The sequence below is a fragment of the Acipenser ruthenus genome, chromosome 27, assembly GCF_902713425.1.
Source record: "Acipenser ruthenus chromosome 27, fAciRut3.2 maternal haplotype, whole genome shotgun sequence".
NCBI classification, from domain to species: Eukaryota; Metazoa; Chordata; class Actinopteri; order Acipenseriformes; family Acipenseridae; genus Acipenser; species Acipenser ruthenus.
The window spans coordinates 2,034,113-2,298,345 of NC_081215.1; the positions used below are offsets into that span (position 1 = coordinate 2,034,113).

Here is a 264,233-nt window from a genome sequence, read left to right on the forward strand (position 1 = left end):
TAAATAGTCAGGCGTGGACACGCCCGGTTCAATATTATTTATTTTTTTAATCAGTTTTCGTTTGTTAGTGTTCAACCTAAATACGAATCTCTAAAAAGCACGGCAATGTTCCCATAGTAATTATGGTTGTTTTTTGCAGTTTCGTTGCTTAAATGTATCCGTTTGAAATGTGTAAGTTCATAATAACATGTTGCCCAGCCCAAGACCCTTTTTCCATTTCCTCATTCTCCAGTTCCTCAGTTTAGAGTCAGAATTCCTCAAATCTTTAATACTGCAGTGCCAGTTACAGGGTTTCTGCCATTTTAAAAATAAATAAATAAATAAATACTGAGACGTTTTAATCCTGACCCCTGTATGAAATGTATTGTTTTGTAAGGGAGTAATATACTTTAGTAGTAACATACCTTATCATTGAAACATGTGGTATACAATGTGGTCCTTTATTTACATATATACAAACTGTACTATAATACCAGCACATAAATTTACAAAAAAAAAAAAACACCACACACCTTTGTTAGATTTAAATAAAAAAAATCAATGACTGGGCAGCAGTGTGGAGTAGTGGTTAGGGCTCTGGACTCCTGACCGGAGGGTTGTGGGTTCAATCCCCAGTGGGGGACACTGCTGTTGTACCCTTGAGCAAGGTACTTTACCTAGATTGCTCCAGTAAAAACTCAACTGTATAAATGGGTAATTGTATGTAAAAAAATAATGTGATATCTTGTAACAATTGTAAGTCGCCCTGGATAAGGGCGTCTGCTAAGAAATAAATAATAATAATAATAATAATAACAACACTATTACAGTGAAATAGGCAATGTACAGAAGAAGTTATTATTATTTTATTATTATTTGTTTATTTAGCAGACGCCTTTATCCAAGGCGTCTTATAGAGACTAGGGTGTGTGAACAATGCATCAGCTGCAGAGTCACTTACAACTACATCTCACCCGAAAGACGGAGCACAAGGAGGTTAAGTGACTTGCTCAGGGTCACACAATGAGTCAGTGGCTGAGGTGGGATTTGAACCGGGGACCTCCTGGTTACAAGCCCTTTTCTTTAACCACTACAGTAAAAAAAGTTGTAGTAAAACATTGATAATATTGTAAGAAAATTATTTCTTAGCAGAAGCCCAAATCCAGGGTGACTTACAACTGTTACAAGATATCACATTTTACATACAATTACCCATTTATACAGTTGGGTTTGTACTGGAGCAATCTAGGTAAAGTACCTTGCTCAAGGGTACAGCAGCAGTGTCTCCCACCTGGGATTGAATCCACAACCCTCCAGTCAAGAGTCCACAGCCCCTAACCACTACTCCACAGAATGTACAGATTTTAAAAAACAAACAAAAAAAACCAAAAAGCCAAACCTAAATTAAAGCAAAAACAATAAATCTGTAAATTCGAAATTCGGGGTGCGTTGTTGGTAAACTCAGTCTACTGCTCTCTGGGCACTCTCTTAAGAAAGCGTGGGTTTCTGTAGGAGTTTACAAACTGGTATTTGCCCAAAGACAGAATACAAATGAAATAGTTATGAATACTAACTTACAAATAGCTTACAAAGAAGCAACAATGTAACAGGTTTCATGATGTTTCAAAACATGTATGTTACTCTGTAAGAAAATGATCTATTACAATATTTTGGGCATTTTAGTTGGTTGGTCTCTGTCTCATGACTGGAAAGTAAAAACCTAATGAAAACAACTGTATCAGAAGCCGATCTGTAAGCCTTTCCAGATGAGTCCAGCTCTGCGACGTGGACGCGCCAACCCGAAGAGCCATGCCCCGTGCTGTTCTTGGGGTCACATCTGAACAAAACCAGTTCACCATCAATACCTTCAGGGGACATGGATTCTGATTGATCGATTGTCATCTTTTGCTTGTTAGGGATGGCTGTAGACAAGGTGTTACAGCTGCCTTCAACCTGGAAAAAGTGAATGACTTAGTCAATGAATTGGAATCCATCCTTCATGCAAACAAAGTAAAATGGTCTTAATCAGGTACCAGTCTTTATATGAAGCAGGTCACAAGGAGGGTGTCTATTCTAAATGTTGTGGATTAACCCTTTGCGGTCCATTTATTAAATGTGCGTCACACACGTCAGGTCTAATTTATTTTCACACGCGCAGTTAATTTTAGACGCACTGTTTAAAAGTATTTTTTTTTCACAGTCAAACGGGTTTAAATGGCCCTGCATATCAACAAAGCACTCACTAGGCATCTCCAGCCCCGCCCCACCCTTTCGTTTGCTATAGCGTTCAGCTGTGTAAGAAATAAATAATAATAATAATAAGTCGTACATACCGATCGATCATCTCCGGATCACTCGTTTTATCACCAAACTCCTCAATAATGCGATCCAAGTCATTATTTTATTACTATAACATCTCAAAAAACATCTCTGCAAATGTCCGTGTTCTCTGTGCGCTGATGCACTGATCAGCCAGCTTGTTTACTTACGACCGCCCCGTTATCTGATACAGGGCAATGTATGACTATTCATGAGATACGCCTTTTTTTTTTTTTTTCGTCATTCTAGAACCTCACAACTGACTCAAGGAGATGCCAGTAAGAGGAAGACAGATTTGATTTTCTGGAGCGTGTGTGCATGTAAACAGGAGTGTGTACTTACCTGTGGTTTGCATTATTTGATGCTGGAAGCATTGATTCCTGTATTGGTAAATCAGGTCCTTCTGTCTCTTTATCTCCTGTTTCAGAGGATTGCTTTATAAAAAATAAAAAAGGATAAAGTGTCGGTTTTATTAACATTCAAGGTGTATTTAAGAATTTTTAGTGTCCTTATTTTCTTCAACACATATTTCAAAATATAAAATGAGTCAAATACTAGCCGTTTTGCCTTTTTACTCATTTTAGCATTAAAACTGGTAATATGTGAAAATATGATGTTTGGTGGCAAGAAAAAACAGAACTAGACATGCTGCAAAATTCAACAAAATAAATGTATTGCAACAAAAATGTTGCAGACCACAAAATGCAGTGCACAGCAAACATTTTTTCATTTGTGGTAGATCTACGGATTCTTTTAACATCTTTTATTTACAGTTTCATATTTTATGTGACATGTATTCATTAAAACAAAGAATTAATATAAATAAAAAGACAATACATAAAAGGCAACTTACATTACGTGAAAATGTACCTAATGGGAAGAAAATAAATCATCAGTTTAGTTAGCTGACCTCAAAGTATTTTTTAGATAACTGATTGCAAACATGTTTAGTTTGTACAATCATGCCCCTTGTAAATTCTGTAGGTTTACTATGAGTTACTCAAGCAGTTTATGGGAGGAATACAGTATTTAACATCCATCTCCTGGGTGCTGTTCATTTAAATGAAATACTTCATTGAAGGTAGTTCTGAAACCGAGGACTGGGTGCAGGGCTAGTGAGAGTTTCATGCCCCGTTATATTTCACCAGCTTAACTTTGCAACTTTAAAAATATAATGACATAAAATACAGGTCTGGCCCTTTCCAAAGCGATTACTAACCTTTATTCTTCAAATAGATGAAGACTCCAGCAACAAGACAAACACATAACAATCCAACTGTTAATCCAACTATTAAACCAACAGACGTCTTCTGACACTGCACATCTGCTGTTGAACTCCCCTCTGTATGCTTCACTTTGCCATTTAATGCACAACTGGTAAGGAAAAGAAAGAAGGAGGAATGGTGAATAGAATCACACATGAATGATTGATGTTCCAAATGACTTGCATTGTTGACCTGACTTCTTGTCCAGTTAGTTCATTCTCGTTTAGTATTCCTACACATTACAAACACACTGTCTACTCTGCAGTTCCATTTGGACTCCTTGACAACAGCAGTCTCACAGTATGTCAGAAGTGATTCAGTGATTCAGGGCAGGGTTTAAAATGGACAGGCTGTTGCAGTGATTTGCTTACAAACCCCCACAGGAAGTACAGTAATCCAAGTCTTCTCGTTTAAAATGCGGAATAGAGACTTGAATAGAGCACTATGGTTCAGAAAATGACAATTACAGAAATGTATACCAATGTTATCAGAATCTGAACTGTATTTTCCCCAACAGCTAATAGTCAGGTTAAAGCACTTACTCTGTCCATGGGGTGCAGTTTAATGACATGTCTTTTGTTGAGAATGTTCCTTCGGGGCAGCCTTCACATCTTGTATCAGATTCAGCAGACCCTGCATAATAAAACATTTCATTAACTTTCTTCTGTTTGAATTTGTATTGCACTAGTAGCCCTATAACAGCATATAAAAGGGGGACAATGCCCATGTGCTTACCTTGTGACTTGACTCTCTCTCCTGCTCTACAGACTGTATGTTTTTGACCCTTATCACAGCCACCATCCCTTGCTTTTCCAGAACAGAAATATCCATTCAAAGGGCCACAAATGGTGTTTTTTTGAAGTTGACATTTATGAAGAACAGCGAGGCCCACAGCTGAAGAAAAAATATAGAAATATGAATGTAAACGATACAGATACACAGCACATTATACTGTTTGTTTTTTAACATGCGATTGAGATGTAAGTATTGGGTTCTGCTGTAAGCAGGAGACATGAGTGGTACAGTGATTCTCAATTAAAAGAGCACATGAATATCTTCTATAGAAACATCCACTGAATGGAGCAGACCTCTGTTTAACTCAGGCTACTAATTATATTACAATTATACAAAACAGTTTGCATGCAGTAGTCAGTAGCAGTTTGTTCTGGAAAAAAAAACACTATATTTGTATATACATTTTTTTCTCACATAAATTATAACATTATGTCTAATTATAATATAGTAAACATCAAACACTTTAGTACCTTGATCGCAGTTTTTGCAGGGAAAGCATTTAAGTAATCCATTGGGTTCTTCAGTATAGGTACCGCGTGTACACGGTATGCAGCTTGTAATGCTGTCCTGTGTGCATGCCCTGAATACAGAAGAGCCTAAACAACAACAAAAAGGTCCAGGATTATTAAAATCAAGGGTATTATTAGAAGAGTGAACAGTTTAACAAAGAAGCGAGTTTAGCAGTCAGCTCCAATTCCAGATTCAGTTAGGAATTGTCAGAGGGAATTGCAGATACTGAAGCAGTTCAAACAATGCAAACGATAACCCCCCCGCCTTGAATGAATGTATATTATGACAATGTATAAACACACACACACAAATAGAAAGTATGCGCACATACCTGGACTGCACATGAAGCAACACTGTCCATCCACAAAGAATTCAGAAGGAGCACATGAGCGAACGGCAGTTTTAATGTTTACAAAGAATAGAATCATCTGAAACAGAAAGGTAATTAGTACGTGCACAGTGTATACAACACTAGAACATGAACACACGGCTCAAGTTCAGATGCATGCACTTGCATGTCGCTAGGCGGATTTTTTTTCTAATTGGTAAAATCTTGCACTTTTAAGACGATCCCTTGATTGCATAACACAAAGAAATTCACCCAAAACATTTTTTTTTTTTTAAATCTAGAATGTCGACAATTTTCTTATAATGTATAACACCACAAAGTTTGCGGTTTGATAGTAGAATTGTATATATATAAAAAAAACATGTATTTGCTAGTCCGCAGTTAGTTGCAAAATTGGTTTCGTTTTTACAAACCGATACTATGCCTACACCATTATGTAGAGAAGCATTGCAAGAACGCAACAACATACCCAGCAATAAAATAATACAAAGCACCATACTTACTAGAAATGAAGACAGCATACTTATACGAATAACATCTATTATTTTTCTTATTCAAGCAGCCAACGTAAAATATTTAAACTTGTTAAACTGCATCAAAAAGTTTTACTAGGCGTTGCACTGGAACAAAAGTGTAAGCTTAGACTTCCTCTACCGTATACTGGTGACATCAGGTCACGTGTGCATCGCAGATTGGTTGCTTGGTGCTCAAGTTCAGTTCGATTTTCAAAGACCTCGTTCCATTCCTCTTTTTATGAAAACAAAAGATCTTCATCGTAGTATCTGGCTAACAATACTACTAGGACTACTCACACAGTACAGGGAAAAGTCATGTGGCTAGTACTACTAGAAATAACAAGCATTTGCGGGTAACTTCATTTTGGTTAGATAATGCCACACACTATCCCATGCTAAGGATCTTAAACAGTTAAAAAAAACAACAACATTAAATTAAATACCTTAACAGGTGCTATCTGTCTCCCCTTATGATAGTGTCTTTTTTTTTTTTTTTTTTTTTGCAAACCACAAACGCGCTGTTTAGTTAGAGGAAGTTTCCTTTGAGCAAATCCAGAGGCTGTAGATTTGATTGATTACTACAGAGACTGGTGGCGTGTCCAATGTGTTCTGTACAGTTTCAGACTCATCATCGCTGAAGTCTTGCTATTGTTGTGTGTATTCCAAATCGCAATAGTGATGCTAACTGAAATCAAAGAATGCAGCCCGATAAGGACAGGGCATGTTTAATATATTACATTATTACTGTCAAGATGAAAACATACCAGAGAAATTAAAAACAATAATAAAAAAAATACTGCCTCCCCTTTCTGTAAAATTGATTCAATTAGTCTTTCCCCTTCTTTATTTCCATCAACCCCTTCACCGAATTTTGTATTTTAAATTTTCATTCTGCATTAAAATGTCTTCCAATTAAACTTTAATCACAGATCATACAATTGACGTCATTGATAGCTGTATTTGGACTTAAGGGCTAGATTTTCTTTTATAGAACAATGATAAATGATCAAATTTATATGAAAAGGTTTATTTCTAAATAGTTGGCAGCATTGATGATGGTAGACAGTCATGCAATTACACGTGAATGCAGAAAAACTGTAGGATAATTTTACAAATTCAGCAGCTTATCTTCTCTCCGGACCTCATTTTCAAAAGCCAATTACCGACAGACATAAGCAGTGAGCTTATTTGGTTATTAAACCAGATTCCATGTTAGCAAAATCAGGGGGGTCAGTTTCACAAAGCACTGCTAGCACTTAGCGGGCTGCGCTAGCTAGCAAGCAGTGGTATTTTTAGCTGTTTAAAAAAACAAACACTTAGCAAGAAGCCTATATGATTAACGGATACATGTGTTATTTTGTTGAATTGTATGGAAGTGAATGTGATTTAGCAGACTGCTAGAACTGCTCTGTGAAAGAAGCCCCAGGGGATCGTTTCTATAGTGCGAGATCGTAAGTTCAAATAGGACAGGTCTTTGGACCAGCTGTCACCTGCTCTACTGATCAGATCACCTGCTATTCAATCAGTTATCACTGCTATCTCAATCAGTTATCACTGCTATTTCACTATCACTGCTATTTCAATCAGTTATCACTGCTATTTCACTATCACTGCTATCTCAATCAGTTATCACTGCTATTTCAATCAGTTATCACTGCTATTTCACTATCACTGCTATCTCAATCAGTTATCACTGCTATTTCAATCAGTTATCATTGCTATTTCACTATCACTGCTATCTCAATCAGTTATCACTGCTATCTCAATCAGTTATCACTGCTATTTCAATCAGTTTTGTTGTTGTTACTTTGTAATCTATACTACTCTTGATGTGAATGGGATGCGTATCTCAAGGGTTCTGTCTTGGTAAATTAATTCATTTGGAATGTGGCCGTCGACGCGGCTCCCTTTTAACCCAAAAGGGTGTACAACGCTCCAATATATTATTAATTCATTTACCTGAATCGATGTCTGTTGATTAACGTTGGTTATGTTCTAGTTCATTCAACATGTGATTAATGCTTGTTAGGAAATGTCTGATTAAAATCATGCCTCCTCACCAACAGTCACATCCATAAAGGAGAGACAACTAGCGTGAACTCCATCAGTAAATCGTTATGCACACCTTCTCGGTTTCTCTTCATTGACGTGCACCGTTGGCTATAAACGCAGTGTTGTAACCCTATCTAAGACACAAATATAACACACACATATAAAACATATGCATTATAAAGTACAGTATGGATAGCAACCTCAACATGGTACAATTATACACGCAGTGACCGAAGGGTTAATATGAGGATTCTGAACATGATTCAGACTGAACATGATTCAATATTTAAATCATGCGTCAGGTTTTTGCAAAATCCAGTAGATGGCGACCAAGAACAAAAATGATTTGGATATCTGTATTATACAGTAAATTAGCAGGCTTGTGTCTGAAAAGGAAATATAGGATATGAATGTCCTGTAACACTGTATCTCATATATATATATATATATATATATATATATATATATATATATATATATATATATAATCCTATTCCAGTCAACATAAACTATGGTCTTTAAAATAAAACTTGCATGCACTCAAACTTAAGAAGAATGTTAAAGACAGTTTCACGAATATTCAACTAGCTAAATACGTAAATGGAGATCAGATCACAATTAGGAGAAACACATTTAATGTGTATATATTGCTAGGTTTCAGTAGGTCCACCACATAACAAGAGTTCAATGTAGCGCAGCCAGTCTTGTGTTTCATTCACTGCACAGAAAACAAAGGAAGACGCGCCATATTTCGGATTGAAGGAGCCTCCAGTGCGTCAATTCTACTCGTGGATGTAGAATAAAATAAAGCATGTATTAAGGGTATCATTTTCAAAAACGTAAAAGACAATGTTACTTAAAAATATAATAATAAATAAATAAACAAAACAAAAAAAGGTCGCACTTTGTAGATAATCCCTAAGTTTGGTATTTGCGTGTGTGATCATTCTTAACACGTAAAGCAATTATTTATGATTCCGTCGTTTATTTTGGTCGTAAGGATAACTGTCTCTGTTTCGTGAACTTGAAGCTAGAGTTGAATTTGCGCTATTGATGACGAATAATACTGTAACAATCAGAATAGCGTTCGCAAAATATGTCCGCCTGTTAGTTTCACTTTCATTAAAACAAATATAAATATACTTTTGTTTGTTATTTCGTTTAATTTAAAACGAAATAAAATTCTATCAATTCTTGAATTAGTGAATCGTTTCAAAATAATTCAATATTGTTAACAAGACTTAAAAAATCGAACACAGCTGAGGCATAAGGGCCTACTGTATATTTAGCAAAACTTTTAAACCACAATTAAATATATATATTTTTTTCTGGTACAATTGTTAGAGTACAGTGGTAAATGATTATGAAGCGGAGTTTTCTTTATTGAATAGATTATATTTAGATCAATGAATCAGGCGTGGACACGCACAGTTAAACACATTTTTTTTTTATCAGTTGTATTCAAAACGTGAATCTCTAAAAAGCATTGCAGTGTTCGCATAGTAATTATGGTTGTTTTTTGCAGGGTTGCTGCTTAAACGTATCTGTGTTTGAAATGTGTAAGTTCTTAACAAGCCCAGCCTACACCCTTTTTTGCATTTCCTCGTTCTCCATGTTCTCAGTTTAGAATGTCACACTTCAACACCCCTTTAATACTGCAATGTCAATTAAAGGGGTTTTGCCATTTTTTTTAAAGAATACTGGAAAGTTTTAATCCTGAACCTTATGAAACTTTTTTTTAGTGAGTAATATACTGTATAAATAACACTGTATTAGGTTATAAAGTAACAGGAATGTAAAATAACATCACATCACTGACACATTTAGATAAAATGTGGTTCTTTATTTCATACAAATATTTACATACAAATAACACCAGTACTTGAAATCACACAAAACACAGTAACGTTTTTTCTTAAGATTATTAAAACATATATATTTAATACTGAACATCAGTAATTTCTATTGTTATAAAAATGTACTTCCATTTAAAGCCTCCCCTTCTTGGCACAGTTTCCCAGGAAGTACCTAGGGGGTTACTGTGTGATCAGATAGACTCTGACCGTACTTGTGTTGTTCTTTCTGATTCACTGGCACAGCCCGGAGAGGCAGGTGTTAGAGATGACAGACATCCTACTTCCCTAAGAGTCAACCCCATGCTGTTCTCTGGGTCACGTCTGCCCTCTTACAAAAGCCACTGCACCATCAGAGGTGGAAACAGACAACAGTGGGTCAGAACTGTCTTCTGACCTGGAAAAAGTAAAAGAAAAAAAAAAGACTTAAATCAATGAACTGGAATCCATCCTTCATGGAAACAAAGTAAAATGGTCTTAAATCAGTCTTCAGATTGAAAGGTACCGGCCTTCATATGAAGCAGGTCACAGCGAGGGTCGTCTGTTCTAAATGTGTGGATTAATGCTGTTTCTTTCAAATAATTATCATTCTTTATTTCATTTTGTTACTGTGTTTTTTTCCTACACAAATCACACGGTCAGAATCCCACTGAAATACAGGCCAGACCCAACCTTGCTTAGCCTCCGAGCTCCAACAGGACCAGACCAAGGTGCTGCAAGCCATAAAATAAATACAACCTGATCATGTTTATCATTCTAGAAGCTCACAACTGACTCAAGGAGCTGCCAGTAAGAGGAAGATGGATTTGATTTACTGGAGCGTGTGTGTGCTTACCTGTGGTTTGCATTATTTGATTGCTCATTCTGTGCTGGGGGGTTTGTTTCTTCTATTGGTAAAGCTTGTGTTTCAAAGCAATGCTTTAAACAAAAAAAAGTAGGAGAAACTGTCATTTTTATTAACAATCCAGGTGTATAAGAATTTAGTGTCTATTTTCTTTAAATACTTAAATATAAAAAGAGTCACAAATAATCCCTGTTTTGCCTTTTTTAGCATTGAAACTGGCAATATAAGGTGTTTGGTGGCAAGAAAAAAAATAAATTCTGCATGCTGCAAAATTCCCAACAAAATAAATGTACTGCAACAAAAATGTTGCAGACCACAAAACACAGCACACATTTCTTGTTTTCAAATCTTTTGTATTTACAGTTTAATGTGACACTTTTTCATTAAACAACAAACTACTATTATATAAATAAAATACCAAATTATAAAAGCAGCTTACCTTATTTAGAAATGTACCTAGGGGAAGAAAAGACATCCGTTTAGTTAATTGACTTCAAATTGTTATTTTTGTAGTTAAGTGCATGAAAACATGTTTATTTAGTTTGTACAATCAGTTTAAATTTGCTCTGAAGTGATCACACTTATCACAGCATGAAACAAATCATTAGTCTGCAGGTTTACTATGAGTTACTCAAGCAGTTTATGGGAGGAATACGATATTTAACATCCATCTCCTGGCTCCTGTTCATTTAAATGAAATACTTCATTGAAGGTAGTTCTGTAATCAAGGACTGGGTGCAGGGCTAGTGAGAGTTTCATGCCCTGTTATATTTCACCAGCTGAACTTTGTAACTTTAAAAATATAATGACATGAAATACAGGTCAGGCCCTTTCCAAAGCGATTACTAACCTTTATTCTTCAAATAGATGACGACACTGAGGCCAATACATAATCCAACTATTAATCCAACTGTTAATCCAACTATTAAACCAACGGGCGTCTTCTCCTGACACTGCACATCTGCTGTTGAACTCCCCTCTGTATACTTCACTTTGTCATTTAATTCACAACTGGTAAGGAAAAGAAAGAAGGAGAAATAGTGAATAGAATTTCACACATGAATGATTGATGTTCCAAATGACTTGCATTGTTGACCTGACTTCTTGTCCAGTTAGTTCATTCTCGTTTAGTATTCCTACACATTACAAACACACTGTCTTCCCTGCAGGTCCACTTGGACTCCTTGACAACAGCAATCTCACAGTATGTCAGAAGTGATTCAGTGATTCAGGGCAGGGTTTAAAATGGACAGGCTGTTGCAGGGATTTGCTTACAAACCCCCACAGGAAGTACAGTAATCCAAGACTTCTCGTTTGTATCAATGTTTTTAATTTTAAGATGTGGAATAGAGACTTGAATAGAGCACTATGGTTCAGAAAATGACAATTACAGAAATGTATACCAATGTTATCAGAAGCTGAACTGTATTTTCCCCAACAGCTAACAGTCAGGTTAAAGCACTTACTCTGTCCATGGGATGCAGTTTAATGACATGTTTTTTGTTGAGAATGTTCCTTCGGGGCAGTCTTCACATCTTGTATCAGATTCAGCAGTCCCTGCATAATAAAACATTTCATTTACTTTAAATAACAGCATATAAAAAGGGGGACAATAAAAAGGGGAACAATGCCCATGCTCTTACCCTGTGACTTGACTCTCTCTCCAGCTCTACAGACCGTATGTTTTTGACCCTGATCACAGCCACCATCCCTTGCTTTTCCAGAACAGAAATATCCATTCAAAGGACCACAAATGGTGTTTTTTTGAAGTTGACATTTATGAAGAACAATGAGGCCTGAAGCTGAAGAAAAATATATAAATATGAATGTAAACGATACAGATACACAGCACATTATACTGTTTGTTTTTTAACATGTGACTGAGATGTAAGTATTGGGTTCTGCTGTAAGCAGGAGACATGAGAGGTACAGTGATTCTCAATTAAAAGAGCACAGGAATATCTTCTACAGAAACATCCACTGAATGGAGCAGACCTCTGTTTAACTCGGGATAACAATTATATTACAATTATACAGAACAGATTGCACTCAGTAGTCCGTATCAGTTTCTTCTGGTTAAAAACAAAACAAAAAAAACCTAATATTTGTATATCAATTTATTTTTTTCACTTTAGTACCTTGATCGCAGTTTTTGCAGGGAAAGCATTTAAGTAATCCATTGGGTTCTTCAGTATAGGTGCCGTGTGTACACGGTAAGCAGCTTGTACTGCTGTCCTGTGTGCATGCCCTGAATACAGAAGAGCCTAAACAACAACAAAAAGGTCCAGGATTATTAAAATCAAGGGGATTATTAGTGAACAGTTTAACAAAGAAGCGAGTTTAGCAGTCAGCTCCAATTCCAGATTCAGTTAGGAATCGTCAGAGGGAATTGTAGATGTCAGAGCAGTTCAAACAATGCAAACGACACCCCCCAGACTTGAATGAATGTATATTATGTATAAACACACACACAAATAGAAAGTATGCGCACATACCTGGACTGCACATGGGGCAACATCGTCCGTCAACATCAAATTGTAAAGCAGTACATGAGCTAACGGCAGTTTTAATATTTACAAAGAATAGAATCACCTGAAACAAAAAAGTAAAAATGATGTACACAGTATATACAACACTAGAACATGAAACTTAATGAAACAAGGATTCAATCGAGCTACAATGCTTGATGCACTTCAATAAAAGACAACAATTAAACTAATGTCTGAGAAATGTCTAGTCTCACACCCCAGGGTGGTTAACTTTCAGCTTCAGTGGTCCTGGTTCACAATTAATTTACTCTCGTGAAGTCTGCAAAGTGAGTCTAATGTTATTCAATTACTGGTGATGTCGTAGGCATTCATAAAAGTTATAATTTTAGATTACATATTAGATCAACGTGTCAATTTTATACACAATCCAAATTAACCTATTACATCTGTACGAACACGCGGGGACAATATTTATATAATTACTGGGGTACACACGGCTCAAGTTCAGATACATGTACTTTCATGTCGCCAGGCAGATTGTTTTTCTAATTGATAAAATCTTACAATAAGACGGTCCCTTGATTGCACCACAAAATTGGTTTCGTTTTTACAAACCGATACTAGACCTACGCCATTATGTAGAGAAGCATTGCAAGAACGCAACAACATACCCAGCAATAAAATAATACAAAGCACCATACTTACTAGAAATGAAGACAGCATACTTTTACGAATAACATCTATTATTTTTCATATTCAAGCAGCCAACGTAAAAAATGTAAACTTGTTAAACTGCAGCAAAGAGTTCTACTAGGGTATGGAACCAACTCCCCATGTTGCAAGAAGCTGCTTGATGAGATTCTGGGATCAATAAGCTACTAACAACTAAACATTTTTTTTAAATCTAGAATGTCGACAATTTTCTTATAATGTATAACACCACAAAGTTTGATGTTTCTAGAAGCGTTTGGTAGTAAATTGTATATAAAAAAACATGTTATAATTGTATTTGGAAGTCTGCAGTTAGTTGCAAAATTGGTTTCGTTTTTACAAACCGATATTAGGCCAACGCCATTATGTAGAGAAGCATTGCAAGAAAACAACAACATACACAACAATAAAATAATACAAAGTACCATACTTACTAGAAATGAAGACAGCATACTTATACGAATAACATCTATCATTTTAACTATTCAAGCAGCCAACGTAAAAAATGTAAACTTGTTAAATAGCAGCAAGGAGTTCAACTAGGCGCCGTTGCACTGGAACGGAAGTGTAAAGGGGCGTTCCCCTAAGTTAAGAGTATACTTCCTCTGTGGTGTGCATCGCAGATTGGTTGCTTGGTGCTCAGAGTTCAGTTCGATTTTCAAAGACCTCGTTCCATTCCTCTTTTTATGAAAACAAAGATCTTCATCGTAGTATCTGGCTAACAATACTACTAGGACTACTCACACAGTACAGGGAAAAGTCATGTGGCCAGTACTACTAGAAACAACAAGCATTTGCGGGTAACTTCATTTTGGTTAGATAATGCCACACACTATCCCATGGTAAGGATACAGTTAAAATAAATAAATAAATAAATACCTTAAAAGGTGCTATCTGTCTCCCCGTATGATAGTGTATTATATATATATATATATATATATATATATATATATATATATATATATATATATATATATATAAACTTACTCTGAGTTGGTGTTTTTATTGTTGCAGTATGAAGCCGTGTTAGTTTAATTCCGTGTTAGTTTAGCCACGGTGTTTTATATCAATAACGGTATATTGCATAATAACAGTAATAATTAAAACCCTAAATATTTAACGTCGAGAAAATAAATGAAACACTTGCATGTTTTTAGGTACTATTACGCCTTGTTAAAAATACTGTGTGCGCGAGTGCACAGTATAAAAAAGAAACAAATAAGCAGTGAGTTTATTTGGTTATTAAACCAGATTCCATGTGAGCGAAATCAGGGGGTCAGTTTCACAAAGCACTGCTAGCACTTAGCGGGCTGCGCTAGCTAGCAAGCAGTGGTATGTTTAGCTGTTTATAAAAAAACAAACACTTAGCAAGTAGTCTATATGATTAAAGGATACATGTGTTATTTTGTTGAATTGTATGGAAGTGAATGTGATTTAGCAGACTGCTAGAACTGCTCTGTGAAAGAAGCACCAGGGGCTCGTTTCTATATTGAGAGATTGTAAGTTCAAATAGGACAGGTCTTTCAACCAGCTATCACCTGCTCTACTGATCAGATCACCTGCTATCTCAATCACTATCACTGCTATCTCAATCAGCATCACTGCTATTTCAATCAGTTGTCACTGCTATTTCACTATCACTGCTATTTCAATCAGCATCACTGCTATTTCAATCAGTTATCACTGCTATCTCAATCAGTTATCACTGCTATTTCAATCAGTTATCACTGCTATCTCAATCAGTTATCACTGCTATTTCAATCACTATCACTGCTATTTCAATCAGTTATTACTGCTATTTCAATCAGTTATCACTGCTATTTCAATCAGTTTTTTTGTTCTTACTTTGTAATTTATAGTACTCTTGATGTGATTGAGATGCGTATCTCAAGGGTTCTGTCCTGGTAAATTAATTCATTTGGAATGTGGTCGTCGACGCGGCTCTTTTAACCCAAAAGGGTGGACAACGCTCCAATATATTATTAATTCATTTACCTGAATCGATGTCTGTTGATTAACGTTGGTTATGTACTAGTTCATTCAACATGTGATTAATGCTTGTTAGGAAATGTCTGATTAAAATCATGCCTCCTCACCAACAGTCACATCCATAAAGGAGAGAGTACTAGCGTGAACTCCATCAGTAAATCGTTATGCACACCACCTCGGTTTCTCTTCATTGACGTGCACCGTTGGCTATAAACGCAATGTTGTAACCCTATCTAAGAAACATACACAACACACACATATAAAACATATGCATTATAAAGTACAGTATAGATAGCAACCTCAACATGGTACAATTATACACGCAGTGACGGAAGGGTTAATATGAGGATTCTGTAATTCATTAGCAAACAGACTGAACATGATTCAATATTTAAATCATGCCAAAATCCACTACATGGCGATCAAGAACAAAAAAATGATGTGGATATCTGTATTATACAGTAAGTTAACCCTGAGCAAGTCACTTAACCTCCTTGTGCTCCGTCTTTCAGGTGAGACGTAATTGTAAGTGACTCTGCAGCTGACGCACAGTTCACACACCCTAGTCTCTGTAAGTCGCCTCGGATAAAGGCGTCTAAAAATAAATAAATAAATAAATAAATAAAGTTAGCAGGCTTGTGTCTGAAAAGGAAATATAGGATATGAATGTCCTGTAACACTATCTCTGAGATATATATATATATATATATATATATATATATATATATATATATATATATATATATATATATATATATATTACAGCGTCTCAAATATTCAACTGGTTAAATACGTAACTGGAGATCAGATCAAAATTATGACAAACAGGAGGCCCACCACCTACCAAGAGCTCAGTGTAGCGCAGCCTGTTGAAGCGTTTCATTCACAGCTCAGAAGACAAAGAAGACACACCTGAGTTATCGTCGACTGTGGCAGATAAAGGACTGAAGTGACCTCCTGTGAGTAAAATTTGCCCGTTAGACTACGGTACTGCTCTTTCCTTGTGTGCATGTAGATTTACAACAAACATGTAGTATGGGTATCATTTTTTAAAACCTAAAAGGTAATGTTATATACCGGTATTTTAAAAAACGACACTTTGTAGACCGTCCCTTAACTTAGTTGTGTGTAACCATTCTTCGCACATAAAACAATTCGTATGTATGGTTCCGTCGTTTATTTGGTCGTTCTGGTCAACTTGTCTCTGCTTCGTAAACTTGAAGTTTGTGTTTAATTTTGCAAGATTGATCACGGATATATGTAACAATCAAAATAGCGTTCGCAAGATACGTCCTCCTGTTTCTTTCACTTTCACCTTTTATTAACAAAACAAACCTCAAATATACTTTTGTTTGTTGTTTACTTTTATTTAAAACGTTTAACTTGTGTAAGTGACTTACATTAACTTCTCATTTAGTGATTAGTTTCAAAATTATTCAGTATTGTTAAGTTTACAACTGAAAAATAAAACATAAGTCACACAGGAACGGCATAACGGCCGACTGTATAATTTATGCACAACTTTCAAACCGCAATTAAATACTTTTTCTGGTATAACTGTTATATAAACAACAATCGTAAATTATTATGAAGCCGATTTTTCTTCATGGACATTAATGTGTGTATAGATTATATTTATATAAATAGTCAGGCGTGGACACGCCCGGTTCAATATTATTTATTTTTTTAATCAGTTTTCTTTGGTTAGTGTTCAACCTAAATACGAATCTCTAAAAAGAATGGCAATGTTCGTATAGTAATTATGGTTGTTTTTTGCAGTTTCGTTGCTTAAATGTATCCCTGTTTGAAATGTGTAAGTTCATAATAACATGCTGCCCAGCCAACACCCTTTTTCCATTTCCTCATTCTCCAGTTCCTCAGTTTAGAAAGTCAGAATTCCTCAAATCTTTAATACTGCAGTGCCAGTTACAGGGTTTCTGCCATTTTAAAAATAAATAAATAAATAAATAAATACTGAGACGTTTTAATCCTGATCTCCGTATGAAATTTTTTTTTTTTTTGTAAGGGAGTAATATACTTTAGTATTAATATACCTTAACATCATTGAAACATGTGGTCCTTTATTTACATATATACAAACTGTACTATAATACCAGACCATGCTTTTACTACAACTACAAAAAAAAAACACCTTTGTTCTAAAGATTTAAAAAAAAAAAAAAAAAAGATTGGGTTATAATACTATAGTACAGTGAAATAGGCAACATACAGATGAAACTGTAGCTGTAGTAGATAATATTATAGGAATATCGTGTCTCCTTTGTAAACATTTACAGTTCAATCAATCTTTATTTTATAGGCCACCATCACATAGCACTTTACAAGATGCAGTAACCAGAAGAAAACCCATAATACTTCAAATACAGAGAAACGCATAATACATGATATACAGTGGAAAGTGCATAATACATGACCTAGTAGCAGCAACTAATAGCACATATCAGGCTAAACAGCATGGAAAGCAAGAGAGAACAGGTGGGTCTTGAGAGTCGGAGCGATGAAGCTAAACAAGCGTTCTCCAAGTGTGGTGCATTTTTACTTGGGGATAACAAGCAGGCCAGAGTCAGAGGACCTCAGCTTGCAGGCAGGCACATATCAGGTCAGCAGGTTGAGGAGGTACTCGGGACCTGTGTGATGAAGGGCATTGTAGGTGAGTAGGAGAGTTTTGAAAATAATCCTGAACTTTACAGGTAGCCATTGCAGCTGGGCAAGACAGGGGTGATGTGATCATGTTTTTTACATCTGGTAAGGATCCTGGCAACGGCATTCTGAACTAGCTGCAGTCGGTTTATGGTGCGTGCCGGGAGACCACCATATAGAGTTACAGTACTCGAGAGGAGACAAATGCATGACAAAGTATCTCCGAATCAGGGAGGGAGAGGTACGGACTTTGGAGATGTTTCGAAGATGGTAGAAGGAAGATTTAACCATAGAGGAGATGTGGGCATCAAAGGAGAGGTTGCTGTCAAGAAGTACACCAAGGCTTCGTACTGCGGGTGAAGGCAGCAGCAGACAGTTTCCGAGGTTCAGGGCAGCAACATTTAGATTCTTAAGTTGAGTTTTAGATCCTACTAGGAATTCAGATTTGCTAGTGTTCAGCTGAAGAAAATTGGCAGACATCCAGGCCTCGATGTCTTGAATGGAAGCCGAGAGCTGGACCATGGCAGAGGGGCTTCCAGGGTCGAGTTTTAAGTAGAGCTGGGTATCATCAGCATAGGAATGAAACATTAGGCTGTGTTGGCGGATGAGGTGACCCAAGGGAAGCATGTAGATATTGAAGAGAAGGGGCCCAAGAACAGATCCTTGGGGGGCACTACAAGTGACTGGGTTTACAACACCACTGCGTTCAGCATAGAAGACATACTGCATGCGTCCGGATACGTTCACCGTTATTCCCATGGGGATGTCAGTCCTGTGGTTAACCACATTGTTCACTCATAGTGCAATACCAGCCGATCAAGGGCAATGAATTAATTCAATGCAGTACATGACCGTGGGACTTTCAGATAGAATGTATAGCTTTGTAAAACAAGAGGCAAACTAAAGGAAAGCAAAAACGATGAATCTGTAAATTCAAGATAATTAACAATAATATATATATATATATATATATATATATATATATATATATATATATAAATTAACAATCAAGGCACTGTGTGTATATCAGATTATCAGGCTTTACTGCCTTAATAGTTGGCCTTGTCTGTACAGTAACTCTTACCTTCCCAACCTATACAGGGACCTGTGGTTCAATGGAATGGGGAGCAGGTCACACATATGCTTGTAAAAGGGGGGACGTGTGAAAGTAATATAATGGCAACACACTAGGGCCATGTGACAGGACAGCGGAGTTGGGCAGAGAGGAAGGGGAATGACCAACTTTAGAATGCAAGCCTCGCCCATTCTCTGTGTTGGCAGTTTCCCAGGAAATACCTATGGGGGTTACTGTGTGATCAGATAGACTCGGACCGTACTTGTGTTCTTTCTGATTCACTGGCACAGCCCGGAGAGGCGGGTGTTAGAGATGACAGACATCCTACTTCCCTGCTGGCAGTATGGTTTACCTTGGGTACCTCTGGCTCACTCTTGCAGACACAGTGTTGAATTCAGCAAGTCAGAAGCAAAGACATAGAAGTATTGTATAAAAAAAAAGCAACAAATGTAACAGGTTTCATGAGGTTTCAAATCAAAACAAGTATTTTACTTATTAAAGAACTTTGTACATTTTAGTTGGTTGGTCTTTGTCTCATCACTGGAAACTCAAAATCTCTGTAGGCCTTTCCAGATGAGTCCAGCTCCGCGACGGGGACGCGCCAACCATAAGAGCCAACCCTGTGCTGTTCTCTGGGTCACGTCTGCCCTCCAAAACCACTGCACCATCAGAGGTGGAAGCAGACAACAGTGTGTCAGAATTGTCTTCTGACCTGGAAAAAGTTTAATTAATAAATAAATAAATAAATAAATAAATAAATAAAAATAAAATTACTTAAAATCAATGAACTGGAATCCATCCTTCATGCAAACAAAGTAAAATGGTCTTAAATCAGTCTTCAGATTGAAAGGTACCGGCCTTCATATGAAGCAGGTCACAGGGAGGGTCGTCTGTTCTAAATGTGGATTAATGTTGTTTCTTTCAAATAATTATCATTCTTAATTTCATTTTGTTAGTGTTTTTTATTTTCCCCTACACAAATCACTGTCAGAATCCCACTGAAATACAGGCCAGACCCAACCTTGCTTAGCCTCCGAGCTCCGACAGGACCAGACCAAGGTGCTGCAAGCCATAAAATAAATACAACCTGATAATGTTTATCATTCTAGAAGCTCACAACTGACTCAAGGAGCTGCCAGTAAGAGGAAGATGGATTTGATTTACTGGAGCGTGTGTGTGCTTACCTGTGGTTTGCATTATTTGATTGCTCATTCTGTGCTGGGGGGTTTGTTTCTTCTATTGGTAAAGCTTGTGTTTCAAAGCAATGCTTTAATCAAAAAAAAGTAGGAGAAACTGTCATTTTTATTAACAATCCAGGTGTATAAGAATTTAGTGTATTTTCTTTAAATACTTAAATATAAAGTCACAAATAATCCCTGTTTTGCCTTTTTTAGCATTGAAACTGGCAATATAAGGTGTTTGGTGGCAAGAAAAAAAATAATTCTACATGCTGCAAAATTCCCAACAAAATAAATGTACTGCAACAAAAATGTTGCAGACCACAAAACACAGCACACATTTCTTGTTTTCAAATCTTTTGTATTTACAGTTTAATGTGACACTTTTTCATTAAACAATGAACTACTATTATATAAATAAAATACCAAATTATAAAAGCAGCTTACCTTATTTAGAAATGTACCTAGGGGAAGAAAAGACATCCGTTTAGTTAGTTGACTTCTAATTGTTATTTTTGTAGTTAAGTGCATGAAAACATGTTTATTTAGTTTGTACAATCAGTTTAAATTTGCTCTGAAGTGATCACACTTATCACACCATGAAACAAATCACTAGTCTGCAGGTTTACTATGAGTTACTCAAGCAGTTTATGGGAGGAATACGATATTTAACATCCATCTCCTGGCTCCTGTTCATTTAAATGAAATACTTCATTGAAGGTAGTTCTGTAATCGAGGGCTCGGTGCAGGGCTAGTGACAGTTTCATGCCCCGTTATATTTCACCAGCTGAACTTTGTAACTTTAAAAATATAATGACATGAAATACAGGTCAGGCCCTTTCCAAAGCGATTACTAACCTTTAATCTTCAAATAGATGACGACTCCAGCAACAAGACAAACACATAAAAATCCAACTATTAATCCAGCTGTTAATCCAACGGGCGTCTTCTCCTGACACTGCACATCTGCTGTTGAACTCCCCTCTGGATACTTCACTTTGTCATTTAATTCACAACTGGTAAGGAAAAGAAAGAAGGAGAAATAGTGAATAGAATTTCACACATGAATGATTGATGTTCCAAATGACTTGCATTGTTGACCTGACTTCTTGTCCAGTTAGTTCATTCTCGTTTAGTATTCCTACACATTACAAACACACTGTCTTCCCTGCAGTTCCATTTGGACTCCTTGACAACAGCAATCTCACAGTATGTCAGAAGTGATTCAGGGCAGGGTTTAAAATGGACAGGCTGTTGCAGTGATTTGCTTACAAACCCCCACAGGAAATACTGTAATCCAAGTCTTCTTATTTGTATCAATGTTTTTAATTTTAAAATGCGGAATAGAGACTTGAATAGAGCACTATGGTTCAGAAAATGACAGTTACAGAAATGTATACCAATGTTATCAGAATCTGAACTGTATTTTCCCCCCCAACAGCTAATAGTCAGGTTAAAGCACTTACTCTGTCCATGCGGTGCAGTTTAATGACATGTCTTTTGTTGAGAATGTTCCTTCGGGGCAGTCCTCACATCTTGTATCAGATTCAGCAGTCCCTGCATAATAAAACATTTCATTTACTTTCTTCTGTTTGAATTTATATTGCGCTAGTAGCCCTATAACAGCATATAAAAGGGGGACAATGCCCATGCTCTTACCTTGTGACTTGACTCTCTCTCCAGCTCTACAGACTGTATGTTTTTGACCCTGATCACAGCCACCACCCCTTGCTTTTCCAGAACAGAAATATCCATTCAAAGGACCACAAATGGTGTTTTTATTAAGTTGACATTGATGAAGAACAGCGAGGCCCAAAGCTGAAGAAAAAAAATATATAAATATGAATGTAAACGATACAGATACACAGCACATTCTACTGTTTGTTTAACATGCGATTGAGATGTAAGTATTGGGTTCTGCTGTAAGCAGGAGACATGAGTGGTACAGTGATTCTCAATTAAAAGAGCACATGAATATCTTCTATAGAAACATCCACTGAATGGAGCAGACCTCTGTTTAACTCGGGATAACAATTATATTACAATTATACATAACAGTTTGCACTCAGTAGTCCATATCAGTTTGTTCTGGTTTAAAAAAAACCCCATAATATTTGTATATCAATTTATTTTTTTTACTTTAGTACCTTGATCGCAGTTTTTGCAGGTAAAGCATTTAAGTAATCCATTGGGTTCTTCAGTATAGGTACCGCGTGTACACGGTATGCAGCTTGTACTGCTGTCCTGTGTGCATGCCCTGAATACAGAAGAGCCTAAACAACAACAAAAAGGTCCAGGATTATTAAAATCAAGGGGATTATTAGAAGAGTGAACAGTTTAACAAGGAAGCGAGTTTAGCAGTCAGCTCCAATTCCAGATTCAGTTAGGAATCGTCAGAGGGAATTGTAGATGTCGGAGCAGTTCAAACAATGCAAACGATACCCCCAGACTTGAATGAATGTATATTATGACAATGTATAAACACACACACACAAATAGAAAGTATGCGCACATACCTGGACTGCACATGGGGCAACACTGACCCTCCACAAAGAATTCTGAAGGAGCACATGAGCGAACGGCAGTTTTAATATTTACAAAGAATAGAATCATCTGAAACAGAAAGGTAATTAGTATGTGCACAGTGTATACAACACTAGAACATGAAACTTAAAGAAAGGAGCATTCAATCGAGCTACAATGCTTGACGCATTTCAATAACTGCTAATTCAACTAACTGCTGTGGGTGGTTAACTTCAGCTTCAGTAATCCAGGTTCACAATGAATTTGCTCTAATGAAATCTGCAAAGTGAGTCTAATGTTATTAAATTACTGGTGGCGTTATAGATCTTAAATTAGCATCCAAAAAAATAAAGTTATGATTTTAGATTACATATTAGATCAAAGTGTCAATTTTATACACAATCCAAATTCACCTATTAAGTCTGTACGAACAAGAGGGGATAATATTTGTACAATTACTGGGGCACACAGGGCTCAAGTCCAGATACATGTACTTTCATGTCTCCCGGCCGATTTTTTTTCTAATTGATAAAATCTTGCACTTTTAAGACGGTCCTTTGATTGCACCACAAAATTGGTTTCGTTTTTACAAACCTATATTAGACCTACGCCATTATGTAGAGAACATTGCAAGAACGCAACAACATACCCAGCAATAAAATAATACAAAGCACCATACTTACTAGAAATGAAGACAGCATACTTTTACGAATAACATCTATTATTTTTCATATTCAAGCAGCCAACGTAAAATATTTAAATTTGTTAAATTGCAGGAAACAGTTCTACTAGGCGTTGCACTGGAACGGAAATGTAAGCTTAGACTTCCTCTACTGGTGACATCAGGTCACGTGTGCATCACAGATGGGTTGATTGGTGCTCAGAGTTCATTTGCGGGTAACTTCATTTTGGTTAGAAAATGCCACACACTATCCCATGTTAAGGATAGTTAAAATAAATAAATACCTTAACAGGTGCTATCTGTCTCCCCGTATGATAGTGTTAGCCACGGTGTTTTATATCAATAGCGGTATATTGCATAATAACAGTAATAATTAAAACCCTAAATATTTAACGTCGAGAAAATAAATGAAACACTTTCATGTTTGTATGTACTATTACGCCTTGTTAAAAATACTGTGTGCGCGAGTGCACAGTATAAAAAAGAAAAACATAACTTAAATAAGGCTTTATATGTGATGTTTTATAGATGTAACTATTTAAAGATATGTTATAAAAAGAAACGGCACTAAATTATTTGTGTAATTAATGCTGTTAAAATGTGGGCGTGGCTAGCTCTTTAAAAGGCTGCCTGTCTGTAAGGGGGGATGAGTTGAGAGGACTGACCAGTATGTGAATCAGTGCTCAACATTATTTAAAAGAAAATAAATCCTTGTACCTGAAAAACAAAAGAAGCTGTAGGATAATTTTACAAATTCAGCGGCTTATCTTCTCTCCGGACCTCATTTTCAAAAGTCAATTACCGACAGACATAAGCAGTGAGTTTATTTGGTTAGTAAACCAGATTCCATGTGAGCGAAATCAGGGGGTCAGTTTCACAAAGCACTGCTAGCACTTAGGTGGCTAGCTAGCTAGCAAGCTATCTTATTTTCTAGCACTATATAAATGAGCCCCTGGGGCTTGTTTCACAGAGCAGTTTTAGCAGTCTGCAAAATCACATTCACTTCCATAAAATTAAACAAAATAACACCTTTAATTAATAATTGGCAACACACAATAATTAATGTGACAAACTTTTTTTTTTTTTTTTTTTAAAGAAACCAGTTCTTAATGATTGGAATCATAAGGTACACATTTTAAAATTCAATGACAAACATTTGGTGTTAGGAGACTTCCAGTCAAAACATGTCATTAAATTTCTTTTAGTTTTTCTCTTGAGTGCTTAATAGTTCAGGATGATCGATGTAGACAGAACAGCTTTTGAAACATATGAAACCCATTAATACATGTCCTTACAGAATGTGGCAAGACAAAAGCCCTGCTTATGTAAATGAGTGTAAGACTGGCAGGGATGAGGTTAAATCTTTTTTAAATTTTTCTGTTTTTATGTTTAATAAATGTGTGCTTTACACTTCAAACTGCAGCTTCTTGACTCGGAGTCTCCTTCCTGCTGGTAACAGCTTGGGCCGTGACGCTACCCTTACACTTATTTATCAGTCACTAGTGATGCTGCTGTGTGACTCCCAGTCAACTGCATCTGCCATGACATCTAGATACAACTTCAACACACAACTCAACAGCTTCATCTCATCCTGACTGTATGTGAAGATATGACTGGTCCATGATGCCACATCCTGTAGAGTCCAGGCTGGTCACTGTGTTAATGCTGCAGGGGGTCATCCACAGATGAGTTGCTATTAGAAACATGTCTTTAGAACAAAAACAGGGAAAGCGATCCAAGTGGTCATTCCACTGCTCCTGAACTTGTCTGGCTGCACGTTCCCGAATCTCTTCTTACGTCGGTGTATCCACATTGCTGTCTGTTAAATACAGAAGGAAAACATTTTGAAATGGAGTTTTATGAATGCTGTTACATTTCAATACCATCTCTTCTATGTCATCTCCTTACACAACTAACTCCTGTAAACTAACTAATGAACTATGACATCATTGTATAATCTTCCCTGAGGTGTGCATGCATGGGGTTATTATGAAGGAAGTATAAAGGCAAAGGTATTAAATAAACCTATTGCAAGTGTAAGAAGCCAGCAAGGGGTTGAGTTGGTAATTTAGCCCATATAGAGGCCAATGCATTATCCAAAACCTAGGATTTAGCTTAGAACAGTTTTGCTCCCATTAACCAAAAATAAACATCATTTATGAATTCTCAATTAAGGATACTTACTGTTGCTGTGTGTCTGAGCAGTAGATGTTATTTGTGAGTTCCGGGTTCGTGAGCTGCTCATTAGTTTGCCTTGCAATGGTGCTGCCCACAGCGTTATCAGAAGATGATTCCTGGGATGAAGTTCCTCGTCCAGGTGTGTTTTCAGTACTTACAGCTCCACTGTCTGTACCATTGGTCATATTCACAGATGTGTATGTTCCCTGCATTTCCAAAAGAGCAATCAGTTAGAAGGGTTGCCTGAGGTTGCAATCTAATCTCATTACGTTTCTATGATATGTATGTATGTGAACAACTTAGATCAGGGGCAGGCAACTGCAATCCTAGGGAGTTATTCCATTCTAGGTTTAATAGGTATAATGCATTCATGATAAATAATGTGCTTTAGGACCTTGACAGTTGTGTAATTAGTTGAATTTAATCATTAAGGCTGAAATAAAGACGTGGGCGTGAATTTGCTCAAAGTTTGAGCCGCTGTATCTATATCTGCTATACTTTATAATGGCTAGGGCACAGCCATCATTCAGATTCAATGCAGGTCCTGGAGCGGAAGGGTCACAGTATCTCTCTGCTGTTTTAGATAATACAATATAAATACATTTACGGTACCTTTCCTTTTCCTGTTTTCATGTTATCACCTAAAAACAAACAAACCTTTAATTAGTACAGATATCTGCACGATTCCTCAACAAACGAGACACTTCAACTAAAGGAAATGGGAGGGCCATTCCTACACATGTCATCAGCATTCATCAGCAGCAATGGCATTGTGCACTTGGAGTCCTGGGCAGTTGTTTGCAACCTCAGAACTTTGCTCCAATCCAATCCTCAATCCATACATTGACTGTGCTGAAATCAATGCAATAATGATGGAATGAAATAGCAGTGATAATGAAAACACAAATAGCCTACTGACCTTTATTTTTGTTCATGCGTTTGTAAACCAATGCTCGTATTAGTGCCAATGCTCCTATTAGTGCTATTACACCTATTACTGCTCCAACAATGGTCCCAGCTATGACTGCAGTGTCAGCAGACGGCTGTTTGCACTCAGCGTCCGAGGCAGGGGTTCCTGGCTTTGCTAGTCCCTCAGATTGACAACTACCAGGAGAAAGAAACAAGGATTCCAGAGCTGTGGAATGGAATGCACTTCCACATAATCACTGTGATGATTGACATCAATCTCTCTGCTTCTACAACTACTGTACAGGACATGGTGTTTCTGACCAGCCATAACCCCAGGAGATTTATATACTTTTATATATGCAGAGTTGATTACATGTTGTAGTTTTTAAATAAAGAAATTCACAAGAACACTTGGTCATCTGTATTTTTTATATCATTTACAGAAGAGGTCCAATTAAGGACAATGTAAATGACTGGATGTTCTTTTTTTTCTTTTTTAAACAGCAATGTGATGTAATGAAATGGTAAAGCACTCACTCAGTATGTGGTGCACACGTTTCTAATGAGCCATCTGAATATGTCTTATCAGGACAGTCCTCACATTCTGTGTCTGCAATACTGGACCCTGGAAAACAGACAATCAGCCCATGACCGCACTGTGCATATTTATATATGATGTTAAACATTGCACACAGACAGTATGCATAGAGGAATGACACACCTTTCTTTTTGATATATTGTCCTGGAGAACAGCTTCTGTGTTTTTGGCAGGTTTTGCATCCAGAGGATGATGAATCCAAACAGTGAAAGCCATCAATACATGTGCAGATAGTATCTGAGGAAACTGTGCAATACCGGGCTACTGTCAACCCCAATTCTGTATAAAAATAACACATCAAATGCAGTGTTATTCTTATTGACTTGCTTAAGATGAATACATTGAATAAGTATAGAAAAGTTTCATAACTACCTTAAAGAGTAAGTAGCGGGGTTCTGAAAAATATAGTGTTATACGTCCCCACGTGTTGCTATAACTGTTTAAGTCCCTGTAATTCTTCTTTTCATTGTTAACATTGTGACAACATTTTACACTTGTAACTTTAAAGTCTGTTTCAAAGCTCTTTTCAGAATGTCTGCTCTAGTGCACTGGGGTTTGAGATCTGTCCTCTAAATCACTGCAGGAAGAGCGACAAAAAAAACATAACAAGTGCTCTGGCTTTTCTGTTCTGTAGCACATCATGGATCGTTCTTGCTGTGTTTCCTGTTTGACAAGGGCAGTAATCCTTACACTATCAGTGCACTGGAGCAGACATTCTGAAAAGAGCTTTGAAACAGACTTTAAAGTTATAAGTGTAAAAAGTTGTCAGGATGTTAACAATGAAAAAGATACAAAGCTTGACTGGATTTAATTAGCATGATGATCAAAGACTGGAAAAACCAGACAAAATGTACACGATGCAAAAGGCTAATCTAAGACGGAGGAAATAAAGGTAGAGAATATTCTTGTTAGAAACACAGTCCTTACCCGAGTCACATAGTTTACAATCCCGACAACGGTCTAAACCATTTGGTTGCTCAGTATAGGTGGAATCCATACAGGGGATGCATGATGTGCTGGAGTCCGCAGTACAATGACGATAAACCCGCATTCCTGGTACAAAATGCAACAAACAATTAGTTTCCAATCTTGAAAAAATGTATCATGGGCTGTCTGTTTTACACTACACACCACACTTTGCTAGCAGTACACAACTGTACAAAATTGTAAATATATAATTTAAAAAAATAGACAAACTACCTACTAACAGTATTTGAGAGAAAAAAAAAACTTAAATTATTCTGTTAGAGTCCGATAGAGAAATCTGTTCTGAAACATCACAAAGGCTTCTATTTTTTATTTTTTGTTGTTGTTCAGCCACTGTATCTTAAAGTAGTTTTACAACAGCAATCTGATAATCCCGCCCTGAAATGATTTTAGGTATAAATATCTGTTTTCCTCAACAGGCTGTCTGACAGAATAACATCCTGGTCTTACTTATTATAAATGAGTCTGTTTCTTATTATAAATATTATTATTCATGGTAGCCATGCAGTATTACAGTAAATGCCCATATCCAAGCTAAAGCAATACTGCATTAAGATTCAGTGTAAAGAGTGTGGATTGCCTGCCTACCTGCTTGGCACATTGGGCAGCACTGTCCATTTATATTATATTCTGCTTCGTCACAAGCATTTATTTTTGGAACAAATACCAATAGTAATATACAATGTACTTTGACCTAAAACACACAAAAATATGGTTATATTTCAGAAAAGGAAAAAATTGGTGTTAATTGACATGTACTTTATTGTAGTAAACATTACCATAGTGCCTCATGAGCACACTGAAAAGATCCGTTTTTTTCAACATTTGCTTATAAATATTTACTGCTGTATTTTTGCACAGTATTTCTGCAGTTCTCATGGTTACACGATGCATTTACCACAGTTTACATTGTTTGCCATGTTTTTAATATGCTTCAGCATGCCTCGTTATTCTTTACAGTGCTTACCAATGCTTCACCATGCTTGACCATGCTTTCATTAGGTTTATTTATTATATAATATATGTTGTTTATATCTCTTTCCTAGTGCTTGGATAACTATATGTCAATTAAACTAGCTACACATTGAATTATTTGTAACCTTTAGAAAGTTCTTACCAGTCCTCTTAAAAAGTTGTCCCGCGGAACAAGGGCTCTGTTTCGTGGAGCTCTCACAAACATTGTTTTGTTCGTTTTGTGTAGAAATATCACAGCCAGAGGCTGAATTTGTGCTGTTTGTGCAGTTTCTAGTCATCACCTGTGTGGATAAAACACATCTCATAAAATGTAAAACTTATACTAAATTGTTCTTTCTATCTAATTAATAAATACAATACACAGTATTGTTTGTTTATTACATTGTAATAGTAGCCCCCTGTCACGTGATAAATAACTAGGAGTGTAAGGACGCAATGTATATTTCTCCCTTTTGGTCAAGGATAGTTAAAAGTTGTCACTGCAGAACGCTAGAGGGAGCTCTCGCTACTTGGCCAAACACTACCTCGACTTCTGTTCCAACAGTGTCGAAGCAGCAAATAGCACACAGACAAAACGCGGTGGGAAATGCAGAACAAGTAAGTATATCTTAAAATAATCAAGTATATGTGATATATCTTGACTTTTAAAAACATATACACTGTAACACATTCATAATACAAACATCAATTACTGTTAGCAAACTAATATCGACTTATACTGAACCTGGTAAAACACAAGGCAGGATTATATTACAATTTGAGTTATATGGTAAATTGACTTCGTTCGTTTTTGTATTTAGTTATTCAGCTAAAAATAAACACTAGAGTGAGCTTGATTGTTGTACTTACACAGAGTGAGCTTGATCGTGCCAGGGGGTCCAAGTAAACCTCTCAAAACGAACACTTCTGCAGACAGGAATTCACATATAAAGTGTATTCTGATAAAAGCGCGTTGGTTCAAAAAGTTTATGTATTTTCTTAGCAACTGAAGCTGTTATGCTCCGTCCTTGTTGATGCCAAAGTCCAGACAACAAGATTCATAAAACATAATGGAGTCAGAATTGTAACGTCGTGTTATTCTTTTATTTTTCCCGAGACACCATAATGAAAAATAATTAGAAAAAGACGATTAAAATATTTATCTTAAAAATCTTATATATCACTATAAAACAAATCGACCAATTCTAGTTTGACGACCGATTACAGACCGATTACAGACAGATCTAACCAGTGAACTGTTTCTCTTTCGATTTTACACAGTCACGTGCTTTATCGGAACTGCACGAAAGTTCAAAACCGCAGCTAAAGAAAAATCGTGTAATATCACCTTTGCATCGACATTATTCTATATGGTGCTAACTGAAAGACTACAGTTCAAATAATATTACAGTATAATATGTGCTGGGCAGGCACTTGTAATATAGTTCTATGTAACTTTTGCCTGTTTAAATCAACATAATTGTGATGTTATTGACTGAAAATGTGCGCAAAAGTCAGAGCTTGAAAAGTCCGCGGATTTCCTCGTGTTTTGTGGGATTAAGTCCCTGGCTGGGAAAAGGCATTGAGCTGGACTGGGAGTGCAGGTAGGTATCTATGCGTAGGGGGATTGAAAGGGAATTTTAAAAAAAAATGTAATCTTCAAAATCCCCACGAATTCAAGAAGTGTAAACATGAAGTACCCTTTTTACTGGAACTGCAAGTATTTACCCATGTGATTGATTTATTCTCACATTTAATTATCATATATGTTCTTCTTTATTTTAATTTTGCTTGCTTTTTTGTAATTTTGTGTTTTATCATTCTTATTAATTCCCTGTTGCCTTCAATTATTTTATTATTATTATTATTATTATTATTATTATTATTATTATTATTTTGTAATGTGTATTGCTTCTTAATATTACATACTTGTTTCTGTTTTTAAAGGCCATGTAAAGCATTTTGAGATACTGTGCTATGATAGAAATTGAAATATAACCTCTTTTTACTGTAATCTGACCCCTGAAAGTCGTTTTCTGACTACCGAATGACTCAGGAGTGTCCCTCTAGCCTGCGGAAGATGAGCTGGCAGCCCCTGATATGAAAACATGTGATAGCATCTGAAAGTGGAAGTGATACGCAGCCTTGAGAATAATATTTCATAAAGTAATAAAGATGATTTTCACAGTACAGCACAGCCTGACAGCTGATTCACAAAGCGCTTTTTGATCATCTCTTTCACTGTCTTTCATTTCCTGCTTGTCTGGGTTTTCCTGTTCCCTTATCTTTTTGTGATGTTTGCTGTCATTCCGAGTGGGTCTCAGTGCAATTAAATATTGTGTTTGTGTTAATGTGAAGGAGCTTTCACCCCAAGTTCTGAAGTTGATCATGATCCAGGAGACTTGTTCTCCCAGAAAATAACTTCAGCGCTACACTGGGTGCTCTTTCTTCAAATTTCCCTTCATTGCATTAAAAATACACATAACATTCCCCTTGTGATCTGCCATGATCTTCACTGTCATAGCAGCCTCTTAATGAGAAGTAAAAGATGCTAAGTTGTTATGTGGTTATGCCCCAAACCAACAAGTCTGCAGTTTCAGTTCTATTTTAAGAAGAAATAGCACGCAGAATATGCACTCTACTGCAGTTTAAACAAAACAGATGTGTATCTAGTGTTTAAAAACAACTTATTATATTGCACATGCTGGGTTAAAATCGAAGAAAGCTTGTTGAAGTGAATGAAGTGATATTATAAGTTTATCGAAACTGATTTAAAATTGATTTCGGGGTTGACTTAACATTGTCAATGACCCTTCTGGAAAGCTGTTGAAACATGCTTTTAAATGTTATTTGTCTCTATGTCATCCCCCTCAAGTACCAGCAGCTATTGTTTTTCATGCACACCTACCCTTGTGCAATTTTCCAAATCACATCTGATTTACTTATCATCACGTACAAAAGAAGGCAACACCCCCACAGTATTAATGAACCTTTCCACTAGTGTGGGCTGTGGGGACATTTCTTTCAGATGAGTGTTTCCAGTCACTGTGAATCATGTGTTGTAGTCACCAGCACACAGTATTTTCCTATGAACTCTTTAACACGCCACTTAAAACAACCATCGCATTGTTTTCCCATATCACTGACCCCCTCCTGTTTAAACCCGTTATATTCAAGCTTCTCAATTGCTTACTAATGCAGCTTCATTGCTACATGAAGCGTGTGTGTGTTCACACTCACTTTGTTTTGTGTACAAGCTTCCTTGTTTTATGTTTCAAATGGTATCCTTCACACAATTGCTCTTGGTATCTTGTGTATATTTACGTGGACAAAGCAGCATTGTTTTGTTTCTTTTATAAAATAGGGACGCCCCCATGCCAAAAAATATTAAACTTTTAGTGTGTAGTGTGTTGTAAGTGCAGGGAAATTCCCTGAGCAATCCATTTGAAAAGACCCGTGAACAGGACAGTGACTGTCATGAGTCTGCCTCTTATCACACTGCCCTCCTGTCTGTCTTGCTTCAGAGTTCTAGAATGGCAGAACCTAGAAGTGCTGCCTAGTCCAGTACTTTCTGTCATGTAAGATCAAATGTTTATTGAATTCCTACCGGGTACACTGCATATATATACACACTGTCACCCCCAAAATTATTGACACCCTTGATAAAGATGAGCAAAAAAGGCTGTATAAAATAAACAACACAGGTAATGAGCTATATTTTATGCTCAAATATATGGGAAAACCATATTATTTTATTCTAATACAATTGCTCAGATAAAAAGTTTTTTTTATTAACAAGTAATAACATGTTTTCTCAAAAAGATAGGTGTCAGAATTATTGGCACCCCTAAAGATTCTTATAAATAAAATCAAACAAAATTAAATCTGCATTAACATTCTACTTCTTTAAGTTCATCTCAGTCTTAAGGAACTGTATTGTGGCCTTCCATGGCTTCCTGTTTCACTGGGGTATAAAAATGAGGTAACACGCATATGAAATCCATTTGTCATCCATCACCATGGGGAAAGGCAAAGAACTTACACATGAAAAGAGACAAATGGTTGTTGACCTTCATAAATCAGGCAATGGGTACAAAACAATAGCTAAAAAACTAAATATACCACTTACCACTATTAGGGCAATAATTAAGAAGTTCAAAACCACTGGAACAGTGGTAAACTTGCCTGGTAGAGGACGCAAGTGTATCTTGCCCCCATGCACAGTGAGGCAGATGGTTCAGGAGGCAAAGGGAAATCCAAGGGCCACAGTTGGAGATTTACAGAACTTGGTTGCATCTTGGGGTCACCAAGTCTCCAAATCTACAATTAGATGTCACCTCCATGCCAATAGGCTATTTGGAAGGGTTGCCAGAAAAAAGCCTTTATTGAGAGCAGCCAACAAACGTAAGCGCCTGGAGTTTGCTAAACGGCACTGACACTTCGATTGGAACCGGGTGCTATGGTCAGATGAGACAAAAATAGAGCTCTTTGGCCACGCACACCAGTGGTGGGTTTGGTGTCGAAAGAAGGATGCATGTGCAGAAAAGAACCTCATACCTACTGTAAAATATGGTGGTGGATCTTTGATGTTATGGGGCTGTTTTGCTTCCACTGGTCCTGGGGCCCTTGTTAAGGTCAACGGCATCATGAACTGTCCCATTACCAGGACATTTTAGCCAAAAACCTGGTTGCCTCTGCCAGGAGGCTGAAACTTGGCCGCAAGTGGATCTTCCAGCAAGATAATGACCACAAGCACACATCAAAATCCACAAAGAAATGGTTAATTGACCACAAAATCAACATTTTGCAATGGCCATCTCAGTCTCTAGATTTGAACCCCATTGAAAACCTGTGGTTTCAATTGAAGAAGGCAGTCCATAAGCGCAGACCGAAGGATATCAAGGATCTGGAAAGATTCTGTATGGAGGAATGGTCTAAGATCCCTCCCAATGTGTTCTCCAATCTCATTAAACATTATAGAAAAAGACTCAGTGCCATTATCCTTGCAAGGGGAGGGTGCACAAAGTACTGAAAACAAGGGTGCCAATAATTGTGACATTTTGTTTGGAAATAAATTTATAATTTGAGAAATGTTTAATTTTGGTTGTTTCAATTGAATCATTAATAAATTCCAATATATTCCACATGTTGGAAAATTACAATATAGCTCAGTATTTATTTTATACAGTCTATTTTGCTTATCTTTATCAAGGGTGCCAATCATTTTGGAGGTGACTGTGTATATGTATATATGTGTACAGCAAAGAGATTCATTTAACACACATCAACCAGCAACTATCTCCTGTACCAGCATGGCAAGCTAAAACCAGAACTCCATCAGATGTTGTTTGATTAGATAAATGACAAGGAATAAAAACTATTATCAATTGTACAAACCTGTATCTGACGTCCAGTAAACCAATTCGAGTAATTCCATTTACTGTACAGGAGTCTACTCTCTGAGAAATGGGAAGCCGAATAAATACAAAAGGGAAACATCTGGTAGTTATATGATAACAATGTTGTATTATTATATCACTTTCATTTAGTATAAAAGCATATGACACAGGGACGTCATGTGCAAAATAAAACATTCCAGTTTAACACACCTGAGTTCACCTATACACCGTGGCCAGATACACTCCTGTTAAAACTACTAATACAAAATAAATAAAAAAGGAAGTTGTATATTTTAAACCAGTATGTTAACAAAACCAACCAAAAACCATGAAGGGTTAAAAAAAACCTGGCAGCCATTCTAGGGACTTTCCAAAGTGTTTCACTTTCATTTTTAGTCAGGTTAATCTGGACTTTCACATAAGAAATAAACACATCACTTAAATTCAGAATGCAAACTAAAAGATCACTAAGCCTAATTATTGTTACGTACCTGTTTGAAAGGTAATGATAGCATTTTATATGAACAATTACAATGAAACAGTGTCATGAACCAGACAATGCCACTTGAAGGTGACATATGCGGTACTAGTATGAATTGTTGTGTTAAATGTCTGCTTTTCACTACTCTGTAGATAACTTAGCCTAGTGGTGCAAGCCCCTAAAACCAGTATTAAATTCTAGCGTTCAGGCTTCTGATTATATTGCCTTACAAATACAACATTGTGATTCACTATTATTCTTAAATTCATTACTATACACTTTATTTCTGTCATTGAAACTGGTGCACAGTGTAGTGCTTTTTTGTGCTCATTTAGCAAGGTCGGTTTCTTGTAATCCAAATGAGGTTTGTACTGTGAAAATAATAACTGCAAAGGTAGACTTCACTTGCACCTTACCTCGGTGTGGATCACTGTGATGTTACAGTCCTGTGTGTGACTCCTCAAAGCATCCCAGGACACTCTTGTAAACACGACGATTCCTCTCAAGGGCTTTTATCTCCAGGTTAAATATGTTAAATCAATGCAAATCCCAAAGTTTTGCACCGCTTGTTTTTCAGCTTCTGTCAAACGCATGTAAGTTCACACCACTGAAACAATATCAATAAGGAAATTAAATACAGGGAAACATGACACATTCTGTAACCAGGCAGAGCAGTACGTGAACTTGTCTGGGATTTTACCTAATCCTAGATTGTTTCTAGGGAGTGCTTGTGCACTTTATGTACTTTGGTCGGTGTCTGTGCTCTACTGACTGGCTGTCCTGTAACTGTAGGAAATAAAGTGATGAGTGAACATCATGAGGGTGAAGTAGAAGCACAGTCAAGTGTATCTAGAACAGACATGGCATTAGCAGAACTTTCCGATCTCAACTCCTTACATATAGAAACAAACCAACTGAGCAGCTGTGAGCAGATACACCCTTCTGCCTTCTCTCTTGCTTAGCTGTCCTTAATTCTGCAGAAGCTTGAATTGCTGTCATTTAAAAAAAAAAACAGTATACTAGTACTGTATCTGCAAAAAAAAGTTTACTGAAAGCCAGATAAACAGCTCGAATGGTACAGTATGCTCTTTCAGTCCCGTCAGCAAAATCTGTAGTCCGCGATCAAAATCCATTGCAGTTTTCAATAGCAATCTTTTAACTCTACACTCATCTAGTGGACTGGCAGAGGACGGAGAAAATAATTCAAGGAGTGTCTGGCTAAACCTCACTAAGTGCTACTGAGCTGCTGTAAATACCCTACCTCCAATCCTATTACACATTTCTATTGGTTCTATTTAGATTATTATTTACTATGGTGACTATTATATTAAAAAAAACTGCATTGATAAAGTGTCAGGGTTTATCTCAAAAATCTCAAAAGTAGTAAGCAGACATGCCGATTTGGATGAAGAACAATTAAATTAACTGGAAGATAGCAAAACAGAAAAAAATACCAAAACAAAAATAAATACAAAAATCGCTGTCTTTCAGGGCTGGCTGAAACTATTTATTATTATTTTTTAGCTCAGTGTCGTCTCAACTCCGCCCCCTGGTGTATCTTTTCAATGGCAATGTACAATTCACACAAAAATCAAAAATAAAGATTTACAGTAATTCATTCTTGAAAAAAAAAATCATATTTAAGAACATCAACAAATTATCCACAGCACTTCTTCCACCCAGCTTTGTTAATGCATATTCCAATTTGTTCTTGTCCCCTTGTTTTTCTTCAAGCCAATTCCTGGCTCATGTGTATCAGTCACTAGTGATGCTGCTGTGTGACTCCCAGTCAACTGCATCTGCCATGACATCTAGATACAACTTTCACACACAACTCAACAGCTTCATCTCATCCTGACTCTATGTGGAGATATGACTGGTCCATGATGCCACATCCTGTAGAGTCCAGGCTGGTCACTGTGTTAATGCTGCAGGAGGTCATCCACAGATGAGTTGCTATTAGAAACATGTCTTTAGAACAAAAACAGGGAAAGCAATCCAAGTGAAGATACATTCTTGGTCATTTCACTGCTCCTGAACTTGTCTGGCTGCACGTTCCCGAATCTCTTCTTACATCATTTCATTTTGCATGTGGAGTTGAGTGAGTCATATTTTTAAGTACAAACTTTTTTGCTCCTGTGTGAGTAGTGGTTAGGGCTCTGGACTCTTGACTGGAGGGTTGTGGGTTCAATCCCCAGTGGGGGACACTGCTGTTGTACCCTTGAGCAAGGTACTTTACCTAGATTGCTCCAGTAAAAACCCAACTGCCCACATGATTTCAAAATGATCATTCCTATGTAAATTTATTTCAGTCGAACTTTTAACGAGCGTTACCGATTAAAATCAAAAAGCAGCAACCCTATTGTATATGCCTGTATATTTAATTGTTTATTATTCTCAAGTAGTACAACCACATCTATATTTTTGGCAGCATTTAAAGAAATAAAGGTAGAGAATATTCTTGTTAGAAACACAGTGAACTTGTCTGGGATTTTACCTAATCCTAGATTGTTTCTAGGGAGTGCTTGTGCACTTTATGTAATTCGGTCAGTGTCTGTGCTCTACTGACTGGCTGTCCTGTAACTGTAGGAAATAAAGTGAGGGTGAAGATGAACCACACAAGTTTATCTGTAACAGGCATGATGACATCAGCAGAATCTTATCTCTTTCAATCAATTTAGCTGCTTTCAGCACTGTACACCCTTCTCCTTTCTCTCTGTTTTGCTTAGCTGTCCTTAATTTTGCAGAAGCTTAAATTGCTGTCTTAAAAAAAAAAAAAGAAACAAGGATACTGGTACTGCAGCTGCAAAATTTGCAAAGGTCCTGTCTGCCCCTGTCTCTATGCTGCGAGTTACTTATTAATATAATCAACAACCTTCCTTTGCTGATTATAGCAGAGCAACAAGTACTGAGAGATCATTTAACACATAAGCTACTGTGGTCAAAACGTTTACATTTATTTACAAACTTGAACCAAGGACCGATATATCTATCACAGCTTGAAGATACGAGTTAAGAAAGGCAGCTTAGCAAAAATATACAGACACCTCCTCCCACATCTCACGCTGAATGCGGAACATCTACTTTTGAAACTTCCTATGGTTAAGCATTTAATACAACATTAACAAGTTTTCTGCAAACATAAGTCCCCTAAAGTCTTAGAGGTGCAGCAGTGTTAAGCTCATGTGCACAGATATTTGAGTGAAACTGATATGAAAGCTCATGAGACCACTGTTTAGACAGCAGGCCATGCATTCCCTGACAAGAACAGTCTCGTTGCTCCCCTCGTGAAGGTTCTTTATATAATCTCAGAAACAAGGACGTGAGAATCACACGGGTGTCATTGTTCCATTATTTCCAGATGCGTTCTAATGTCAAGAGCATTAGTAAAGCTCAGTATTGCTTTGCCACTCCTTCCTTCTCATTCGCCCAGGTCTGAATCAGTGCTCCGTCCTCCTGATGTTACTGAATCAGTCTCCCAGGCATTACAGATTCAGGAGGTTTTGGTACATACTTGCAATAGTCTATCTGCAACAAGAGAATTGAGAACCTGTTGAGTTGTTGTGAAAACTAGATCAACAAGGATATCTGAAACTGCTATTACAATGGAAGTGCTAACCAATGATTATTCTTCATATGTGTGTGCAGGTTTCCTCTTACCGGAAATCCACAAGAGCCCTCCTCACTGGGGGTGGATTGTTACAATGTCGGGACCGGCTGACCACTCCCAGGCCACAGGGCACAGAGTCCAGGGAGCCCAGGGTGACCACATCCCATTAACTGAAAGAGATTCACAACAGGGTCACATCAAAGACAGGCCTGCAGCTGAATGAAGCCAGTTGAAGTTTCAGAGCTGAAGTGGCAAGCAACGGACGTTTTTAATGAAATCCAGGATCTTAAAGCAAGGAAAGTATTTGTCTCATCGCAATGTCTAGATGCAAACTGATAGTTGTCGCATACCTCTGTTCTTTGCCTATGCTTTACCATGCTGCACTGTGCTCTACGATAGTTAGCTATGGTTTTTAGGGAACAGTTACATGACAGAGTTGAATTACGAGGGCAGTTATCGTTGTTGCACGGGGCTATTTCTTCTGGCAACCCCAAACAGGACTGCCCCCCAGAGGAAGGGGCGGGGTTGTTGCAGACTCGGATTCTTCTCTTGATTCCAGAGCAGCTGACAGTGCAGGTTGACCAGGGGGACCACTCTGACCACAGGCCGTCCACTAGGAAAGTAAAGAGAAAATAAAGCAGTTTAACCTCTTTTCCAGGCTGGTCAGTTAAGGAGGTCTGTCATGGCGATGTCAATAGGATATTCAAACAGGTACGGTTGAGGAATTGGGCTGGAGGAGGTCCAGCTGTGTTGGGGCTCACCTGGGCAAGCCCGGAGGTTGGAGCAGGGTTTCAGATCAGATGTAGGTCCCTCGCACCTCATGCCACTCTCCGGGTTGGTGCAAAGCTGAATGCGCATCTGGTTCTGAGAGCCACAGGTAAGTAAGCAAAGTGACCAGGGGCTCCAGGGAGTCCAGATACTTGTGGCTGTCAAGACAGGAAGACACACACTTGAATCTGGCTTCTCTTTGGTTTACAGTTTCATATTTTATGTGACATGTATTCATTAAAACAAAGAATTATTAATATAAATAAAAAGACAATACATAAAAGGCAACTTACATCACGTGAAAATGTACCTAATGGGAAGAAAATAAATCATCAGTTTAGTTAGCTGACCGCAAAGTATATTTTTTAGATAAGTGATTGCAAACATGTTTAGTTAGTACAATCATGCCCCTGGTAAATTCTATAGGTTTACTATGAGTTACTCAAGCAGCCCTATGGGAGGAATACAGTATTTAACATCAATCTCCTGGGTCCTGTTCATTTAAATGAAATACTTCATTGAAGGTAGTTCTGTAATCAAGGACTGGGTGCAGGGCTAGTGAGAGTTTCATGCCCTGTTATATTTCACCAGCTGAACTTTGTAACTTTAAAAATATAATGACATGAAATACAGGTCAGGCCCTTTCCAAAGCGATTACTAACCTTTATTCTTCAAATACATGACGACTCCAGCAACAACAAGACTAACAAATAACAATCCAACAAATCCAACTATTAAACCAACGGGCGTCTTCTCCTGACACTGCACATCTGCTGTTGAACTCCCCTCTGTTTGCTTCACTTTGTCATTTAATGCACAACTGGTAAGGAAAAGAATGAAGGAGAAATGGTGAATAGAATTTCACACATGAATGATTGATGTTCAAAATGACTTCTTGTCCAGTTAGTTCATTCTCGTTTAGTATTCCTACACATTACAAACACACTGTCTACCCTGCAGTTCCATTTGGACTCCTTGACAACAGCAATCTCACGGTATGTCAGAAGTGATTCAGTGATTCAGGGCAGGGTTTAAAATGGACAGGCTGTTGCAGTGACTATCAACGTTTTTAATTTTAAAATGCGGAATAGAGACTTGAATAGAGCACTATGGTTCAGAAAATGACAATTACAGAAATGTATACCAATGTTATCAGAAGCTGAACTGTATTTTCCCCAACAGCTAATAGTCAGGTTAAAGCACTTACTCTGTCCATGCGGTGCAGTTTAATGACATGTCTTTTGTTGAGAATGTTCCTTCGGGGCAGTCTTCACATCTTGTATCAGATTCGGCAGTCCCTGCATAATAAAACATTTCATTTACTTTCTTCTGTTTGAATCTGTATTGCGCTAGTAGCCCTATAACAGCATATAAAAGGGGAACAATGCCCATGCTCTTACCTTGTGACTTGACTCTCTCTCCAGCTCTACAGACAGTATGTTTTTGACCCTGATCACAGCCACCATCCCTTGCTTTTCCAGAACAGAAATATCCATTCAATGGACCACAAATGGTGTTTTTATGACGTTGACATTGATGAAGAACAGCGAGGCCCAAAGCTGAAGAAAAAAATATATAAATATGAATGTAAACGACACAGATACACAGCACATTGTACTGTTTGTTTTTTAACATGCGATTGAGATGTAAGTATTGGGTTCTGCTGTAAGCAGGAGACATGAGTGGTACAGTGATTCTCAATTAAAAGAGCACATGAATAACTTCTATAGAAACATCCACTGAATGGAGCAGACCTCTGTTTAACTCAGGCTACTAATTATATTACAATTATACAAAACAGTTTGCATGCAGTAGTCCATATCAGTTTGTTCTGGTTTAAAAAAAAAACCCACAATATTTGTATATCAATTTATTTTTTTCACTTTAGTACCTTGATCGCAGTTTTTGCAGGGAAAGCATTCATGTAATCCATTGGGTTCTTCAGTATAGGTACCGTGTGTACACGGTATGCAGCTTGTACTGCTGTCCTGTGTGCATGCCCTGAATACAGAAGAGCCTAAACAACAACAAAAAGGTCCAGGATTATTAAAATCAAGGGGATTATTAGAAGAGTGAACAGTTTAACAAAGAAGCGAGTTTAGCAGTCAGCTCCAATTCCAGATTCAGTTAGGAATCATCAGAGGGAATTGTAGATGTTGGAGCAGTTAAAACAATGCAAACGATACCCCTCCAGACTTGAATGAATGTATATTATGACAATGTATAAACACACACACACAAATAGAAAGTATGTGCACATACCTGGACTGCACATGGGGCAACACTGTCCACCCACAAAGAATTCTGAAGGAGCACATGAGCGAACGGCAGTTTTAATATTTACAAAGAATAAAATCATCTGAAACAGAAAGGTAATTAGTATGTGCACAGTGTATACAACACTAGAACATGAAACTTAAAGAAAGGAGCATTCAATTGAGCCACAATGCTTGACGCATTTCAATAAAACACAGTAATTCAACTAATTGCTGCGGGTGGTTAACTTCAACTTCAGTGATCCTGGCTCGCAATGAATTCCCTAGTGAAGTCTGCAAAGTGAATCTAATGTTATTAAATTACTGGTGGTGTCGTAGATCTTAAATTAGCATCCAAAAAAGTTATAATTTTAGATTACATATTAGATCAACGTGTCAATTTTATACACAATCCAAATTCACCGATTACATCTGTACGAACACGCGGGGATAATATTTATATAATTACTGGGGCACACACAGCTCAAGTTCAGATACATGTACTTTCATGTCGCCAGGCGGATTTTTTTTTCTAATTGGTAAAATCTTGCACTTTTAAGACGATCCCTTGCTTGCATAACACAAAGAAATTCCCCCAAAACATTCTTTTTTTAAAATCTAGAATGTCGACAATTTTCTTATAATGTATAACACCACAAAGTTTGCGGTTTCTAGAAGCGTTTGATAGTAGAATTGTATATAAAAAAAACATGTTCTAATTGTATTTGGTAGTCCGCAGTTATTTGCAAAATTGGTTTCGTTTTTACAAACCCATACTATGCCTACGCCATTATGTAGAGAGAAGCATTGCAAGAACACAACAATAAAATAATACAAAGTACCATACTTACTAGAAATGAAGACAGCATAGTTCTAAGAATAACATCTATTATTTTTCATATTCAAGCAGCCAACGTAAAATATTTAAACTTGTTAAATTGCAGCAAAGACTTCTACTAGGCGTTGCACTGGAACGGAAGTGTAAAGGGGCGTTCCTCTAAGAGTATACTTCCTCTGTGGTGCGCATCACAGATTGGTTGATTGGTGCTCAGAGTTCAGTTCGATTTTCAAAGACCTCGTTCCATTCCTCTTTTTATGAAAACAAAGATCTTCATCGTAGTATCTGGCGAACAATACTACTAGGACTACTCACACAGTACAGGGAAAAGTCATGTGGCTAGTACTACTAGAAATAACAAGCATTTGCGAGTAACTTCATTTTGGTTAGATAATGCCACACACTATCCCATGGTAAGGATCTTAAACAGTTAAAAAAAAAAACAAAAAAACATTAAATACCTTAACAGGTGCTATCTGTTTCCCCGTATGATAGTGTCTTTTTTTTTTTTTTGCAAACCACAAACGCGCTGTTTAGTTAGAGGAAGTTTCCTTTGAGCAAATCCACAGGCTGTAGATTTGATTGATTACTACAGAGACTGGTGGCGTGTCCAATGTGTTCTGTACAGTTTCAGACTCATCATCGCTGAAGTCTTGCTATTGTTGTGTGTATTGCAACTCGCAATAGTGATGCTAACTGAAATCAAAGAATGCAGCCCGATAAGGACAGGGCATGTTTAAATATATTACATTATTACTGTCAAGATGAAATCATACCAGAGAAATTAAAAACAATAACAAAAAAATACTGCCTCCCCTTTCTGTAAAATTGATTCAATTTATTTCCATCAACCCCTTCACTGAATTTTGTATTTAAAATTTTCATTCTGCATTAAAATGTCTTCCAATTAAACTTTAATCACAGATCATACAATTGACGTCATTGATAGCTGTATTTGGACTTAAGGGCTAGATTTTCTTTCATAGAACATTTGATAAATGATCAAATATTTATGTGAAAAGGTTTATTTCTAAATAGTTGGCAGCATTGATGATGGTGGACAGTCATGCAATTACACATGGATGCTTGAGGGAGCACCCTCACTGGGGCATGACTGCTTACAATGAGTCGTGTTGTTGTACTATGTGTGTGAGAGAGAGAGAGAGAGAGAGAGAGAGAGAGAGAGAGAGAGAGAGAGAGAGAGAGAGAGAGAGAGAGAGAGAGAGAGAGAGAGAGAGAGAGAGAGAGAGAGAGAGAGAGAGAGAGAGAGAGAGAGACTTGAGTTGGTGTTTTTATTGTTGCAGTATGAAGCCGTGTTAGTTTAATTCCGTGTGCAGTTTAGCTACGGAACGGTATATTGCATAATAACAGTAATAATTAAAACCCTAAATATTTAACGTCGAGAAAATAAATGAAAAACTTGCATGTTTGTAGGTACTATTACGCCTTGTTAAAAATACTGTGTGCGCGAGTGCACAGTATAAAAAAGAAACAAATAACTTAAATAAGGCTTTATATGTGATGTTTTATAGATGTAACTATTTAAAGATATGTTATAAAAAGAAACGGCACTAAATTGTTTGTTTAATTAAGGCTGTTAAAATGTGGGCGTGGCTAGCTCTTTAAAAGGCTGCCTGTCTGTAAGGGGGGATGAGTTGAGAGGACTGACCAGTATGTGAATCAGTGCTTAACATTACTTAAAAGAAAATAAATGCTTGTACCTGAAAAACAAAAGAAGGAAAGCTGTAGGATAATTTTACAAATTCACCAGCTTATATTCTCTCCGGACCTCATTTTCAAAAGCCAATTGCCGACAGACTTAAGAAGTGAGTTTATTTGGTTATTAAACCAGATTCCATATTAGCGAAATCAGGGGGTCAGTTTCACAAAGCACTGCTAGCAATCTTATTTTTAGCTGTTTAAAAAAAAACAAAACACTTAGCAAGTCTGTATGATTAAAGGATACATGTGTTATTTTGTTTAATTGTATGGAAGTGAATGTGATTTAGCAGACTGCTAGAACTGCTCTGTGAAAGAAGCACCAGGGGCTCGTTTCTATATTGAGAGATTGTAAGTTCAAATAGGATAGGTCTTTCTACTAGCTGTCACCTGCTCTATCGATCAGATCACCTTTTATTTCAATCATTATCACTGCTATTTCAATCAGTTATCACTATTTCATTATCACTGCTATTTCAATCAATTATCACTGCTATTTCAATCAGCATCACTGTTATTTCAATCATTATCACTGCTGTTTCAATCAGCATCACTGCTATTTCAATCAGTTATCACTGCTATTTCAATCAATTATCACTGCTATTTCAATCAGCTTCACTGCTATTTCATTATCACTGCTATTTCAATCAGCATCACTGATATTTCATTATCACTGCTATTTCAATCAGCATCACTGATATTTCAATCAGCATCACTGCTATTTCAATCAGCATCACTGATATTTCATTATCACTGCTATTTCATTATCACTGCTATTTCAATCAGCATCACTGATATTTCATTATCACTGCTATTTCAATCAGCATCACTAATATTTCAATCAGCATCACTGCTATTTCAATCAGCATCACTGATATTTCATTATCACTGCTATTTCAATCAGCTATCACTGTTATTTTGATCAAGTATCACCTGTTTCTATATTCCAGTCGAATCATAGTTGGTGTCGTGTTTCAATGACAGACAGGCAAGCAAATTGTACCGATGTCTGAAAATACATGAAATCATGTCAAAGATACTGCACACACATCTTCCGACGCCCTCTAAACCAGAGTCCATATTAGCGAAATCAGGGGTCAGATTCACAGAGCACTGCTAGCACTTAGGCAGCTAGCTAGCAAGCTATAGTATTTTCTAGCAATACATAAATGAGCCCCTGGGACTTGTTTCACAAAGCAGTTCTAGCAGTCTGCTAAATCACTTCCATAAAATTCAACAAAATAACACCTTTAACTCATAATTGGTGACACACAATTTAAACTTAAAAAAAAAAAAAAAAAAAAAGTTCTTAATTATTGGAATCATAAGGTACTCATTTTAAAATTCAATGACAAACGTTTGGTCTTTGGAGACATTGAAAAGACTTCCAGTCAAAACATGTCATTAAATTTCTTTTAGTATTTCTCTTGAGTGCTGAATAGTTCAGGATGATCGATGTAGACAGAACAGCTTTTGAAACATATGGAATCCATTAATACATGCCCTTACAGAATGTGGCAAGACAAAAGCCCTGCTTATGTAAATGAGTGTAAGGTTAAATCTTTTTTTTTTAATTTTTCTGTTTTTATGTTTAATAAATGTGTGCTTTGCACTTCAAACTGCAGCTTCTTGACTCGGCGTCTCCTTCCTGTCGGTAACAGCTTGGGCCATGACGCTACCCTTACACTTATTTACAAAAGCTGGGCCTTTGACCTGCCACACAGATAAGAACTGAAAATGTCTTCTCTTATATCCTGTTATCACATATATTTTTCTCTGTTTATGGTTGTATAAATCAGATGTACTGTTATTTCACAAGAATTCATGCAATTGTTATTATGTATTTACAATATATGTACGATATGTATCTTCAAGTTGTATCCACAAATTCAAAAAAATATATATTAAAAAATCTACAAATATCCGCAGCATTTCTTCCCCCAGCATTGTTAATGCATATTCCATTTTGTTCTTGTTTATCTTCAAAAATCTCAAAAGTAGTAAGCAGACATGCCGATTTGGATGAAGAACAATTAAATTAACTGGAAGATAGCAAAACAGAAAAAAAATACCAAAACAAAAATAAATACAAAAATCGCTGTCTTTTCAGGGCTGGCTGAAACTATTTATTATTATTTTTTAGCTCAGTGTCGTCTCAACTCCGCCCCCTGGTGTATCTTTTCAATGGCAATGTACAATTCACACAAAAATCAAAAATAAAGATTTACAGTAATTCGTTCTTGAAAAAAAAATCATATTTAAGAACATCAACAAATTATCCACAGCATTTCTTCCCCCAGCATTGTTAATGCATATTCCAATTTGTTCTTGTTTATCTTCAAGCCAATCCCTGGCTCATGTGTATCAGTCACTAGTGATGCTGCTGTCTGACTCCCAGTCAACTGCATCTGCCATGATATCTAGATACAACTTCCACACACAACTCAACAGCTTCATCTCATCCTGACTGTATGTGAAGATATGACTGGTCCATGATGCCACATCCTGTAGAGTCCAGGCTGGTCACTGTGTTAATGCTGCAGGGGGTCATCCACAGATGAGTTGCTATTAAAAACATGTCTTTAGAACAAAAACAGGGAAAGCGATCCAAGTGAAGATACATTCTTGGTCATTTCACTGCTCCTGAACTTGTCTGTCTGCACGTTCCCGAATCTCTTCTTACGTCGTTGTATCCACATTGCTGTCTGTTAAATATAGAAGAAAAACATTTTGAAATTGAGTTTTATGAATGCTGTTACATTTCAATACCATCTGCTCTATGTCATCTTCTTACACAACTAACTCCTGTAAACTAACTAATGAACTATGATATCATTGTATAATCTTTCCTGAGGTGTGCATGCATGGGGTTATTATGAAGGAAGTATAAAGGCAAAGGTATTAAATAAACCTATTGCAACTGCAAGAAGCCAGCAAGGGGTTGGGTTGGTAATTTAGCCCATATAGACGCCAATTCATTATCCAAAACCTAGGATTTTGATTAGAACAGTTTTGCTCCCATTAACCAAAAATAAACATAATTTATGAATTCTCAATTAAGGATACTTACTGTTGCTGTGTGTCTGAGCAGTAGATGGTATTTGTGAGTTCCGGGTTCGTGAGCTGCTCATTAGTTTGCCTTGCAATGGTGCTGCCCACAGCGTTATCAGAAGATGATTCCTCTGATGAAGTTCCATGTCCAGATGTGTTTTCATTACTTACAGCTACACAGTCTGTACCATTGGTCATACGCACAGCTGTGTATGTTCCCTGCATTTCCAAAAGAGCAATCAGTTAGAAGGGTTGCCTGAGCCTGCAATCTAATCTCATTACGTTTCTATGACATGTATGTATGTGAACAACTTAGATCAGGGGCAGGCAACTGCAATCCTAGGGAGTTATTCCATTCTAGGTTTAATAGGTATAATGCATTCATGATAAATAATGTGCTTTAGGACCTTGACAGTTGTGTAATTAGTTGAATTTAATCATTAAGGTTGAAATAAAGACGTGGGCGTGAATTTGCTTGAAGTTTGAGCCGCTGTATCTGTATCTGCTATACTTTATAATGGCTAGGGCACAGCCATCATTCAGATTCAATGCAGGTCCTGGAGCGGAAGGGTCACAGTATCTCTCTGCTGTTTTAGATAATACAATATAAATACATTTACTGTACCTTTCCTTTTTCTGTTTCCATGTTATCACCTAAAAAAAAACAACCTTGAATTAGTACAGATATCTGCACGATTCCTCAACAAACGAGACACTTCAACTAAAGGAAATGGGAGGGCCATTCCTACACACGTCATCAGAATTCATCAGCAGCAATGGCATTGTGCACTTGGAGTCCTGGGCAGTTGTTTGCAACCTCAGAACTTTGCTCCAATCCAATCCTCAATCAATACATTGACTGTGCTGAAATCAATACAATAATGATGGACCTGGTTGGAAGCGAGTCTTGTAATGGAATGGATTGGAAAGCTAAGGATTTCTTCTTTGTAAACTGGCCAGCATCACAAAACCAAAACAGAAACACTATATGATCCCACTGCAAAGGTAAGCTTTTAAATAGAAAATAGAAAACACAAATAGCCTACTGACCTTTATTCTTGTTCATGTGTTTGTAAACCAATGCTCCTATTAGTGCCAATGCACCTATTAGTGCAATAACTCCAACAACGGTCCAGGCTCTGACATCAGTGTCAGCAGACGGGTGTTTGCACTCAGCATCCGAGGCAGGGGTTCCTGGCTTTGCTAGTCCCTCAGATTGACAACTACCAGGAGAAAGAAACAAGGGTTCCAGAGCTGTGGAATGGAATGCACTTCCACATAATCACTGTGATGATTGACATCAATCTCTCTGCTTCTACAACTACTGTACAGGACATGGTGTTTCTGACCAGCCATAACCCCAGGAGATGTATATACTTTTATATATGCAGAGTTGATTACATGTTGTAGTTTTTAAATAAAGAAATTCACAAGAACACTTGGTCATCTGTATTTTTTATATCATTTACAGAAGAGGTCCAATTAAGGACAATGTAAATGACTGGATTTTCTTTTTTAAACAGCAATGTGATGTAATGAAATGGTAAAGCACTCACTCAGTATGTGGTGCACACGTTTCTAATGAACCATCTGAATATGTCTTATCAGGACAGTCCTCACATTCTGTGTCTGCAATACTGGACCCTGGAAAACAGACAATCAGCCCATGACCGCACTGTGCATACTGTTATATGATGTTAAACATTGCACACAGACAGTATGCATAGAGGAATGACGCACCTTTCTTTTTGATATATTGTCCTGGAGAACAGCTTCTGTGTTTTTGGCAGGTTTTGCATCCAGAGGACGATGAATCCAAACAGTGAAAGCCATCAATACATGTGCAGATAGTATCTGAGAAAACTGTGCAATCCCGGACTACTGTCAACCCCATTTCTGTATAAAAATAACACATCAAATGCAGTGTTAGTCTTACTGACTTGCTTGGCAAGAATATATTGCTTAAAAAGTATTTAAATAACTCATGACTTAAATATTGTATGTCTTTGAATACCTCTGTATGATGTCTTTAAACACTACAAGAAGAAATAGAACTTTGGTTTGATCCAGTTGATCTATTTCTACAGAATATCACCCATAAAATCAAAGACCCTCAGTGTCGAGGAGCTTGAGAATCATTTTATTATCTTGAGTAAAGAGTTGTAACATGTAGAAAGACTGTCTTATATTGTATATGCCTGTATATTTAATAACCAAATTGTTTATTATTCTCAAGTAGTACAACCACATCTATATTTCTGGCAGCATTTAAAGAAATAAAGGTAGAGAATATTCTTGTTAGAAACACAGTCTTTACCTGAGTCACATAGTTTGCAGTCCTGACATCGGTCTAGGCTGTTTGGTTTCTCAGTATAGGTGGAATCCATACAGGGGATGCATGATGTGCTGGAGTCCGCGGTACAATGCCGATAAACTCGCATTCCTGGTACAAAATGCAACAAACAATTAGTTTCCAAGCTTGAACAAAATGTATCATGGGCTGTCCGTTTTACACTACACTACACACCACACTTTGCTAGCAGTACACAATTGCAAATATATAGTAATAAAAAAGCAAAAAGACAAACTACCAACTAACAGGAGTCGAAAAAAAACTGCCATACCTAAATTTGTTTATTTAGTGTTTAGTTTTTTTTTGGTCCAGCCACTGTATCTTAAAGTAGTTATACAACAGCAATCACTTTGCCTTTAAAATGTATGGGCTTGCTAGTAGTTGTTTCTTATTTGGGTTAGAATTGTAGTGCAGGTTCTCTTTTGAGAAAAACAATAGCTTTGATAATCCAGCCCAAATGATTTTAGGTATACATATTTCTTTTTTCAACATGCTGGCTGACACAATAACATCCTGGCCTTACTTATTAGAAATGGGTCTTTTTATTATTCATGGTAGCCATGCAATGTTAAAGTAAACGCCCATATCCAAGCTAAAGCAATACTGCATTAAGATTCAGTGTAAAGAGTTTGGATTGTCTGCCTACCTGCTTGGCACATTGGGCAGCACTGTCCATTCATATTATATTCTGCTTCGTCACAAGCATTTATTTTTGGAACAAATACCAATAGCAATATACAATGTACTTTGACCTAAAACACACACAAAAAAGGTTATATTTTAGTAAGGAAAAAAAACAACTTGGTGTTAATTGTACATTATTGAAACAAACATTAGCCCAGTGTCTCATGAACACAGTCTGAAAAGATCAGTTGTTTTCAACATTTGCTTACAAAAGTTTACCGTTATATTTTTGCATGGCATTTTTGCAGTTTTCCCATGCTTTTCCTATGGTTACACGATGCATTTACCCTGGTTTGCCATGTTTTTAATATGCTTCACCATGCCTCGTTATTCTTTACAGTGCTTACCTATGTTTCATTATGCTTTCATACACTTTCCTATGCTTTTACTATGGTAAACTTCAGGGTTATGATATTATATTGACCTTAAACCAGCAAATATCTCAACACTAGATTTTTATTTTGTAATGTATTTTGTTTATACCTATTTCCTCGTGCTTGGATAAGTACGTGTCATTTAAACTAGCTACACATTGAATTATTTGTAACCTTTAGAAAGTTCTTACCAGTCCTCTTAAAAAGATGTCCCGTGGAACAAGGGCTCTGTTTCGTGGAGCTCTCACAAACATTCTTGTTTCGTTTTGTGTAGAAATATCACCGCTGCCAGAGGCTGAATTTGTGCTGTTTGTGCAGTTTCTAGTCATCACCTGTGTGGATAAAACACATCTCATAAGATATAAAACTTATACTAAATCTTTCTTTCTATCTAATTAATAAATACAATACATAATATTGTTTGTGTATTACATTGTAATAGTAGCCTCCTGTCACGTGATAAATAACTAGGAGTGTAAGGACGCAATGTAAATTTTTCCCTTTTGGTCAAGGATAGTTAAAAGTTGTTGTTGTCACTGCAGGACGCTAGAGGGAGCTCTATACACTGTAACACATTCATAATACAAATATCAATTACTGTTAGCAAACTAATATCGACTTATACTGAACCTGGTAAAACACAAGGCAGGATTATATTACAATTTGAGTTATATGGTAAATTGACTTCGTTCGTTTTTGTATTTAATTATTCAGCTAAAAATAAACACTAGAGTGAGCTTGATCGTTGTACTTACACAGAGTGAGCTTGATCGTGCCAGGGGGTCCAAGTAAACCTCTCAAAACGAACACCTCTGCAGACAGGAATTCACGTAAACAGTGTATTCTGATAAAAGCGCGTTGGTTCAAAAAGTTAATGTATTTTCTTAGCAGCTGAAGCTGTTATGCTCCTTGTTGATGCCAAAGTCCAGACAACAAGATTCATAAAATATAATGGAGTCAGAATTGGTACCGTCGTGTTATTATTTCCCCCCCCCCCCCCCCCCGAGACACCATAATGAAAAATAAATAGAAAAAGACGATTCATGTATATTTATATATATAAAAAAAAAAAATCTTATATAATCAGTATAAAACAAGTCGACCAATTCTAGTTTGAGGACCGATTACAGTAACGAATGCAACGATCTAACCAGTGAACTGTTAGATTTTACTGACGTTTTCCCCTCGCTCCTCCCTCAACCCTTCCACGCATCCTGCAGTCCCTGTTTCCTCATAAACTCAACAGAACCGCAGTTTATCACTAGCAGGTACGGTATTTGAAAGGGCTAACAAGTGTACCAATTGATTACAAATTCAAACAATCAGGTATTGAGGTATTATTGTAAAGCAACTAGACTTACAGCTATTTATATTAAAGATAAATAAATAAACACTGTACATATTTTCACAACCAGTTTCGTACACTAATACACATGATTAAAACGCTGTCATTATTATTATTAATCCTATGTGCAACACTCCCTCCCTCGCCCTTCTCATATATTGAATGGTTTGGTCCAGAATTAACTCACTGTCCTATTGCAAGCGCTTAAGAGCGAACGAGACTGAGGTTTTGAAACGGAAGTGCATCCGTTTGCAAAATAAGATGTGTAAGGCCACAGGTACCCTTTATTTGTTTGTTGCGATTGAGTTTTATCTTTTAAATAAATGTTTAGCTTATTTTATCAATGTTATTTCTTATGTATGGGTCTAAAATAAGAACTGGCCCAATTATGACATCTAATTGTAAAGCGTTAATACAGGTTCCCTTCTTATTCACACCTGTTGTTCCAGACCAGGTACGCTATATTCAAACTTTTTTCATCATTTATCATTAAGGAATTCTTATTGTATTATTTGCTTATTTGTATGGGTTTTACACGTGTATATCTCCATATATTAATAGGAGCAAAACAGCTCAATATTCTACACGTGAAGTACGGAAGCGGTGCTGTCCCTGCCCAAGAGAGGGGGGGTCGGCGCCTCACCGCGACCCACCGGCACTACACCCCTGTATGGTGCTCACTGAAAGTACAGTTGACATAAAATATGGCACTTGTAATATAGTTCTATGTAACTTTTGCCTGTTTAAATCAACATAGTTTTGATGTTATTGACTGAAAATGTGCGCTAAAAGTCGGATCTTGAAAAGTCCGCGGCTTTCCTCGTGTTTTGTGGGATTAAGTTCCTGGCTGGGAAAAGGCATTGAGCTGGACTGGGAGTGGAGGTAGGTATCTATGCGTAGGGGGATTGAAAGGGAACTTTAAAAAAAAATGTAATCTTCAAAATCCCCACGAATTCAAGAAGTGTAAACATGAAGTACCCTTTTTAATGGAACTGGAAGTATTTCCCCATGTGATTGATTTATTCTCACATTTAATTATCATATATGTTCTTCTTTATTTTAATTTTGCTTGCTTTTTTGTAATTTTGTGTTTTATCATTCTTATTAATTCCCTGTTGCCTTCAATTGTTTTATTATTATTATTATTATTATTATTATTATTATTATTATTATTATTATTTTGTAATGTGTACTGCTTCTTGATATTACATACTTCTTTCTATTTTTAAAGGCCATGTAAAGCGTTTTGAGATACTGTGCTATGATAGAAATTGAAATATAACCTCTTTTTACTGTAATCTGACCCCTGAAAGTTGTTTTCTGACTCTAGCGAATGACTCAGGAGTATCCCTCTAGCCTGCGGAAGATGAGCTGGCAGCCCCTGATATGAAAGCATGCGATAGCATCTGAAAGTGGAAGTGATACGCAGCCTTGAGAATAATATTTCATAAAGTAATAAAGATGATTTTCACAGTGCAGCACAGCCTGACAGCTGATTCACAAAGCGCTTTTTGATCATCTCTTTCACTGTCTTTCATTTCCTGCTTGTCTGGTTTTTCCTGTTCCCTTATCTTTTTGTGATGTTTGCTGTCATTCCGAGTGGGTCTCAGTGCAATTAAATATTGTGTTTGTGTCAGTGTGAAGGAGCTTTCACCCCAAGTTCTGAAGTTGATCATGATCCAGGAGACTTGTTCTCCCAGAAAATAAATTCAGCGCTACACTGGGTGCTCTTTCTTCAAATTTCCCTTCATTGCATTAAAAATGCACATTACATTCCCCTGGTGATCTGCCATGATCTTCACTGTCATAGCAGCCTCTTAATGAGAAGTAAAAGATGCTAAGTTGTTTTGTGGTTATGCCCCAAACCAACAAGTCTGCAGTTTCAGTTCTATTTTAAGAATAAGTTCTATTTTAAGAATAAAAACCTGGCTGTCCCCTGATAACACTGTTACTCCTGCTGCCCTGTCCTCTCTCTACGTCTTGTCCCATACCCCGCGTCTCACTGGACGGGGAGGTGGGACGGGTCTTCTCCTCTCTCCCTCCTTACTCTTTTCTGTCCCCTCCGATCTCACCTCACTCTCTGTCAATACCTTTGAATTTCATGCAGTCCAACTAACCTCTCCCTGTCAACTCCTGCTCATTGTCCTGTACCGCCCCTCTAGGCCTCTCACTCACTTTCTGGATGAACTCGACTATCTACTCTCCTCCCTCCCCTCTCTGTCTACCCCGACTGTCCTGTTGGGTGACTTCAACATCCATCTCTCCAACCCCAGCCACTCTGCTGGATTCCTCCCTCTCCTTCACTCCTTCGACTTCTGTCTCTCTCCGTCCCCTCCTACCCACAAAGCTGGCTGTCAACTGGACCTCACCTTCTCCAGGGCCTGCTGCCCCTCCACCCTCTCTGTCACCCCCCTGGACCTCTCTGATCACTATTTCATCTCTTTTTCTCTGTCTCTCCCCCCTCTCCCTGCTCCTCCTACCCCCACTATCACCTCTCGCCGTAACCTCCGCTCTCTCTCCCCCTCTGTCCTTGCCTCCACTGCTCTCTCACCTCCCTCCTATCGACTCCTTTTCACAACTCTCCGTAGACTCTGCTACCTCCACCCTCTTCTCCTCACTCACCTCCTCCCTCGACTCCCTCTGTCCCCTCACCTCCCGACCTGCTCGCCCCTCCCCTCCCCATCCCTGGCTCTCCTCTGCTCTCCGCTCGGCAAGAATCACACTGCGATCTGCTGAAAAGAAATGGAAGAGAACCAAACTCCCTGCTGCCCTAGACCTTTACCACACTCTCCTCTCCTCCTTCTCCTCTACTCTCTCCTCTGCTAAATGTGCTTATTTCCAATCTGTAATCCAAGCCTCCACTAACAACCCACGTAAACTATTCTCTACCTTCTCCTCCCTCCTAAACCCTCCCCCCCCTCCTCCTCCCTCCTCTATCTCCCCTGATGACTTTGCCTCCTTCTTCTCTTCTAAAATCTCAGATATCCGCAAACTCTTTAACACCTCTCCCTCCCCCGCACCCCCTCCTGCTCCAACCCCTACACCCACTACATCCCCTACTTACTCGCCCTCCTTCTCCACCTTCTTGCCCCTCTCAGACTCTGACCTCTCCTCCCTGCTCCAGGGTCACAAACCCACCACGTGTGCCTTGGACCCCCTCCCCACTCACCTCTTTCAAGCTGCTGCTCCTGCTCTACTCCCCTTCATCTCCTCCCTCCTCAACACCTCTCTACTTTCTGGTATCTTTCCCTCTGCCTTCAAAAAAGCCTCTATCACTCCCCTCCTCAAAAAACCTACCCTCGACCCCACCTCCCTCCAGAGCTACCGTCCTGTCTCCCTCCTACCCTTCCTCTCCAAAACCCTCGAGCGGACTGTACACCGCCAGCTCTCTGCTTTCCTGTCCAACCACTCTCTGCTTGACCCTCTCCAATCTGGCTTCCGCTCTGCCCACTCCACTGAAACCGCCCTCCTGTCTGTCACCAACTCACTTAAGTGTGCCCGAGCTGCCTCTCTCTCCTCTGTCCTAATTCTCCTCGACCTCTCTGCTGCCTTTGACACTGTTGATCACTCTATTCTACTATCATCTCTTGCTGACCTGGGGATCTCTGGCACTGCTCTGGCCTGGTTCTCCTCCTACCTCTCCAACCGCACTTACCAGGTAACCTGGCGTGGAGCAACCTCCACACCTCACCCTCTCTTAACTGGAGTCCCCCAAGGGTCAGTCTTGGGTCCTCTCCTGTTCTCTCTACACCCGCTCCCTGGGCCCCCTCATCGCATCCTATGGTTTCTCATACCATTTCTATGCTGATGATGCTCAGATTTTCCTCTCCTTCCCCACCTCTGACTCCACCATCTCCTCCCGTATCTCTACCTGTCTGTCTGCTATTTCCTCCTGGATGCACTCGCATCACCTCAAACTCAACCTCTCTAAATCTGACCTCCTTTTCTTTCCCTCCTCCTCCCCCTCCTCTGATCTCTCTATCTCTGTTCCTCTGTCATCTACCACACTCTCTTCCTCTTCCTCAGCTAAGAACCTTGGAGTCACCCTGGACCCCTGCCTCTCTTATTCCCAGCACATCTCCACTCTGGCACGCACTTGCCGATTCTTCCTGAGCAACATCCGAAGAATCCGACCATTCCTCACCAACTATGCTACCCAGCTCCTGGTCCAGGCCCTGGTACTCTCCCGCCTAGACTACTGCAACTCCCTCCTGGCTGGCCTCCCTGCGTCCGCCACCCGTCCGCTCCAGCTCATCCAGAACTCTGCTGCCCGCCTGGTGTTCTCTCTGCCTCGCTTCGCCCACGCTACTCCACTACTCCGCTCGCTCCACTGGCTCCCGATCACCGCTCGCATCCAGTTCAAGACTCTTGTACTAGCCTACAGATGCCTTGACCAGACTGCACCCAGCTACCTCCAGACCCTCATCTCTCCCTACACCCCCACTCGACCTCTCCGCTCCGCCTGCACTAGAAGACTAGCTCTATCTCCGCTACACTCCCCTGCCTCCAGAGCCCGCTCCTTCTCCACCCTTGCTCCGCAGTGGTGGAATGACCTTCCTACAGATGTCAGGACTGCCCAGTCCCTGACCACATTCCGGCGCCTCCTTAAGACTCACCTCTTCAAAGAGCACCTGTAGAACTCCTCTGTTTGTATCCTGGGACACTATCACCCTTCATGTAAATGTGCTTTATTTTGCTCTTATCTGCCCCTATTTTACTGCATTTAATCCTGTACTTCAGAATACTGTAATCTGCCAAGTGCTTAACCTGTAGTACTTTGTATTTAATCATATCCTGATGTAACTATCACTATTTAATCATACCCTGATGTAACTATCACTATTATCTGCTGTATTTTTTTTTTTTTTTTTTTTTCTTTTTTCTTTTTTTTTTTTTTTAAATTTAGTCGTCGCCAATTATTTTTACCCCGGTTTTCACCCCAATTTAGCATGCCCAATTATTATCTGTATCCCCGGCTCACCGCTCGCAACCCCCCCACCGACTCAGGAAACGGAGGCTGAAACACGCGTCCTCCGAAACGTGCTCCTTCCAAGCCGTCATTTTTCGCACTGCAGATCCACAGCAATGCTACCAGTCCTATAGTGCCGGAGGACAACACAGATCTGGCGGCTCCGCTGCAGAGCCACAGGCGCCCTATCGGCCACAGGGGTCGCTGATGCGCGGTGAGCCGTGGATTCCCCTGCCGACCTAAGCCCTCCCTACCCGGGCAGCGCTCAGCCAATTGTGCGCCGCCCCCTAGGAACTCTCGGTCACGGTCAGCTGTGACATAGCCTGGATTCGAACCAGCGATCTCCAGGCTATAGGGCACATCCTGCGAGGAGCGCCTTTACTGGATGCGCCACTCGGGAGCCCCTATTATCTGCTGTATTATTGAATTGTGGTTTGTCACACTTATACTTTGCTTGAACAAAAGTTATTGTATTTCTTGCTCTTATTGTATTACTTGTATTGTAACACTTGAAATGTATTTGCTTACGATTGTAAGTCGCCCTGGATAAGGGCGTCTGCTAAGAAATAAATAATAAGAAGAAGAAGAAGAATATACACTGTACTGCAGTTTAAACAAAACAGATGTGTATCTAGTGTTTAAAAGCAACTTATTATATTGCACATGCTGGGTTAAAATCGAAGAAAGCTTGTTGAAGTGAATGAAGTGATATTATAAGTTTATCAAAACGGATTTAAAATTGATTTCGGGGTTGACTTAACATTGTCAATGACCCTTCTGGAAAGCTGTTGAAACATGCTTTTAAATGTTATTTGTCTCTATGTCATCCCCCTCAAATACCATCAGCTATTGCTTTTCATGCACACCTACCCTTGTGCCATTTTCCAAATCACATTTGATTTACTTATCATCATCTACAAAAGAAGGCAACGCCCCCCACAGTAATAATGAACCTTTCAACTAGTATGGGCTGTGGGGACATTTCTTTCAGATGAGTGTTTCCAGTCGCTGTGAATCATGTGTTGTAGTCACCAGCACAAGTCACAGTATTTTCTTATGAACTCTAGACTTTCCAAAGTGTTTCACTTTCAGTTTTAGTCAGGTTAATCTGGACTTTCACATAAGAAATAAACACATCACTTAAAAAATTCAGAATGCAAACTAAAAGATCACTAACCCTAATTATTGTTACGTACCTGTTTGAAAGGTAATGATACCATTTTATATGAACAATTATTATTATTTATTTCTTAGCAGACGCCCTTATCCAGGGCGACTTACAATTGTTACAAGACATCACATTATTTTTTACATACAATTACCCATTTATACAGTTGGGTTTTTACTGGAGCAATCTAGGTAAAGTACCTTGCTCAAGGGTACAGCAGCAGTGTCCCCCACTAGGAACTGAACCCACGACCCTCCGGTCAAGAGTCCAGAGCCCTAACCACTACTCCACACTGCTGCCAATTACAATGAAACATGAACCAGACAATGCCACTTGATGGTGACATATGCGGTACTAGTATGAATTGTGTTAAATGTCTGCTTTTCACTACTCTGTAGATAACTTAGCCTAGTGGTGCTAGCCCCTAAAACCAGTATTAAATTCTAGAGCACACTGATTTATTATTGGTTCAGGCTTCTGATTATATTGACGTACAAATATAACATTGTGATTCACTATTATTCTTAAATTCATTACTATACACTTTATTTCTGTAATTGAAACTGGTGCACAGTTTAGTGCTTTTTTGTGCTCATTTAGCAAGGTCGGTTTCTTGTAATCCAAATGAGGTTTGTACTGTGAAAATAATTTAAACTGCAAAGGTAGACTTCACTTGCACCTTACCTCGGTGTGGATCACTGTGATGTTACAGTCCTGTGTGTGACTCCTCAAAGCATCCCAGGACACTCTTGTAAACACGACGATTCCTCTCAATGGCTTTTATCTCCAGGTTAAATATGTTAAATCAATGCAGATCCCAAAGTTTTGCACCGCTTGTTTTTCAACTGTGAAATGTGTTACGTAACAGTGTTGTTGTTGCTAATCATGTGTTCCTAATTGCTTTTGGTCTGACCTCAGAAAGTTATGATGAGGAATGAAGATTTAACCCTATGTTCATATTCCCTTCACTTTTGACTTGTGTTCCACATTCTAGTGAATAAACAATGCCTGTTACTGGGCATGCCCAGTGAAGCAAATCCATGGAAATGTCTGAAACCATGCATTCCCTGATGAGGACAGTCTCGTTGCTCCCCTCGTGAAGGTTCTTTATATAATCTCAGAAACAAGGACGTGAGAATCACATGAACTGGATCAAATACAAATCAAATACAAATCAAACTATTACCAACTTAAACTCAGAACATACATGATTGTTTTTGGGCGATTACCGAAACTAGTACATTTATATTTATAAAATGATCGTGAAACAATATAAATAAAGAAATTAAACACAGGAAAAGAATTACACATTCAGTAACCAGGCAGAGCAGTACGTGAACTTGTCTGGGATTTTACCTAATCCCTGTCTGCCCCTGTCTCTATGCCTGTGAGTTACTTATTAATATAATCAACAACCTTCCCTTGCTGATTATAGCAGAGCAACAAGTACTGAGAGATCATTTAACACATAAGATAGTGTAGTCAAAATGTTTACATTTATTTACAAACTTGAGCCAAGGACCGATACATCTATCACAGCTTGAAGATACGAGGTAAGAAAGGCAGCTTAGCAAAAATATACAGACACACCCTCCCACATCTCACGCTGAATGCGGAACAGCTAATTTTGAAACTGCCTGTGGTTAAGCAATACTGCATTTAATACACTATTAACACATTTTCTACAAACATATAAGTCCTCTGGAGTCTTAGAGGTGCAGTAGTGTTAAGCTCATGTGCACAGATATTTGAGTGAAACTGATATGAAAGCTCATGAGACCATTGTTCAAACAGCAGGCCATGCATTCCCTGATGAGGACAGTCTTGTTGCTCCCCTCGTGAAGGTTCTTTATATAATCTCAGAAACAAGGACGTGAGAATCACATGGGTGTCATTGTTCCATTATTTCCAGATGCGTTCTAATGTCAAGAGCATTAGTAAAGCTCAGTATTGCTTTGCCATTCCTTCCTTCTCATTCGCCCAGGTCTGAATCAGTGCTCCGTCCTCCTGATGTTACTGAATCAGTCTCCCAGGCATTATAGATTCAGGAGGTTTTGGTACATACTTGCAATATATTAGGAATACAGTATTTAACATCCATCTCCTGGGTCCTGTTCATTTAAATGAAATACTTCATTGAAGGTAGTTCTGTAATCAAGGACTGGGTGCAGGGCTAGTGAGAGTTTCATGCCCTGTTATATTTCACCAGCTGAACTTTGTAACTTTAAAAATATAATGACATGAAATACAGGTCAGGCCCTTTCCAAAGCGATTACTAACCTTTATTCTTCAAATAGATGACGACTCCAGCAACAAAAAGACAAACACATAACAACTAATCCAACTAATCCAACTGTTAATCCAACTATTAAACCAATGGGCGTCTTCTCCTGACACTGCACATCTGCTGTTGAACTCCCCTCTGTATACTTCACTTTGCCATTTAATGCACAACTGGTAAGGAAAAGAAAGAAGGAGAAATTGTCCAGTTAGTTCATTCTCGTTTAGTATTCCTACACATTACAAACACACTGTCTTCCCTGCAGTTCCATTTTGACTCCTTGACAACAGCAATCTCACAGTATGTCAGAAGTGATTCAGTGATTCAGGGCAGGGTTTAAAATGGACAGGCTGTTGCAGTGATTTGCTTACAAACCCCCACAGGAAGTACAGTAATCCAAGTCTTCTCGTTTGTATCAACGTTTTTAATTTTAAAATGCGGAATAGAGACTTGAATAGAGCACTATGGTTCAGAAAATGACAATTACAGAAATGTATACCAATGTTATCAGAAGCTGAACTGTATTTTCCCCAACAGCTAATAGTCAGGTTAAAGCACTTACTCTGTCCATGCGGTGCAGTTTAATGACATGTCTTTTGTTGAGAATGTTCCTTCGGGGCAGCCTTCACATCTTGTATCAGATTCAGCAGTCCCTGGATAATAAAACATTTCATTTACTTTCTTCTGTTTGAATTTGTATTGCGCTAGTAGCCCTATAACAGCATATAAAAGGGGGACAATGCCCATGCTCTTACCTTGTGACTTGACTCTCTCTCCAGCTCTACAGACTGTATGTTTTTGACCCTGATCACAGCCACCACCCCTTGCTTTTCCAGAACAGAAATATCCAGTCAAAGGACCACAAATGGTGTTTTTATAACGTTGACACTGATGAAGAACAGTGAGGCCCGAAGCTGAAGAAAAAAAATATATAAATATGAATGTAAACGATACAGATACACAGCACATTCTACTGTTTGTTTTTTAACATGCGATTGAGATGTAAGTATTGGGTTCTGCTGTAAGCAGGAAACATGAGAGGTACAGTGATTCTCAATTAAAAGAGCACATGAATATCTTCTATAGAAACATCCACTGAATGGAGCAGACCTCTGTTTAACTCGGGATAACAATTATATTACAATTATACATAACAGTTTGCACTCAGTAGTCCATATCAGTTTGTTCTGGTTTAAAAAAAAACCCATAATATTTGTATATCAATTTATTTTTTTTACTTTAGTACCTTCATCGCAGTTTTTGCAGGGAAAGCATTTAAGTAATCCATTGGGTTCTTCAGTATAGGTACCGCGTGTACACGGTATGCAGCTTGTACTGCTGTCCTGTGTGCATGCCCTGAATACAGAAGAGCCTAAACAACAACAAAAAGGTCCAGGATTATTAAAATCAAGGGGATTATTAGAAGAGTGAACAGTTTAACAAAGAAGCGAGTTTAGCAGTCAGCTCCAATTCCAGATTCAGTTAGGAATCATCAGAGGGAATTGTAGATGTTGGAGCAGTTCAAACAATGCAAACGATACCCCCCAGACTTGAATTAATGTATATTATGTATAAACACACACAAATAGAAAGTATGCGCACATACCTGCACTGCACATGGGGCAACACTGTCCATCCACAAAGAATTCTGAAGGAGCACATGAGCGAACGGCAGTTTTAATATTTACAAAGAATAAAATCATCTGAAACAGAAAGGTAATTAGTATGTGCACAGTGTATACAACACTAGAACATGAAACTTAAAGAAAGGAGCATTCAATCGAGCTACAATGCTTGACGCATTTCAATAACTGCTAATTCAACTAACTGCTGTGGGTGGTTAACTTCAGCTTCAGTAATCCAGGTTCACAATGAATTTGCTCTAATGAAATCTGCAAAGTGAGTCTAATGTTATTAAATTACTGGTGGTGTCATAGATCTTAAATTAGCATACATAAAGTTATGATTTTAGATTACATATTAGATCAACGTATCAATTTTATACACAATCCAAATTCACCGATTAAGTCTGTACGAACAAAAGGGGATAATATTTGTACAATTACTGGGGAACACAGGGCTCAAGTTCAGATACATGTACTTTCATGACGCCAGGCGGATTTTTTTTCTAATTGATAAAATCTTGCACTTTTAAGACGGTCCCTTGATTGCACCACAAAATTGGTTTCGTTTTTACAAACCTGTACTAGGCCTACGCCATTATGTAGAGAAGCATTGCAAGAACGCAACAACATACCCAGCAATAAAATAATACAAAGTACCATACTTACTAGAAAGGAAGACAGCATACTTTTAAGAATAACATCTATTATTTTTCATATTCAAGCAGCCAACATAAAAAATGTAAACTTGTTAAATTGCAGCAAGGAGTTCTACTAGGCGTTACACTGGAACAGAAATGTAAGCTTAGACTTCCTGTACTGTACTGGTGACATCAGGTCACGTGTGCATCGCAGATTGGTTGATTGGTGCTCAGAGTTCAGTTCGATTTTCAAAGACTTCGTTCCATTCCTCTTTTTCTGAAAACAAAGATCTTCATCGTAGTATCTGGCTAACAATACTACTAGGACTACTCACACAGTACAGGGAAAAGTCATGTGGCCAGTACTACTAGAAACAACAAGCATTTGCGGGTAACTTCATTTTGGTTAGATAGTGCTACACACTATCCCATGGTAAGGATCTTAAACAGTTAAAAAACAAACAAAAAAAAAAACAAACATTAAATACCTTAACAGGTGCTATCTGTCTCCCCGTATGATAGTGTCTTTTTTTTTTTTTTTGCAAACCACAAACGCGCTGTTTAGTTAGAGGAAGTTTCCTTTGAGCAAATCCACAGGCTGTAGATTTGATTGATTACTACAGAGACTGGTGGCGTGTCCAATGTTCTGTACAGTTTCAGACTCATCATCGCTGAAGTCTTGCTATTGTTGTGTGTATTCCAACTCGCAATAGTGATGCTAACTGAAATCAAAGAATGCAGCCCGATAAGGACAGGGCATGTTTAAATATATTACATTATTACTGTCAAGATGAAATCATACCAGAGAAATTAAAAACAATAAAAAAAAAAAAAAAATACTGCCTCCCCTTTCTGTAAAATTGATTCAGTTTATTTCCATAAACAGAATTTTGTATTTTAAATTTTCATTCTGCATTAAAATGTCTTCCAATTAAACTTTAATCACAGATCATACAATTGACGTCATTGATAGCTGTATTTGGACTGTAAGGGCCAGATTTTCTTTCATAGAACATTTGATAAATGATCAAATATTTATATGAAAAGGTTTATTTCTAAATAGTTGGCAGCATTGATGATGGTGGACAGTCATGCAATTACACATGGAGAGAGAGAGAGAGAGAGAGAGAGAGAGAGAGAGAGAGAGAGAGAGAGAGAGAGAACCAGGGTTAATACATTTTAATAATTAACTTCAGTTCAAGCTAATTGCACTTTTTAAGGCCTTTAACTAGAGAACTGATGGTTTATAGCCGGCTAGTACTGGGGCTGGCTGGGTAAGGTGCTGATCGCAACAATACATATGGACTGTTGCACTGGATGCAATCCTTTTGCTTAGAAAAAGAGTGTTGATAGGGCTACTGCTCTAAGGTTAAATCCTGTGAAATTGAGACCGATAGGACCTTGAGTAATAGAACTATGAGAGGGAGCACCAGAAGTGAGCTGGTTCATCAAGTGATTAGTGACGCCGAAGGGACCAGTGGAGTTAGGGAAAGTCACCCTGTTGTTCACATCAAGCAGGGCCGCCCCCCCCCCCCCCCCCACAGAAACGCCAAGAGCAAACCCTCTAGAAGTGGCACAGCCACGCCACCCCTAAACGTCCCTCGTTACCTAGTTTTGTTGTGTTTTTAATTACTGTTTAAACTTAGACTTGAGTCGGTGTTTTTATTGTTGCAGTATGAAGTCGTGTTAGTTTAATTCCGTGTGCAGTTTAGCTACGGAACGGTATATTGCATAATAACAGTAATAATTAAAACCCTAAATATTTAACGTCGAGAAAATAAATGAAACAATTGCATGTTTGTAGGTACTATTACGCATTGTTAAAAATACTGTGTGCGCGAGTGCACAGTATAAAAAAAGAAACAAATAACTTAAATAAGGCTTTATATGTGATGTTTTATAGATGTAACTCTTTAAAGATATGTTATAAAAAGAAACGGCAGTAAATTGTTTGTTTAATTAATGCTGTTAATATGTGGGCGTGGCTAGCTCTTTAAAAGGCTGCCTGTCTGTAAGGGGGATGAGTTGAGAGGACTGACCAGTATGTGAATCAGTGCTTAACATTATTTAAAAGAAAATAAATCCTTGTACCTGAAAAACAAAAGAAGCTGTAGGATAATTTTACAAATTCACCAGCTTATCTTCTCTCCGGACCTCATTTTCAAAAGCCAATTGCCGACAGACATAAGCAGTGAGTTTATTTGGTTATTAAACCAGATTCCATGTTAGCGAAGTCAGGGGCCAGTTTAACAAAGCACTGCTAGCACTTAGGTGGCTAGCTAGCAAGCAGTGGTATTTTCTAGCACTATATAAATGAGCCCCTGGGGCTTGTTTCACAGAGCAGTTTTAGCAGTCTGCAAAATCACATTCACTTCCATAAAATTAAACAAAATAACACCTTTAACTAATACGTGGCAACACACAATAATTAATATGTGACAAACTTTTTTTTTTTTTTTTAAAGAAACCAGTTCTTAATTATTGGAATCATAAGGTACACAATTTAAAATTCAATGACAAACGTTTGGTCTTTGGAGACATTGAAAAGACTTCCAGTCAAAACATGTCATTAAATTTCTTTTAGTATTTCTTGAGTGCTTAATAGTTCAGGATGATCGATGTAGACAGAACAGCTTTTGAAACATATGGAATCCATTAATACAAGTCCTTACAGAATGTGGCAAGACAAAAGCCCTGCTTATGTAAATGAGTGTAAGACTGGCAGGGATGAGGTTAAATCTTTTTTAAATTTTTCTGTTTTTATGTTTAATAAATGTGTGCTTTACACTTCAAACTGCAGCTTCTTGACTCGGAGTCTCCTTCCTGCTGGTAACAGCTTGGGCAGTGACGCTACCCTTACACTTATTTATCAGTCACTAGTGATGCTGCTGTCTGACTCCCAGTCAAGTGCATCTGCCATGATATCTAGATACAACTTCCACACACAACTCAACAGCTTCATCTCATCCTGACTGTATGTGAAGATATGACTGGTCCATGATGCCACATCCTGTAGAGTCCAGGCTGGTCACTGTGTTAATGCTGCAGGAGGTCATCCACAGATGAGTTGCTATTAGAAACATGTCTTTAGAACAAAAACAGAGAAAGCGATCCAAGTGGTCATTCCACTGCTCCTAAACTTGTCTGGCTGCTCGTTCCAGAATCTCTTCTTACATCTTTTGATTGTGCATATTGAGTCAAGTCAGTCGCATTTTTAGGTGGAACGGTGGCCTTTATATGCATCGGTGTATCCCCATTGATGTCTGTTAAATACAGAAGGAAAACATTTTGAAATTGAGTTTTATGAATGCTGTTACATTTCAATACCATCTCCTCTACGTCATCTCCTTATACAACTAACTCCTGTGAACTAACTAATGAACTATGACATCATTGTATAATCTTCCCTGAGGTGTGCATGCATGGGGTTATTATGAAGGAAGTATAAAGGCAAAGGTATTAAATAAACCTATTGCAACTGTAAGAAGCCAGCAAGGGGTTGGGTTGGTAATTTAGCCCATATAGAGGCCAATTCATTATCCAAAACCTAGGATTTTGCTTAGAACAGTTTTGCTGCCATTAACCAAAAATAAACATTTATGAATCCTCAATTAAGGATACTTACTGTTGCTGTGTGTCTGAGCAGTAGATGTTATTTGTGAGTTCCGGGTTCGTGAGCTGCTCATTAGTTTGCCTTGTAGGTCTTCTGCAATGATGCTGCCCACAGTGTTATCAGAAGATGATTCCTGGGATGAAGTTCCATGTCCAGGTGTGTTTTCAACACTTACAGTTACACTGTCTGTACCATTGGTCATACTCACAGGTGTGTATGTTCTCTGCATTTCCAAAAAAACAATCAGTTAGAAGGGTTGCCTGAGACTGCAATCTAATCTCATTACGTTTCTATGATATGTATGTATGTGAACAACTTAGATCAGGGGCAGGCAACTGCAATCCTAGGGAGTTATTCCATTCTAGGTTTAATAGGTATAATGCATTCATGATAAATAATGTGCTTTAGGACCTTGACAGTTGTGTAATTACTTGAATTTAATCATTAAGGCTGAAATAAAGACATGAGCGTGAATTTGGTCACAAGTTTTAGATAATATAATATAAATACATTTACGGTACCTTTCCTTTTTCTGTTTCCATGTTATCACCTAAAAACAAACAAACCTTTAATTAGTAGATACCTGCACGATTCCTCAACAAACGAGACACTTCAACTAAAGGAAATGGGAGGGCCATTCCTACACAGGGAATTCATTCATCAGCAGCAATGGCATTGTGCACTTGGAGTCCTGGGCAGTTGTTTGCAACCTCAGAACTTTGCTCCAATCCAATCCTCAATACATTGACTGTGCTGAAATCAATGCAATAATGATGGAATGAAATAGCGGTGATAATGAAAACACAAATAGCCTACTGACCTTTATTCTTGTTCATGTGTTTGTAAACCAGTGCTATTACACCTATTAGTGCAATAACTCCAACAACGGTCCCAGCTATGACTGCAGTGAAAGCAGACGGCTGTTTGCACTCAGTATCCGAGGCACGGGTTCCAGGCTTTGCTAGTCCCTCAGATTGACAACTACCAGGAGAAAGAAACAAGGGTTCCAGAGCTGTGGAATGGAATGCACTTCCACATAATCACTGTGATGATTGACATCAATCTCTCTGCTTCTACAACTACTGTACAGGACATGGTGTTTCTGACCAGCCATAACCCCAGGAGATTTATATACTTTTATATATGCAGAGTTGATTACATGTTGTAGTTTTTAAATGAAGAAATTCACAAGAACACTTGGTCATCTGTATTTTTTATATCATTTACAGAAGAGGTCCAATTAAGGACAATGTAAATGACTGGATGTTCTTTTTTAAAGAGCAATGTGATGTAATGAAATGGTAAAGCACTCACTCAGTATGTGGTGCACATGTTTCTAATGAACCATCTGAATATGTCTTATCAGGACAGTCCTCACATTCTGTGTCTGCAATACTGGACCCTAGAAAACAGACAATCAGCCCATGACCACACTGTGCATATTTATATGTTAAACATTGCACACAGACAGTATGCATAGAGGAATGACGCACCTTTCTTTTTGATATATTGTCCTGGAGAACAGCTTCTGTGTTTTTGGCAGGTTTTGCATCCAGAGGATGATGAATCCAAACAGTGAAACCCATCAATACATGTGCAGATAGTATCTGAGAAAACTGTGCAATCCCGGACTACTGTCAATCCCATTTCTGTATAAAAATAACACATCAAATGCAGTGTTAGTCTTACTGACTTGCTTGGCATGAATATATTGCTAAAAAAAGTATTTAAATAACTCATGACTTAAATATTGTATGTCTTTGAATACCTCTGTATGATGTCTTTAACCACTACAAGAAGAAATAGAACTTTGGTTTGATCCAGTTGATCTATTTCTACAGAATATCACCCATAAAATCAAAGCCCCTCAGTGTCGAGGAGCTTGAGAATCATTTTATTATCTTGAGTAAAGAGTTGTAACATGTAGAAAGACTGTCTTATATTGTATATGCCTGTATATTTAATAACCAAATTGACAACCACATCTATATTTCTGGCAGCATTTAAAGAAATAAAGGTAGAGAATATTCTTGTTAGAAACACAGTCCTTACCCGAGTCACATAGTCTGCAGTCCCGACATCGGTCTAGGCTGTTTGGTTTCTCAGTATAGGTCGAATCCCTACAGGGGATGCATGATGTGCTGGAGTCCGCGGTACAATGCCGATCAACTCGCATTCCTGGTACAAAATACAAACAATTAGTTTCCAAGCTTGAACAAAATGTATCATGGGCTGTCTGTTTTACACTACACTACACACCACACTTTGCTAGCAGTACACAATTGCAAATATATAGTAATAAAAAAACAAAAAAAAGACAAACTACCAACTAACAGGAGTCGAAAAAAAACTGCCATACCTAAATTTATTCGAGTTGTTTTTTTTTGGTCCAGCCACTGTATCTTAAAGTATTTATACAACAGCGATCACTTTGACATTTAGGGCTAAGCTCTTTATCACGTAAATAAACAAGTTAGCCTTTAAAATGTAGGGGCTTGTTAGTAGTTGTTTCTTATTTGGGTTAGAATTGTAGTGCAGGTTCTCTTTTGAGAAAAACAATAGCTTTGATAATCCAGCCCAAATGATTTTAGGTATACATATTTCTTTTTTCAACATGCTGGCTGACACAATAACATCCTGGCCTTACTTATTATAAATGGGTCTTTTTATTATTCATGGTAGCCATGCAATGTTAAAGTAAACGCCCATATCCAAGCTAAAGCAATACTGCATTAAGATTCAGTGTAAAGAGTGTGGATTGCCTGCCTACCTGCTTGGCACATTGGGCAGCACTGTCCATTCATATTATATTCTGCATCTTCGCAAGCACTTATTTTTGGAACAAACACCAATAGTAATATACAACATACTTCGACCTAAAAGACACAAAAATATTGTTATATTTCAGTAAAAACAAAATTGGTGTTATAATTGACTTGTACTTTATTGTAATAAACATTACTACAGTGCCTCATGAGCACACTGAAAAGATCCGTTTTTTTCAACATTTGCTTATAAATATTTACTGCTGTATTTTTGCACAGTATTTCTGCAGTTTTCTCATGGTTACACAATGCATTTAGCACAGTTTACATTGTTTGCCATGTTTTTAATATGCTTCAGCATGCCTCGTTATTCTTTACAGTGCTTACCAATGCTTGACCATGCTTTCATTATATTTATGAATTTTATTTTTATTTATTATATAATATATGTTGTTTATATCTCTTTCCTAGTGCTTGGATAACTATGTGTCATTTAAACTATCTACACATTGAATTATTTGTAACCTTTAGAAAGTTCTTACCACTCCTCTTAAAAAGATGTCCCGCGGAACAAGGGCTCTGTTCTGTGGAGCTCTCACAAACATTGTTTTGTTCATTTTGTGTAGAAATATCGCAGCCAGAGGCTGAATTTGTGCTGTTTGTGCAGTTTCTAGTCATCACCTGTGTGGTTAAAACACATCTCATAAAATGTAAAACTTATACTAAATTGTTCTTTCTATCTAATTAATAAATACAATACATAGTATTGTTTGTTTATTACATTGTAATAGTAGCCCCCTGTCATGTGATAAATAACTAGGAGTGTAAGGACGCAATGTACATTTCTCCCTTTTGGTCAAGGATAGTTAAAAGTTGTCACTGCAGAACGCTAGAGGGAGCTCTCGCTACTTGCCCAAACACTACCTCGACTCCTGTTCCAACAGTGTCGAAGCAGCAAATAGCACACAGGCAAAACGCGGTGGAAATGCAGAACAAGTATAACTTAAAATAATCAAGTATATGTGATATATCTTGACTTTTAAAAACATATATACTGTAACACATTCATAATACAAATATCAATTACTGTTAGCAAACTAATATCGACTTATACTGAACCTGGTAAAACACAAGGCAGGATTATATTACAATTTGAGTTATATGGTAAATTGACTACGTTCGTTTTTGTATTTAGTTATTCAGCTAAATAAACACTAGAGTGAGCTTGATTGTTGTACTTACACAGAGTGAGCTTGATCGTGCCAGGGGGTCCAAGTAAACCTCTCAAAACGAACATCTCTGCAGACAGGAATTCACATAAAAAGTGTATTCTGATAAAAGCGCGTTGGTTCAAAAAGTTTATGTATTTTCTTAGCAGCTGAAGCTGTTATGCTCCTTGTTGATGCCAAAGTCCAGACAACAAGATTCATAAAACATAATGGAGTCAGAATTGTAACGTCGTGTTATTTTTTTATTTTTCCCGAGACACCATAATGAAAAATAATTAGAAAAAGACGATTAAAATATTGATCTTAAAAATCTTATATATCACTATAAAACAAATCGACCAATTCTAGTTTGACGACCGATTACAGACCGATTACAGACAGATCTAACCAGTGAACTGTTTCTCTTTCGATTTTACACAGTCACGTGCTTTATCGGAACTGCACGAAAGTTCAAAACCGCAGCTAAAGAAAAATCGTGTAATATCACCTTTGCATCGACATTATTCTATATGGTGCTAACTGAAAGACTACAGTTGACATAATGTTACAATAAAATATGTGCTGGGCAGTCACTTGTAATATAGTTCTATGTAACTTTTGCCTGTTTAAATCAACATAATTGTGATGTTATTGACTGAAAATGTGCGCTATAAATCAGAGCTTGAAAAGTCCGCGGATTTCCTCGTGTTTTGTGGGATTAAGTCCCTGGCTGGGAAAAGGCATTTGAGCTGGACTGGGAGTGCAGGTAGGTATCTATGCGTAGGAGGATTGAAAGGGAATTAAAAAAAAAAATTGCAATCTTCAAAATCCCCACGAATTCAAGAAGTGTAAACATGAAGTACCCTTTTTAATGGAACTGCAAGTATTTCCCCATGTGATTGATTTATTCTCACATTTAATTATCATATATGTTCTTCTTTATTTTAATTTTGCTTGCTTTTTTGTAATTTTGTGTTTTATCATTCTTATTAATTCCCTGTTGCCTTCAATTGTTTTATTATTATTATTATTATTATTATTATTATTATTATTATTATTATTTTTATTATTATTATTATTATTATTATTATTATTTTGTAATGTGTACTGCTTCTTGATATTACATACTTCTTTCTGTTTTTAAAGGCCATGTAAAGCGTTTTGAGATACTGTGCTATGATAGAAATTGAAATATAACCTCTTTTTACTGTAATCTGACCCCTGAAAGTTGTTTTCTGACTCAGGAGTGTCCCTCTAGCCTGCGGAAGATGAGCTGGCAGCCCCTGATATGAAAGCATCTGAAAGTGGAAGTGATACGCAGCCTTGAGAATAATATTTCATAAAGTAATAAAGATGATTTTCACAGTACAGCACAGCCTGACAGCTGATTCACAAAGCGCTTTTTGATCATCTCTTTCACTGTCTTTCATTTCCTGCTTGTCTGGTTTTTCCTGTTCCCTTATCTTTTTGTGATGTTTGCTGTCATTCCAAGTGGGTCTCAGTGCAATTAAATATTGTGTTTGTGTCAGTGTGAAGGAGCTTTCACCCCGAATTCTGAAGCTGAGCTTCCATTCTAGTTGCTTGATATAGACATCTACAGCTGTGGCCAGAAGTTTTGCATCACCTAGAATTTTAGGACTGAGACTGTTTGGTTTCTCAGTAAAGGTGGAATCCATACAGGGGATGCATGATGTGCTGGAGTCCGCGGTACAATGCCGATAAACTCGCATTCCTGGTACAAAATACAAACAAACAATTAGTTTCCAAGCTTGAACAATGGCCTGTCTGTTTTACACTACACTACACACCGCACGTTGCTAGCAGTACACAATTGCAAATATATAATAATAAAAAAGCAAAAAAGACAAACTACCAACTAACAGGAGTCGAAAAAAAACTGCCATACCTAAATTTGTTGTTTTTTGGGGTTTTTTTGGTCCAGCCACTGTATCTTAAAGTAGTTATACAACAGCAATCACTTTGACATTTAGAGCTAAGCTCTTTATCGCATAAATAAACAAGTTAGCCTTTAAAATGTAGGGGCTTGCTAGTAGTTGTTTCTTATTTGGGTTAGAATTGTAGTGCAGGTTCTCTTTTGAGAAAAACAATAGCTTTGATAATCCAGCCCAAATGATTTTAGGTATACATATTTCTTTTTTCAACATGCTGGCTGACACAATAACATCCTGGTCTTACTTATTATAAATGGGTCTTTTTATTATTCATGGTAACCATGCAATGTTAAAGTAAACGCCCATATACACGCTAAAGCAATACTGCATTAAGATTCAGTGTAAAGAGTTTGGATTGCCTGCCTACCTGCTTGGCACATTGGGCAGCACTGTCCATTCATATTATATTCTGCTTCGTCACAAGCACTTATTTTTGGAACAAACACCAATAGTAATATACAACATACTTCGACCTAAAAGACACAAAAATATTGTTATATTTCAGTAAAAACAAAATTGGTGTTATAATTGACTTGTACTTTATTGTAATAAACATTACCATAGTGCCTCATGAGCACACTGAAAAGATCTGTTTTTTTCAACATTTGCTTGTAAATATTTACTGCTGTATTTTTGCACAGTATTTCTGCAGTTTTCTTATGGTTACACGATGCATTTACCACAGTTTACATTGTTTGCCATGTTTTTAATATGCTTCATCATGCCTCGTTATCCTTTAGAGTGCTTACCAATGCTTCACCATGCTTGACCATGCTTTCATTAGGTTTATATCAACACTAGAGTTAATTTTTATTTTGTAATATATGTTGTTTATATCTCTTTCCTAGTGCTTGGATAACTATGTGTCAATTAAACTAGCTGCACATTGAATTATTTTTAACCTTTAGAAAGTTCTTACCAGTCCTCTTAAAAAGATGTCCCGCGGAAAAACGGCTCTGTTTCTTGGAGCTCTCACAAACATTCTTGTTTCGTTTTGTGTAGAAATATCACCGCAGCCAGAGGCAGGATTTGTGCTGTTTGTCAAGTTCTTGTCATCACCATGCCCTAGTCTGTGTGGATAAAACACATTTCATAAAATGTTAAACTAGACTAATACTAAATTGTTCTTTCTATGTAATTAATAAATAAATAATTCTGTTTGTCTATTACATTGCAATATTATCTGATCCCTCTGATTGTAGAAGATGTGCTGGCAGCCCCTGATATGAAAGCATGTGATAGCATCCGAACGTGGAAGTGATATGCCCCCCGATCCGACTAGAATCAGCCAGTTAAATGGGAGGTTATCAATAAATTCCAATATATTCCACATATTGGAAAATTACAATATAGCTCAGTACTGGTATTATTTATTTTATACAGTCTATTTTGCTCATCTTTATCAATGGTGCCAATCATTTTGGAGGTGACTGTATATATGTATATATGTGTACAGCAAAGAGATTCATTTAACACACATCAACCAGCAACTATCTCCTGTACCAGCATGGCAAGCTAAAACCAGAACTCCATCAGATGTTGTTTGATTAGATAAATGACAAGGAATAAAAACTATTATCAATTGTACAAACCTGTATCTGACGTCCAGTAAGCCAATTCGAGTAATTCCATTTACTGTACAGGAGTCTACTCTCTGAGAAATGGGAACTGAATAAATACAAAATGGAAACATCTGGTAGTTATATGATAACAATGTTGTATTTTATCACTTTCATTTAGTATAAAAGCATGACACAGGGACGTCATGTGAAAAATAAAACATTCCAGTTTAACACACATGAGTTCACCTGTACACCGTGGCCAGATACACTCCTGTTAAAACTACTGCAAAAAAATAAATAAAAAAGGAAGTTGTATATTTTAAACCAGTATGTTCACAAAACCAGCCAAAAACCATGAAGGGTTAAAAACCTGGCAGCCATTCTAGGGACTTTCCAAAGTGTTTCACTTTCATTTTTAGTCAGGTTAATCTGGACTTTCACATAAGAAATAAACACATCACTTAAATTCAGAATGAAAACTAAAAGATCACAATTATTGTTACGTACCTGTTTGAAAGGTAATGACAGCATTTTATATGAACAATTACAATGAAACATGAACCAGACAATGCCACTTGAAGGTGACATATGCAGTATTAGTATGAATTGTTGTGTTAAATGTATGCTTTTCACTACTCTGTAGATAACTTAGCCCAGTGGTGCAAGCCCCTAAAACCAGTATTAAATTCTAGCGCACACTGATTTATTATTGGTTCAGGCTTCTGATTATATTGTCGTACAAATATAACATTGTAATTCACTATTATTCTTAAATTCATTACTATACACTTTATTTCTGTCATTGAAACTGGTGCACAGTTTAGTGCTTTTTTGTGCTCATTTAGCAAGGTCGGTTTCTTGTAATCCAAATGAGGTTTGTACTGTGAAAATAATTTAAACTGCAAAGGTAGACTTCACTTGCACCTTACCTCGGTGTGGATCACTGTGATGTTACAGTCCTGTGTGTGACTCCTCAAAGCATCCCAGGACACTCTTGTAAACACGACGATTCCTCTCAAGGGCTTTTATCTCCAGGTTAAATATGTTAAATCAATGCAAATCCCAAAGTTTTGCACCGCTTGTTTTTCAGCTTCTGTCAAACGCATGTAAGTTCACACCACTGAAACAATATACAGACGTGCTCAAATCTGTTGGTACCCCTCCACAAAAAACGAAGAATGCACAATTTTCTCTGAAATAACTTGAAACTGACAAAAGTAATTGGCATCCATAATTGTTTATTCCATATTTAATAGAAATCAGACTTTGCTTTTGATTTTTTATTCAACATAATATTGTAAATAATAAAACAAATGAAAATGGCATGGACAAAAATGATGGGACCGCTAACCTAATATTTTGTTGCACAACCTTTAGAGGCAATCACTGGAATCAAACGTTTTCTGTAGCTCTCAATGAAACTTCTGCACCTGTTAACAGGTAGTTTGGCCCACTCTTCCTGAGCAAACTGCTCCAGCTGTCTCAGGTTTGATGGGTGCCTTCTCCAGACTGCAAGTTTCAGCTCTTTCCATAGATGTTCGATAGGATTCAGATCAGGACTCATAGAAGGCCATTTCAGAATAGTCCAATGTTTTGTTCTTATCCATTCTTGGGTGCTTTTAGCTGATTGGGTCATTATCCTGTTGGAGGACCCATGACCTGCGACTGAGACAGAGCTTTCTGACACCGGCAGTACGTTTCGCTCCAGAATGCCTTGATAGTCTTGAGATTTCATTGTGCCCTGCACAGATTCAAGGCACCCTGTGCCAGTCGCAGCAAAGCAGCCCCAAAACATAACCGAGCCTCCTCCATGTTTCACTGTAGGTATGGTGTTCTTTTCTTTGAAAGCTTCATTTTTTTGTCTGTGAACATAGAGCTGATGTGACATGCCAAAAAGCTCCAGTTTTGACTCATCTGTCCAAAGGACATTCTCCCAGAAGGATTGTGGCTTGTCAATATGCATTTTAGCAAATTCCAGTCTGGCTTTTTTATGTTTTTCTGTCAAAAGTGGAGTCCTCCTGGGTCTTCTTCCATGGAGCCCACTTTCGCTCAAAAAGCGACGGGTGGTGCGATCAGAAACTGACGTACCTTCACCTTGGAGTTCAGCTTGTATCTCTTTGGCAGTTATCCTTGGTTCTTTTTCTACCATTCGCACTATCCTTCTGTTCAGTCTGGGGTCGATTTTCCTCTTGCGGCCGCGCCCAGGGAGGTTGGCTACAGTTCCATGGACCTTAAACTTCTTAATAATATTTGCAACTGTTGTCACAGGAACATCAAGCTGCTTGGAGATGGTCTTGTAGCCTTTACCTTTACCATGCTTGTCTATTATTTTCTTTCTGATCTCCTCAGACAACTCTCTCCTTTGCATTCTCTGGTCCATGTTCAGTGTGGTGCACACAATGATACCAAACAGCACAGTGACTACTTTTCTCCTTTTTTTAAATAGGCTGAATGACTGATTACAAGATTGGAGACATGTGTGATACTAATTAAAGAAACTAATTAGTTTGAAGTACCAACAAATGTGTCCAGGCCATTTTAGAATATCTTTGTAGAATAAGCAATAATTAATCTCTTTTCACAGCTTCTTTGCTTTATTCTATGACATACCAAAGGCATGCAAGTATACATGATAAAATAGCTTTTAATTTCATCACTTTTCAGGAGGAATGAAGCATTATTTCAATGAGCTGTAAGGGTACCAACAAATTTGAGCACGTCTGTAAATAAGGAAATAAAATACAGAGAAAAATGACACATTCTGTAACCAGGCAGAGCAGTACGTGAACTTGTCTGGAGTTTTACCTAATCCTAGATTGTTTCTAGGGAGTGCTTGTGCACTTTATGTACTTTGGTCGGTGTCTGTGCTCTACTGACTGGCTGTCCTGTAACTGTAGGAAATAAAGTGATGAGTGAACATCATGAGGGTGAAGAGGAAACACACAAGTTTATCTGTAACAGGCATGATATCAGCAGAATCCTATCTCTTTCAATCAATTTAGCTGTTTTCAGCACTGTACACCCTTCTCCTTTCTCTCTGTTTTGCTTAGCTGTCCTTAATTTTGCAGAAGCTTAAATTGCTGTCTTAAAAAAAAAAAAAGAAAACAGGATACTGGTACTGCAGCTGCAAAATGTGCAATGGCCCTGTCTGCCCCTGTCTCTATGTCTGTGAGTTACTTATTAATATAATCAACAACCTTCCTTTGCTGATTATAGCAGAGCAACAAGCACTGAGAGATCATTTAACACATAAGCTAGTGTGGTCAAAACGTTTACATTTATTTACAAACTTGAGCCAAGGACCGATATATCTATCACAGCTTGAAGATACGAGTTAAGAAAGGCAGCTTAGCAAAAATATACCTCCTCCCACATCTCACGCTGAATGCGGAACATCTACTTTTGAAACTGCCTTTGGTTAAGCAATACTGCATTTAATACACTATTAACACATTTTCTGCAAACATATAAGTCCTCTGGAGTCTTAGAGGTGCAGTAGTGTTAAGCTCATGTCCACAGATATTTGAGTGAAACTGATATGAAAGCTCATGAGACCATTGTTCAAACAGCAGGCCATGCATTCGCTGACAAGAACAGTCTCGTTGCTCCCCTCGTGAAGGTTCTTTATATAATCTCAGAAACAAGGACGTGAGAATCACACGGGTGTCATTGTTCCATTATTTCCAGATGCGTTCTAATGTCAAGAGCATTAGTAAAGCTCAGTATTGCTTTGCCACTCCTTCCTTCTCATTTGCCCAGGTCTGAATCAGTGCTCCGTCCTCCTGATGTTACTGAATCAGTCTCCCAGGCATTATAGATTCAGGAGGTTTTGGTACATACTTGCAATAGTCCATCTGCAACAAGAGAATCGAGAACCTGTTGAGTTGTTGTGAAAACTAGATCAACAAGGATATCTGAAACTGCTATTACAATGGAAGTGCTAACCAATGATTATTCTTCATATGTGTGTGCAGGTTTCCTCTTACCGGAAATCCACAAGAGCCCTCCTCGTACCCGTGTCCAGGGCAGGGGGTCCCACCGCTCACTGGGGGTGGATTGTTACAATGTCGGGACCGGCTGACCACTCCCAGGCCACAGGTCAGAGGGCACAGAGTCCAGGGAGCCCAGGGTGACCACATTCCATTAACTGAAAGAGATTCACAACGGGGTCACATCAAAGACAAGCCTACAGCTGAATGACTGAAGCCAGTTGAAGTCAGACTCACAGCTGAAGTGGCAAGCAACGGACGTTTTTAATGAAATCCAGGATCTTAAAGCAAGGAAAGCATTTGTCACATCGCATGGTCTAGATACAAACTGATAGTTGTCGCACACCTCTGTGTTCTTTTCCTATGCTTTACCATGCTTCACTGTGCTCTACGATAGTTAGCTATGGTTTTTAGGGAACAGTTACATGACAGAGTTAGATTACCAGGGCAGTTATCGTTGTTGCACGGGGCTATTTCCTCTGGAGACCCCAAACAGGACTGCCCCCCAGAGGAAGGGGCAGGGTTGTTGCAGACTCGGATTCTTCTCTTGATTCCAGAGCAGCTGACAGTGCAGGTTGACCAGGGGGACCACTCTGACCACAGGCCGTCCACTAGGAAAGTAAAGAGAAAATAAAGCAGTTTAACCTCTTTTCCAGGCTGGTCAGTTAAGGAGGTCTGTCATGGCGATGTCAATAGGAAATTCAAACAGGTACGGTTGAGGAATTGGGCTGGAGGAGGTCCAGCTGTGTTGGGGCTCACCTGGGCAAGCCCGGAGGCTGGAGCAGGGTTTCAGATCAGATGTAGGTCCCTCGCACCTCATGCCGCTCTCTGGGTTGGTGCAAATCCGAATGCGCATCTGGTTCTGAGAGCCACAGGTAACTGAGCAAAGTGACCAGGGGCTCCAGGGAGTCCAGATACTTGTGGCTGTCAAGCCAGGAAGACACACACTTGAATCTGGCTTCTGTCTTTGGTAATTATGCTTACAAATACAAGAATGAACTGAGAAACACAGGATTTACAGATAATATTGAATGAAATAGATCGTGAGCTCACATGCTAATTTAAATCACTGATTTACTGATGATGTTAGCCCACAATTATGTCATGGAAGCAGCTGTACTGCAGTATTAGAGCTCCACATAAAATACAGACGGCTCTCACATGTTCTACATTTATTAACAACCCAAACTGTTTTAACAAAATGATTCATTTCGATTGCAGACTTTCTGTTTCAATCTGACTAAGCTTTCGGAGGAAGTGCAAGTAAAAACAACACCAGTACCTCTACATTCATTTCCTTCCTGAAAGAACCCAAACTGACAGGTGCAGACATAGGATCCCAGGGTGTTTATACAGGCTGCCCTCGGGCTACACTGGTGCAGGTCTCTCATGCACTCATCAATGTCTAGAACAACATATATATTATTATATAGAGTATAACACACTGCTGTGGGCTTATCGATTCAAATCCCACCTCAGCCACTGACTCATTGTGTGACCCTGAGCAAGTCACTTAACCTTCTTGTGTCTTTCGGGTGAGACGTAGTTGTAAGTGACTATGCAGCTGATGCATAGTTCACACACCCTAGACTCTGTAAGTCGCCTTGGATAAAGGCGTCTGCTAAATAAACAAATAATAATAATTTGAAGAAGGTTTCAAAAGGAATGGATAAAACCACATCCGTGCTGGTTTAAATACTGTTAAAATTATTGTTTTTGCATAGTACACAGTGACACCTGAGACTGAGAGATACAAATGATTTTGGACAATCAAACACTGGTAGGTTTGCTTTGATGTTACTTGCTGTACAGCCTCCTTGAGCACACTAATATAAAGAAATGTTAGCTAGTCCTGAGGTTTACCCATGCATGAGTACAAGCCATCTCCCTCATATCCATTGGGACACTGGCAGACGTATGAGCCATATGTATTAATACATTTAGCATCAGGGAGACAGTGCAGGGGCATTCCTTCTATACATTCATCCTGATCTAAAAAATAATAATATCATCATATCAAACACAATGCAGTAATAAAGACTTCAGAGAACAAACTGAGATGTCTGGACTTTATTCATTACCACTGACAGACTAATACATTCCCAGCTCCCATTTCCCTTCATACACAGTATATCTTAAAGTTAATTTAAAAAGCCTTTTTTTTCTTATGCTGTGTCATTTGAAGCGTTGTGTCAACAGCAAGCAACTACGTTTGTAAACATGTAGATGTTTTCCACACTTACCTATACAATGAATGCCGTTGCCCTTAAACCCAGTGTTGCACACACAGTTTTTAGCATTTTGAGACCCTTTGCAAACTTTACTGATATCTAAGAGAAATAAGAAAGCAGCACATATTTACTAAGCGTAGTTGGTTTGGTGCATATTTCAAATTAATTAATTATATTACTGGCCCTGCTGATATTATAAAAACTGTCTGAAACAACTAATTACTGTTTGCTCCTGAATTTGTGGGGGCTCCAGAGCCATTGAGCAGCTCCCTGTGCAATGCCCAATTTATAGAAACTTACTGTACAACCAGGACAGGAACCTGGCTCCCTTGATTGCATGACTCACCCTGCAGACCACACGGCCGTGCCTTTACCGGGTGAGCCACTTAGGGGCCATACAAATGCCTTTAACTCTTTCTACTGAAATGGGTAACTGCTTTGAAACACTGATAAAAATAAAAAAAAAGATGCATGAGAAATACAAAGTGTGTATATTTTTTTTACCCTTCCTTAAATTAAACAATCTCTGGGCAATCATCACCTTCCCTGGGATGCCTGGGAGGAAATCGTAAACAATTGCCCGAATGTTGCCAAAATCTTCATTCCTGAGACAATTAAAAAAAACAAAACAACACAAACTTTAGATCAACTGTCTGAAAAGCTTATCTGTCTAATTAACTAAAAAAAAGTGCTAGGTAATATAACATCAATCCCTCAGAGTATTTAAAGGACTGGAGAAAATACACAGTCGATATTATAAAGAACTTTGTCTCCACTACCATTACTGCATTGTGATGAAACAGAAGCACCACGGTATTTAAATCATTTTCCATACATTGCACTACATACATTAAGCAGAATACTGAATGTTGGGTTTATTTCGGCCATCCGGACTCATGGAATAACCACATTGCTTTGTGAACTTTAATAGAGTAGTCTACATTTAAAAAAATATATATGTTGCTTCTTCTTCTAATTACTCCACTATTAGAAAAGTATAATTCCTAAGGTGCATGCCCAAAGCTCCCTGCTGTATTTTAAAGGGTATAGACATCCACACACTGCAGTTGGGACAGAAATGCAAATCAATATAGAGTACTGTAAAACATGATGTTTTTAAATCATACAATAGCCCATCAATTTCAATCGCACTAGTTCTGTTGGCCAAAACAGTTGATGTGGTCTGGATGAGAGTGAGGTTGTCTGGTTCCTTGACCCATTTCACGAAGCCAGTCTCAGATACGTCAGTGTAATACGGATTCAACTGAATCACGCTCATTTCCCCTAATAAGAATTTACCCACATCTGAAAAAAAAACCAACAAAAACAGAAAGCATTGCGATCACTCAGGGATAGTTTCAAGCAGTTAGAAAAAAAGAAAAGCTTATGCAACAATATGAACACATCTATTCAATAAAAAACAGTATGTTCCAATCGCTGTGTCTCCTTTGAATCTTGTGATTATGCACCCATAATCCCAGGGACCAGAAGAGACTTCAGGTAAATTTATATATATATATATATATATATATATATATATATATATATATATATATATATATATATATATATATATATATATATATAATTATTTATGTGTTTAATACTGGCTGTAGGGAAATATCATTATATGTAAAATGCTTTGCTTCATACCTAGAGATTACATGACAGATACGTTTATTTGGTAATGTAGCTGAGTATAGTCTTGTGAAAGATATTTGTATACTTAAATTATTTTTTAAAATGTAACCACTGAGAGCCTTATTAAAAGCTGTACCCTTGTTTTGAATCCTAACCTATGGGTTCACTGTCCAGCACAAAGTAATATCGGAGTCTGGTTGGGTTGAGCATCTCAAAGTGGGTGAAGTCATAGGGCTCAACCTCCTGCTTGCTCTCCGATGGCTCGCTTGCCTCCAGTTGAACCCAGAACTTGTTTGGGAAGAAATCGTCTTCTTTAATCTTTCCGAGCGTCATAGCCAGACCGTTTCTCAATATGTGGCTAGTTGTTGGTAAACCTCCTGACAGGGTTAGTCTTTGTCGATAGCTGTAACAACAACAGAAAGATAACTCTGGAGTCTAACTTACAAACTACAGCCCTTCCAATCACAACAAAAAAACAAGAGGGTGTGCAGATATGAATGCTACTAATCTCAATGCACTGTCAGTGCATGGGGTGGCATTGATTCAACATGACGAGTCTGCATTGTGTTGCAGCATTCCATTGAAGTATATGGCTCCACTAACCTGTGAAACGTGTGCCCTTGTGAGGCGTAAAACTTGTACCATGTGATCTGAGAATACTGGAAGTCCCCGGAGATCGACACGGTAAAAGTGGCATTGCCACCCACCGCCCTTTTTAGGAGACACACCTGTTGTCCTACCCCATCACAATCCTCTTGACTATCAACAGCGATGCTTGCTGTGGGCTCTACACAACAAGAAGAAGAAAAGACTAAATGCAATAGAATGTTTTTCTTAGGGTTTCTCTGATTAAGTGGGCGCAGCTCTATGTTCAAGTTAATGACTCTTAGCAGGGCTAGGGAGGTGTTTCCTGATCCCTTTGGATCAATGGGTAGCGCCCGTTGATATCCTGGGCATTGGGAATGAATTGATGCATTACAGATAGCATTTAAGTGTAACAGAGCGAAGGCTAGGCGCAGACTGGCAGCCATGCACACCAAAGGAGTGCCTTAACCACTATGCATCTGTCAGGCTGGTTTGCATTTGAAGTTTGAGCTTTTAACTTCCTTAATGGCAGTGCATCACACAACACTGCCTGTTGCATAAGCCACTGCCTGCTCAACTGACAGGACACAGTTAAATCAAAGTCCTGTTCTCTGGGGTGAATTTAACTAATATTTTGTATTACAACACTAAGGTCAGAAGTCGAGATTCTTTGTGTGACCAATTTCCAAAAAGCCCTCTTCTTGCATATTTTAAAAATTCAATACAATGCCTGACAGTCATAAGGGCCAGAATGAATCAATACAAAATAAAACGAGGATTTTCAAAAACAGTTATAGGCAGAAGGTATCATTATTGCGTCTTACCTTGACAGAAGTGTATTCCGTCCCCATTGTACCCTGGCAGACACTGGCAGTAAAATGTTTCTGTCACTAAATCCAGGCGACAGATCGCCTTTGAGTGACACAAGATATTCCTAGAGCTGCATTCTTTTTTATAAGGATCTGAAAAAAAAATGTATAATCAAAATTATACTGTCATGACAGTAAAATAAATAGCTATATTTTGTGAAGCATCTTACTGTCTCAATAAGATCAGATAATACATGCAGAATGCCACAGTATAATTTGATACACTCGCATGTGATTAGTCTTGTTTTTCACACTCACCATTTACACTATAATTCTCCGTTTCAGTCTGTGTTTGGCCTACTACTATTATCACACACGAAAGCAAGATGGATTTGAACTGTGCGGTCATCCTGTGTTAATTCAGCGATCATCCTTTTGAATGGACTTCAATTTACGATTTCATATGAGCGTTTAGATATCACGTAGCCATAATGAAAGATGCCATCAAATTATACATACAGAAACTCAAACGATTTCACTTGTTTTAGTTCAAACTGTTCCGATGGTTCTAATTCTATTAGAATGTTTATTCGCGTGGCATTTATAGTAATTTAGAACACACGAATGAAACAAAAAGCAAATTAAACTTAATAGTTATCTAAGCCATGAGCCTTCGAACGATTCCTGTGGTGCTGAAAGAACAGCGACTTAAATTTAACATGATCACGTTTCGCTCATTGATAAGAAACTGCAGAAATGGAGATTTAACCACAGATTATATTGTATATTTTATTTTCAAACGTCCATGACTTTCCTTGACCAGGTTTTTATCAGAATTGTCAGAAACCAATTTATAACGGTATATTAAACAAAACCAAATTAAAACTATAATAAAAAACTAACATGATAACATATGCATGTCAGTAAAATTATGTTTGTGTATTATCAAAACATAAATATTAAACATTATGAACACATCCAGAATGCCTGAGTGTGCTAGGCGTAATTTACAAGTGAGTCACAATCCATATGACACTAATTGATAGCCTGTAGTTATTGTAAACAGTTACGGAAAAACATTTTAAAAAAAACCTTTGATCTACTGCGATTATTTCTTTTATTTACAAAACGAAACTCGTGATTGAAGTGCTGCTGTTGCTAAGCAACGTTACTTCAAAACATTCGATCCTAAAATCCTGTAGTTTAAAAACCAACCCGCTCCAAAAAGAAAGGGGCGAGATATTTTAATTGAGGATTAACAAAACCCCAAAAGCTTATTTTGAACAGCAGGGTTTTCCCAAGTCGTAAGTTTAGCAACTTGAAAAACTTGCGCAGGCTTTCTTCGGTCCCACCCTCTCTGCAGAACAGAAAGTCTTCGTCAATCAATCTCCAATGAAAAAGGACACGGGCATCTCTGGAGACCAGCACGCCTCGATCACCATTTATATAGGAATTGTGTCGCTAGCATGGGAATCCTGGCATCCATCTCTGTATAGGTAAGAAGCATGCGATGGAAACTAAATGAATAATGTATTTGTAAATAGCATAACTGCGTTGTAATGTCTAGCCGTGGTTGGCCGGGTATTTGCATTATAAAGCTCTATGGATCAAGGCATAATAATAATAATAATAATAATAATAATAATAATAATAATAATAATAATAATAATAATAGAAACGTTGATATTTCTCCAGTGTCATCCATGAAGAGTATTTATGCTATACAGCTCTTAATTACATATAGACAAGTTTATGATAACTGGCGGTGCATGTTTATTTGCTCACTGAAACAAACGGCAACAGTGAACATGCAACTGGTTTGACTAAAGACGCTGCTTAGATACTGTCCTGTTTACACTTCAGCTAATCTCCATAGAGTTTGACAGTCCTCTGTACTTTAAGAGAGGCGTTGTTGACTGCTTATGTACATTCTGCATAACTTTAGCTATATGCACACAAGATCCCCTTGTGTGTACATCCCAGAAAAATAAAAAAAGTTTCTTTCTTTTCATTTTTGTACACTCCAGTTATACCTCCTCTATCTCTCTCTCTCGTTCCATAGGCACTAGCAATGAAGGAAGGAATCGCTCTGCAGATGAAGCCCTTCATTGCTCAGAGGCCCCCTGGGCGGCCCCATACTGCCTGCTGGCAATTCACAAAGAGTGACCTCGTTCATCCGGTCCGAGTGAAATCAGACAGGGCTCTCCGCAGCTCAGAGGACAGACAGGGTGCTCCGCAGCTCAGAGGACAGACAGGGTCCTCCACAGCTCAGAGGACAGACAGGGTGCTCCGCAGCTCAGAGGACAGACAGGTAACATTCCAGTGGAGGGAGGGTTAGGATAACAGCTCGCTAAAACAAATCCCTGCATAATCCTGTCTTTCTCCCGTGTGTTGAAGCCTCGCGCCTCCACGTCTAGTCAGAGTGAGAAGAAGGTTCATCTGCCTTCCATTGAGGACACAGCAAGCACTACCACCCCAGAAGACCACCCCAAAGTCAGCAGATTAGAATCACTAACCAGGGGTAAGTAGATGCATTTCTCTATTGTCTGTGGTTTTATATATATCCGTAAATATACCTTGTATACATAAATACATCATGCTATTTTATCGCGCTTCCTTGATAATGACGGTTTAGTTATTTGAAGATGTTTACATTGCCAGTATTTCAACTTATTTATAGTATGTTGAAGATCAATAGCTATGTGCAAAGAAAAAAAGCATGCATTAACAAATAAATAAGTCTTTGCTGTTCAGTGTTTAGCAGCAATGCAAAGGTTCTGCAGAATCGATGTTAAATGCGTGCTGTGATGTTGAACGCCAGTGAATGCAGTTACTGTTGTTGCAGCAGGAGCCTGGGTGAGAAACACAGGTCTATACAGTAACTTTCAAAGCCATCAATCAAGCAGGACTCACCCCTCAACAGCAGAGTCTTCAGGACCAGCAAGCAAAGGTAACGGCATTCTGAAGAGTCCTTCATTGTTCTGCTAGACTTCATATGCACTTAAATGTATTAAATCACAGTCCCTCACAGGTTTACACAGTTTTTGCAGATGACTGGTATGCTAATAGTAAAAAAGTCCCATTTTAGTTTGCAGGTTTCTTCTGTCTCAAAGCCTGGGTGAACTTCCGAATGACAACTCCCTGGACAGAGGTTCAAGCAGAGAGTCTGAGCAGAACAAACCCAGCACAGCCCCTCGAAGCCTTCAGAACAGACCAGCTGGGAACTGCCCCTGGTACATCGCACTACTGCATGAGAAGGTGAGATGACACTGACAGGTGTACGCCGATTTCACTTGGGTCAAGTCCTTCAAGGGTTTACATAGAGCCACCAGTGCAAGATCTGTGCTGTAAGTAGATACAGAAAACTATGCATACCTTCACTACACTCTTGCCTTGAAGATGGGAATCATACAAAAGCATTAGCTAGCTTGCCCTTAGATGTGGTGTTAAGATGAGCTTGTTTCCTCCCATCAGGAGCAGTGTTTGCTGATGCTCGGGGATGAAATTAACCGACTGTCCGTGTTTGAGTTTGAAGCAGCACGAAAGGATCAGATGATCGCAGTTCTCCAAGAAAAAGTGGCTGGACTGTCCAATCAGCTGAGCCTGGCCAAGAATGAGGAAGTCATCATGGCTCAGGTGAGAGGCTGGACTGAGTCAGAGTCACGACATGCACTGCAGGAAAGCTTGTACAAGGAATTATCTGTGGAACTTACTTCTTTGTGGATTCTCTGACCACAGGCAGCACTGATCCTACGCTTGGGGGGTGAAGTCAGTCGTCTCAGGAAGTTTGAAGCTGAGATTCTGAGTAAAGACCAGCTAATAGAAGATCTGAGAGAGGAGATTGAGAGTTTGAAGTTGCAGCATCACCAATGGGAATCCGACTTCATGGAGCAAAAGACTGATGTACCGTGCGATAAAGTTTATATTTTTGATCATATTTGTATTATTAGCTATTTCTCCCTCACAGTTTTCAGTATGGAAAGCAAAACATCATCTTCATATCATTTAGTTTTTCAAGCAGAATAACTACTCTGTTGTTCTGAGGACTTTTGGAGGGCTGAATACTAAATCAATAATAGTCGTTTCAGTGTATTTCAAAATACAAGCTTTAGCTATCATGCAGGTTCCTTCATCGAGGGAGAGGGGGACTGCCTGCTGCATCCCTGTATGTTTTCAAATTAATTTCCGCTTGTTTTCTCAGTGCTCGGACACCAGGCATGAGAATATGGAAGTTGAATCTGCTGGAAATGAGAGCGATTGCCCGTCTGTGTCTCAGCCAGAGTCTCTGTCAGAGTCTCAGTCTGCGTCTCAGCCTGAAAGGAGTAATGAGAAACTGGTACAGGAGCTGCAGACATTAAGAAAGAACTATATGATTTCTACAGGTCTGTGAAAGTCATGTCCCACTTTTTACCAGCTTCAGTCCTGCTTATCATTGCGCAAATGCAATTTAGTTTTTGATTCCGTGTCCCTGACAGGCACAGTGTCTTCCCTAAGGAGGGACCTCTCTTTCCGAGAGGCAGACCTGCTGAAGGCCGGGTCTGATCAAGACAGACTGCAGAGGGAGTTGACGGAGAGGGTGGCACAGCTGCATGCCATGTCTAGCAAGGTACCCGCTAAAAAACTACCCAATAGCGCTTGTCTAAGTGGGCATTGCTTGGGCATCACAGTGTAGATCTGGTGTTGAGCTGAAGTTGTGACCCATATTCGGAAGAAGAGGATCAATTATTGAATACAAACTATATGCAAATATTTACATGTCAGTTCTATTAATACAGCTTTGTTTGCTTTGTAAATACACAAGAGGAAAAAATTGTCCAACCCAGGCTGATTAAATCCCAGACTGTGTTTTTAGTTTTCCAGTTTAAGAGATGGCAGGAAACATGAAGATGTGATGTCCGAGCTGGAGAAGGAGAGCGTTATACAGAGAAAGGTACGAGAGACAGCTTTGGTGCCCCTTTCAAACTGTGGCACAGAAGTAGTTTTTCTGACTGAATAAAGTGGTGGATCTGTGTGATACAATGACAGATCCACACTGCTCTTACTGCTGTGCTGTTGAGACTGGTGTAGATGTAAACCACTGCACAAACATGCTTATAGTGTTATGCTGCTATCACTATCAGCAAGCAGCTCTTGTGTTATAAACGCCTGTGTGTAGGAAGCAAAGATTTTGTGAGCCACACTGAGCCACCACATTTTATCATTTAGCTTAAAAGCACCAAACAAATGAATCATTGTTTGTGCAGCAAATTGCAGAACTGCAGCGGGAGGAATCCAAGAGAAATGAGCTGCTGGCCGGCTTCAAGGTCAAGATCCAGAACCTGCAGCAGGAGCTGGCAGCAGAGAGAGCCAGCCTCGCTCAGCTACAGAAGGACCGCACGGAGATCCAGAACAAAGCCGCTGCCCTGCAGCAGTCAGAGCACCAGACCAAAGTGGCTCTGGAGCAGCTGCAGTCCAGGGTACGAACTGAAGCCTTCTCTTGTGCTTTTCTGAGCAGCCCATCAGGAAGATTTATATGTGTATTACAAGATCCGTAAAGGATTTTTACAAAGCTGTTGACATGAATACTCTTGTGTTTTCAAAGCAAGTATAAGGTCTGTTTGGTGCTGATCGGAGCGCACTGTGACCATTTTCTTTAATATTTATTCCCACAGTTTGAAAGATTCCGGGGAAAAATCATCCAGGCTGCCTACCTTGCTCCAGGTGCCAAGCTCCTGGTGACTGAAGTCAGTGACAACGAGATACTCAGCACCATGCAGGTCTGCTATCGTCTCATTTTAATTCAGAGCTTGATGATACTGCTGTAGTGTGGAATACTGTGGCTTAATCTACCTCCCCTTTAAAGGGCTAATAAATATTAAAACAAATCTTACCTCCCATTTCTTGCAAGTCATGTATAATGGTTTCTATATAGGGAGAGCACCTATAGGATAAATGGGATTCACCCAATTCAAAGTTAATTTAAAGTCTGTACTATCTATCTACAGAAAAAGACTTAAGAAAGTTTTTTTTTTTTAAATGAGTAGTAAGAACTTTTTTTTTTTAAGTATATAGTTTTGGTTATTGCTTCTTTTTTTGTGTTCTCTAACTGTAATGCCACCTGGTGTTGTAAATGTGAATTATTTTGAAGTGAAAATCAAATCCAAATGTTCTACAATATGTGGTAGGTACAGTAGGACTGGAATTATTTTGGTAAAGTGAAAATGTGTCTTTTTTTTATTTTCCAGAAAATAGTTAATGACCGCTCTGAGTTTCACCAAATGCTCATACAGAAAGGAGAGAAAGTTCCAAACCTGTATATCACAGAGACATCAGAAAAACAAGCCAAGCCCAAATCTCCATCCAAGAAGAGCTGAAGCAATCTGGCTATTCATTGAAAAAAAAACACAATGATTACTGAGCAGCAGCTGCACAGTCCCAATGGTATTTATTATTCATAATTAAATACAGGATCATACACCCATGCTGGTTATCACCAATACAGTAACACATTTCAGATGTTCAGATCAGTGAGTGTCCTATCAGTTCCTTCCCATCTACCCTATTTTTGATAATTACATTGTTTTTAGCCAGGAAAAAGTCTTCTTGCCATTTTCTGAGATTTTCATTAATAAGATAACAGAATAAAAAATTCAACTGATGCTATAGCTAGGATGCTGTGCGTATGTTTGTTATAATTTAAAGTACTTAATATTGCATATACATGATAGAACTATGTGCATAATCTCTGCAATAAAAATGTTCTGTGAATTCGAACCAGTATATTATTGAATTACTTTATTCATAACATACTTCATCATTACAGAAACTGGGTTCACCAGTACATATTAATGAAACTTAACAGGAAATAAAACAGTAAAAACAGGCCTCTGACTGAATGACAAAAATGATTGCTTGCCAGTAAATTTCATCTGGGTTTCACAAAAAGCTTGGATACTGGACAAGCAGTCCATGGCATTATAAAAAGTATTTTTATCCTATTGGTTAGAAAGGACATTGGATATATATTTTAAAAAATGATTTCCTTAAGAATTAAGAAAATCTTACACCTAAGCACAATACTCAACACTGCATTCACTTGCACAGACAAGACTGCTTTCTTGCAGGCAGCTCAGCAAAAACATGCAAAAATGAATTGTGTGCCAGCCCAGATAAAGCTATAGCACTCCACCTATAGTACTACATTGTACAGCTTAGAAATACTACATTTTTTAGCACCAGAATTAGCATTTGAAACTCATTTACTCCTTTCTAGTGTAAGGATTAATAAAGAAAATACATATTTTTCAAGTCTTCTTGTCTCCACTCTGTAGCAGTTGCTTCTGGCAGATGAAAGGTTGATGCAGCTGCAGGCATTTTCCTTGCCAACCCTGGGTTACTAGCGGAAGCCAGTTTCTGCCTCTTTTGAGTCAAACTGTAAGCGGATTCAGTGCGGTTCACAGTTAAAGGTTTAAGAAGCCTTCTGAGCCCTTTCCTCTACATACAACTGCATCTGAAATAAAAAAAAAGGAAAACAGTGGTCTAAATACATTAAGCAAATGTATTAACTGTGGTACTGATATAGATAAAAAGCTGATCGAAACCTCAGAATCAAAGTGTCCAATAAATCATTCCCAATGTTATGATTATTGGGGTCTGTATACCAAGGTATCAACTTTACAAAATCTACTTTTCAACCTGCATGGGGCACGACCCCCTTTAAGTAAAGCTTTCCAATTTGTGTTCCTGCTCTCAAGACCGCAGTTGCATTAATGGATCTCCCTTACTTTGACAATATCAGAGGTCATGGTTTTTAGAGGGATCAGTCTGGGCTCCCGCATGTGCACTTCTTGCTCATCAGCAACAATCCAAGGGAAATCCTACAGGAGAGGAAACCGATTAAATGATATGAACGTGCCATTCGAACTTCCTTGAAAACAAACAGGTTAGGATTTAGATTGTTGCGGTCAAGGCTTTAAAACCAACAGTTAAATATAGTAAAAGCCTGGTACATTTCTCCTTCATAGGGAGCGAGGTCGTGGTTTTCCTGTTATAATTATAGCAAATGTTTTGCTGACCTTAATGACCTGGATTTTTTCCATGTTGCGAGTGGCAGCTTCTCTGGTGTGAACCAGTACTGTAAATGTACAGCCTGCAAAAAAATAAAATAAAACAATAAAATCCTGTATTAACAGGGAACAAGGAAAAATAAACATGACTACAACTCTGACATTAGGAGAAGAGTTAAAAGAAATCATTTTTCACTATAAAAAGAATATCAAATTGTCATGAAACTTGTCAATTCTTATTCTATAATATTCTTTACATACTGATGATACATGTCATGTACATCAGCCTGATCATCATACAGAAAGCTCTGAATTTGAAACTACAGCCATGACAGGGGAGATGTACGTTTCTGACATACTTTCTATGCAAGAAAGAGTAAGCATACCAGGGGGGTTGTTGTCTAGAACTGCATCGCAAACACTGATCTTTAGGATGAATGCTCGCAGCAACTGCTCCACGTGAGAAAGCAAGGTGTCAGAGCTGGAAACAGACACAACAAAATGCATTAGGATTGTGCATATGGTATATGTTCTTGGTTATGTTTATTCCTTTCAAAGAAACAATGAGAACACTGAGGTTTTACTGTAATATAAACTACACATTAATGATTATAAAGCACGCACACACACAGAGTATCCCACCTGATAGAGACCAGAGGAGGCTGTGACATTTCAAACACAAATCTCTCCACTGGGTGATGCTCTTTGTCCATAATAACAACGACTATTTTCTCAGCATCATTCTTAAAGAAAGAAAAAGAAAAGGAAAGTAGGAAAACGTTGACTTTATTTTACATTTATTACTGGAGTCAATCCCCTCAGACAGCGTCTTACCTTCACAATCAGTGGTTTAATGCAATGGAGAGTGTCTTGGATGTATTGATTTAGTTCAGGGTGGCAGGACATCTGAGAAAGAACAATCAAAATTCAGTGTGTAAACATACTTAAACAGAAATGTCCTATTGCTAGTGCTGAGCTAAAAAGAATACGACTGTGTCAAGCTGTGTGTTCCAGAAAGGTCCCATTCTTACCTGCACAGGTACGCTGTATTTCTTTCTCTTCTGGAAAATCCCACTTGGGTAAACCTCCCTGACATAGAGTATGAGGTGAATGGCCACCTCCAGAAACTCACACAGGATATCAGCAACAACTGAAGACAGAGAAAAGACGGCAACCCAGCTCAGAGAGACTCGGAAAAGAACACTGTTTAAATCATTTAAAAACGTAACATAATAAATGTCGTACCTTGCCCAAAATTAAGATCCTGCCTCGTGAGGGTTGTCATACTGCTAACAAGCTGTTAAGGAATCAAACTGTTATATTTATTAAAAAGGCGGCTAGCATGTATTAGTATTCTTATTAAATAATAATAATAATAATAATAATAATAATAATAATAATAATGATGATGAATGATGTCAGTTATTAGATCGATATCTAACATGACAAGTAACTTGCAGCAAATCAAACCTTTTAATTTAAAATTCAAAACAAAACCGAATCGAATTTAACCAGCGCTGTTATTTTTCACATCATTAACGTATCGATTTCTCGGGCTTCGTATGCAGTAATTGATTTAAAATATATATATTTGGTTTTACAAAGCTTACCGTTATAGCATGTGAAGTAAATGTCCAAGTGTTTACATGTAGTAGCACCGGTATTTTCTTTTCTGCACAGCGTCTGTCCCTCTTTGATGACGAATCCCAAAAATCACACGTGGTTAATCTATCGCCAATCTTTTCTGTCAATTTCTAGTTACTTGCAGTTACATCATTTGAATGTCCTTGTAGCCAACTAGACAAATATCACTTGCAACATTCACTATCAATAAAGTTTTCGGAACGTTTACCTTAAATGTAAAGTTTAATTAGACGTCTTTGCCAACAGAGACCCCATCCATTACAGATTATTTACAGCAGCATAGGAAAATGGAAAAGAATCACAGCATGGTCCGTCCGAAAATATAGCAATGTACTTTAAAACTATTGTGAGCAGAGCCATCACTTTGATTTAATTCAGGCTTTATTATTATTATTATTATTATTATTATTATTATTATTATTATTATTATTATTATTATCATTATTATTATTTATTTAAGAAAAAACCCAGAAAAAACATAACAAACGTCATTCAAAGTATAGTCTATATCTTTGATGCTTAGACTCTTGCTCATTGATGCGGCAGTGAGAGGAGGAGGGGGGCCAGGGTCAGACGCAGCTGGTGGGTTCATTTAATTCAGTATTGTGAGCGGAGGGGTCCGTCCTGTTAGAGTACAGGGCACTTGGGTAAACGTTTAGTTTATGGTCACTGTTTCTATGCAAGGATTAGTGACGAAAAAAGATTATTATAAATCGTAAAGCTGCGCTTCTGTTTGTGCAGATCATTTCAGACTTCTGGCAAAAGTATTCTGCTGAAGGAGTTTGGGTAAGCATTTCTTTAAGCAGTTTCCTTCTAAGATATTAAACAAAAGCATGTGTGTTGTTGTTTTCTTGTTGTTGCTTTATAGTGTTGTTTACTAAACTGAGTAACAGTTTATTGTGCTTTTTTTAGAAATGTCAAGGAAAACAAACCATCGTTTGGGTTTGTTTCAGATAGATGCTGGAATTGTAGGTTGATTTAAAAGCAGTATTTTTGTTCACAAATTAGATTCAAAGCAACAAAAGATTCACTAGGTAGTCGCCTGTTTTGACTGGAGAGCCATCTGTCCTGCCTAGCAGCTGTTGCGAACAGGTTCCCCACGTTTCAGTAGAATTGTGAGTATGTCTGATAAAATTGAGGATTTCCATTTATAAAACAAATAAATAGAATAAGTCTTTTTTTTTTTGTTGGTAAAGATAACTCTTAAATACCTTAAAGATGTAAATAATTTTATACTTAAAATAGATCTTATGAAAAAAAAAAGAAATAACGTATTTTTAATAGGCCATGTGCATAAGACTAAAATGAAACATGTTAATATGATGAACTGCTGGAACGCGTCCGCAAATGGTCATTTTGTTTTATTCATTTTGTTTTGTTTTATTATCGCTCATGAGAAATAAGCAGTAATGTGTCAACAATTGGTCGTTGTACAAAGGTCGTGTCTAATTGTCTATTTTATTAGTGCCGAGGGTCATGGCACAAAGATATCTGTGCATTTCTTGCTGAACGCGGTGAACCTTGATTGAGTTTAGACATACTGTTAAGCGTGAGGTTTTTAAATAACTCGTTTTTGCGAAGCGGTTGGTCTGTGTATTTTAGCAGCTGTACCAAATTCAGGTAAGTGACAACGCGTCTTTCTTCACAAATCTTGCAATGCTCCTGGCCACAGCAGTTGTTATAGGAGGCTGGACCCCGCAGTGGTCAATAACGTCAGCAGAAATGATATGATTTCTGAGACATTGTAATCTTATCATTTATAAACGTTGTTTTCTTGACATTAATTAAAGAGTTCCACAAAGTATACCCTTTATAGTATAGATACAACTATTTCAAATCATTGCCTCTACAATCTTCTGAGGCAGCCTTGTCATTTTCTTGCTCGGTGAAGATTGAAGTTTAGGCTCGAGTTCATTCTTCTTTATTAGAAATGACGTTGTTGCAGTCCCATTTGTTTACACTGGATCACAGTAAGCAATGCATGCAGAAACACATGCATTTAATGATGCATTTTTAAGAATAAATTATGTGGTTATACACACACGCACACCCTGCAGGAGTCCAGTTTTATAAGATTCTTTTCTTTTGTGCTTATGTTGCTATGGAAACTTGCCGGCTTTGGTGACATCATGTGGTGTATAGTAAGTCACATACATTGTACTGTACAGGAACCAGCATTGCCAGCCTACATCCTGAATAAAAAGCTTGTCATCTTTGTTGCCAGTTGAAAAAAACCAAACTTGTTTTTTCTGAAGACTCAAGACCAATGGCTGAGTCGCCATGCCTAACCTCTGCTGCCTGGTTCTTTTCAGAGGAAGCTGCCTCACTGAAGGATGGAGCCCCAGGAGTCAGATGTGCAGTACAGCCGCTGGAATGAGACCTGCCAGGATGAAGTCAACATCAATGTCTCTTCCACATCCACAGTAGAGGGGTATGGCCCTGGCTTTCTTTTAGGTTAAACCATTTCATATGCCAAAAGTTTTACATCACCTGGGGTTTTAGGACTGAGAGAGAGAGAGAGAGAGAGAGAGAGAGAGAGAGAGAGAGAGAGAGAGAGAGAGAGAGAGAGAGAGAGAGAGAGAGAGAGAGAGAGAGAGAGAGAGAGAGAGAGAGAGAGAGAGAGAGAGAGAGAGAGAGAGAGAGAGAGAGAGAGAGAGAGAGAGAGAGAGAGAGAGAGAGAGAGAGAGAGAGAGAGAGAGAGAGAGAGATTGTATAGGGTAATGCAAAACTTTTGGCCAGAGCTGTAGATTAACCTGTACATTTTACTATGTACACCAAGGAAGGTCAAATGTTCTGTCTGTCTTTCACATATGGCATCTTACAGGGCTACTGTTTTTACATTGCATTATATATGAGACAGGGGTTTGAAGCTGGATTAGATAAACAAAGATAAGCAAACATCTAAAGACCAGTCTGTTAGATGAAACCAAGTGTTTAAAAGATTCTGCAGCTAAAGTGACGTGTTGCTTTTTGTCTTTGCCTAGGATCTCCAAGCAGCTGTGCACAGGGACGCTTGGCATTGCCATGAAGCTGATAGGAGCGCTTGTTATTCTGAGCCTCGTTTTCATCATTGGATATGTCACCGGCTACTACATACACAAGTGAAAATAATGGATGTTTCATTTGATCACAGAGCAAAAACTTTATGAGCTGTGCAACAAAAGAAAAGCATTGTGCTCAGTGTGTATCCACCAGCAGTTTGGGTTTGGTGCTTGTTAGAATTGATACCATCAAGGCTCAGAAAGTAAACAGCTGTTCAATTCTTATGCTCTGCTAAATCAGAAATATGTGCAACCAGGAGAGAAAATGGGGAGGAATATTAAGTTGGGTTCACCTGACAAGTCACCAATGATATGTCAGCTGGACCCAGATAAATATTGATACACATTAATTAATACACATTAATTTGCTTTATTGCAGGGATTTATAACTGCTACATTCAATCTGTCAGAAATCTGGTCAAGTTAAGCAGATAAATAAAAGTTCTTGGGATTTTTTCTGCTTTGATACCTACCGTGTTCATTTGCAAAGCCTGTAGCATGTGAAAGAAATTCATTTCTTTACTGTTCTCTCAATATATTCTTTATCAGAAGGATATTAACATTGCCAAGAAATCGGTTTTATCTTTATAAATAATAAGAACCCTGAGTTCAGGTGACTGGACATGTAGTTTTACTGTTCCTTTTTATAGACTATTACTGCCAATCCTCAGTGTGAAGACTGTTTATTCTGTAGATGTATATAGAAATAATAGAATATCCTCGATCTGTATTTTATCAATGATTTTCCAATAAATCAGCTTCATATACTCCTAGTATCACGGTTGTTATTGTTATGAATAATAAATATTGCATTCAAATGTATATTTCACTGAACATATACTTTGGAGCAAAAAACAACATATTTAACTTAAAGAAACAATTCCAGCAATTGTATATAAAAAAAAATATAAGTGATTTATAATTAAATAGATACATTTTACAATCGACTCGGTTTTATTTCACACTTGCTGAATATAATATATAATGATGATGAAAATAATATATGACCCTATAGCACCTGCAATACCTATAGATACTGTATTTGTCCTGTGTCACACTGTCGCCAGGCAACAACAAAATGCTGACGTCTTAAGAACTCGAGACATTAGTAGCCAACGGACAATGTTCTCATTTACTTTGCTGGTGTTAACCCTAAATATGAACTGTGATGTATGAATATCGGCTACACAAATACAGCATTGCATTTCTTTTCTGTGGTGTTGAAGTTTCAGAGTAAAGCAACTGTATTAGAAACTGAAATGTTCAACCGCACATACCTGGAGTTGATAACGGAGGCATTGCATGCGAAATGCTAAAGGATGCGTGTCCACAGAATCATAAAGGACTGCATAGGCGCATATGTAAACACATTACGCACGGTCACAAACGCTTAGGCAAGAAACTGGACATACCCTGTTGATCAAAATAATACTCTTATCATCTATCAAGAAACTGACAGACCATAAGAACACACCCGCAGGCGCTTGACTTTGTGTTGACATTTACTGTGGGCAGCATGCTTTACGTTAATCTCTAATGTGATTAGGGTGAATTTCAATTAGAGTGAATGATGGATTTGATGGTGGTCCAAAAACATTTTTAGAAACCGATTAATTAAAGAAGTGACGTAAAATAGTGTTTTATTTTTTTCTTGTTATTATTTTTTTATTGACAGAACATAATAATCGTTTTCATTGTGCAGATATTGATATTGTATTTAAGTTTGTGTTAAGGTGTTCAGAGACGATTCGTTTTATAACAGTAATTGTGGGTATGAACTAATTGTGCTTTTCTTTTTCAGTTAATGTACAACGCAATAAGCACTTTTCCTCAAGACAGGCACTTCTTTTGTAGTTTGATTTGTTTATACAGAAGAGGTACATCATATTTAGTGTATGTATATAAGCGCTTTTCCATTCAAGGCTCAAAAAGCGTTTTTCTTTATGCATAACGCCGGTCAAATGCACCCGATACAGTACCGGAAAATACCTGATAGTCATGACAGATTGTAAACCATCCACTATAACTTTTCAATAAATACAGATAGCACTCAAAAACACCTGAATATTTGTTCACTTCAGTAGTATTGTGCACAGGTATTTGGTACCCAGTCTGTGGACAAGAACAATATAAACAACACCATTAAACCTGGCAAGACTGTCAGTCGCCATCATAGACGATCTTTATGGCAGTGTCCTGTTCCTTTCCGGAGTTGTTGATATCTGGATCTGGTGTCAGAGAAAACAAACTGCCATTAACTTTAAGGACCCACTCAGCGATTCTTTGGTTCGTATAATATTCCTCATCCGGTGAGCGTTGGGTTTCGTGTTCGTTTTCCAAGCCCTCCTCTGCATTTTCACTCACAGATTCGGTTTCAACGGCAGAATCGTTGGAAGACGATGGCTTCTGTCTAGTTTTCACGCTGCTGTCGGTATCGAGTTTGCTTTTATCAGTCTGGCTACTACTGGTGTGGCTCTGGCCAGGAGTGTGTTTTTTTGCTGACGGTGGGAGAGGATGAGCATAACGCGATTGTTTCACATTGGCCCTTTTAATTACGCGCACATGTGAGGTGATGCCAGCCTTATCTGTCTTGCCGTTTTTCAAACTCTCAATAGCAGGTTTGACAATCGGATTGTAAAGGAAGTATTGTGATCTGGCATCCTTTTGAAGATGCCAGTCTTGTCTAGGCGACCTGTTGAGAACGTTTTCCTGGTCAGGGCTCGTTCTGTATTGTTTGGATTCCGGTCTTGCTCTGGATACTTGACGCTGTGAACCACGCCTTGTTGCGCAAATGGCTGCACTGGTGAAGATTTTGGACACCTTGATCGGAGGTAAAATCACGTTTTCAGACAACTCCCCGCTGCTGTTTCGTCGCTGTGTGGAAATCGGGGATATTTTCACCATCAAAGGACTGGATCTCGTAAAAAGCCCTCTAGCCTTGACCAATTTCCCACAGGATCTCGGAGTTCCGACAGTTATACCCCCCGGATCGGGAATGTGCATAACTGGCATGGGTTTCCATCCCCTCCCGATGTTTTGAACATTCATGGCTGAAGCGTTTTCAAGGTCCGCTTCACTGACGTCTAACCTGATCACGTTGTTGCAATTTTCTCTATTAGTCTCAAGCCAGGCCTGTTTCATATGTTTAAACCGCAGAGACGTCTTCATCGTCATATCCTTTTTAAAGTTGGTCAGTGCTTTTGTTTTCCTACTGCGTTTATGTTATAAACTTGCTCATAGCTGCCTTATGGTACCGTATGATTATACCAGTTCCAAATGAGTGCAGTGTTTCTCTCCATTCCCTCTCCTATATACAGCACCTGTGGGTTAACGCCTCTTTTCTAGTCAGTTGCAGCCCTTTAGCGTCAAGGCAAGGTGATCAGTCACAATACCCGCCCTCTTTCTCGTTAACCATTGAATTCCCATACAGTTACAGAACGTCAATTGTTCTGCTTTACGCACCGTTGCTTTGAATGTATGACAGCAGTCGACTCTGTACCACACAATACAACACAGTTGCGGGACAGATTTGGTGTTCATTAAAGCGTTGCTCTACAAGCTCCTAGAAACGGGAGTTTAATTTTGATAATGTATCAGCTTACCACTGTCCTCTACATACGTACTACAGCCAACTGGAATGCAATACAGTAAGGTTTGTTCCCGTTTGAACAATCACACCCATTTTGTTCTGTGTAGAATGCAGTTGGAAATGTATATATTTTTTCCCTAGTTGTGGCTAATGTCTGAAACGTCAAAATAACATTCACAATTATGAGTACTGAATTTATTTATTGTGCCATTCATTGAGATGTGGTTACATTTAACTGCAATGTGAAACACAGACAAGTTTGGCTTAACATTGAACCTACTGGATCCTGGGCTATATTGCCAATTGCTGTCAAATTGTGATGGGAATTGGTGCAGCCATTCTTGAGCATTCCGTAGTTCTTAAGGGCTTTAGAATCTAGGTCTCCGTGACAATGTATACTGGATCACAAGTTCTGGCTTCTAATTGGTTCTGCTAATGTGAGGACCCAATGTTAGGAAGGTAGAAATTTAACCTAATAATTCCTGCTATTAACCATTATTTCCCCTAGTTTTCAGAGGTTATAGACACAAAAGAAGCAAATGACACGCCATAACAGTTACAATTCTGTTCCTTTATGAAGTAAATCAAAAATATTGTAGATTGTATTTCTTTCAAAGTAAATCTTCCAACAGAAGCAGTGTTTTATACAAGTAAAAATGAAGTTTCTTGAAGAAACAATCAACCAATATTAGTATTATAATTGGTTTTTCCAACACGGCCGAAACAAAACCAAGGACAGACTTTAAAGTGTGGTATCAATGTTACATCACTGCTTTAATGTATCCCCTAGGCAGTGGAATTAATATACTTCAAGTGCTTTTCAAAATACTTCATATGAATTAAGAAAAACAACCACCACACAGCTTGAATCCAATAGCGGCCCTTAAATAAATCAGTACCAAGAGTTATCGAACAACAGTCAGGTTACTGATGTCCATATTCAAGTCCGTTTTGGACGGGTATACAACTTTGAGACTGCCGTCTGTGTCCACGATTCGAACCTGCTGCACTGTGAGTTCAGGAGAGGCTTCCTTCTCTGCATTCTCATTGGCTGCCGGCTCTGAAGCTGTTTCACCATTGGCTGGATCCGTTTCGAGGTCTAACGACGCTTCTTCCTTGTGGTCGAAGGTAAATTTATTAAGCTCAGCCATTTTCTGTTTGGGGAAAAATAAAAAAAGGGGAGAGCGAAGTTATCTAGTTATCAATCCAGATTTACTTAGCTGCATATTTTAAGGCGATACATTTTATTGCTGTTCTGTGATATTTTATAGCGTCGTTTATGGATTTGTAGTGTTGTCACATGCTCAAGTTTCAGATACACAATGGAAAATAATTAAAAAACAACTAACTACAGTCCCGCATGGAAAAAATGTCATCCTATTTTTCCCAGAGTGCAATTTTGAGTGGAGTTTTTCACCCTTGACCTCTTTACAGGTCTATGTTGGTTTACTGAAAATGACATTCTCTCACATTATCTCCAAATATATATATTTTTTTTAATCTTCATATTGCAGGTCATGCTTTTAGCCTGTTTCTGTCATTGGCTAGGCTCCAAGCTACTCCTGTGTCAATATAAAGGGCCCTCCTCACATTACAGCTCTGGCCTTCGTTACTCTTGGATCAGGCTCACAACTGTCTCAGATACCACTGTTTAAAACATGATCCCATTGCTCATGTTTACTTTGGGGATTTGTCAGCCTTCATGCTTTGGAAAATTGACAACTGCCTTGTTTATATAACAAATCTGATTAAGACCTGTCACATCAAAGTTTAAAAAAAAAAAAAAAAAAAAACACACCGAGTCATTTCTTATGTGATTGATGGACTTAAATGTTTAAATTCGCTGTACAAGCAATCCAAGCTATGAATAAGGCTGCTGCTAACAGGGCAAACTCTGAGCCTTAAACACAGGGAAAATAAATAAGCAAAATATCTCACCACAATCAGCGAGTCCATCACATCTTTGCAGACCTGCAGACTGGTTGAACTGGTCACCTCCACGAACAACTCACTGGTTGACTTTCTCATCTACTTAACAGGAAACAAACTTGTCTTTACACTCTTTAAAATTAAGACAGTACTAAGGTGCAGCACCAACTGACAGTGCTGTACACTAAAATATAATTCCTTGGCACTCAGGAAGCAAAACCAAAACACAAAATAAAACAACCTGATTACATCTGTAGAAACACGTCAAAGGGGAGTATGTTGAAGTTGAGACTGCACCTAGAATATTATGTTCAATTCTGGTCATTTCCCTTAGAGAAATGAGCTATTACAATAGATTGAGAGAACTGAATCTATTTATCCTAGAACAAAGAATTATAGGGGGGATATAAATCGTAGTCTTTAATCTTAAAAGGAGTTTAAAAAGTTAATCCTAGCCAATACATGAAGTGCAACGCAGAAGCTAGGACTAAAGGACACTGTTGGAAATTTGAGACAGACTGGAAAGAGGGTAGGAGATACTGCTTTACTCAGAGAGTGCCTAGAGTATGGAAGGGGTTACCTAGCCATGTTGTTGATGCTGAATCATTGGGATCCTTGATATTTATTTTTTTTAGATCACAGATGGTTCCTAGGAACTGGACAAGCACTGATGGGTTGAATGTCCTCTCCTCTAGTTATTTTGTTCCTAAATGATTTTGGAGCCCCAAATTAGCAGGATTTAACAAACCATGAAACTGGATTTCATTGAGAAATAAACCGCCCAACACAAAGCATGTTTATTCTTGGTCAACAACCATGACCTTGTTAAGCCTTCACACAGGAACAGACACACGAGCCAAACCTCTTCTTGTGAATTATGCAAGTCAACACTCTTTAATAACCTCTTCAATGAGCAGCACCATGTCTTTACTGTGAAGCAACAACATTTAATATGCAATTGCTGCATGAACCCAGTAACTTAATGTAGCATCCCATCTCCCACCCTCTCTACACCTTGATTTCTATACAGTATAGCACCAAATAAATTTTTTTTTTTTACAGCTTAACAGCTATTCAGATAAAGCTGCCCCTACCTTAGTCTTCTCACTGTTTGTGATTGGTGGAAAAGAGATCACATGATCCTCGGCATCAACCACACAAGGGTAGTTTTCCTTGTCATCCAGTAACTGCAGGTACCTGGAGGATTATGGGAAATCAAACTGGAATTAGTGCTGGAGTTAGTGGCATTTACAAAAAGCTTCAGACACACACAGGGACTAAGACTACCTTATCATTCCTAATAAATTAGAAAGGCTTCCTGTAAAATGGTCAATATTAATGTTTGCAGGATATATTGTGTGTGTGTCTGCAGCACCTGTGATTGTTGCATTTACTTTTATTTGTATACTCCTATCTCCTATCCCGATTGTGCCTAGGGCAACAGCTTTGGAAAGATGTACTCACTTGTGAAGGCCCGACACGTTTTGTCTTTTTCTCTGTTTTCTCTGCTCCTCAGCCTCCAACTGCAGCTGTCTGACCAAGTCTGCCGCCTTTATCTCCTTGCGACCCAGTGGGATGATCTAACAGTGAACACCAGGGGGGCGGGTGAGAGGAGAAAGGGGGTAGGTGGATCCTGAGACTCTCTTTCTTACAAACAGAGATTAGAGAAAGTCAGCCATTACACTGTCAGCAGGGAGTAGAGGCACCAAGTGCAGTCAGGGTGATACCGTGGTGTTTCAATAATGGTTCTGCCATTCCTCATCAACATCAGATTCCTTAAGAGAAGTTACAGAAGAAATCTGTGGTCTTGGAAGCACCTACCAACCAACCTGACAGATCTGTTGCCTTGCCCACTGTGAATGGAACTTGCAACAGGGAGATGCAGCTTGTATATATCACAGATATGCATTTCGAGGAATGATTTTTGGGGGTGGGCAATAAAAGCAGGGTTAATTGAGTATATATACCATTGTGATCACATGTAGTGTTTGAGTTCACAAGGCAACTGGACTACTTAAACAAATGCTCAATTTCCACCTGTAACAGCACAGTCTTTTTCTCAGCTTGCCAACAGACACAGTAGCAATCCACAGCGCGATCCGAAACGCACGGTCTTCATTTATTATTAAGACTGCCTGTGACGTGATGGTTCCATGTGCCTAATTAAACCAGGGATTCAGAAACAAGATTCTTTACAAAGTTGGAAACTAGCCCCGCCACAGCCATCAATAATGCAGTCTTAAACCTCCTGGATTACTATTGCTGAATATGCAGACATAGTTGGTGTGCAAAAAAGTGAAACCAAAAAAGTGAAACAAAGAGGCTAAATATAGATAATCTGAGACAGGTTGGCACCCTTCCCATTGACGTCATTTATATACATTGAAAATACAAGGGGAGGGTTTCCATAGCTATAATATATGTATGCTTTCTGAGAATGTTTACATTTGGTCACTGAACTCCATGATTAGTCATTGCATTTGAGAAACGCATGCATTTAGAAAGATTTTTAAGCATAGATTATTTTGTTGCTGTTAAAATATAACCTGAAGTTTATACTTCAGTTCAGATAATGAACATGTATATTAATACCATATATTCTTAATCTACAACATTAAATTTGTGACCCTACTGTTATACAAACCTTGCCGTGCCATACAGTAAATGTCATACCTTCAGTGTTTTGGGGGATCTGGCATCATACAGCAGGGGTCCCTTTACAAGCTGCAGGTCGTGGGTGGCAATGGTTGCCTTTGTTCTCTTTTCACAGATTTCATCATGGAGCTTTATCTAAAAAAAAAGACAACGATATTTCATTAAATGAAGTCTGCCCTCTAGTGGTGAAACAGATATTTTTTTAGCTGGGTGGTATTTTTCTATTGAAACAGATGCATATTTCTTGTCTAGAAACAGTTGTGTATACACGGTATTCCCTATAAATGGCATCCCTGTTCTGTGATATAAAAGCTGCTTCTCCACGTCAGCTCCAGTCATGACGAGCAACTCGGCTGGCTTGACACTTCAACAGGGAGGCAACGCAAAGTCAAAAATTGCTGCACATTCCATGACTTGAAGGAAATAGAGGCGGGGAAGCAATGTGGCATCGCCCTGGTGGCTCTACAACCTACAGACCACCCCTGTACTGGAAACAACCCTGAACTACAAAGTGTGTACTTTATTACCTGCGCGGTGAGGAATCTTTTCAATGCATTTCCTGATTTCAGGTTCATCCCTTTGACAACGCAGCAGACAATGTACGGCCGCACTTCTTTCACCAGGGTGGTCACTTTGACAGTGACTGCAGTGGGGCTATCTGACACATGCAAGACCCTGACCACCATTCTGTTTAAATCTTCCTCCTCCTCCTCCTCCTCCTTCCTGTTCTTTTGACGCTTATCTGGCCTTTTCTTTTTCTCCTTCTCTCTGGAGTCGTCTTTTTCTCCAGAGTCCTTCTTCCCCTTCCCCTTGCCCCTGCCGCCCGCTCTGAGATAGTCCAGGACAGATTTGGTCTGACAGCCGTTCACCATCTTCTCCAGGCGTTTGTCTTTCAGCTTGTTCCCTCGAAAGTTGATCTCCTTCAGCTTGGAACAGTCTGCCAGCTCTGAGGGGATCTCTGTGAGCTTGTTGTTTGAAAGATCTAAATTCTGGGAAAGACAAAAAAAGGTGTTAAAAGTCAATAAGAAAATACAAAACACCCACGGCAGGTTTGATAGACCCCCGAACGAAATTGAGCACTGGAGCATGCTTCAAACACACTGTGAAATTGAATTGAAATTGTATTGTTAAAAAACCCTGTTGGATGTCCAGTGTGTTTATACCAGCAGCAGCCAGATGTCAGAAATTCGTTTACAGTTTATGTAGGTGCCAGCTCCTGCATAGCCTGCATTGACCTGTAGCGGCCGCTGCAACAGCATCAGCACCTCAGCAAAATCGACTGCAGCTCGGGTAAAGCAATGCAAACAATTGGACAATGGTGTTTTAGCACTGCGCCTTGCTTTAACTTGTTAGCAATGACTGGCTAGCTGTTTTCTGTACGTCACAAACGTCGTTCGCTGACACGGCGTGGAGATTTGCGTTCACCCGCATGGCGTATATTTAGTACCTTGAGAGCAGAAAGGTTGCTTATCTCTCTGCTAATGTCTGCAATCGCATTCTCGTTGGCTACGATGGTACTGAGAAGCTCGAGGTCGTCGGAGAAGAAATCAGCCGGGAAGGCTGAAATCTCGTTTTTGGAGATGTTGATAATTGCCAACTTGACGCACTTGCTCAGGCCGGTGGGTAACGCTTTGATTTGATTACAGCTGACGTTGAGTGTGTTCAGATCGCAGAGCTGGGATATCTCTTCGGGCAGTGCCTGTAGCTCATTGACAGACACGTCCAACACTTTCAAGCTCTTCAAACTCCCGACAGCTCTGGGTATCTCGGAAAGTTTATTCCTGCACAGGAGGAGACTCTGCAGGTGAATCAAATTGCCAATCCCTGCGTCTATCTCCCTCAAGCTGGGGCTCTGGCTGATTTCCAGATAGTTAAGGAGTGTGAGCGAATATATTTTGGGGTTTAGGCTGCTGGTTTGTTGTATTTTCTTGTCAGTAAGTTGCCCTTGCAGTACGAGCTCCCGCCTCTTCTCCTTCTCTGCTTTTTCAATCTTTTCAGCCCACAAGGCACTCCAATCTCCATCACCAGCCTCCATACTGCCGTAGAATGAAGAGAAAAGACCGCAAACCCCGGAAGGGGAACGTAACTACTTCCTGTAAAAACTAAGCATCAGCCAAATTGTAACTTACTTTTTTTTTTTTTTTAATTTTGCTTCCCCGTTTTCAGATATATAAGGAAAAAACAACTGTATCGCATACTTCAAATCCACAACAGAAAAAATATATATATCTAGCGACCTTCTTTACCGGAATCCTCTGTCACTAGGCCGCAGATTTTACCTTTGTTACCGGAAGTGATTTTTTTTAAAAAAAATATCTGCTTAGTTAAATATATAAAGTAATGTTATATACACGATCATTTTAACGTGTTTAAATGAACTTCAAGGTCAAGTAAGCGGCACCAAAAAATTATTTATGAATTACGAACAACCAACCGCACAAAAAGCGGAAAAACTACATATCCCAGAGTCCCGTTCGGAAAAAAAACACAAATTTGACACGCGCATGCTCAGTTTATGGTTGTTGTCAAGCGGTGGTTATGGAGATGAAGGAAAATAGGTTGCCAAAAGCACGGGATAAAAAATAAATTATTCTAAGTGTAATAGTTTTTTTTATTTCAATGAGTTTATTAATATGATGAGTTCTACAAATTAAACCCATATAGCTTTATGTAGATTGTAAACTATTTGAAAGTGAGTTCGCAAACTGTACATTTTAACGCTTCTTTTACCTTATTGTTTCGGTGACTTATATTTATATTTTGACAACATTGCATCGCGGGAAAAACAAAACATGGTAAGTTAGAATACACTTCAATCATACCACTGTACTACTGCAGCGCTCGATTTATAAATCCGAGATATTGATAATGTAGATTAATTTACCGTGTACAGCGATTTAGGAATGCGAGTGTTGTCTGCCTGTCAGATTTACATTTTAAAAGTAGAACCCCACATTCAGTCTTTACATTTTACAGTGTTTTTTCTCTCTTTGCAGTAGTGATAGTTTTCATGGTGTTAAAAATGTAGAGGGATTGAACAAATTATAATGTAGCGCACCGGAGCTTGGTTGTCAGGTGCTTCGGTATTCAAGACGGCATGATACTGGTGTTTCATATAAACATATGGTTGTCCTTACTGGTAAACAGATTTCAATTTATTTGCAAACACCTTGCAGACGCATCACCTTGTATTAACCCAAGTGTCATCGTCCTCATTTGAGGACCGATGTTTTAATTTTCAATTTTGTTATAACTGACACTCATTTTGTTCCTGTAATGTATCAAATTACACAAATACAGCTGTGATTTATTTTCAAAGAAAAAATAATTTGGGGACTTAATGAGGTTAATGCTGCCCACCCTAAAAATTGTTCTGGCAGGTGTTTCTAACCCTAAAATAATGCATATTTTCATGCCATATAGATTTATAGAATTTCAAATTATATTGTATAGAGCAATTTCTGTATTATTTTTCCTTAGGAATCGACTCTTATATCCCGGTTTTGAAGGGATGTCTGTCCAGCTGTTGTGAAAGAGAAGAGGAGGTATCTCTTTATACAGCTGCCTGATTTTAATGAGGTTGAAAAGGCAAGAGGTGAGTGAAGAGGTAGGTCATTTATCTCGGTGAAAAAAGTTGTGCTTATGCATGAAACATTTTGGTCAAAATCCAATGCAATCATTGTGTTCTAGCACTAGAACTCAAATTTGCCGTAACACAATGGTAAATGAATTTTGTTCACGTAATATTTCTGCATCCCACTTATTTGTTTGTTTGTTAACACTGTCAATATGTAAAGCTTATTTCGAGGGGGGATTTTGTTAAATTCATTCCAACTCTAAAAATGTCAAACATCTGCTCTATTGTAATTGTGTTTTCAAGTGGATGAGCCAGTCAGACAGCCTACATCTTTTCAGGTTTTGACATGCATATCATTTGTATTCTTGTCCCCAAGCAAGGTGTGAAGATTATTAAAATCAATGCAGGTGCAGTTAAACCCTCAGGACAGATCCCCTAACAGCTGTTTATTTTTTTCAGCCAAGCATTGCAGAATGCCTCACAAGATAGGGTTTGCAGTGGTCAGCTCCTCTGGAAATGAGGATGGCTACAGTGCCAATGAGCTGATGGTTCATGCACCTACTGTCAATGGATGGAGATCTACCAGGTAACACACGCAAACCTGATGTAGTGCAAGCTATTTGCAATGATACATTCCGTCAGTGCATGCAATTATGAACTTACTTTTCAATTTCATTAAAAAAAAAAATGTAATGCAGAAATAATCAGTGAATGGGGGGTGTTTATAATATGCCTGACTCTCTGCAGGTCTTGCTTGTATCCCCAAGTAATTATCCTTCAGCTGGTGGAACGTTGCCACATTCGGAAACTCCAGTTACTGGCTCACCAGTACATGATCTCTGCTAAAATCGAGTTCTACGTCAGTGACAGCTTGCCAGAGTACTTTTCACCCAATCAGTCAGACAGGTTCCAAAGACTTGGGTAAGTGTTGGAAGATGCTGTCTTGTCAATAGTCTATAAAACTGACTAATAATCACCATTATTTTGGATGTCGTATTGTTTTTGAGATATAGACCGAAGTCTTTCAAGACCACAAATGTCTCTTCAAGTGAGTAGGTAAAATATATGCTTGTTAAATGATTTTGTTCTAGGTATGTATCATTATCAGACAATGAAAAGACAGGTTTTAAAGCTCGTGAATTGAAGTCTGTCCATGTAGATGCCATGGGACAATACCTGAAACTCATCTTCCATAAAAACCACGTGAACCGCTACAACCTGTACAATCAGGTAGGATGAATGACAATTTGCTTCTGAATTTAAAAGTGACTTTAGTCCTGTTTGCTCTAACTGCTTTTAATTATTGTTGCCCCACATACACCAAGAACACACAAATCTGTTACTATGGTTACTGTGTGTGCATCATGGAATTATGTAGTTGTAATAATCGGTTTGAACAGGATTAGAATTATGAAACTGCAAACTGGAGAAGACACCAAAGTAAAATCCTGGAGAAATAAAATATAAATCTGTTTTAGCAGCCAGTGCTAGCAATGTAATGGTTCCAAATGCTTTAAATCATCTTATTTTGAGTTTTGCTAACCGAAGATACTTAAAACTAAAAGCAATATTTCCATTTGTCATTAAAATATTTGTAAACTTGGGAGTCTTAAGTCAGCTGCTGGTGTGTACAGTGTCTTGTTGCCCTGGGTGTGGTCAACTAAACAATATTTGTTAGGCAGTATAACACAGGTTTGAAAAACTGTAAGTGTAAAGGTAAGCTTGAAGATTTCAAAATGCAGTGAATTGTTTATGGGACTGCCTCTGAATGGATTCCAAAACAAGGGCTGTTGTTTTTAAGTAAAACATTTTAAGTAAAGGAAATGTAAACTGTAAACCTTAACAATTGTTTACTAAAGTTATTTAGTTGTGATTATTTTCCAGGTTGCTTTGGTTGCAATAAATGTTCTCGGAGATGCTGTGGATGGCGAAATGGCGAGCACTGTAAGTTTAGATCATTTATTTTCTCAAATCAGAACACTTAGGATGTTTAATACTGTGGCCTTTTCTCCAAATGTAAAATACGTGCTGTAAGAAAAGCCGACAGTTAACAAATTGCCTAGAGGGCGCTATCAGCACATAGCAAGAAGCACAATTCTGTTTTGAGTGCAAGTCAAGAAACCAAAATCCCCACAGTTTTATTCTGTAATGTTATACATTTACAAACCCTTTCACTAAATAAAAAGCACATAGTCCAACATAAAAAATAAAAAAAATCTAATGTTGTAATTAAATGCAATGGGAGCTTTTGGTATTATTTTTGTGGGGTAAATACAGGTACATATTATTTGTATTTCAGACCTACTTATAAGCTATTTAGTATTTTTTTTAATAGTAATTACCATCTGTAGATAGCACAACAGGCCAGCTATGTGCTGCTTGTTATAGAAACAGTCGTTCCTAAAACGTGTTGAGGTGGTGTTCAGTGTATTAGAAAGCATGTGTTGAATATATCTTGATATAGAAATTGAGATGAGGAATGCAGCGATCTGAAGAAACTGCTGTGTAACTGTGGAGAAGGTTTCCGCAAAAGAAACAAAGTAATGTGATGAAAGTGCCGATGGATATCTGCTGGAAGAAGAGGTCATTCTTTATTGGGAAAGGGATTCCAGTGAACAATGTCGGCATTGTTGCAGTATAATCTATTGGAGCCCCAGTACATTTAAAGGATAATGTTGCTTTATGTGCTCTTGGGAATCCGCTGCAGATTGCTTCTGTGGGTTTTATTTTCCAGATTTAAGAAGTTTACAAAGTCCTTCTATTGACGTGCTTTTCCTTTTACTGTACATATTCCTGGATTACACTACTACACTGTCCTGAGGAAAGATATTTAATATGTGTGGCACCCCATGTGGAGTTATTTATTTATTTTTTCCCCCTAATGTCAGCGTGTTTTAATCCCCTTCTCTGGATACTCATGTGTATTCCTTTCCATTTTTAGGGCCTTTCCTTGTAGATTGAATACTAACAAATGGTTTCAAATATTTTTTTTACTAGTTGTACTTTTAAGCAGATATTTTAGTCAGTTCTGCAAACATTTCAAATACAACTCTAAAGATATCCTGCTGAATCCAGATACATTTTGTAGGTCTGATTGTGGACCAGTGGAGTTTGAACTACAACATGTGAAAGGATTAGGTACTAGGGTGCAGCAGCCACTTCTCATCTATAGCGCTGTACAAATTGTATACCGGGTGTAAAATCCAATAACCAAAATATGTTCAGCAGAAGGAAACCGGGACCAATGGTATTATTTTGGGGGATCTGTTTCGGTGGCATATTGAAATGTGTTTTTTTTTTTTTTTTTTCTTGTAGCCCACAAAAGAGCAGCTGATTGAACACTACCTTCACAACACTCACGAGGATTCTGCTCTGGATGGAACCTATCTAGGGTAAGGGGATTATATTGTAAAGGTCATTAGCCAATCAGCAATGAAAGCTAATTTGCAAAGTATTTAATCAGATTACCTTTGGGGAAGGCGCTGGGCCCCCCCCCCCCCGAGAGTCTGTTTAACTTAGATGGAAATGTAGTGCAATCCTGCAACAAAGTTGAACGCATGTTCTAGAGTATAATTCAATTACATTTTTCTTGTCAGTAAACTGGACTCGATATCCCCTCTGGATGACCTGGCGTTTGATATGTATCAGGACCCGGAAGTGGCTCAGATAATCCGCCAGCTGGACGAGAAAAAGCAAGACGCAGTTCGACTGGAGCGCTACGACCTTGCCAAGAAACTCAAACAGGCTATAGCTGACTTACAAAAGGTACTTTGATGCCTGTGCAATGGTGAAACAAGAAAATAAATACATCCACCTGTTTCTTTCTGTTAAGCTCTTTCCTGGCCGTTGTACCACCAGCTACAACCCTTTGATCATAAGAACATAAGAAAGTTTACAAACGAGAGGAGGCCATTCGGCCCATCTTGCCCGTTTGGTTGTTAGTAGCTTATTGTTCCCAGAATCTCATCAAACAGCTTCTTGAAGGATCCCAGGGTGTCAGCTTCAACAACATTACAACGATGACATTGTTTATGAACTCGTTGGCTGCTGCGTTGCAGGTTGGGGAACGCTTGGGTCGGTACGAGGTGGAGAAACGCTGTGCTGTTGAGAAGGAGGACTATGATGTAGCCAAACTGAAGAAACAGCAGATGGACGAGTATCGGCGGAAGGTGTATCTGGAGATTGAGCTACACAACCTGCTTGATATGGGTCTGGTTAGTACTACACAGCTGTTGAGTGCATTAAAATCACAAGGATGCAGAGAGATATACACCAGTTTGTTTCTATGTAAATTGCTTGGTGTTAAAAACAGTAGAAGCAAATTACAAACAGCAGCTTGATGTGTAACATGAAGCAAACTGTCCACCAAACCCATGGAGCGTGTTACGTAATGTTAGTCTAGCTCACGTATTATTATTTTTTTTTTAAATAATTCTGTCATCTGCAAAATAATTTTTTTTAACCCATGCTGGAATAACTAAATTGCTGGGATTTTAAAATAATCATTTTTTTCTTTTCAGATTCAGAGAACAGAAGAATTCCCCTTGGAGCCACTGGGTTACTCTGGCAGTCCTCGGCAGCCGAAGCCGAAAGAGTCATCAAAGCACAAACAAGGGAAGAGCATTGAAAAAGCTCCCAAATCTGAACCAGAGCGTGTCTCTCCAAACCCTACACCTCCACAGCGCACCCCAACCCCTCCACCCACTCCCCAAGCACAGCCTCTGATACCCAAGATCAATGTGAGTCGCAGCCGAAGAATAACGCATCAGCATCTCTTAGTGACGGGCCCCGTTTCCCTCTGTGCTGTAATAATGCATGACTTATTTCATTTAGTAAGGTCCAAATACGATGTCATAATCACACTTTCTGTAATTACACCTGTTTAATAAGATGAAGTAGAAAATCCAGACCTCTGTTTCTTATACAATAAGAGACAACCCACGCTCTGCCTTTCAATTTGCATAACAGATTGGAATTGCTCCCCAGCAATGACAGATGGATGTTGAATTGCTGTATTGCCTTATTGTGCAGATTGATGCCCTTCCGTACGACGAGAGACCCCTACCTGCTCTGCGCAAACAGATGGGAGAGACTCAGAACCAGCTGCCAGAGCCGGAACCCCCAGAGTCTGCCATAACTGCAAGGAGCACGGGCATCACCGGAGAGCCGGAGCCCCTGACGGAGAAGGCTGTGAGGGAGGCCAGCTTCCCCATCGAAGTGTACGGAGAGGGCTTGGTAAGAAAGGGTCACTTGGCATGAGTCTGCTTTCAGACAGGATCTGGACCACACGCTATCAAAAAGAGTGAAACAGCATACAAAAGACAGTCGACTGCAGTAGCGCTTCAGTGCAGGCTTAATATTATAGCAGGGTTCAGTCTATTCCTTTGTTGCCCATTTTACTGCCTGGTACTCTATTCAACGGCAGTCCGACTCTGCATAGCCCTGCTTTGGCCTAACCAGCATTGTGAGAATTGTAACTTCCATTCCCCAAACTCTCCATCTCCAAGGAAAGTCTCGTCTTGGATATTTCAATTTGTGGTTAAGGTAGGTCAATGTACGTCTTGCTTCTTGGAACCGGGAGCTTCAGTGGCTATATTTTTACTAGAAGCTTGACAGTCATATCTATAATGTTTCAGGTTGCAGGAGCCTACTCTAAGACCTGGTCTTACCGGGAGGATGCCCTGCTGGCAATCTATAAGAAGCTGATGGAGGTCCCAGCTGGAACTTCGAAAGATGACCTGAAGACCATGATGCGAGCTGCCGTTTTTCTTGTACGGAAAGCCCTAGTGGACAAGGTTGCATCTGTGAGTAACGGGAGTATTTCTGTTTTGCTTATCCTTTGATGAAGGCTGAAATAACAGGGTCAATTTGATAGGTCAGACAGGCAAGCAGGAATCTCCAGAACAGCAGAATTTAGTTTCAGCACAGGGACGTGATCTTTTCATTGAACATTTACAAATAAGATCAAAATAAACCAGATACAAAACAAAAGTCACCCTTTTTTGCAAGTCTTTTTTAAAAGAAATAAGTGCTTGGCAGCAGCACTACACACAAGCAGCTGTCCGGTCTCCATGGGTTCTATCTCTGAACTAAAATTCAAAGTGCTCTGATGCCACTTTCATATTCTACATCTAAAACATAGACCTCGCTCCTATCTTCAAGGGGGATTTCAATCTCCAAGGAACTCATGACAACTTCCCCACAATATGAGAGACAAACATTTAAACTGTTGGAACTAAGCGTAACAAAAGAGCAAAAAACAAATCCAATTACCACATTAACAAGCCACTGAATCTTGTTATCGAACAATTCTCAATTAGGAAGAAATGTTTTAAGTGGCATAAACAACTCAAAGTGTTGAATCGGTAAGAAAAGAATCCACAGTTGACAGCACACGAAACAGTGAATTATTTTTACCGATTTCAACACTTATCATTGTTTATCCCTTACAAAGATAACCTTAGACTGCATGCAGAGCAATATTATATTGTTCTATGCTGCAAAGACACAAAACATGATCACGCTGTGGCAGCATACCACAGTATTGATTGATTGCAGCAGTAAGTTCTTATGCAGTTTCATTCAGACTTGGCATGACTCTGGTGGTAAAAGCTGGTGGCCAGAGCTTGATTGGAGAAAGTTTCTTCCAACACAGACGTGTGTTATTCATGTCAGTCTTCACTCCTCACAAAGCCAGACCTCATTTCACTGTTATTAATCCTTATACATACGGCCTCAGCTCTCATTTAGAAACAGCCAGCCCCTCAGATAGAGACCATGTTTAGTCCCCTGGCTGAAATGTTTGTTTTATTATTGTACTCCTGTCAGCAGTATTGATTAATTAGCTGATGCAGTTGTGGAGAGAATTCTTCAGAAGACCATTGAAACCATGGCTTTGAAATTATGCTGTGAGACTATTTCACAGGCAGTTTGTGCAACAATGCATTCCCAGTGCTAGGGACATTCCCAGGGGGCTTATGAAAATGTTCTGCTGTTTTAAATAAATATATTTTTGTAACAACAGTAATGATGAGGCTTACATCCGACAACAAAAGACACAGTCGAATTCACTGTATCTGGTGTCTTATAAAACTGAGGAATGTGATCAGTTTTAATTACAGCTAGCCTTTTAATTTAAAATGCTAGCTACACTCACTGAGTGAAGCTGTCTTTTTGTACAGTTCTGACTGACAGCAACAAACAACCAAATTGCTCTTCGGATAGACTAATTGATGCAGCAGTGGGACGTTTTAGGAGAAGTTTACATGAGAAGTTTTTTCACCAAAGCACTGTCTTGTCTTCGTAGGTATTCCAAGCCTCCCTGAAGCTTTTGAAGATGATAATTACCCAGTACATTCCTAAACACAAACTGGGTAAAGTGGAGACCAGTCACTGTGTGGAGAGGACCCTACCCAACCTGATTGCCAAGACTGGAGACTCTACCACCCGGCTTCGCATTGTGGCTACAGATTTCATCCAGGTATGGAAGTCTGAACTCTCTTGGTAAAGTAAGGATTCTTAACTAGAGTTAAATCTCATTTGCAGTAGTAGTCTGATGTGCCACCTACCTGTAAGATTAGATGTCAGTAAAGAATAAACGCATGTATGTTTCCAGCTTTTATCTGTGTATTCACCCTTTTTATTAGTCCTAGAGATCCAAATATATATCTTTTTTTTTAAATATCTGTGGCTATCGAGGCTGTTGTTATTATTTTTACGTCAAATGTGTCCTTACCTGTTTCACAGTGTACTTGCTTTTGTATTTGTTTGCAAACTTAAATCAGTTAATCCCCCAAACAGACATGTGCCTTAATGTTTCAGTACATCATACATATATATATATATATATATATAATATATATATATATATATATATATAATATATATTTCCCTGCGTCTTGGAAAGCTTCTGTTAATTGATTGCGCTGCCGCCTCTTTGGAGTTGTCACGTTCAAGTCTTATGAAGGTAAAACTCAGGAAGGAACAGTACTCCTAGTGGTTAATTTTCATGCACTGCGCCCGAGTGAAGTGAATCCACTGAATCCACTAAACATTATGAGAGACAAACACAGACACGATACTTGTATTTAGGATAACAGTTTCCTTTCGAGAGACTATATTTAATGAAGCACAACAATGATAATGTTACAACATTTTTAACTTTTCCTAATTAGGAGTATTACTGCCACAATAATACAAGTGTTTCATGACTTAAGTTTCTAACAATGTTTTATTACGTTTGAAAAATATCATACAAGTATTAAAGAACAATTGAACAAGAAACAATTAAAACCAGTTACTGCTTTCAGTCAGGCATACTAATCTAACTAAACCACCTTACATAATGCATGTATTAATTCTACTCATATTTAAGACATCTACAGTTCAGGCAGTGAATACATGCTTACCCCTCCTCTTTTGAGGTGGAATTGATTGAGAGTGGACTGATGATGTCAAAGGTAAAGGCTTTTCAGGCAGTCTCAAATCAGGATTACACTACAGAGGCAGGGTTCAGATTCTCACGAGCTCAGTTGAGGATCGGAGGTCGGTGGTATCATTTGATTAAAGTTTTTATGTGCAATTTTTCAGTTGCTTACCCACTTTTCATGGTGTCACCACAACCCCCCTACTCATGCAGTATGTGGTTACAATGTGTCTGCTAGCTATGAAGTTGACCTTAATGTTTAGAAGCATACTACAAAATATTTAGCACATTCAAGCAAAAATGCATATACTACTCTAAGTAAATATAATTTTAATGCATTAGTTTAAGTAAATATAAATCATAAGCTTATCACATTTAATTAATAAGTTGATTTAACACCTTCAATAGACTTCAGCCTACTTCCTTGAAAACCCACCTCTAGTGAGCGATACTGCTAGACCAAACCAAAAATACACTGTCTAGATTGCTGATACTTTGTATAAGTAGTCAGTAAAAGCCCCTAGCTCTTGCCTCGTTTATAAATACTTGAGGTGTTGCTGCTTTGCTGAAAAGCTGTTAAAAGAAAAGACAACTATAATTAATCTTTTAGAGAAAACTGGTGCTAGTGACCAGAAAGCATAGGTTTGTTTTTTAATTATAGAAAATGCAGTATCCAACTGTACTTTATGATAAAAAAAAAAACTATTTAGCAGCAAGCAAGCAAGTTCTTCTCTTCAGGTCTAGAGGGACCCCACCAAGGCTGGTCCCAGGCATCCAGTATCTTGCATCACAGGTATGGTGATCTCTCTCTGGTTGGCACCTGTAATGTACTGCACCTCCCTTAGTCAGCTCCCTACACTGCAGACATACCATGCTTCCCATGGCTTCCCAGTCTACTGGCTGTTTACACTTAAGGCAGATTGCTCTTATTATTTGCTTTCCTTTGAAATTAACCACTGGCTCTCCTGAGCTAACCTCAGTATAAACACAACATCTTCCAGGGGAGCACACTGTACAAACTCTCTTTTTAAATGGGCCCTGTCTTAGCTGGCACTTTCACAACAACAATCTGGGTGTCTTGGAGACGCTTGTTTTATTCTTGGAATTTATCGCTCTCAAACCAAGTCTTGTGGAGTCCCCTGCAGGACAGGTATGGAAAGTCCCGTACTTATCCATCTCAGTCTGCTCACATAAATTCACTAATCTGGGCGCACCATGGGCCATTTTAATGTCTCTCATATAATATGGACTTCCATATCTTCCACTTTCCACTCCTCTGTGCTGTAGTCACAGTCAGTGGGTATTTGCAACAACAGATTAGACAAGGAGCCTACCTGAACACCAATATTTATATATTTATTTACCAGTATTTATTTTACACCGTGCCAGGCTCAAGGGTTTTGATTAATTCCGTGACAGTCTTGGAGCTCCTTGGGTGTTTTCTGCTAACGCAGATATGCCTGCCATTTGCTTCCAATACCAGTGCTGTAGTGTGCTGGCAGCAGGCGGGTCTAGCTAACCACTGCAGCTGTTCAGTGCTGCCTCAGTGTTTTCCATCACAGAACAATCTTGCAGTGTGTGTGAGTGCATTACAGCGTCCTCTGGGAGTCCCTCCCTACACAGACAGGATACCAGTTAACCTCATTACTGATGAAAATGAGGGTCTGTCTTCCATGACTGGCCTTGGCTAAGATATCCTACTTCTTAAATGCAAATCCGCTTTATTATGCAATAATTAGTTTGGCTTCAGAACTGAAGCCTTCTGAAACAAAGAATTTGTAATAGGTATTGAATATTTCTAGATATTAACCATAAGAAAAAACTTGCCTTTACACTTGCTTCAAAATAGGCCATGTGTCAGATACAACGCTACAATTCAGTGGATTTATTCCAGCATAATTGTCAGTGTTTAAACAATTACATTCATTTCCAATTAACACCACTAACAGCAGTCTAGAATGAACAAATATTTCTTGTTATAAAAATTAAGCTGTCATTTTTCCAAATGTATGAAGTCGGTTAAGAAAGCTGCCTGGAATCATGCAGTGCTGTTCTCAATTTCCCCCCACAGTAGGTAAGGTATTACCTCATTAAAGTTTATAAGCAAATAAACTTTATGCAACTGAGTCATTATTTGGCAATCCAGGTTTTTTTAAAAAAAAAAAAAACTTGTGTAACGTCTTCTCCAAGGTTAAGGAGAGTGGAGTCGAGACGCAAGAAGCTAAACAAAACAAAAAGGAAAAACCAGTTTAATAAATGTCCTCATTTCTTTCCACAAAGGTTGCCAGCATTATATATTCTTACCACAGTTTGCCACTTTTCCAAATGTTACGTTCAGGGACTTGGTTACAACAGGATCCTGAACTGGAGTAGAAGAGGACTTTAGTACCAGAGATTACATGCATGAACTTTCCATTCTTCTCCAGGAGATGGCGCTGTTTAAAGAGGTCAGGCCGCTACAGGCCATCCCTGCTGAGCTGGTAAAGCCTCTGAAGCCCAACACCCCGACTCGGCTAGCCCTGAGCCAGCTGGAGCTGCTGGAACGCCTGCTGAAAGACCTGGGCACTGACAACTCCGGCTTCACCGCGGACAACGTAATGCAGGTAAGGACATGGGGTAGGCATTCCATACAGTGTTGCGTCTCTCCCCAGACAGCAGACGTGTGTACTTTGTCTTCTAAGGTTGAATGTGTATGACCCTTTTGTCATGGTTACACTACATGGTTTAGGCAAAACCCACAACCTGTATGCCATGCTGGTGGTGAGAATTAGCACGAGTAACCCAACCAACATGTTAATTCAAGTCTATAAACCAGACGGTTTGTGACAATCCCAGTCTGGGCCATGGACCACTGAGAGCAGCTGTGTAGCAGCACTTTCACTGTTTAAATATATGACCCCTCCCTCTTCTTCAAACAGGGAGACCTTTGTGCTTTTGATTAGGTGCATGCTAACTGTTACCAGTGATTTGAACTAGGATTTAATGTTGATGGGAGCTTGGTAGAGTAACCTTTCATTACAGGTATTGGCACAGGAAGCTGTATAATGAAGGCTGAATGTATTTGCCAAAGCTGGTCAACTTCCCAATTACAGTACATTTGACAGGAATGTTTAACAAAGTCGGTTTTGTCTTTTTAAATTGCAGACATCTAAATTGTAAGAAGGTTGCGTTCCTTCTCAGTAGCTTTCTCATTCCAAATGCAACTCGTTATTTTGCGATTGTCTGAAGCATTGGTTTGCAGAAGGTTATTTCATATCCCTAAACTCTGTTGTAATGATCTGCCCTATTTTATATGTTTTCTTCTTTTGTATGTTTGTTTTCTCAACTTCTGACTGCCTTGTTTTGATTGATCTAAAAAAATGTATACAGCTTCACGACGGCGGGGAAAATGAAACGCACAGAAAATAAAGCCTGCACAACGTATTCACTTATTGTAAGTCACAAAAAACGAGGATCATACTTTTACTTTCAAATTGGTCTGTAGTGCTCTTTGCACAGCATGGCAGGATGCGCACAGGATGCACACAGGATTTTCTCTTCATTTTCAGTTCCTCCTTATTTGCAGTTTAGTACTTGGATCATTAGCCAAGCAGATTGATTAAACTATTTAATGTCATTTGTTATGATGTGCTGTTCTACACGCTATGGATATGGTTGGTCATTGTTGTGAACTATTTTTTCATGATACTGTTACTAAGGAGTTTGTATGTTATTGACATGACTTGTTACATCAGCGTTCTATATATATGAGGGAGACCCAACGTATAGAATAAACACTGTGCATAATTAAGTGAACCGTATGGTAGCTGAAATTGTAAAAAACAAACCTACTTTACTCATACTTAATTAAGTATGACCGTGTTTGAGTCAGGATTTTAAATACCCCAGTGATCTCACTGGGATTATGTGTGACTGGCTCGTACAGCATGCTGGCTTCTGAGTAGCTCACTGGCACTCAGTTAACACTGTGCAGACAAAGCTTTGCCTATCTCCACGCATGATCTTATAACTGTGTGCAAACTTTCCAGCTGTTGACACTGTGTTCTTGGAGATTAGCTGTCACTTTAAATTTATAATGCCTTCCGTACAAGTCTGTTTTCTTTGGATAGCACATCAGTTGATTTTTTTTTTGTTTTATAGTGTAGTAAATTGTGATTTACTTCTTAAGTTTGAGAGAGTTTTGGAAGTATAAGGAATATTCATTTTGCTCTTAATTTTGTTTAGAAAAAAAAAATGCAGTAAATGATGCACCTGTTTAATCACATAGTAATAGTTTATATCCTCTTTAATACTTTCTAAATTAGATCTCTTCTGCAGACAGAACTTAACTGTCAGAATTGATCATCTTTCTGGAACTGAAATCTTGTCTCAGCCTCATACTGTATCATGTTCTAATGCTGTACAACACAACTGGACTTCGCTATTAAAAGTTGTAGAAATGTCTTCTTAACCTTAACATGTGTAGGGGGAGAGCAGATACGCGTTTTTCATTTTCAAGTCAAGGAACGGGTTTACACTGCTTTCGTCTGCCAGATAGTTCCCATTTCCCTCTGGTTACCTGGGAAATGTGTTCAGAGTCCAGCCGGAGCAGTGATTTGAGTTTCCTGCAATCACAGTCAAGAATGAAGAGAGTTGCTGGAATAATCGAAGCTGTGTCTGTCAAAATGAAGGGGAAAATATATCCAGTGCTTAACATTGCATTTATTTTCCCTTATAAATTATTTTATTTTTTAATTTTTTTTAGATTTAGATTACAGTTATATAAAAGCTAGTTGAAGATTATCAGATTTTGATCACATTAGTTCAGCAGAGAAGTAAGCATTGAGGTTCATGTTCTGAGGTTAAGAAAAATCTTATAAACCACTTATTAACGTTAACTGTTTACAGATGCTGTTGCATAATGGTTAAAGTATAATAAAAGCAGAGTGAAGCACTGGTAAGCATAGTTACCTTGCACAGTTATCCTAGTAAAGAGAACAGGTCAAGGGTCAAAGACATCCTGGTACCTCCTCATGGCTCGAGCATGGTATTAATCTAGAATTTCTTGTCGATATTGTTCTAGTTTGCGATGGGGGCTCTAGAGCACAGTGCGTCAGAAGTGCGCGACACAGCGGTGAGAATAATCCAGATCATGTACCGGAAAAACAAGAGCACTGTCCTGGAATACCTCCCTCCAGACGACGCCAACACCCGCAGAAACATCCTCTACAAAAACATGTTCGATGGGTTTGCAAAGATAGACGGTCGACCGACTGAGACGCAGGTGAAAGTGAGTAATCAGGAGGAACAAGATAAAACAGTTGGCTTGCCGAGATGTAGAAATGCCTTTATTAACTCCCTGTGCTTAACCAATATTTATTTAAAAGCTGTCATAAAAACATTTTTCAATGTCTCGCACCGTTCTAAATCCATGGATGCAGTTGTACCAGACACTGATGTCACTGCACCACGCTTATGTAAGTGCAATGAAAAGACATCCTCTCATTGCAGTGACGTTATGCTACAGTAGTTTTAATGTGCTGACACCCGTGATGTGTTGTCTTTATTGTCTTTAGGTTTAATGTTGTTTTCATGGGATTCCCAGGGCTTACACACTGTGAACATGCTTCATGTGCTCCCTCTGTCTCCATTAGACGCAGAAGAAGGCTGCCACACAGGAGGCAGAGAAACAGAAGAAGGAAGAGATTCGAGCCCTTCAGGAACAGCTGGCTGCCCTGCAGGAGATCCAGGCAGAGCAAGTGAGCAAGGTGTGCATAATGAGAAATCTATTGTGGCTAGAGACGTATTCAGAGTATAGCCTGGGGTGGGTGCTGTGCTGAGATTCATATTTGTCTTCCTTTCTCTTTACTTTCAGGGGAAGGAGCGGGACACCCACAAGCCCAGTAAAGCAGGTGAGTCTACAAGACCCTGGTGATGAATTACAGCTGGGCTATTTTACATAGACACCAAGCCAAACTCCTTTTGTAGACTCCGCAGATCTGTAACGGTTGAAAATCAGACCTGGGAAATGTGTACATATTGCACTAGGCTACTGTCACAACGTATTCACTTATTGTAAGTCACAAAAACGAGGATCATACTTTTACTTTCAAATTGGGCTGTAGTGCTCTTTGCACAGCGTGGCAGGATGCACACAGGATTTTCGCTTCATTTTCAGTTCCTCCTTATCTGCAGTTTAGTACTTGGGTCATTAGCCAAGCAGATTGATTAAACTATTTAATGTCATTTGTTATGATGTACTGTTCTACACGCTATGGATATGGTGGGTTATTGTTGTGAGCTATTTTTTCATGATACTGTTACTAAGGAGTTTCAGTAACACTTTTTTAGGGATCCGTTATAAACAATAGCAAAAACAAAACCATGGCATAAGTGTATAATAACTGTATTGCAAAAACAAAGCAGCCCCATACAATTGGTGGGACAAACATATAAAGACAGACAGACACACAGGCATAGAAAGACAAACAGATCTGTAAAGACAACTATATTCGTTATAAGCGATTATAAGCAATAGCGCAAAAAACAATGACAAAAGTGTGTAATAATACTCTTATTATTTCTATTCATATTCAGTAATTGTTAATAGCATCATCAACATGTTTATAGATTGTTTATAATCACATATATCAGATTCCTAAACAAAAGTGTTATTGGAGTTTATATGTTATTCTGGTGTTTGTTCTCCAGCAGGGAAGAAGGCTCCTCTTGTCCCACCCCCTGACATTGGGGATGACCAGTCTTCCGTTGCAAATTATTTAGATAAGTAAGTACATCTTTCTCCAAGTGTTTAAAATATCTGAGACTAAATGAGATGAGATGGAGCTAATGAGGGACAAAAGTGGAAAATGAGCCATGGGATACTTAGCAGGCATTAGTCAGTGAGCGGTTACAGTGCCCTTTAATGGAAAAAGTTAATTAAGATGTCCAAAATAGCAGTTTTGAGAAATTAGTAATGCTAACTCTCAATCGCTGTATAACATGTGGAGAGCTGTCTGTATCCGCTCTGGTTGGGTGGTTTTACTCAGAAAAAGTGTACTAGCCTTAGTACTATAGTACTGTTTTATTCTGTCCCCATTCCTTCCTAAAGCAGTAACATAGTTTTAACTAGCAAGAGAACGACTCAAGCCAATATTTTAACTGCTCCTACCAGCAACTGAGTTTGTTTTTCCTTCGCTGCTAGTTATGTAACATTAAATCAGTTTTAAGGTTTCAGAAAAACGAGTGTAAAATGAGTGTAAAGTCATGGATGACGACTGTACACTCATTTTAAAGTCAAGCCCTTCAAGTTGAACACATCATGCTAGTTTCTGGCAAGTTTTGTGTTGCACAGAAATCACAAAGACTGTCTCTTGATTTCAGCCTCTGTATATTTTGTGGAGAGAAAGACGACTCGTTTAATGAGGAAGGTCTGGATCTTCATTACTGGAAGAACTGTCCCATGCTGAGGCGCTGTGAACACTGCAGACAGGTACAAGTATCCACACCACAGATGTGCATTTCATTCCATGGCTTTTGCTTGTCTGTTCTTTTCTAAGTAACCTAAGGATTGCATTGGTTTTTGTATCACAAGTTATTACTAATGGTTACTGATACTACTGTATACGTACAGACTGTATCTGGCTGATTTTAAAGAACACTGATGTGATTGCAGAATCTGCACATTTAATCTTGGGATTCGTTTCAGGTAGTGGAGATAGCCAGCCTGATGGATCACTTACTGACAGAGTGTGATAAGAAGGACAGCTTTGGGAAGTGTCCACGCTGCACTGAAGCCATTCCCAAAGAACAGCTGACTGAACACGTCAGAGCTAAAGCATGCACCCGTAAGTATTGACTGAAGCCAGCATGTTCGCTATTTAGAACAGGAAGTTAGCTGAGGGTGTGGTTTGCAGCACTGCAATGCACATTAGAGGAATACAGAATGAATATGTTTTTCTTTTTTATATTAAAGTGTGTCGTTCTTGTTCTTTCAATGTTACCTTTCTAGAAACGTGTAGTGTTTGTTGGGTGTTGATCAGAGCACATTTGTAAAGCATGCAGACATCCTTTCTCCGTGCTATACGTCAACCCATTGGCCAGCCAGAGAATAAATTAACCCAGCGTTTACTGAATCTGTGAACCAGGGAGATGGATACCAGTCATGTGGTGTAACCTTTCTCTGGAGACGGCATTGTTCAGTCTGTTTAAATAATTGATGGCTATATTATCTTCTGAAAGGACTGTGACTGCAGGGCTATTCTGAAGTAACCATGACACTATCAGGGTGGTCCGGTTCCCAGTATGGGGACTTATTAAGTTTCCTTTGCTGCACATTGTCATGCTGTTTCCTCTGTTTTGATTACCTGATCCAGGGATCATGACATTTGCTTTTTCTTCCCTTCTTTACGTAACACTTTCCGCTTTATTTGTAGCTGCAAAATCGGATAAAGTAGCCAACCACTGTCCGCTGTGCCACGAGAACTTCGCACCAGGAGAAGAGGTGAGAGGAGTTTTTGCAGCTCCATAGTCTGTCATTCTGCATTTTTTTCTTTTTTTTTGAGTCATTTATCTTTAAAACGGTAGCACGGGGTGCACACTTCTCTCCTTATATGGCCATTTGCTTGCTGTGTGTGCAGGCTGTTTTGTTTGAGGTTCCCTGGTAACAAGTTAGGGTTTTCCCCGAAGTGGGTGTTTAACTGATGCCAGTGCTCACCATGCAGCAGATCTCACCATTACAGGGAAGAACACAAATCTCTGCACACTGTGCCGTGACGTGGTTTACTGTTCTGAAGTGTAACCTGTCCTGTGAACCCAGCGACATGCTGCACTGAGTCTACATACAGAGCGTCTTGTGCTTGTAACTGCCCTACAAGAGACTGAATGCTGTCTCAGCTCCAGCATTTCTATTGCCCCTTTCCTTTCCACCCCGCCGTTCAGAACAGTCACCAGATATTTACAGTGCTTGTCCGCCATAAACGTTCATCAGCTCCACTTTGTTTCTGGCAGTGCTTTTATGTGAAGTTAGTCAGACAAATGTCTCAGCCCACAGTCCCAGAATAGATCATTGTTTTACTGTCAGACCGAAGGGAAATCCAGAAACCCAAGTTCAAGTTTTCTTATTTTTTGGAAGATGTTTTCTAACGTATCTTGCTGGGGTTTCACTGGTGCCAATCATGCCAGTCTTTATCCTGTTGCCGGGTTACTAATCCGATACATTATCTCCTTCGATGCCAGACTTCCTCCATACGAGATCATCAGTGTTCAGTTATCTTAGTGCTGGTGGGTTTAGTGCAACGGACTCATAACATTTTTAGAAACAAATACAGGTTAATACATGGCAAAGATCAGCAGATTAAATATCACTGTTTAACCCTATTACTGTCACATGTAATCTTTGTAAATGGCAAGTCATTTTACCTGTTGCTAGGATAGGAACATTTCAATAAATAACGAAGTACTACATGAAAACAATATATTCGTTTTATATGCTTTTTGTTAGTTCTCAAAAATACAGTTAGATAAATTATAGGATTCTTTATTTTTATATGTGAAAATAACAACTTGCTACAAAGTTGTGACAGCAGTTTACGTAAATTAACAGGGCTGTACTGTAAATCAGTATTAAAGTGCAGTTTTTTTTAATGTAATTCTGAAAGTATTTACAGCAACAACAAAAAAATAAAAAACGGAATTGCAGCTAAGGGCCTGGGAAAAGTGTAACAGGAAAATGAGGCATATTGTGTGCTGCTAGACAAAAGGCCCCCTGCTGTGCTTTTACGCCAGCTGAATGCTGAAATGCAATAGCATGATGCATAATACATACCTGCAGGTTCTGTGCTGAAGAGCCTTTTCAGGTCTGTTCTGTTCAGAGGAATCGGAAGGGAAGTTACACTTCTGTTGCCTCAGTGCACTTTTTATTAATTCATCCCTGGATAAAATGCTGCTACAAGGAGTCAAGCCTTTCATAAAAGCATGAAGGCGTATCTGCTCTGCTGTATAGCAGGGTTTGAAGTTTCAGTGAAGGCTGGCGCTTCCAATGCAGGGCTCAGCTTTTAGCCTGTTGGCTGCAGACTGCAAATTTCTGTTTCTTAAAATGGCACCAGGAGCTCATATAAAAAGAACAGCCCTAACAACTATGCTTTACGTCTTTGTTCTAACAATGTGTTCCTTTTTGTATTTTATTACATGCTATGGGGCCATACACACAAAGTGTTAACCCCAGAGTTTCCTTTTTTGTGGAATTTGTGCATCTACTGTACAATGTGGTCCTTGTCAATTGCTTCCCAAAGACACATGTTGTCTGGCTATGCTGGATCTGCATTAGGATCAGTGACTTTAAACTGGTTTTATGTTTTACACTTCATTTCTAAAGAACAGTAAATTAAAATAAATAAATAGTGTTTCTTTGCATATGATTTTCAAATGCATCGGAGCACACACCTGGCCCTGTGTGTAACTGTGTAGTTCACAGAGCTCTCTTTATACAGTCCTTCAGACGCTGGGCTATTCCAAGTCCTTAAACATTGTAGCATTAACAGAGATTTAATTTAGTGAAATCACTGAGGCGGACACTGTGTGTGTGTGTGTGTGTGTGTGTGTGTAAGGAATTGGGGTAAGCAAGATCTTCAGTATATTTTAAATTATAGTTTTGGGTACAGTATCAAAAACCATTACTCAGCTAGAGTTAACAGTATTTTCTTTATTCCTGATGTTTTATTAATAAAGCACTTTCACAAAGAAAGATAATTGTACTTAATCACAGTGTATTTTCGCTGCTTTTGTTCAGAAATAATGGAATAGGTATTCCTTGAATGTCCAGAGAGATCATTCAACAAAGCCACACAGTGTATACCAGAACCTTTCTTCTTCAATTTTGTTTCATCTGCTTGTTGTCTTCTTGTCTTTAATCCGACAATGCAAGTGAAGGAAGTAATACCCATGTGACAAAAAGCCTACCATAAAGGAATCGAAGTTGTATTATGTACGAATATGGATATCTCTTACTTTAAGGTGGCTTTTTTTTTTCAAATGGGATTGTGCTATTGACTTTATCTTAAAACAATTTAGATTGCATAGATTCTCCTAAACTGTAGTGGATTTAAAAATGTCTTTATGCAATAAACCCCTGTGCTGACTTAGAAATGCCATTGGGGGTTTCTTAAAATTCCTATTCAAAGGGCTAGCTTGGATCTAAAGAGCACCCTTTTGCTTGTATGTGTGCTAGAGTGTGAGCAGAAACAGGACACCCACAGCAAACCTGGTTTCTATCTTATCTATTGATACAATCTAAAATACCATTAACCCACACACTGTGACCAGTATAGTTCTGGCTAGATCGCATTTATATCCAGTTAGTAAGTGGCTTGTGTGTGTGTGTGTGTGTGTGTGTGTGTGTATTGCAGTACAAAGTAGAAGAAATGAAATGCAAGAAGTTTGGCTCTAGCTTGTAAACTTGCATGTGGGTTTCTGAAATGTGGTCATTGGAGTTCTCTGCGTGGAGGAAGCTGGTATGGGTGTGCAGCTGGAGTGAGGGATTATACCGGAACAGTAATCTGCCTTGTTCTTTATCTGCAGTCTTGGAAATCTCACCTGATGGGGAAGGAAAGCTGTAAAATGAACCAGCGCAGGATGCAGAGAACACAGCAGATGCAGCAAGGTAATGTAGTCATCGCGGGGGGGCACCGAACAGATCTAACGTAGAAAAGGACCAGAGTAAACAGGCAGGCGTGTTGACCATGGAACTGAACTTGTTCCCAGATCACTGGCTTTGTAAGCTTATTAACTTTATTTGTTTATGTGTCCCCACCCAAGATCAACTCCACAAACCCCATTATGATTAAACATTTTGTGTACAAGGAGGTCCTGGGAAACGAATTATGAACAATGCTAGCACGGTGACAAAGGTGGAAAGCCAAAAATAGACCTTTTAAAATGTACCAGTATATTTTGTTTTATTTATCCTCCAGGTTTCGGTGAAACTTCCTTGAACACAGTTTGTGTGAGTGAGGGTGTGCCATTAATTCAAGCAGGTTTTTATTTTTGTCTGCAAGAACTTAAACTGAGCCTATTCTCATTTTGCAGTGAAAAGGCAGCCTGATTAACATACCAACAAGGAACGTTAAAAAAAAAAAAAAAAAAAAAAAAAAAGCTAGATTCAGCAGCCAGTTTTTTAATCCTCAAGTTCTTAACATAATGGTGAGATTAAGCTCAGCGATCAAGTGGGGGGGTGGGGGTTGGCTGTCCTTACCATGAATTGGGTTACAAAGCCCTTCCGAAGGGGAGGAAATAATAGCCAGTGTGATTTGTCAGGGAGTGTTTGAAGCTACTTCAGTCCTAGCCTCTCAGCAAGTGCACTCAGAGTAGTGCATGCAGTGCCTGCTAAGGAGGTCTGCAGAGACTGAGAAACACACACAAAGAAATTGTGTTTTTTTTTTTTTTTTTCTTTACCAGGAAAGACGGGAGGTCTGTCTGTGACAAAACCAGGGGTGAAGGGTCGATCCCCATCTATTGTGACCAAGATCCCAGCCCCTAAAACCGGACTCAACAAAACAAGCAGCAGGATCCCGGCCAAGCGATGACCCCGTGCTGCTAACACCCTCGCCACACAGTGCAGACAATGTGTATTTACTTCTTCCTAGGATGACGTCAGAAACATAGTATGTGTCAGGACCTCGTTTGATACAGTTTTCCCTATACAATATATTGATTCATAAGAACCCATTTGTACGGCATTGTGTCTGTAGATTCTGTTTATAGGAGTGCTTCGCAGTTTCTTATAATTAGTGTCTTTTGTGATCCCTGCAAGAAAGAATAAGCTGTTTGGCATAGACTTCTTGCTTCTTTTCTGACGTTCGTCTGTATTCTACTGCTGTAGATGCTGTGGTATTTTCTTATTACAAATAGATATTATATTTTTATATATATATATATATATATATTTTAGATAGATAAGTACAGACACTACAGTATGTACGGTGCACAAAACATTTAAAATATTGACAAAATGGATAGTCAATTTTAGACTATGTAAGAAGCAATACTGTAGATATAAAAGACATAATAACAGGATGTATTAGGCAGCCTTCAATTCTTATGCACACTATAGTTGAAAAGACAAGTACATAAATGTTCAGTTTTAAAATCACTGTATCATCTTTACAATGTGCCTATTGATGTAAGTTTTAAACTGCTTCATTGAAACACTGGGCTTTTGCCAAACTTGTTTGCCTTATATTGTAAAAAAATAATGGCATCTTAGCTGTGTGTTGTGTGTGTTTTATTTTTTTTTAATCTAATTTAAAAAAGACTAAAAATGAACTGTTACGAACAAGTAAAACGTGACCCAATGAAATCTAAAATGAGGTTTTAATAAATGTTTTACTCAGCAAGGGTTAGCGTTCAAGAGCAGATAGTATACTGGTGTATAGTTGCATCCGTTACATAATACAGTGTGGCTGTGTAAAGGGAAGTCTTGATGTGCTCAAACCTCAGGAAGCATGCTATACATTTTAATCATGTGTCAGCAAACTACTAAAAACTTGAACAGACAATTAAGGTAAAGGGAGTTCTTAATAATATTGTACTTTACATTGCATGTAATAGTACAACATAAATATCCAGAAGTCATTTATTGAGTCTTAATGACAATGTCCATATGATAACAGTTATATAGTTATATAGAAAGAGTCCCCGGTATTGTGAAGGGGCTGAGGAATGTGGAGGCGCTCATACTGAAACCTGATGAACAGCGATTTGATCTCCTGGGATCAGTGATTTAACTCCCTTTGTTTCTAGAGCAAAGCAATACCAGATCACTCAGTTCCTCTGTCAACACTGGATCCAAGAAAACTAGAATTCTAGAATTCTCCCTTTTCTAAATCTCTGAATCCAGATATTCAGAAAGTTTCAGAGCTTTCTTCTTGATTATAGTAAAACCTGTGAATATGTTTGCCTGCTCTTGCCAGCCATTTAAACCCTGGGGCACTACATTATAATGCAGCATAGGTACCTTCATTAAGCAGTCACATTTCTGAGTTCCAGGTTTTGATACATATCAACATAGTCCTACTAGAATGACTCATTCTAAGTTATTTTGAAAATTAAGTTTCGTAGTTGGATCCACTTTTGCTTACAAATATTAAAGAACCCCTACAATTATGAGAAAGCTACAGGACGGTTATAATCTGTACAGTATGTAGTGTTTGGATAGCAGCCAGGACCAGGAAAGACTTACCTACAGTACATGAAGTGAAAGGAAAGAACATAAACCGAATGCACAGAACTCCACACATGCAAGTTATTGGCTTGGTTTAGTTGAGAAGAAGTAAATAGCAACATGAATGAAATCCCAGTAACCCCAACATTTTCAGTCTTTGTGTTTTATTTATGATTTATCAAATTTTATTAGTCTATTTGTGTGTGTGTGTGTTTTTAAAAAAAATCTATATCTAAATTTGGTTCTTTTTGTTTTTCTATTAGTTTATACTGGATTTAATTTTGTATCTTGAGTGTTTTATTAAGATATGTTATATGATTTTTTTTTTTTTTTTTGATGTTGTAACGTCCCGTTGCTGAAATGTTCTGACTTCTAATTACTTGTACATCAAATCACAGATGCATTGTGAAATTGCATTTGTAAGGAGGTTCAGATTCGAAACAGCATTGTTTAATCTTACATATGAGGGTGATGTGTGAAAAAGTAACTGTAGCAAACCACCTTAAATCCTGTCCAGAAGCAAGCTATTGTATGTGACAAAGACTAGCATGTGCCATCAGCTGATGGGGTGTGTTTCAGAAGGTATCTGTGTGTTGTGTTGGTATGATTCAGTGGGACAATTAAAGATTGAAGAATTGCAAGCAGAATTTGAAATGTTCCAGCGATTTGATGTTTTTTTTTTTTTTTATAGCGTATTACAGTATGTATGCTTCTTGACTAATATTTTTTTAAGACATGAGCATAAAAATTAGAGAACAATCTGAAGTTTTGCACAACACCACAAACACCAAAAACTAAACTAGTAACCCAGACTGCAGAAAAAAAGTGTCAAGTCTTTCACTGGGGGAGTATGCAGGGTGTTCTTAACCCATCAACAAGGCAAATAAAATAAACTATCCCAGTCTTTATTTCTCCCTTCTGGGATGAGGAGCTACCAGCTATAAACCATAAACAGAGGGAAAAAATGCCAGTTTCTCCACTGGTGGTCCAGAGGAATCAGAATTAGTTACAGTAGATACTGCACGATCTCCATGTTACACCAGAACGCATTTCTTGCCTTTGGAAGGTTTATTATTTTATTTTGTGGTTGTAGGCATTGGGCAATAGAACTAATGTATGACACTTTTGAGGTAAACTGTTGCCCCAAAGTAGTAATGTCTGTCCTTTTTAGCTTGAGGGAATGAATGCTGGCGGTTAAATACTGTTAAAAACACCCAAGGCTATTTCTCTTGCCTGTGGACATACCCGGGGGAAGAGGGAGTTATGAATAGAGGCTTGTGAGCTCTAAAGGATGAAGGAAGTTGCGTAAACAGCACCCGTTCCAGTTGGAAACTGGTCAACTTTTAACACTCCTCCATGAAAAGCGGACTTTCTTAGTCCTTGACAGTTATCTTAAAAAAGCACTTTTTTTTCCTCCTCAAAATGTGTACTTGCCTGTAAAATTGCAGGTCATTAGTATGGCAATATGTTAATAAAAATGTAAACCATATTTTTGACAACTAAAATGATAGGTATTGTGGTAGGTTTTCAAAGGAAATGCCACCCTACAGTTTGGTTTTCCTGTATGCTTCAAAAAACGTTTGGGTGTGCTAATTATTCTGATCTGCTGCTTATATGCTTACTGCTATTGCAAAACTTTGCTTCAGAATGTGCTCATTGTGCTCAGAATACCCCAAATGAGATCAAATAAGATGCAAATCAGAATAATTGGCAAAACTCATCTTTTGATTAAGTGCAGGTAGCTTACCACTTAACACAGCAGGTTTGGCTATGAAATATGGGTTCGATATCCAAAGTGCTGTAACTACAAACGAACACGTGATTTTAGATGTTAAACAGCAGCAGCAACAACAACAAAAAAAACAGTTCTAAGTAACACCACATCAAGGCGCCTCACTTTGTTTTGACCTTGTTCTATCAGCCCCTCCCAACACTCTTTATATCTTCTCAAAATATAGTTCATTTGAACTGGTCTCTTTCTTACTGGTAGGGTGTTAGTCTGTTCCAATCTGCAAAAAGTATATGGGTGGAGCACCATCACAACCTCACAATTCACAGCCTCACCTGTGTTAAGTGCTGGATAGTTAATAGTAGAGGTAGTGTGCTCTAGGCTATGTGGAGCTGGCTTGCTAGAGGAGGTTTTCAATTTATTTTACTCCCCTTTACAAATACTGAATATTCACAAGACAGAGCCCAAGACGTGCGGTTTTGGTCTCCCTATGGAATAGTTGCTTCTCTGAATGAATTGAAGTTAAATGTATTTTGACCTCTTAAATTGTTCAACACTGCAGATCACACAGAGATTCACACCACCCACAATAACAGATACGCTATTATAGTTGAATAACTCTAACTTCCTACGATACAGTCAGTTTGTTCCAATTTTCAAATGGAGTCTTTTTTTTAAATAAACTTTTGCACCAAATAATTTATTTTCAAGTACAAAGATGTCTCAGCTAAACCCTCTACCATATATTTTTCAGATATGATCTGCATTTAATTTATTTTGAACATCTTGAGCAAAGTAATAATAATAATAATAATAATAATAATAATAATAATAATAATAATAATAATAATAATAATATTGAAGTGTCTTGCAGTATCTAATTATCCAGCCTAATAGATACACTGCAATTCAGCCAGCTTTCAGATTAGACATTACCTGAGCCTCGATCTACATAGTGAACATTACAGATCATGTAGAAAGATCCTTAAAAAAACCCCAAAAAAACCAGCAGGCTGGAGGGATTAATCCTGTTGTCCTTACAACATGCAATTCAATTCTGTTAACCTACCGTCCCCCTAACCTGGCGAATAAAATAAATCATTAAAGCACCTTAAATGCCGTGTCCCAGAGTTAGTTTTAATGATGCCTCAGCACAGGCATAACACCCCGAGAATCAGTGGATTAATTATTATTTTTATTTGTTTATTTTGCAGACGCCTTTATCCAAGGCGATTTACAGAGACTAGGGTGTGTGAACTATGCATCAGCTGCAGAGTCACTTACAACTACGTCTCACCCGAAAGACGGAGCACAAGGAGGTTAAGTGACTTGCTCAGGGTCACACAATGAGTCAGTGGCTGAGCTGGGATTTGAACCGGGGACCTTCTGGTTACAAGCCCGTTTCTTTAACCACTGGACCACGCAGCCTCCTCATTATTATTATTATTATTATTATTATTATTATTATTATTATTATTATTATTATTATTATTATTATTATTATTATTATTATTATTATTATTATTATTATTATTATTTACTGAAATATGTCCACTAATATTTTAATAGAGGCCTCATCTATACAAAGGTTTAACCAACTTGTAACTGCCACATATTTAACGAGCAAAAAATAATAATAATAATTAAAAAAAGCAGGGGGTATTATTCAAGGGATCCTAAACGTAGCAAATTCACCTTTTCCTAGTTTATTATTATTATTATTATTATTATTATTATTATTATTATTATTATTATAATTATATTTTTGTTTTACTTTGTGAAATAATTATTATTATTATTATTATTATTATTATTATTATTATTATTATTATTATTTACTTTGTGAAATAAAGCTGTCAAACTTTGCACTGGATAAGAACTTAGCCTCCTGCCTGCAGCCTCTCCTCTCAGGGCGCATTCTCCATACACTTTGACTCCTGTTCACGGTCATTGCTGGTTCTACTATAATGTGAACATTTTTCCAAATTACTTATAAAGCGTTTGCTGTTTTGTTAATCAACAGACTTGCAAGGAAATGCAGGCTTTTACTTTGTGGTCACAATTTAAACAGCCTCCAATGTATATTTATATATTTTCTTAATTGTCCCCTTACCATTTTATGATGCTCGCATGTTTATTGCATTATTGTATTGTGATTTCAAGACATGTTCTTGCAGTTGTAGGTATGTCCCAGGAGTTGTCTGGGAGAAGTGTCCAAAAAACGGGAGAGTCCCGGCAGAAATAATAATTTAAAAAAAAAATGCTTTTTTCGGCTGGTTTCACATGCCCTGGTTAGTTCTTATCTAGCAAACATACACCAACGCTTTATCGTCAAAAATGTGTTTTTATTTATTTATTTTTTTTAAAATACCATTTTGTGTTGTAAGCCGCCAGTGACTAAATCAGTCATTTTGGTTACTTTCCGTGACTGATAAAGTCGAAATGTGCTTAGCTGCTTAAACGGTGGAAAAGGCCTGAGTGTCAGTTTGAGGCTTGGCTAAAGCCTGTATTTTCCCAGACATTCTTCATTTATTAGTGTGGAGTAAGCTGAATTGCACTATACCGACAGATTCAGCACCCGACCTCCTAACCTAAAAAGAAACGCTCTTCTTCGCGTTGAATAATGAATAGCCCTGGTTCATGTTGCACCAGGTGTCCGTTTGTGAGCCACAGTCTCGTTAAATATTAAGAGAGGGGGTAATTGGGCAGTGTCTACATGACAGCAGTTAAAGAAGCAGACTGACAGGTTGATTATTTTTCTGAGAGAATTCACACAAGCTGCAGTGTACGACAGTCCTGCTCTGTTTTACATTGAGATGAATTTTGAAGTGTGTGTTTACAGATTAATAGTCTGTGCACTATATCGGAAAACAGTTGAACATATGACAATCCACCTGTAGGGTTTTTTTTTTTGGCGGTTGGTTCACTTATATATAATATGGAGCACGTACAAACAACAGTATTCTGGCAGGAAATCAACACTGCCCACAGTTTCAGTTTCATAGGTAGTTGTCTATGACAAGTGCAAAGTTTTCATACTTAACCATTTCATAGCATATACTTCAAAAACGTAATATTTTAACAATTGTGTTTATTGTTGTTTTTTTTCTGAAAATGGTAAACAGCTTTTACCGATCGCCAGGTTCCTAAGATGTATAAGATATACACTCAAACTTGCACAATACAAACCGGCCAGGAGATGCATATGCTCCACGGTTACACTGTGCATTGGATTCAGTGTAGTATAATCCTTTTGGAACAGATTAGATGTTCATTAAAGACAATCTTCCACATATTAAGGAGCTCCTCAGGACTCAGTTTGTGGATCACCAGCAGGTTTCTATAGAAGCAGGGGTCGTTGTTCATGGGGCTGACTTTGCGTTTCATTATCCCGAAGGTCTTGAACCCTGGGTGCAGTTCTGGAGCATGGCCAGCTTTTTGAAGACACATGCCCAGAAACACATCATCTATGGGGAACAGCTCGGTGTCGTCAGAAACCGCAAATAATTTCCTGGCCAGTCCAGAAGCCATGAGAAATCCGCCCCCACCGACATAGGGAGGGTAGGGCTTGTCATAAAGCTCTTTGGGTATGAAGTACTTACTCTGGCTGTTCCGAATCGGGACTGCTTTTGAAATAGTGTCCCCCACAAACAAGCCGCCCACCTTCGGGTCTTCCTTCCTAAAACCTAGCAGCTCCAAAACATTGTTCGTGTTCACAAAGACATCGTCGTCGCCTTTGAAAATGAACTGCACCCGGGGGCAATAAATATTAAACCACTTGAGAAAGTTAACTTCCTTGAGGGTGAGGTTAAAGAAAGTGTCCATGAAATCCCACTGGAGGATGTCTCTGTATATTCTGTCCTCGTACTCAACAAGTTTCTGCAGGTTCTTGGAGTCCTTCCCCGCTGAGGGGCTCCCCAGCAGAAACAAAGTCCGGATTTTCTTTCCATCTATCTCTTGTTCCTTGCCCCACGTCTTCCGCACCGCTTCCCTTCTGTCGTGCTGTTCAATGACCGACTTCACCACCATCAACAAGTGCACGTCCCCGCTGCACTTCTCGGGGTGGTTTATTAGCATTGGGAAGTATTTGCAGTGCCTGTACAGAACAAACTGGTGAAACCTCGGGTCCATGCGTTTAAACCAATCCTTTTTCTTCAGCCCCGAGTTCTCGGTGCAATTGACCAGTTTGATATCCCAGGCGGTGGCGTTCGATACAGCGGTCAAATTAGCCGCTTCTGAACAGTCTGGGAGTCCCTGTGGTGAATTGTTATTGCTTAAAACGCCTTTGAGTATCGTGTTGCTTTGGTAAACGTTGTTGTCCAGCTGAAACCATCCCAGAGCCTCCTGCGTCCTCACAGGCAGCATACTGTCCTTAGCTCTCTCATCAACCAGCTTGTATTTGTGAATCATTACCAGCGTTGCAAACAGCAGAGACAAACTCAGAAGAGTTTTTAAAACCCTTTTTCGTCTAAAGAAATACTCCATGTCTTTACCATTAAAGCTCAAGAATAAATAAATAAATAAATAAGGCTATATTACAGCTCCTTCACATGAAACCACACAAGCCAGAGTTGCATACATTTGAAGATTTCCATTTTTTTTCTGGTCTTCGACGTGTACAGGTTAACTTTTCCAAAAGTAACAGCTAAATGCAACCATTGCCACACGTATTCCAGTGAATATAGGGAGAGGGAGTTGTAAGGAAAAAATAAATAGTTCTTCAAAACTCACATCTTTGTGCATGCGGGAAAACACTAGGTAAAGCATCCCACTTGAAAACGGTCTGCCTGTTCTTTGCCGCTGGATTGGGTTGCAATTAACTTCCAAAAAAGCGCTCCGACAGGACAGCGTTCACTTTCTTCACTTTTCTCTTTTTGTGCAGCTACACCTTGTTTACTGCTCCCTTTCTAACGGCTAGTTCTGACTGTTTCCTTTCTCATTCATCTCTGCTGCCTGTGTCTGCAAATTACTTTGCTCGCTCATCGGCGAGTTCTTTTTTTTTTTTTTTTAACTCTCTCCACCCCGGACCATCAGCCCTCAAGCAAGCACTTCATTGGCTTCTCTTCTTTCACTGGCTGCAAAGGAAACCTTTGTGACACTCCAGCAGCACGCATCTCTAACCTACAGCTGTGGCCAGAAGTTTTGCATCAGCCCAGAATTAACCAATTTTGCTTCATGAAGTCGAATAAATCTTCGTAGTTTTCCATATACTTTATGAAAAAACTGACAACAATTTTAAAAAATGTGAGATTTGGAAATCTAATATGAAATACTGTAGTACTGTTTTCTTTCATTATATGATTTTAAATAAAATATAGTTTTTTTTTAAAAAATAATGTGTCAATCCTAAAATTCTGTAGGTGATGCAAAACTTTTGGTCATAGCTGTATGGTTACTTTTACTTATGAAACTTAAGAAATGAGTTACACCGGTGCATCAGTTATAAGATCATCAGAGACTTGTGATGCCTTTCATTCGTCCTTTGGGATCTGTACATTGCTTAGTAGGATTCGAGAATTATCACACCTGTGTTACATCAATAACAACCAAAACCTAATTCTGGCTCATCAATCAAGATAAAGCAAAACTAAATGGTAGGAGGTGCGAGATGGTTGAGTTACTTGTATGTGTGTGTGTGTATGTATGTGCGTACGTGCGAGCGTGCGTGCGTGCGTGCGTGTGTGTGCGTGCGTGCGTGCGTTACATTTGATAGAGCACAGCCCCTCTCTGCTGTCCTTAAACACAAACTGTGTTCCTTTCATATCAAACAAATCAATGCAATGTAAAGGGATACAGTTACGGCTATATTGGTTTTCAGTTGCTTGATCCATTCCTACGATCTATTAGCTTAATACCAGTTTCACTGCCCCCCACTTGAAGTTGTCATTGCATTCCACGTTGACGGTGCAGAATGACAGCGCACCCCTTTCCTTCACTGGAGTCCCTGACGCTTCCTTGCTTCTTTTCCAGTTGATACTCCTCTTCACACATGCTGCAACATGACTGAGGGGGTTGCTCTGTCTGTAGGGCAGTGCCTTCAGTTATCCTTAAATGTTGCTTTTTTTCTCCAAAGCAATGCATGATTGATGGACTAGATGAGCAGACCACAGCAAAACTACTGCAATCTCAGTTACTGTATAGATAGATTTACATCGCGCTGTAAAAACTATCTGCACAAAATTAAAGAGCTGAAAAATCTATATGACCTACATAGCAAAATCAAGCTGGATGAGATAGTGACGCGAGTTTACACTGTTTTAAAACCTATACGTGAAAAGGGAATTACACAACAATCATACTTTTTTTTTTAAAGCAGAGGGCAACTGTGAGCAGTAAGAACTGTGTTTGAGACACGATCTGAAGCAATTCTCCACTGCCAATCTAATCACTGCTAAGGTCTGGAGAGGAAGCGTCAGCTGTCTGGAAAATATACACCCCTCATAAACACCAGCTCAACAGCACCACCACGTGGTATTGCATACAATTGCAGAGACATATTAGATCTTTAAACTGTACTTACATGTTATCTGTTATTACTGACGTCAACATTTGAAGGTTTTGGTAACTTAAGAATAATAATGTAACTGATTGTAGTAGCTGAAGTCGGATTACGACTTTCAACAAGGCACACCGATGAAATGCAAAGCAGATTGCACACAGGGATAAACCATATTAAATACACAGGCAAATAAGTACCGGTTCATGCCACGCACAAATATGGACACCCGATGACCCGCATCATGGCCACGTCCGCATGGGAGGGGCTTGTCTTAGTAACAAATGCGTCACTAACTGCCGTTTCTTCCGCGGCGTTGATTTCACCTTGGGACCCAAGAAGTTATATATTTATTTTTTTTGTCTTCCCTACTTATTGAATGCGATATAGACCTTTTTTGGACATGAGGCGAAAACAGGTAAGTAACGTAGCCGGTAAACAACATGTAACTATTTGTGCTTATTGTAAAAAAAAAAAAAAAAAGTGAATTGTAAGACAATTTCTATCGAGACAGCCTCAGCTATACGTTTAGAAATCTAAGTTATCTAACATATTGTAAACTGATCTTTGTTGCTTACTGTAATAATTTGGGTTGTTGTCTCGTGTTCCAAATAATTTTTAAACTAACTACTTGATAAAAACCGGTTCACCCCTTCCGGTCGAGTATGTACAAATCCCTGATCGGCGATTGTAATTCCCATGTGGTCACACTAGTGTTATTATCGCGTTGATTATATATATATATATATAGTGGAAAAGTTGGTTAAAACATGCAGATAGTTAATAACGCTATCGTATCGACTGTGCTGTGTACGTGTGGGTTCATAGTGAGAGATCTAAAAGTATGATAACAAAACACCGGTAACAAAAACAAACAATAAAAACCCTTTATTCTGCTTAGTTTTCTTCCAAAGTTTACTCTTTATGCGTTACTTTGTTCCTAAATACATTAATAGACACGATTGCACCGTTTGCATGTATTCCAGTGTATTTGCAAGCACAAACTTCAGTTGCTCTCTCCCTGCTCTAGGCTGTGCGTAAAGTGCGCAGCTCCGAACGCCTGAAGAGAAAAACCAGCGTCGTCGACTCCGAAGCCGATTCTACACACGAGGTCAGTAACAAGTCATACAAATGAGCATTGTTACAACAACATTACTGGAGACGCATTTCGTCAAGTGCATAGATGCTGTTCAAGATTTTCTTTATTATTATGAAAACCCCAAACCTGCAAGCCTGTTCACTGAGAAGTGACAACACTAGCTTTATTAAAACATGGATGAGACAATATCAGTGTTTTTATTGTTTTCTAGCTTGCTGCTAAAGCAGAATGGTGTACATTTGCGTATCACATCATGTGGGACGTGCAGGCTTTATGAAGTGTTTAATGACCCTACACTTGGCAAGTCCTAACCCTGCAAGTACACTTAATGTGTCTCTTGTTTTTGTCAGTGGAAACGCAGCTGTGTCATGTTAATAATTATTAGATGCTGAGCCAAGCGTGTGGGCTCTGCTAAGCTCCTCGCATGTTGTATATGCCATGTTTCTGCAAAGCGTCCAACCTGCTTTTAGCTGTACTGAGGAGTGGCGTTTCCTAACAGGACCTGGCATTTTGCTGTCTTCACTGGAACTGTGATGTGGGCCACCTAGCCTCCCTGAGAGATCATTGGTTTGTGAATGAGAGCTTGTATACAAGGCAAGCTACAAGCCCTGTCAAATGATGAACTGATTTTGTATTGGTTTATTTCCCCAGAGTTCTCTCAAGAAGATTGTTTCCCAGAGTTCATCGAAACGGCAGAAATGTGAAGACCTGGCTGAGACTGTGGATCATCTCACTGCTGGTAAACTACTTGAAAATGGAGATGGCAATGCGGAGGGAGACAGCTTGGGGAAACCTGGGGAGCACTGCACAACAGCAACTGGGATGAACAAGCCCTTCCACACAGACACTAATGAGACTAGCGAGGGCTGCCTCCGATTAGAAACGGCTGAAAAGAACGGCTGCATTCAGGAAGCCCAATCGGTGCCCAGAGCTGAATTCCAGATGGATAACAGCATCTTTATCGATGAAGACAGCAACCAACCAATGCCTGTGGGCCAGTTCTTTGGGAACATTGAACTCGTACAGGTAAGATTGAGGGAGCTTGTTCAAGTCTACCTGGACTTGCTCCTGAATAGATTCACCCTTCCTTACTTGACTTGATAAGTCTGTGTGTTGGGTGCTTTCACTCGATTCCAGGACAGTTATTTAGTTCTAGTAGCCTATGTTACATATGTAATCTAATCTCGGATCAAATAAAGTCTATTTATATTAGCAAACGCCAGCACCATATCGTGCAAAAGGAAAACTTAAGATAATGAATTGTTTGTTCAATCTGTAAACCTCACAACTCTTGACAATACTGGACTATATGGCACGCATCTGTAGCAGTACTTGCACTGAACAGCTCCACACTTTGCTGTATTCTACTACTGCTCTCAATCATAATTCAACTTTTTGTGTCTTGTACTTTGATTTTACTTTTAAAGGTAACCATATTCACTTTTCTTTTGTAATTACTCTTATTTGAAATCGTTCTTATCCATTTATTGTACTTGCTCTCAATGGAATTTACTCTTATAACCAAATATTTGGTTTAACTGCGCTTGGTCGTAATCACTCTCAAATGTAATTATTTACTGTTATTTTCTCTCATTTGAACTTACTCTTACTACTGATTTGATTGTGTTCTAGAACTGCTGTCATCTGTAATGTGATACTTTGTAATACGATACCTTGTGACAACTGTAAGTCGCCCCGGATAAGGGCGTCTGTTAAGAAAGAAATGATAACAAAGTTCTCTCTGTTTCTGTTTAGGACTATCCTGCGAAGGCTCCAGCTGCTGTGCCGATGAGCAGACGAGAATACAGAAAGTTACACTTCATAGCCAAAGATGACGACGAGGACGAGGATGAAGACAGCCTCCTAGAAGCGCCCCAACAAAATGGTATTCCACCTGTGCTCTAGTTGTTAAATTGTGACTCCTAATACCGACAGTTGCTGATGGTTCTAAAATCACCTGAACAATGTGAAATGAAAATAAGCCAGCATTGAGGTTAACCTGTTTCAGATGTTGACTTTGTGCAGCTTTTCATTTATATTTGCAGGGCCAGTTCTTAAAGATCTTGAATTTGTATTGATTACAGTTTTTATGCATTGCACAGGTGTCTTGCAACAAACGAAAACCAGGAAAAATGGACTCTTTTGATCTCCAGGAGGGAGAAAAGAAAAAGCACTTCTTGTCAGAAGTGCCTAACTGCGTTTTCATTCTGTGACTACATTCCTTATGCGCCAGAAAGAATCTCAAGCTGTTAGGTTTGGGGTGAACGTGGAGTTCAGATGTCATATTGTATACTGGCCATGCATTTCTTTTGCAAAATGGGTCTGGGGGGGCCCTTTTTGGTATGAAGGAGACAAGTAACAGCAGCCAAAACCAGATGTGTTATTTTTGTCTAACAGCGGACAGTCCTTTCCTATATTTAATAAGCTTGCAGTAAACCAAACGGTTTTAAATGAATGACTCTACTAAAAAATATCATGAGGTACTCATTTTATATCTCTCGCCATGCCATTACAATTTGAAGGAGAGGGATATGTTTTGTAAATTAAACTGAATGTCTACTGCAGTTGTAGCCTCTACTGGAGGTAAATTTGATGCTGTATATTACGTTTACTGAAGAATTTAACTTGTTTTTGGAACGGGTAAAAAAAAAAAAAAATGAAAATGTGGTTAACACTATTCAATTAATCTTACTGTATTGGATTAGGTATAAAAAGAACACGCATTGCAACTGAAATGAAGGGTGTTGTTTAATATTCACATTTTAAAATGTATTAACTCTTGTATCAGGTATTGGTAAGAACTGCAAAATTGTACTTCTGAAAAGTTTGTTCCCTTTATTTGGAAATGTGGTTGTGATTTTTGAGCTATGAAGAAGCGCTCGGTTCAGATGGAGTGATCTTTAGCTTTTTTGTATATCAATGGTTTAAGAAAGATGTCTGTAAAGTTTTTTGTTTCAGCCATGCACATTGTGGTGTTTTTTCCTTTCTCTGGATATATTAATGTTGTGCAATGTTTTCTATTAAAATTAAAGCATTTATAGTGCATTCTAGTTTTATAGTAAGTGGTATACAGTAACCTTTTTAAGTGAATACAGTGAACAAAATACACACTTAGCTACCAAAGAAAACACACACAATAGCGATTTCTCTTTTTATTTTCAATGCATAATTTAAAAACAACTTTCCTGTTTTTAGTTTTTGAAGCTCTATTTCACCAGATTGTTGCAATCTATGAGCTTGTCCTTTTTTCTCTGCTAGATTGTATTTAAAAACTAAATGAAAAATATCTAAACATAATTCACTTCATAAAAAGTAATAGAAATATAATGTATACATGATCAGTCAGCATTGGAACACATAATTTTTTTTTTTTTTAATAAGACTTCATAACATTGTAAAACACAAATGGCACTTTTTGGAAATTTGGCTCATGATTAGCTACTGAATGTAAACTGGCTTAATGTTTAGTTATTGACCACATAGTTTAAGGCCACTTTGATTTTAAAAATATAAAAACCACTTTCAACACTCCTTTAAAATAATGTGTATCCCTAAGATTTGCTTGTAGGGTTCAATGACAAGCCTACATAACTTCATTGGCATTTGAAAATCCAGCTAAAAGGCTTTTGCTTCACGCCTCGGTCGTTCACTGTCTACGGCGTTTTCCTTTAGTATACACTTTGCTCCCGTCGCACTCCAGATTGTGACACGTTTTCTCATGGCAAGCGATGTGCACAAGTTTGAGGTTTTCCCGGGTAAACAGTAAGCTGTAGAAATACTCCCAGTTGATTTCTCTGCCGTTCCGGTTTTCCACTGCTTTTGCCAGGGTAGGAATGATTGCACGTTTCTTCTCAATCCTGAAATTAAAAATGAATCTCCTTATTACAGCCTGATAGAAATATCAGAGCAGATACAAGCTAGTATTGGTTCCTTTAGCTAGAATTGCACCCTACAGTTTTCAAAGGGTATTTACAAGTTTCCATATTTTATTAAAATCAAATGCAATCAAGAATCATTTATTAACCATCCCATAATGAGCAGCTTTAGATGCTTGTGCAGCTTATTCTGAAAGCCTTCGATTCTTGATTTAATCGGTAACCGGTGAGATACATCACACACACAAATAGGGTCATTATGAAGTCATTTGGCTAATCGTTGATGTGCAATAAACATTCGCCAATAATCTCAGCAGGTGAGTTAGTGAGTGTTGAACTACCAAAGACAGATGATAACTTGAATAATGAGCAGTTCAATAATAGAATGATACCTGTGATCAAGGTTCCAGGTGCTGAAGAGGATTCTACTCTCACGGTTTCCATAGGGATTAATAGAATGAAAAGACGGGCACTTCTCTGCATCAAATGCACTCTATAACAGAATTATCTTCAATTATAGCAAAGCCGTTAAACACCAATTAAACACCGTTATACCTGATAGGTTTCCACCACACATAAGATTTAAAGAATGCTTTTATTATACATAAACTGAACATTTGAAAATAACCTCACTCAAGCAACTGCTGTACAGACACGCACTTGATTTTAGTTTTTACATATAATCAAGTAATTTGTGCTTCATTTTCAGTTTTATTTTAGAAAGTATAGCTGCTTCGTTTCTAGATTTATCTGGTGTAGGTTTAACCCAGCTATTAACACATCCAGGCAGTTCTGTTAAGATGAAAATGAGGAAAAGTACCTCATAAGAGATCTTGTCTCGCCTCTTCCCTATATTTGTTAAAACAAATTCAGTATATTACATGCTGTATCTTTGTACACCCACCTGACAGGAAAACCAGCCCTCCTGGGTGCACAGACTGTCATCCTTTTCTCTCCTGTCAAAATAACAGCCGTTGTACTTCACAGTTTTCAGCTGTTCTACCATGGTAGCCACAATCCTCTGGTATTCACCCTGCACCTTGGGACTTACCCCAGTATAGTCTTTAACCTAAAGAAACCAAAACAAACCACATTGCAGGTGTCCCTTTTTGGTTAAAACTTTCATCAGAAACGTGTTCTCATACCTGTAAAAACCTGCTCTGTTTTGGTCTTGATCCAAATCAGACAGCTTACATTTTGTATGGAAGCTGGTGCAATTTAATATTAAAACAACAAAAAACACCTCATCTGCTTATATACGTTAAGATGCCGAAAGGTAAAAGTGACCCTGCTTAACAAAAGAATAAAGCCACCCATTCCCCTTGTCAGTTACCTCCTTCAAGTAGCCACGCACTCTACTCGCACAGTTGTATTTCATGTAATCCGATTTAGTCTTAAACCTGGAATCAATACCTGCAAGAACAATACAGAAAATGGAAGTGGGCGGCATACTTAATTTGAGAGTAGAAAAGTGCTCCTGCTGAAAAACGGCACCAAACTTTCTCTGCAACAAATGAACCACTTATAAGCTGCATGAAACAGCAGGTTCAATATTATTGGTATTAGATATATCTTTTGAGAATGGATATAAAAACTTAAACAGGGCTAATACGGTTATATATTTCAATCGCTGTGGACTATCATTCCAGCCAAGGCTTTAAAACTAAAAGAACCTAAATGTTTTAAAGGCAGCGACCCGCTATACTGAACTTGGATGGCTGAGCTCTGCTGCACTGTTACCTTTAAACCAGTCTTTGTCACACTCTCTGTCCTCAGCCTCTGCATTGTCACTCAGGTTGTGAATTAATTCCTGCAGTATCTTACGTCTCTTTGGTGCATTTTCATCAGACAGGAGGCTCTTTGCCGACTCAATGAGGTGGTCGGTGGTCTGTTTGTTGGAAGAGCCTAACAAAAGGCTTATGTCACAGATACCTGCAGGATACCGACATGAAGAAAAAAGTCATTATAGCACTAGCACATGATTATTACATGTAGATTCATTCACAAGACAGGGCAGAGTGTCACAAGATGCTTAAAAACTCAACAATAAGCATGCAAGTGTGGCAACTATGAAAAAAGTTTAATGCTGGCCAGTGCTATGCAAACAGGGAACATTAATCTACAGCAGGGATTCCCAAACTGTGTCACCTCGTCTGTTTATTTAAAGGTGCAATGTACAGACTTTTAGTTTAGCATATCCATTAATCCTTCTGTGATCCAGGTGCTGAGTGCATAACAACTGTCACATCAGCTTACTGCTGTCACTGTGACTTGCCCTATCGAACCAAGCATCGCGTGCCCTGAGCAGATTGGATAAAAGAGGGTTCTACTGTAATTGTAACATACAGCCACTCCACGCCTGCTCCTTGGTGAGTAGGATTAGTTGTGTGTTGTCAGGGAGATTGCGGAAGTAGTCTTCAGTAAGTTCAGTTCCATCTTCGTACAAACACACACGGCAACCAGCAGGGCGGAGCTGTTTTAAAAATAATAATAATTAAATTACTTTTTTTTTATTTTTTATTTAAAACAAAACCCATTGTGAAACTTCCTGAACACAAGTTACATTACAGCCTAACTGTAGGGATGTTTCAGTCTTCTGAGCACTTGATACTGAAGGCAATCACTTTAATTTAACATAAAGCTCTCAATGTACTGAAGTGGCAAAATTGGTGATACACTTAGTGTCACGTTGTGTATGGTACCAGTCCACAAACATTGAACGTTTAATACCGACTGTACCTTCATCTGCCATATTGTAAGCCCTGGCCATATGAAGCAAACTATAGTACTGCCCAGAAACACTATAGTTTCCTATAGTAAACAGCAGTGCATACAATAGCATATTATAAGAAACTATAGTTTTATAACGGTACTATACTAGGCATGACTACTGTTTGGAAGTTTCAGTTGTTGCTATGTAAGAAAACTTACACCAGGTGGCGGTCTTATAATCGTAAGAATACCGTTTAAACCGTTTGACACCATTATAGTATATGTGACTATTGTTCAAAGGTCGAATAAAGAGCAGCCATGAATTGTAATTCATTGAGTTATCATAACCTGAGGAAAAATACATTGATCGAACTTGACCTTTTGGAATTCTAATTAGTTAGCAAACTGCAAAAACCCAACAGCTGAAACTGCTCGTGCACAAAACGCGAAAGCAGCAGTGGTGCAAACAGAGGTACCACAGAATAACGTTGTCTATGCGAACAATGGAAAAGGCTGCTCGTTCATTTGCACCTGGAATATTTTACATCCTTTCTTAAGAAGTTCTTTCATGCTTGTTGCTGCTATTCCATATTTCTGCTCGTTATCGACACTCCGGAGTTTGACACACTTAGGTGTCTTAAAAAGTCCGAACATCCCCAACTATTGAAGGTTCCCTGTTCTTTGTGCTTTCAAAAAAGAACGACTCAACAATAACACACACTTCCGCTTACTGAACTATGAGTTTGGACTACGCATGCTCAGTGCTTACTTGGAAGATGTACAGTCAAGGACGGTGTCGTTGCCGCAATACGTTCCTAGAGCGCCACCTGCTGGATACATCGATAACATAACTTATTCCATTATAAGATGCTGTTTTACAACTACTAAGTGGGCTAGAATTTTTTTAAGTCTGTTTTGATTAATTAAATCGCCATTTTTGGTTACATGTATATAATCTTGAATATAATCTATATACCAGCTTTGTTTGGTCAACAGCTCACCAGCAGTTTCTGGAATTTTCATCAGATGAATCATTAGACAGATAGACAGCCCACCCGCAGAAATGACTAAGTTAAAATATCACCCATTTCCTGTGGTTTTTATAGTGACCAAGCTGAGCTCATGCAATGGTGCATTTACTGGTAGTTGCTCACCCGTGTGGTTTGTAACATGAGCTAAAACCCCCCCTTTCAAATAATGCAGTACTGACGTTGTTTGGTTAAGCAATATGTTACTCTCTCAGAGAAGCATAGTAAAGTGGCCTAGACACACGCTGTCTAGGCCATGCTTCAGCTGTTCCAGCAAAATGTGCTTCTTAAAAGACTTAAAAGACAGTATTAGCTCTACGCTGTGCCTTGGAGCCCATAGGTGATGCATTCTGCACTGAAGAGCGCATCATGTCATAAAAAAAGATTCCCATTTTATTATGTGAATACAGATGCATAACAACCGACACATCTAGAACCGTGAATCAAAGGGGAAACAGTGAACATTATCATTCTCCTTGATGCCTTGCTTTCCTGTGCACATAACCCAGCACTCACTGGCTCTTTACATAACACAACAATTCAACTTACACAAGAAAAAGGTAATTTACCGAAACAGAAACAACTGCACTGTAACGAGCACTAGCTTGGAACCCACTTTTAACTAAATGGGAGACGTGCAAATAATGGTATTGTATTATACATCTAAAAAAAAAAGATGCTGCTTTTACAAAGGACATAAGAACATATCTGTGGTTGAACTTCCTATAGGTGAGAGCCAAGGCGGTCTCTACAAAATTCTGCTTAAAAATGTGGTTTTCATTCACACACTGTGATGTTATCCAATCACATGAAAGTATTTCCATGTGCTGTAAAGGTACCGGTATAAAACAAGTGCTAGCAGTTACCAAATCATCTCAGTCTCCACTCTCAGAGACGTTGCTAAGGCGCTCATCTGCCAGGTAACAATCACAATTTGAAATGCTATTTCTATTGAATCCGTGTGCATGAGGTCTGTAAGATCTGGTGTGGAAGACGGTGGACATGCTACAAAACCAATACTGGGCTGCTACAATTCTACATAGGTATGAAACTTAACAGGGGCTTTAGCGGTGCTGAAATTGTCTGCTTGAACCCTTTAAGGGTGACTTATACTCTAGATATTAGTTCATTTTAGACAGATGGGCTGCAATGCAGTTAATCTCTGTATCCCTATACTTAGACGGCATGACTAAAACCAGCCAGGAGGTTTAAGACTTACTGGTACCAAAGTTATTAAGCAGTTTGGTACGTCTAAGCTCATCAGCATTTACTACCTGATGTCTAATAGTCTAAGAAGTACACTTGTGCCCATTGCAAGTTGTTTAAGTTGCACACTGCTACTATGCTCTGCATATGTACTTCTGAGTTACATGTAAATTGAGTTGTATATATTTTGATAGAAGCTGTCTGGTTTTTGTATACAGAAGTATATATTATTGTTTCTTTTGTTTTTTAGAGAGACCATCAGAGAGAAGAAAATGCAGAAGCTGCTGCTGATTTTTCTTGCCTTGCTAGCTGAGTCTGCTGGACTCCCTCCTCCCTGTCTAGCCCTCGTCTCACACTCAGTGCCAAACCAGAAGCCCTGTGCCCTGCTCTCCATCCCTGCCTGTGCTCTGAACCTCACCCTATCGGACGGGCAGGAGAAGCACCTGCAGGCCGCTGAACCAGGCCTGTGTATCTCCGCTGTCACGGTGAGAGAGGGTTGTCTCCTCAGCGTTTGGCTGAGCAGCAGCATTGGCCCATCTCAGCAGACCTGCCACGTGTTTGCTATGGGGACCTACACAGATCTGGGATCGGATTCTCACCACATTCTCAATGCCTACAGCTGCAGCTGCAGAGCACTTGGAAAGAAACCACCTCCACGGCCATCCTTTAAGGACTTCAAAAACAAGCATCTTGTTGATCCGAGAACCAATGGAGACAAAAGGTTCTGGAATCAAATGATGAGAGACAGACACCTTACCCACCGCTCGATGAATACCTTTATATATGCATTTGATGACAAAGCGAAAAATATCTGTCGGGAACAACACCTACGTGAAAACCTGTATAAAAGTAGGAACTTGTTCAATATCACTGATGTATGGAGAACAAAGTCAAGTAGAGATTACGTTGTAAAAAAGAAAATAGAAAAACATGTTATTGTAGCATGCCTAAACAATGTACCAGTGCATTTAAATGGTACCAGTACCAAGTAAATGCCACCTGTACTATAATGATATATGTACTGACATACTTCACACAGCTTCATTCATATTTGGTTTAAATCTTTAGTTAAGAACATAAGAAAGTTTACAAACGAGAGGAGGCCATTCGGCCCATCTTGATCGCTTGGTTGTTAGTAGCGTATTGATCCCAGAATCTCATCAAGCAGCTTCTTGAAGGATCCCAGGGTGTCAGCTTCAACAACATTACTGGGGAGTTGGTTCCAGACCCTCACAATTCTCTGTGCAAAAAAAAGAACTATTTTCTGTTCTGAATGCCCAGAAATACTGAACATCTTTTGTGTGTTTTTTTTGTAATGCATTGCTTTAAAACCATTGATAACGCTTAATAAATTATTTTCAGCCTTTGCAGTTGGTATTTTCTTAAATTTAAATATTCTAAACTAATTATAGTACAGTTCGAGTACTAAACCACTAGAGTACAATGGATTCTTTACACTGGAAGAATATTGCAAATAAAATGATTCGCATTGATCAGCAACATTATATTATGATTTCAATGAAACAGAGAATCTGTGTAATTGAAATTACGAGATTAATGGAACCCACAATAAAACAGACTACACACATTTAATATACTAAAGGGATGCCCAAGAAAATAAAAAAAGAAAGAAAGTTTAACGTTTATTACCATAGCAACAGTTGGTGGGACGCTGTGGGACATACCAATGTGCCTGTCAAAAAAGGAACAGTTTAATATTATTGTTAATACAACTACTTCACAAAAACCTATGTAAATTAAAACTTGTGTTAAACCTTGTTAAAATGTGTACGAAACTGGTAATATCTCAGTATATTATAAATTTGCCATGTTACATGCTAAATTTAGAATTATCCACTCCCCCCTGAATTATAACCGTCGTTTTATCACCCTGGTAACATGAAGCCACGCTAAAGGAGAAACCATTCCCTCCTGGTGGTTAGGGAAGCGCATTATTTATATAATTGTCTTTTATTTGCCAAAATAAATAGACTCTTAGCAAAAAAAAAAACATAAATATTAGGAATGTTAATTCGAAATATATTTTTAGGGAGAAAAACACAAGCGAGTGATAACTTTTGTTTGATAATATTATACCTATACTCCCCTGTTTATGGTGGTGAAGTATATGCCGAAACAAACATGGCAGATGGATACATTGAAAAATGAACGAAGGTACTGTAAAATATCGGTGATATCTGATGAATTAACTTAAACGATAAAGCTTTTTTTTTTTAACATGTTAAATAATGACACTTGCAAGTGTTGCTGAAATGAAAATGTATTCCTTATTTGATTAAAATTCAGAATATATTTTCACGTCCTTGTTAATGTTTTAATTTTAGTTCCTAATATTTAAAGTATTATGTTATTTTTTTATTAACAGCATGGCTCGGGACCACTGCATATGTTTTTTATAATTTGATTGGAAATTAAAAACAACCGATACCATAAATGCAATTGCAGTACAAGTGTGCTCTGTCCGGACTCATTCGCAGATAGGCTGCAGTTAAAATTCTGGTGCTGTACAATGTACTGTAAGCGCTGCATATACCACTAGTGAGTGTATTGCAAATTACAATTGCACTATAATAATGAACCCGTATTATACAAGCGCTTTGACTGCATTTAAACTATATTCTTATATATTACATATCTGACCTAACTAAGTGATTGCTACTGGCCAGTGTGTTTAAAGGTTAACAATATTAAGAAGCTATAATTTAACAGAAATTCAGATGGTTTCCAAATTTTGATAACTGGAATATTACATGCTAATCTATAAATCTATCAATCAGTCAACTTAATTTATATATAGCGCCTTTCCTGTAAAACATCTCAAAGTGCTGTACATAGCGTTACATTAAAATTACATTAAAACAAATATCTATGTGAGTATAATATAATAATCATATCCATAATGGAACTATTATGATTATTATAAATACTACTACTACTACAACTGCAACTACTAATAATTAGTAATTTAGCAGACGCTTTTATCCAAAGCGACTTACAGAGACAAGGACCTCGGTTTTACCTCTCATCTGAAGGACGGAGCACAAGGAGATTAAGTGACTTGCTCAGGGACACACACATACAGTGAGTCAGTGGCTGAGCTGGGATTGAACTGGGAACCTCCTGGTAATTTATTCATTTTAGTAGACTCCAAATACAAACAATTTAGCCACCTTTCTGTGAAAACGGTGCTTGTAGATCAAGTAAATGTGTTAAACTTTTTTTGCAATTTATATCAAATATTTCTTCTCCAAGAGGATGGTGCACAGTAAAATCTGTGCCATTGTGATGTGCCAAGTTTTTCTTTTTTTCTCTCAACCAAGGTAACTGCTTGAGTTCTGGTGGATACGGCCCCTGCACAATGCCAGAGTGGCAGAGCGTTTTTGAGAAACATGTGGGAATCCCACCTCACATTCAGAGATGCAGGCTGACCCAAGAGCGATCAGAAGGGTTCCAGCTTGTCCTGAAAAACTTGGAAGGTACGCCAATCAGACAGGTGAGAGGGAGTGAAGTACTTGCCATGTGCTTACATGTCTTTTCAATTGCACCAGTCCAGTAGTACAATATTAGCTTATAGATGCATCCACTGCAGTAAGTGATCTTTCTGAAAGGTGGTATGCTTTCCTACCTGTTCTGCAGCACGTGACACATTGAATGGGGAGCATGTATTGGTCTGTTTCCTTTGCAGAATGCATTGGGGCCCGTCCAGTTATGTTTTTGGGTGTGCTTATGGTTACATGAGCTTTGTGTCTGACCTGTGAGGTACAGAGTTGTGTCGTATCCTGTCTCTCAGCAAACACTCCCCTAGCAACACAAAAGAATAAACACTGAGCCCATGAACCTCCCTTACAGAAGTTTTCTTTTCCCCTTGCAAGCATCATATTGAGAGTTTATCAGACAGAATCTTTCCTGCTGCTGCTTTCTTGTTTCGGGGAGCACAATTGCATGAAGATGTGTCCGAATTGTATATGTCCGTTTTATGAACATTGGATTGTGGTGGTTATTCCACAGTCACCTTAGGGAAGCTGAAAATCACATTGGAGACATTTCAGAAACAATATCAGCAGTTGAAGACAAATTCAACCAGTCTGCTCGTCTCTCTTTATATATTAAGCACAATGGTTTGGTATTCCACCTCGTGTTTAAAGTTATATAAACTGTACCTGACAAAACTGATTCAGCTGAAAAAAAGATCTGACAGGGGCTAAGGATTTGCTGTCAGAATATTTGATAAAAAGGGGGAGGATATGAGCACAAATTGTGGTTTATTGCTTCAACATTTTTTCATAGCCGACCTCTAAATAGACATTTTTCTGCTACTGAAGACAGCATAGGAGGTGCTGTCTTCAGTAGCAGTGATAAATGAGCTGCAAAACTGGGACATCTAACTGTAAATGTGCCAACCTCTTTCTGAACAAAGTGCATAGCTAGGTAGTACACATAGATTGTATAGTATATGCTGCTTACCCTTTCAAGGTTATAGTAGTGCTTGTAAAAATACCTTTTTATTAAGAAGATGAATTTGCATATCCAGGTCAATGCATAACTTTCCAAAATAAATTAATAAATGCATTGCTTTCACTATGTGTTTCTAAATTAGCATGCAGACATTGGCACCAGAAATTTAATTAAAACACAGCTTTTAATAAAGCTCAGGTCGACTTCCATAAAAAGTTAATAAAAACTTCAATTAACGAGTCCTTTGTTGAAAGAGGTGGAGGGCAGGGTCCTGTTGTCTTTTTGTTTGAAGTTGTTTATGTCCTCACTTAAAGAACCAAAACGGAAACAGATTGAGCTGTCAGTGCAGTTAATAAAACCCTGATTATTTATCACTGCCTTGGAAAAACAAAGAAAGTTTAACAGAAGTCAAATCTACCACCTGTTAAAAAGTCCTCAAAAGGAAGAGAATGGTTCCTGCGAATCTGAGAAGGCAGCTGTTTTTTTCCAGAACCGACAGTCTGTACTCTTGTGTTTAACTCTGGGACAGTGCCTGGGGTTGAGGGGGCAATGGGAAGGTACGGGTCAGTAACCATCACAATGGTGATAGTCTTTGATTATTCTTACTCTTTGGTATGGTGACATATTTCTACACTGAGTAAAATATTGATCGATGCTCTTTTATTTTTAATACCCAGAGACTCCTGGAGGGGTTCCAGGGGGTTCAGTACCAGCTCCGGGTCTCGCTCTTTGATGTCACCTACCGGCACTTTTTTGGGAGGACGTGGAGGAGTCCTGCAAGGCAGCTGAGGAGCTTACCAGGGCACCCCCCCAGAGTGTCCTTTAACGAGGTAAGGAAGACGGCACCAGTGACTGCACTGCTGGTAACCTTACCCACATCCTGCCAGGGGAAACCATGCCAATATAAGAAATGGCATATTATTTATCATGTTTGTGTGTTGCACTGCCGTTACGGATTCTGACCCTGGTTGGTGAGATAACGTTAAAAGTTTTATAGCCAAACACGCACAGTGGTTAAGACACTTGTGCCGTGCCGTGCTGTGCCCAGCTCTATTATATATGCTTGGGTGTGAGTCGTTTTAATGTGGCGTCTCGTATCACTTTTCATTTTTGTATTCTAATTCTTAAAGTACGACTTGGGTCACACAGTCAAACAAGGATAAATGTGATCTTCAGCAAAAAACAATGAACAAAACCAAACAGGTGAATTAGGCTAATGGAGTTATCTCAGTACTCCCTAGATAAGTGATGCAGCCACTTTAAAGATTTTTACATTTCAGCAGATGGCGATACATTAAATACTTTAAAGGTTAGCTTGGTACTAATTGCTCGTTTGTACAAATGCCATCCTCGCAATTACAACACACCTCTCAGCAGCCCTGCAAATGAAAGAGCATAAATAAGGTGGTTTCATTTGAAGGGCCTCATAAAGAAATAGCAAATATTTCTAAAACCAAGAACATTGTTGAGACAAGCAAATAATCCTTGCACTGAGGACTTTATAGAACTGTTTGAATTGCTAATGTTCATTCCTCCTTCACGCTGCCAAAAAAAAACAACAAAAAAAACCCCACTATAATAGTTACCACCCAGCGATTTCCAAGTGGGTACATAATGCTAATAGTTTTCATGCTAATTAATCTGGTGCTTATGTCTTCAATCTGCATAAAAGCAGAGTTGCAGGTGTTATAGATCAGGCTAATGTCCTATCCTTGTTCTGTCACTATTACGAATGTGATGAGACTGAACAAAGGTGCGCTCGGGTCATGTGCTAAAATTATTCCAAGACCTTGCAGAAGCGTGGTTAATATTATTTCTCTGCCATACCGCTCTGCTAACGCTCCTGGCAACTTAATATCCTACCGGGAGATTGGAAGTAAGCAGACAGCTGTCAAAATGCCAAAATAATGCAATTATAGCACACACAATAAAACAAGAAAATCAACAGTGTCTCTGAAATGTAATTGGCTACCTGTTGAAGCTGAGGCATTTACTCTTGGCGAAAGCCGAGTCCAATATTAGCATGAAGTAGATAACAGCTACTCTCAGGTAATGAAAATCAGATGTTTGGTAGCACAGGAACTGACCAGGAAGCAGCAGCACATATGTTCCATTTGAGTAATCTGAGACCGGAGGCTGTCTGCAGCAGTCTTTATGAACTGCTGCCTAGCAGTGTCACAAGTGCTAAATTGGGCATCGTTTTTAATTCCGACGCTAAGCATGAAGGTTCCCGCACTCTGTTTGCTAGCCTTTATCTGAAAGAGCATCTGTTTTGAGAAGCTAAGCAATGCATGCGTCAGTGTTACTGCATATATAATGTATCACCCTCTCGGGGCTGGAGTAGGGTAAGGCTGTTATCCAATATGATGACTTCTGCTTGTGCTGCTGCTGCAAGACCTTCAATTAGCGGGAGATTGCTTTAGATTCACAAGGTGGGGACGTGACAGATAAGACAGCGAGCAAATGGCAGACACATAAATTGTTTAGCATCAGGACCTTTTAAATATAATACGACACACGATGCTATGTCTGAGCTGTACATAATATGACATATGATGCTATGTCTGAACTGTACAGTCAGCTTGGTTGTAGATTGAATCTGATGTCCATTTTTAATACCTTTGAGTGTATTCCTCGTGAAATCCCTCTCACTAGATGTGTACAATTTACTAATTCAAATTGAAATGCAGATTTTTTTTATTATCATTCAGCTATACACAAATCTTAGTAGGTTCACAAAACCATGTGCTCAACTAATGTATACTAATGTATACAATAATTGTTTAATCCTTTTTATCTTGCAAGGTATTTACATATGTTAGTTGCCTCTGTCTAATTTATAACCTGCAAGGTTTAAAATTATTAGAAAACCAGAACAAAACATACACAGAATAATCCTACTCAAGCAAATCAGTGCTTGTGTCATTCCTGAAACCACTTTCCAGAGGATGACTGTGTCGAGCACGTGATCCGCTTAATGCTTTTAACGTTAGCTAGCTTCTCAACATATTAATTTAAATGGCTCTTATGCGGTATTATACCTCACCTGCACCCCATTATACGGCAGTAAATAATTGCTTGTTATCAAAATAAAAATGGAGTAGACTGCAACAGCACAGCAGGAAACCACTGTCTGAGATTTCAAAGAGGACTGTCACACAGTGAAGGATGCTTTTTAATATCCAGTGGAAGGAAAGAGACTCAAACAGGAAACAAACAGACAGATTAAGAGAGGAGCAGACTTGGAATGATGTATCTTACCTGACTCATGGGTTAAAAATGTTTTGTACTTGATACGACAGTACAGTAAACTTAAAAGTTGCTTCACAATCACTGAGCAACCACTGCTGCACAACAGCATCTTCCATCCCCTGGAAATGTTCTAGATATTGGTGTTGCTTTTAGGCATGTGTATGAGGTGAGATTTAACCTAGATACTCACCGGGGGGGTTAGAACCTTTCGATAGTGTCACGGGATCCTGGGTGTGCAGACGGGACCTTGGCTAGTCTGAAAAACAACTTTGCAGATGGGTTCAGTTTCTTGTGGGATTCATTTCTCCCAAAGTGCCTTGTTCCTAGCTGCAGACTTTTGGTAACACATGGAATTTGAACAAGGCTATGAACACCCAGCTGAGGCCTGGTTCCTCTAGTGTATGTTTGAGAGACCCAGGGAGATAACAAAGTGAAAAAAAAGAACAGATTCTAATGCCCTTTCTTGCACTGCGTTGTACTGAGCAATGGGAAGAGGTTCTCTTTTCTCGTCTACAGGGGGCAGTGTTGTATCAAGCACAGAGGCAAGGTGTTTGCAGTGTGAATTATGTGATTTGGCCTTGTTCGGATTCCCAAATGATTGGCATCCCACACTTTTTAGTCTTTAAATGTTTCGCTGATGAAGCTGTCACTTTGGGCCAAATGCAGGTGACAATTAAACAGACACCTTATTTGAATTAAAAAAGTGTGCTTCTGCTCTCCGTCAGAGAGCTATGGGTTAGCATGGTAAGGAAGGGTTTAGACCATGCATGGGCATACCAGCTCTGATAATATGAGTGGTGTGGGGGGGCTGTAGAATTGGAGTAATCCTTGTTAGCATTTGTGAAATATATTACATTTTTCTTTTAAAATGTAAAAATATTTGAAATACAAATTAAGTTCTCACAAATCCACAATGCTTTGGTTGTATCAAAAATAAACTACTTATTTACTTATATTAATAAATAACTCCACAACCCTCCCTCCCTCCCCAAAAGTAGATATTTTTAGATAAAGCAGCCCAGTCATCTAATTTTCAATAAATATTCTAGTAGTTCAACTTGCTTCCTACATTTTTAAATAAAAAATCTATAATATTATGATGTAAGTTACTTAGTTTTAGCTGGGACCGCTGATGCATTTCAATTTACCTACATCCTATTCATTTTTTTATGCATTCTCTATATACTGTCACCCAGGAGCGCCATATACAGAAACTAGAGATGCCTGTCCAAATCTCTTTATGCCTGCAGGCTGTGGCATAGCTGGAATCCAGGCTAATCCAGTTTTTTTTCTGTAAAGGTTTTTACATCACAATTATAGCCTGGGGGTCCAGTGGGTTGTTGTCATTTCTTAAGTGAAGTTGGGGGGCCGACAGAGACATCCTTCGTTTACGCTGTCTTGTTCGCAGAAGCATGGAAGCCTTCTTTTTATCAAGTCAGCCAGATCTGCTGTCTTACCCATCCTGACTAAAACTGTCGTGCAACAGTTGCAGCTTTTATGAATGATTAGAGAAAACATGTCAGGAATGGCTTTTTTGCTTAACTGACTAATAACCCTTTATAAATGGTGCATTTCTCAACTACTGAGCTTACACTGCACTGCGGTTCAAAGCAGGAACGAGAATGCCCCAGAATGACAGTAATCATTGAAGGAGAGCCTTCCTTGTTTCAGCTGTACAATACATGCCTAGAGCCAGACATCCCTTCAGATGCAAGGAGAGTTTGGGCTGAGATAGATGAATGAACTCTGGGGCCTTGCCTTTGAGATGCTAGTGGTTGCTGAAGTTGTTCAATTGGAAAAACAAATAAAAGATAAAAATGACTCTTGCCCCAAACGGCGGGACACAAAACAATCCTCCCCCCCCCCTCCCCCCCCAATAATATTATCCACTCCAGGTTAGTTTTCCTAGCTCAGGTTAGGGGGGCTTTGAAATACCTATTACAGCACAGGCAGGAAAAACAATCACTACAAGAAACAACAATATGTTTGATTTTTTATTTTATTTTATCAAGGTCGGAAACTTGGCTGGTGTTGGATTAACTTAGTGCTCATTGATCTTCGCCATGAAATGTGAAGATAACTAGCCTTTCAGTGGTTAGCTTCCCAGTGTCTAGTGAGTCTTAAATGGGTTTGCCAGGCAAACCTGCTTTGACTTTGGTGTTTGTTTGCAGTTTTATCTTTTTTTTAATTCATTTATTTTTTATTCAAAACAGTTGAGGAAGCTTGCAAGTGTGGATGTGACACACATGTCAAAGCTAATTTGCACAGGGGGTGGTATAAGGCATATCCCTGGCAGATAAGATAGCATCTTTTATGAAACCCTCGCTAGAGAGAGTCATTCGCAGCTGTTGGCTGTTAAAGGACTGTGTGAAAAAGATTCCGAAATAAAAGCACAAAGACACTTCTCGACAGATTGAGGGGAAGCATGTTAGTGTAGCACAGATTTCAGGGCACATTGCTTTACCTTTGTGCACAGTGCAACACTAATATGCATCCCCCCAAAAGAAAATCAAACAGAAGGAAAATGTAGATTATACGAATAATCCATTTGTGGAACGGGCAGTAGAAGCTCAAACAGTTGCTCCTCATGTTACGCTGTACCACTGAGACCTTCAGCCTCCATTAATGTAAATCAACTCTCACTGAATGTTAAATGTGCTGGATTCCGGTCGGGGTGCTTCAGTTTGTGTTTTTTTAAACATATTCTGCAGATTTCACAGGACATTAAATAATAAAAAGGTGTACATCTGAGATCTGTGGATATCTAGTGTTATACATTATTAATGGTGACCCACCACCGACCAGATGCCTCTGCACGGAAGCCTGGAGATAATCTCCGACCATGGAGTGGAATGAAAAACAGTCCATGCTGCATTTTCCATTCATTACGTTAGCATACAGTGGAGAGAGGGACCAGGTGCTGCTTGCACAGGGAATGTGACCAGAGGCTTCTTGCATTCCGATCCACATTTACTTTAATGTTTGTTTGTTTTTTTGCATAATGAAGGTACTTGGTTCTGAAAGTGTTAAAATACAATTGTATTAAAAATCTTTTACTTTATTTGTAACAGTAAGTTATTGGCTCATATACTGTAGGTTGCTGGCAGCACCCAATGCTGTTTACTGCTGCGGGAGTAAGCTGACTGTAAACTGACATTTCTCGGTGAAAGACTGCTTCTGTTCCTGCCAAATTCAATATCAAAACATTTCCGCCGAACATCTGCGTTCAGTGTATGTGCTTAGCTTTGTCTAATTTCACGGGAAGAAGTGTGGAAAATGTTACTTTGAAAGGTATTTTACATAAGGAGGCCCGTGTAGCTTCATGACAGGGCAGTAGAGATACCAGATAGGGTTATTAAATTGCCCAAAGCAAATCATAGGTTACAGTTAGTTACTATGCACCCAGAGCTATGCACAACCTCCTTGAAACCGAGTTCAGCTATCTTTAAATGCATAAAACACAGTGGCACCAGTTTATACCCAATTTGATATATTAATATATGTTGCTTTGACATACAGTACCTCTAATAAAGTTCCATGAAAATCATCAGAGGAATGTGAGATTTATTACGTGCTACCCCAGCACATAGCGATTGTACATGATGGGCTAGGACTTCAGTTACTTACCATGAAATATAGCCCTTCTGTGTGTCTCAGCAATGCAGCTAAAGTAAAAATGCTGATTGTATAAAAAGGAAGTGATCACCCTCTGTTAGCTGATTACATAAATGCAATACAGACTAGAGTGGTGCAGCACATGCTCATTTAGTTTGTTGTGCTGTAAAGGAGTGTTTATGACGAGCCCTTGTTAAAATACAAGGAGCCTGTTACTCATGACATGAGATAGGAAGTGTCAAGTGTTGAGTTTGTATGGCAAATGAGCGGTCGATTATTCCGTTTATTTCATGAGAGCTTGAAAAGAGATTGTTCTGTGTGCAATCTAGTGTGAATAGTGTTTGCAGTTTACATTGCTAGTCAATGCAGCCTATTCATTACATTACATGCTGGAGAATATATATAAGCAATCCTTAATAAAAAAAAAACACAATGTTTTGAAGCAAGCACACATTTTCAGAGAGGAATAAAATCATTTGAATGGTATAAAACTGCTCAACTCAGAACAACAGTTTAACTGCTTCATCCTGCAAATAAGTTGGTTCATGCTAGTTGTTTGTATTCCTCTCTGAAAACTTGCCCCTTTATGACAAACATCTAGTGGCCTCCCTGCACATTTCCTTTAGGATACAGTTCAGTCTAAGAGCCTTACAGAGTTCCAGAGTAGCCAAGGCAGCACCAGAATGCAATTGTCTGCAGACCAGGCACTAACTGTTTGCTGTGTGGCAGTTTGTGTAACCCTGATGGGACATCCAACAGCCTTCACCAGAGTATTGGAACAAAGTCTAGTGATGGAGCCATTATTTAATGGAAAACTACTTTCACATGTGCCGTAGTACATCTGGTGTTTAACGTTAGCTACTAGTTTATGTAATTAACTAATGTGTAGATTGTGCACGTGTTCTGGTTTGGGGAGTATTCTATTGGTTTTTTTTATTGCGTTTTGCAGATTTCTCATAGCGGTTCAGCAAATCGTGGATTGCAGAAACTCAGAATTAAATTGTAGTGGGTGTTTGGCGTGGGAGGTTGTAGTTGGCTTAATCCTGTTTGCCTTTATCTGTCTAAAATGAAGCTAACTTTATGAGTGTAAGAAAATATACAAGCATTCAAGTTTATTTATCAAATAACACATTATGGGAAATGGTTAGGTACAAAAAATCTGGGAATAATGATAACTTTGACCTAACCCCAACCAACTCAAATTAGGGTCACATGCTAGCCTACCGGATGAAGTAGTAGTATGTAAAACACTGGGAATGGTTGAAAAAGAGATTTTGTTTTAATTGGTTCCCTCCAGTAGGGGACAATGGTGTAATAACAAGGGACGAGCCTTGATGGACCTAATGGCCTTTTCTCGTTCTCCAACTCTTATGTTCTTATCTGTGAAAAAGTGAATATATTTGAGAAGCCGCAGGAAGAAGAGGCTCAGAAAAGGAGACTGAAATGGAATCATGGATAATGATGAGTTGAAGAGGCCTAGTATTGAGAATGCAGAAGAAGAGAGACCTGAAAAAGCTCATCTGTGTTGAAGCTGTTCTGTCATGACTGTTGTTCCACGTGTCTGCTCGGAACTGTCAAGAGAAAACGTGTCACTCTCATACTCTGGGATTTGGATACTGTGCCAGCACTGAGTGAGGAGGGGTGGAAATGTCTCTGATGGAGCTCTGGGCTGGGCATTTTGTGTGTGTGTGTTTTTTTTTTTTTAACATGTTGAAATACATTGAATTGAGTGAATGTTAGATTCCATAATAAGATACAAAAATAAATAAATAAATAATCAATGCTAGATCTCTCAACATTTGTTGCATAAGACCAACACTTAATGTAAGTACCAGTAGTTTTGTGTCAGTTTGTGATAGAGATTAATAAACGTACTGAATGACCATATTGGGAGCTGAGAGAGCCATCGTGGTAAATTCAAAAACATTTTGCAGCCCTCTTCTTTAATTTCAAAATGGGGATTTATATTTCATTTAATAAATTCAGACATTTTATTTCTAGAACATTTATTTTAAGAAACTTTGAGCATCTGAATTTTATTCTATCGACAGACAGCCTCTTCATATTCCAAACATGACTCTCTACAGTACTTTACAATAGCTAATACATTTAGATTAAAATTGACATGCAAATGTATTAGTTCCCTGTTTTGTTCTGTTTTTATAAAGTAAAGTTAATCTCTGATCACAGATACATTGACCACAGTTCATTGCTATTTGCAGGCTGCTAGGCTGAGCAGATGAAATGCAGATACTTGACAGTGTTTATAAGCTTGTTTCTGCTCACGGTCCATGTAAATTAGGCTGACAGCTGTTCCAGTCTGCTCCCCAGAGGCAGAGAGGAACAGTTATGCAATACTTGGTAACTTTATTTCTGTGCTTAATCCCCAGGATTCAGTATCGGCACCCAAGCGACTTTCTGTCAGGCCCTATATATGATATGTGTGTGGGTTCAGTTCAAACCAACCCAGCAACGCTCACATAATGAGCACTTACACTCTCACTCGTGTTTCAGAATGGAGTGTCTGTCATATGAAACAGCTTGTTCATAACTGTGCACTGAGCACTGGTGTTAAAAAGGCCAGCTTACAAAAGCCAGGGATATAGCTTTAGTGGAAGAAGAAATTGACAACAAGCGGACTGACCTTTTCTGAGAGGTTAACTTTTTCAGGTATTTACAGGGCTCCGAATCAGGTCCTTACTTCATAGAATGGTTAAAATTATATATTATAAAATATTGTGTAATCTAGATGAAAGTTTTGTTTTCCTTAAAGCTTATGCAACGTTATGTATGCCTGTGTGTGTTGGAGTTTTGCATGTGGGTGGATAACGCCACTGAGATGTTCAGACCTATTTTACATTATTATTTGTTTATTTAAGGCGACTTACAGAGACTAGGGTGTGTGAACTATGCATGAGCTGCAGAGTCACTTACAACTACGTCTCACCCGAAAGACGGAGCACAAGGAGGTTAAATGACTTGCTCAGAGTCAGTGGCTGAGGTGGGATTTGAACCGGGGACCTCCTGGTTACAAGCCCTTTTCTTTTACCACTGGACCACACAGCCTCCTATACGTTGGCATGTAGTAAATGTAGCATTTACTGCAGAGCTATCATGACCTGCTTTGGATACATTTTCTTCTACCAATTATGGTGAAGATTTAACTTTCAAGGATGTTTGGATGCATCTTTTTTTTAAAAAATGTTTCAAGAGAAACCTAATTTGTCTGTATTTTGATTGGAAATGATGACATCAGTTTTAAAAAGAAAAATCACTGTTTATGTCTTCCGGGAATGTTGCTGGGAAATTGCATGCAATAATAAACAGGTGCAATCAAATACAATGCAAGGAAATAGGCAGAGTGAGCAATGTAACCTGCTTTTTGAGCAGACTGATAATCGTGCCTTTTTATATGAGTAAAACTATGAATGCCTTGAGATAGATAGCAGTATTAACCTCTTTTAACTGGTGGGCTCCATTTCATTTAAACTGTCATCCATGCAGAGGAATCTTTCTGAGGGCTATAAATACTTTATATGCGCTGTTAACTACTTTAACCTTTTAAGAGCTTTGTATGAGGGCATTGATAATGCCAGCTGACCTTGAATTGCTGCTAGAACCCTTGCCACATTAGAGCAAAGAGCTGTTCCAGCAGCAAACTAATCAGACAGCCTTGACAGGGTTTAAATTATTAATAGGCCGTGCATATTGTCTAGAGTTCTGAATGTAAACCATGTAATTGTTGAATTGAAATCAGGCTGCTACAGACGCTATCATCATAGTCTACCAATACCGTTGGCACTGTGTACCCAAAGTCCAATTCAAAGAACAGTTCCTACATTTGCCCAGTTGTGTGTGTTATTTCCATATCCCAGTGCTGTCCTGCTGTTAGCAACTCTAAAATGTAATGACTGATCTCATGCATGCTACAAAGTTTAGTTGGATATTTAAAGGCACAATCGCTTGATAAGATGTTAAGAGCTCAATGCAGATAGTTGCTGCTCACTCTCTTTTATGCCACCTGTCATTGATTAAGCACCCACATTATAATCATTTTGCCAGTAACAGAGGATGAGCTATATCTGTTTCAATAGGTGATACTTTAATTATTTTATCTTTCTTTGCCTGTGTAATTGGGGGAGTATTGGCCCTTCTGATACCCAGTAAATGGCTCATTACTAAAGCCATTTCAAAATGAAATAAACTCTGTGTTGGATAAAGGTCTTCATGTCACAGTGCAAATAACACAATTTAAGGGAAAACTTTTAATGTTATTGTAACGGGGAGATTGGTGCTGACTGTCTGGCGCATGCATGGTTCTGCAGGAAGAGGGCAGCAGCCTCGTAAGATCTGCCTGTCAGTCATGGCAATGACACGGAGAGGTTGGGAAAAGTGTGTTGGCTTTCCCTCTCTCTGAGTGGTTGAGAGGCGGACCTTGGGGGATTGCTCGGCCCATAAGCACTGCGCTTAGTTATGCATTCGGGTGGCCATTACCGAGGAAACCTAGTGACGCTAGCTGAGGAGGCGAGCGTAAACAAACATCATGCAAGCACGCCTTAGGAAGACAGCCAGCCTTAAATAAAGAGACCCCGAGCTGACCGGCTTAGCGACAGTGGGGGCACTGCTTAAGCAGCACTTTTATTTTGTAGTTTTATTACTGTGTTTTATTTTCCCTTTTCATTTCGCCTTTGGTTTTCATTATTATTTTGATCACCTGTGAGTGCACCAGCATTAACCTGACTGTACCTGTGTTGGTAACCCTGTGGTCCTGATTACCATTGCCGGTATTCAGGCCATGGGCAACAGCACCCCCCTGCAGGCTTAAATAAATCAGTGCACCTGAGAGGCATTTCCAATACAGTTCTGTCTCCTGTGTGTCATTGAATTGCCTAGCACCCTTCTACAGTTATAAACTTATAAAAAAAAAAAAAAATAGATATTGGTATCCACGGCAAAGACATCTTGCATGAAATTTGGCAGACCTAATTCTGATGGTCCAAGTGAGATCTGCTAGCAGAATTGGAAAGGGGTATTGTACAAAAATAGTCTTGGATTCAGAAGCAGAGCAGGGCTGTGCCTTAATAAAATATTTGCATTTGTTTATGAAACAGGGTAGTTTTGGAAGTGATTTTAAGGCACTTTTCCACTAGAAACAAAAGCATGGACACTGTACTAGAGTTACTCAGATTAACCTATTCAACTAAAATGAACACATTCATCCACTATCTCAAGGCAGTTACAGTACACTCTTCCAGTTTCACAACCAGATATGAATATAAATATGCTTGCATAATGTGCCGTTCGAAATGTCTTGCGGCGAGTTAAATCTCAGTCGTAAACTATTCTTGTCAGTTGAGGAATGATCTAAACAGTGGTGGATCTAAATACCACCGCTCTTCTACTCCGTATTAACCCATTACTACATACGATAACAAAACGGTGAGCTCCAAACATGTACATATCTGCCCACACTTCATTGCTATATAACTTCATAGTAGGCTTCATTAACCTCAGAGGGGAATGCAGGTGCATGCTACACATGTTCATCTCTGGCAAAGGGTCGATCGCTCTGCTCTTTTCACAGTCTCGGTGCATTGGCAGCTGCTCCACTTCTGACCTTGTTTGGCATTTTACTTGAACATTCTCATCATGGGCAGAAACAACATAGGAGATTGCCTGTCAGGTGTGCTCAGTTTGACGTTGATTGTTACCATGCCGCTGCTCCCCAAGTGTGACTTCATGACTACTAATTTCAATGCTGGCACTGCTTAATATAAGTTTGGTTCGTTGTCAGCAATGATATTTCGGGGGGGGGGGGGGGGATTTTGTTTTTCACAGACAGATCTAGATTTCATTAAGGATGGTCACATTAAGAACCTTCGAGTCAGGCCTGCTTCATCATTCTCATGATTTTCCTTAAGAAGATTAAGCTGCAGTTAAAGCCCAGTACATTTGTACAAACAGAAGTATTGTCAAGTTGCACTGCAGTTGCCTCTACCATACTGAAATTATAACGTTATTGCATTGATTTCAAAGAATTTCAGTGTGGAAAAACTACTGCTTAGTATATATAGTGTATATGAATTCATTGATGTAACTGTTTTCTCTTGAAAAATGACATCTTGTTTTATGTGTTTTTTTTTTTTTTTTTTTTTTTTTTTTTGAGGGAGGGGTACCTTCCCTAGATAATAAAAATAATTGCTATTTATCGTAAAGGCTGTTTAATGGCCCACTCTTTCATCTCTGTGCAAGAGAGCATGCTCTTGATGGCTGGCTAATGGTCTAGTTATAGCATCAATCAAACATGTGCGACATGGATTTCTGAACCATCTGAACCAGGGGACTCTCAACTGGTAATGCCATAAAGGGACCGATAACAGAAAAAGAAAGTATTTATCTATTCCGGGTTAAAACTACAAAAGTCAAGACAAACTTTAGTCTAGTACTCTGCACAAGTCACAAGCCAAAATGTTTGTCTACTTGTCTTAATTTCGTACATTCTGTGTTTTTGAAGTTATGAATAATCAGTCCTTGTGCAATGCTGAAGTCAGTCTATTCTGGGGTATGTAGTTTTAGAGACTATTCATGCCCCTTACCCAGTCATTGGTTATTCCTAAAATAAATGTATAAATTTTGGCAAGCCACTGGCTCTTTTAGTTTTTGGTATGCCAGGGTAAATATTTAGTAGCAGAAATCAAACTGTGGTCTTATGAATTATTGACATGACCTACTGACTGTGGTATTGATTCAGCGATGGAAAACTATGTGTCTGCTCCCTTTCTTGTTTTTTCAGGTCGTTTATTTCCACACCTCTCTCATCCACCCGAACATCGTGGCCGTCGTGGAGGTGGTGGCCGTGGCACAGAAGCAGAACGGTTCTCAACATGCGCTGTCCTGTGGCTTTGGGATTCTGCGCCTCTTCATCGGCCAGACGGAGCCTGTGGAATCTTCCGACGCCAAGCTGGACAAGAGGTGCCAATCTGTCACAGAACACTTCCCGAAATAAATCAAGCACAGGGCTGTTGAGTTGTGGAATTAGAATTCGATCCTCCTGTTTTACTCTGGAAAAGATGATTTAGTAAAGTGACCGACTCTCACTACATTACTGTACCTGTAAGATAACTAACATTAAAAGTGACTAAACTAAGTTACACTTAGTTGGATAGGCGTTAACTACTAGATTTTTGCAGATGGTAGCATTGGACACATAACTTAAACAAAACCTTGTCCTACCTAACAAGCAAAGGCTAATTGAAAAGTTCTGCTAGACTATAAGCTAAATCAACTGCATTAAGGTACAGGAGATGTTGGATACTTTGTAATTCCCATTTGATCCGGATGTCAAAATGGTTACCCAAGCCTGTTATTGTTGTACATTTGGATGTCTTGAGTGCACCATTGTGGTTATTCTGCTTTCCAAGTAGTCAATTGTATTGATCACCAATTTGTGAAGTGACTAAAACGGCATGCATGGCAGATAACTGCAGATGAAGGGACATTAAGCACACTTACAATCATTCTAGCTGTTCTTGCACTCACTCAATGATTACTCATCTTTCAGAGGACAGTGTTCTTAGAAACAGACTTCTGCTTTTTGCTTTTATGTAGACTGAAATTAGAAGCATTAAAAAAAGCTATACTGGTTACATCTTTCTTTCTTTCTCTTTCTGAACGTTCATTAAAATACACTAACAAAACATAATGAAAATGAAATAATTACATTGGGACAAGCCTCAATACATTTCCTGGTTGTAGAATTTTATTTTTTTTTCCTGGTGGGGGAAGAAAAAACGAAATGCTAAATGCATCGCAACCTGAAATCAGTGTCATTGTCTGGATTTAGCAATTATAGTTTATGTTAAACATGGTGAAATAACTAATTTCCCAGTCTATTCCTTTCATCATTTCAGATTACATCTCTACCATGGGACACCCAGAGCCTTGCTGAGCCCAGAACTGCAAGACCCCATTGAAAGTGAGCATGCTTGAAAGTTCTTGCATTTAATTTCCATATTTCCTCACCACTTATTGCTAGATACTGATGGTATATAGTTAACATTTCAATTTGCTTAATGTCGGCTTTTTTCAATTTGTAACAGCTGAGAGGATGCATGCAGCGTGATGTCTTTTGTCTTCTGGAACCCTCATGTAAATGCTATGTAAATTGCAGTAGGTTATTCTCATGGTAAAATATGCAATAATATAACATGGTAAAAAAAAAAACACACACACGCACACACACACACTGGGCATTATTTTAAAGAATGTGACAAAGCAAAGACACATTTTCTGAAAAGAATAAAACAATTTGAACGGTATGAAACTAGAATACTAAATAACCGCTCTTACCTCCGGCTAAGCTGTTTTTTTTCTAGCTTTATACTTAGTAAGCTTAAATGCTGTTATTGTTGCCATTTTTAACATATCCTGTAAGAGGAACATGTAATGGATGTGGGAGCTGTAATCATTGTGACTCACCTGAATTCATGTCTTTGTAAACCTATAGATATACACAGACAGTAGTAGGCTAGTGTCATTTTTTCCTTTCTCACTTCTGGCATGAACAGCAGGGAAAGGAAATTACCGTCCTTGTATAAGTGCACCCTGTCAAATTAGTTTAGCATTAGAAGACCTTCTGTGATGCTTTTATGGTGACATTTGCACACAGCTTGGTCTGTTTCCACTGGGGGTGTTTAGTAGGACTGATATTAGAAGCAAATAGTAGACAATATTTTGACCATGCTCAGATCACTATAAAGAAATCTTAAGTCAATCCATTTGTGAGAACACCTGAGATTCAATTTAATCTCCACAGTGACTCAGATCCAAGTAACCAAGCCTTCGATATTGTAATGTTTCAAGTAAATGTTGTTCCTTAGCTGAGTCAAAGCCTTTCTATTACACAAACACAATTTACCCATCTTCAAAACGATGTATGCGTGCTGTGCTTTTAGAGTGGGCTGCTGGAAGAACAGGCTTGTGGTTGTTGAGCCTGTTGCTAAGGAAAGGACGCATTGACGTTCCTTGCGTATTCAAATGGGACGGGGCATTATTGGATTTCATTTAATTACCCGGACAATGGTTCTTATAAAAGGACACTGCTAATACAGGATAATCAAAATGTTTTACAGATTTTATATCTCTGAAATTCTCTGATGGCTGTCCTGGAAATTGCTAGCTTTGTAGCTAGTTTTTTGACAACAAATCTTGCCAAGTCAGCCCTTAGTCACTAGATTTGGCGAGAAATTCGCTAAATTGGCAACTCTGCTTGAAGGCGCAGAATAAACAATTTGATTTCCGCACGTCTTATTATTGTCTTGACACAACAAGGAAAAGGGATCGCTTTATCGGTGCCCAGGCACTGAAATTAGAGCGGTTGTGTGCCATTTAAGCATTTTCATAACACATCAGGTAAATATTCTTTAATTCTTAAGTCAAGGATCTGCCTATAGAAAAAAGTACCGGAGAATTTGCTGTGCACGATTATATGATCACTAACCTACACGTTAGATACCAGTTTTATAGTAGTTAAGTAACTGTACAAATAAGGTACAATGAAAATACGATGTGTTTGAAGTAACCTGCATATCCTGTGTCAGTTATTATTTATAACTCTAAGCTCATGCATGGTGGTAGAATCCATTGATCATAAATATTGTCATTATAGAGCTGACAGTAGATGTCACTGCCGTTTTGTAACCAGAGTGATGATTGTATAGAGTTGTGTGATGATGTAAAAAACAAAAAACAAACATAATCTGGTGTACAATAATTTGCTTATACGTTGATATATATATATATATATATATTACAATATCGAAGGCTTGGTTACTTGGATCTGAGTCACTGTGGAGATTAAATTGAATCTCTGGGTAGATCTTTAGACTGTCAGGTGTTCTCACAAATGGATTGACTTAAGATTTATTTATAGTGATCTGAGCATGGTCAAAATATTGTCTATACTATTTGCTTCTAATATCAGTCCTACTAAACACCCCCAGTGGAAACAGACCAAGCTGTGTGCAAATGTCACCATAAAAGCATCACAGAAGGTCTTCTAATGCTAAACTAATTTGACAGGGTGCACTTATACAAGGACGGTAATTTCCTTTCCCTGCTGTTCATGCCAGAAGTGAGAAAGGAAAATATGACACTAGCCTACTACATATATATATATATGTACACAATTTAAAAAAAGAGTGGAAAGGGAGGGCAGCAAAATTGCGTTTGCCAAGGGCGGCAAAAATCATTGCGCTGGCCCTGACAGTGACAGTACTTCTTTAGGATCAGGTACTAGATTCAGATCGCCTTTCTTTCCAATTCGGGCGTCCAGACATAGTTCTTCCATTAAACTTTTGTTTGCTAGCTTGGTATTAACTAAGAGGCTTCACACTTCGCCCTGTATTTTGGTATAGTACCTTTTAAAAGAAAGAATCTGCAGGCGTGAACGATGTAGAGATGTCTTCTAAAGTTTTATCATTTTGAGATGTTTTTTCAGAAAGAGACAGAGCAGAGCTATTGTACAGCAATATGCAATTACGTTTTTAAAAAGACTGTCAAAACACAGCATGCCTATTCATCAGAACATATCTGTCCCAAACGCAGTGAAGACAAACTGGTTTACAGACAGAACAGAAATACGTAACATTTCAAATTTCAGCAGCATGCTGCCTTTACACACCTTTGAGACATCAAAAAATGGCAATCACTGACGTTATATTTGATCCCTTTCTTTCTTTCTTTCTAAAAAAAAACCTGATGCTTATACAAAGATTTAGGTAAGCTTTCTGATTTTAGGTTATTTCTATTCCATATTTCCAATTTGTTAGTCCCTTTCTGCAACCAAACATCTGTGAAACACTGTGATCAATAAAGGCGATGACGATTCACGCTGTACAGTGGGATTCATCGGTTCTGTTATTGGTGGAAGCTGGGTCAGAATCAGAGCCTCACAATGTCCCGTAATACCCCATCGATAGCGCTGATTGAAAGGTGCTAACAATGGGGTGACAGACACTCATCCTTTCCTGGCAGGCCATTACTCGGCTGCTCATCGCCTGTCAGTCAGCCCGACGACAGGGCTGGATATAAACTAGACTTCTGCACATAAAGCTAGCGCCTCAGCAAGGTATTGGAGGGAATGACCTACAAAGGTTTATCGACAGATTTTCATGTACAAGTCGGTTGTACAAGGTTGATACAATATCAGTATCTTAAACTGTTTCCATAGGGTAGCAACACTACCTCAATGCACCCTCTATATAGCTAACAAAATAATTCCATTAAATCTAATATGTATCATTTCTTAGATCTCAGAGGAAAATCTGAGACCAAGGAAATTAGAGCAATTTTGTTAGCACCATGCACCTTAAGGCACAAACTAAATTAGATACCTGGGTGTTTGCTGGGAGCTATTCAGAATTCTAAGAATGCATGCTTTACCCAGGAAGCAGCTTTCCAGTCAACAATGGGCATGTTTGTTTTCACAGTCTTTTCAGATAGACGTTATAATCCTGAGTAGGGTTTTAACAAGTGCTCTGCCAGGCAGGTCTCACGTGCGAATGATTGGAACTATGGTTAGATATAAATACTGACTTTTCATTTGGAAACGCTCTTTAGAAGAGCCTAAAACTGTCGTTCTGCTTTATGTTTTCTAGAGAATGAGTTCATGACACTGATCGAAGGGGCTCATATTCAGTGCTCCCTGCGGCCCCATCCTGCCTTGGAAAGGGTCATGCATCTTATCCCTCAGAACATGCTGGTGTCTGGAGCAGAGACCATTCCAGGGGTGGTGCCTCCAACAGGAGAAGTTGGTAAGAAACATCTTATTTAACAGAAATCGGCCAGTTTACTGTTTCTGATGTGAACTTGGATGCCACAGCAGGTGTAGAGCTTCAGGCACACCAGTTCCATGAGTGTGCAGGTTATACTTTCTCTGTACTATCTGGCTGCAATAACAATAGTTGCTCACTGGTGGCACTGTGTGCTATAGAAATATGCTGTAGATATGCTCAGCATTTGGACCTAGCTATTTTTTTTTTGTTGGCAGCTAGTCAGTGGATCCCCAACTCTGGCCCTCCATTCCAATCCAGATGTTTGTCCAAAAAAGCTATTAAATTAGTTAATCGAACAGGCTAGGGCCAATTAACTCATTAAGTACTTGATAGGAACAAAGTCCCGAAAATCTGCACAGCTTAAAACCTGACAAGCAGTTTCACGGGGCGGAGCTATGCCACCTGATAGTGTTTAGTGACAGAGTTAGTAAACATATACACATGGAGAGAGGGGCTCCGCCTCTTCCAGGCCCAACATTTACTTGATCGATAGACACGATAAACAGGAGGGGGGCCACCGTCTTTGAGGTGACCCGACATACGAGAGGGGCACCGTCTCTGAGGTTACCCGACATACGAAGAGGCTCGCGAACCGGAAAGAAAACATGAATTAGTATTGATAACACAAAAGAGGTTCTGGCTCTTCCTGACCCAACATATACAGTAGGGGGGTTCCGTCGCTGAGGAGACCCGACAAACAGGAGGGGGGCCACCGTCTTTGAGGTGACCCGACATACCAAGAGGGGCACCGTCTCTGAGGTTACCCGACATACGAAGAGGCTCGCGAACCGGAAAGAAAACATAAAGTTAGTATTTGTTAAAACATATAATGCGTGGTGTTCCACCTCTTTGAAGCCCAACATAATAAAAGGGGGGTTCTGTCGCTGAGGAGACCCGACAAACAGGAGAGGGGCCACCGTCTTTGAGGAGACCCGACAAACACGAGGGATGCCACCGCTTGGGGATCCTCACATAGAGGCATCAGACCTGAAAGAAGAATCCCAAAAGAAACATACATGCAGATGGAAGGGTTTGGCCGGGGGTCCCCTCGGACTCATGGAGAACTCTCCTCTATGAGGTAAATGAAGCGGAGCTTAACAAAGGGTTGGAGAAAGTGGAATCACTAACCCCCCAGAGGAGACCGATGCAAAGGCGGTTGAGATGCTAGAGGAGGAGGAGGGAGGAGGAGGAAACGAAAAAACACAAGACAGCGAGGTAGAGGTGACTAATGTTTAAATAAGGTAGATTTAAGTGATGACAGCAGATGATAGGTTGTTGGTGCCTAGCTCCGCCCCCTGAACCACACATATAGGTTAACATTTAAAGGCTGCTTATTTCAGTAATGCTTAAAAGTTGTTACCCAGCTTTACATTGTTGGGCAAGACAAACCATGCTGCCAATTAAATGCCAAAATAAATGCTAAAGATGCTTGAAATATATACTATTTAGCTTTTTTTCAGCAGATATTGCAAAGAGGCTGGCTAGCACTTCTTCAAGGTTTGTGAACGAATATGCGTGTGTGTGCATATTAATTATAGTGGCAGATCTGCCTGGAGGTGGATGAGTTTATACTGTATGTCTTTTCTGCTGCTTTTGTAGAGAAATCTTCTAAAAGGAATTCTAACCCTGCAGATCTCTCTGAGTGGAATTAATCATCAAACCCCCTCATGTTCCCTGAGCTGGAGTGATTGATATCCGTGCGCCTCTGATGATTTAAACACAATGCGAAAGTCTTATGATGCACAGCTTTTCATGTAGGAGCAAAAAGGCCACTGCGCTAAAGCAGGGGAAGAGAAAAAGCACTGAAGACTGAAATTACGCACAACAGCCTATAAAGTCGACATACTGCATACATGGAGATGTTTGTATGTACAGGGTAATACAGCAGCACTTGCAAAGGGATTAAAAAAGGGCCTGTATTCAGAACACGCTGTTGCAAGCACTGATGTACATCTTTAGCATTAAAATATTTTATGGGATGCTTTGACTCTTTTTTTAAAAAAAACTCTAACTTTCTGAGTAAGGAGGATGTCGTACAGCATTAATGATGCTGGATTTCATGTAATGTCTTATTTTTCCTTCCCATATAAAAAAAAAAGAAGTTTATTACCAGATATAATGAAATGGCTACATGCTCTTTATTGGTTTCTAGTTGAGTTTTGAAACCTCATTAATTCAATGGTGTCATTGCTGTCTAAGCAGCCAGATTGTGAATTTATCTGCCGACACACAACTTTCCTATTTGCTTTCCGTTCGTTATAATAAAAGCTGTCTCAATAATACAATATGAATCAATAAAAGTGTATAGCAGTGGTCCAAAATGATTGGTCATTTTGATGTGCAATTGCTTTCCTCTCTCTAAACAATATTGGTATTAGCATTAAATAAAAAACAATACTCCAAGATATAGTAGGATATATGTAACACCATGCTGTATGTTTTAAGATGCTTCTGCTATTGTAAGTCATGCCGTGATTAACATATTGTCTTATTGGAACCACTGTGATATAAACCGGACTTGCAGCCTGCTTGTAATTGGATTCATTTTGCATAAAAAAAAACAAAATCAAGTTTATCTCAGTTTTGCATGCGTTAATATTGATCTTTTTTTCCCCAAAGCAACAGAAATTGCACATGAACATTATGCACTGTTAATCAAATCAATCATCTCTCGCCTTCTGCTCCTGTAAGAACACTAATGCTCGTAAAAACCTCTAATAAAACGCTAGGAAACGGACCCCCTTGCCCGGTCTATCGATTTTGTAGTGCGCTACGACTGTAACTTGAAACCTTAACAGCCAACAGAGCCTCGCTACCCCGTAAGAGAAATACAAGTTTGAAAAACGTCTTTCAAAATCGTCAAGCTGTCAAATCGGCACACAAATTGAGAAATTGGGATCAAAAACTGGCATGCGGAAAATATATATATAAAGACGCTTATATATTTCAAGTTCTCCTTACAGTGGGTACGGTGAGATTTTTCAACTAACGACTACAGTAGTCAATCAATTGTCAGGATCTGTTCTAGTAATATCCAGAAACTATATGAGTGTACCTAGCAAGAGCTGACGAGCTGTCAAGCAGTATTTTCTATTCTGTTCTTTTGGTTACTTGGCTAGATCTGTTGGTTTCTCTTCTGATTGTAGTGGACTGCTTGCAGAAGCCACGGCTCTTTAAGACAGTTACCTGCTACCTGGATAAGGTATCTCTCAGCCTGTATCCCTCGCTTGAGAGGTTTGAAGAAGAACTACTGGAACTTCTGAACACAGACAGGCTTAACAGGGTAAGTGACTCACCACCTAACAACCCTCCCCCCAATTCATACCATGGGTGTAGGAAATATGGGCTTAAATTGCAGTCTAACGATAGATACACACACATGCATGGCATGGCATATCTGTTGACTGTTTATTAAATGGTTAATTGCATATTCATGAAATACTTATTTATGACACTCAAAATAAAGTGTTACCAACATTTCAATCCCATATATCTATCATGCTTGCATGCATAGCAGTGCAGTTGCAAAAAGTAGCATCCATTGCCTGCTTTCAAACTCCAGTGTAACAAAGCTGACTTTATGAAACACTAATTCATGTAGATGTAAGATGCTGTTGCCAGAGACTGAGTGAACATTGCATGCCTGTTTGAGAGTGCATAATTCACCTAACCTTCAGTTAACAAGCCCACCTGTCTACTACAGTTATACTCCTCAACACGTCATGTCAAAACTAGCCACACAACACGCCACTTAACCAGCTGCTATAGCAACAGGGAGTTTACTCATCAGGGGAACCATTCATAGCATTTCCTCTTTAGCAAATATTGTATCTTAAGAATAAACGGAATAGGATCCATTCCACTGACCAATACGAGATAAAGGCTAACTGTTGCAGTTACATTGTGTTTCAGCCAGATGTCAGTCAGTTTTGAACAAAGATTTCTCTTTGATTTCTCTCCGTTTTCTGACAAGGTCAGGATCTGAGAGCATCGCTGGTAAGATATACTGTATGTTCGTGAAAGATCAAGAGCATTCACTCTTCCTTTTTTCTCTCTTTTTGATACCTTTCTAAGTGAGAACTCTTCCAGCGTTGAATATGCCAGTGCATTTTTAATTAATTCCCTGCCAAGCCGGTGACCTTTAAAAGTGTGACTCTCCTTGCACGATATTGCTTGTTGTCGTGACAGCGACACTCACACCTGCCATGTCATCACACCTCAGTGATCTGTCAGGAGTAAAGACAGCCAGCTCCCCTCCTCTCGCCCAATGAAAGTAAGCGTGTAAAAAAAAAAAAGACATTCTGGTAGGAAACTATGAGTCACATCACAGTCAAATTCAGCCTTGGGATGCCTTTAATTTAAATGAACATCATTAAATCCTAAATCTAATTCTGCACTGCGTACTGTGTGAACATGTGGTGTGCTGCATGGTTTAACTTCTGGATTCAGTTTTAAAGCTACAGCATTCATTATAATGAATACCTTCCATTTATATTATGTTTCCATCCACTGGGGCATTTTGTAGGACTGAAGATAGGAAGAGATAAATACATATATACTATGTACCAGGGGTGTCCAGTCATGGTCCTGGATGGCTGTTCCACTCCAGGTTTTACAGGTCTTTTCAGAAGCATGTTTTTCTGGAATAAGGAAGCATGGCAAATAATTACTAGTATCTAAGCTGAAACTGCAATATAGGACCACCCAGGACACACAAAATAAGGTAATAAACAGGTATGAAATGAAATATTAGGAAAATGTAGGTGGTGTAAAGTAGCCGTTTAAGGATGTATTCATACTGAGCTCCAAAGCTGCATGCCTACTGTGCATACCTTTCCCAATGAGCTTAAGCACCAGATGAATATCAGTCATTTGGATAGCACTGTTTTTAACAGTAGGGATTGTGCCCAGCATCTCAAGGAGACAAACATCATTACCTTTCTTTTTAGTTTTATCCACGTACGCACCAATTACCGGCAGCAGCAGAGCGTGTCTCGATTTATCAGATCTGTCTGAATAACACATGCCGTTGTTGATCCTGCTTTTAACCTAGGTGTCTTGTGAGGCAGGCAGGGGAACGGAAACCATTTCCACTGCAAGACAGCTTAAGAGTGCTGTAAAAACCTGACAGAAAGTCAGTCGGAGCTAATCGCAGATCGATCCACTCTCGCCGCTGCTGTTTACCTGAGTTTATATTAAGAAACCAGACCGTTTGGATGTAATCCTCTTTGTAATGACATAAATGACACAGCGGGGGGACCTTGCTTGCTGGGAACCTGGAAACTCTGTGGAGCCCTGACTTAATCATAAACTGCCTGCGGGATACTCGTGTGCTAGTTAAGGTTTGAGTCCAATCTGTCAAGGACCGTCACGCAGTCAGTTGCCTACAAAGGGTACTTGTTGCAGTGAGTGGAAGAGGTATAGTAATTAATTTAATAAGTACATTTTGCATTCCACATAGGTTATAGAACAATATCATGAGACTTTTACAACCAAACCCCTCATTCTGTTTTAGGAACTAATTTGCTTCATCAAAAATATGTTCTTGGCAATGGCCTAGAGCTTATTCGCCACTGTGTTAGCGAAACAGCTGATTTGTACTGAATGACTGCCCTTATCTGCGAGACTGACAGTATACACACAGCATGAAGGCTGCTAACACGCTATATCTACGCGCAAGCTTCGGGGACATTTCTGTAGTGGTTCCTTCCTTCTAGTTGCTTCTCTGTCTGATAAGCTTTGTATGGTTTGAAAGGCTGCAGATGACAGACTACACGATGAGAATGCAATTTCTATGATTTATAATAGGGGGCTGATTTTTTCTTTTTTTTATGCCCTTTTTCATCTCAAGGTGACTGTGAATAAAACTGATGTGAACTTAATACAGTCGCAACCAGAAAACTCACAACTCCGGTCTGAGCTGAACTGGGACAAACCTAATCTTTTAGCAGGCTCCTCTCTAGAGGTGTGCATACTGTATGGTTTAGAGGTGTTGATCTTTGGATAAGAGGTGTAATGAATCATGTAAATAAAGTTCTGTTTTCACCATGAACTCACTCAGACACCAACGTGATGACCTTCCACATCACAAGACTTGAGTTCAGATCCCAGAGCCATAACAGAGGCAGATGGCTTAAAACCACTGAGATAGACACTGCCAGATGACCCAGAAATGTGCAATTCTTGTTGGTGACCTTTGTGTGAACTGATTGGTGCCTCCCTATTTTCTTCAGAGATGGTACAACAATTTAAAACCTAATACCATTTGCAAATTAAATTAATAAAAAAAAAATAGAAGCTGTCGATGCTTTCAGTTTTATTACAGGTGGACGTGTAATTATTAGAACTCCTGTGAGGATCTGGGGAAGGCTGCGAGTGGTTATCTATTTAAGTATTATACTAATTACCCATTCCTGAAGAGGAAATTTGTGTGTGAAGCCTCAGTAATTGCCACTACAAGGGGTTTATCCAGATTTTGGTTGCATTACAGGTGATCACAGAGGCACGTTTTGATTTAAATGTCTTTAATGATCTTCTAAACGTGACAGGGGTTTTCTACTAAGTAGAGTTTTTCATTTCCAATCTGCCGGACCGGTTTGCTTATGTGTGCGGGGGCTTTCTATATTCTTGAAATACAGCAGGGTTCACCACCTTCATGCCAAGTGAAAGAATAAAAGATGCATTGATCCTGGTGCCCTGGCCAAATAGCATTCAAAACAGAATAAAACCCCCACCTCCAACATGCAATGCTTCAAAGATAAGCTACCTCTATTCAAGGGTCGGAAACATAGAAATCCAGTTTCTGTTGAAAGGATGCATGGAAATTATTCATGGAGAATAAAGCAAGGGATTTATCTCTTTACAATCACGTTTAATCCTTTTATATTATAGGATCTCTTATCAGTATATTATTTTCTCCCTATGCAATGACGTTTGCAGTTATGTGTTTTTTTTTCCTATTCATTGAAGCCATGACTAACACTTTCCTGTCTCAATTGTGCAAGCGCACACACAAAGGGAACAAGACCCATTAAAGAATATAAGGAATGAGGTGTAAATAAATTTAATTATGGTGTTTGAAAACTATAAACGGGTCTTATAATTGTAAATTGTAAATTTGGGCTGAAACCGAAATTTTGAATGTGAATTCTAACTATTCAATATTTTAAGCGCTATTGCATTCACAATGCTTTCTGCGGTGTCTATACCTCACCTAAGGCCCAAGGGTACAGACAGAGTAAATAGACAGTGAAGCTTCCCGCATCAAAGGTCAAATCAATCCGACCAGCGCCATAGCAATGGTATTTCCTGTGGTTTAGGAATATAAAGGCAAACGTCAATCAAAAATGATCCTCTGTGGATGGCTGTGCGGTGCTGTTAGATAATCTAAGTGGTGCAGAGCACGAGACCCACAGGATTTCATCATCAGATGCCTTCTCCATGATAAAACCTAATTATAATTATGAGAAACAATGGTGGGTCTAATTATCTACAGTTCCTGCGGCTGGCCGTGCAGCAGCAGTAACTTTATGTAGTGACGTTTTTGCAAAGCTGATGTCAACGACTAGAAGCAGTCGAGGCTTTCAAGCACTGAACCTCCTGCTGGCTTTGACACATTTGTCTGCGCAGAAGTAATAAAATTTCGACTACATTGCACCGCGTTTTGTATGCATTAATGCTGATGACAGTGCTTTTAAAGGAACCATATCAGACACTTACGGAAGGGGAATGCCATGCTGCACTGGAGGTATTGGAAATGCTGCTTGTAAAGGTTACCATATGTGGATTGCTGTCTGTTTTTAGCCCTTTGAGCAAGCCAGCTAGAGCAGCCCCTTGAGATCTGGCTATCTTAATGGGGATCTATTTAGAATCACAGGTGGTGTGTTTTTTTTTTAATTAATGAAGTTGTCAGTTTAAAGCTGTTTAGTGACGAGAGAGAGTAGGAGGGTGAGAATAAAGGAGCAATAATTCTCACACCACTTAAGGGTTACTTTCCTTTATGGGTGACTCATCGCAGTGTGTCTTCGGGAATGGTGTGGGTGTGTGCGTTTGTGTCTGTAGAAACATTGTTTGTCCCTAATGTACAGTATTTGTATAGCTGGTGGACCCCCCTACACCTCTCCCACCACATTTAATTGAAAGATCCGGCACATAGCCCTGTGTCTGAAATTCAAGACTGCATTAATGTTCTGTTCTTTTTTTCTTATACTTTGGCCTTTCATTTTCTAGTTAACATGTATTCTTCTTCTTTGCTTTAAAGTTTGCAGATCATTACAGTGTACAGTGCAGTAATGATATACAGTGCTGTAACAAACCATGTACCTCTGTCCAGTTTTAATGGACACAGGAACTGTGCAATGCTAAAAATCACCACTTAGCTTGGTCTGTTTTTTATAATTTCCACAAAATCTCAGTTCTGATCATAAACTGCCTAATCGAGCCATTTTCACAGAAAGATAGTATTCTGTATCTACAGCATAAACCAATATTATACCCTTCCATGCACTATATGGACTTCCAACAAGTTGGTGCAACAAGTTAGTGCCTGAACCAAGGTTTAAAAGGGTCCAGTCCTCCGCACCAACCATTAGACCAAATCCTACTAGGTACATTAGATACTGCATAATGGTAGTATGTAGTGGTACTGCATAAGAAAATTACAGCTGTTATTTTTCTGCTGCTTTTATTGTGGCAGCAATTAGAGCTCTAGGTTGAAATCTGTTACGTTGCCACTGTTTTGACAGATGGTGCTTAATGGTGCTGTTTTATTTTGTAGTTCTCCGTGAAGTGATCCAGGCACTGTAGCAAGCAGGATGGGGAAAAATACAATCCAGAATTGGACCCTAAAGTCTTCGGTCCGAGAGTCGCTTTGATTGCAACATCCTTTTATTTTTGACAATGTGATTAAAAAACGTCTCCCAGACAACTTATTGAGTGCTTTTATCCCTTCTGCTCACCAGTTAGTGCGAACACAAAGAAACTGCCTTCAGCAACCAATTTTGTTCTCTTATGAAAATTCATTTCTTGAAACTGAACTGGTAATCCTTTCACTGCTATACAGTTACCAGACGTTATTTTCAAATTTAGTGAATGTGACATCCTGACATTTTTACATCTACAAAATAATTCCTCTAATTACTATAATACTGTTTTTGGAATAATATAATCTTTCATTTTGTGTAAGATTAGATAATCTTATGGGATAATTCAAAATTGTTATTCAAATAATTAAGTGCACTGGACCATAGCCTATAGAAATGATTACACCCCTATCTTTCTGCATTACATCTAAGCATTTTTCCAATATAATATAGAGAAAGGATCCATATGTTTCCAATTTATAGGAATTAGGTGCTTGGGTTTATCCCTATTCATTTTATAAAGCTTATCTTACCAGCTCTGAGAAATGTAATGCAACATGTCTAAAGAGGTCACGGAATGGATCTTGTTAAATTGGGACTTGAATTGAGACTTAAAGCAACCTTAATATTACATCTGCAATTTTACATAAATAATACATTTATGGAAACATAATAAAGTGATTATTTTGCTTCAGGCCATTGACGGATTACAAGCAGACACAGTGCAAGACTATAACATTTTAAAGACTTTTTTTATTGAGCTGTTTGACTTCCTCAGAGCAGCAGCCACTTTCAGTTCTGCAGTAAGCAGCTTTGGCTGTAGTGGGATTGGTACATACAGTAAAACCCATTACAACTTATTGCAGAGCTTTTTCCCATTGTCTTTTATTGCAAGCTATGTTTCCTCACATTTCCTTTGTCACAAACCTCCTGTGAATGCATAGCAGTTGCACATCAGTAATGATGAGATTTGGGAATATCTTCACGGCTTCTGACTGAGATAGGTTTAAAAACTGTATTATTTTTTGATAAGTAAAGTCACAGAACATATTATGGGAGAATTGTACAGTGCATCAGTGCCTAATGCCCACTTCATATGTGTGATTATCGTATAGGGGTATCAACACAGTCAGTTGAGCGGCAGTATGAATTTTATTTTAGTGGATGTCATGTTCTCTCGAAGCTTTTTAATTATAAAATATTCATACAGTATCCATGGCAGTGTCTGCTATAGAAGGTGGAATGATGTGGGATGCACTGTAAATAAAAAAACATTCTACCTGCAAAACCCAAACGATAAATATTCAAAGAGAACTGAAATCTGTTACTGTGCATGCCTTTCAAAGTTGCTGCATGCATGATACTGTTATGAAGAATGCGGGCCAACTTTAAACATTAAATGACAACTAGGGGAGTGCACCAGTAATTCTGTTCTCAGCTAAATCTATGAATTTGTTTGCAATGGAAAATCTCGAACAAAATCACTGTTTCAGGGAGGAAGAAATTACCCTTGCACACCCCATTTTCATAATGGCATTATTACAGAAATACAATATTATGCACATTCAGAAGGTGTCAAGTATTTATGTCGTGTTTATTTCTTAGCAGTAGGTTGTGGGTGGGCTCACAGATTCAAAAAGAACATTTTTACCTCTATGCAAAGTGGGACTTTTAAAAAATTATCTAGTTCATATTTCTGGAAGCGTACATGACAAATGATCATCAGAATTATATCTCAGCCTCAGAGCTGGTAGATTGGGCTTATAATGTGGTGCAGTGCTGCTTTGGATAAGCTTGGTGGAGAGCCACAGGGAAATATCAAAAAGCATAATGTGATTTGGAGCCCTTCTTTGCTTGTAAATACTGATGCATAATGTATTTACAAATTAGATTGGGAAATGTGCTCTGATTGCTGTGCCTCTCAGGCCAGACTTACCAGAAAGCCAATTAAATACAGAATTAAAGAAGTTAATATATATTGGTATTGATGGACCAGAACACAAAGTTTACAGTATACTCTCTTACTGCTGGCCTGCATTGTTAATTAAAAACTACATTCTTAATATCTCCTAATCATCCAAGGTTCTTTCCAGACTCCACTTTGGGGAGATAGAAAGCTTGAAATAATTATAGGCATGCACATTCACTATAGTCAAATGTATTAGATTTTTCTCAGCCAACACTATTATCTGCACCTAACCTACCAAAAACCTTGGCGCAATTCTAACTGCTCTAAGAGGATTTGATGGATTTGATTTGATTAACCTTGCATTGTAACCCTGTACTGCTCTGTAACACCTGTAAGTCGCTTTGGATAAATAATAATAATAATAATAATAATAATAATACTAATACTAAAAACAATGATAATGAAATAGCAATGCAGGAGCTGACGAGGAGTCTGTCCCTTGCCCGCAGGAGGACTCGGGTCCGGATGGGAACTCGGTTGTAATCCAGGAACGGCGGCTGCACATCGCTGTTCACAACGGCTGGGGCTTCGTGGACAAACCCCAGGTGGTGGTGGTGGAACCCGAGGCTGAGGGGGCGAGGGGGAGGACGGGGAGCTTCATCAAGAGACAGGGCTCTCTAACCAGACTCGGGTAATACCACAAATCCCACTGGTCCTGAAGCATGTTTCAAGAGGCGATTATGAACAGCCACACATTACAAGCAGTAATAATGCAGTTACAGTGGAGCAAACTGCCAGCTCAGCTTCCACATTGGATTCCATTTGTTTACTTGTTAGACAGACTAGAAACATATTATTATTACATTGGTTTATTACCTTGTATGTGTCTGATAGTGCCTGTAGATGATTCGTTGAAAGTTCATGTAAAAAATGCATGATTTGTATTGCATGCTTATTTACATAGAGTTTCCTAGAAGACATCTAGTGGTGGCAGCATTACTAACATGTAGTGTTAATATTAACAATAACCTTAACTGTTTTATCAATGATCTGTCATTTCAGTTGAATGCATTTGTTTTTTTATTAACCTACAAGATAGTTTTATGTTTGAATGTAAGGCTGATTTGTCGGATTCCTCTTTTTCTATTCCCGCTGGCCTTTCCTCTCTCACAGCTCCTCTGCACAGCACGTGCTGGTCCTAAGAAGCCGTTTGCAGCTAAAGGAGATGGTGAATCACCCTGCCTTTGTCATCACCTTCCAGCTGGAATATGTCTTCTCAGCACCGACGGGCGGGGAAGGCAAGGTAGGAGAAACACTACTGTTAGTTTGATAACCTGGTTATAGAGCTGGCATGAAATAGATCCTGGCATTGAAATCCTCAATGTGCGTCTTTGTGCAAGTCACCTTGCTCTTTAGTTACAGCCAACTGGGTAGATCCTTATAGAAGTTTCCAACGTAAAAGCAAAGTGTAATAAAGCATAATGGTATATTAATGAACATTGCAAACCAGGGCAAAGTATGGTAAACTGTAGTAAAATTGCAATACCATGGTACATTTTTATAAGGGGAGGAACTAAGTATGGGAAAGTGCCTCTTCATTGGGCTATCGTCAGTCAGCAAGAACTAGAAAATGAAATACTCTAAACGGCAGTCACTTAGCATAGCCTGCTGTACAGAAAAAAGGTTTATCTGCAGAAGACAATGTTCAAGAGGCTTATGTTAGGGGTGGAATGGTAGGAAGAGAGCCTTAGGAAATCATGTGAAAAAATGTAAAACGTTTTGTACTCCCCCCGCCTTTTACATTGTCAGTCCATTGTACTTGTAATGGAAGGTTCCCACTGAACTTTCTTGTATTGCCTGATGATCACGGAAAAACAAAAAGCTTAATCTTCTAAAATGATTTCTTTGACTGACCACGTAGACTGTGCTGAAAGTTTAAGAACCCCATCATGCCAGAGAAACGTATTCCCCTCTCTCAGACTGTTTGTTTAAACTGAGCGGCTAGGGCCTTTGGGTGCTTGGATCTCTTTGGAATGAACAGTCATACATTGTTGGTCGGTCTACTGTCATTCATATTTAGATGATTTGCAGAAATTCAAAAACGGATAGACCCTTAAAAACCAACGCGGCATGAATGATTTATTATGTAAGTTTCTGAAAAAGCTTTGTTTTATTCCTTGGAGTATTGCGTGTGAGTTGTGAATGACAGCGTCTGTCAGTGTTTGATGAGCACTGCGTTGCATCTCTGGTACCAACGTAGATAGGAATGCTTTGGGAAGTGAATAGGTTGCCCTAAAAATTACTGGAATATTGATTTCATGACTTCTACTTTACATGCATGGTAATGGAGAACTGGGTCTTGATATAAGAAAAAAAAGATTCTGCATATACAGTAGTACATAGTATACAAATGCCAATTCATCAACATAATAGTAAGTGCAAAAACTGAATTAAACTGCGGTACTGTCCTATTAAAACTGTCTTTAACAAATTACTCAGAGAGGTTGTTTATGATCTCATAACTCATTATACCCTACATCTTATTGTTTTTTTTAACTATATACAGTCCATCGTTAAGGATAATTTGATCATATTCCTGGATATTGTCGAATATTGCGATATGCATTCTTAGTTTGATCAGATAGACTTTCCAAAAGTAAATTCTAGTGATTTTTTTTTTGGTTTGTTTTATGGAGGTTATTTAACATGCACTTTAATTCTTTGGACTTTGAATACCCCCTGACTTTCCCAAAAATATCACAACAGAGTTTCTACAAATGGAGGTGACCTGGGGAAAATAAATGGCTTTTTATGTGTCTCTTCACATGATCATTCTTGAAGATTCTCAGAATTGGGATTCATCATTACTCTTTCTGAAAGCTACTCTTTTATAATCTCCTGCACTTATATCCATAAGGCAGGACTACGTCAGTAAGTTTTTCAAGTATTTTTGGTAGTGTTGTTATCTCTTGTGATTTGTTAAAAGTACTTAAAAAGAAGAAAAGCTGTGCCTTATACATTTTCTACACAGAGCCCCTGTTTTGCCTGTAGTTTTTGCAGAGGAAATCATTGTGACAGCCTCTCAGAAAGGGGATGGGTGTCTAACTTGCCTGGAAAGGTCTTTCATTCTTAGAGGCTTATCAGTACTCTGGGATCTTAAGAGATAACAGTGTCATGACAAAGTTATCACCAACATATACATAATTGGGAGTGGAGGATGAACTGAACTAAGGAGATCTGAATCAAGACATCATTTATGTCAGAAACACTAGGTTGCACCCCACATCCACTCTGAAGTTGACCTAGCCTTGCAAAGCTAAAAGAACCAACGTAGACCTCCTGTCTACCAAGCACAACCCTGAATTTACTTGTCACTTATTTTATTCTAAAGCCACAAGCCTCTTTACGCTAGAACAAGGCATTAGACTTTTTGTAATCTTCTCACCTTTGGGAAGTATTAAAATGAGATCATTATTTTCTGTAGTCTGCTGCTATTGTAGAGTTTTCTTGCAATGTTTCAGAAGCTGCTCATTTACATGCAACCACAGATGAATCATGGTGATATATGAAAGCCCTGTAGGTGGTGCTGTAGAACTTGAAATTAAGGCAAAAAGCTGAATATCTAATCTACTATAGTCCACATGGCTAAAGAGATAGTATTGAGTGTATAAAGGGGTAGTTTAGTGTGCCACAGTTTCAGAAGGTCAGTCAAAATTCTCGGAGAATCTTGGAGAGTCTTAATGTTCTAGAACTTGCAGAACAAGCTGTGATTGGTCTCTAGGTCTTTTCCCCTCGTTTGTCATACCATTAAAACATGTTACACATGCCTGAGTTGTCAGCATGCACAGGAATGCAATCTTGAGGCAGGGAATGCAATTTAAATATTTTAAAAAGTGGTCAAAATGTAAAAAAGTATTGCCTTGCTCAGGGAGTCACATTCAAATGCATGACATATGCATAGATGTTAGATGGGGAGTATGAATTGAGAACATCAAAGGCTCAAAAATAATGCAAGATAGAAAATCACTGCCTTCATGCACTATTGAAATTAAGTTCAATTGTTGTAATACCCTGCCATTTCTTTTAACATAAACTCCAACCGGTTTTGACATAGACCAAGAAAAAGCAAGCAAGCAAAAACAATAAAATATAATCTCCATAGCGTATTGAATTTGCACCAAGTCAGATTAATTATAGCAGGCGTCTATTGTACAGTGCTGGTTGAGCCCAATGCACAGCATCACACACAAGGAGTTTATTTTTCAGCTAGCTTCAGCATCATCTCTGGAAGCTGTTTGCATGTTAATGAAGCTTTTAACCTAAACTTGAGCCTGAATTCACTATCAGGGCAAAGTGTTTGTTTGATTACGCCACATCTTAAAAGGTGAGGAGATTAATAGATGATACTTCTGAAGCCGCTGTTTAGCAGTGAACTAAACCCAGAGTTCGCCCTTTAAAAAGCTATCCCACAGCCCTGAATCCCAGGTTAGCCCTGACCTTCGTCAGCTATGTGTCACCAACGCTTTGTTAACACCACTGCACGCACCAAAAGGTGACCTCATCATTCGTGTGTCTTCAGGCAGGTGGTTGCAATCAGCTTTTTACTTGGTCTGATGCAAATTAATGACTACAATAATTCTCTGTCAAACCCGGGAGTGGGGAAAAAGCACAAGCAGGCAGATGAAAATGAAATGGAAAATAAAACACAGGAAAGGTTTGTTTGTTTTAATGTGTTGTGAGGCTGCCCACTAAGCGTGCATTTTGTTAACTCTTGACAGGGGTTCATTAATTCTAGCTCAGGCCTGAATTTTCCCATCATGCATTTTTCTTATTCGTTTCCTCCTCTGCCAGTCTGAATTGGACAGGCTAAATGGAGCTTGTTTTGATAGTGATCTACCTGGAGATGTTTAAGGCATCTTTTCTGCAGATTTCATTTAGTTGCAAGTAAACTTATTTAGGGGGTGTTATATCTGATCACTTTATTGTTAATTCTGCAGTATATTGAAATGGATTGAATTATTTATTTTAAAATGTACAGTATTCCCCTATGATGGGTTTGAATCCTCACTAACTGATTGCTGATTGTATTGAGTATGACTTGTCTCTGTTTTAAAAGTATTTTATTTTTGTATTTGTATGTTTGTATTGTAATATGTTTTATTGTACTGCTGCTACCTTTCTTGGCTAGGTCTCGCTTGAAAAGAGGTTTTAATCTCAATGTGATTTGTTAGAAAAATAATAATAATTAGCAGCCACGTACCCACCGCCATCTCACCTAGCATTTAGACACTGTTACAAAAGTACTTGTCCAATTAAAACGAATGTCAACTCCCCCATTGGCAAGTTCACAAATCTCCCAGGTTTTAAGTTTCATCCTGTCAGCAATCACTCTCTCGCTGAACTCAAGATCTGCCGGCTGGGAATCGATTCCTTTCGCAGCACTGTTCATGAATTATGTTCTTACGCAAGGGATGGTTCCTGACAGGGCAGAAAATGTGCTTGGCAGTGGTGAAAATCAGCATGTTGGGCCATGTCTTTTGAGGGTCAGAGTTTCTGGCTCTCTTCAACCCCTTCATCTACCACTCTGCCTAAATTCAGTATTTGAGTACATGTTGGATTTTTTTCCTCACTGCCGGAGTGAACATTAATCAAGAGAACCTGATGGAATCTGGTAATCCTCCCATAAGATGTAGTTTCTCTATTTGCTCCAGGAATACAAATTACTCCCTAGGCAGAACTCTGCTGTCTGAATAAAACTAATGTACCACATATAATCCCGGATCTCCTGTATACATGATATTGATGTGCATTGGTTCTTCCCTGCTGAGGACTGCAATATAAAACTACAATAAAAAAGGAAAACAAATTTGCAGCATAACCAATATCGAAGCAACAAACTCGAAACTATAAAGAATTAATGTTACAGAAGGGACATTGATGCTGGATTATTAAATCCAGTTTACTTGAACTAATTGGAGAGTAAAATTGGTGTGTATGAAATTGCTATCAGCCTGTAACTGCTAATTGGACTGGCTTGCCTTTTCGGGAGGTTGTGCGGTCAAATGAATATTCATTGCAATGATTTAGCTAAAGTATGACTGTGGATGCTAAATGTAAGCAATGTTAGTTTCCATTTTCTTTAATGATCAACGCTGTGCATTTCATGGCAGTTATTGATATTTAAAGGGTACATAAGGATCTTTTTATTTTATTGTGTTACATGTTCCCATGTGTTGCTACAACTGTTTATGTAAGGTGTGTGTTGTTTTAATGTTTCTTTTTTTTTACATTTTGACCACTTTTTTAAACTTTTAAATTGCATTCGCTGCCTCAAGATGGCTTCCCATATACCTGCATGGACCTCTCAGAACTACATTTCCCATCATCCTCCTTCTCACATATGTAACTGAGATGGATTTACCAGTGAGCAGGAGGATGATGGGAAATGTATTTCTGAGAGGTCCATGCTGGTACAAAATAAAAAAAAGAAAAAATTAAAACAATACACACACCTTATGTAAACAGTTGTAGCAACACATGGGAACATGTAACACAATAAAATAAAGATGCTTATCTACCCTTTAAACTACTATTGACCGCTGGAATATTAACTTAAACGATAAAGCCTCGTGTCCATTTAACTGTTACTGACAGCTATTGACGTTGCCAAATAACAACCCTATCATGAAAGGGGGAACAAAAATCTGTCTAACATTTAAGTATATGGACCTGCCTGATTGGATCTAAAAATGGCAAATAATGAGTCATGTTTTTTAATTGGAAACTGCAGAGAACTGAAGAAGTGGTAACAGTAACACATACATTACAAGTGATAATTAAGTTAATTGCTTTTTCTCAAATTTATGCAAGCCATTCTCTCACGTCTGCTACATCTGGTGCGATGCATTTTGGTTTCATGGTGTGGCATTTTGCAATTTATATCAACAGTCAGTGTTAGCACTGTGTATTTACTTGACCCTGAAAGGACTGCAGTGATTTTCTCTTGAGTATCTCTTCCTGATTAAATTATGAAACTAGTTTAGTGCATTAAGTGAAAGAACCCAAACACTGAACTAACTGAAACAGTGAATTTGTTAGATATTTTCCATTGTAAATCTTTAACAAAGTCACTGATTCACAGGTGAAGAAATTACTAGTGGTCCGTTCTATACTGATTACAAACGATCCATCTTTTAAACATGCTCATGAGTGCATAAACTGAAATAAATTATGATTTAAGAACACAAAGAATAATATATGTATTAAAACTCTCCAATCTGTTTCTCAGCACTTGACCACATTGACATGAAGCCTCTGTTACATGTCTATTAAATTTGGAGGACTGGTTTAACTGTAATTTTGATAAATTAAAACTGTCATATATTTGAGCCTTTTACACATTCGGTTGTTTTGGATGCCACTTGATTCTTCCAGGACTCGCATTTATAAACGCATTAGATCTAGAAACTTGATCAGAGCAGGGATTGACCTTGGGAACTGTGTGGCAAACACAATAGGGCTAAAGCTTTTTACGCCCTTTGTATCAGCCAACAAATGAAAGTTTTTATCATGAAAAATAAATAAAGTTGGCGGTTCGCTGGGCCCCAGGGAAGAGATTTATCATTTAAAGAGTGATTTTATTTTATTCAGGCTGTAATAACCAGGGGCAGTGAGTAAAAAACTAAAGCAGTGGGACCAGAACTGCTTCCTCATGCCTCCATTGGCCAAATATCATGTTTTGAACCTGGGACCTTTTTATGAAAATGTATTTAGTTGGCAGCAGTATGGTATACCCACACCTTGCTTAAAATAATTGTGGCTAACAAAAGCATTCCATACAGCCTCCCCATTTTGCACTTCCATGAGCTACATTGGTCTCAAACGTTTTGTAAAAGGTAACACATGTTACAGCAAGCATGCATTCTCATTATAAAACATGGTATCTGGTACACCATTAAGGTTAAAGAAATTTCCGTTTCCAAGCCATGCCTTCCAGGAAATCTGTTACTGCTTTATATGAAGCGTGGCATTCAGTATCGCTGTTGATCACGAATATGCAAAGGCACTCTTGTGTGTGAAGTTATTAATTCTCAAAGAAATATTGTATTTCAGTGACCTTGTTGGCCTGCAGCTTTCGCAAACAAAGAATGCCTGACGTCAATCAGAATGCCCCCATTTTTTAAAATTCCCTTTTTTAAGTAATCACAATTATAAAATCCAATGGGTTTCAATGTTAATTTAAAATGTAACATGCACTCCACTGAACACCTAAATACCGAAGAGACTTAATTTTATTTATTTTTTCGCTCAGTTATTTAGAAGACTGGAGAAACAAGATTGGGTCCATTTAGATTTTTATACTTCTAGCGCTTAGGTGGAATATAATACTACAGGGTCAGCCTCACCAACCTACATTCAGACTAACTGATAATCAGTGATGCACAGGTATGTCTCAGTAAATTACGTTAGGTTTGTGTTAAATGCTCAAGCTCTGTTTTTCCCTTTTTTTGGAATCATTACTGCATGTAATGCAATACAGTTTAATATCGGGGGCTAGCTAATTGCATTCAAGACATACCACAGATGCAAAGTTAATCAAGGTTTGTTTGCAAAATCACATGTGGGAATGTTAATCGGATCTAAATCATCATCCATGCAGTGTCCAGGAAACAGTGTAGCACCACCGTGGAGATGAAGCATCCCAGGCACCAAACCACGGCAGGTGTACATTAAAAGGGTTAGTAGTCTACAAACGGCTATGTGAAGACCCGGCCAAGGTTATTAACAATTATTTCCCAGAAGGTACAGTGAATACCACCTTGTTCTCCCCAAGTCAGTCCCATGCCTGTTGGAAACAGTCAGTGAGGAGGCCGGCTGCTATATCTATTTATTTTAATGAACTGGCTATTCCTAAGCCATGATCAAAGATAACTGATCAGCACTCCCTTGAACTGGAACACCCCGTTGAGTGCTTTACTTCTAAGAAAGACGGAGGCGAGTATGTAATGAATGCTTTTATGACTCTGGTTGCTGATTTAATCTGGAGTTGTACTCTCCTGGGGGCTGATGGAATGTGGGGTTCACCTGACGCATGGGTGAGCCTCATAACTCACACATGCTGTAGGCAGTGCTGGGCCACACAGCTCCCATATCGAAAAATGTGTGTTAAAAAAAGGAGGAAATACTTCATCGTCACTGCATTTTTGCTTTCCAGGTTGAATGGTCAATAAATCAGCATCAGGATAGAAAAATTGAGGGCCACAAGGCATGAAGGAAACATACTTACTTGAGAATTTGGGTTGAACCTTTGTCAGACATTGATCTTTATGTCAAAATCAAATAAAGAAATATTCTGTTACAGTCTGCATACTGATGTGCTAAATATATGTATGAAGAGAAAAAGTGTGTAACTACAACAAATGGGAAAGGGTTGGCTTCAATTGTCTCCCGTTTGATCTTTGTGGTCCTTGTTTGTAGATAACACTTTAGCAGTACTAAAACACACAGATATACGTTCTGCCGAGATGTCTTTATCAATGTCTTCATTTTTTTTCTTTCTGCTATTTAAAAATATACCAAACGCCACTCTGAAATGTGTTCAGAGGGTATCCCAGGCAGTTCACTGTGCCACAGAGGCTAGCTAACCTCTGATGCCATATGCTTGCAGATTATTCCATTCTTCTTGTTGTTCATTTGTACGTTCCCGTGAGGAGTACATGTTATAAGAAGGAACAATCAGTCAGCCTTATAATTACCAGACCTGCCCGTATGCATTAGCAGTAATTGCATGTTGTGTTTGAGGCAGAGGAGCAAAGCAAAAAAATATGAACCCCTTAATTCACTGTGTCTCCTCCTGTTCTCATCCCATGGTTTTCTGAAATTGTGAACAGCCCATAGAAGAAGATATTTCTCTCTTCCTAAATCATTATGTCAGTCTAGGATTGCCGAGCCAATGTATGGGATCATTAGAATTATAATATCCTATCCTAAGGGAATATTTAAGATTGGTAACCCATGTGTTGTAGCCAGGTTTTGACTTTTCAACAAGGATGTGTATTCAGAATAAGCAGTAGCCTTACAGTATTTAACCAGGCTGCAAGCAAATAGTTTTGTTACCCTTCAAATTCCATCAGTCCGTAAAATGACCTAATTCCATGCTAAATGCTAAGCCATCATGCTGGCAGTTGAGTATATTTTCAAATATTTTGTCATGCGTTAGTCAAATTTGCTTGTGTGATGAAAAAGTAAAATCCACAAACTCAGCATTTTTAAACTTTAATGTTTAGAAAAAGTTGTGACAATTCCCAAGACGTTTTTACATGCATCAGTGGATTTACACAAAAAATAAAGTTCTATAAATGAAGCTATACTGTTCCTGAGGGCTTGCTCTCCTTGCTGTTAGAGCTGCATGATTTGAAACTTAAATCTGGTAAGAGAAGCGCCTGGGAGTGTTATTGCATTTCTCTACATTCCCAAGGACTGGTATTTCAGGGGTCACGGTCCACATCGAGGGTTCGAAGTGAAAGTAAAGAGTCGAGTGGCTATGCAAGCTTCTGTAGTTGTCTAATAACTTGCCTGGGACTATAATAATAGATAATTGAAAAACTGAGTGCACAGTAAATAAGAGAAGGGTATATATATATATATATATATATATATATATATATATATATATATATACATATATATATATATATATATATATATATATATATATATATATATACATACATATATATACATATATATATATATATATATATATATATATATATATATATATATATATATATATATATGTATATAGCTGTTAACCCAAGGGAATAACTTCCCCTAACAGTTGCAGTTGGTGTTTTTCCCCTTGTAATTTTCCAATAGAGCTCACAAGTATGGTAGTTTATCAATTACAGTTGGCCGTTTATTACCATACTGCCAAAACTCCAGCACTTTCTGAGATTTGAGATCTGTCAGTGTCAGTCTGGAAAGAGTGGCAGCTTTTGACATCTTGCAGGTAGGAGGCTGGCAGGAGGCTAAACAAATTAGGATCCCGTGACAGAGTGAGAGATGGTACGTTTTAACATGATAAGCGATAGCTTTTAAGTAAATGGCTGATAGTAGATTTATTCCCCTCTGCTGATTTTACAAGCTCTAAACATCAGCAAGTCCAGAATCCTTGTATTAAACATTGGAGCCATGATGTAGCCACAACTGTATAGGTTCTGTATGGGTTCAGCTCCTAAGAGTTTGATTGTATAGACAGTTCTGTTTAAATGATCTAAACGTTGGCAGATATAAAATGAATACACTGAACAGCTGAAAAGAACTCCATGGCCACCAGTGTATATTCAATCAGTCAATCAATCAATATATTGTCTTCATGGGATTTCTTAAGCTCTGATTCTGTAATTAGGGCAGAGAAGGGTGGTTGCCTTCTCCAACTTTGAAGATGCTTGCCTTATCAGGATCTGTGGTTGGGGGGGGGGGGGGCTGGGTAGACAAAGAGCAATCCCAATACTTGTTGGAGGGTAGTGTACAACTGACAATTGAATTTAGCGATTCTGCTAATGCTGTGCATTGTAGAGCATTATTATTATTATTATTATTATTATTATTATTATTATTATTATTATTATTATTATTATTATTATTATATGATCTAAAATAAGAACCCCATTGATTTAATGGCATCCAAAATGTTACTGCATACATCATTCTAGATAATTGGCCACAGTGGTTTAGAGAAACAAAAAACCTTTATGAGGATCCATAGCAAGTTTGAATTTACAATTTCACAAGGGATGTGTCTGAGCAATAAACATATGTGCAAAATCTGTGGGCTACTAGTTTGCTTGATACTCTATGTAACTGTAAATAAGTATTTATCGGAGTGTGCAGACAATTTAGAAACAACATTTGGTACAATCCACTGTTAGAAGCTCAACTTTCTCCAAAGCCTTAAAAAACAGCTTCTGGTCTGTTTCCTTCCTCTTTCCCACTGCAATAGACACCCTTGGATTATCTGACACACGTCTTACACTTGATATGAATTCTGATTAATGGGTTCATCTCAATCTCCTTCATTGTATAATCAGCAAGTCTGGCTGCAACCATTGGCAACATGTAGAGATCCGTACCTTAGCAAAGCAAGGAACTTCCTTGTGTAAGTTTGAATATTTTCAAATATCTTTTAATAGGTTTTAGTTCAGCGTTTTGTACATTTTGCCTTGTGTATACCTTACGGACTGTTATAATTTATTTTAAAAAGGCATACAAATGAATGGCTTTATTACCTAGTCAGCTGTCAAAAATAATTAATGTTTCATTTAAAGAATTTAAAAGCTTTTGATTAAAATCTTTTCAAGCTTAAAGTATTCAATTTTGTGTTTTTGTGTAAGGATCAATAGGGTAGGGTAGGTGAACAGGCTTTGCTGTTTTTCAAGGGATGTTTGATTATTTTATGTTCATTTTAAAAGGTGGCTGTTAACCTATTTACTTTGAGTTTGCTCAGCTTTAAAGGATATGCTGTGTTTATAAGTGTGTAAGACTACTGCTCTTTATAGAATCTTGCTAATAGAATAGTTCTGAAAATGACGTTGAGCATCAGTATGAGAATTTGCATTTCAACATTAACATCCACTTTGCCAACACTTAATTCAGTACTCTTAATTAAAAGAGGTTTCTGTGCAGGTCAGTGAATTTAAGGATATAGGAATATGCTGGTGGGATTCGGCTCCAGAATTTTAAATAGATTTTAATGTTGGGCAGCCAGTTGAAAAATACTTTTTAAAACTAAATATACATTTTGTTGGCATTTTTATGCTGAATAATAGATAGCTGTCATAAAGCTGTTTGCTTTTTCTCCAAGGGCGTATAGGGACAGCTTGTGATATAAATAATAAAAACTGTCAGAGACATAAATGTTTTAAAAATACCCTTTGTTCAGATTTCTTTGTCACCAATAGTAAATAATGTGATTCGAAAGGTCGGCACATTTTTTTAGCTACCATATCACAGGATCAGTGAGTTCAAAGTATGGTCATTTAAAGAGCAATTTGTCTTCTAACAAGACAGGCTCCAGAATAAATCCTTCTAACATTTTTTTTTTTAAAACCGGCTCAAGAAGGCTACCAAAAGCCTGTCATGTTGAATAATCTGGAAACCGTCCCCTGTATAATAACAGTGACATGTATTAATTTGTGTATTCCTTTCCTCTAGATGTCCTCCACCACTTCTTTCTCCAAGACAGCCTACATGCAGTCTGTGCGCTGGGCCGTTTGGAACCCCTTTTTGGAAGCAGGCAGTTCTGAAGTCAGCCTGTCATTACAGGGAGGACCCCTACCAAACCCCAACAGCGTGATGGTGTACAAGGCGACCTCTACTGATATGAGCTCCCCTGAGGTAAGTAAGGGCACAAAACTCTGTGAAATGACCATGTGAATGCTTCAGTTCCAAAATCTGCAATGTGTTCCTCTGCATAAGGAATTGACAGTTTTCTAATCTGTTCACTGGTCTGTTATGCAAACTATCATCATCAGAGACTATTACTACCCGTATGTGAAACTCATTTTAGTTTAGTATTTTTTTTTGCAATTCCCTTTAATTATACTACCTTTATCGTGCCTGTAACAATTCAAATTCACAATTAAATCCCCCTCCATTCCTAAATTCATCTTTTATTTGCTTTGCAACTGTCATAACCTTGTTTATTTTGCATAATTTTTGATTCTCCTGCAACTTTGGAATAGTTTTACAGATGTGCGCAACACTTGGTGCTCTTATTAAAAGTTTTTTTTAGCAACTAAATTCATCATTTGCATTATTCAGAGGGAGTCTAAGCTGGCGTCAAGATACACAGCACACTAGTTTTTGAGAGAGAGGTTTGTTCGTGCCTCTGGTAGTACATTTTGACAGCCTGTCACTGACACCCTTGTAAGCCCCCCCTGCTATAATCAGCCTCCAACCTGCCACATTCTAAGAACAGCACTATTCCTAATCACATGAAAAACTTTTGATCTGTTTATTATAATAAGCATGTGAATGGGTGAGGAGTAGCTCACTAAGTTCAAGCAAATATACGAACGAGAAGAGGCCACTCTGCCCATCGGTGCTGGTCTGGTTCCTACTAGCTGATATCAGAACTATGGAGCAATTATTTCGCTTCAGGAACATGACTAGGAAACCAGTTCCATACTTTCACCACTCTGTCCTAGCTCTGTCTCCACTTGATGTCTTATAGTCCTAGTTTCTGCACAACGCTTAAGGTATTGTCAACTCCTTTTCAAGATTTTAGCATCAAACATCATTGACTGTGGTTACATTTTGTAGCACTGATAACACAAATGGCACAACTATTGAGTGTGTTTGCTTGCCAGATGAATGCCAGTCCTTTTTCTGTAGTCCAGTTATGAAAAAAAAAATAACTTGCGCAGACGTTATTATATTCAATTTGCGTGTTGCACTCACAGGCACGATGTAGCTCTGTCGTTTCCATGGCAAACTCCCACATACATGCCTACATCCCACCTAATTGTTACTGAGGAATGATATATAGCTGGATGTTTTGAGGGTGCATTAAAGTTGCTTCAGTCCTGAAATACAACGATCTTCAGTTGTTGCTGGAATGCACTGAAGATAACTGCAGTTACATTGCACTTAGACTGCAGTGCTATATAATTACTGGTTCTTACAATGACTTATGTAATAAAAAGCTAAATGAGTTTCCATCTGTGGCAAATTTGCTACTTAAAATAAATAACATTACTTGCTTTGAAAAGCATTTAGTTACTGGATCAATATAAGAGTGTGTTGGTGTGTGCTGCCCCCAGGTGAAGGAGCTTGAGCGCGGCACTCTGAGGGTTCGATTCTCATCCCGCCAGGAGGGACGCCCCCCCAGCCCAGCCCCAGAAAGGAAACCCCCGCCTTCTGCACTGCGTAAGTCTCTCTTTCCGGCTAACCTACAGCAGTACTGAACCCTGTAACTAAGCATTGTTTTCTCAGACATAATGAGATGGTAAAATGGGAGGCTTGATGTTCCAGTAGTTAAAGAAAGGGTCTCGTTACCAGGAGGTTCCATTTCAGCCACTGACTCACTGTGTGTGACCCTGAGTAAGTCACTTAACCTCCTTCTGCTCCGTCCTTCGGATTAGATGTAAAACTGAGGTCCTATTGTAAGTGACTGCATAGTTCACCCCCAAGTCTCTGTAAGTCGCTTTGGATAAAAGCGTCTGCTAAATGACTAAATAATAATAATGATGTGTCCTACTTTCAGTTGTATCTGTCTAAATACTTATTGTATACAAGGCAATACAAGCCTCCTTGGACAGTGCATTGAATTTATTATTTCTGAAGGGATGTAAAATAAATGCAAATCATGCTGTTATAAGTCAAAGTTAAAATGGAGACATAAGTGCTGTTCACAATTGTGTACTAAATAGGGAAATGTCAATGGGTGTGTGTTAAAACATCCAGAATATTGTTATCAACCACGTTTGGAGAATAGAAGCAATCTTTGAAATGAAAACAGGGCTAGGGCAATGTGATATTGTTTCAGACAAAAGATAGAAGCCAGTTGCAAAACACAAAATTGGAAGCTGTCTAAATATTCTTCAGCTTTATCTTCCTACTTTGCTATACAAAGCCTTTGCAATTGCAAACTCTCAAATAGGCTTCAGGAGCCATATCTATTGAATTAAACATTAATTACACAGATTCAGTTAAATTAGCATTCACGTTCCAATCTTTTTGAGTGCATAATGAAACCGGTCAGGAAACAGTCTGCCATTAAAAAAACTAACTGAAGAAAAGTGATGCTTAATTTATGCTTTCAGTATATGTATCTGTTGTTTAAGTAACTGCATGCGGTTAAAAGCTCCTTGCTTTAATGGATGCTCACTGGGAACATCAGAGAAAATGAATGTTGTACATGAATGCGTTGAATGTAGCTATCCATTTGTAGTTTAGCCAGTCTTAATGGGTTGTTTTCAGGCTTCCTGCAAATTGCATTAACAAAGCAAAGAAACTACATAATTATACTGTGGTGCAACATTCTTACCTTTTGAATTGTGTACTTTAAAAATAGAAAAGGCATTGTGAAAGCATCAGCCCGAATAGCAGTGCCCTCCCAGGATAGCAAAATGCAGTAAAACCTGGCTAATTTATTATCAATTAGGTTTATATGCGTTACGGGTGCCCTTTTTGGCAGAAGGTCAGACTCTGTGTGTGTCATGTGGGATCAGATTTTCCCATGTGATTTGCTAACTGTGAAGTTTAATGTTAACTCACTTGGCTTGACACCACGGTTCACTTCCCAGGTGTCATTTGATTTGTTTACCTGTTTCCTGAAAAAATAAAACACAGCTCAGATTGTTATTCCAATAGGGCGCATGGCCTTGAATTACTCAGCTGAGGTTTGGTTTAGATCAGAAATTAGATTAGTGAAGCACATTGGCTTCGCTTTAGGAGACAGAGGGGCATTTTAAGAATAGAGGTTGAGATAGCTATAGGAAGGGCATTCCAACGTATAGTATCTTGTAACCTATTTCTTATGACAGCAAGCATGTGTGCAGCAGTTGATAGAGCCAGGTGCCTAAGACATTCAAAGTGATTTCAAGTTCTAATTTTGTAATCAACCAGCCTGCGCTCGGCCCTGTGTCTGGATTTGAATGAAAGGCTGAGAAATTCAGCTGAAACAGAGTCGTTTTTGACAAAGACTCTTGGGGGTAGAGCAGATTGATTTGAGGAGTAATAGCATGTCGCTGAAATTGAATCCACAGACTTTCCACCGCTCCGTCTGTAATGCTTTATGTAGAAGCAGAATGCTACTGATTTAGCGATTTTCTTCCCTTTCTTTATCTACGATCGAATTCAGGTTTTCACCATCCAATAGGTGAATAGGTGAATTATTAAAAGGCAAGAAACTTCAGGGATTCGCACGGTTATTAAGTTATCAGAGGGGCTTGATCTGCCAAATGCATTATTGGAATTGTTGACTTTCACATGTGCAAACTGAGATCTGAGAAAACAATGGCACCTTTAGTTGAAAAGTCAGACTAGAATTGATGCATGTTATGAGTTTAGCCTCTCACTGATGAGATACAGATTCCACATTGATTTAACAGTAAAATAAAACCTGTTCTTTGGGCACTACATTCGCCTGTAACTGTTTTAGTATTGGAAAGTTAGTATAAGAAAAGCAATAGAGCTCCTTTATTTGAGTCACGTCCATTCAACCCACAGCCTCTTGAACTATGATCACTGGGTTTGCAGAATTACATGCCGGTTTTGATGCGGATAACAGTTACTAAAGTACTGAGCTGAGGTAAGCAGCTGCATTCATTTGTGTGCCCAGCTCGTTCTGGACATGAGATTTCAAAAGGTTAAACTCAAGGGCTTTCTCGTTCCGCACTCACTTAGTTCACATACAAATCCATGCATTGAAGAATAATGTGTATTCCTCTGAAAGCACTGCCTTAATCTAACATTTCACATTGAACTGCATTGCTGGTATTCAATCCCTTTTGACTCGTAGGGCCCCTACACAGACGTTGCAATGTGGAAAGCTATCCCTCAGGATGTGGTTAAAATCACGAAGCGAGCACCAATTTCAGGGCAAGCTGCTATAAAAAAAAAAAAAAAAAAATCCTAAGAAAAAGAGCTTTTCAATCAAAATTCTCGAGCCGTGTATTTTTCTGGCTCTCTGCTTTTTCTTGATAGAAAGAAAAGAAAATCTGTTTATCACATTAGTAACTCATAGCAGGGCAGCAGTGTATGTTACCCAGAGAAACATTAAGTGTTGGGGATATTTCAGTTAGCCCAGAGGCCCTGCGGTGAGAGTTACTGCTGTAATATTGTATATTAACTTCATGATGGAGTCAATAAAAGGGTAGGGAAGTCAGCTGGATTCTTGGCATCCCAGACAGCACAGAGAATGAGACCAACTATTGATTGGGGTTGGAAGATGCCCAGGGACCTCTGAAACTGTGGGAGATACGGCATGAACTCTGAAATATCTTGGCAAAACGGTGTGGCACAGAACACTTCTCATAAAATTCTTGGCACAGAGAGAGTGCACTTGCTTCCTTTCACATCTGACGAGGGACTATAGGAGCATATCCAGATATACCTGTGTAGTATAGTACCTTTTCTGAGTTTCATTCTTTTCAGAGGCTTCCTTCAATTGAAAGTGGCTACCACCGACCCATAAGGAGAAATCCTGTCACATAGTTTTGATAGATTGAATAAAGATCTGCAAGCTTGTAGTGTTTTTTGCTCTTAAATAAGAGAGTCTGGAATGGTTTCATAATAAATATTATATAATCCAAAAAAACAATTATTATTATTATTATATAATCCAAACAAAAAAACTTTGAAGCTTTGTGACAAAGGTCCTGATAAATCCCATTTATTTATTGCAGCTGTTGTCTTGAATCAGTAGTCTCTTGATATTTCTATTAAAATGTCGTCTTCTTTAACAACTTTCTTCTATAATGTACTGCCGAGACATCATTGGTTTTCATGAAGAGGGCTGTTTTCCTGTGTGATCCTGGATTTGCCGTGACTCTCTGTGTTATTGATCTGTTTAGGTGGGAGTGTTTCCCAAGTCCAGGATTCCCCTCCCAAATCTCCACCTGGCCCTGGTGTAAGTATTTTATTTTTAAATGGACTGAGCCAAGGCTTTAAACCCCATTGTCTTACCTGTTTTTAGCATCAGCAAAATTAAAACTCGTTGTTTCTTGTGCTGATGATATTTCGGTTTTTATGCTGATATTTCAAATACAATGTTACGAGAATGCAAAAGTTACGAGAATGCAAAAGTTTCTTAAATAATAGATTGAGCAGATATGTCAGTGTCGAAGCATCAAGCAATGATTGATGTAACTTTGATGGCAAATTTTTAATCTCAGTCTCTCGCCTACTTGAAATGCAGAAAGACGGCATTCATTTAATAAAAAAATGCCTTGGAATGGAACATGCATATAAAATATCACACAACCCTTGTAATATTGCAGATCAGTGCATCAAAACTTAACAAGCCTTGTATTTTAATGTAATGCTTGGACTAACTAAACAATAATTATTATTATTATTATTTATTTCTTAGCAGACGCCCTTATCCAGGGCGACTTACAATTGTTACAAGATATCACATTATACATTATTTCACATTATACAGATATCACATTATTTTTACATACAATTACCCATTTATACAGTTGGGTTTTTACTGGAGCAATCTAGGTAAAGTACCTTGCTCAAGGATACAACCACAGTGTCCCCCACTGGGGATTGAACCCACAACCCTCCGGTCAAGAGTCCAGAGCCCTAACCACTACTCCACACTGCTGCTTTCAAGACCTCGAAGGTCTCTACTTCAGGTGAAAGTAGGAAAGAGAGATTGATGTTTTTGTAATGTAATGCTAGAAACCCAAAACACTGTTCTAAAAATGTTTCAATACACTGATAAAATTCAGCTAGCGCTCTATAGATGAAGGCAGCTGCGTTACATTTTTAAATAGATAATGTCTAAATTGATTTGGATCACAAGAAACAACAGACTTAGACAACTAGATCACACGGTATTCGTACTGTACATACCATTGAATATAACAAAGCACACAACTGCATTTTCTAAGAATAATATTCCAGCTCTGGTAACTTGCTAACAAATAAGTAAAAGATTGAAAAAGTCAATGTCCCACACACGCACCATACTGGAGGGTTTGCTAGATACTGTCTATGCACAGGTTATCCTTGGGTATGCTATGCGCTTCTGACCTTGCTTCTATTGAGGCAAGTGTGTTACCCATCAGTCTACGGGTACTGCGTTAAATAAAAAAAAATGGTATTCTCATTTCCTCTTTCAGCTGTCTATATCCCAGCTCTCTGTGTCCCCCCGCTACCCAACAATCAGCCACTCCACTGCATCTCCATGGCAACAGCAGTTTCCCTCCCAGCTATACCCATCCCCAATGGCAGGATCCTACCAGCTGTCGCATGCTGTAAGTACCCACTCCTCTACATGCTACACATCTGTGCTTCCCCTGGCCTTCAGGGGTCATTGTGGTTTGCATCGTGCCTGTACTCCTGTGTTACAAATGTTTAAAGGCAAAACATAGCAAGGTTGTGACTGTGAAATATATTTGGAGTTAATTTTCACATTTTACAGGTCTGCGTAACCTGGGCAGACTTGGCGGTTGGTCCAAAATGTTTAATGGCAATATGTTTGTAGACCATGTCATTATATTTCCTACATTTTAAAGGTACCCGATTATACAGTTTGATTCAAAGACAAAGTCTTGGATGTGTTGCTCACAGATTAAGTTAATAACATTTCTATGTTGTGTTTTTTTATTTTTAGAAAGGCAAAATAACACGTTTGCATTCTTTTAGCTGAATCATCTGTCACTTGCAATGTTTCAACAGTCTGCTCACGCATTATTAAAGTAACCCTTAGTAATAACTGGGTATAGATATAGAATAATACAGAAATGTTAGCATAATAAGAAAACAGTTTTTGAGAGCCGCCCCCCACCTCCCTCCAACACCTTTACACACACACACACACACACACACACACACACACACACACACCATAATGGCTGCAGTTTGAACACACCATTGATTTGTATAACTAGTAGCATCTCAGCGTGTTGACAGCTGTCTACAAACCACTGATTTCCCAAGGGTCGGCATCCATTAGTGAGCAGACTGGATACTGAAGTGGAACCGAAAGAAGAAAGAGAGAAAAACGAAGGAGCTCGCTGGCAGCTAACCTTTAATTGCGAGAGCGAAATCCACTTAAAATGATCAATGAAGAAGATGATATTCCACTTAATACAATCAATCCCCCTTGAAACCAAACCCTTAACGATAACACACAGGTAGATTAACCTGTTGGAATGGTCACATAAATTGGTATTTGGGTGGAAGGACCTCATCAATATATGCATTGGAATTATTTGCATTTAATGACATTGCGCTTCTGGCGTACCAGATAAAGGTAAAAGCCAGTACAGTAGTTGTTTTAAAAGTTGCTACTTTAAGAAAAGGTTTCTTCTACCCACTCATTTGCCTCACAACGTCATACCAAATTTAGGAAAGCTGCACCATGTGCTGCTGTGCTAATAATAGTGAGAGTTTCTGGGTTTAAATTGGTGACTGAGTGACTAATCACCACTGGGTCTTCTTTCTGTAATGTGGTGTAATGAAGTGATTAAGCCCGCTTTTCTGTGTGGATGAGCAGGAGTTGCCATTCGCCAGCAGTATCGCCCACCTGGAGGCTGACCTGAGCTGCTCAGCTGCGCAGTCCTACTCCCCCGGCGCAGAACAGCTGCAGGAGCTGCCGTTCAACCCTGTGCATGCGCCCATCATCGCCTTGGGAACCCAGGTGTCCAGGTGAGAATCATCACAGAGGCACCGTTCTGCTCACAATCCCACAGGTTAATAAAGAGGCAGTCGATACCAGCCAAATGAATGTGAAATCTTAAAAAAAATATATATCACTGCCTGATACAGTAACTTGGGTATTACTTACATTACAAATTCTCCAGTCCAGTGGCAAGTGAAACAATAAGACAATAGCCCTGTACGTTACATGCATATCATGTCTCGCATGGGGTTGAACAATTATTTGGCCTAGCATTTTACAATTTTCAAAATATTGAACATAATAGCACAATGTGGAGCCACCATGCTTGCTTGCAATTCTGCAGCATGCATTGGCATATTCAGAGAAGAATATAATATCTTGGCATCCCCTTCTGTCCAGGGATCACCTTCCAGCATTATCAAGCAAGACACACTCCCTGGCCAGAGATTTGATGTGATTGTAGCAGTAGTTTTAGACCTCCACTTACTTAAGCTCTTGGCACTGCAGTGTAATTGTGGGTCAAAGCACCTCATCACTTTCACTTGATACTTTCCAATGTAGGCTTTTCTCTGGCTCTATATGGGAGTAAATTACAGGCAGGAGTAAAATAATTTAGAGAATAGACACACACACACCTGCCAGCTATATTTAGTACGAAAATCGACCTATTTTCATTAATGGGTCAGAATATACAGGTGAATATCTCAGTACTGGAATTAAAGATTTACTATCCATTTTGTAAATGTGCAAATTTTATTTAAAGAAATGGAACGTAAAAGTACACTGCCTGTAATAAATGTATGCTTTTCAAAAACAGTTCAAACCCCAGTGTTTAAATAACAGATGAAGTCAGTTTATCGAAAAAAAAAAAAAAAAAAAAAAAGGATTTATATTTCACTGTGAGTGATAAATATCCCAGGCTACAGGGAGATTGTGGAGGTGCTCAAGCGTATATCACCCTTCATTTTTTACTTCTATCTCAAGAACCACTCATCCAATTGCGATGAAACTTGGTACAGGCATTCTTAGTTGTCAGGATTGATAAATATATGCTGGTTGTGTTAATGATGCTTATATCTTGAAAACCATTTGCATGAAAACAGTTTACAGTACAGTCACTCTATTGGCTGAGCTATTGAAAGCTATACTGTACATCTGGGTCCACTTGTATTATTAAAATATGCATGAGCATTTGTTATGCTATACCATGATATACAACTCTTCTATGCTGTATCTGCAATAATGGTGACCTACTGTTTCTGTTTCTTTGCCTCCTAACTCGTATTTGGTGATGAATGTTGCTTTATTGTACTTTCAAGTGGTAAATATAGTATTCTATTCAATCTAGGTTAAAGCTGGCTCTTCCTGTGTCCCTGTTTCTTTCCAGCACCAGTGCTACTATCTCACGAAGCTCACTTGTTCGACTCCACTCCTCTGGTTTTCCTGAGATCGTAGACTGTAACAACCAAGCAGCTGAGGTCGTTGATCCTGCTGACCCAGTCAACTTCAGCCCCAACAGAGAAGAGTCTGACTATCTCCAGTGCAATGAGATCATCCTCCAGTTCCTTGCATTTACCAGGTATCCAGAAGTAGGGCATGGTTAGAGGTGTGCCCACTAGCATTGGAAAAGTAGATTTTACTTCTCCCTCAAACATGATCTTATATGTTTGCCTGAAGACGTTTATGATTCATGTGCGCGCAGAAATGTTGCGTTGATCCTAGAATCGGAAAGTTTTAAATCTACATAAATACGTTAATAAAAAACAAAACAAAAAAAAAACAAAAAACAATTTGTATCCAGCATTTCTAGACCCAGTTTATGCACTAATGTGTGCCTGATGCATTATCCTGAACTCACAGTCACTCATCATCAGCACAGCTTTCTGAAACATATGTCTGTATTGGCACATAATAGTAACAGTATGTATCGGCCTTAGCTATAATAAATGCCCCCTTTCAGTCTAAATTACCCTCCTCTTAATCCAGTTGCTGAGATGCAGCTGCCACAAGTTAAGCTTCCTTTGTAGGTATCTTCAGTGACCAAGGAACAAAAGCTGGATCAAAGAGATTTTTTCCTCTCCTACCTTTGAAACAGATCCAGGTTTCTCTTTCCTAACGCAGCAAACTACACAGCTGTTTGTTCTTTAGCTTGTCTATTGGCCAGAGGCAATGCATCTGGACCCGAGATGAAAACAGCATTCCGTGGCGATAGATTAGTACGTTTTACTAATCCCGTTTGACAGTCTTTTCAATAGTTATTTTGAGCAAACATTCCTTATTTAAATAATGAATTACTAATATGAGGGATTGATTTTGGTAAACTGTTATGCCAAAGTGCATTTACTTTTCTGGAGAATCTAAGTTAGGTTCTAAAATGACTACTATTCAACAAAAAAAAAAAAAACACAAACTCTATATTCTTTGTAAATAGCTAGATACTTCCAGATGCATAGAAGCAGGAATATTAGAGATTCTGAAATTTTCAAATTGTAAGCAGCACTTTCCTTCTGGGGATGAGATTCTGTCGTGCTGCTCACTGCCGTGTTTCAAAGCTGATTGGAACAGGATTTAATGTAAGCTGCAAGCTCAGGTTAAACAAGTTTGCATCAGTGACTGTTCTTACACAGTGATCAGGAGACAAAGAAGCAGCCATCAGCGTGCAGCAAACTGTTATACTGTGAAGAGTTCTGCACTGCAAGAAACTTTTCATAACAATAGTTTAATAACACCACGTTTGAATGGTCGTTGTTGCTAACATAAAATGTATTTATAAAAGTATTAGATTTGTGATTTTGCAGCACATTTGTTATGTACTTGTCCCCCTGTCTAATGTTACAGTAATGCTTTATTCTGTGCACTAACAAACAAGAAATATGAGCAATTAATCATGGCACTATATAAACAAATCGGTAACCTTTCATTGTGCCTGTTATTAAGTTTAACTAAAGCTCCGGCGAGCAGGTTCACTTTGATATTTAAGTAAGATTCATTGATGTCTGATTACATTCCATAGCCTCTGACTGCCCAGTTAGTTTACATTCTCCAGGGTGGTTTCTGTTTAAGCGGGTTTGTTTGACATTCATGTCAGAATCATTTATTTGACAGCTAGGACTGCTAATTCGGTGACCAATGTTTGTGTCAACTTCCCATTGTACACCTTTCAGATGTTTGCCTGTGGCAGGGTTTTAAGCATTAACCCTTTGCAGTCCATTTATTAATCGCGCGTCAGGCACGTCAGGTCTAATTAATTTTCACACGCGCAGTTCATTTTAGACGCGCTGCTTAAAAGTATTTTTTTCCACAGTCAAACGGGTTTAAATGGCCCTGCATATCAACAAAGCACTTACTAGGCATCTCCAGCCCCGCCTCACCCTTTCGTTCGCTATAGCTTTCATCTATGTAAGAAATAAATAATAATAAAAATAATAGTCGTACATACCGATCAATCATCTCCGGATCACTCGTTTTATCACCAAACTCCTCAATAATGCGATCAAAGTCATTATTTTATTACTATAACATCTGAAAAAAGCTCTGCAAATGTCCGTGATAGTCTCTGTGCGCTGACGCACTCAGCCAGCTTGTTTACTATGCCGCCCCGTTATCTGATACCAGGGCCATATGTATGACTAATCATGAGATACGCCTTTTATTTTTATTTATTTTTTTTTTCGACTTGTCTCGGCTCCTGTCGCTCCCACCCGGCAATTGAATGGTTTTTTCAGCTTTTTCCGGAGAAAAAACGACTAGAAACCCGTTTTTTGCGTTGCTATAATGATGTCGGACCCAGTCCGACAAAGGACCTGAGAGGAATAATTGCAATGTCGGACCCAGTCCGACAATGGACCGCAAAGGGTTAAAGCCCTTTTCGTTTGTATGATTAAGAAGAATGCCCCTCGTCTGGTATCCGTCATGTTAACCAGTCAGCAAACATACTTTGAAAATTAATTACCTAATGAACAAGACGCTGAGCCTGCACAAGGACACTGCTCATTGTGTGCACAGTATAATTATGGTGTAATTTCTGGGTCTCTCTAAGGCACTGTAATTATAAATCGTGTCTGTTTACTGAGTGGCTGTTAATGGAAGTCTCTGCACCTTGGAGGGCTCCACTTGCTGAGGGATATAAGCAATTGGATTTACTCTTGAGGACGTGTGAGCTCAAGACTTATAATGAGATGTTTTCCTTTCAGTTTAGGGCCATTGTAATTAAATATTTGTATTTAGTTTTAAAAAGCAGCTATGCTGTTGGGTTATGAATCATATTAGTGTCTTTGTTAATATCAGATATCTGTGAAACTGCACGGTAACATCATTATATAGTGAAAGAGTATCGATGAATGAATAACAAAGTTTGGCTTATATTTCATCACAAGAAGCCTGTAATTCTTTCCAGTTAAAACTCCAGCTAAGCTAAAAAATATATCACATATATCACATTGTTCTCTACAAATATTAAATTAAATAGATAATACCATCATATATATATATATATATATATATATATATATATATATATATATATATACATATACCTAGATTTCTAAAATAAACTTTTTTTTATGAGAATGTAAGTTGAAGTTGTTATAGAAATAAATTAAACACCAGGAAAAGGGAATTATCACAAGGTAGCAGAGCTTTACTGTAGCTCATTCACACACACTGTATTAGATACCTGAATATCTGAATACATGAGTGTGAAATTGTTGTCACCTTCTCAGACGTCTGATGAGAAATGTAACAAGAATATCACTTACATGTTTTAACACGTTATTCCTATTTCTTTAATGCTGACTAAGTTTGTTGCCCTGGTTATCATTTTATTTTGTTTTATGTTTTCACTAAACTCTTTCCTAGAACTCCTCAGGAAGGGATGGAGACAGACTGGCCGAAGTCTGTTTATTTCACGTTCCAGCTGTATCGCTTCCCTCCAGTCACCTCTCAGCGGCTGCTGCTGGTGAACACAGACAGGTCTGCAAGCAGATCGAGGGACCCAGCTCCCTGCATCCTGGTCCAGGTTAACAAAGATGGAACAGTTAACTCCGGTGAGGAATCCTGCGTGATAAACTGCATTGTGCATCCTCACTCTCACACGTTTTAATGTGAAACACATATTATACTATTCTCATTTAACCTGAGATAGAGGGTCACTTGATATCAATAATCTTTGAAGTTCTCCTAAACACTTTCTATAAATTAAGATCGCAATGCAATGCTTTTTACTCCGAGTCATCATTAGAACATTTTTAAGAATCCACTGCAGACCAATCAAAAGCCACACAATTTAAATGTCTGATTAGTTTTTCTTTTGGTTTCGTATCTTTATTAGGTGCATGTTTACGATGTGAAATTCAATCTTACTAATGTCAATTTATAGTTAAAAGCTTGAGAACCCAGCCCAATATGTGTCTTAAAGATGGAGCAGTAAAGCATGCTAGTATAGTTGTGGTTATAATCGAGATTATGCCTGTATTCAATGGCTACCTTTGCACTGCAGACAGTTTTGTTCATTCCTCAGCTGTAGCATTTTCTTTGCATACATTTTCATTTGATTCCTTCACTGTGCAGGGTCTCCAGGGTTACAGCTGAAGTACATGGTGGACCCCGGCTTCCTGAAGCTAGGTGAACAGCGCTGGTTTATCCGCTACCTCGCCCTTCAGACTCTGCAGATTGATGTATGGGACGCAGAATCTTTGCTTCTCATTGGTTCCTCAGCTGTGGAACTCAAGGTAGTGGTTCGTTCATTGTACTTCAAACCTACTCCGTCTGCCAGCTGACAGGCTGTATACTGTACAGTGTGTGGGTTTGTTGAGCTGCAACCAGGGAACCAGGGCCTTGCTTTGGCTTGCTCTCCTAAAAATCTTTTTTTTTTTTAATTCTGCAGCATTTACTGCGTCAGGGAAGGGCTGCAGTTCAAGTGATCCATGAATTGGAGGTCATCACAACAGAATATGTCCAGGACTCTGTGGGTATCTCTCATCACCGCCGTGTGAATGCCATTGGTGTGTCCACCATCGTGAAGGGGACACTGCATCTACGCATGGGCAACGTTGGTAAGCCGAAGAACACAAACACATATATATGTTTCAGCCAAGTTACATATTCCCAATAGATTGAGCTCCTGTTCTTCTTACATCGAAATAGTAACCCATAAGTGTAAGTACATTTAAGAAAAAGTTTTGCCCATACAGTATTAATGGGATTTTAGCACAATAGAGCCTATGCTGCTCTCCTTTTGGCAAACTGTATACATCAATTAACATTTTGACTTGGTGTTGTCATTTCTAAAGCAGCCTCTTTTTATTTCTTAATTTGTTTTACTTCCTATTTGTCGCTGAAAGAAATAAAGCTGTCAGTCAGTTGGACTGAGAGCTCACAAATTTGCCTGTAAAGTGGGAGATTACTGTCTTGTTCTGTAAAGCGTTGGCTGGTTTTTGGCTCTCTCACAGTGTCGGTTCTGGTCGCGATCATGCTTATAGACGATGTGCTTACATAACAGCAAGCACACTGCTGATGGGCTGTACCTTTGTGAGTGGACACTTTTCAACTTTCCAGCGCACACGCTTTATTCTAGACCTGCTAGAAACAAATTGTTCACAAGTGATCTATCAATAATCAATAATATGGGAGTTTTAATCTGCGGATAGTAAAGGTAAAATAACACAGATCAATAGGATTCTGATTGTACTCAGTGAAAGGCTGGACCATTGTAAATGATGGTCATGCTTTTTCTAAGCGATAATTAAAATATTTATAATATTCATAATATGTTACCAATAAGGTTTTGTTTTATTGACCTTACCTTTATTAACATGTATGTATTGGGATATAAATGGCAAGTTATTGCACTGGTAATTGTTCTGTACTTATTGGGAGACAAGAATGCTTACGCTGTATTCAGTGTACAGCCCTAATATATCAATATGAACCAGAGAGAATGTCCTTTACATGCATCATCAAGTCTCTGTCAGGCTTCTATAGCAGTAACATACATTATCCTATGCCCCCATTAAAGCTTTGTCCTTGGGAATATTTTGAGCTGTGTAACAGAGTTGTGCTGCAGTTTGTATTACTGTAGGTGTCCAGGAGACACAATCCCTGGTGAAGTCAACATAAATCAAAGGCAGCATTTTAACAGGGGGATGTATAATTTCAGCAGACTTTTAAGATTGAAAAAGTTTTCTGTATTCTTTACGTACAGCTACTTGCCCAAACTTTAGCTTGTATGATAAGTTGTATGTGTGGTCCAGTGGTTAAAGAAAAGGGCTTGTAACCAGGAGGTCCCCGGTTCAAATCCCTCCTCAGCCACTGACTCGTTGTGTGACGCTGAGCAAGTCACTTAACCTCCTTGTGCTCCGTCTTTCGGGTGAGACGTAGTTGTAAGTGACTCTGCAGCTGATGCATAGTTCACACACCCTAGTCTCTGTAAGTCGCCTTGGATAAAGGCGTCTGCTAAATAAACAAATAATAATAATGAATATGATGGTGGTCTCCCTACAAAGCTGTAGGGAGACCACCATATCCCTATGGGTAGATCAAGCCCTAAATTAGGTCATTTAGCCTTATCATGTTCAAGTAACTTATTTAGAACCTGGTTGAAATACAGACTTGGACTGGAATAGATTTCGAGGGCTAGGGTTTTACACTACTGAGCACTGGAGGGATACACATATACTTAATCTCTCACCCTTCACGTTGTTTTTAAGAATGTTTTAAAAATGTAAAGATAGATTCATGTTGTGTCAGGTTTGGTAATGCAAATTCACCGAAGCCTCCCTGTTCCAGCACACCACGCACACAAACACACACACACACACACACACACACATATATATACACACACATGCATGCACACACACACGCACACACACACACACACATATATATACACACACATGCATGCACACACACACGCACACACACACACACACATATACACACACGCACACGCACACACACATATATACACACACACACACGCACGCACACACGCGCACACACACACACACACATATACACACACACACGCACACACACATATATACACACACACACACACACACACATATATTGTGAGACAGCAGGGAGGGGGTTAAAACCTCTCTGCAGTAAAAACATGTGCGGAATGTTTTCTGTTAATTGTTTTATTGTTAATTATCACCTGCACCTGGCTATGATTGTAAATTAGAGCCAGGTGCAGGGTTTATAAGGAGAGCAGTCAGTCTGCTCTACGCTGCTGAGTAGAAGGAGGCAGGAGAGGTGCTCTGTCTCCGAGTAGCCAGAGAAGAAGTAAGTGCGGTGTGACACCAGTGTGTTTTGTAAGGACGGGAAAACAGCTTAGCTGTCCCGTGTTAGGAAGGGTGTTCCTGGAAGTTGAGTTAGTGCTCCAAGAGGAGCTAGGTGTTTATTTTGCTTTTGTATTTTGTGTGTTTTGTTTACTTTTGTGTTTATTAAAAATAGCGCACCAGCGCTTAAAAATCCATTTCATTGTTCTGGGTCGTATTTTTAAAGGGGCAACGAACCCGAGTGAGTTGTGCTTTGTCACAATATATACACACGCACACACACACACACACACATATATATACACACGCACGCACACACACACGCACACACACACACACATATACACACACACATGCACACGCACACACATACACACACGCACACACAGCGCCTGTTCCGAAAGAATAAAGATTAAGGCTATTATGCTTTTATCTCCAGCTCTCTTTAGCAGCTCTTGCCTGCAGAAGCCAGATAAGCTGTGGGAAGAGAGAGAGAGCGATGACAAAGCCAAGTCTATGTCAAAGAAAGAAAGAAAGAAATGAAATTGTTTAACAAATAGAGAAAGCGGTATCTTGTTCTTTGGCTGTCAACAGGAAGAAATACCTATTGAATGATGTTATTCATAATATTTCTCATTATTATAATTATTATTATTTTTTTTAGGTACTTGTATGTGAATGTTAAACCTGCTCCAAGGAGAATTGATTTTTAAAGTGTGTTTAAGTCGTAAGATCTATTCAAACAAGGACAAGACAAATAATAGGTAGATGGCATCGTCAACCACTAAATATGCTTTTGACAGCCTAAAAATGGATGTTGGTTCTAAAAGGCAATTCATGATCAATTCAATTGTATGGAAACAGGATAAAAGTGCATTTTTCTATCAATCTGTTTTTTTTTTTTTTTTTTTTTTCAAGGAGGTGGTGGCAGTAAGACTGCAGTAATATACAATAGTGAAAATACGCAAAACCAATCATACACTTATACAAAAAAACATATTCTTCTTCTTGTTTAGATTTACTGTGCATGTCATTTTCTGTATAAGTCGTTTCAGACATTTAAAGCACACCTGGGGCTTTAAAAAGAGCTCTCACACTTGACTTGTCCTTAGGTACAGCTGGTATACCAGTCACCGCGATGTAAGGACTAAAACAGAACATTTTATACAGTACTGACTGATTCTAAACAAGAATGCACACGTTAAGATAATTGTGATATGTCATGCCTGAGACATGCTGCTCTTTAAAATCTATTCTTTCTTAGAAGGTTTATACATTTAATGACTTAAGATACTGTCACAGAAGCTTGAAGCAAAACTCCTGAAATACTGTGAGGTGTTTGCTTGGCACACAAAGGATCTTACTCTATTGTCATATTGAGTCTGTTGCTTTAGGTACATGTAGAAGGATTACATCTAAGCACCTAAGTGGGATTTCTGTTAAAAGGTGGTATTTGCTGTGGCATATTTTCCAGCAGGAAAGGCTTATATTGTAAACGGTACAAAAGCAATTGAAATCGGAAAGAAATTTCAGTTCAACACCTTCATGGACAGCACTGCAGTTTCCATGCCAACCGTGTCTGTGTATATAGTGGTAGAAAGTATGTTTTGTCCTGTCTTAAAAAAACAAACATTAACGAAAATGAATTTAAACAATTCAGTTTGTGAATAATGGGTTGTCTAGTCCACTCCCATACACGTTGAACGCATTCCATAATCATGCAAAACTAATTCTCCTGGGGCATTCCTTTCTGAGCTCAGACACTCCGCTGAGCGATACTTTCATTTAAAGATATATTCTTATTCAGGGCTGTTTATTTTAAGGTTGATCTTACAGATGATGCCTGGCTGCAGTACAATGGTGTGTAAGTAATCTCTGGTAAAGAAAAACTAAAACATCCACAAGGTTTACTTCAAGTCTTGATTGAACCTGTTAAAATTTCGACCCTTAAACTTCAACACAGTCAAGTTTAGCAGTCAGTTCAATTGAGTAGACAGTGCTGGTTGGAAACATTGTTATATGATTTTCTGGTGTTAAAGCCCTTTGAAAAAAAAACAAAAAACATGTAGGACACTTGATGCAATACCGTTGCCCTGACCCGAACCCTAACCTTAGCTCCAGCCCTAACCCTAACCTTAGCTCCAGCCCTAACCCTAGCTCCAGCCCTAACCCTAACCCTAGCTCCAGCCCTAACCCTAGCTCCAGCCCTAACCCTAACCCTAGCTCCAGCCCTAACCCTAGCTCCAGCCCTAACCCTAACCCTAGCTCCAGCCCTAACCCTAACCCTAGCTCCAGGCCTAACCCTAGCTCCAGCCCTAACCCTAACCTTAGCTCCAGCCCTAACCCTAACCCTAGCTCCAGCCCTAACCCTAGCTCCAGCCCTAACCCTAACCCTAGCTCCAGCCCTAACCCTAGCTCCAGCCCTAACCCTAACCCTAGCTCCAGGCCTAACCCTAGCTCCAGCCCTAACCCTAACCTTAGCTCCAGCCCTAACCCTAGCTCCAAACCCAACTGTAAACCCTAACCGAGTACTGTAGATTTTACTATTTACACTTTTTTTATGTATGATTGTCTAATATTGTTACAGTATTACATAAAATTCAGTACAGTCAATTCAGTGAAATGAAATGTTCCTAAAAGATTCACTGTATACTGAAAAACAAGATTGTACACAATATTGGTCTTCTAGAAGTAAGGTTTTCAGACTCTTCTTGCTTAAACTGCCTGCTGTTGGACCCAGCCTTTCAGTGCTTCAGTAGTTCACAACAGTTTTGTGCTAAGATTTTGAACGTGACTCCCTCATTTTTGTTGAACAGGTCAGTTGAAAAGCGAATACCAGAAAATGGAGTAGCGTTCAGCTAGGATCTCAATCCTGTCCTGACTTGCCAAATCCCTCCTGACCTATCTGTTGAAACTTTTTTTTTCCAGCCCCTTTGTGTTGGTTTCTGTTTCAGAGTCACATCCTCTGTTCCTCATTACTGCCCCTGAGTCAGCTGGAAAACCCTAGCATAGTACCACAGGGATCCTAAAGAGAGAGTCTGCAAACAGAACAGATGACAGCTCTTATGATACACACAGCACAGGCAAAGCTGAACAACCCTTCTCAGCACCTCCGGAGAGCTACAAGAAAGCAAACTTACATAGAGTTTTCTACATTCATTCTGATTTTAAATCTGCCTTGTAGATCTTTTTTTTATTTTTTTTATTATTGTATTTTCTATCATTTTACATTTATTAATAATTACAATGTTTTTTTTTTTTTTTAAAAAGCCTCTTTAAGAAAGGTATGTTAATCATACCAAACATCGGGAAGCAAACATATCTATTTGGCACTTCTTAAAACACATTAAAACACAGATCCAACCTGTCAGTACATTTTAAACCATGTCACATTGCGCCTCATTGCAAAAACAAGAAAGTTAACATAATTTTATTTGTGGGACATATATGTCCCTTGTACCTTAAAAGGTTAAGTATAAACCTCCTGTCTGGATCTCTTTTGCCAGTGTCTCTATTAGCAATGCTGTTGCCTTATAAATACAATTGCTCTTAGTCCTCCCTGTGTGACACACTGTAAGCCATAGCCTAAATCCCCAGGGACACATGGACATGACAGAGACGTGCATTTTAACTCCCTGTATCTTGTTCTGCATGTGTTGACTGAAAACGAGTCACGCTGTGTACAGCTGACAGGCACCACGAAACACAGTAGATTAATCATATTTTTTTCCGTGGTTGCCAAGGACACTGACCGAGCCAGTTCCTTTATTTTCCTTTTTCTTTTATTTCCAGTGTGTCGGTGGCTTGGATACCGAGTGCTATTCAAATCCCCAGCAATTCACATCATTCAAACAGGAAATTAGAAACATACAGTATAAGATGAGCCCACACTATGACTTGATAATGACTTTGCTGGGATATTTCTATTACTGCAGTGTTGCGAGTGAGTTACGTAATTCAGTGAATGCAGAGAGGATGTTGAACTTCTACTAAGTGATAATACATGAAAGAGGCTTCTGGTATTAACAGTTGTTAGCAGCTACTACATTGTTAAGGTTTAAGGATGGAAAACTGTAATATAAGTATAAAAGAAAAATTCACACCATACTAGACAAAGTTGGTGTAGCCTTGGGGAACATTTCTTGAGCTTTTTCAATTAATACAGAAAAGGTATCAGAAATAAAGAATTATATTGCAACATTAACAACATGGGTACTGGAAAGATGGCTTAGTATAAATAATATTTATTCTATTTCCTATTTAACTCTAATTATAGTAGTTGGCAGTAAGTTTTTCATGAATTCATTTCAGTTTAATTTCAATACGATAACTTGTAGAGGCCGTGTTCGTTGCTTACTAGGCTTACTTTCATGTGTAAAACCAAAGTACACGTGTACAGCTGTTTGTGTGTGATCTCCTCGTTTTGTCCTGGTGTGGTCCAGCAGAGCCGCCAGCAGAGTGTGTTTGTGGGTCAGGACCCTGTAAGGCCGTGTGTTTGTGGGTCAGGACCCTGTAAGGCTGTATGTTTGTGGGTCAGGACCCTGTAAGTCTGTGTTTTTGTGGGTCAGGACCCTGTAAGGCCGTGTGTTTGTGGGACAGGACCCTGTAAGCCTGTGTGTTTGCTGCTCTTTCAGGACACCTCTCGGAGCACAGACTGAAGCACGCAGACTCTCTGCCCCCATCTCTCTCGCGGGTCGTCTCCTCCCATGACAGCACCAGCAGCTTCACCGGAGGCAGCCTGTCCTCTACAAGCATCTCCAACCTTAACGGTCAGCACTGCCTCCCCTCCACACACACACACACCTTTCTGTCTATATCTCTATATTTAAATCTTGATATATGTACGTATAGATTATTGAATTAGTGTGCTGTCAGATTCCACAGAGCTAGACAAATGAAATAACAGGATTGGAGATGACAGACTATTTTGTGTCTATATTCAATTGAAGTGTCTAGATTGCATTACAGATTGAGAGTGTGAACCCGGAGCCCTGTTACTGAGTCCCTGAGTAATGAAGCAATGCTGTACTTTGTCACGTCACAGGTGGAGAAAAGGATAAATATTAAAGAGTGACAGATGTTATTGTCTTAATAACGATCGCGTTTCCTCATTGTGACCTTTGAGGCTTCAACCAAAGAAGTCATTTAAAAAGACATGCTGTCGAAAAATGGATCATCATGACTGCTTCCCTCAATCTGCTTATTGATTTGCGTACTGCACAGTATATTCTGGTGTGTGCCAATGGTTAGTTGCATACACATTACATACTAGTGTGAGTTTCTATGTGTAAGATATAATTAAGATTTTTCATATCTCAGGGGAAGGGAATCAGTCCTTTCCAACATGACACCTCTTTTCTCCCATGTGTCTCCAACAAGGCTAATTTGCAGTTCCATCAGAGCTGTCAGAGGCGCTGAAAGCCAAAGTGAAATCTTTTAAGGGAAAGGATTGACAGGGGAAAGATGAATCTGTCTTGCAGAAGAGAGAAGCAGGGAGCTCTGATAGAACTAGATTAGAGAGCGATAGGCTAGCACTTAAAAAGTGAAGCTCAGCCAGAACCTAGTGTGGTTTTAATTTATCTTTGTAGTATTGTTTTCTGGTGGATATTTATGTTACGGTTTCTGTAGCATGACATGCTAAATTTGGATATCTTCACCCGAAAGCACTCCTTCTTCATGACTTCATCTGCAAGTTTACTTTATAGACTGCGGCCAACTAGGAAGAAAATGGGTCTCACCTGATACCTTGAACTGAACGTGGTGATGTTTAGAAGGTGTGCTCCAGATGAGGTCTGGCTCACTGAATCGCACACTCCTACAGCACAGGTGTTCACATGGCTCTTTTACTCTGTATCAAACTGCAGCGAAGAACGCCTCGCGTGCCCGACGCCTGCCCGATATCGACGGGGAGCTGGCGTCCATGCTGTGCAGCCGAATGAAGGAGGCCAGCATCGCCCTGCAGCACGCCAGTGGGGAGACGGGTAGCACGCACCAGCGCAAACTGGAGAGGATGATGGCAGTGCGGCAGTACGAGGCAAAGGAGGGTGACACAATGCCCTACATCATGGTGAGATACTGCAAGATAAAGAGCCTTGAGTCATAGAGCTGTCTAAAGCAAGAGAGCCACGTGGCTCTTTATTTCATTTATTTAATACTGTATGTATGATACTGAAGACTACTAAATGTTAAACCTGACATTATTATTATTATTATTATTTATTTCTTAGCAGACGCCCTTATCCAGGGCGACTTACAATTGTTAGCAGATATCACATTATTTTTACATACAATACCCATTTTTACAGTTGGGTTTTTACTGGAGCAATGTAGGTAAAGTACCTTGCTCAAGGGTACAGCAGCAGTGTCCCCACCGGGGATTGAACCCACGACCCTCCGGTCAAGAGTCCAGAGCCCTAACCACTACCCCACACTGCTGCCTGCTGCTCACAGCATAGTAATAGACATAAACGACATGGAATCCTTGGTGCTCCCTAAGCGTGCAATTGTGTTACATGTTATAAAACTCTATTCTTTATCAAGATGAAGTGTGTCTCGTCTTACTGGTGTCATTATAATGTTATATGTGGAGTGAGGCTTTCTTTCTGGTGTGACTGTCTCAGATTATTCCACCTAACACAACACCAGACGTGTCTGCTGACACTAAATAATTCTGTGTGATTTTGATTCATCTAGAGATCATCTTATACCCTAGTTGGTAACCGTGGTTTAGGGAGAGCTTGAGAATTGAAGTAGTTAATGTGATTGAGTTGTATTGTCAGTGAAAAAAAAGATGAACTGTCAAATGCAAAGATTCCCATGTGACCAGGCTGACAGAATCTTCCTCTGTGTTCTCTTTAGGTCCGTCGGGTGGAGCGGATCCAGCACTCTCGGGACCTGCAGATAATCGAAGCTTACAGGGAGCGCAGCAAAGCAGAGAGCATCACCAAGATGCTGAGTCTGGCCATCACTGCCCAGCACACTGTCTACGCCACCCTGGGCACAGCAGAGTTCTTTGAGTTTGCCCTGAAAAACCCCTCCAACACTCAGCACACTGTCACCATTGAGTGCGAGGATCCAGAGCTTAGGTAGGACTGCAGTAGCTCACAGCTTTTAACACTATAGAGGCGTGCGGGTGTGTCAGAAGACAATGTTTAATAATAAGATCTTGCATTAAATGTCCTTTTTGATTCCTGAACCAAGGGCAGAGGGAAGCTGTTACAGTTATTTACAGTAAGATATTCCCTTGTGGTTGGTGTAACAGTGATTTCTTCAGCACTGCAGATATGTTTCATTGCAATCCCAACAAACACCAGCAGGAACAAAAGGTTTTGCATACAGTATGCACTGACTGGCGGTTGACAAGTGATAATTATGTTTCAGATGTTCAATGAATTGAAACGAAATTCCAGGTGTGTATTAAAATGGGTTTGGTTCTGAGCGTGGTTGGTTATGTTCATATTTGAAACACGTGTCATTCATACTTAAGTTTATAGTTACCCAGTATCAAGTAGAAGGGTTGGTAAGTGTTGTTCATATGTCAAGATATGTCTTCAGTGTTCTGTAATTTCATTTCAATCAAGAATTAAAATAATGTCCTACATGCAGTTTTCCCCTGAGCTGCTGACAGTATCAAGTCCTCGACGGTCGTAAATAAACAAGAATAACTCTATTCCTTTTGATTTTATTTAAGTAATCTCAATTTGTACTTTTCTTTTCTATCACCTCGTGTTCTTCTCAAAGGCTGCTAGATATTGCAAAGTGAGTGGGAAGTTGATTCCAACAGTCAAGCATACTCTGGTGTTTTAGTTTGCTCTTTCAGTGGCTGCCTCAGTAGATTATCTATTTATAAGACGTGGAGCAGAGATAACCTTAACACAAAGGAACGCTGCTGCAAGCTGGTGAAACGTCAGCAACATCACAGTAACCGGTTCCGTTTATCAATCAGCTATCTCCAACAGGCTGCTGACAGTACATATTCCACTGAGGCCACTTTTGTTTGCTAAATTATATGTTTTTGCCTCTGTTGCGATACCTAATTCAAAGTAAGCCGACAACATAATATTGACCGTTGAGAACTCCACTATCTCTGTCAAGTGCATGCTTCGGGCGAGGAAGCTTTTTACTAATGAGGTCAATGGGATGAAGGGATCAACTGCTAGGTTCCCCTCTGCAGTCAGTACCAGCTGGGAACGATCATTGAAACATGCTACTGTCTTTGACTTGAAAACATGAATATTTTTGAGCTTGTTAGTCGAAAAAAACAATTCCAGGTTCCTAATTCGCCTGATGATTATTGCGTATTTGCCGAAGATACTTCATCTTGCTAAATACCCAACAGTATTTAAATCAGATATATCACTACGGCATTAAGATGACCCTGCAGGTCTCTCCGAAGGGCAGGCAGAGATCAGAAGAAAGCCAACAGTAGATTAAAGGCAGGTTCACTGTGATGCCACAGAGCTCTGTTTTAGTATAACATTTCCCACCAACATTAAGATGATCACTCGCTGACATCCCTATCCAAAGTAATAAGAACAGGGAGATCTCCCCTTATGATATGGAAGCCTGTGTTTTATATTTTACAATCAGGTCTCTAGGTGCCCAGATTTGTCATGGAGGACGTTGTTCTTGGATTTGGTAAAGTCCCTGAATATTATCTGTGCTGTGAACTCAATTAGCTCAACTAATCGCTGATAGCCTTTTTCGTAATTGATGTTCATAACATTTTTTAACTGGAGTGTATTCTGAAGGATACATCGACTGTAGCTTCTAAATCTGAGCTTCATCTTAGCTGCTGTTAATTAAAAAATCTATATAGAACGTAAGAACATAAGGTTAGAGAGATATAACAATACATTTATAGATACATTTATACACAGATAGGACCATAGAAAATGTCAATGATGAATGGGGATCTGATGCTTCATTGTAGTCAGATGGCATCATCTGTGTGTCTTCAGACTGTTTCCCACCTCTCTGCCCATCTGTTCCATTGAATCTTGCATACCTATGGTCCAGGATGCACCAGGTGCTGTGGGACTGAGTGACAAACAGTGGTGCCCATGGGAAGATCTTAAGATTAGGGAGGACTGACCTCACCCCTGGAGCACTTCTTGTATCCCTGCGCCTGAGCTGAAACACTCTGGGTTCATAACCGTGATCACTCCCAATCACAGTACGTGAAAATACATACTCTTTACACAGAGGAACATATTTTCATGGTTAAAAAAAAAAAAAAAAAGGCTTAGCTTTGCAAAGTACCTTGAAGTGAAGCAGATAAAGCAATCAGTTATTTTTTCCCGCACTGGGATCTGTCCTTGAAACGCATGCTTTCCTTTCAAGCATTTTCATTACGAAATAATTTATGTGAAAACACTGAGGGTTTCAATATGTTCTTTTTTAAGCCCCCTTTTTGTGTCATGTGAGTAAAGCATTCTGTGCTTCAAAGTTATATGAAAAAGCTTCTTTTGACATTCAGGATGCATGCCAAGGAAGAGAAAATATTAAAAATGAGCTTGTGCAACTCTTAAAGGAACGCTTCTGCAGTGCAAACGGATTCAGCAGCTTTGGCTAACTGAAAAATAATGCAAAACAACCTACTTGGAATCAAAATGAAAGAAATCAATGCAATGTAATAAAAATACAATTTTGTACTAAAATAAATCTTTCTATAATAAAAAAGAAAAATGCTATTTGCTGCAGGGATTGTTTGTCCCAGCCCTGATGTATGTCTTTGTTGCAGTGTCATTGTGGACACACGGGAATGGGGACACTTCAAGGAGCTGTCGAAGACTCTCACCCCTTTGGAAGAGGACATGTTCCACCTGGAAGGAAACACACTGAGACCCCAAGTCTATCTCCGTCCGAAAGAAACCGTCTACATCCCTTTCAAATACCAAACCTTCAATGCAGACCATGCAGTCATGACACAGGTAAGGATGAACAGCTTTCCAATGCAAGATATAAATCCATATATGCATGCATATACAGCGTGGTTAGTGTATAAAGACATGGTAGAATTACAATATACCTCCATGTGGGGGTGCTAGGTTAAAAGCAAGAAACTGCAGTTCAAATGTTTGGCCAGTGGTGGCACTCGGCAATCGAAAAGGTCCAAGATATGAGTGCCAAAAGGAGAATAAATATGAGTTACTTATTAAATAAGTATGTTTATTATAAATTGATTGTTTATTCCCACAGGGACCAACCGATCTGCGATTGAGCAGGAGTGCTAACGTCATAGACAGACATCAATCCAAAACTGTCCAGGCTAAGATCATCCGAGTATGTATATAATAAATCAACCTGCAGTATGGGATGCATAGAACCATGTGTTACAATGCTCTGGAGTTTACATAGCGGTGCATTTAGAGGTTTGTACATAAGACAGTGGCATTGGAACTCAACTCTGCCAGGAAAATTCTGTTCACAGATTGAATCATAAAACATGCAAAACACGCAGCTGCTTGTGGTTTTCATTAAGCTTCAGGGTAATAAGGTTACGAGTGAAGCATAAACCCTGACCCTAACCTTGACTGTTTTAACAATGTAGTACTGAACACATACCAGCCTAATTGAGGTTATAACCACCAGCAGGCAATCGCAGTCATGCATTGAACTTTGCCAACGACTTTCATTCAGGTCTCATTCAGGGCGGAGGACGGAAAGCCTCTGGCTATCTGCCAGGTTAACGTGGAACCCACGCCGCACGTTATTGATCAGACGTTTCGGTTTTACCATCCCGAGCTCACCTTCCTAAAGAAATCCATTCGGCTGCCTCCGTGGCACATCCTACCAGGTAACAATAGCAACTGATAAGAAGGTCCAAGGTGGTAGAGGCAACCCTTATAGAAGTGTCTCATAGCAAAAGCACAGCAAAGTGTAATAAAGCATACATAAAGCATAAGCAAGCATATTACAGCTCAGCGAGGTATAGTAAAACATATTAACAAGCATGGCCACCCATGCTAAACTATGGTAAATGCATAGTACAACCATGGGAAAAGCATGGGAAATCTGCACAGCATGCAAAATGACTGTGGTCAACCTTTATAAGTGAATGTTTGCATGTTATAAGTTTTACCTTATATAATGATTCGTTGGTTTGAAGTTATGGATGAATGACAATAGCAGCTGAAAATTATTGTAACTGTAGTTTTGTACCTCGAGTTTCAGTAGAAACCTTTTTGTAATATTTGCCTGTCTCTCTTATTGCACAGCTGAATTACTTTTGATGCAAGTTATTGCCTATCTAAAGTAAGAACACCTACGAACAAAATAGATTTAAATTGGTTTATTGAATAATTGTGACCTGCAGTGTCATCTCTCAGCTGGTATAATAAAAAAATATAATAAACAGAAGACAGGTAATAACATCAATAAAAAAAAATACCAGCAGACAGGACACGTGGCTACCTTCCTTTGAATGAGCAGGGTAGCTGGGGGGCTGATAAGGAAAACACCATCGGGACTTTTGGGAAGACTCTAAAAGGACTGATGACGTCCCATATAAGGGGTGTTTCTGTCTTTTTTTTTTATCTGCTTTTTGTTTCTAGGAACACCAGTTGGAGTGCCAAGTGGGGAGCCCCAAATTTATGTCCGATGCAGTGACCCCAATGTTATCTGTGAAACCAAGAAGATGGTATGCATGTCCAAATCATTGTTAAAAAAAATTAAAAGAAATGTAGTTTAGGCTGTATATTTTTTATAGTTTAGTAATACTACTACTACTACTACTACTACTACTAGTTAGCATCAACAACACAAACAAAACACTTTAATTGAACGTGGACACAGTTACTTTTTTCTTTTCTTTCATTCTACAACTCCAGGCTCCAGGAGAACCCCAGGATGTGTTTCTGAAAGTAGCTGGTGGTCCGAGCCCGCAGATTAAGAAATTTTTCATCACAATTTTCATGTACGTACCTGAACTTGTGCTGTTCCATGAATAAACATATCTGCATATATGTTCAACCATTGTGTGGGGGCAGACCTGTTAGAAGAATGACTCAAAGCTGGATATAGGAAATAGATTTTAATGTAAAAAAAAAAACAAACATGTGTGCGGCACCCTTTGATTTAATTATCTTTTAAAAAATCAATTTGCTTTCAATCTCATGATCATGTATGTAGCTCCCTTGTTGCCCATTACAATAATTAAACACATGCTTCTGAACCAGATTTCTGAATGAAAAGAAGACTGATGGCTACTGTATGAGCCTTGTGGAGTGCCTGTGGAATAATGCTTTGTATTATTTTGTGTGGGCTCAGGGATCCGTGGCTGGCTGCGCCCGTTCAGATCTGGCAGTTCTACATTCACTGCCTGCAGCGCGTGGATGTGAGCTGTCTGACCGGTCAGCTGACCCACCTGTCGCTGGTCCTACGAGGCACACAGACTGTCAGGAAGGTCAAGTGTTACTCCTCCCACCCACACCTGCTGCAGGTATTATTGGAGATGTTTATGTCAGTTTATTATTGCTTTTTTCCTTTAAGAGAAGAACTGACATGCTGTCATCTTTAAAAGAAGAAAAAATACATGTTTTAAATACATTTTCTTAGACCTTAGTTAGACCCTAGTGTGCCTATAGAATTTGCTACAATATTGTTCCTTGTGTGATTTTGATTGATATATTTACAACCCTGGCCAAAAGTTCTGCATCCCCCTCTATAGAATTAATTAATTTAGCTTCATAAAGTCAAATGAAACCTGCTGAAGAATGTTACGTTAGCATATTAGATTACATACCGCTTTGTAGTTTTCTATATACTTAACGAAAAACTGACAAAAAGTGAAAAATGTGACATTTCAAAATCCAACATGAAATACTGTACTACTATTATGGCTTCCGGTAGACTTTTGCGATATCATTGTGTAGTTTCTTTGAGTCATGATGTTAAATAAAAGATCTAAAATATGTTCATATAGTTATTTTTTTAACCTAAAATTCTAGGTGTTGGTCATTGCTGTGTGTATGTGTGTGTGTGTATATATATATATATATATATATATATATATATATATATATATATATATATATATATATATGTATATATGATGAGTTTTTGCTCATTCAGGAAATCTTTGAAAGGTATCACAGAAAAGTATTTGATTGTTTCTTTTTGTATTTCTTTTTTCCAGATTGACCCGGCAGACGTGTTTGTCCTTCCTCCAAATGCAGTCCAGGATCTCCACATTGGAGTGCGGCCCCAGAAGGCAGGCAGTAAATTCCTCTACCTGAACATGGTTGACGTCGACTACCACCAGCTCGTGTCCTCGTGGCTGGTCTGTGTGTCTTGCAAGCAGCCGCTTATATCCAAGGTAATGAGGCTTACCGGTCCCTTCTGAAACATTCTCAGATTAAACCCTGCACTGGTGAAAGCAGATGTCTTTTAATTCCCCTCCATCTAGGCCTTTGAAATCTCGCTCTCAGCAGGGAAGGGCAGCAACAAGAAAATTACCTACACCAATCCGTATCCCACCAGGAGATCACACTTCCTCTGCACAAACCGGACGGACCTGCTGCAGTTCAAAGAGGACGCCTTCGAGGTGAGCTTAGCACTGGCAAGGACCAGCTGGCTTGGTATGGTTCAATCCAGCAGGAAGAACAGCACTGGAATGCAATGGGGATGAATGGTGGCAGCTTATTTAAACACAGAAAAATATGCTGGTATTTCACCAATTTAGCATAATTTCTCACATGTTGAATGTTTGTGCCTCGTACACTTATAAGATGATAAATAAAACATGCACAATGAATTAAGATCATTTGCTATTGCATGCTAGTTGTGTCCAGGTGCATTTTTAGATCAGTGTCATGAGTCTACCTTTATCGTCCAGTCTCTTTCAACAAAACCTTTTCTGAGTCTGATGCAAGCATGATAATACATATGAATAAGATGAAACTAAGAAAAAAAATATATAGAGACTTTCCGGTATTTAACCTTTAGCTAAAATGAAAATGTAGATGATCTGCATCTATCTCTCATGCATTTACAAAAATCCGAAATGATTGCCAGACATTTGGATACAAAGCATCCCATTCCATCGAGTGTCCGTCTGTTTAATCTGGTTTTACATTGCCTGTCGACCGGGAGGGGAAACGTTAAACTTGCACGGTAATTTTCCGTGCATGGGAGAGCCGTAATTGAGCAGTTGGATAAATGACAGGTAAATGATTAACTGTGAGGTCCTCACTGCCACCAAACTAATATTGTTAGCTGCCAGAGAAATTGCTTGGCTAGGGAACTGTATAGGAAGAATAATCTCTTCTTTTTCTCCCTCCAGTAAGTATCCACCTCAGATGCATCATTTTGTTTTTTAAATATTTTAAACAGCTGACAGAGACTTGCTTTGCCCACACATGCAAACGGTCATAAAACTGTCCCTTTAAGCTGAAACACCAGCTAGACAATAATGATTTAGAATGGCATGCTGAAAATCCCCTTTAGGATCCATGCCGCCATTATATTGGGTCAGCGTGTGGCACTGACTGTTCAGTTAAATGCGCAAATATATAACCCTGGTACTGACATTAGGGAGACATCTTATTAACTTTAATATACTGTGAAGTGTTCAAACTGCATTATCTGAATAATCTTTGTGAAGCATGGCAACACATGCCCCCTACAACTACTTGCTTATGAAGTTTGGAAATTTGCCTGGCTTTAGGCAGACTGTGGTCCTATTCTGTGCTTGGAAGTGATATAAAATGGCATTCAGGAAGCCTGCCAAGGAAGAACAAACATGAAAAATTAGCTTGCATAAATATTACATGAATGCAGTTAGTCATTTACCGGGGAGACACCAAGTTTTTCATTCCCACCCCAATGCATTTCTACCTCTGCAGTGTTGATAAAATAAGTTCTTTGGTCATGTTTTAAACTGTAACACAATGTGTTGTGTCAGATCGGAGGGGGAGAGACGTACACCATCGGCCTGCGATTTGCGCCCAGCCAGAGCACAGGTGAGGAGGAGATTCTCATTTACATCAATGACCAGGAGCACAAGAACGAGGAGACTTTCTGTGTCAAGGTTGTGTACAGTTAAGCTGGTGGAAAGATGACATCTGCCAGGGTCTCCTGCAACACTACTGTTCACTGAAACCATGAGTGGTTACTGCAGCTGGGGGTCACAAGTTAGTATTTCCTTGTTGTTCTAAAATAAAATTTGAGTAACCCTTTAAACATTAAGCTGAGGGAACACGAAGACACTTTTTCAGGAACCTAGTTTGAGGTACTTTGCTGTATCAAACCCCAAGTCTTATCTGGTGTGCCATGCAGTGGCCTGAAACCTAGTCTCCTGAAGTTTCAAGTTTCATGTTCCCTCAGCTTTAGATGTGGGACACTTCATAGCAATTTTACAGACAGCCTGACCAAATCAGGTTGGTGGGGCGGTAAATCAGACCCCAAATTACTGAAAATACCTATTCAGCAGATATCTGGTATTTTATACAGTTAAGGGCCACCAATGTGGAGTTTTTAGCTTTTAAGTTAGACTCTACAGTGTAGGGCTGCATTCAGTTCAGTTTGATTAGAGACCTTAAAACATCTATAAATTTGGAACCACTACAGTATGTATTGAATAATTGTGAGCTTATTTCTAGTGAAGTAAAAAAGGGAACCTTTTCATTATAATAATAATAATAATAATAATAATAATAATAATAATAATAATAATAATAATAATAATAATAATAATAATAATAATAATAAAAACTGTAACTGACAGATATTTACTGTAGAAAATAAATGTTTATATATAACAGATAACAAACACAAAAAATGAATATAACCCTACATCTTTTGAAACATAATTAGCCTGGCTGTAATGAGAGAGGATTTTCAGTGGGGAAATACAGGCTCTTCAGACAGCTGTCATTGCCATCCCTGCACTCTGAAGATTGCCATTTCCAATCCATTTCTACTGGCGCCTAGGCAGCAACTGCTGTCTACAAACCCCAGGTTTATAGAACTGAGAGTTATACAACTACTCTTATTAAGATGCATGAGACGAAAGTAAATGTGGTGTTGGAATTATATATTTAAAAACAGAAGCCATTTTCAATCAGAACCTTAAAAAAAAGTTTGACTTTCTGTGCTGAAAGAGCTTCTCTCTCTGCTTTCAGGGGAGGCTTTTGTGTTGCAGGATTGCTCTGCTCTGGCACACAGCCAGCCCACAGATACACTTTTTAAATGCTTCCCACAGCTGTACATGCATGCTCAGTGTAAACTGTAGTCATCTTCTATCTTCATGCAAAACCAGTCTAACTAAAGCACTGCGCTCGCACTGCAGTTTATTTGCAGGTCTGGTTCATACAGGGGACTTCTGAGGTTGCCTTTAATTATTTACGCTGACCTACATTGTGCTCTGCAGAGGTAACTTAAGAGGTCCCTTAGTGCAGAGTTTAACCAAAGGTTTTCATCAGTGCTTGACTTGCCATTCAAGATATTGGTCACCCTAGCAACCGTCAGGGATGCTGGAGAAAAGCGTTCTGTTACCTCCGAGAGCCTGATAAGATTATCCTCTAGGTTTAAAGGCAGAAAACAATACGCCGCGATTTACTCATACTGAAGAACTAGCTGACACAGGCATTCATTTCTTTATGAAGCTTCCTTGCAGGGATATAGGAGATGTACAGTATAACATATGTAGAATAATCATCTACTTGCTTTATTAAAAGTCCTGATTTCCATAAATGAGATTTACATAATGATCTCTAAAAATGTAATCAGTAGTGTTGTACTGTACTTTTGCACTAAAATTGTAAATGCATTTAATGTGTGATGTAACATGAACCAAGCCTCAACCATGAGTGCCAGGCTGTGAGTGCTTATGCTGTGGAAATGTTCTTTCATGCAGAATGATTTGTAAGGCTTTTGCTGCTATTTTGGCCCAGCAGGTGGCACTGTGGTGTTGGAAACGATGTCACAGTAAACCCCAGTTACAGATAGAGAATTACATATAAATATTTAAATGGTTTGTCACAAAATGGATGATGATTGCCTTTCAATTTATTTTTTATAGCATAACTAGAACATATAAATGGTATTTTACATACACAAATATTTATTATTGTAATAAACCAGTAATATTGTTTGCACAAATGTCTTTTTACTGAAATGTACTAGGGATGTGTATATATGATTATTTTTTATATGTATCTGTTTGTGTAGCTTTTTTACACATTTTTTCTTTTTTAAATTTCACATGGGATTTTGTAAATTTGATAAATAAAGATATTCTTTAAAATGAATTCTACTTGTGTTAAAATGCAATGTAGTTATTACCCTGAAACGATTAAGTACTGAATGGAAAAAAAAAAGTCTTTCTCAAGAGCAATAACACCTTCATTCTGCTTTGAAACACAGAGCTGAACCAATATACAAACTGTTCTCTATTTTACCAAACCTGTGTTCATTCCATCCATTCCCAGGGACTTCACAATACACAGCATGAACAAAACGATTTTATTGTAACCATTTCCATCTTCAGAAAACAAACCTTACAATTAAAGCAAACCCTCACTCTTGTAATAGTAGTAACACAAATAAGGTATTCGCACACCGTAAAGTGCTTCTCTAGAAGCATCATGAGTCATATTTGTAGACAGGTTGATGTACATTGATGCAGGGGCACCCCACAGATATATTTATTGGGCTTTCAGACAGCACCACTGTGCAGTCTGGCTGACACAAATCATTATGGTCAAGTTACCAGGCACATAACAAACAGGGGAGTACAGCTTGTGTGAGTATTCAGCTCTAGCATTAACCACATGCTATTGTCTCTATGCTTAAAGCCCTGCAGTAACACTGTAAAGGGTAATGTCATTTAAATACACAACTTAACAATCAGTGTGCTCTGGACATTAGGCCTAGCTAACTCCAGGGTTAGGGTTCAGGTGTCTATTATTTCTTCATTACTATTGGGCAACCGCTAGTGGGTTCATTATTGACTCATGCCAACTGATTCCCACTCCTAATTACTCTCCTAGCAGAGTCTGTGGGTCTCCAAGGGTTTTGGCTACAGGCACATTTGTGTGTTTGCTATAAGGTTGAGAACCTGGTTGATCTTTTCTCTCTCTTGACTTTAACGGCCTATTCCAAATTGCGAAATAAAGGGACATTAGAATCCAGCTTTATCTAAGCATTGCTAAAGAGGAGTCTTCCATTGCTAGTCCCAGCATGTAAAATAATGTAATTCGCAGACCCAGTCAGACAATGACGTGCCTACAGTACAGTATTGCAGTGTATTGAGTCGTTTGCGAAACTAGCAAAGGTGTGTGGAAAACACAACAGGGGGGACTGGGGAACTGTGTGACATCTGCCAGACCTTATCAAACAAGCTGTCTGATTGGTTGTTGCCTCAGTTAATTGCGGTCTTCTTGTTTTGAAGTTGTGAGGGAAAGCGTCTTGCTGTATTATCTCGACGCCACCAGTGAAGTGGCACTGAAACACACGCCTCTCCTTTCTCTCTAAAGCAATTTGACAAGCAGACAGAGGAATTCCATTTCAGTGAATATGAACTGCTAATAAAATCCAGCTGTGCAGTTGGTGTACTTTCAGCCATGTGTGTAATAGAAAACTGCATGGGGGTCACAGTGGAGTGGGGGGGGGGAGTGGGGGGGGGGGGGGGGGCAGCATGTCACCTGACTCCCCCTGCAGCCAGGATGTGAAGCGTCTTCATTGTGTACAGCAGCACCAAGACCCTATTCGGTAACACTTTACATTGAGTGTCTATAATTACTGTGTATTTACATAGTAGTCCCTTAGTAAATACATGTGTACTTGCACATAATCACAATGTTATTAGGCATCTTTACAATGTACTTAATGTGTCAATGTTTTTGCACGATATGTAAGTACACACTTCTATCAGAAATAGGTTAGGGTTAGAGTAAGGGTTATGTCGTGCAAACATTGTAACTGCATAATAGCATTGTAATTATGTTTTAATTAATTTCAATTTAGACTTAAAAGAACACAACATTTCAACCTGCCTAATGTCAACCGGAATAGAGTTCCAGACACGAGGAGCACAACAGCAACACAATTTTGAATGGAACAACTAAAGAGTTATGCATTTTCTGATCTCAAAAGAACGAACAGGAATATACAGAGTTATAGAGACAGGGCGGAAACTTTAAAATGAACTTGGTAACTCTAACTGGCTACCAATGTAATAACTGAGCATCTGCTGGATTAGCGTGGATTGGCCGATGTGTTGATTCAGTATTGTGTGGATTTGGGATTGTGTGAATAGCCGGTTGGAATCCCTGGGTGTTTATTTTAAATCCTAAATGTGCAGCGCAAGACATTTTCTCTTTAGATTTGGAAGGATTCACTAGCTTGCAGTATTGTGTGCTCTGATTGGAAATTGAATTTATTAAAATATATAAATACAATACGCTGTTGCATACCGCTATAACGATAATAGCATATTTGACTATTTCACACCATGGTAAAAGTGTTTAAAAAAATTAAGTTTTTAACCATAGATAAGAACTACAAAATTACCATGCAGAATGACATTTTATTATGGGTGGAAATGTCAGTGAATTTGTTTAGATTTTGGTATCACGTGGGTTCTGAATTTCAGTGAGTGCTGCAGTTACAACATTTGGCCACCTGGTGGCACTGAGTGTCATGCAAAAAAGAACATTCTAAACCGTACTTCTATATTTAATAAGGTTGTTTAGCCCTCAGCCTCTATTTTCCCTATTGTTTGAGGGCAGCGCAGTATAGAACAGCATCACCCTCTCAATTAGCATCTGTTTGTACCACTACAGTCTATCATTAAGTCTCAGAACATTTTGAGCAACTTGCTTATATTTACAGTGTCAAGAGTGAAGAGGGGGGGAGAGAGAGAGGGTTGGTGGATCCAGGGCTGATTCACCGTGAAATGGGGTTATTATTGCATTAAAAGTCAAGCTCCTGAAGACTCAGCCAAACAGTTTCATGCTGGATTGAATGTATATACTAATTCAAGCTAAGTTCCTTTATAAGATTGCCAAACCGTGGGGGGGAGGGGAGCTTTGTAACTCAAGTTAGATTTCTTGTTTGATGACATTGACATCATCAGGCTAATTTTTGCTGTACAACTATTATTGCTCCTCACTTTTTTTTACTGTTTGTTTCTTATTAATTCAAAGGGGGATAGGCAAAATGCATATATTTTTAATAGAAGCGGGAGCTAAGTGCATATTGATCAGAGGTGATGAGGCGTTTATAATGCTCTGTATGCACAATGCCTAACAAAAATAAATAATAAATAAATAGAAAACAAAATAAAAGCAAATCATGTTTTTTAGATTTCCCTGTAGCCCTGTGTGGAACGATGGTTAGATTAAATTCAGTTTTCCTCAAATTGTTCTCATGTAGAACAGAATCGGAGAAAACAGCGGGGAAATAACTGCTACATTTTATTCTATGCAGCCATCACGCTGGCAGGACGAGGGTCGTAAAAACCAAATCAGCTTTGCGATAAATGATAGGCCTCAAAGTTTATTACAGGTTTCATGTCATTGCGTGGATTTCAATTTTAAAACTGTGGTAATTTGTGAAAAAAAGATTGGTCTTACAACCTGTACGCTCAGAGGCATTTCATCATAATGATCCCATTTATATGCTGCTGAAACATAAAGAGAGCAGGGCTCCTTATTCGTCTATTGCTTTAGCAGTGAGCACAGTTTCATTTGCCTTCTTTCAGTGGGTTTATGCAGCCGGGACACCTCTCTCCTCTACAGTACCTACTGGGTGTGGGGACTATGGGATGCATATTATGGGACAGTGGAGCAGAGTAAGACGTCACGTGGCATCTTCTTGACATCATGTTTTAAGATTAATTTACAGAAGGACACACCTTGAGATCAGATCACTGAATGACACACTTGAGATGTTCCGAAAGTGGCAACTCAGTTGGTATCATTAAATCCATCCATTTAAATCCTGTACCTCACACGTCCTCTTGAGTTTTCAGGTTTCAACCATTCTGAGTACTATTAGATGTCCTCATCAGAGCAGAAATCTGTTAACTCCTTATTAAAATCACAGCCCGTCAGAAAACAGCGGTACTAGTCTTTGCGATCCTTCAATGGCTGAACCATCATTGCTTTAAAATTCAGCACGGAAACCAGGACCAGAGGACACAGTTGGAAATGAAGTGGAGACAGACTTAGGAGAGGGTAGGAGGCATGGGCTAGAGAGCTACCTTGTTGGTGCTGAATCACTGAGATCCTTTAAGACCTGACTTGGCATGAATCTACCAATTCCGAATCCTTTTAAAGCTTCACTAACTATAAAGTGGCCAGACACCGTTTTGCTTCCTTATCTATAACAAAGCTTGCAGGATAATAATGCTGCAGGTAGGCAAGTAGTATCATGACCCTGCCTCTTTGGCTCACCGTTAGACAGTAGTGTCAAGCAGTTTTCAAGAGGAGGGGGAAGAGGCTTGCTTTGAAACTTTCATCCTTTGCCACGCATCCATGTCGAGCAACGCATCTGTCCTGTTCATCACAGTCATGCTGTGTACCATCGGAAGCCCGCTCTTTGAGCCTCGGACTGTGCAGCACTTCAAGGGGTTCCCCCTGTCCTCCACGCTGCAGCCCCGGAGGTGAAGCAGCAGCAGAGCCTGTTTGAAGACCTCATTTCCTAAGCCCAGGGTCCTGTTTTCCTGGCAGCGCTGCTCCTTCTTAATAGGAAGACCTACATGCTCAGCAAACAGATGGAGCACTGTTCAATTAAGATCCGATCCCGGCAGTGGCAATTTGCTGCATCTCTGCAGGCCATAGTCATTTGGCACTGCTTTCAATGTCCTTTTTTCCCCTGCCTTTCCCATTTTTGTTTCTATTCTCTTATCCTGCTAGCCTTTCTTTTGCTTTTAGCCCACCTAATTATTTCTCAACTTTAAAGTGATCTCCCTGGTGCAATCAAGATTGCTGGACAATACCCCTAAGTCATGTTTTCATACTTTCACATCTAATAGGATTTCTGCAAAGCATGCGGTGCCACCAGTTAACCAACGTGATGACTGCAGTTTGTCTGCTTTGCTTCTAGATCTACAACATTGCTTTGTAGTTCTCAGCCCTTGCAAGTAATAGCAGATGCATGTCTATTTTAATCATTCCAAATGTGCTGCTTTATTGTTTGTAAAAATATATCTCCAATGACACCTTACTGGAAGTTTTAAATGGAGGGGAAATCTAAATGGGATAGTGATGTAAAACACTCGCATTCAAACATTAAAAGGATGGATTGAAGCAGAACTTGAGGCCAAGGAATCAGGAGTTGTTTGTGTCCGATATGTTTGGCTGCTTAACAAAATGAGTAAAGCCCCTCTATTCTCTGTGGGAATAGCAACACAGGGAATCTAGTTTAAACAGTGATAAACACATTTTTATTCCATTACTGACAAGTGGTGAAAACTGCAAAAGGTCAGCAACTGGAAGCACACTAATGAATGCAGGCATGAATATGCAATACGTATGTGAGAACACATCTCTTGTCTCCTCTCCCTCTGCACATCTGCCAGCAACAAGCACGCCACACAAATGAAGTTAATAAAACCCCAATTAGGATCTCTAATGAAGCCCACTTCCATTAATACAGGGTGCTGCAATGTTCATTTCAGACAGGTAGCAGCATTCCAATTAATGCAGCCTTGTAATTTCAATTCGTTTTCACAAATGTTACTGGTACAAAGACAGGACAGCACCACATCTTGTTAAAAAAGGAGGCTTCTAGTTTATACAGAACACCCCCTCGGTACACTGATTACATCTGCCTGTTCATTTGCTGCAACTTTCTCAGACTTGACAGAAAAGCAGATTCATTTGTTCCGGCATGATAGACTCCGACAAGGGAAATACTTAGAATTCAATATTTGTTTGCCTTACAGAGCAATCTGGATTGTTCAGAAGTCAGAACCAATGCCCCATTATGATACATTGATGACAGGGAAACTCAGGAATACTGTTTGTAATTCCTGGTAACCCATGACAGAAACTTGAAGTAAAATACCAATTCAAATCTCCTTAGCAAGAATTACCAAAATACGAGTAAGTATCAGCATTCTAACTTCAGCTTACTGGAATACATTAATTGAATATTTCCGATTGTGAAAAACATACACACCGACACTAAAGGGTTAACCAGGTATGCTATGTTGAGATTATTCTAAGTATTCAGACAGACTCTATTCAGCACTGCAGGAGTCAGCACTCCAGAGACACACAGTACTTGTACAGACAGATTGTACATTACATTACGTTATATAGAAAAAGCAATTAAAACAGACACAAGGAGAGTATATAAATAATAAAACAACAGAGATTTGAATGAGCTAAGGTTGACAGTGGATATAATCAAACTTGCCAACGCGTTCCAAGAAGCCGTAGCCTTATATTCAATCGATGACATACCTGTGTCACTCCTTCAGTTGCAACAGCTCGGGGCTTGGCTAAACAAGGCATTATTATCATCATCATCGTCATCATCAATCTGCGCGGCCAAATAATGAACGAGCTGTTACAGAACTAGACTATTAATGTACAAAAGATAAATTAACAAAATGAAAATACAAGAGCCAGATTGTCCTCTTTCATTTTCATGCACTGTCTTGCTGATAGCTAATTTGCTATTGGGCCAGGCTTCCTTCCTTGTCTGTTGAGTTCAGCCTGGCTTTGTGATGTATTACATACAATATGCATTAGTTAAAGGAATTATAAATGACCCTACAGCACGAACTGATGCATTTTGAAATAGGACTGAGTGTTTGCTATGCACATTCTGGAAACCTCGAGAGAGAATCTCTGCCGTTATGATTATTAAAGATGGATTAACTTTTACTGATTATAATGTGGCAAGTACAGGGGAAAGTTTTGTTTGTTTTTGTAATTAGGCTATTTTGGGTTTGCATTCATTTGTTTGTGATTCTTATATAGCGCAGTGGGGAAAATATGACTCACGTGTTAAGTGACTTCCTATTGAAGTTTATCTCTTTTTTAGGGTCATCTTCCTGAGTGAACTTTGATTTAATTGATACATCAATAGAAGTCATTAGTTGTGTTCCCCGTGGATCTTTCTGGATCAGTCCTCTTAGGGATACACAGTACTCTAGTTATACTTTCAGTTTGCTTTCTCAATGGCTTTGTTTTCAACACCGCCCGTCTGGGATATATATCAGGGCTACTGCATACCACATCTCATTAAGCGATCCCAATCTGCTAGAAATGTGGTAAGTCTAACAGCTATCAACAACCCAGGCACAATGAACAAATTCATTTAAAAAACACAGTACGAGGATTATTAATGGGGCAGAGTTTATTAATGCAGTAAGTGGGGGAGGGGGATAAAACTGCAAGTTATTGAATGATTACTAATTTTAAAAAATGCAAGACTCAACAGGGTGTTTCTAGTACACATCAAGGTTAGGCAGCCACTGATGCTTTATCTTCACAAATGCAACAATCAATCATTACGTTTGTGATGACAATCCTCGGAATAGCATTTTAGAATGATGTAGACTGAATAGACAGTCTTAAGAATAAAACAATAGATTGGGAGTCCAATAAAACTGAACGGCAGGGCTTCAGGTGTGTGACAGAACGTTCCTTGGAATCTTTATTTTTTTAAGTATGTAAGTGAAGTAAGCTTTCCCATATTCCTGCATAGCTCTGTTCTGAGTAAGATCAGATAAAGAACAGTCTTCTCAGCTAAGAAACCTTGTACATTGTGGTAAGTGTGGGAAGACCAATGCAACTGATTTAAATACCCTGATTAAAAAAATATAAAGAAGCCTGTAAAATAATCAATTATATTCCTCACAGAAGCTTGCATTACTCTGAAAAGGTCAGCGGTACGTCTTAGGCTGGCTGAACTGTTCCATGCATTAATAGATAAGAACAAGATATCCAGTCAGTTAAATTATCTTTTTGTATCTTTGTATGTAAAGATTTGAAAAACGTCACTTAAATAAATACATAAAATCAATGCATTTTTTAAATATAAAAAATACCTACAGCTGTCTGTTTTTTTTTTTTTCTCGAGCAAACTTCTAATGATAGGCTGCCCAACCTAGATTTATTGAAATGGAAATAATTATGAAACCCTTCTTTTCAGTGCAATATTCATTAACATATGAAAATAAATCCTTAAAAATGCATTTGGCACCCCTGAATAAAAATGGAATTACTGCACTATCTTTGAACTGTAGTCTGGTTTAAAGAGGTCATACATGTTCCGCAATATAACAGCCAAGTGATAAAAGCTGACATTTGTATGTATTATTATGTATTTCATTGTAAAATGAGTGCAATATTACATGCTCACAACTACAACTGCATACAGCACTTGGCAGTTTTCCTTTTTTTTTTTTAATAAGGAGCGTTTAGACAGCAGACACAGAAGATACAGTAATAAACAGGGTAATTAGCAGGAGCTCGGCTGTTCTAATTGTTCAGTCTTTATTGCCATGCATACCTGCCATGGCAGTGCCTGGCACAAATTAAACAGAATGAACTCTTTATCACATCCATCGCTTTGAAATAGAGGAGACGCCACGAATGTTAATGGACTACTCTAATTATTCCTCATGAGCAAAACATAATTAAAGTATTTTCAGAGTTATTGTTTTAATTTGTTTTTATTTGGTGCTTGTGAATTTAGTTTTCATGAAAGCTAAGGAACAACGGGACTACAGTAGGCCCAGCCACTACCCTTCCCTCATACAGCACCTCTATAGACACTGCTTGTTCTTGACCCAACCCCCCCGCCATTCAGTACTGGGCAGAACCAATTGTGCTGAATTCTGTGGTGGTTCTGTGATGTGAACCACTTGATGCTAGCCCATTATCAATTGGACCCTGATTACTTTTCATAAAACCAATCAGCAAAATAATTGTCACCAAAAATGAGCTAATTAACTTTAAAGAAAAGGTAGCACAAACTTTTTTTTTTAAGACCCTCCCCACACTGATAATCACCTGTGATCTGCTTCCGCCAACCATGCAGTAAATAGTCGGATTGGAGGCCATTTTGAATTCACAACACAAGCGATACCAGCAGGGTTTTTCACTTAGCTTTTCAAGTGCATTCCTATTTTTACCCACTGAAGTCTCAGCTAAACCTCTTAAAGCTCTCAGTATGTGTGCCTGCGAGTGTCAGGCTCCTGTAGGATGGGACCCAGAGGCCTCCACAGCACACACACTAATGCTAAAGAGAGCCTCCTCAACACAAGCACATGTTTGCTCTGCTGCAGTGGGGGCTCAGCTTGCATGATCATCTGTAAGATTAATGTCCTTAATCAGTGCCGTTCCCATGCTGACAGCCTGACTAGGATCAGGGGTTTTCATTCTATAGAGCAAACCTATATGCAGTAGCTGTATTAACACTTACGGCAATTGCAAGAATTACCGACTGTGGGTTTCATTATCATTATCATTTGCTCTTCCTTTCCACCGGCTACCCCAGGGGTTTACAACAAGGGCCGTCACAGGTGTGTCCTACTTACCTTGGCAAGAGTCTGCAAATCTACTTCGCTGTCGCCATCATAGTTAAGCATCATTATTCTGCACCTCACAGATCATCGGAAGTAGGGCGTTCAGACAGCTTGAGAGTTTGAACAGTACCATTGCTTTCACAGAGCTTTTTTAAAGCAGGCAGTTGCCGTTGTTCGTGGTCGAGTGCTTCGATGCTGACTTTTGATAGTTAATTTTTAACAACTAGTGCATTAAAACATTACCAAATATTATACATGTTGTGTTAATATTTATTAACCTATTTAACAAATGAAACCTGATATAATCTGCTAAACAGTGCTACATTTCTTACATCTGATAATCCCAAAGTAAGTCTCTGATGTTTGAGCTGGCCTTTTTTTATACATAGGTTACAATATTTACCTAACTGTTAACAAACAAATGCAAACCATTTCTTAACATGTTAGTAAGTTAGTTATTAACAGTTTATTAACCAAAGTGATCCTTAAAAAGTGTTCTGACTCTCATGCAGAAAAGAGCAGAGTTGAACCGTGTTGTCAAAACGAACACAATCTCAATATAACAATAGCAGAAATACAATCCAAAACATTAAAAAAAAGAAAATTCCTATATAATAACACTACAGCAAAAAAATATATATATTATATATAAAGTAGCATTGAAACAAGGTGACGTTTGTTCACAAATGTCTTTTTTTTTACTCTTAAATAGGTCACAGCTTGAGCCTTTCTGTTTCATCAAGAGACAGGAGAGGGCATGTTCTCACTGTCCAAACTATTTTTAAGTAACTGTTCTCCATATCTCATTATTATTAGAATTAACATGGGCTTTTGATGTACCTGGATGTCTGCTAAATTGCCAAGCTAAGACTTATGTGACGTGACTATAAAAAATATATATATATATATTTAAAAGGATCAGCGTGAACAAGATTGACTGAGATTGCCCTAACTGTAGTGGTTATAGCTAGACATAGGTGACCTCAGGATTCTGGATTTCCACTCACATAAATTAATGTTAACTCGATCTGGATCCTTTCATCTCGTTGGATCTTGTACCTTATTATTATGCAACTGAATGTAACGGGCAGCAGTGTGGAGTAGTGGTTAGTGCTCTGGACTCTTGACCGGAGGGTTGTGGGTTCAATCCCCAGTGGGGGACACTGCTGCTGTACCCTTGAGCAAGGTACTTTACCTAGATTGCTCCAGTAAAAACCCAACTGTATAAATGGGTAATTGTATGTAAAAATAATGTGATATCTGTATAATGTGAAATCTTGTAACAATTGTAAGTCGCCCTGGATAAGGGCGTCTGCTAAGAAATAAATAATAATAATAATAATAACTTACATGCTGGCTGCTGTTGCTGGTAACAATAACACAATCATGAAACTGATGTCTTTGTTCAGTTTTCCACGAAAAGGTTATTGGTACGTAATACCTACAACACAGACATTTCAGTCAGCATGCCTGCTTACTTTTCTGCTTACAGTGTTGATGTCATTGACTAACCCAAAAGCAAGCGTCAGATCAGCATCATGCAAGCTGTCTAAACACAGTGCCTGGAAGCGGTGAATGTGCTGTTTTGAAGCCTCTCACACTCTCACCAGCGGAAATCATTGTTACACCCCTTGAAGCGTTCCTTATCTTCTATCTTGACAAGAATGGTGTGAATTGTTTGATTCGATTCCGTACGGCAAAGATTCATAATTAATAGCAGTATCTCTGCCACCTGCAGCTTCTAAAAGTGTTGTTTATGCTGTTACAACAACGTACTGATGATGCCAATGCCCATGAGATTGTTTTAGCATCTTGGTTCAGTCAACTTAGAGCAGTTTAGCAGATGTCAAAAGGCTCAATCTTTGCACCAACAGCGCCCTTGCAAACGTCACTAAAAGTGTTCACTTGGGAATAGTTTCCATGTTTCTATGGTTACATTCATTCAAGTGTTTCAGAGGGAGCTGTCAAACAGATTTTAACATGAGGCGTTCTGCTATTGCATGAGTGTTTCCTGGACATGTCTTCCTGTGTATGGATGTTCTGTTCAATAGCCCCATACAGCAGAGAAATATCATGGGTCTGGTTTGGCCCTCTTATAGACTAATGATACTATCTGATCTACAAATACCTTTCAGAGTTATGAGAAACAGCCTTGAATCGCCATCAAAAAACTATTTGCTTAACAAACATTGAACTCACTATAACAGATAGATAAAAATGTTCTTCTATCAAGTTGTAACCAGAATGGCCTTTGCCCGAACATTAGCTACTGTTTAGGGATTGTCATAGTACTAGGATTTATAACTGGTGTCGAAACAGAGTAAATAAATAGGTCAATGTCAACTGGCTCCTTCCAATAAACCTTAAGTCCCCTTTCATTAATAAAAAGTGCCAGAGATTTACAAAGAGACCTATTTTGTGCACCGTGACACCATTTAGCTTCAAACGAGCGGTAAAGATTGATGTACCTAATCACTGTTTTCCACTCAGGCTGCTACTCAGTCTTGTACCTTTAGGCCTCACTAGGCCTTGAGGCCTTGGCTGCTCAATGTGCACATCTGTTTACTTTCATAAGTGATACATTTCTTTTGTGAGGTGTCTGTGTTGAGAGGAGGAAACTACCTTAGTGGGAGTTTGTGTCCTTCAAGAACAGGTTTCTGTTGGCTGTTTCTGCAGAGGTTACAGATTTGACTTTGCGAGAAAGTCTGCAGGCTGTAAGACAAATAAACCCTGGGAGAATACTCTTGTCTGAGACACGTTGACACGTTGCAATAAAGAATATCTTACACAAGTATTATAATAAAGATAAGCCTCAAGGGCGTCCAAACCTGACACTTCCCAGAAATCACTTGATGGTTGATTATGTAAGGCCAGGAGCATCCATCACTATAAAACACTTAATGCTCCTAAATCTAGAAATACTAAAAGAAACTAAATACATTCTGGGAACAAATGTTAGTCTAGAAGTGGTTTACAATGTCTTCAATGCTGAAATGAGTTTTGATTCCTATACTTACATCCAGGGGTTAATTTATGCCGGATTGCACTGGATCTCAGAAAAAAAAAAAACTTTTACTGTAATGATATGCTTCAAGATGTAACATCTACGAATATGAAAATGACGAAAATGATGCAGGTTTTATTACAACTGCTTTTAACAACAACAGTGTCGTCGATCCTGTTCATCAGATTGGTTAGCCCGCTGCTGGTACTGTTCAAACCTGAAGATTATGTAAAAACACGGCTAGGCAAAGGTGGGCATGCAGCTACTGACATCAACAATGAGGCACGAAACCCGCATGAGAACTTGAAGCAGATGTGGAAGCTACTGTAAATCAAGGTCAGTACATTAGGACTAGAAACAAAAATGCTCTCCCTTAATGACAAGATGCAGAACCTATAGGTTACAAATGATCCCCTGCTTACATCAAGTGGTAATGTGGATTCCACTACCAAGTGGAAGGTTAAGGAAACCATTGACATTTCAAAAACATTAAGTCAAGGGATTTGACTTTTTTCCCTCTTTTTCTCTAAATAAGGTGCTTGTTGACAGGAGAGCTTGCTCAGTGTGAAGTCATCCCCATTGTTATCTCATTAGCACAATATAAATGTGTGGCATCCCACTGTGCCTGGCTTTGATCCCTGCCGCTGCATGCGTCTTAGAAGAATTAAAATAACAATTAACATATACAAAATCAAACGACAATCCGAACGTCCCATTTTACTGTAAGCGTCGCCTTGTGCACCAAAAAATCTATTAGATTTGCATGACATTTTTAATTGTTGACTCGCCTATGGAATCCCCAGAGAAGATTCATAGCCAAGACGTGAACTTCCACCCTGACTGTAAGACTGACCCTGCATACCAACACATCCAGGGGAGCCACTCTCGCTACCAGGACCTTGTTTATCTCACCCAACTGATTATAGGAAGCTTCACTCTCTGGTCATTAAGCAACATGAAATCCTCCATCATTTCTTTTTTAAAGAAATGATGGCTTCTCTTCAGTTCGAATAAATCTTTCTAAGACTAAGGCTTAGAGGGTAGTGGCATTGCCCGCTCCCTCCGAGGGTCTGTGAGAGGTTTGTTCGGGTGAGGAGGAACAGAATTTTTTTTTTATTTTTGACTGGCTTTCTTCAGCTCGGCAACTTTTTGGAAGACTAATGCTCAGTCTGGTTTTGGCTTGCCCAATCCAGGCCGAGGGTCTTTCAAGATTTTGTTGACTGTTGAGAGCAGTTTTTTCTTTTTCAGGCGGTTCCAGTTTTTTTCTTTTTCAGGCTTTTCCAGACGTTCCTGGAGTTAGAGAGAAGGAGGACCTACCATCCAGACGACCTTTGAGGACCCTTTGATGACCTAGACGACCTCATCCCCAGCCCTTGATTGTAATCGAGATCCAGACCGAGAGAGCAGCAGGCGCCCAGCAGAGGGCGCCATCTGGGAGGAGCAGAGGGCGGCCCCGGACCCCGAGGAGGCGTCACAGCCACGATTCTTCCTACGTGGTCTCGGTGCCAAGCAGCGCCCCCTACTCCGCCAGGGAAGGACACCGTTCACCTGGGGAGGGGGTCCCTCTTGCGAGGCGACCATCTCCTCAGGGACTAAAGTAATAGTTCCTTCAACTGCCCAGATTTGCTGCTTACGTTGTTTCTTTTCCGTAGAGAGAGACAACCCGGACGTCCAGAGGCTTCTCCCACCCCAATCGGAGGAGCCAGCTGAAGGATGGCGTTCCGGCCAACCCAGGAGACTAGGAGGCACAATGCGGTGCGCTTCACAAGGACCCAGCAAGAGGAAACGGAACCAGGACTGACGAGACTGGAGTTCAGCCGGACCATTCTTCAGAGGGGTATGGGTTTTTCCCCTTCTGACTTGAATTGTTTGGTGAAATTGCCAGGGCTTAAGGAAGTGTTTGAGGTCAGTTTTAGGAACCCCCAAAAGTTACAAGAAATGTGGTCCTTTTGGGGGGAGAATAAATATCTCGCTCCATACAAAGAATTTTGTGTGGATGCACTGACAGACAGAGAAATGAAAGTTGTTACTGTCCAATTTTTCAATGAGGCTGTTAGCGACTATGATATTACAACATGGCTTAACCGCTATGGGAGGGTGTCATCAGAAGGGAGGAAAATTACAGATGAAGATGGGGTTTGGACAGGAGCCAGAAAGTGGCTGGTACGCCTTAATGTTGATCCATCGGGCATTGGAGGCGTCCGCCACATTCCAAACTCCATAGTGTTAGGGCCCAACAGAGGGCTGGTATTCTATAATGGGATGCCAAAACTCTGCAGGAAATGTGGGGAATTAGGACACCTGGCGGCCGCATGTACTGTAGTCAAGTGCAGGAACTGCGGCGCCCCCCACGAGACCAGCCACTGCAGAGAAGAGAGGCAGTGCAATTTGTGTGGAAAGAAGGGGCACCTGTTTAAGGACTGCCCCTCTTCCTATGCCAACATGGCCAGAGCCAGCAAGGCAAATACGAACAAGCCTAGGCCTGAGCAGGAAGAGGGAGCAACTAACAAAGATCAGTCCACATCACCACCAACAGTATCCAAGACCCAGACTCCAGCACCACCATCATCACCAGCACCCCCCTCACCCCCCCGCCCCCGAGACATGTCCCGTTTTACGAGGACCCCTTCCCCCAGCCCAGAGAGAGAGTACAACAGCTACTCCACTAGCTCCTCCAGTAGCTCCTCTGATGCAGAACACGAGGCAGGGAGGGAGCCCGGACCCAGCAGCGGCCCCCCCCTGAGTAGGGCCCTCTCAGCGCCAGCACTCCCCCTCGGCTCTCGTTATGACGCCATAAGGATTGAGTCCGTGGGGGAGGAAAGCGAAAGCGACAGTGAAAGTGAGAGTGAGAAGGAGGGGAAGGGAGTGAAGAACCAGCAGAGGGTGGGGAAAAGAAAGGGTAGAGACGAGGGGGGGAAAAGAAAGAAGATCAGGATCAAAGACAGCAAGTTGCAGGTGGCCCCCATAGATCCAAAACCAGCTAATGTCCACACAAAGTCCCCAGTCTTGCCCTCGCAGGCAGAGACGGAGGCGAGTGGGACGGCTACACTGCCGCCTAGTGGGCAGGTAGCAGCCAGCCAGGGCATCCCCAGCCAGCCTTCCCAGTCGTTGGCACAAACCCTAGCACACCTCGCAGAAGAGGTGTTCACTAATGCACCGAGGGAGAGGTCGGGGTCAACACCTTCCCTGACCAGCAGTACCTCGGTAGCAATGACCCTCTTCAAGCGAAGGGCCTCCCTTCAAAGCATCCTTGACCCCCTCCCTTGTATGGGCAAAACCAGGGGCCCCCTAGAGGTCCTCCTAGATACAGCACTGGAGGACATGGGAATACCCCTGGACGCGGTAAGCCAGAAGTCTGCTAACAGCTCCAATTCAACAGACGGTAACAGCCAAAGAATGCTGTCTGTCATAACCCCCCCCCAGGACAAAGCTGACCCACACGTTCCGAGGGGCCCTGAGCAAGTTCCACCAGACTTACCTTGTGGGGAGTTGAATAGCCCCAACAACTCCACGTACTGTGCATATAAAGACGGTGCCTTCTTGGACGAGGCAGCAGTGAGTACCTTCTCAGGGGTGATGGGAGTTGCAAATAAGCCCAAGCCCCCTCGAAGCAAGCGTAGAGCTAAGAGTAGGAAGAGTGTCCAGACCTCCCAATCATAGTCGCTATGGGGTGGACGCAGCGACTCCTTTTCTTGTTAGCTACCCTGATGGCCCTGATATGTGTGTCTGTTAATGTCAGGAGCATCAGGGAGACACAAAAAAGATTTGATGTACTAAACTATCTAGCTAACTTGAAAGCAGATCTCATCTTTCTGCAGGAGTGTGGTATTTCGTCGAGCCCTGATTATAGGGACCTGAAGGAGAGTTGGACCCTGGGGGACTCCTTCTGGTCGGGCTCCAACATAGCCAGAGCCGACGGAGTAGGTATCCTGTTTAAAAACCCATTTATTACCTCCCGCAGCAGCAGGGAGGTAGAACCTGGTAGAATTCTGAGCGTGGATGTGACATACAACAACACTCCCCTCAGACTGGTCAATGTCTACGCACCCACTAACCAAAACGAAAGAGTTCAATTTTTTCCACAGCTGCGTCCACTCCTGCTGGGGAACGTACCCGTCATCGTGTCAGGTGACTTCAATTGTGCTCTGAGGGACGTAGACCGGAGCAGGCCACGCAACGACCGCTCTAGTAGAGTTTTGTCCTCCGTAATATCTGATTTCTCCCTGTGTGATGCAGGTAAGGACCTGGTGCCTCCCTTTACCTGGGTGAGCTCATCTGGGACCTCCTTCTCCCGTATAGATCTCGTCCTGCATACCAGCTCCCTTACGAAGACGGCAGTAGACACCCAGGCCGTCTTCTTCTCTGACCATAGGCTCCTGCAGGTAACATTGCAGGTCCCTCAGACCTCCCAGATGGGGTCAGGGGTCTGGAAATTAAACACCTCCTTACTCGATGACCCCTCCATAGCTGCAGCCTATAAGAGCAGGCTTGTTGAGTGGACCACTTTGCGTGACCTATTCAACTCCCCTATAGAGTGGTGGGAGATGGTCAAAATGAGAACTAAGGGTTATTTCATAGCAGCAGGCAAGAGGAAAGCAAAAGAAAGGAGGGCCAAATATAAATACCTGAATGCTGCCCTCCAGCGTCTGAGCCTGCTTCAGCTTCGGGGGTTCCCTGTAAGCGACGAGATAGCCCAGACCAAGCTAGATCTTTCAGTGCTTTGTAGGGAGGAACAACGAAAGGTCATGCACAATGCAAAAGTGCAAAAAATGGAGGAAGACGAAAAGTGTACTCGCTTCTTCTTCCAGAAAACGAGGGAGAAGCGGCACTTGATGTCCTCCATGCTCGACAGCAGGGGGAGGATAGTAGAGGATAGTGAGGGAGTGAAAAAAGTGGTAGAGAACTTCTATAGGGACCTGTATAACATCAAAGCTACAGATGACACCCTGATAGAGTGGTTCCTGAGCCAGTTGGAGCCTGACTCAGTGCGGGACGAGGAGGAGGAGGAGAAGGACCCAGAACTCACGCTGGAGGAGCTCACCCAGGCGGTTAAGACCATGAACACCGGTAAGACGCCAGGTCCAGATGGCATCCCGGGTGAGTATTACCATCTTTTTTGGGACACGCTAAAAGTCCATTTAGCGGAGGTCTACAGAGCGGTCTACAGGGAGAAGCGGTTGGGCCCTTCTATGCGGGAGAGTGTAATTACTCTCCTTCATAAGAAAGGGGAAGTTAAAGATCTACGGAATTGGCGCCCAATCAGCCTCCTTTGCGTGGATTACAAGATACTAGCCAAAGCTCTGATGCTCCGGCTACAAGTACACCTCCCTTTGGTCATTGGCCCTGACCAGGCTTGTGGCGTCCCAGGGAGGTCCATCACGGATATTTTAATGTTAACAAGGGACATTCTGGCTTATTCTAGAGAACGGAACCATCCCCTCTGCCTGTTCAACCTTGACCAGGAGAAGGCGTTCGATAGGGTAAGCCATGAATATATGTACAAAGTGATGGACCAGATGAAATTCGCTCCTGGACTTAGGGAGTGGGTTAAAACCATCTATACAAACATTAGTACCCGAGTCTTGGTGAACAGGCACCTGACTGGTAAAATATCTATCCAGTCAGGGGTCAGACAGGGTTGCCCACTATCCCCACTGCTATATGTCGTGTGCATTGAACCCCTCCTGCAGGCAATTCGTAGGGATACCAATATAACTGGTTTCCAGCTGCCTGGATCCAACGGGGTCCAGGTCAAAACAACAGCATATATGGACGATGTGTCACTCATTTGCACCAACACATCGTCGGTACCTCGGATTAGTAATATCCTTGAGAAGTACTGCACGGCGACCGGGGCAGTGATTAATAAGTCCAAGAGCGAAGTCTACGTGTCTAAAAATTGGCAGGTAGATAGGGAACTGTCGGACATGTACCCTGTCAAAAAGGACAAAATCAAGATTCTGGGCCTCATTTTCGAGAACAATAGCTCGGGGGCCCAGAGCTGGACGGCGGCCATTAACCAGGTCCGTAAAAAGATTGGCGGATGGAGCACAAGATCCTTAACAATGACGGGTAGAGTATTAATAACCAAGTCTATACTGTTCCCCATCCTCTCTTATGTAGGAAAAATCTTTCCCCCAGACAGGACCACCAAAAAAGTGGTGGACCGCATTATCCACCGCTTTATCTGGGGCAGCAAGATGGAGAGGGTAAAGCGAGCCACTCTGAGTAAAGCCGACAAGAAGGGAGGTAAGGGGGTCCCGGACGTTGTGCAGCTCACCCGAGTGCAGGGGCTCACGCAAACTATCAAGAACATCCAGGCCCTGGACAGGAAGGTATGTTACATGAATCGTTTCTATTTTGCCACCTGTCTCAGGGCCTTGGGCCTCTGCACTATTGATAACACCGTGCCGTACTCCTGGGACCCCCCATTGTATTATAGAACCTTAAGGGACACTATATATAAATTGGGCTTAGATAAAGCAAAATTGGCCTCCTGGGAATACAAGGCTGTAACTAAATATCTTGCCGGTTCCCAGGAAATTGAAAAAGTAGCTACTTTCTCCCTCACCCAAAGCCAAAAAATCTGGGAGAATGTGTCTCACAGCTGCCTCAGTAATGTCCAGAAGGATATAGCATGGAACACCGTCCACAGTGCACTCCCCACTCGAGCGTTCATGTTCAGGAGGGGACTAGCCCAAGTAGAAACATGCCCCTATGCAAAGTGCCGCAAGAGAGAAACACCAGCCCATATCTTCTGGGAGTGTGATGTGGCTGGCAGTGTCTGGCTCTCTGTCTCTGTCTTCCTAAACAGGTTTGCTGACACGGCCAAGATGACCGCTGAGACTGTGCTCTATGGGCCTGCGGGAGGAATCACTACCAGCACAGCTAAGTGCGTTTGGCGTGTCATCAATGTTGTCAAGCAGATCCTGTGGGAAGGCCGTAACGTCTGTGTCTATCACAAGCAGGAGCTAGACACTATCACCACGACCAGAAGGGCACAAACTCTTATCAAGGACTTTGTAATTCTGGACATCCGGACCCTCGGGAAGGACAAGGCCTGCGCGGAGTGGAGGATCGCCGGACTTCAGGACGTGAAGATGGAATAAAGGAAAAAACTGGAACCGCTAGCTCCTAGGAGCGGGACTACGGGGCACCGCTAAGCCTTTTATTTATTTTGTCATGCCAGCATTCCGCCCTTTTTAGCTGGCATGACCGTTTTTCAACGGTGCCCTGGTTTTATGTAGTCTTTTTGTTTCAGTTTTATGGACTTTTATTTGATTTATGTTGAATGTTTTATTTGATTTTGTTTTGTTTTGTTTTATGTATCTTTAAGATTTTTAATGTAAACTATTAAAAGTTACATTTTAAGTGTTTTAAAATTTTAGAATTTTAACTCACTGTTCCACACACTGTCCCTTTTCCCCTGTCCCTGTTTTAGTAATATAGTTTTATGTTCACTTTTGAACTTTTAGAGAGCACTCCCCGGCCCTCACAAGCACTGGTTTTTTATAGATGGTTCTTTTTTTCCAGTCACTTTTAAAACAGCACAGGTTTTTTTCATGTTGATTTTAATCTGTGTCTGTTTTAACCATGTACAAAGCACAATTGTCTTGGTGTTTTTAAATGTGTTTTAAATGCTTTTAAAACAAAATGTATGTCTGTATGCATGAATGTCATCTTTAAAAGAAATGTAAAATGAATGAAACGAATGGGTGTAAATGTAAAAAAAATGTAAAATCTCAATAAAAGAGTATTTCTTTTTTAAACAAAATGAGCCAGAGAAAATCTTGTTTTAAAAATGTTGGCTTATTCTCTTCATCCTATTGAACCCGACAGCTCCGATCTGTATCAATATTTCACTGAAAGGCTCCAAAGTTGGGTTATTAAAGATGATTAAAAGGGTTATTTTCACTTTATGTTTGTGTTAATAGCATCTCATCAGCAAGAACATGGATGTGTGCACTCCTTTGATAAATTAGACATTACTTAGAGGAGGTGAGGAAATTAATTCTATTTTTGTGAAAGTATACTGGTAAATACATGTGTATTCATCTGAATTAAAAGGGGAATAAAACAAATATGCAATTACTCTCAGGTGGACATAATGCATTATGAAGACATCGTTGACATATGTTTTATGATACAAATAGGGTTGAAAGATTAAGTGTTGGCAAGAATCTATCTTGCAAATAACACTGCGTTGCTCATCAGACTTGATCTAAGGAAAGTACATTTCAGAATTCAGCGTACTCTGAAACATGTTCCTGCCACTCCGTCATTTTTCGCACTGCAGATCCACAGCAGATCCACAGTGAAGCCACCAGACCTATAGTGCCGGAGGACAATACAGATCTGAATGGCTCTACTGCATACCTGCTGGCGCCCTATCAGCCACAGGGTTCGCTGGTGCGCGGTGAACCATGGATTGCCCTTTCGACCTAAGCCCTCCTTACCTGGGCCCTCCTTATTGTGCGCCACCCCCTAGGAACCCCCAGTCACGTTCGGCAGTGAAATAGCCTGGATTCGGACTTGCAATCTCCAGGCTATAGGGCGCATCCTGCACTCCACGCAGAGGGCCTTTGCTGGATGCGTCACTCGGGAGCCCGAAACTTGTCTTTAAGTGGGTCAGCCAGAGCTGGAGTGCAAAATTGTTCGGTTTTCATACTACATTAGAGATTGGCAGCATTCCACAGGGGAGCCATTGGTGTCCTCATTTCTAAAGCAGGGCACAGTGGAAACACACTATTCTAGCAAATGAGCCCCAACACACGCCCTTAAAAGAGTGCATTAAGGCTTGAAGTCTCACATGGAGTCCCTCGACAGACAGATAGCATTTATAATCAGCGAGGACTGTGACAGGAGAGAAAGCAGGTTTGCATTCCCATTTGTAAATAGCCCCAGCCCCCTAATTTACGACTCCTTATTTCTTTGTCTTTCTTTCTATAATTAAACACTTCATCATTGTGCCTGGCCTTGGCATGCATTTATCAGTTTCCAAAGAGAACTGAGCACTTCATTGTTAATCATGATCTTTTCTTGTCTTCTAGACCTACTTGGCCAGTGTACAGAATGCATTTTTTAAAACAATTATTGGATAAAGGTATGTCCAAGACAGGCAGACTGCTCACAGACTTTAGGAAACACAAATGTACATTTAGTGACTCATCACCTAGATTAAAAAAAAAAAAAAAAATTACATAACGGTAGTTGCTGTGTATGAGTAATGGTACTTAACATAGGACTTAATTGAAAAAAAAGTTACTTTAATGTATGGATTTGTTATAAACAATTTACAACATGTTAAATATTCCAATAGATGGTTTTTTAGTAATATATTATCACAATGCTATGTTATAACACATGTAACTAATAACTAGTAACTTTAATTACACTCCTTTAGAAGTTTTAGAAATGGATTGACCAAAGTAGGATAAAAAGTTGCCCCCTTCATTTACTACTTTTAAATACTAAATACTCCAAATGCCCTATCCATGAAGCAGTATCATGCCAGTACCATTTATGACCATTTATGACTACATATTGACTGGCACATTAACGTATTTCACATGACCAGGAACAATTCTCCTATTCCGATTTTTAAATAAAAGTTCCTTTTTAAAACATCCCATGAACCCACACATTTAGTCCGTTATTACACTTCTATCTGCTGCCTATTAAAATGTAAAGTCCTGGAAGAAGCGATTGTATCTTTATTTTGTTCAGGGCACTTAACAAAGTTGTCTCTGTTAATGACACTAAAACTCCTATCACTCGACATTTACTGCAGTCCTTATTATCCTCCTTCCATTCTATGCTCGTCAGGAGGAAAATTGGATTCCAGTAATGATCAAATTAATTTGCTTTCATCTCTCTCCCTTTCGTTCTAATCTGATACAGGAGGAATGAAAACGATTTTTTGTTCATATTTCCATTATAACAATTGTTTTTTTTTTATCTTTATGTAACAGTTTCTATTTATATACTTTTAAAAAAAACCAGAACAGCAAACTTTTGAAAGATGTATAGACTGAATGATCATGAGGCAAAAATTGTATCATTGAAGTCTAACCCAATACAATTTAAATCCCTTAAATTAGTAAACATGCATCCCTATCATCAAGCCAACCTGCTTCCAGTAGAAGTCAGCTTGGTCAGCTTTCTTGTTCTTCGGACACCGCCTCAATACAGCTTAAACAATCTTTAATTGGGCAAGACATATGGACATCTTGCCTTGAGGGTAGCTTCTTTTTATATAATCTATAGAACCATCACATCCCCATGGCAACCTATTGGCAAAGTACAAGTGGCTCAGTCAGGTAGCTGTTGGCTCATCTAGTTAATATTAAATAAATAAAATAAATAAAAGCCCATTTTGTGACACAAAAGAACTGTCAAGTGCACTTAGCTTTCCGTGTGGTCTTTTTATTTATTTATTTATTTTTTTATTTATTTTTTTATTAACTGGTCAGTAATGTGTAGGCTTTCCTTTTTTACATTGATAATGATTCTTATACATCAGCACGATTTTACAAGGTATCAATACACTCCAGTAAGGAAACAGCACTTGATGATTTCTCCATGAATGCTACTGCAGGCATTCTGGGGGTGATGAGGACAGAGCATGTCTGTGGACGTGTTTGAACTCACCCATATCCTACAGGCATCTCTGGATCTAGGTAGGTATGGCACAGCTTTTGAAATCCACTAGCCCTTATTATCTGACAAGATCTCCAGTGTAAAACAATGGTTTTCTACTAAAGGAGCAATGCTAGCGCAAGGGCAGCTACAATGGTATGAGCCACTGGCAGAACAGTTGCACAATGATTTTATATTTTGATATTCTATTGCAGCACATTGCGTTGCCATTGCTAGATTTTGCCAATCTGAAATCTCCCTTGAACCGCAGTCACAGATGCGCATGCTCTAAGAAGCCGGAACTTGCAACGGCGCCATAGTGACAGACTGACTGCATTTCCAGCTGACCTTGCACGTTTCTGAAGTTTGTTACCAGCCTTCAAGCTGTGTCATTGTATTCTTCAATGGTTAACAAAACACCAATCCCAAAAACTGGGAACCCTGCCCAGAGAAAGGGAGCGAAAACAAGGGCAGTAAAATCCTTTGCAATCTTCTTTTTATGACAGTATTTTTTGTACTCTCCAATGAGTGCTACAGATGCATAGACCTACAGTGAAGTGCATTAATTCACCAACTGTCAAGCACAATTACCAGATACCAGAACATTGTGCAGTAATTATTTTATTGAGGTGTTCAAAAGCCTTCCTGTGCAAGTATTCTCTTGAGACCAAAACAAAAAGAAAAACAACAATTCAACTATAAATCAAGGCAAAGTTTCTAAGGCAGTTAACTCTCTAAATACCATTACAGAAGTGAGACTAGACTAGGGAGGTGACTCCCACTTTCATATCAACCATCAATCAATTGGAACCTACCAATAATACATGAACATTTAAACATCTCTTTGCAGTCTCTTACTTTTTACCTCTTCAAACTCTGAAGTAGCTTTGGCTGCCACCAGTAAAATGCAAGGTAAGATTTCACTTAGTATCTCTAACTACACAGTAATTACATTGTAATTACATGTGTGATTTCACAGTAATTGCATTGTAAATACACAACTGCAAATACAGTGTAATAACAAAAAACACGTGCAATAACAACTACTAATAGTTTTCATTTTGTAATTAAAGACATAGTTGCATTGTAACTACGCAACACTATGTGTAATTACTGTGGTACTACAGTGTAATTACAGTGTTGGATAAAGGGAAAAAGTACTGTGGAAGGAATCAGAATGCATTAAAACAGAGATGAAGGCTGCAGTGGCACATCTATTAGTAATGGATGCCTTTGATGCTGTGAAATAGTTAATATATAAGTTTCCCTTCCCTGCTGTGGCCTTGGTTTCCAATTCTTTTAATACTCTTTGTGTGCACAGATTTTACTGAAAGATATCACAGCTCTTTAAGAAGACACGTCTTGGCATCTGAATCCTGTTTTCTCAAAGAAGCCTTGTGATGTGTGAACAGCAGTTCTTTGGCTCAAACGAGGAAAGACGGAAGTTGTCCTTGCTTTCTCTTGTCTGGGATAACCAGATGTCCTGGAAGGCAATGAAAAGAGTGTGTACCTGCATCTTGCCATCGTTCCAACTTGGTTTTATCAACAAACACATGACTGTGACGACCACGCTCTCACCGTCTTCCCTCCATCGGTCCAGTGTTCTGTAGTGAGCTGCTCTTTTAAAACAGGGTCACAGGGGCTAAAGCTGGTGCAGCGGAGCCATCCGCTTGCCTTGCACATAAACTGGTTAGAATCTGGTCAAAAATGAAATTAATTTAGCAGATTTTCGATTAAAAAAAACACATAGAGCTATGGTCAAAAAGTTTTGCATCGCCCTATAGGAGTAACACATTTTTCTTCATAAAGTCAAATGAAACCTGCTGAATAATGTTACGTTAAAATATTTAATTATATACCACTTTGTAGTTTTTCATATACTTAACGAAAATCTATTTCGAAATCTAACGTGAAATACTGTACTACTATTATGGCTTCCGATAGACTTTTACGACGTCATTGTGTAGTTTCTTTGATTACATGACGTTAAATAAAAATCAAAATTATGTTTTTATAGTTTAAAAAATATATATATATATGTCTCAATCCTAAAATGCTTGCAAAATTTTTGACCATAGCTGTATCACAGATGAATAACTTTGATCTTTGCAATGCTTTTAGGATGCAGTTAAGATTATCAAAAAAGGTGACAAAAAATACATATATCTAAAAGCCAGCAGGATAGCTTTAAAAATGTAGGTCATGAATAACTTCATATACGCTTTTAGTTTTACAGTGCAGATCAATTATTACAGACCATTAAACCCAGTTATTGTCATGCTACTGTTTTAGGTTCATCGCTGTATGTGACACCACTATGAAATCAAATACGCTGTCTGTTTTGTTTTCTATTAATCATGCTGTAAATTTAATAACCCAACATTAAGAAAAGTTGTTATGCAGTGACACGCTTCTTGTTGAAATGGCTGTATTCTAGTGCTGTTCAGACTGTGCCCAGCCAGCATTAGGTGTGAATGCGAGGGTCAGTGCATTAGAACATAAACCTGTCTATCCGCAGACTCACTTTGCTTTTGATATGGCACTCTTTCGACTTTGCAAAAACAACTGAGGATTGGTCTTCATAAGAAATGTTGCCAATACTGCCATTGCGATGTTTATTGGTTCTTAAAATCGACTGCAGTCAAAATCCACTTCTGCATACTGTTTTATAGTGCCCATTGACATTGCAATTGTGGATGCATTGAAAGTTGTGCATAGCTCTATTTTGAGTGTCTATATGGGATTTCCTAAAAGAGTTTAGAAGACCAGGGTTAAGTAGCTTTTGCAACACACGCATAATAAGGCAATTAAAAAAAACTCTCCCATCCTGGGCCACAAGCACAGATACTGTACACAGACCTATTCCTGTGTGTTTAAGTGATAACCTAAAGGCTGTGTACTGCTATATCTTAGTTTTGTGGATTCCCCTACAGAGCATTCACGATTATAAGAGCAAAGAAGAGTTTATTAAGCATGCTTCAGCTCCACATTATGTGAGCCAGGAGGAAATAAGTTAACAAGACTAAGACTAGAGACTGCAAGAAGCCTGTTCTGTTCATTTTGTACCCAATTCAGCTAAGTTGAACAATGTGACTCTAAATAGCCTTCCATAATAAGTGTTTCCAGTTGCTTTAATTGTGGGTGGGGGTGGGGTGGGGTGGGGGTTGTGTTCCTGCAGCCAGAACTACCTTTGGGAACTACCTAGTGGAGAAAGTGATACGGTGGAAGAATGTAGTAAGGAAAAGAATTTAAACTGTTACATTTTAATATGTTTGGGGGACAATGCAATTTTAAAATACAAAAAAGAAGTGTGAATCAGCAGTGAAATGTCATATTTGTTTGTGCGTTTATGAATGTACAAGTACAAACAAAAACATTGTAAAGACAGTATACAGCATTCTACAGGATTTGCCAACACTTGGCTTGCTGCTGGGCTGTTCTTATTGTAGCTGGAATTATACCAACCGTGTAATGATTGACCTCAATACAGTGAAGGCTGGGCTTTTGAATCAACAATGATAAGCATAAATCTGTTTGCAAATTATTAGAGGAGCTTTTGGTTGTGCTGGTTTACAGTGCAAGGTCATTTCATTATGCTAAATCCTTTTTGTGTTTCACACTAGCATTTTTTTCATTTGAATGGATGCCTAGATATACAGATTATGGAGAAAAAAAGTATTGCACATTACTTTGTCCTTCACCTGACTTAATTTTTAATATATATATATATATATATATATATATATATATATATATATATATAAACTGCAGTGTACAAAACTGAAGGCATATGAAAGAAAAGGTTTTTAAAAAATGTACATAAATGGTTTAAAAGATTAAAACATCTTTTATTTTCAGGACGTTTCTTTAGCTGTTTAAAAAGAAAAGTAAACACAGTGCAGTAAACTTGTTGTTATTCAAGAATTGTAATTGTACAAAAATTCTGTGGATGGTGTCATGATTATTAGAATAGAATGTTCATTCCCAGAGGTTCCAAAGTTCCCAGTTTGAAGATAAACTCTCGTTCCTTTTGTTTCCAAGCAACATTTGTTCCATAGCACTGATTGATCACACGGACTGTGATGTCTTCAGCAGTGTGATCATCACTGTTGATGTGACGAGCTGCTGGAAATGCAGTGATGTTAATGTGAATGCTTCTGCAAACCGGTCTTCTAAATGCCTTTTAGTTTCCCCAATATACAATTTGCATTTCTTGCAGATAATGCAGTAGACTATTCCTTTAGAGGAAAATGTTCATGAATGTTGAATGAAGATTTAATGCCTCTAATCTCTATTTCAGAATGAATGTATTTACAGGTATTACATCATGGTCTATTACATGGATATGTGTGAAGGATCTAGTTCGAAGAATTAAGTCATCTAAATACCCGCTGAAATCAAGTTCAGATGCACGCAGTCTGTCTTAAAGCACTCTGCAAAACAGCCAATGTTGAAGCCCCATTAAAGGCGTTCTTTTCATAGATGGACACAAATTAGCATAACCTTTGTTAAAGTAAAATACAACACAGCTTTTTTTAAATGTTATCTACCTAATGTCATCAGGATTTCAGTCTATGAACAACAGAAGCTGGCATTGTGTCTGGACTGTGGGTGACATTTGTTTTGTTGGTGGCTGATACTGCGAAATCAATATCACTTTGTGTCACCAAGCTCTTGACCTGACCTTTTATGTATGTTCATGCTGGGTTATATTTGATTTCTGTCTGAGATAGAGTACACACGGAAAGTGTCATTCTCAAAGTCACAGATGTTGTGATCTCTGTTTGTTGGTTTAAATGTATGAGACAATGAAATACCATCAGACATTGCTGTACCAGTGCTGAATATAAATGTTGCTCTGTGTTCTTACTTACCTGTCGTGGGCTGCTAAGGGATTGATTCAATCAAAACAATACTGTATCCCAGAGTGGCTCACCTGGAAAAGGAGTGCTGGCTGTGCGAAGCAACTCATCTTCGCTAGCCGTAGCATTGGTTCTGGAGCTCCCGAGAGTCAGGGAGTCATCTTACTGACCTACAGTGCCCAGTGAGCTCAAGCAGGGCAGGACTTTGTACACCGACATCTGCTCGCAAGCTCCTGGGTGTAAACAGGCGATTGGCTGGGCTGGAATGCAAGGAATCCTCATTAAATTTGGATCGAATCCCATTCTACAGGTTCACAGACCAATGTGCTGTATGCTCATTGCAGTTATAAAAAAATACAGTCATGCAAGCCCTTAAGTGAAAATGTACCAATCTGGGAAATCTGAATACATGTCTCGATAGAGCAGTGAAATAATTTGGGTGTCTGCTTAATAAATATAAAGGATTTTCCAATTCATTTTTAATGTTTGTGCCGTTTCAACCTAATTTCCAAACAGGATTATGAGTCCATCTCTTTTCTGGGATCAATTATGGGCTTGAACCGCCATCCATTTTAAATGGCACAGGTCGTAAAAAACGATAAAGAAAAATGCTATGTTTTAAGATGTGCTTTTGCCGTACTCGTTGTCAGACCAATGAAAACACCACAATGTGGGTCAAGACTCCTGATTGCATTCTCTTGTCCCTCTCAGTTGTAAGATTACAGTTGGGATGAAATGTCTCCAAACAACTGTAATTCTTCTCATTATGAAAGACATTCAATCCCACAGGCTTATTCGTTAGCTGCTTTGTTCCTGCCGACAATTTGCTATAGTGCTCCTCTGGTGTGGATAATTACATCTTAAAACTACCTGATATTTTGGTCATGATGTAAAATCCATGATCATAGTGTAGTTTTAACCTGTGGGAAAGGGCCTGGAGAGTTTCACTACATCAAAACGTCAGCATGTTTTTCTCCCTCTCTCACTTTCTCTCTGAGTCATGATGATTGGCACAATAGGGAGGATGAGAGATTACCCTACCAGGCTCAGTTAGCCTTGACGGATAGCAATAAGATGCAATATTCCTTGACTTTATGTTCATTATTTTAAAAGGGAAAGCTCAGTAAGGTACTTGGTGCACATGTATTACTGTATGTGATTTATACCACATCTGATGGGAAGGAATAATGCAACATTACCATGCTGAAATGACTTGAGAAAGACCCTTGAATGTAGTATATATCATCACAATCATCTTTATTTGCAATTGTCCATCCAGATGTGGTCCTACACATTTTTAAAACGGGATGCTTCATATTTCTGTACATTGATTCATTGCCAGGACCCCCTTGCAAAAGATATATATATATATATATATATATATATATATATATATATATATATATATATAGATAGATAGATAGATAGATAGATAGATAGATAGATAGATAGATAGATAGATAGATAGATCTCAAAGGTTCTGCTGGTTAAATAAATACATTTGAATTTAACATTTACTCTAAAGGTGGAGAATGCCCAACAATTAAAGTTAAAAGAGTCAATATCTTTATTTCCAGGATGAAAGAATACAACACAGTTGGTACCAAACCTTGTGTTTTACCACTCTCTTGATGCCTATTATGTAGGTAGACACAGAACTGCATTGAAGGCAGTGGAATGGTCAGAATCACTGTACATACCTGTACATTTCCTCCTAATTCAGAAACTGACTGGTTTTTCAGTGGCTTATTGACAGCTTTCTTCACATAGCCATTGCACCAGCTGTGCAGCGAGATTATTGGTTGGACAGATCTGTACTTTTGAATATGTGAAAAAATACACACAAATATCCCCATAAATGTTAATTCAAATTAATCTAATGACAATAAGAGGCGTTTAATGCTTGGAAGATTCTTTCATCATTTAATGTTTGGAGCCTGACCTTGGACCTTGCAATAGATATGTGATCATCTGTTTTCACATCATACTTGAAATACCTCTCGACATTGAGAGTTAAGTGAAGGATGTAGAAGGAGGCTGTGATCATAATGGAAATAAATGAACTAAGCTGTGTGAGAGAGAGAGAGAGAGAGAGAGAGAGAGAGAGAGAGACACAGAGAGAGAGAGAGAGAGAGACACAGAGAGAGAGAGGCGTTAAACCAAGGTAATCAACCAGTTCTCCAGTCAGTTTCATTCCCCGATTTCCATTGGAATCTTCTTACAACTGCATTCATATGGACATGCTCTTGCTACTACTGTCGACAGTACTTGGTTCTACTGTAAATGGCATATCCAAGCTCTGTTATAGAAAGCAAACAGAAACTGTACAACAATAAAATACGTTTTCAAAGTTATTACAGTAAATATAATAACTGATGTAACTATCACTACTTAATCATATCCTGATGTAACTTTCACTATTATCTGCTGTATTATTGAATTGTGGTTTGTCACACTTGAGAATTATTGTATTTCTTGTTCTTATTGTATGACTTATATTGTAACACTTGAATGTATTTGTATTTGCTTGCGATTGTAAGTCGCCCTGGATAAGGGCGTCTGCTAAGAAATAAATAATAATAATAATAATAATAATAAATATAAATCTGATGCAGTATCTTGCCTAAAAGTTTCATTCTGGACTTGATAAGCATGGTGTTTGCCTATATTTACTTTGTTATTAACTATATTGAACACAAAAGACTATTACGTACTTGCATCTTATAAAAAAAACTATAAATAACTTTAATTAGCATTACTGGTGCAGTTTTGTAATTAGTTCTAAACTTCTTAGCCTGATACAGCACCTAACTCTAGAATTTAAATAAGGCTATTAGTCCAAGGTGGCTACAAAACAGACAAAATATAGTAAAAAGCTTTTTTTTTCAATTACAAAGAATGAAGTGTCCTTGTTGTTACACAGCCAACACGACGCTAAGACAGATAGTCTAGTGCGTGTCTCTATGGCATTTGCAGTGTCAAATCCATCACTGCTCTCATTGGCATTCTGGAAAGCTGCTTTATCCAGAATTTGTTTTACTCTAATTACAAGGATTTTCACTGTCATTCTATGAGAACTCAAACATCTTCAGAATGAAATCCATGGATGCTGCATTCATTGCAGAGACGTCGATGTGCACAATCCCCAAAAATAATAACACACCAATCATTTGTCTGGCTTTAACTTGACATGTGTTTAAGTTTCATCTTTGAAACTTCTAAAGACAAATACATAATTTATTTAAGGCATTTATACTCTGGTCAGTGATTAGTTCTCCCACAGACAAATCAAGAACACTAAAGACAACTGAGTGTCTTTTAAACAATGTCTTACTGGAATAGTTTAGCCCTGTAATGCCCAAACATTTTTTTTTAATGAGAAAAGTTACTTTATTTATGCAACTAGATTCCGTTACTTGTTCAAAACATAATAATTATTTCCCTGTCTGGCAACACACAACACAGTGCATATGAAAAATTGTGGCTTGTGTGTAAAAAATAATAATATAGAAGGGTGGTTAAGCATTACATCATATATGATACAGAAATAGGCATTATAGGGTTAATAACGCCAGGGTAAATGTTTAAGACTACAGCATATGGAAAGTTAATATGGTTTGCTCCTCTGCTGGTGGACGACACTAGTGAACACTATTAGGATCTGATTTAATATGATTTGTAGGTAAAATGATAAAAAAAACAGTTCAAAATGAAAGCAATGCTGCAGCTGCACACCCCAGCAGCCTCTTTAGCAGTTACTGTAATTAAAATTGAGATTTTTTTTTGTTATTTTTCCTTTTGTGAAATAGGTTAATGATTTCTTGAACATGTGCTGTTTGTCATCTAAAATATATTACCTGAATGAGCTCTAATCTGTAAATGATACATGCTTGTTCAGACATTAGCCAAGGTTTTATTAGTTAGACTCTAATTACAATAATTATTGTCCCCCCCCCCCCCCCCCAGGCATTATAAAATGAAATCAATAAACCTATTTGAGAAAACTTGACTGTAAGGAAAGCCTCTCAGACTCTCACCTTGTAATCATACTCCCTTGGTGATAACCTGACACTAGACAATAGGCAGAGAAACACATAACACAGGAGGGTTAGTCAAGCAAATTCACTTTTACATAAACTTGGGTTTGATAAACTAATAGATATATTAAGAGCAGTTTAAGAGCTAGATTCTAAAAAAACTTTTCACTTCATATTGTTACTTGCACTTTGTATTTCGCAAGGAAAAAATCACCAATCATAATTCTTTAAAAAAAAAAAAAAGATTCTAGGGTGCTAACTTTGTTGTGTGCATTTTTCTTTTCTGAAAATAACATGCGTTAAAGACGATTTGGAGAGCATAGCTTGGAGATTCTAGTCTTTACATATTACCTACATTACGTTTTCTGTATGCAGAGAAAACCCATGAATCATATGACTTGAATTGTGGCCCCAGGGTTTGAAAGGGTTGTACAGGAATCGACTTTTAGAAAGAGGTCAAAGTGCCTCATTCATATTCTGTCTGCATCTGGAGATACAAAGTGATTGAATGAAAAAAATAATTCGATATTTCCTTAAAATATGCAGTCGGTCTAGGTGTATCATGAAATCTAGTCATCAGTTTTTCATATATCTGACGATAACCAGCAGGCAGGAGAGAGGTCTTGCCTAGCCTGAAGAGAAAGAAAAAACACATACCACTAAAAAAGAGGAGGAAACCTCTGGGGATACCCCCGCTAATCTCTATAACTTTTTATTTTAGAATAAAGTTTCAATACATTTCTTCATTGCAACAGTTATTTTAGAATGTCCCATTAATTACCAGTATATACAGTATTCAATGGATACACATGTCACATGGCATTAAAATACATATGTTTGGCCATGTTTGTTGTTCTTGAGAATTCTGTCCTGTCACATTTACCTATGTTGGATGCTAAATGTTCAGGCAGACAAACAGGCCGTTGGTGAAACAATTCAGCAAGTCTGCTGGTACAAGGTACATAGAGATGATGAGTGTTGTGTGGGGTATGGGGAGATTTGTATTGTTAATGTCTTTCAGAGCTGAATTATACAGTATGGTCTTGGATAGCAGAGCCTGATAGCTCAACCTACTAGGATAGACAAAATGTGGGTTTGATAACTGAAAAACAGAAACCTTTTAAAGCATACTCGAACATTGACTAATTAACTATGGACCATTTTCACCTGAATAATCCAGATGCAAAAGACCTCTATAGTTGCTTTCCCTTGGAATGCCAAAAAAAATAAATAACAGGAGAGAAAATGTAAAAGAACATAAATAAATATATTCCCTGACAAGTGCGAAAAAGATGGGATTTGCAGAGTCCAAAATAGCTTATCTAATAATGACAAATATTTAAAGTGTATTCATCATGTCTAGCAGGTAAATGATTACACTGTGACTAAGCAATGACTAGAGATACAGAGTGAGACAGTGATGCCAGAATAACAACACCGGGACATTAGAAGGACAAAAGCACTGGAGCATGTAACCCCATTCAAGAGAAGTAGGAAACCCAATGAATGCATCATCAAGGTGGGATTACCGCTCACATCCATCGTTTACTGCAACATCTAAAGTAGCATTTGCAACGAGACAGTTATTTATTGATATAGCATAACATACAGTATGTATGGAGAATAACTAGCTGCTGTAGCCATTGCCTAGCATGAAGTAAAAATAAATACATAAACACATACTTTATTGCCTTTTTCAACAAAATGACTCATGCCCTGCCTTAAATTACAGTAGGCATTAACTGCTGAGCCAGGGGCAGTCTGGTTTAGGTACTAGGGCTTATTTACTGTTAAATTGGTCTGGTGGAGCTGGCACTGGTGTTAAGAGTCATATCCCAGGGGTGGCAGAGTATTCTTGCCTAGTCAAACCACAAGGTCATGCATTTCAGAGCACACAACATCTCAGATTTAGTGTAGGACCTCTTAGCTCAGGCAGCCTGTTACAGGGTCTGAAGCTGCAGACACTTCTGAAAGTTCCATCTGGTTGATCTATGGCATTGCAGAAGGTTACTAGACAATCATTTTTTCCACAGCTAATGGGTTATGTCTTGTCCTGTACACCTCATCCCTCACACCTCCTTATTCTGCTGTAAAACCATTTGTTTTGATGCCAAGATGATTGGCTAATGCCTCAGAGAGATGTTACAGTTATTTTAAAGCTCTGCTGATAACACAGTAATGGCTTAATAACTGCTTAAATGGCATTAATATGAAGTCACCTTGATTTAATGATGCATTCCACTTTTTATTAATATCGAACCCTAAACCTAACATGAACTCATCACTGAAGAAGGGCAGCTGTACCACAGAGACACGAAGGCTTGCTGATGTGACTAAGCTTTGATTAATGTTTACTTATTCTGAATTCAATCTGAATTAGGTAACACTTTACATGAAGTGTCTCTAATTGCTGTGTATTTACCTAGTAGTTACTTTGTAAATCCATTGTGTATTTGCACATAATCACAATATTATTATGCATAGTTACAATGTACTTAAGGTGTAAATCTTCTCAGGGTTTTACACAGTAAGTACACATGTATTTACAAAGTAACTACTATGTAATTACACAGTAATTAGAGACACTTAATGTAAAGTGTTACCCTGAAGACTCGAGAAGGAAACCTTGTGTTAGTTCATTTATTTGCACACTGTTTTTTTTTCCTGTCTTGTTTCCCTTGGTAATAAGTGTCAGCAACAGAAGAAACAAACCGAACCCCATGTGTGTAGGTTGTCACCTGGCTATCTTGCTGATAATCCCAGGGATTAGACACACGTCAGCATTGTAAATCACATAAGGTCCAGATCTAATTTGCCAGACTCCAATTACAATAATTTTCGCTCTCCACCAGAAGTGGTTCTCAAGAAGATGAATACAATCAATAACCTCATCAGTACCTCAGAGATACAAATAGAGGCTGGAAAAAATAAATAGATAAACCAATGGCTATAAATTACAAGGAATCTAAAGAAGCATTTGAGTGATATCTGCATGGCTGACTGAAATAGACATCAGCTAGTGCT

The 264,233-nt window shown here is 38.9% G+C and overlaps 16 protein-coding genes across 37 annotated transcripts; 5 read left to right on the forward strand and 11 right to left on the reverse strand.

Annotated features, from left to right (window-relative positions):
• Positions 1–421: 421 nt before the first annotated feature.
• LOC131701822 (tumor necrosis factor receptor superfamily member 14-like) lies at positions 422–5,888 on the reverse strand. Its single transcript, XM_059001881.1, has 9 exons — positions 5,721–5,888; positions 5,200–5,296; positions 4,829–4,954; positions 4,299–4,457; positions 4,106–4,196; positions 3,518–3,672; positions 3,152–3,168; positions 2,641–2,732; positions 422–1,932 (listed from the first exon to the last, which is right to left on the reverse strand). The coding sequence occupies exons 1-9, from the start codon at positions 5,736–5,738 to the stop codon at positions 1,878–1,880; spliced, it is 810 nt and encodes a 269-aa protein (XP_058857864.1). The 5' UTR covers positions 5,739–5,888; the 3' UTR covers positions 422–1,877.
• A 3,718-nt stretch (positions 5,889–9,606) lies between these two features.
• On the reverse strand, positions 9,607–42,949 carry LOC131696644 (tumor necrosis factor receptor superfamily member 14-like). 4 transcript variants are annotated; one of them, XM_059001880.1, is made up of 9 exons: positions 42,780–42,949; positions 12,977–13,073; positions 12,620–12,745; positions 12,125–12,283; positions 11,948–12,038; positions 11,332–11,492; positions 10,921–10,937; positions 10,473–10,555; positions 9,607–10,034 (listed from the first exon to the last, which is right to left on the reverse strand). In XM_059001880.1, the coding sequence occupies exons 1-9, from the start codon at positions 42,795–42,797 to the stop codon at positions 9,956–9,958; spliced, it is 831 nt and encodes a 276-aa protein (XP_058857863.1). In that variant the 5' UTR covers positions 42,798–42,949; the 3' UTR covers positions 9,607–9,955. The 4 variants fall into 4 exon arrangements, with proteins under 4 accessions (XP_058857863.1, XP_058857860.1, XP_058857859.1 ...); XM_059001877.1 differs by lacking the exon at positions 42,780–42,949 and adding an exon at positions 16,515–16,568; XM_059001876.1 differs by lacking the exon at positions 42,780–42,949 and adding an exon at positions 14,116–14,329.
• LOC117425015 (tumor necrosis factor receptor superfamily member 14-like) lies at positions 17,961–63,159 on the reverse strand. 3 transcript variants are annotated; one of them, XM_059001874.1, is made up of 10 exons: positions 23,791–23,945; positions 23,101–23,197; positions 22,732–22,857; positions 22,244–22,402; positions 22,051–22,141; positions 21,443–21,600; positions 21,032–21,048; positions 20,591–20,673; positions 19,918–20,118; positions 17,961–18,318 (listed from the first exon to the last, which is right to left on the reverse strand). In XM_059001874.1, the coding sequence occupies exons 1-9, from the start codon at positions 23,806–23,808 to the stop codon at positions 19,944–19,946; spliced, it is 924 nt and encodes a 307-aa protein (XP_058857857.1). In that variant the 5' UTR covers positions 23,809–23,945; the 3' UTR covers positions 17,961–18,318; positions 19,918–19,943. The 3 variants fall into 3 exon arrangements, with proteins under 3 accessions (XP_058857857.1, XP_058857858.1, XP_034760402.2); XM_059001875.1 differs by lacking the exons at positions 17,961–18,318; positions 22,051–22,141; positions 22,244–22,402; ... (1 more) ...; positions 23,101–23,197; positions 23,791–23,945 and adding exons at positions 61,273–61,363; positions 61,466–61,624; positions 61,957–62,082; positions 62,317–62,413; positions 63,002–63,159 and having other exon boundaries at positions 19,874–20,118; XM_034904511.2 differs by lacking the exon at positions 17,961–18,318 and having other exon boundaries at positions 19,874–20,118.
• On the reverse strand, positions 24,798–42,020 carry LOC117963815 (tumor necrosis factor receptor superfamily member 14-like). Of its 6 annotated transcripts, XM_059001868.1 has the most exons (12): positions 35,712–36,089; positions 34,813–34,874; positions 30,286–30,342; positions 29,579–29,717; positions 29,050–29,155; positions 28,402–28,527; positions 27,598–27,753; positions 27,414–27,501; positions 26,887–27,071; positions 26,580–26,608; positions 25,974–26,173; positions 24,798–25,608 (listed from the first exon to the last, which is right to left on the reverse strand). In XM_059001868.1, the coding sequence occupies exons 4-12, from the start codon at positions 29,639–29,641 to the stop codon at positions 25,533–25,535; spliced, it is 1,029 nt and encodes a 342-aa protein (XP_058857851.1). In that variant the 5' UTR covers positions 29,642–29,717; positions 30,286–30,342; positions 34,813–34,874; positions 35,712–36,089; the 3' UTR covers positions 24,798–25,532. The 6 variants fall into 6 exon arrangements, with proteins under 6 accessions (XP_058857851.1, XP_058857853.1, XP_058857854.1 ...); XM_059001870.1 differs by lacking the exons at positions 34,813–34,874; positions 35,712–36,089 and adding an exon at positions 41,936–42,020; XM_059001871.1 differs by lacking the exon at positions 29,050–29,155 and having other exon boundaries at positions 35,712–36,090.
• Positions 44,090–51,934, reverse strand: LOC117963586 (tumor necrosis factor receptor superfamily member 14-like). Its single transcript, XM_059001867.1, has 10 exons — positions 51,703–51,934; positions 51,139–51,279; positions 50,536–50,641; positions 49,854–49,979; positions 49,277–49,432; positions 49,093–49,180; positions 48,587–48,759; positions 48,162–48,190; positions 47,556–47,755; positions 44,090–47,190 (listed from the first exon to the last, which is right to left on the reverse strand). Exons 2-10 carry the CDS (start codon positions 51,274–51,276, stop codon positions 47,115–47,117), a joined length of 1,092 nt encoding a protein of 363 aa, XP_058857850.1. The 5' UTR covers positions 51,277–51,279; positions 51,703–51,934; the 3' UTR covers positions 44,090–47,114.
• Positions 63,160–64,849: 1,690 nt separating the features above from the next.
• On the reverse strand, positions 64,850–75,178 carry LOC117425806 (tumor necrosis factor receptor superfamily member 14-like). Of its 7 annotated transcripts, XM_059001862.1 has the most exons (15): positions 75,003–75,178; positions 74,310–74,356; positions 74,104–74,179; positions 73,431–73,581; positions 72,879–72,984; positions 70,594–72,291; positions 69,894–70,032; positions 69,357–69,462; positions 68,639–68,764; positions 68,080–68,235; positions 67,901–67,988; positions 67,407–67,567; positions 67,108–67,136; positions 66,599–66,809; positions 64,850–66,236 (listed from the first exon to the last, which is right to left on the reverse strand). In XM_059001862.1, the coding sequence occupies exons 7-15, from the start codon at positions 69,966–69,968 to the stop codon at positions 66,094–66,096; spliced, it is 1,095 nt and encodes a 364-aa protein (XP_058857845.1). In that variant the 5' UTR covers positions 69,969–70,032; positions 70,594–72,291; positions 72,879–72,984; positions 73,431–73,581; positions 74,104–74,179; positions 74,310–74,356; positions 75,003–75,178; the 3' UTR covers positions 64,850–66,093. The 7 variants fall into 7 exon arrangements, with proteins under 7 accessions (XP_058857845.1, XP_058857843.1, XP_058857844.1 ...); XM_059001860.1 differs by lacking the exon at positions 74,310–74,356; XM_059001861.1 differs by having other exon boundaries at positions 74,104–74,356.
• A 1,679-nt stretch (positions 75,179–76,857) lies between these two features.
• Positions 76,858–83,477, reverse strand: LOC117962748 (fibrillin-1-like). Its single transcript, XM_034904504.2, has 12 exons — positions 83,344–83,477; positions 82,538–82,721; positions 82,090–82,337; positions 81,421–81,598; positions 80,798–80,898; positions 80,306–80,392; positions 79,926–80,054; positions 79,345–79,467; positions 78,822–78,986; positions 78,506–78,673; positions 78,060–78,220; positions 76,858–77,927 (listed from the first exon to the last, which is right to left on the reverse strand). The coding sequence occupies exons 3-12, from the start codon at positions 82,265–82,267 to the stop codon at positions 77,862–77,864; spliced, it is 1,356 nt and encodes a 451-aa protein (XP_034760395.2). The 5' UTR covers positions 82,268–82,337; positions 82,538–82,721; positions 83,344–83,477; the 3' UTR covers positions 76,858–77,861.
• Positions 83,478–84,525: 1,048 nt separating this feature from the next.
• Positions 84,526–90,081, forward strand: LOC117425170 (coiled-coil domain-containing protein 27-like). Of its 2 annotated transcripts, none has more exons than XM_059001885.1 (13): positions 84,526–84,824; positions 85,391–85,639; positions 85,726–85,849; positions 86,174–86,278; positions 86,417–86,586; positions 86,803–86,964; positions 87,067–87,231; positions 87,530–87,710; positions 87,804–87,934; positions 88,181–88,258; positions 88,572–88,784; positions 88,980–89,084; positions 89,553–90,081. In XM_059001885.1, the coding sequence occupies exons 2-13, from the start codon at positions 85,400–85,402 to the stop codon at positions 89,679–89,681; spliced, it is 1,803 nt and encodes a 600-aa protein (XP_058857868.1). In that variant the 5' UTR covers positions 84,526–84,824; positions 85,391–85,399; the 3' UTR covers positions 89,682–90,081. The 2 variants fall into 2 exon arrangements, with proteins under 2 accessions (XP_058857868.1, XP_058857869.1); XM_059001886.1 differs by having other exon boundaries at positions 86,177–86,278.
• A 6-nt stretch (positions 90,082–90,087) lies between these two features.
• LOC117963594 (mitotic spindle assembly checkpoint protein MAD2B) lies at positions 90,088–93,097 on the reverse strand. 2 transcript variants are annotated; one of them, XM_034904277.2, is made up of 9 exons: positions 92,984–93,097; positions 92,619–92,670; positions 92,405–92,523; positions 92,208–92,279; positions 92,016–92,116; positions 91,760–91,854; positions 91,383–91,456; positions 91,092–91,184; positions 90,088–90,817 (listed from the first exon to the last, which is right to left on the reverse strand). In XM_034904277.2, exons 2-9 carry the CDS (start codon positions 92,656–92,658, stop codon positions 90,776–90,778), a joined length of 636 nt encoding a protein of 211 aa, XP_034760168.1. In that variant the 5' UTR covers positions 92,659–92,670; positions 92,984–93,097; the 3' UTR covers positions 90,088–90,775. The 2 variants fall into 2 exon arrangements, with proteins under 2 accessions (XP_034760168.1, XP_034760169.1); XM_034904278.2 differs by having other exon boundaries at positions 92,619–92,686; positions 92,984–93,066.
• A 203-nt stretch (positions 93,098–93,300) lies between these two features.
• On the forward strand, positions 93,301–96,880 carry LOC117425084 (small integral membrane protein 1). Its single transcript, XM_034041748.3, has 3 exons — positions 93,301–93,803; positions 95,330–95,448; positions 96,002–96,880. The coding sequence occupies exons 2-3, from the start codon at positions 95,351–95,353 to the stop codon at positions 96,120–96,122; spliced, it is 219 nt and encodes a 72-aa protein (XP_033897639.1). The 5' UTR covers positions 93,301–93,803; positions 95,330–95,350; the 3' UTR covers positions 96,123–96,880.
• Positions 96,881–100,197: 3,317 nt separating this feature from the next.
• On the reverse strand, positions 100,198–106,307 carry LOC117963582 (leucine-rich repeat-containing protein 47-like). Its single transcript, XM_034904221.2, has 7 exons — positions 105,679–106,307; positions 104,759–105,220; positions 104,250–104,366; positions 103,041–103,156; positions 102,671–102,773; positions 101,586–101,675; positions 100,198–100,801 (listed from the first exon to the last, which is right to left on the reverse strand). Exons 1-7 carry the CDS (start codon positions 106,264–106,266, stop codon positions 100,553–100,555), a joined length of 1,725 nt encoding a protein of 574 aa, XP_034760112.2. The 5' UTR covers positions 106,267–106,307; the 3' UTR covers positions 100,198–100,552.
• A 93-nt stretch (positions 106,308–106,400) lies between these two features.
• Positions 106,401–129,731, forward strand: LOC117425489 (centrosomal protein of 104 kDa). 3 transcript variants are annotated; one of them, XM_059001882.1, is made up of 23 exons: positions 106,401–107,026; positions 107,712–107,838; positions 108,268–108,394; positions 108,556–108,729; positions 108,900–109,038; positions 109,693–109,752; positions 111,124–111,200; positions 111,405–111,573; positions 111,867–112,022; positions 112,329–112,547; positions 112,840–113,043; positions 113,445–113,612; positions 115,115–115,288; positions 118,660–118,836; positions 121,296–121,502; positions 121,867–121,980; positions 122,088–122,124; positions 122,924–122,999; positions 123,596–123,704; positions 123,921–124,059; positions 124,648–124,715; positions 127,790–127,871; positions 128,666–129,731. In XM_059001882.1, the coding sequence occupies exons 3-23, from the start codon at positions 108,282–108,284 to the stop codon at positions 128,791–128,793; spliced, it is 2,790 nt and encodes a 929-aa protein (XP_058857865.1). In that variant the 5' UTR covers positions 106,401–107,026; positions 107,712–107,838; positions 108,268–108,281; the 3' UTR covers positions 128,794–129,731. The 3 variants fall into 3 exon arrangements, with proteins under 3 accessions (XP_058857865.1, XP_058857867.1, XP_058857866.1); XM_059001884.1 differs by having other exon boundaries at positions 122,927–122,999; XM_059001883.1 differs by having other exon boundaries at positions 107,712–107,826.
• Positions 129,732–134,020: 4,289 nt separating this feature from the next.
• LOC131701890 (UDP-GlcNAc:betaGal beta-1,3-N-acetylglucosaminyltransferase 7-like) lies at positions 134,021–137,169 on the reverse strand. Its single transcript, XM_059002506.1, has one exon. The coding sequence runs from the start codon at positions 136,642–136,644 to the stop codon at positions 135,394–135,396; it is 1,251 nt and encodes a 416-aa protein (XP_058858489.1). The 5' UTR covers positions 136,645–137,169; the 3' UTR covers positions 134,021–135,393.
• A 1,745-nt stretch (positions 137,170–138,914) lies between these two features.
• LOC117963607 (UPF0688 protein C1orf174 homolog) lies at positions 138,915–142,804 on the forward strand. Its single transcript, XM_034904324.2, has 5 exons — positions 138,915–139,073; positions 139,686–139,766; positions 140,406–140,780; positions 141,510–141,639; positions 141,857–142,804. The coding sequence occupies exons 1-5, from the start codon at positions 139,035–139,037 to the stop codon at positions 141,898–141,900; spliced, it is 669 nt and encodes a 222-aa protein (XP_034760215.2). The 5' UTR covers positions 138,915–139,034; the 3' UTR covers positions 141,901–142,804.
• An 87-nt stretch (positions 142,805–142,891) lies between these two features.
• On the reverse strand, positions 142,892–147,104 carry LOC117962462 (DNA fragmentation factor subunit beta-like). Of its 2 annotated transcripts, none has more exons than XM_034043008.3 (7): positions 146,873–147,104; positions 145,976–146,102; positions 145,454–145,561; positions 144,963–145,042; positions 144,534–144,698; positions 144,022–144,122; positions 142,892–143,611 (listed from the first exon to the last, which is right to left on the reverse strand). In XM_034043008.3, the coding sequence occupies exons 1-7, from the start codon at positions 146,993–146,995 to the stop codon at positions 143,401–143,403; spliced, it is 915 nt and encodes a 304-aa protein (XP_033898899.3). In that variant the 5' UTR covers positions 146,996–147,104; the 3' UTR covers positions 142,892–143,400. The 2 variants fall into 2 exon arrangements, with proteins under 2 accessions (XP_033898899.3, XP_034760532.2); XM_034904641.2 differs by having other exon boundaries at positions 145,370–145,561.
• Positions 147,105–150,479: 3,375 nt separating this feature from the next.
• Positions 150,480–229,426, forward strand: LOC117963674 (nephrocystin-4-like). The gene is made up of 30 exons (XM_059002199.1): positions 150,480–150,750; positions 151,917–152,089; positions 153,729–153,881; positions 166,712–166,890; positions 167,829–167,893; positions 171,576–171,731; positions 174,899–175,035; positions 183,032–183,213; positions 183,696–183,825; positions 195,738–195,920; positions 197,348–197,453; positions 201,104–201,159; positions 202,385–202,519; positions 203,764–203,915; positions 205,277–205,468; positions 208,747–208,934; positions 209,458–209,618; positions 209,774–209,942; positions 216,809–216,943; positions 218,039–218,241; positions 219,033–219,259; positions 221,917–222,106; positions 222,375–222,458; positions 222,816–222,972; positions 223,730–223,815; positions 224,006–224,091; positions 224,445–224,616; positions 225,313–225,492; positions 225,583–225,720; positions 227,080–229,426. The coding sequence occupies exons 1-30, from the start codon at positions 150,741–150,743 to the stop codon at positions 227,218–227,220; spliced, it is 4,326 nt and encodes a 1,441-aa protein (XP_058858182.1). The 5' UTR covers positions 150,480–150,740; the 3' UTR covers positions 227,221–229,426.
• Positions 229,427–264,233: the final 34,807 nt, after the last annotated feature.

Bases quoted from the DNA above. Each gene is read 5' to 3' on its own strand.
- LOC131701822 (XM_059001881.1), bottom strand. The intron at 4,458-4,828 runs GTACTAAAGTGT...TTTTTTCTTCAG, and splicing joins CTGCAAAAACTGCGATCAAG to CTGTGGGCCTCGCTGTTCTT. The intron at 3,673-4,105 runs GTAAGTGCTTTA...TTTCCTTACCAG, and splicing joins AACTGCACCCCATGGACAGA to TTGTGCATTAAATGGCAAAG.
- LOC131696644 (XM_059001876.1), bottom strand. From the start codon at position 14,157: ATGATAGATGTTATTCGTATAAGTATGCTGTCTTCATTTCTA. The intron at 12,284-12,619 runs GTACTAAAGTGA...ATTTTTCTTCAG, and splicing joins CTGCAAAAACTGCGATCAAG to CTTCAGGCCTCATTGTTCTT. The intron at 10,035-10,472 runs GTAAGCACACAC...TACTTTTTCCAG, and splicing joins TCAAATAATGCAAACCACAG to GTCAGAAGACAGTTCTGACC.
- LOC117425015 (XM_059001874.1), bottom strand. The intron at 22,142-22,243 runs GTAAGAGCATGG...TTTATTATGCAG, and splicing joins AGAGAGAGTCAAGTCACAAG to GGACTGCTGAATCTGATACA. The intron at 21,601-22,050 runs GTAAGTGCTTTA...TTTCCTTACCAG, and splicing joins AACTGCACCGCATGGACAGA to TTGTGAATTAAATGACAAAG.
- LOC117963815 (XM_059001870.1), bottom strand. From the start codon at position 29,641: ATGTTTGTGAGAGCTCCACGAAACAGAGCCCTTGTTCCGCGGGACAAC. The intron at 29,156-29,578 runs GTAAGAACTTTC...TGTGTGTTTTAG, and splicing joins ACAACTTTTTAAGAGGACTG to GTCAAAGTACATTGTATATT. The intron at 28,528-29,049 runs GTAGGCAGGCAA...ATTTTGTACCAG, and splicing joins CTGCCCAATGTGCCAAGCAG to GAATGCGGGTTTATCGTCAT.
- LOC117963586 (XM_059001867.1), bottom strand. From the start codon at position 51,276: ATGACTAGAAACTGCACAAACAGCACAAATTCAGCCTCTGGCAGCGGT. The intron at 50,642-51,138 runs GTAAGAACTTTC...TGTGTGTTTTAG, and splicing joins ACATCTTTTTAAGAGGACTG to GTCAAAGTACATTGTATATT. The intron at 48,760-49,092 runs GTGAGTGCTTTA...TTCTCCTGGTAG, and splicing joins ACGTGTGCACCACATACTGA to TTGTCAATCTGAGGGACTAG.
- LOC117425806 (XM_059001864.1), bottom strand. From the start codon at position 69,968: ATGAACAAAACAATGTTTGTGAGAGCTCCACAGAACAGAGCCCTTGTT. The intron at 67,989-68,079 runs GTGCGTCATTCC...TCTGTTTTCTAG, and splicing joins ACAATATATCAAAAAGAAAG to GGTCCAGTATTGCAGACACA. The intron at 67,137-67,406 runs GTCAGTAGGCTA...GTTTGTTTTTAG, and splicing joins ACACATGAACAAGAATAAAG to GTGATAACATGGAAACAGAA.
- LOC117962748 (XM_034904504.2), bottom strand. From the start codon at position 82,267: ATGACGCTCGGAAAGATTAAAGAAGACGATTTCTTCCCAAACAAGTTC. The intron at 79,468-79,925 runs GTAAACCTCAGG...ATGTTGTTCTAG, and splicing joins TGGCTTGTACTCATGCATGG to ACATTGATGAGTGCATGAGA. The intron at 78,987-79,344 runs GTACTGGTGTTG...CTGGCTTGACAG, and splicing joins GGAAGGAAATGAATGTAGAG to CCACAAGTATCTGGACTCCC.
- LOC117425170 (XM_059001885.1), top strand. From the start codon at position 85,400: ATGAAGGAAGGAATCGCTCTGCAGATGAAGCCCTTCATTGCTCAGAGG. The intron at 88,259-88,571 runs GTACGAGAGACA...TTGTTTGTGCAG, and splicing joins AGAGCGTTATACAGAGAAAG to CAAATTGCAGAACTGCAGCG. The intron at 89,085-89,552 runs GTCTGCTATCGT...TTTATTTTCCAG, and splicing joins AGATACTCAGCACCATGCAG to AAAATAGTTAATGACCGCTC.
- LOC117963594 (XM_034904277.2), bottom strand. From the start codon at position 92,658: ATGACAACCCTCACGAGGCAGGATCTTAATTTTGGGCAAG. The intron at 91,457-91,759 runs GTATGCTTACTC...ATTTTTTTGCAG, and splicing joins TCTAGACAACAACCCCCCTG to GCTGTACATTTACAGTACTG. The intron at 90,818-91,091 runs GTAAGGGAGATC...TTTTTATTTCAG, and splicing joins TGACCTCTGATATTGTCAAA to ATGCAGTTGTATGTAGAGGA.
- LOC117425084 (XM_034041748.3), top strand. From the start codon at position 95,351: ATGGAGCCCCAGGAGTCAGATGTGCAGTACAGCCGCTGGAATGAGACC. The intron at 95,449-96,001 runs GTATGGCCCTGG...GTCTTTGCCTAG, and splicing joins TCCACATCCACAGTAGAGGG to GATCTCCAAGCAGCTGTGCA.
- LOC117963582 (XM_034904221.2), bottom strand. From the start codon at position 106,266: ATGGAGGCTGGTGATGGAGATTGGAGTGCCTTGTGGGCTGAAAAGATT. The intron at 104,367-104,758 runs GTAATAAAGTAC...CTTTTTTTTTAG, and splicing joins AAAGATTCCTCACCGCGCAG to ATAAAGCTCCATGATGAAAT. The intron at 102,774-103,040 runs GTGAGTACATCT...ATAATCCTCCAG, and splicing joins AACGTGTCGGGCCTTCACAA to GTACCTGCAGTTACTGGATG.
- LOC117425489 (XM_059001882.1), top strand. From the start codon at position 108,282: ATGCCTCACAAGATAGGGTTTGCAGTGGTCAGCTCCTCTGGAAATGAG. The intron at 115,289-118,659 runs GTATGGAAGTCT...ATTCTTCTCCAG, and splicing joins TGGCTACAGATTTCATCCAG to GAGATGGCGCTGTTTAAAGA. The intron at 124,716-127,789 runs GTGAGAGGAGTT...CTTTATCTGCAG, and splicing joins ACTTCGCACCAGGAGAAGAG to TCTTGGAAATCTCACCTGAT.
- LOC131701890 (XM_059002506.1), bottom strand. From the start codon at position 136,644: ATGGAGTATTTCTTTAGACGAAAAAGGGTTTTAAAAACTCTTCTGAGT.
- LOC117963607 (XM_034904324.2), top strand. From the start codon at position 139,035: ATGCGATATAGACCTTTTTTGGACATGAGGCGAAAACAG. The intron at 139,767-140,405 runs GTCAGTAACAAG...TTATTTCCCCAG, and splicing joins AAGCCGATTCTACACACGAG to AGTTCTCTCAAGAAGATTGT. The intron at 141,640-141,856 runs GTATTCCACCTG...TGCATTGCACAG, and splicing joins AGAAGCGCCCCAACAAAATG to GTGTCTTGCAACAAACGAAA.
- LOC117962462 (XM_034904641.2), bottom strand. From the start codon at position 146,995: ATGTTCGGACTTTTTAAGACACCTAAGTGTGTCAAACTCCGGAGTGTC. The intron at 145,043-145,369 runs GTAACAGTGCAG...TTGTTCTTGCAG, and splicing joins TGACAAAGACTGGTTTAAAG to GTATTGATTCCAGGTTTAAG. The intron at 144,699-144,962 runs GTAACTGACAAG...TGGTTTCTTTAG, and splicing joins TGCGTGGCTACTTGAAGGAG to GTTAAAGACTATACTGGGGT.
- LOC117963674 (XM_059002199.1), top strand. The intron at 218,242-219,032 runs GTGAGATACTGC...TGTTCTCTTTAG, and splicing joins ACACAATGCCCTACATCATG to GTCCGTCGGGTGGAGCGGAT. The intron at 225,493-225,582 runs GTAATGAGGCTT...CCCTCCATCTAG, and splicing joins AGCAGCCGCTTATATCCAAG to GCCTTTGAAATCTCGCTCTC.